This window comes from Ranitomeya imitator, chromosome 2 (genome assembly GCF_032444005.1).
Source record: "Ranitomeya imitator isolate aRanImi1 chromosome 2, aRanImi1.pri, whole genome shotgun sequence".
Lineage (NCBI taxonomy): Eukaryota > Metazoa > Chordata > Amphibia > Anura > Dendrobatidae > Ranitomeya > Ranitomeya imitator.
In genome coordinates, this window is record NC_091283.1 from 640,478,825 (window position 1) to 640,745,528 (window position 266,704).

A 266,704-nucleotide genomic window follows, 5' to 3' on the forward strand; every position below is an offset into this window, starting at 1 on the left:
TTTACACAGCAGGACCCTAACCCTCTAATACTTGGAGTGTTTGGGGCATCCAGGTGTTCTGTCCTTGCCACCTATCTCCGACCTGCTTGTCTACCATAGCGAGACGTGTGCAGGAAGGGAAGATGTACTTTAGTCCAGTGACTCCAATTCCCTTTGCTCTTGATGACCATCTTCTATTCTGCCAAGATGCAGTGGGGATCCATCTTCAGACACAGATTCTCTCAACTCGTCATTCAGGTATCCATACAGTGAGCTGCTCCTGAGCTTTCCTGTCTAAGTTCCCTGAAAGTAGTGTCTTTTGGTTTTCCCTGCTCCTGTCTGTTGCTATCCGGAGCACCCTTACACTCCCAGCGGATTCATTTAAAAATCTAGGCCCCGGCTGTTGCAAGATTGAGTTGCTCCGCTAGACCATGCCCCTTGCTTTTCCTTCAGCCAATCAAACAGGTACGGTATTTCCTCCTACGCTTTCCTGGCCCGCTGACCAGCCCTTGACTTACAAGCTCTTCTCTTCACCGGCCAATCACAGCCGCATGGACACCTCTGCGTGCTTTCTTAGGCCTCTTTCACACGTCAGTGTCTCCAGTACGTGTAGTGACAGTTTTCTCACGTACAGGAGACACTGACACACGTAGACCCATTAGAATCTATGTGTTTCTGCACATGTGCGTGTTTTCACACGGACCATGTGTCCGTGTGCAAAACACGTAGACATGTCAGTTTTTTACTGGCAGCATGGACCACAATACGGACAGCACACGTGCACACGGAGAACAGTGTGCACTCTCCTCTGTGTGCATGTACCACCCGCAGGAGAGACAGCGCTACAGTAAGCGCATATATGCGCATATTCATCACTGTAATGAGCGGTACCATGTTACCGCTCACACAGGACCTGCTGCCGGCGCTGAGAGCATACATCGCAGGAGCTGGGTGAGTATTTCCCCACAAGCCTTGGCGCACGGGATGGGAGGTGGGAGGGGACCCACAAACTTTATTTTTAAGGGAAAATAAAAACCTTGATTTTTCATTCCTCTCCAGCGAACGCTGCTGGGGAGAAGGAATGAATGCCGGCTTCAACACCACACGCAGGGGACAGCGCTTAACTGTAGCGCTATCTCCTGCACGGTCCGTGTGGTCCTCAGTCGGCACACGGCTGCCGCACGTGTGCCACACTGATGGGCTACGTGAGCACACAGACACGGATAATTCCGGTACCGATTTCTCCGGTACCAGAATTATCTGGACGTGTGAAAGAGCCCTTAACTACACTCCTCATCTCAATGGTATCTCCTCAATCTGTCGTTGACCGAACCAGGATATCTCATATACTGGTTTCGGTTATAGAGCATCTGCCTAATTCCTAGCCGCCTCTGGTACTCCGTTCATCTCCAAAGGTGAATCAGACTCACCAGTCAACCTGCTTCATCATGGCAGATCGCACAAGAGATCCAAAAACAGATGCAAACTATTTCCTCCTCTAGCTCTCATTCTCCCTCCCCTTTCTTTAGGATGGCTTCCATTTCTCATTATTTTTCTCCTGAACCGTGGCAGTTCATGAATCAGACCTCCATTCTGTGTCGGACTTGGACTTCTGACCAGGCATCGAAGCTTCGTGACATGATGAACAGTCTGGTTCTAGCTGTTAATTAGACTTTAAATATCAAGGAAAAGGACCATTTGCACTTGAAGCTAACGGTATCCTTTAAAAAGACTTTCATGGGGTTTTTCTAACCAAAAAGAGTTTGATTATGTATGTTATAAGGAGTTTGGGAGCACTTGGAAAAATGTTTCCAGAGAAGGAGACATATGGACTCCTTGTACCCCTTTCCCTCTTGCCTAAAAAACAAAACTGTGCTGAGTCCCTGACTTTGGACCCTCCAGTGTCCCGGCTGTCCACCAACACTATACTTCAACTCCCTAATGGAGTATATCTCAAGGATCCTATCGACAGAAAAATTGAATCTCTGGCCAAGCTGCGGGAATGGTTCTCTGTCCACATTTCGCCTCCACTTGAGTAAAACTTCTTTATCAGGGTATCCTCTCTGTCACCCCTCGCAGCGAGTCTGTGCACTTGGCAGACCAGATAGCCCACATGAGAAAATGCCTGTCTGTGGCCCTGGATGCTGACAGATGCTCGACTCTGGCTTTGAGCAATGTCTTGGCCATTTGTAGGGTTCTATGGCTGAAAACATGAAATGCAGATTCTGCATTTAAAAAATTTCTCACCAGTCTTCCTTTTCAAGGTTCGCGTCTCTTCGGGACCAAATTGGATTAGATCATTTCAGATTCACCTTGCTTCCCCCAATTGCCCACCTCACAGAAGACAAACCTTTCAGTTTTGTTCCTTTCAATCATTTAACGGGTATTCCAATCGACAACGTAACTCCCTGGCACAAGAAGAGAAGAAGAGACCTTCCTCTATGCCAGCACCATCTTGGCAATCACGCAGGCAGCAAAACATCTAACAGATTCTCTTCGCTTTTTCAGGATGTGTGGCTACTCAGTCGACACCTGGATCAGAGATTGTCTCCTTCGGCTACAAAATAGACTTTTCATCGCAAACTCAATATCGGTTCTTCTATTCACAACCTCCCAAGGAACGCCTCCTCAGTGTCCTTTTTTTTTTAAGGCCATCGCTTCTCTCCACCAATGAGGCATTATCATTCCAGTCCCCTACATGAGCGCTTTACAGGTTTATATTCCAACCTCTTTGTGTTCCTGAAGTAGGACGGTACTGTCCATCCCATCCTGGATCTCAAACTGTTGATCATATGTGTCCATCTACGTCACTTCAGGATAGAGTCTCTGTGTTCAGTGATAGCTTCCACTGTAACTCCAGAAAATCCTCTATTCTGTGAACATTCAGGATGCCTATCTTCACATACCCATTTTGCTGTAACACCCGAGATTTATTTGCTTCAGTCCACGAGTCCCATTTCCAGTTTACTGTTCTTCCCAGCTGTTTAGCTACTGCCCCAGAGTCTTTCCAAACATCATGACAGCAGTCAATGCCATCCTTTGAGCCAGGTGGCTCCTGTTTATCACTTACCTGGACCACATTCTGATCAAAGCCCCATCCTCTCCAGCATGCTGTGAGAGTCTCTAATTCACTCTGGAAAACACTTTCTGGTTTTCGCTATATCATCAATAGTTAGAAGTCATCTCTGATCACGACCCAATGTCTTGTCTTCCTGGAATGCTATTCTATGCTGCACGAGCAAGTGTTTTTCTCCCCAAAGATAAAGCTCTTGGTTCATCTCCGGATTAGTTCTCTCAGACATCCTTCGTCACTGCATGAGCATCCTGGATAAGCTGCAATGGAAGAAATTCCCTTTGTACAGTTCCACACCAGACCCCTCCAACTTGGCCTTCTGTCACATTAGGACAAGACTGTCTCCTCCCTGGACCGATCCATCACCGAGCCAAGCAGTATCTTGCCTGGTGGAGCCATTCTCCCATTCGCCGCTATAGAGCCTTCCTACTGATTCGTTAGGAGATCGTGACAACGGACACCAGTCTCCTCAGCCAGTGAATAGTATTCCACAATCTCTGGTGTTCTTAAACTCTCCTGGTGCCAGCCGCCCCTCATTACTATGATAAAGGCGGAAGTGGAGACTGTGAGATACAAGGACCTGGAACACACAAGTGCGCATGCGCCTAAACAAAACATCCCATTGGACACGGGTACGGTCATGTGGCCGCAACGGTCCTTCATTTATATGGGACAGCTGACACACTTAGGCCACGCCCTCTGAAGAAGAGACATCTCAAAATACGTGTTGAGGTACGTGGCCGCAGCCTTGGCAGAATCCCTCACTAAATGTGTACGGTAATTAACCTTTTATTTTCCCTAACCAGGTCTATATGTACAGCGCACACCAGAAAACACATAGGCCACTCCACAGTAGATATATGAACCCTTTTTGTGCTGTTATCTGCTGAGGAACTCTTAGTTTTGACACAACAAACTGGTGACTCACATCATACCTATGTAATCCTGACTATAACCTCCTGCCATTGCTTTTCCTTCACCTTTGGATCAAAACCTTGTGTACCCACATAAAATGTTATATTGTTAATGTATATTTTTGACATTTATTCATTTTGTTCCAATAAAATCTTTAAATTGATATGTATAATGATTCGGGTCGTCCTTTTTAAAATAATTTAGCGCAAGAGTCAATAACTTGATGGGTACGTTGACAACTTTGGAACTGGTACTTTATCTCAAACTCCTTGCAGATGTTGTCCTTGGTGGGATTTGAGCCCAGGACACTAGCTCTGCAATGATGTGGTGCTAACCACTGAGCCACCTCAGTTCTTTTTCAAAAGAATCTGGCTTCTTGCTGTCAGATCAAGACTTTTCTGCAGGCTGCGGCCCACTCAGTTCCTCTCTATCAGCCTCCCGTGGATCCTTGGGTCCTCAACTTGGTACTGGACACTCTACAGTGCTTCCACTTTGAACCTATTTGGGATATATCCCTCCACTTGCTTTCCTGGAAAATTAGTAAAAGAAAAAACAAAGTTCACATCAGATCACCAGTGCAAGCAATGATCCACAAGGGGTGCAGTGCACAGACTAATACTGGCTCCTGTTTCCGGTAAGTAGACAGGAAGAGAAAAAGACAAGTCCAGCTACTGCAACTTTTTTTTTTAATAGAACAATAAGTAAATAATATTAAAAACATAATTTATTTTAATTCTCTAAAGACAAGAAAAAAACATAGCATTAGGCTTCTTTCTTTCCGGGAAAGTCGCCTTTTCGGGTGTTGATAATTTCTCATTGCTGGCAGCGCTATCCTGTTCTTCTTCCTGGTCCTCTACCAGGACAAGGTGGTCTTATGTCTTTTGCTCCTTCCACCTCAATGAGAATATCCTCCTTCTCATCCCTTGGAACGGTCCTTAAACAAGTTGGGCCTGACCAGAGCACTGCGTCTGCTATCTCTCTAGGACAACTTTTTTTCAGATATTCAGATTCTTTGTGATACCTGTGGGTTATCTCAGACGACTTCCGGCCTCTAAGGTCACCATTGCCCATTGGATCTGCTATGCCATTCTCACACTCCACCCGGAAAATGTGCAGTGGGGGCTTCCTGGGCTGTTCATCATCAGAACCCTGTTTTGCAGCTCTGCGAGGCTGCTATCTGATGCTCTGTACATACCTTTTGCATGTTCTTCAGAGTGCACATTAACCTCAGCAGATGTGAGCCTGGGTAGAAAGGTATTGCAAGTGGCAATGACCGAGGTTCCAACCTGAGATATGGGCCTCGGTTATTTTCATTTCTTCTCCCCACCCTTTGAACTACTTTAGGATGTCCCATGGTGTCCTGTGCCCCCAATGAAGCAAAAGAGAAGCTTGCATATCATAAAATTTATCGGAGTCTTTATTGGGGTGGACAGCACCTGCCCAGGTTTGTGCCCTTGTTGGGCCAGCTGTTATTAAGTCTGTAATTAATTTTTGTTACTATTCCTAAGGCTATCTCACTGACTGATTAGCCTAGTTCCAGTTGGTGTACTCTGCTGAGGAGAGTTACCTTTTTTGCATAGTGGCCGCAGGATAGACCCATGGTTTTCTGTGTCCCACCCTGCCAATTAAGGCTCCGAAAAAAAAAAGATTTTACAGTGAATACCAAAAATCCTCTTTCACTCTTATGATACTGTACCTTAATAAATAAACTGAGGCCTCTTTCAGACATCCGTGATTTTTGTTGTTCGCAAAAAATGGTTTGGTTTTCATCTGATTGGTTAGTGTTTCAGTGTATACCATTAGTGTTTCGTCAGTGATTTTCTCATATGAAAAAAACTATTGCAAAGCCTCTTCTACCCATTAGGGTATGTGCCCACGATCAATAAATGCTGCGGGTTGGACGCTGCGTACTTGCGCAGTGTCTATCCCGCAGTGACCAAATGTTACAGCATAGTGGATGGGGTTTCAAGAAGTCCCATGCCAACTATGCATCGAGATGCCTGCGAATCACCCACGGAGACGGACATGTGGCGCGCCTTTCCAGACTGCAGCATGTCTATTTATCTTGAAGCAAGCCTCTGCAAGATAAATATCACCCGTACAATGTATTGGATGCGGTGATTCCACAGGGTTCAATGAACACATGCGGAATCACCTGCGTTCAATATCTGGCAGAGCTTTCAACGCAGCGGACGTGCTGCGTCCAAAGCGCTGCCAATTACTGAAGGTGTGGACATACCCTTACAATGTTAAAAATAGGTTATGATACAATGTTAGCTGGTTGAAAATATTATTGTGTTTCCTCCACAGAGAGCAATCAATGTAAAAAAATAGCACTCGAATTGCATATAAATTACAGTGATTTTTCTTGGATCTATAGATCTGTATAGCTAATTGTGACTTGTAAATTGAATAAAAAATTAACATATCTGATTTTTTTTTTTATGCGGACACAATTCCTATGCTTGTTTTTTTTGTGGAATAAGTTGTAGTTCTAAAATAAAATATTCACCTTACTATATAGTGTACAAAAACATGTTTTTTTGGGGGGGTTGTTGGTTTTACTTCATTCACTGTGCAGTAAAAATGACGATGCAACATGATTCTAAACGACAGTATGGTTACGATGATATCGAACTTGTAAACTATTAAACAATTTTGGCATAAAAAATCTGAAGTTTGTTGCCATTTTCTGAGATTTTCTGATACAGTTAATACTGTATTATTTGTTTGCTGATGGAACTCTATACGAACTTGTTTTTTGTGTGCCAAGCTGTAGTTTTTATTGATATTATTTTGTGGTACATGTGATGTTTTGATCACTTTCTATTGTTTTTTTTGTGTAGATGCAGTGAATAAGGCCGGGATCACACACAGCAAGATACGGCCGGGTCTCGCAGGTTAAAACCAAACTTTGGCACCAACACTCCATAGCGGAGCGTGCGCCCGCACAGCAATACATGGAGCCGCACGCTCCGCTCCGGAGTGCCGATGCCAGAGCTTGTTTTTAACCTGCGAGACTCGGCCGTATCTCGCTGTAGTGTGACTCCGGCCTAAAAAACGGCAATTTTGGCACCTCTTTTTTTTCCGTACAATGTTTACCAGACAGATTGACCCCTTAATGACTTATTAAGTGTTATGTCTGTCATAAGTCATCTCACTGCCTTTGATGCAGTCTTACAAGCAAGGCCGGTATCTTAACACGCGCCAGCAGCGGATGAGCTATTTTAACTGCTCATCTCCGTGCCTTCAACTCGATCGCTGGATATCGATGGCTTGCCATGACAGCCAGGCGTCTCCTGAAGACCCCTGTTTGTCATCATGGTACTCTTGAGAAAACCAGCCTGTGGTTGGCGTTCATAGGAGACCGTGATTTTAGCTATGCATAACACTATGTATAGCATCATCGATTAGATGATTGCAGCTTCAGGTCCCTTGAAGGGACTAACAAACACAGTGAAAAGTAAAAAAAAAGCAGTTAAAAAATATAAAAGTTCAAATCACCCGTCTTTTACCACATAAAAATTTAAGAAATAAGTATTTTTAAAAAATACACATATTAGGTATTGTTGCATTTATAAAAGTATGATCTAGCAAAATATAAAGTAAATTATTCCGATCCTTAAAAGGAACCTGTCACCGGAATTTGGCGGGACCGGTTTTGGGTCATATGGGTGGAGTTTTCGGGTGTTTGATTCACCCTTTCCTTACCCGCTGGCTGCATGCTGGCCGCAATATTGGATTGAAGTACATTCTCTGTCCTCCGTAGTACATGCCTGTGCAAGGCAATCTTGCCTTGCAAAGGCGTGTACTACGGAGGACATAGAATGAACTTCAATCCAATATTGCGACCAGCATGCAGCCAGCGGGTAAGGAAAGGGTGAATCAAACACCCGAAAACTCCACCCATATGACCCAAAACCGGTCCCGCCAAATTCAGGTGACAGGTTCCCTTTAAACGGCATAGTGAAAAAAATGCAGTTAGCGGCTATCAAAATGTTGTATCTACCCCAAAATTATATCAATAAAAAGATTGGCTCGGGTCCCAAAAAGCAAGCCCTCAGACAGCTCCTTATCGCGAAAATTGAAAATGTTAAAATATTATGGCTCTGAGACTGTGGCGACACAAACAAAAAATGTTATTTTTTTTCACAAATTTCAGATTTTTTTCACCACCTAAATAAAACAAAAACTATCCGTGTAATCGTACTGACCTGGAGAATCATATTGCCAGTTAATTTTTCCAGTAAAATGAATGCTGTAATAAAAAAAACCCAAACCCATTGTTTCTTCGCCACACTTGGAATTTCCCCCCCAGCTTTCCATTACATCATAAAATGAATGGTGTCATTCAAAAGTGCAACTCGTCCCGCAAAAATTCAATCTTCACACGGCTATGTCGACAGAACAGTTATGGCTCTAGAAATAAGGGGAAGAAAAAACAAAAGCGCAAACTAAAAAATGCCTTGATATTTTGATTGATCAGACTGTTAGAAATTAGGATATTTTAAAAACTTTTTTGCTACTTTTCTCTTTTTTGAATTTTTTATAATCACAGAGAACTTCAACCTGCAGTTGCTTATTTTGAAGTAGTGCTATGTGCTGCAATACTTCCTAATTATGGTCTCTTTTTGTTAACAGGAACCTGTCACCCCCCCAGGGCCTATTAAGGTAAAAGAGCCACCTTCTGCAGCACTAAAGCTGCATTCTGTGAAGGTGGCTCTTATATTTAGCCCCTAATAACGCTGAAATATTCACTTTTATAAATTGCGCGCCATACCTGTATTGAGTCCGGGGGGTACGTTTTCTCCCCTGACTCAGCCGCCTCGCAGCCGTCAATCATCCCCTCAGTGCACCGGGCGCCACCTCCTCTGTTTCCTCACAGGTGCCTGCGCTGTGCTCTCATTCTTCTCTCACATCAGCTGATGTACTGATATGGCACCTACTGTAGCAGAGGCCCGAGATCCCGCCCCGCAGTGTGTTATGATTTATTCACACTGCGGGCCTGGGAATCTGACGCTGTGCGCAGGCGCAATCTACTTACCTCACTTGATGTAAGTTCCAGGGTAGCGTGCACGGCGCATGCCCGAGAAATAATTGCAGAGCGCAGGCGACGGTGAGGGCACAAGACAGAGAGGTGGCGGCGCCCGGTGGGATGATGGACGGCTGCGAGGCGGCTGAGTCAGGGGGAGAACGTACTCATTTCCATATGAATGAAAAAGGTAAGTGCTCTGGACTTGTCTTAAATTCCTGCCTGGCATCTGATTTTAGACAGTGAGCTGCTAATCAAGCTAAAAAGGCTGTTGCTGGGCAGGGAAACAACTACTGGAGGCAGTGACTCCTTAAGTGCTCTGATACAGGCTCGGGTCACACGACCGTATTTCCTCTCATCTGAGAGAATCAGGCTGATTGGACTAATCTCCGTCTGATCAGAATTTCTCACAATCTTTTCGGATATTCTTGGAAACATTTTTTTTTCTCCCATCGTCTTCACATCCATCTCCACTCTGTCAGTCTGAAAAAACTGGAAGCCATCCGAGTGCCGTCCCAATATATATATATTTTTTTTTTGACGGACGCAATGTGATCCAATTTACAGATGCAAATCATGTCACTGTGCGCACTATTAAAGAGAAATTAATATTCACTGCCAGCACAGTGAATATTCATTTCTCTTTTGCAGCACACACAGGAGTTAGGTGCAGCAGCTGACTCCTGCCTCTGTGACCCGCTGCTTCCCCTCAGTCTTCTGGGACCCTCACTTGGGTATAAACCAAGGGGGTGCTTTTCCAGCACAAAAAAATGTGCTGAAAAACTCGGCTTATACTCGAATATAAACAGTACATGTCTGGCATCAGTGTTTAACAGCATCTGCTGGAGCTGGGCGCTGATCAGTATTTAAATACTGTCAATCTCTGACATTAGCAATTAAATTGAGCTTGTGCACACTTGACTCCCATCAACCCCTAAGATGCACCTCTGGTTTACCATGGCAGAGAGACCTACTGAAGGCTCTGAGTTAGCCCACTTGTGAAATTTAGCCTCAGGCTGAGCGCCGTAGGAGGCCAATGATTTCACTATATACTGTGGTATTGTGATTATTGTGATATATACACTACTCAATAAATAAAGGAAATACTAAAATACCACATCCTAGATATCACTGAATGAAATATTCCAGTTGCAAATCTTTATTCATTACATAGTGGAATGTGTTAAGAACAATAAAACATAAAAAAAGATCAACGTAAAAATAATATCCCATGGAGGTCTGGATTTGGATTGATACTCAAAATCAAAGTGGAAAATCAAATTACAGGCTGATCCAACTTCAGTGGAAATGCCTCAAGACAAGGAAATGATGCTGAGTACTGTTGCCTTCACGTGCCTGCATGATCTCCCTACAAAGCTTGATCATGCTTTTGATGAGGCGATAGATGTTCTCCTGAGAGATCTCCTCAGGACCTGGATTAAAGCATCAGTCAACTCCTGGACAGTCTGTGCCACAACATGGCGTTGGTGGATGGAATGAGACATAATGTTCCAGATGTGCTCGATTGGATTCAGGTCTGGGGAATGTGCAGGTTGATCAATAGCATCAATTACTTCATCATGCAGGAACTGCTGACACACTTCAGCCACGAGGCATAGCATTGTCCTGCATCAGAAGGAACCCACGGTCCACTGTACCTGCTTATGGTCTCAGAATGGGTCTGAGGATCTCATCCTGGAAGCTAATAACAGTTAGGGTACCTCAAGCTAGCAAATGGAGGGCTGTGCATCCCTCCAAAGAAATGCCTCCCCATACCATTACTGACCCACTGCCAAACTGGTCATGCTGGAGGATGTTGAAGGCAGAAGGACGTTCTCCACGGCGTCTACAGACTGTCACATGTTCTCAGTGGGAATCTGCTTTCATCTGTGATAAGCACAGGACATCAATGTCTATTCTGCCAATTTTGGTGTTTTCTGGCAAATGCCAATTGCCCTGCACAGTGTTGTGCTGTAAGCACAGCACCAACTTGTAGATGTCGGACCATCATACCACCCTCATGGAGTCTTTTTCTGACAGTCTGAGCAGACACATGAATGTTAGTGGCCCACTGGAGGCCATTTTGCAGGGATGTGGCACCTTCTCCTGTTCTTCCTTGCTCCAGCAACAAACGTGGTGGAGGGGTTGGCTTGCTCCTGTCTGACACCTGCTCTTTTACTCCAATCTCGCTACCACCCTCTGCAACTTTTCCCTCATTTGAGGTGCACTCCATCTGCATCTATTCTCCCTCCAACCTCCAGCTGGCTGTGTTGTCGCAGGTCTTGACCTACTCTCTGATGAGTCCATCGTAGAGATGACGTCACGTCACCGGAGAGATAAGACACAATACACCAGGGCTGTATCTGAAATATCTCTAGTTTTAATAAGCTTACACACACTTTTTATGCATTCTTGTGTCGGAGGCGGATTCTCCATATATGGGCTAAGCGTCAGAGTGTATTACTCCCTTGCCTCCCTAGGGTTTCGCAAACATATTTTTACACAGTACATTATTCGTTATTTTACCAAGGACATTCCCTGCTACAATTAGTTCTTAGCAATCAGCAAATAACAGCACAATGAAGAATAGTGAATAACAACTTGTTTTTCTGTGATAGCTGTAATGCTGTAGCTAGGCCCCTGATGTTACCTGAAAGAGGAGAAACAGAGGTTAGATTATACTCACCCAGGGGCGGTCCCACTGCCGTCCGGTCCTATGGGCGTCTCAGGTCCACTCCGGCGCCTCCTATCTTCATTCCATGACGTCCTCTTCTGGTCTTCACGACGCGGCTCCGGCGTACTTTTTCTGCCCTGTTGAGGGCAGAGCAAAGTACTGCAGTGCGCAGGGCCTCTATGACCTTTCTAGCGCCTGCACACTGCAGTACAGGGCAGACAAAGTACACCAGCGCCGCGGCGTGAAGACCAGAAGAGGACATCATGGAATGAAGATGGGAGGCCCCAGACCGTACGCCCATTGGAGCAGGACCGCCCCTGGGTGAGTATAATCTAATGTCTTTTTCTCCTCTTTCAGGTAACATCAGTGGCTTATCTACAGCATTACAGAATGCTGTAGATAAGCCCCTGATGACGGTGAGCTTACCTCACCATCGATTTTGGGGCGACAGGTTCCCTTTAACAGTTGTTGTAGAGATGTGTCTGCTGCTAGAACTCTGTGTGGCATTGACCTGGTCTCTAATCTGAGCTGCAGTTAACCTGCGATTTCTGAGGCTGGTGACTCGGATAAACTTATCCTCAGAAGCAGAGGCGACTCCTGGTCTTCCTTTCCTGGGGCGGTCCTCATGTGAGCCAGTTTCTTTGTAGCGCTTGATGGTTTTTGCAACTGCTCTTGGGGACACTTTCAAAGTTTTCCCAATTTTTCAGACTGACTGACTTTCATTTCTTAAAGTAATGATGGCCACTCATTTTCCTTTACTTAGAATTTGTATTATGGCAAGAAAAAAGCAGCTAACAGTCTATTCAGTAGGACTATCAGTTGTGAATCCACCAGACTTCTGCACAACACAACTGATGGTCCCAACCCCATTTCTAAGACAAGAAATCCCACTTATTAAACCTGTCAGGGCACTCCTGTGTAGTGAAAACCATTTCCGGTGACTACCTCTTGAAGCTCATCAAAAGAATGCCAAGAGTGTGCAAAGCAGCAATCAAAGCAAAAGGTGGCTACTTTGAAGAACCTAGAATATAAGACTTATTTTCAGTTGTTTCACACTTTTTTGTTAAGTATATAATTCCACGTGTTAATTCATACTTTTGATGCTTTCAGTGTGATTGTACAATTTTCACACTCATGAAAATACAGAAAAATCTTTGAATGAGAAGGTGTGTCCAAACTTTTGGTCTGTACTGTACCTCTTTGGCCCAGACGTCACCTCTTTGCTGTCCAGAATCCCGGAGAGTCTATCAGCCATATCCTCCTTCTCTCGCTTCCTCAAACTCAATGTGGACAAACCTGAACTCATCATCTTTCCTCCATCTCACAGGTCTTCTTCACCTGATCTATCTATTATCATTACTGACATCAAGCTTTCACCCGTACGGGAAGTCCGCTGCCTCGGAGTAACCCTTGACTCTGCCCTGTCCTTTAAACTGCACATCCAAGCTCTTTCCAGCTCCTGTCATCTTCTGCTCCAAAATATCTCCAGAATCCATCCTTTCCTCAACCCACAATCTATTAAAATGCTTGTGCATGCCCTCATCATCTCCTGCCTAGACTACTGCAACATCCTTTTCTGTGGCCTCCCTGCTAACACTCTCACATCTCTCCAGTCCATCCTTAACTCTGCTGCCTAATTAATCTCTCTCCTTGATACTCCACAGCTTCTCCCCTCTGCAAATCTCTTCACTGGCTCCCATTCCCTCAGTGTATCCAGTTCAAATTTCTAATAATGACCTACAAAGCCATCCACAACCTCTCTCTTCCATATATCTCTGACCTAATCTCCCGATATCTTCCTCCCAAGACCTCCTTCTCTCCTCCACACTTATTCGCTCCTCACCTAATCACCTCCAAGACTTCTCCCGAATATCCCCCATCCTCTGGAATGCTGTGCCTCAACACGTTGGACTATCAACCACATTCGGATCCTTCAGACAGAACCTGAAAACCCACCTCTTCATGAGAGCCTACAATGACCCCGCTGCCTCACCACCACCGGAGCTACCCCCTCACCAACACCGGAGCTGCCGCAACCCCCCAACCCATTGTCTCCTTCCCCACCATCCTGTAGAATGTAAGCCCGCAAGGGCAGGGTCCTCGCTCTTCTGTATCAGTCTGTCATTGTTAGTTTGCTTACTGTAAGTGATGTCTGTAATTTTTATGTAACCCCTTCTCATGTACAGCACCATGGAACCCATGGTGCTATATAAATAAATAATAATAATGTGTACAGACCCATTCACTTGAATAGGCAAATAGCGCTCCGTACCTCCCGATTCTCTCCACATGGCTAAGTAGCACTGTACAGCCACATATGGGGTATTGCCACGTTCAGTAGAAATTGTGGGACAAATGTTGCCATTTTTACCCACTTCTTGAGTGAAAATGTCAAATCTTTGGCTAAAACAAAAGTTTGGTGGTAAAAATGTAGTCATTTTATCCTCACTGCCCAATGGTATAAAATTCTGTGACACATTCATGGTGTCAATATGATCACTGCACCCCTAGATGAATTTATTGAGAGGTGTAGTTCATAAATTGGGGTCACTTATAGGGGGTTCTGCTGTTTTGGCACCTTATGGGCTCTCCCAGTAGGTCATGGCACCTGCAAACCATAACAGTAAAATCTGGCGCTCCTTCCCTTCTGAGCTCTGCCGTGTGCCCAAAAAGTGGCTTATTCCTACATATGGGGTATCAGCGTACTCAGGACAAATTGAAAAATAACTCTTGGGGTTCAATTTGTTCTGTTACCCTTGGTAAACTAAAAAATTAGGGGCAAAAACATAACTTTTGTGGAAAAACTATGATTTTTTATTTTTATGGCTCTACGTTATAAACTTCTGTGAAGCACTGGGGGTTCAAAGTGCTCACCACACATCTAGATAAGTTCCCTATGGGTCCAGCGTTTAGGCACATCAGGGGCTCTCCAAACGCGTCATGGTGTCCGATCTTAATTCCACCCAATTTTGCATTGAAAAGTCAAATGGTGCTTCTTCCCTTCTGAGCTCTGCCATGCGCACAAGCAGTAGTTTACCTGCACATATTGGGTATCAACATATTCAAGACAAATTGCACAACAACCTTTGGTGTCCAACTTCTCTTATTACCCTTGGTAAAATAAAAAAAATTTGGTCTGAATTAAATTTTTGGTGGAAAAAAGTTAACTGTTCATTTTTTTTAAACATTCAAAAAATTCATGTGAAGCACCTGAAGGGTTAATACACATCTTGAATGTTGTTTTGAGAACCCTGAGGGGTGAAGTTTTAAGAATGGTGTGACTTTTGGGTATTTTCTATCATATAGACCCCTCAAAGTGACTTCAAATGTGAGGTGGTCCCGAAAAAAAAATGGTGTTTTAAAAATTAGAAATCGCTGTTTATATTTTAACCCTTATAACTTCCTAACAAAAATTTTCACCAAATTTCCGTTTTTTTCCACAAATAAATGCCAGTCATATGAAAGAAATTTTACCACTAACATGAAGTACAATATGTCACAAAAACAATGTCAGAATCACCGGGATCCATTGAAGTGTTCCAGAGTTATTACCTCATAAAGGGACAGTGGTCAGCATTGTAAAAATTTACCTGGTCATTTATATGCAAACCACCCTCGGGGGTGAAGGGGTTTTCCAGATTCAGAAAACCCACTGTTCTCCCAATGTAATTTAAAAAAAAAAAACCAACTAACTGCCATAGGGCTTAATCTAAGGCCGGTTTCACATTAGCGTTTTGAGGAGCTGCGGAGGGCTGCGGACTTCATCTGTGAAGCCACGCCATCGGCCGCACCTCCACCGCTAGCTCCGCCTACTTTTGCAGGCGGCCTGCGTACCTATCTTTAACATTAGGTACGCAGGTCGTGCGGCTGTATGCGGATGCTTCCGCATGTGACGTTTTGACGATGCGGCAACCAGCGTAGGACGCAGCTGGTAGCAATTTCTTTTTTTCTCCGCATCGTCAAAACGACGCATGCGGAAGCATTCGCATACAGCCGCACAACCTGCGTACCTAATGTTAAAGATAGGTATGCAGGCCGCATGCAGAAGTAGGCAGAGCTAGCGGTGGAGGTGCGGCCGAGGGCGGGGCTTCACAGTTTTTCATGTACGAGTTCTATCCTTGTTTTTCACAGACAGCACTCATAATACCTAGTATCGTCTGTGGGGGGCTGTTCCATGTCCAATTTTTATTTTTACAGACTGAGTGGTTTTTGCAAAATCACAGACATGTCTAGTATTGATCCGAGTGTCTTATCAAAATCAGCAATCCAAGTCTATAAAAAAAAATAAAAATCGGGTTTTCTCATTGGAAAAAAAACTGATGAAACGCAGACCAAACAGAAGAAAAGTTGACATTGTGGAAGAACTGACGAAACTCTGAACAGAATCACTGATGAAACAAGGACTGATCTTCTCATACATGAATAGAGCAAAACGTCCGTCTGAATTAGCTCTTACTCGCCCTTCCCAGGTTCAGCCGCTGATTCCGCTGCCTGTTATTGTCTGCACAACTGACGTCATGTCGACACCACTGGATTCAATACCTGAGCTCAGCAGCTGCACGTGGACTGACGCCTTGAGTCGCCCATAGCCAATGAGCTCACCGACTGGCTGCAGCGCTGCAGACGTGACGTGACCACTTCATACAATAACAGGCACCAGGAACTGTCACAGAGACTCAGCGCTGGTCCCGGGAAGGGGAGGAAAAAAACTTTTTTAGAACTGCAGCTAATGAGAAGGGTTTTCTGAAATTGGAAAACCTCTTTAATACATGTTACTATGGGTCTTAGCTGCAAATTAAGAACATATAACTTGCTGCTTTTTATAAACTGATAAAATCAGTGTTGAGCTATGTTCAGATGGAGTGGCATTTTTCAATGCAAATTAAAAGCTGCATTTTACAATATAAGCCGAAGCTACGAGGTTTCAGAAATCTCAAGCACACACTTTTTTTTCTGACTGAATTTGAGAACGGACTCGTTATTTTAGTCTGCAGCAGGTCAGTTCTTTCTGTGTTTTTCACTGTTTCCCCCATAGAAAGTTGCAAAAATGCTGCAAAATACGCAATAACTGTTTTTGCAGCATTTTTAAAGCATTTTTTGGGAAATAAAATCAACTTTAGTAAACAAATTATGTAGACAGAGCACACGTGTAATCCACACCAAATAAAATGTAGCAAAACTGGGGTTTTTAACACAGTAGTTTTACTACCTTACTACCAAGAGAGCAGGTTTTGGCTACAGAAACAAAATGCAGCAAAAACACTGAATGTGAACATAGCCTTAAGGAAAATTATGATCAGCCAATTGGTTTGGCGCTCCACAACAGTTCCTGGTGTTGTGGAGGGCCAAACCTCTAGTCCAGAGGGCTCTGGCTAGTCCAGACGTTATGTGGCTAATCCTGTTAGTTTGGGTTTCTTCTTGCTGCTAGTACTGGATGGGGCTGCTTACTATGTAAACCCCTGAGAGACAGTTCCCACTGCCAGTCAAGTGTTGTACTACCTTACATTTGTACTGTTCTTCTGTTAATTCATCTTGATTTATCTCATTCTCTGACCTGGGCTAGTTTATTGTTGCTTCTCCTTTCTGACAATTTTGTACCTCCCCTACCTCCTGGTTCTAACCTGGCTACCTGACTATTTTTCTTGCCAGCTTGCACCAAAAAAACAACAGCTGACTCTGAGGTCCAGCCAGGGGTCCCTGTGTAAATCTACATCATGGATTAAACATTGAAGGCCACGACAACCACTGGGATCTGGAAAACAGTACCTGATGCCAAGCCTGTTTGTGCTAGCGATTTTGGAGCTGCCAAGTGACCACAAACAGTGCCCTTGTAACAAGACCACAGTTTTTACTACACTGCTCAAAAAAAAAATAAAAGAAACACTAAAATACCACATCCTAGATATCACTGAATAAAATGTTCCAGTTGCAGCCATCTCCACATCTCCTGGTGTGCTAGCCGGTTTCCTGGTATCTGCTCCATGTTCTGGACACTGTACTGACAGACAAAGCTACTCTTCTTGCCACAGATCACATCGATGCACCATCCTGGATGAGCTGCACTGCCTGAGCAACTTCTGTGGGTTGTATACGCCACCTCATGCTGCTGTACAGTATCTCTAAGAGTGAGACCAATGACAAAATGCAAAAGTGACCAAAACAACAGCCAAACAGGAGAACAGAGAAGTGGTCTGTAGTCACCACCTGCATATTGGAATGCATTGAGAATAAAACATAAAAATGATTAACCCCTTCATGACCCAGCCTATTTTGACCTTAATGACCTGGCCGTTTTTTGCAATTCTGACCAGTGTCCCTTTATGAGGTAATAACTCGGGAACGCTTCAACTGATCCTAACGGTTCTGAGATTGTTTTTTCGTGACATATTGGGCTTCATGTTAGTGGTAAATTTAGGTCGATAATTTTTGCATTTACTTGTGAAAAAAATTGAAATTTAACTAAAATTTTGAAAATTTTGCAATTTTCAAATTTTGAATTTTTATTCTGTTAAACGTGACACAAAATAGTTAATAAATAACATTTCCCACATGTCTACTTTACATCAGCACAATTTTGGAAACATTTTTTTTTGCTAGGAAGTTATAAGGGTTAAAATTTGACCAGCGATTTCTCATTTTTACAACGAAATTTACAAAACCATTTTTCTTAGGGACCACCTCACATTTGAAGTCACTTTGAGGGGTCTATATGGCTGAAAATACCCAAAAGTGACACCATTCTAAAAACTGCACCCCTCAAGGTGCTCAAAACCACATTCAAGAAGTTTATTAACCCTTCAGGTGCTTCACAGCAGCAGAAGCAACATGGAAGGAAAAAATGAACATTTAACTTTTTAGTCACAAAAATGATCTTTTAGCAACAATTTTTTTATTTTCCCAAGGGTAAAAAGAGAAACTGGACCCCAAAAGTTATTGTACAATTTGTCCTGAGTACGCCGATACCCCATATGTGGGGGGAACTACTGTTTGGGCGCACGACAGGGCTCGGAAGGGAAGGAGCGCCATTTGACTTTTTCAATGAAAAAATTGGCTCCAATCTTTAGCGGACACCATGTCGCGTTTGGAGAGCCCCTGTGTGCCTAAACATTGGAGCTCCCCCACAAGTGACCCCATTTTGGAAACTAGACCCCCCAAGGAACTTATCTAGATGCATAGTGAGCACTTTGAACCCCCAGGTGCTTCAGAAATTGATCTGTAAAAATGAAAAAGTACTTTTTTTTCACAAAAAAATTCTTTTAGCCTCAATTTGTTCATTTCCACATGGGCAACAGGATAAAATGGATCCTAAAATGTGTTGGGCAATTTCTCCTGAGTACACAGATACCTCATATTTGGTCACAAACCACTGTTTGTGCACACGGCAAGGCTCGGAAGGGAAGGAGCGCCATTTGACTTTTGAATGAAAAATTAGCTCCAATCGTTAGCGGTCACCATGTCATGTTTGGAGAGCCCCTGCATGCCTAAACATTGGAGCTCCCCCACATGTGACCCCATTTTGGAAACTAGACCCCCCAAGGAACTTATCTAGATGGATAGTGAGCACTTTGAACCCCCAGGTGCTTCACAAATTGATCCTTAACAATGAAAAAGTACTTTTTTTTCACAAAAATTTATTTTGGCCTCAATTTGTTCACTTCCACATGGGCAACAGGATAAAATGGATCCTAAAATTTATTGGGCAATTTCTCCTGAGTACAGTGATATCTCACATGTGGGGGTAAACCACTGTTTGGGCACACGGCCGGGCTTGGAAGGGAAGGAGCACCATTTGACTTTTTGAATGAAAAATTTGCTCCAATCGTTAGCTGACACCATGTCGCGTTTGGAGAACCCCTGTGTGCCTAAACATTTGAGCTCCCCAACATGTGACCCCATTTTGGAAACTAGACCTCCCATGGAACTAACCTAGATGTGCGGTGACCACTTTAAACCCCCAAGTGCATCACAGAAGTTTACAACGCAGAGACGTGAAAATAAAAAATCATTTTTCTTTCCTCAAAAATTATTTTTTAGCCCGCAATTTTTTATTTTCACAAGAGTAACAGGAGAAATTGGACCCCAAAAGTTGTTGTCCAGTTTGTCCTGAGTACGCTGATACCCCATATGTGGGGATAAACTACTGATTGGGCACACGTCGGGGCTCGGAAGGGAAGTAGTGGCGTTTTGAAATGCAGACTTTGATGGAATGGTCTGCGGGCGTCACGTTGCATTTGCAGAGCCCCTGATGTGCCTAAACAGTAAAACCCCCCCACAAGTAACTCTATTTTGGAAACTAGACCCCCAAAGGAACTTATCTAGATATGTGGTGAGCACTTTGAACCCCCAAGTGCTTCACAGAAGTTTATAACGCAGACCCTTGAAAATAAAAAAATAATTTTTCTTTCCTCAAAAATGATGTTTTAGCAAGCAGTTTTTTATTTTCCCAAGGGTAGCAGGAGAAATTGGACCCCAATAGTTGTTGCCCAGTTTGTCCCGAGTATGCTGGTACCCCATATGTGGGGGTAAACCACTGTTTTGGCGCATGTCGGGGCTCAGAAGGGAGCACCATTTGACTTTTTGAACGTAAGATTGGCTGGAATCAATGGTGGCGCCATGTTGCGTTTGGAGACCCCTGATGTGCCTAAACAGTGGAAACCCCTCAATTCTAACTCCAACACTAACCCCAACACACCCCTAACCCTAATCTCAACTCTAGCCATAACCCTAATCACAACCCTAACCCCACCACACCCCTAACCACAGCCCTAACCCCAACACATCCCTAACCCTAATCCCAACCCTAAACATAATCCTAACCCTAATCCAAACCCTAACCCCAACACACCACTAGCCACAACCCTAACCCCAACACACCCCTAACAATAACCCTAACCACAAGCCTAATCTTAACCCTATTTCCAACCCTACCCCTAATTCCAACCCTAACTCTAATTCCAACCCTAACCCTAAGGCTATGTGCCCACGTTGCGGATTCGTGTGAGATTTTTCCGCACCATTTTTGAAAAGGCACTGCGTTTTACCTGCGAATTTACCGTGGATTTCCAGCTGCACTACCTGAACAACTTCTGTGGGTTGTAGACAAGCTTGACACAGACCTTTTTAGGTCAAAATGTTGCATCAAGGCAGAATAAAGGTATTGTGATTTTTTTCATCACCTGGACCAGATGCTGTTCCATTTTTGTGCTGGAATATAATGACTGACAGTCTGATCTCACTGCAGAGCTGTGTGTGATTAGAACTAACATCTGCAGGCCTCTCGGTGCTTTAGCTTCCATCTCACAGGCAGACAGGGTTGCAATACTGTAGAGCTGCAGCTAATCAGTTTGTAAGAAGACTAAGTTCAGTTCTCCTGTGCTGTGTTAGTTACAGGTCTCACACTGGTAACTCACCAGTCTATTAAAAATAATCTCTGGAGGCAGATTCTCCTGCAGATCAGTGTCTTGGCTATAGATCTCATCAGCTCATGTACATATAAGAAAAGGATATCTCTGGAATAAGACTTTGAATCACATATAAAAATATCATTTTATTCAGTTTCCTATGACTTACATACCCACATAGACGGTTTACGAGAATTGGTCCTAATGAGATTCTCTTTAACCTTTTATCAGCGTATTAATAGTTGTGTTTCAGACACCTTCAAGCTTCAATACCACATAGAAGCAGGAATGCCAAACATGGTATGAGCTACTTGCTTTATTATGCTACAGAGAAACAGCAGCAACATTTTGACCGCTATTATAAATCTGAGTCTTTGCCAATCTGATAACAGACCTGTCAAGAGCTGAGAGGGAGGGGGCTAAACAGCTAACGGATTTTTAGAAATCAATGGAGTTGACTGTGATGTTAGGAATTAACTCCTTTCCTGTACTGTAACTGTGGTGCACTCTTGTGACCGAGATCCATGGAAACGAGCTGTACACTATAAAAGATAAAAGCTGTCATTGCAAGAGAATGACAGCAGAAAAATGCAAGTCAATTGCAAACTTGTTTATTTCCATGCTGTCTAAATGATTAAGGCAATTTAATACGATGAGAAAAACTGTTGTCTTCAGAATGTCCTGCCACGCTGAATGCATTTGGGCACGGAAGTCATCAAGATCGGCTGCTGGCAGCTGATTTTGTACTGCTGACCAAGGACATCCCAAATTTGCTTGATGGAAGACCAGATGTGCTTGATGGGAGACAAGTCTGGAGACGCTGCAGGCTTTAAAAGAATGTTTAGGTCATGCCAGCTGCTCACAGTACCAAGAGCAACACGTGGCCTGGCATGTTAAAGCATAAGTGCGTGTTTTTCTGTGTGTGGCACTCATATTCAATACTGAATAAATTGGAATGTTTCAAAAATTTGTACTTTTACGAAGAGGCCCCATCATTGCTATGTACATCCATGGATTGAGGGGTGTTGTATATTTAAAATATTACTTTTGGGAGTTTTCCAATTTTTTGGCCAGTCAAAGTCACTTAAAAAATGAATAGGTCCCTAAAAAATAAGATTTCCACATTTCTAAGAAAAAAAAAAAAGAAAAACCGTGCTAAGCTTTTAACCTTTCTAACATCCTAACAAACTAAAAGTGTGTTTGAAAATTGATGGTAAATGCTATTTGTTAACTTTTTATGTGTAGTATGACTATCTGGTTTAAAGACAAACCAAAGTGTGCAGCAGCACAATATGGGGGCGATTCATTGAGAATGCCGTAGAGCCAGTCTTAATAACGTGCTTGCTGAAGTACACTGACCTGATACACTAATAAATCAGGAGCGCCTAATACTCTGCATGCGACTCGGCCAGAAATGTATGCTATTTGTGGGCTAGTGTACATTTGTGGAATAAGTTAAGCAACTTTTGTTGCGTAAATTATGACAAATATGATAGGAGGGTGGAGGATCGCAATTGAGGGAAGCGGAATAGTATGCTGAGCATTTTGTCACACCAAGCGTGTCCTGAAGTCCCCGAATTTACATATATAATAAAATTGTTTTAACATAAAATAAGTCAAATCTGTACAACAGGTATTTTTATAGGGGCAAACTCCCCTTGTATTAATGGTTTAATTTCCGTTTTGAAGGCAACAGATTCCCTTTAAGGGTATAAACATTCAAAGTTTGAAAATTGTAAATTTTTTCAAACAAATTGTCAAATTTCTGATTTTTTGTTTAAAGAAAAACACAAACACAACATATTCACATACATTTGCAAATAAAGTACAATGTGTCAAAAATAAAACACTGATTTCAGAACACTGTGATATGCTGAAAGAAACATTTCTAAAGTATTATCACCAAGTGATAAGTCTCATTAGGCTTGGTCACTATATGGATAAATAGGAGGGCTGTATATTACTGTATTACCTGGACTCAGACCAGTATTAGGGGCTGAAATGTTCCTGTATTGGTGATGCCTTAATAAGGCAAGTTATTCATTATTAAATGCTGAAGCCACTTGGATAATAGCACTTCAGAATTCAGTATTGGGACCAATGCAACAGCATTCTATGAAGACCAAGCTGAGGGCAATTTATAGACAAATTTTGGGCATAATAAGAGTAATATAAATCTTAACTAGCGTGTGGAAAACGTCAGCAAATTGTCTAACAGACGAGCTGTCTGATCTATCAAATTGTAACAAAAATTGCAAAATGTTTTCCCCATTGGATAGTCATTAGCAAATTGTTTTTGACATATTAGTGTTAACATTTTCTCCATGGACTATCAATTATATTGTAGGCAGTGCCGAGTCTTGTACTGCTCGATTAATGGAGTGCACACAGAATAGCAATTGTTACCTGTGTTGTAACAAAACTCTCTCAATTACAGAAAAAAATCTCCAGGACACACAGCAAAATGATGGCAATTTCCTGGTTATTTGATCAGAAGGCAAAGTGTCACCACTTCGAAACACAGTTAGGCTCTTTTTGATTCCCTATGCGTTCTTTGATTCTAGCCACCACTGAACTAACAAAAATTCAATTTTATAGTGGAAGATCAAGGAAAGGAAATTCAATGACAATCTAAAGTTCAGAAACTTTAAGATGCCTGATTGTGCCAAAGAGTCTAATGTCCTAAATAGTTTGATCATTGCTCGTATCGTTTTCTGGATTTTGACAAAGGACTGGTTTCTCCTCTATGTGTATTCTCTGATGTTCGGCAAAAACAGATTTGTTTGAAAAAATCTTTCCACATTCCAAACAGGAAAAATGCTTCATTCTGGTGTGAATTTTCTTGTGGTCAACAAGAACTGATTTCTTTGAAAAACACTTGCCACATTCCAAACATACAAGCGGCTTCTCCCCTGTGTGACTCCTTTGATGTTCAATAAGATCTAATTTCCTGTTAAAACCTCTTCCACATTCTAAACATGAAAACCGTTTTGTTGTCGTGTGAATTTTTTGATGGTCAACAAAAACTGATTTTTTTGAAAAACATTTTCCGCATTCTAGACATGAAAAAGGCTTCTCCCCTGTGTGAATTCTCTGATGCTCTGCAAGAACTGATTTCCGGGTAAAACATTTACTACAATCCAAACATGAATATGGCTTCTCTCCTGTGTGAGTTTTTTGATGGTCAACAAGACCTGACTTCTGGGTAAAACATTTCCCACATTCCAAACATGAAAAGGGCTTCTCTCCTCTATGAATTTTTTGATGCTCAACAAGACCCCACTTTTGATTAAAACCTTTCTCACATTCCAAACATTTGTAGGGCTTCTCCCCTGTGTGAAGTATCTGATGTTCAACAAGAGATGATTTTCTATTAAAAGTTTTCCCACATTCCAAACAAGAAAATGGTTTCCCTGTGTGCGTTCTCTGATGATCCACAAGACTTGATTTCTTTGTAAATCGTTTACCGCAGTCCAAACATGAAAATGGCTTCTCCCCGGTGTGCATTTTCTGATGGTCAACAAGCCCTGATTTCTGGGTATAGCATTTTCCACAGTCTGAACAAGAAAACAGTTTCTCTCCTGTGTGTATTCTCTGATGTTTAACAAGATCAGATTTTAGAGTAAAACATCTTCTACAATCCAAACAGGAGAATGGCTTCTCCCCTGAGTGAATTTTTTCATGTTTAGCAAGATCTTGCTTCTGGGTAAAACATTTTCCACACTCAGTGCATGAAAATGGCCTTTCTCCTGTATGAATTCTGTAATGTCTCACAAGATCTGATTTATGGATAAAACTTTTTTCACAGTTTGAACATGAAAATGGCCTCTCCCCGGTATGAATTTTCTGATGTTCAATAAGACATGACTTCTGGGTGAAGCATTTGCTACATTTTGAACATGAAAATGGTTTTTCACCCGTGTGGGTTTTTTGATGCCCTAGGAGTCCTGACTTCTGGCTGAAGCATTTCCCACAAAGAGAACATAAAAATGGCTTCTCCCCAGTGTGTGTTCTCTGGTGCTGAACTAAATTTGCTTTTCTGGCAAAGCCTTTCCCACAGTCCGGACACAAAAATGGTTTTTTTCCATTGTGAATTTCTTGATGCTTAACCAGATCTAATTTGTGTACAAACCATTTCCCACATTCCATGCATGAAAATGTATTTCTTTCCGTAGAATTTTGAGTAATATCTGTATCTTCAACACAACCAGGGGATAAAAATTGATCTTTGCTGTGACCATCTGTGGGAGAAAAGAAAAATGTTTCTTTAGTTAAACTGAAGCTATTTCTTTACATTACAGTTGAGATGTTTTTCCCCTAGAGTGGATGGTGCATTCAAGAGGCAGGTCAAGAATTTTCGGTTTGAAAACAAAGGGCTATAGAGGACTTATCTGCCCTGTTGAAGGCAGAGGAAAGTACTGCAGTGCGCAGGCACCGGAAAGGTCAGAGAGGCCCAGTACCTGTGCATTGCAGTACTTTGCTCTGCCCTTAACAGGGCAAATAAGTATGCCTGCGCAGGAGCGCAATGCCGGGGAGCCATGGAGCAAGCAGGAGGGAGGCGATCATAAGAAGATGGGAGCCGCCGGACCCGCGACACCCATCGGACCGGTCTGCCCTCCGGGTGAGCATAATAAAACTTATTTTTCTTATCTTTCAGGTTGGATTGGAGGCTTATCTACAGCATTACAGAATGCTGTAGATAAGTCCTGCAAGGCGGTGGCCGTATCTTATATCGGCCAAACCTGGTGCTAGGTTCGCTTTAAACAAATGTATTGAAATACACAATAAGGTATCCAATTGTTTTCCAAGGGTGCACCGTGTACCAAAATGTTATATTCTGTTATTCATTGGCATCTGATCATTCATTGGCATAGTGATCTTAAAGCACCACTCCAGCGTTTTGCTTATTAAATTTCACCGCTGGAGTGGTGTCACTAATGTAAGTTCCCTGGTAGCAGTATTACAATTACTAGCCGCTGTTTTCTGCTCTTCTCGGTGTCGCACAGGTTGCCTTCTGTTGGTTGTGACCTGTCAGATTGCTCCAGTGTTTGCTGGGTGATCCATCATCTCCCTCTGCCTCTTTCCTACTGTACATAAAAGCTCAAATCACCCCCCCCCCCCCCCCTTCGCCCCATTTAAAATAAAACAATTAAAAAAAAAATCAAATATATACATATTTGGTATTGCTGCATTCAGAATCACTCAATCCATCAATGTAAAAAAAGAATCGATTGCTGAACGGCATAACGAGAAAAAAAGTCAAAACTCCATAATTACTTTTTTAGGTCACCAAAACATTGCATTAAAATGCAATAACGGGCGATTAAAAGAACGTATCTGCACCAAAATTGTATCATTAAAAATGTCAGCTCAGCATGCAAAAAATAAGCCCTCACACGACCCCAGATCACAAAAAATGGAAAGGCTATGAGTATCGTAAAATGGCACAATTTTTGTTTTTTTTTAAACAAACTTTGGAATTTTTTTCACCACTTAGATAAAAAAAAGAACCTAGACATGTTTGGTGTCTATGAACTCTTAATGACCCGGAGAATCATAATGGCTGGTCAGTTTTAGCATTTAATGAACAATGTAAAAAAACACAACTGTGGGATTGAACTTTTTTTTTCAATTTCACTGCACTTGGAATGTTTTCCCATTTTTCAGTAGACGATATGTTAAAAGCAATGATGCCATTCAAAAGTACAACTTGTCCCGCAAAAAGCCATTACATGGCCCTACTGACCGAAAAATAAAAAAGTTATAACTCTGGGAAGAAGGGGAGCAAAAAACAAAAACACAAAAACGAAAATAGCATCGGGGGTTAAGCCACTCTAAACCTCATGATCCCCACTCTTTACCCAAACTCTACAATCACAATGGCCCAATGTTAACTTTCCTATATTTTCTAACTTACTACAACAACCAGTGTGCACTAATCTTGTCAACTAACTCTCTAAGATTCTAGCTTTAACTCCTTAACATTGCAACCATGATTTGCTGAATTTTTAATGTATCATTCCATACTCTTATACACTAGTTTTTTCAGCATAAGCAACCGAGTTTTTTTTAACCAATTTGCTTTTCAACAGTTAATCTCAGGGTCTTATATAATAAAAAAAAATGCAATGTGTTTGTAAAACTACGCAGATTTGAAACTTGTTATTAAAAATTCTCAAGAATAGAGGACTTTTTAATTTCATTATAGCAAAAATATTATATAATAATAGTGGACGGTAACCTAGGCCGCCTTTGCTTGTAGCATCAGAGAAAGCATAGTTTGGACCCCCATTTAAAGGATTTTCTAAGCACAAAATAAAACAAGAAAAAAAAAAGCAAAAAAATTATTTTGCACTCCATAATGATTCCACAAACTCCCCTATTATCTTTATTTTCCCATATCTACTTTTCAGCCATCCTGGTTGTCACTTATTGTTTATATTCTGAACACTCCCACTGTATCTCTGGGGTATATGTCCCAAATAGTAGTGCGCTCTGGCTTGTGTATCCAACCTACAGCTATCACATTCCCACCCTCAGTGCCTGCCTACTCTACCTAACCCACAGAGCACCATCCTGAGACTCCTACACAGTCCCAAGATGGATACAATTTCTCCCTCCTAATACTCCTCACAGTTCATTCAGTATATGCTATACTAAGACTTTTCTGCAGTCTGTGACATCACAGTAAATAATGTTACAGGCACTGACACCACACAGCCTATAAGAATATATAACATATTAATTTATTCTAATGTAATCTAGTACTCTGGAACACCCAGATCCATCCTCTCTGGCCAAAGTTACTAATTTATAGGATTAATATTCTTCTCGGTGAACCACCTCTATGGTCTCTGCTCTTTCTAATCCTTGTAAAACTTGCCTAGGATCACAGGCCACTTTCCCCATGACATCATTGTTAGAACACACTGCATGCAGGAATGTACTTGATTAGAAGGCTAAAAGCACAGAAAATAAATCTCTGAACTCTGTGCTTTGGATGGACTATAGCAGGAAGAAAGAAGTTGGAGGTCATATCACTAAATGAATGTTATCTGAAAGTACCACCGGAAGGAGATAAAAATCACGCCTGGCCAAGGAGCTCAGAAACTGAATCGTGGCAAGGCACACATTTGGCCAAAGTTACAAAAGAATTTCTGCAGTACTCAAGGTTCCTAAGAGCACAGTGGCCTCCATAGTCCTTAAATGGAAGAAGTTTGGGACCATCAGAAGTCTTCCTAGCAAAGGGTCCATGACCATGTGATATTTTGGTTTTTCTTTTTAAATAAATTTGCAAAAAATTCAATATTTCTGGGTGTTTTTTCAGTCAAGATGGGCTGCAGACTGTACATTAATGAGAAAACAAATGAACTTTTTTGAATTTACCAAATGGCTGCAATGAAACAAAGACTGAAACATTTAAAAGGGTCTGAATAATTTCTGTACCCACTGTATTTATGGACTTTTCATACTCCATTGTGTCTTTAACATTACTATTTGTCACGCTGGTATGTGTGGATCCACTGCGCCACGGGCAGGGCTTACCCTAGAAGGGCATAACTAGGCAGCTACCTGGTCTTCACTAGAGCCTCTGATGGTGAGGTCAGGCTTGAGCTGCAGGTACCACTCTAGGGCAGTCCCTGGTACTGTAGCAGCTGACTTCAAGGGTTAGTAATGCAGGTACGGACTTGGAGAGTCAGGCTGGACAAGGGCAAGATCACTGGCAGAAAGGATACAGGTGCTGTTCAGATTGGACAGGTACTGCCAGTTCAGTATCACAGATACTGGTTTAGACAGAATGGCTTCAGGATCACATGTACTGGTTCAGGCAGAATGGCTGGTTTAGACAGGATGGTGACCCAACAATGGACTGGAAGGTTTGAAGACAAACTAGACACTAAAGTTGCTCAGGCACCTCCCTACAGGGGAGGGTGCGTTAAATACATATGATGCCTCCCAGCATTAGGCTAGGGACACTTCCGGAATGCTGGTCTGGGGAACGCGCGCCTGCCCTAAGGGCGTTGCCAGGAGACCTGCGCGGTGTGTGCAGACTCTGGGGCCTTGGAGCTGTGGCAGAAGCCACAGCAGGAGGAACAGCAGAGCAGCTGTGATGTGAGCATGTCGGCGTCCCTGTCAGGGGGAGGGAGAAGAATCATGCAGGGTTGATGGAGTTACACTATTATTTTAACAGTACTTCAGCATGGCCCATCACATGCATGAACAATAAATATCAGATCACTGGGTCCAATTCTTGGCATCCCATCTGACCTGCTATTGAAAGCGCCATACTTTTAGTAGTGGCAGTGCCTAGTATTACGACTCGCTCAAGATTTGACCTCTTGTGTGCCAGTCTCTCTTTACTATTTTAAATTGGCAGTGTGATATGGGAAAGGAAATACTTTCCTCCTAACTTAAAATTACTTGATATCTCACCTATATCAATAAATACAGGAATTTCTTCTTCCTCTTCTTTACACTGAGGATCAGCTATACAACACATGTCTTCTTCTTCATCGACAACTTCAACTTTAATATTAAGCAAATCATCACCCTGATTCAAAGCGTAAAAGACAAAGTACAGATTATATAACAACAGAATAGTCAAACACTTTAAAACAACTAGTTACAAGCAATAAACAGACAAAATTTTCGCCATCTCTAAACAATGCCACCCCTTCTCATCCAAAGATTAGGATTATCACGTCAGATGTATTGAACTAGGACTGACCAAAAGGCCTACATAGATGCTCTACAGATTATTTCAAGTAAGACCCCAGAAGTAAGCACCTGATGATCCTCCAAAGCATTAAGATCTTCATCTAGATCATTTTTTGGACACAGCGGGCTGGAGCATGTTTCCGGTGGATCTCTCTTACTGGATCCATCTGTTAAAACAAAAAAAGAAACCGGTGTACATGTGACAGCGGATTCTCCTAGATTTGGGAAGAACAAGGGACTCTTGTGACCTGTCCTGAATGTCTGATTAAGCCTAACTATAAGGACATATCTAAACTCAAGAATGCCACCTTCTTGTTCATCTCCTCCTCACAGTTGATATCTTCTAGAGAAGAGAAATCTTGCCAGATTTTGTGCTAACTACCACCAATCGCTGCTTAACTGGTTAAATGTCCTGTCAATCTATGGCCAGGCCAATAACTGCTCATTTTGGTTCTTAAAATATGAATCTTTGGAAATATTAGATTCTGTTCTGTATATTTTTCTATCACTTACCAGTGATGTCATCAGTGATGTTATCAGAAGAATGTTCCATGTCCGTAAAACATGTGTCGTCTTCATCATCGAAATCTTCTATTTTTATAATAAGGGAACCTTCATGCTGTATTATGCATTTTTAAAACAATAGACAATAAGAGGTACATGGCTGCTATTGAGAATATATTAAGAATCAGTTGAGATCTCTGCTCGATGTACCTGATGAGTCTGTGAGAGATCTTCAGCTGTATAGTCCAGGGAATACTGAGAATTAGGAAATTCATCTACTGGATTTCCCTTACTGGATTTATCTGTAGGAAACAAGTCTACACCGTGAATAAATCAATTCCATACATCTTATATGATGGATGCATCTATGGTCTCTATGACCCTTCAAAACTGTCTGCAACTTTATAATTTACAAAATGTTCTTACCTGAAGTTGTGTGAAGTGGATGATTCTCCATAACTGTGTCCTTGTACAGATCCTTGTGTCCTTCTATATACTCCCACTCCTCCATGGAGAAATAGATGGTTATATCCTGACACCGTATAGGAACCTGACACACAATTATACAGTCATCATCCAGACACATTAACCCTTGTGTTACTGTATAATGTCCCATTATTCCCGGCAGCACTCACTTCTCCAGTCAGTAGATCAATGATTTTGTTGGTAAGTTCTAAAACCTTCAGATAAGCATCTGCTATATTCAACTTTTGGTCACTGTGCCAGCTAAAATGTGTTTAGGATGTCATACAAGAGTTAAGGCCCCTTCACATTTAGCGACGCTGCAGCGATACCGACAACGATTCGGATCGCTGCAGCGTCGCTGTTTGGTCGCTGGAGAGCTGTCACACAGACCGCTCTCCAGCGACCAACGATGCCGGTAACCAGGGTAAACATCGGGTAACTAATCTCATGTGAAATAGCCTGCAGGGTTGCCCTTTTCAAGGCATATTTTGTATAGTGACAGGACAGGGTGGTACTGAGTGGGACAGACTGCAGACACCATTTACCTATTGATACCTTCAGGACCTTCTGTTTGTGACAAACATACAGCACATGGGTTTGGTGTTGAAACAATAAAGCAACAGACACAGAGTCATCCAGACTCACCACCTGAGCGCATCGCTGTCTGTGACCAAAGAATATCAGGTAGGGTTTTTTTTAGCATTAGCAATCAAGTGACAGATAACATAACAAGTAATCCTGACTCGCAATCTATGAACAACCTCTGCACAGATTTGCAAGATCCAAGATGTGGGATTTCCATATTAGGCTGAATTAAGACATCCATGTTCTACGATCCGTATACAGACTTCAATTCTCGGACCGGCCATGTGTCTCCTGACCGAAAACTAACAGACATTTATGAGGCTAATCAGTTCATGTCAGGAAGCCCATGGCTGGTAATGGTATTGTGAAACATGGACAACTGAATTCAGCCTTACCTTGAGTTAAAGGGTTATTCTCAACTTGGCTCTTGAACATCTCAGAGCTATGCAGTCTCATCTCTTTCTGGTTTCTAGCAGGGCGGGCTCTCCTCCTTGAGTGACAGCTCTGGTGAGAAGCAGGGCAGTAGCATTAGTAGAACTATAAAGCTCAGCCCAAGTTCAGTTGTAACACATTCAGCCATTAGTGTTTTTTTTCTGGAGTCTACATAGTTATCCCTGTATTAACACACAGTGATCACAGGGCACTTGAACAAACACACAGCTGCAGGCAGCGTCGGAGCCACGATTTGAAGAACTGCTCTGTAAGTTGCATATGCCGGTCGCTGTTGATTTTGCAATATTTATAACAGCAGCTTGTCAGGAGCTGAGAGGAAGGGGGAAAGAGGTGAGCAGCTAACTGATGTATAGAGATCAATGAGCTAGAGAGAGGATTCAGACTTTAAGGTTGGACTTCAGAAAGGCAGATTTTAATAGACTCAGAAAGAGGGTAGGAAAGGTCCAATGGCTGGATGTTCTAAAGGACAGAAATGTCCAAGAAGGATGGAAGATTTTGTTAAATTAAATTCTCACTGCAAAAGCTGTAACAATCCCAAAAAGGAAGAATTAGAAGCATTTAAAGAGACCAGGATCGATGAACACAGAACTGAATCACATGCTAAAAAGTTAAAAAAATAAATGAATATCAAATGGAAAGAGGGGGCATATCTAAAAACAAAATAATGCTGTCTGCAGGGAATGCAGGGCAAGAGTTAGAAGAGCTAAAGCCAGTAATGAAGTGAGGACTGCAAGGGAGACCAAATGCAATAATAAAGGATTTTGGGGGTATATCAAAAGCAAAAGAAAAGTCAAAGATGCTATAGGCTTTTTACAGGCTGAAAAGGGTGAAGTGGTGAAAAATGATGTTGAGAAGGCTGAACTTTTAAATTCCTCTTTTGTATCTGTGTTCTCTAAGAAAACAATTATACCATCAACTGATTTTCATGGTGCCATCAAAGGAATAAAAGAATCCACACTATCCATAAACAGAGAGATGTTGAGGGAACACTTAGGTAATTTAAATTAATTTATATCTCCTGGTCCAGATGACTTACATCCTAGGGTACTGAAAGAGTTAGCAAAGGATATTGCAGAACCACTAGCCAGAATCTTTGAAAAATCCTGGAGAACAGGAGAAGTCCCAGAAGATTAGAGAAGGGCAAATGTTGTCCCCATGACAAAAAAGGAAAGAAGATGGAGCCAGGAAATTACAGGTCAGGGAAGGGATTCAGAAGGATCTAGAGGATCTAAAGGATCTAGCACCAACACCGGAGCTCCTGCAACCCTCAACCTACTGTCTCCTTCCCCATAATCCTGTAGAATGTACGCCCGCAAGGGCAGGGTCCTCGCCCCTCTGTATCAGTCCGTCATTGTTAGTTTGTTTACTGTATGTGATATTTGTAACTTGTATGTAACCCCTTCTCATGTACAGCATCATGGAATCAATGGTGCTATATAAATAAATAATAATAATAATAAGCTTGAACAATGGGCAGCGACTAATAGAATGGTATTTAACAGGGAGAAATGCAAGATTCTACATCTGGGCAACAAAAACGAAAATTACATCTATAGAATGGGAGGAAAAGATCTAAGCAACAACTCGCTACACTCATCAGGAGGGCGTTAAACTAGAAGAAGAGAGGACGGGAAGAAAAACATTAGACTTGAACAAAGAAGATCCAGGAAAACATACTCAGAAGGGAGGTAAGAACATTTCTAAAACAATCCACAGCGAGGAGATTGGAACAAAACAAAATCCTCTAAACTGCATGCTCGCAAACGCCAGAAGCCTGACAAACAAGATGGAAGAACTAGAAGCACAAATATCTACAGGTAACTTTGACATAGTGGGAATAACCGAGACATGGTTAGATGAAAGCTATGACTGGGCAGTTAACTTACAGGGTTACAGTCTGTTTAGAAAGGATCGTAAAAATCGGAGACGAGGAGGGGTTTGTCTCTATGTAAAGTCTTGTCTAAAGTCCACTTTAAGGGAGGATATTAGCGAAGGAAATGAGGATGTCGAGTCCATATGGGTCGAAATTCATGGAGGGAAAAATGGTAACAAAATTCTCATTGGGGTCTGTTACAAACCCCCAAATATAACAGAAACCATGGAAAGTCTACTTCTAAAGCACATAGATGAAGCTGCAACCCATAATGAGGTCCTGGTTATGGGGGACTTTAACTACCCGGATATTAACTGGGAAACAGAAACCTGTGAAACCCATAAAGGCAACAGGTTTCTGCTAATAACCAAGAAAAATTATCTTTCACAATTGGTGCAGAATCCAACCAGAGGAGCAGCACTTTTAGACCTAATACTATCTAATAGACCTGACAGAATAACAAATCTGCAGGTGGTTGGGCATCTAGGAAATAGCGACCACAATATTGTACAGTTTCACCTGTCTTTCACTAGGTGGACTTGTCAGGGAGTCACAAAAACACTGAACTTTAGGAAGGCAAAGTTTGACCAGCTTAGAGATGCCCTTAATCTGGTAGACTGGGACAATATCCTCAGAAATAAGAATACAGATAATAAATGGGAAATGTTTAAGAACATCCTCAATAGGCAGTGTAAGCGGTTTATACCTTGTGGGAATAAAAGGACTAGAAATAGGAAAAACCCAATGTGGCTAAACAAAGAAGTAAGACAGGCAATTAACAGTAAAAAGAAAGCGTTTGTACTACTAAAGCAGGATGGCACCATTGAAGCTCTAAAAAACTATAGGGAGAAAAATACTTTATCTAAAAAACTAATTAAAGCTGCCAAAAAGGAAACAGAGAAGCACATTGCTAAGGAGAGTAAAACTAATCCCAAACTGTTCTTCAACTATATCAATAGTAAAAGAATAAAAACTGAAAATGTAGGCCCCTTAAAAAATAGTGAGGAAAGAATGGTTGTAGATGACGAGGAAAAAGCTAACATATTAAACACCTTCTTCTCCACGGTATTCACGGTGGAAAATGAAATGCTAGGTGAAATCCCAAGAAACAATGAAAACCCTATATTAAGGGTCACCAATCTAACCCAAGAAGAGGTGCGGAACCGGCTAAATAAGATTAAAATAGATAAATTTCCGGGTCCGGATGGCATACACCCACGAGTACTAAGAGAACTAAGTAATGTAATAGATAAACCATTATTTCTTATTTTTAGGGACTCTATAGCGACAGGGTCTGTTCCGAAGGACTGGCGCATAGCAAATGTGGTGCCAATATTCAAAAAGGGCTCTAAAAGTGAACCTGGAAATTATAGGCCAGTAAGTCTAACCTCTATTGTTGGTAAAATATTTGAAGGGTTTCTGAGGGATGTTATTCTGGATTATCTCAATGAGAATAACTGTTTAACTCCATATCAGCATGGGTTTATGAGAAATCGCTCCTGTCAAACCAATCTAATCAGTTTTTATGAAGAGGTAAGCTATAGGCTGGACCACGGTGAGTCATTGGACGTGGTATATCTCGATTTTTCCAAAGCGTTTGATACCGTGCCGCACAAGAGGTTGGTACACAAAATGAGAATGCTTGGTCTGGGGGAAAATGTGTGTAAATGGGTTAGTAACTGGCTTAGTGATAGAAAGCAAAGGGTGGTTATAAATGGTATAGTCTCTAACTGGGTTGCTGTGACCAGTGGGGTACCGCAGGGGTCAGTATTGGGACCTGTTCTCTTCAACATATTCATTAATGATCTGGTAGAAGGTTTACACATTAAAATATCGATATTTGCAGATGATACAAAACTATGTAAAGCAGTTAATACAAGAGAAGATAGTATTCTGCTACAGATGGATCTGGATAAGTTGGAAACTTGGGCTGAAAGGTGGCAGATGAGGTTTAACAATTATAAATGTAAGGTTATACACATGGGAAGAAGGAATCAATATCACCATTACACACTGAATGGGAAACCATTGGGTAAATCTGACAGGGAGAAGGACTTGGGGATCCTAGTTAATGATAAACTTACCTGGAGCAGCCAGTGCCAGGCAGCAGCTGCCAAGGCAAACAGGATCATGGGGTGCATTAAAAGAGGTCTGGATACACATGATGAGAGCATTATACTGCCTCTGTACAAATCCCTAGTTAGACCGCACATGGAGTACTGTGTCCAGTTTTGGGCACCGGTGCTCAGGAAGGATATAATGGAACTAGAGAGAGTACAAAGGAGGGCAACAAAATTAATAAAGGGGATGGGAGAACTACAATACCCAGATAGATTAGAGAAATTAGGATTATTTAGTCTAGAAAAAAGACAACTGAGGGGCGATCTAATAACCATGTATAAGTATATAAGGGGACAATACAAATATCTCGCTGAGGATCTGTTTATACCAAGGAAGGTGACGGGCACAAGGGGGCATTCTTTGCGTCTGGAGGAGAGAAGGTTTTTCCACCAACATAGAAGAGGATTCTTTACTTTTAGGGCAGTGAGAATCTGGAATTGCTTGCCTGAGGAGGTGGTGATGGCGAACTCAGTCGAGGGGTTCAAGAGAGGCCTGGATGTCTTCCTGGAGCAGAACAATATTGTATCATACAATTATTAGGTTCTGTAGAAGGACGTAGATCTGGGGATTTATTATGATGGAATATAGGCTGAACTGGATGGACAAATGTCTTTTTTTGGCCTTACTAACTATGTTACTATGTAACACATGTGAAATAGGAATTTTTGTGTACTCACCGTAAAATCCTTTTCTCCGAGCCATTCATTGGGGGACACAGACCGTGGGTGTATGCTGCTGCCACTAGGAGGCTGACACTAAGTGATATAAAGAAAGTTAGCTCCTCCCCTGCAGTATACACCCTCCTGCTGGCTCTCAGCTAACCAGTTCGGTGCAAAAACAGTAGGAGATCAATAACAATATATGAACGTATAGCATGTCATATTATATATGAGAGTATAGCATGTCAGATTATAAAAAACAAGCATAAGCTAATAACAGGGTGGGAGCTGTGTCCCCCAATGAATGGCTCGGAGAAAAGGATTTCACGGTGAGTACACAAAAATCCCTATTTCTCCTTCGCCTCATTGGGGACACAGACCATGGGACGTCCCAAAGCAGTTCCTGGGTGGGGACAACACTAGATCAGGCCCTGTGTAACCGCTACTTACAAGTGCGCCACCGTGGCCTGCAGAGTCCGCCTGCCCAGACTCACATCTGTGGAAGTGTGGGAATTATAGTGCTTCAAAAATGCATGCGGATTGGACGAATCCGCAAGCTTGCAGGCGTGCCTTGCCGGTGCCTAGAACCCTTGATAGACAGGGAGCTAGGCTGACATCTAGCACGGAAGGACTCCTGGATGGTGAAACGAATTCACCATGTTATCATGGTCGATGAAACGGCTAAACCCTTCCTGAAAATGTCAGGAAGCCTTCCTCTACCGTTAGGAAGCCCAAATAAAGCGTCCAACCTTCGGAAGGACGCCGTCCTCAAGACGTACCTACTCAGAGCACTCACTTCATCCAGAATATGGGGGAACTCATTCCATTTTGTGGACTGGTGCCAAAATAGATGAGGGAAGAACTATGCCCTCATAACAGTGGTAATACAGTATCACCTTGGTAACAAGGGATGGGGATGGCCTGAGGACAACCTTGCCTTGAAGGTAATAAGGGAAAAAAAGTCTGAAAGAGCAGAGCAGCTAGCTCCGAAGACTCGTCAGAGTGAGACTAGCGCAGAGGAAAAAGGGGCGACTTTCCCGGATAGTAAAGTCTGCCCGGATGAAAAGGAGCCTAATGTAAGGAATAATAAGGTCCCAATGATCTAACGGTATGCGATAGGGAAGAACTACGTGTGAAAACTCCCTGTGAGAAAGTCCCTACTTGCAGTTTTGCTGCGATAAGGCGAGAAGATACTAGCTCCGCAAACAAAAAACGGACGTGGTCAGTGCGGATCTCTGAGGATCACTGGGGCCCCTTTCTGCTTCCGAAAGGGTTTCGGAAGTAGTGGAAGGGGAGTTATGGAAACTGGTACCACGGCAGAACAAGAGCATGGAGTGCGATGGCTCTTGGATCTCGAGGCCGAACCACGAACTCGAGTACATTGGCCTTCAGTCTGGATGTCATCCCACCTACAACTGGAGAGCTCCAGTAAGGGCAGATCTGATGGAAGACTTCGGGGTGAAGTTCCCACTGACTTGAGGCGGAACCCTGACGGCTGAATTTTTTTGCCGTTCAGAGTTCTACTCCCGAGATATATACTGCCGAGATCACCGAATAATAGACGCCCATCAGAGAAAGTGAGGTACCTCGGTCATGGCGCCTGACCGTGGGTACCTGCTAGATGACTGACGTATGGCACCGCCGTGGCATTATCCAATTGAATTCGGATAGGGTGACCTGCCAGAAGGCAGTGGACCTGCTATAGGACTACTGTTTGGATCTCCAGAACAATGATAGGGAGAAGAAGACTGGCATTGGTAGTTACTAATAACCACTGAACCGGGAGAAAGGCCCTGGATGAAGAAGGAGCTCAGAGACTATTGTCTGAAAGTCTGTTTGACTTGCTGAAAACGAGCGGAGCAAAGGGAACCGCTTCCATTGTCGTCACCATTTTTCCTCAGAACTCTCCTAGCAAATCGAATGAAATGAGGGGGTGAGTAATCAAGTCCTCAGAACTCTCCTTGCGCGAGCTCCCTGTTGAAGGGCCATGACCTTGTCTCGAGGAAGAATTACCATACTTCTAGAAGTGTGCAGGATCCTCCTCAAAAAGGATATCTGCTGGGCTGGAAATGAGAACTTGTCTAAGTGTAGCTGCCATCCCAGGTGAGAAGAATCGCAAGTGATATAGACGACTCAGCGTGGTCCTGGAAGGGCGGCTAGACAGTCGACCAAACAGGGCAGGACGAGCATGCCTCTAGAGTGCAAGAGAAACATGAAATCCGCCATGACCCATGCGAACACTCTGGCTGCGGAAGCAAGGCCGAAGGACAAGGTTGTGACTTGAAAATGCTGTTGACGAATGGAAAGGCGAAGGAATTTTTGCAGAGGGTAAGCACACCGAATGTCGATGGATGCCGAAAACTGCACCTTTTTCTGTTAAAGTAATGGCTGAGCGGAGGAACTCCATCCAAAGAAGGAGGACCATGTGAAAGGTTGTTAGAAGTTTGAGGTCCAGGGTTGATCTTACCTTTCGTTCCCCTGTTTGGAACCAAGATCCCTTAGATCTAGACTGTGCTGGACAATCCTTATACAATCCTTTGTCAGTCTCCCGCTCAAAGGATTTGATTGGTCAGTTGTTACTGGTGTGAATCGAGGTAGGTAAGGTCTCCAGCCAGGAGACCATTGCTCTAGCAATCCATGCAGCCGCTAGGGAGGATAGAGCGCTGAACCCGAAGCCGCAAGATGGAACGAAACAGATTTCCTATCTGACAGTCCGTGGTATTTTTAACCCCTTCCCGACCTTCACCGTATGCGTCATGAAAACCTGTGCCATTCCGACCTGTGACGCACCATATGAGTCATGGCCGGATTGGGCTCCTGCAGGCCGGGTGAAAGGGTTAACTGTAATTTCACCCGATCTGCAGGGACAGGAGGAGTTGTACTTTAGCCCGGGGGGGGGGGGGGGGGGGTGGCTTCACCCCCCCGTGGCTACGATCACTCTGATTGGCTGTTGAAAGTGAAACTGCCAATCAGAGCGATTTGTAATATTTCACCTAGAAAACTGGTGAAATATTACAATTCATCCGTGGCCAATGCTGCAATATCATCGGCCATGGCTGGAAACACTGTTGTGCCCCCACCCCACCGATCGCCCCCCCAGACCTCCGATCTGTGGTCCGCTCCCCTCCGTCCTGTGCTCCGCTCCCCCGTCCTCCTGTCCGCTCCCCCCGTGCTCCAATCCCACCCCCCTGCACTCCGATCCACCCCCGCACTGCGATCCACCCCCCGTGCTCCGATCCACCCCCCCGTGTTCCGATCCACCCCCCCATGCTCCGATCCACCCCCCGTGCTCTCCCCCCCACGCCATCATACTTACCGAGCCTCCCGAGGTCCGTCCGTCTTCTTTCCTGGGCGCCGCCATCTTCCAAAATGGCGGGCGCATGCGCAGTGGGCCCGCCGGATCTGCCGGCCGGCAGATTCGTTCCAATGTGAATTTTGATCACTGTGATGAAACCTCACAGTGATCAAAATAAAAAAAAACAGTAAATGACCCCCCACCCTTTGTCACCCCCATAGGTAGGGACAATAATAAAATAAAGATTTTTATTTTTTTTTCCACTAAGGTTGGAGTTAGAACTAGGGTTAGGGTTAGGGTTGGGGTTTCGGTATGTGCACACGTATTCTGGTCCTCTGCGGATTTTTCCGCAGCGGATTTTGATAAATCCGCAGTGCTAAACCGCTGTGGATTTATCGCGGATTTACCGCGGTTTTTCTGCGCATTTCACTGCGGTTTTACAACTGCGATTTTCTATTGGAGCAGTTGTAAAACCGCTGCGGAATCCGCAGAAAGTGACATGCTGCGGAATGTAAACCGCTGCATTTCCGTGCAGTTTTTCTGCAGCATGTGTACAGCGATTTTTGTTTCCCATAGGTTTACATTCGTTTACATCCGGTGCGGATTTGGCTGCGGATTCGCAGCAGTGTTCCATCAGGTTTGCAGTACCATGTAAACATATGGACAACCAAATCCGCTGTGCCCATGGTGCGGAAAATACCGTGCGGAAACGCTGCGTTGGATTTTTCGCAGCATGTCAATTCTTTGTGCGGATTCCGCAGCGTTTTACACCTGTTCCTCAATAGGAATCCGCAGGTGAAATCCGCACAAAAAACACTGGCTATCCGCGGTAAATCCGCAGGTAAAACACAGTGCCTTTTACCCGCGGATTTTTCAAAAATGGTGCTGAAAAATCTCACACGAATCCGCAACGTGGGCACATAGCCTTAGGGTTAGGGTTGGAATTAGGGTTGTGGTTAGGGTTAGGGGTGTGTTGAGGTTAGGGTTGTGGTTAGGGGTGTGTTGGGGTTAGGGTTGTAATTAGGGTTATGGCTACAGTTGGGATTAGGGTTAGGGGTGTGTTGGGGTTAGTGTTGGAGGTAGAATTGAGGGGTTTCCACTGCTTAGGCACATCAGGGGTCTCCAAACGCAACATGGCGCCACCATTGATTCCAGCCAATCTTGTATTCAAAAAGTCAAATGGTGCTCCCTCACTTCCGAGCCCCGACGTGTGCCCAAACAGTGGTTTACCCCCACATATGGGGTACCAGCATACTCAGGACAAACTGCGCAACAATTATTGGGGTCCAATTTCTCCTGTTACCCTTGGGAAAATAAAAAATTCTGGGCTAAAAAAGTATTTTTGAGGAAAGAAAACGTATTTATTATTTTCACGGCTCTGCGTTATAAACTTCTGTGAAGCACTTGGGGGTTGAAAGTGCTCACCACATATCTAGATAAGTTCCTTTCGGGGTCTAGTTTCCAAAATGGGGTCACTTGTGGGGGGTTTCTACTGTGTAGCCACATCAGGGGCTCTGCAAATGCAACGTGACGCCAGTAGAGCATTCCATCAAAGTCTGCATTTCAAAACGTCACTACTTTACTTCCGAGCCCCGGCATGTGCCCAAACAGTAGTTTACCCCCACATATGGGGCATCACCGCACTCAGGAGAAACTGGACAACAAATATTGGGGTCAAATTTCTCCTGTTACCCTTGGGAAAATTAAAAAATTCTGGGCTAAAAAATTATTTTTGAGGAAGGAAAACTTATTTATTATTTTCACGGTACTGCGTTATAAACTTCTGTGAAGCACTTGGGGGTTGAAAGTGCTCACCACATATCTAGATTAGTTCCTTTGGGGGTCTAGTTTCCAAAATGGGGTCATTTGTGGGGGATCTCCAATGTTTATGCACACAGGGGCTCTCCAAACGCGAGATGGTGTCCGCTAATGTTTGGAGCTAATTTTCCATTTAAAAAGCCAAATGGCGTGCCTTCCCTTCCGAGCCCTGCTGTGCGCCCAAACAGTGGTTTACCCCCACATATGGGGTATCTGCGTACTCAGGACAAACTGGACAACGACATTTGGGGTCCAATTTCTCCTATTACCCTTGGCAAAATAGGAAATTCCAGGCTAAAAAATCATTTTTGAGGAAAGAAAAATTATTTTTTATTTTCATGGCTCTGCGTTATAAACTTCTGTGAAGCACCTGGGGGTTTAAAGTGCTCAGTATGCATCTAGATAAGTTCCTTGGGGGGTCTAGTTTCCAAAATGGGGTCACTTGTGGGGGAGCTCCAATGCTTAGGCACACAGGGGCTCTCCAAAGGCGACATGGTGTCCGCTAACAATTGGAGCTAATTTTCCATTTAAAAAGTCAAAAGGCGCGCCTTCCCTTCCTAGCCCTGCCGTGTGCCCAAACAGTGGTTTACCCCCACATGTGAGGTATCGACGTACTCGGGAGAAATTGCTCAACAAATTTTAGGATCCATTTCATCCTATTGCCCATGTGAAAATGAAAAAATTGAGGTGAAAATAAATTTTTTGTGAAAAAAAAAGTACTTTTTCATTTTTACGGATCAATTTGTGAAGCACCTGAGGGTTTAAAGTGCTCACTAGGCATCTAGATAAGTTCCTTGGGGGGTCTAGTTTCCAAAATGGGGTCACTTGTGGGGGAGCTCCAATTTTTAGGCACACGGGGGCTCTCCAAACGCGACATGGTGTCCGCTAAAGAGTGCAGCCAATTTTTCATTCAAAAAGTCAAATGGCGCTCCTTCCCTTCCAAGCCCTGCCGTGCGCCCAAACAGTGGTTTACCCCCACATATGAGGGATCAGCGTACTCAGGACAAATTGGACAACAACTTTCGTGGTTCAGTTTCTCTTTTTACCATTGGGAAAATAAAAAAATTGTTGCTAAAAGATCATTTTTGTGACTAAAAAGTTAAATGTTCATTTTTTCCTTCCATGTTGCTTCTGCTGTTGTGAAGCACCTGAAGGGTTAATAAACTTCTTGAATGTGGTTTTGTGCACCTTGAGGGGTGCAGTTTTTAGAATGGTGTCACTTTTGGGTATTTTCAGCCATATAGACCCCTCAAACTGACTTCAAATGTGAGGTGGTCCCTAAAAAAAATGGTTTTGTAAATTTCGTTGTAAAAATGAGAAATCGCTGGTCAAATTTTAACCCTTATAACTTCCTAGCAAAAAAAATTTTTGTTTCCAAAATTGTGCTGATGTAAAGTACACATGTGGGAAATGTTATTTATTAACTATTTTGTGTCACACATAACTCTCTGGTTTAACAGAATAAAAATTCAAAATGTGAAAATTGCGAAATTTTCAAAATTTTCGCCAAATTTCCGTTTTTATCACAAATAAACACAGAATTTATTGACCTAAATTTACCACTAACATGAAGCCCAATATGTCACGAAAAAAACAATCTCAGAATCGAGTTATTACCTCATAAAGGGACACTGGTCAGAATTGCAAAAAACGGGTAGGTCTTTAAGGTCAAAATAGGCTGGGTCATGAAGGGGTTAATTGATGACCCATCGGGTAGGGATACTGGTAGGTATACCACAGGAGATTCTATCCGGATAATCTGCCCCATGGCAGAATGTGCGGCTGCATCCAGCAGGTTATAGTCTCTTGCCATCGCCGCTCTCTTTTCACGGTGCAGAGATAAAAATTAGGAACCCTCGATCCATCAACCTCTTAACAGGGAAGTGGAGAGGAATTGTCCGCCTTTCTTGCATCATCCGCTGAATAGTGGTGATGCAGAGGGGGGTGCTCGTACGCCAAAAAGGGTGCCTCTGTATGTCCACAGAGTACAGGTCTCCGGGTGGACAGGACAGGTTGTCTGGCGTTAGGCCTGGATGCAGAAGAGGAAACATGGAGGCGACACTCCGTGTGTTCGTCTGTTGATGGTGTGGGGAGATCGGTGCCCTTTAAAGGACCCGTCGCCCTTAAAAAACAGGCCAGGCATGGCATCCCACGTAGAGGCTTCTGTCCAGTGAATCGCTTATCCGAATTGAATGGCAAATGCTCTCGAGGGAGTTTAGTCTCTGAAGCTCTGGCAAGTTCAGGCAATATCCAATCCATATTCAGAGCCTTGTTGTCATCAAATCATTGGTGAGGGAGCAGGAAACGAAAAACTTCCGTTGCCTGTATGTTTCTAGATGCCTGCATGTTTCTAGAATACTTGCGGCCCCTGCTAGCCGACGGCTCCCATGTAGGATAGGGACCATGTATATTGGTCCTGCGAGCACTCCGAGCCACAGAGGGTACACAGAGGGATTCAATCTCTTGGTCAGAGAACCATGGATTGCGACGAAGTCCACTGAGGGGAACTAGAGGATAAAGCTGGGGTCGGCGGCGGAGGGCTCCTCGGATTGATCAAGCACCTTTAAGACCAGGGAATACTGGTCATACGCCTTTAAGACCAGGGAATACTGGTCATGCGCCTTTAAGACCAGAGAATACTGGTCATGCGCCTTTAAGACCAGGGAATACTGGTCATGCGCCTTTAAGACCAGGGAATACTGGTCACGCGCCTTTAAGACCAGAGAATACTGGACATGTGCTTTAAAAGATCAAGGAATACTCGTCATACGCCTTTAAGACTGGGAATACTGGCCATATGCCTTTAAGACCAGGGAATACTGGTCATGTGCCTTTAAGACCAGGGACTACTAGTCGTGTGCCTTTAAGATCAGGTACTTCTTTACCCGGGTACTGATGTAGAGTCGATGTGCCCCCTTAATGCGAAAAAAAAAAAAACTGTCACCCCAGTGTGAGCTGGCCGGGTGGACCAAGATGGCCACCGGGAGTTGCAGAGTTGATAAAATCTCGCAGAGAGCGAGAAGCGCCAATTTGGGGGGCGGAGCAACAGACACGATGTTGAATAGGCCCAAGCCGGGGCCTAAATTTCTGTAGCCGGCGGACGTCACCAGTGGGTCGTTCCAGGCAAGACTTCCAGGATGCGGCCTACAAATCGGCCGAAGCCGGGGGCTAAATTTTTGCAGCCGGCCAGAGTGTTACCTTCAGAGAGGTGGGCCACAGGGAAGTGGCTGAGGCTGCCTGTCAGCATGTGAATATCCCACTGAAGATGGATCCACTCACCATTGATGCGCGTCCCGGCATGGAGCCGCCGCGGATGTGGGTTTCAGCGCTGTTCTGTGCAGCGTGAACGGTGCAGGGATAAGCCTCAATCCATCATCCGTTTTTTTAGGGAGGTGGAGAGGAACCGTCCACCTCCTTGTGCCATCCGCTTTCACAGTGGTGGAACAGTAGGGGCTGCTCGGACGCCATAGAGAGGGGCCTCTGTACATCCACGGAGTTCAGTCCGGGTGGACAGGGTCAGTTGTCTGGCAATAGGCCTGGCTCCAGGAGAGGATACATGGAGGCGACACTCCATGTGGTCGCCCGTTGCTGGTGTGGGGACATCGGGACCATGAAAGGAACCGTTGCCCTTGAAGTGAGCTCAGGCATGGCTTCCCACGTCGCAGGAGAGGGTACGGGGAGGTATACTCGCCGTGCTCGCCTGTTGATGGTTCGGGGGAGATCAGAACCTTGAAAGGAACCGTCGCCCCCTTCACTCCGTTAATTAAAAAATAAAAATTTACAGAAAAGTAAACAATAAAATAAAAACGTTGGGGTCTGAACCAGACCCATGTGCCTCCTACAGACACTAAGCAAGAACTGGTTAGCTGAGAGCCAGCAGGAGGGTGTATACTGCAGGGGAGGAGCTAACTTTCTTTGTATCACTTAGTGTCAGCCTCCTAGTGGCAGCAGGATTCACCCACGGTCTGTGTCCCCCAATGAGGCGAAGGAGAAAAAGACTTGGGTATACTAATAGATCACAGACTGCACATGAGTCAAAGGCGTGATGCAGCAGCAAAAAAAGCAAATACAGTTCTGGGATGTATTAAGACAAGCATAGAGTCTAGATCACGTGAAGTAATTATCCCCCTCAACTCCTTGGCGAGGCCTCATCTGAAATACTGTGTCCAGTTGTGGGCACCAGATTTAAAAAAAGACATTGAAAAAAACTGGAGAAAGTTCAGAGAAAAACTATCAACATGGTGAGCGTACTGGAAAGTATGTCCTACGAGGAACGGTTAAAGGATCTGGGAATGTTTAGCCTGCAAAAAAGGCGGCTAAGAGGAAACTTAGTAGCGGTCTACAAATATCTGAAGGGATGTCACAGTGTAGAGGGATCATCCTTATTCTCATTTGCACATGGAAACACAAGAAGAAATGCAATGAAACTGAAAGGGAGAAGATACAGATTAGATATTAGAAAAAAACTTTTTGACAGTGAGGGTGATCAATGAGCGGGACAGGCTGCCACGAGAGGTGGTGAGTTCTCCTTCAATGGAAGGCTTCAAACAGAGGCTGCACAGGCATCTGTATGGGATGGTTTAGTGAATCCTGCATTGAGCAGGGGGTTGGACATAAGGACCCTGGAGGTCCCTTCCAACTCTAACATTCTATGATTCTGATAATTTGCTTTCATTTACCTCTTCCTCATTTTATTCCCTAGTGTATCTTTACGGACAATTACTGCAGTTACAGATTTTGAGGGGGTTGTTCACTACTTTTAAAATGATGGTCTATTCTTCAAATAGATCATCAATATCAGCTTTGAGGGAATGAGACAACTGACATGTCACCAATCGGATGTGATCACATGCAAGGCTGAACAGCACAGCTCAATGAACAGTATATTACCTCCAGCAGAGTGAGCAAGATCAACTCAATCAATCAATTACTCACTGAAACAGGAGCAGAGGTCCAGTGCTTGATCACGGCTACTGTACAGTTGATGAAACTGTGCTGTTCAGCTTCACAATTGAGCATATCAGACCAGCATCAGAAACAGCTGATCGGCAAGGGTACCAGTGTCTCATCCCCACCTGAGGGTATGTGCACACGCTGCGGATTTTGCTGCGCATCTGCAGCGGATTGGCCGCAGCAACAGTTTTCCATGCGTTTACAGTACCATGTAAACCTATGAAAAACAAAATCCGCAGTGCACATGCGGAAAAAAACGCGCGGAAACGCTGCGTTGTTTATTCCGCAGCATGTCAATTCTTTGTGCGGATTCCACAGCGGTTTACACCTGCTCCATAATAGGAATCCGCAGGTGTAAAACCGCAGGTGATATCCGCACAAAAACGGCAAAAAAAAAGTGGTAATTCCGCAAGAAAAATGATAAGTACTTACCGGTAATTTGATTTTCCAGATCCATGACAGCACTGTTACGTGAGAGATGGCTCCCGCCCCCAGGAACAGGAAACCTGCAGTGGAGATAAAAGATGAGGGCGGTACCTCTCTCCTCAGTTTGTTTACAGAGTATTCAAGGTAACCGCTTTATTAGTTTGGATATATGTACATTACACTCATTTCCAAGGATTATTTACTTATTATTTATTTATACATTTATATGGATATTATTTCATCAGTTTCATCACACAACCATCACCAAAATAGAGTGGAAATTAGTGCGGTGCTGTCATGGATCTGGAAAATCAAATTACCGGTAAGTAACTATCATTTTTTCCCTTCCCCATGACAGCACCATTACGTGAGAGGAAGAAATAGAAAAAGACTCCTAGGGTGGGACAACAGCAGATAGAACTTTCCTTCCAAAGGCAAGACTTGATAACCCCAGATCTAGCCTATAGTGGCGGAAGAAAGTAGAGGGTGAAGACCATACTGCTGCATTACAGATTTGTTCTATAGATGCATTTGCCCTTTCCACCCAGGATGTGGCGATAGCCTTTGTAGAGTGGGCCGTTACACCAAGAGGAGGAGCTTGCCCCGAAGAGGAATAGGAAAGTGAGATAGCCATACGAAGCCACCATGCAAAGGTTGATTTTGTGGCTTTTTTTCCCGTTTGCCCCCTGGTAGGAGACAAAAAGGGCTGAAAGACTGTCGCCATGGTTTTGATACTTCTAGATACTGAAGTAGGCAACGTCTGACGTCTAGGCAATGAAAGGTTTCTTCTCCCTGGGATTTTGGGTTAGCACAAAATGAGGGTAAAACTATCTCCTGATCCCTGTGGAATTTTGAATTGACCTTTGGTAAGAAGGCCGGGTCAGTTTTAATAACCACTCTGTCATCCAAATAGTAGTATATGGGGGATCCACAGATATAGCTTGGAGCTCACTAATACGTCTGGCAGACGTAAGGGCAATCAGGAGAACTGTTTTTAAGGTTAGAGCTTTCACCGAGATGGAAGAAAGAGGCTCAAAAGGAGAGAAGGTTAAGGCATTCAACACTAAATTTAGATCCCCGGGAGCTACCTTTGGGCGAGGTTTGAATGGTCTGGTCGTAAAGGAGGCTTGGATGAACCTACACACCCAGGGGTGATCAGCCAATTTTTGGTCAAACAAGGCGCTAAGCGCCGAAACTTGCACCTTTAGGGTGCTGGTAGACAATCCTCTCTCCAACTCTTTTTGGAGGAATTCTAGAACCCCGGCTATTGGAACCTTCTGGATGGTATTTGACAAGCGTCGTCCTGAAAATTCTAGAAATTTTCCCCATACTTTTTGGTATTTATCAGTTGTGACCTTTTTTCTGCTGGATAGCAGAGTAGCAACTAACGGATCCACGAACCTTTTTGCTAGCAGAAGTCCCCTCTCAAGTTCCAGGCAGTGAGATGCAGACTGTGTACTTGAGGATGTGTTACTGGACCCTGGTGTAGGAGATTTGGGACGTCTGGAAGGATCCAAGGGTCCGAGATGGACATATGTCTGAGCCAAGTGAACCCTGCCCTCTTTGGCCAGAAGGGTGCGATTAGGATTATTCGCGTCTTGTCCTCTCGAATTTTCTTCAGGACTGTAGGAATTAGCGGAATTGGGGGAAACGTGTAAGCCAGTTGGAATTTCCATTGATGCAGCAGAGCATCCACTCCTTCTGGGTTTTCCCTTGGGTTCAGGGAGTAGAATCTTTTTACCTTTCGATTCTGTTTCGTGGAAAACAGATCCACTCCTAAAATTTCTTGATTTAAGGACCACTCGCTCTGGTGCAGCCTGTATCGGCTCAAGAAATCTGCAACAAGGTTGTCCGTCCCTTTTAAGTGTGTGCTTGTTAGAGATAAGAGATGGTTTTCTGCCCAGCAAAACAGTCTTTTTGCCTCTTCCAGCAGAGATCTCGATCTTGTTCCCCCCTGCTGATTTATGTGCGAGACTGTTGTGCTGTTGTCGGACAACACTACTAAATGCCTTCCTTTGATGTCTTCTGCTGCTTGAAGAATTGCTTGTCTTACTGCCGTTAGTTCCCTCAGGTTTGAGCAAGCTGCCTCCATTTGAGGATCCCATATGCCTTGTAGGATTTGATCTGGTAGATGCGCTCCCCAGCCTAACGGGCTCGCATCCGTGGTTAGTACTAATGGATTCTGGACCGACCATGGCACCCCCTTTGTTAACACTAGGACTACTGGACTCGTGACCCCGACTAGAACTACTGAAGTGCAAGTAGTCAAAATGACTATACCAGTAGTCCTAGTGTTAAATTTCCGGATTTTAGCCACCAATTTAGAGAATCCCATACTTGTGGTGATAAGGTGATTTTCCGATTTAGGTTGAAAGGGTTTTTTGCTTGTTCTGCCAAGATCTGCCACTGTAAATCTCTTGAATGCAGTTGTGCCCATTGGACCGCCGCAATTGTTGCCGTCAGCATACCTAGGAGGGACATGGCCTCCCTCACCGAGACGGACTGGGCCGCCTGTGTTTGCTTTATCTTTTGTTTTATGGCCTCGATTTTCCTGTCTGGAAGGACACAATCTTGTCTCATTGAGTTTAACTGGATCCCGAGGAACTCCTGTATCTGGACTGGAACCATTCTTGATTTTTTTAAATTATTATCCATCCCAACTTGGACAGTAACTCTCGTACTCTTGTAACTGCCTTTAACCAGTCTTTCTGATTGTCTGCTATAAGGATGATATCTCTGAAATTATCTTCGTGAAGATACAAGGGGCCACTGATACCCCAAAGGGAAGACATTGGTACTGTAGATGGGTGTAAACTTGCTCCAGCTGTACCACCAACCTCAGATACTGTTGATGCTCTACACAGATTGGTACATGGTAGTACGCATCTGTGAGATCTATTACCGCCATCTAACAGCCCAGATACAGTAGCTTTACTGCCGTTTTTAGAGTTTCCATTTTTCTACTCGGATGTATTGGTTCAGTGCTTTTAGATTGAAAATTGTTCTTAGTGCACCATCCGGTTTTGGTGTGAGGAACAGGGTGCTGTAAAACCCCTTTCCTATCTCTTGTGGTGATACTCTTACAAGGACTTTTTCCAGAAGGAGATGAACTTCCCTCTCTAATATTATTTGGTTCTTTTTGGCCACGTGGGTGACTTTCACTCGCTGAGGAGGTTGGGTGATAAAGTTTAACCGTAGGCCCTCGGATAATAGGTTGATTATCCATCGTGAGGATGGTAGCTTCACCCACTGATGAACAAAAAACTGAAGCCTTCCCCCCACTAGGAACATGGCGTCATTGTTGTTTAGGGTCTGATTTATGAGGGGGCTAATTGAAGAGGAATCCTCTCTCTCTTCTTTCGTTCCAGATCTTTCCTCGCATGGATCTATCCCCTGGCCGGCCTCGGCCTGCTTTCCCTGGTCCCCGAAAGGATCGTCGAGTGTCACTCCAACGGCGTTTAAAGAAGGGGGGCAGAGGTAAATGCTTTTTCTTATCCGCCGCTTTCTCTAAAATTTCGTCTAACGCCTTTCCAAATAAAGAGTTTTACCTTAGACTGGAAGTCAGCATTCCAATTTTTTAACCATAATGCTCTTCTACCTGAATAAGAGAGGGCACCCGCCCGGGCAGCATATCGTACTGATTCGATGGCCGGATCTGTTAGAAACCCCGCCGCTTTTTGTAGCGAAGGTTTTACTTCCAGGAGTCTGTCTCTTGGACATTTGTCTCTTATTTGCTCACTTAGTTCTTCTAACCACTTAACCATGGCACGAGCCGTGCAAGTTGCAGCTACTCCTGGTTTAAACGCCCAAGTTGATGCTTCCCATGCTGATTTTAGGAAGGCATCCACCTTTTTGTCAAGGGGGTCCTCTAAGGCGCCCATGTCCTCAAAGGGAAGCGCTATGCCCTTGGAGGTACTCGCAATGGCCGCATCTAGTTTAGACTCTTTTTCCCATTTTTCGCAGATTTCATCGTCAAAAGGATATTTATGTTTTAGGGCCTGAGGAATTGACATTTTTTTAGTCGGCTTTTTCCATTCCTTCCTAATTAGGTTTAACACATTATCATGAAATGGAAAAACTCTCCATTTCCTTCCTTCCAGATTACTAAACATAGAGTCCTGGCTACCCCCAGGGTATACCTGACCAGTTTAAGAAACTTTCCAAAGTCTTCGGATAATACGTATGGGCGACCACACTCTTCATCTGAAGAGTCTAAATCTGAGTCATCACCGGGTGGTAATTCCCCCTGCTCACCTTCAGATTCTATGTCAGATGTGGGCTGGGGTAGAAGGTGCATTTTCGGAGCTATGCAACCCATGTTGTTTCATTCGCTCCTTTACTGTGATTTTTACTTCATCCCTAACCATAGCCTTTATATTTTGGAGTAAAGATGACAGCTCATATAAGGCAGGATTGCGTAATGACTCTGAATGTCCGAGGTGTAGGTCTACGGATGCAGATATTTTCCATATGATGTGGACATGTCCGAGGTTGGCTGCCTTCTGGGTGGTAGTTTTGAGTTGTATGGAAGGTGCGTATGGATGCACGGTGCCAAGGGATCCAGTTGTATGTTTGTTGGGATGCGTGGATGAGATAGGAGTGAATAAACACCTAAAGATAGCTATAGCCAGATTGCTATACATGGCTAGGAAGGTGGTAGCTCGAAATTGGATTAGGGAAGAGCCGCCGTCAAGAGGAGAGTTCCTCCAGTATGTGAAACAGGGCCTGACACTGGAAAAGGGGATTTATAAGAAGAGAGGGAAAATTGAAACGTTCAATAAAATGTGGTCTTCATGGATAGCTATGGGATAGTAATGTAAAGTGTGGCTTATACGATAGGTTGAGGGATTAGATACTCTATTGTCTTAATGATGGAAGTAATTAACAAGATGAGCTGCTTTGTGGGGTAGGGGTGGGGGGCTTTGGGATTGAAGGGGGTTGTTTGGAGGGGGAGGGGGGGAAAATACTCTGTATTGAAAATGTAAATGTAACATGTTAATTGTCTTGTTATTCTTAATAAAAATTTATTTGAACGAAAAAAAAAGATGACAGCTCCTCGGCCACAGTTCTTTCTATACATGGACGACAGATCCGCTTCTCGTATGTATTAGGGAGGGCTTTATCACACAGGGCACATACTCTATTCTTTTGTTTAGATGTAACTTTCTTTCCCTGCATACATGGCACAGAAAGAGAATGTTACTGATACGTTTTGCCTTACAAAGGCACTCACCCACCAGAACCTTAATACCACGACAGGCTGTGGGTTGTTCTCTGCTGGAACAGCCGATTCCAGTGGGTCCGCCATTCTGTCAGGAGGCTATTGCCAGCGCTGCTTGTCACACTGCTTCCTTAAATATTGTAAGGTGGGAGCGGTGCGTGCGTCCCTGAAACTTCTCCCCCCCGGGAGTGTCAACACACTGCTCCCCCTCGGTATGCGACGTCACTTCCAGTTTGAACCGGAAGTCGTCCCATTCACTTAGCGCCAGCTTCGTGATGGACGCGCCCCTACCCCGGCCCAGCCTCCGGCCAGGAGCGGACACCAGGGAGCCCGCAGCGGGAAGGACGCCTCAAACACAGCTCCCGGGTCCGTGAGTGACGCGCGCGCCGACCCAGCTGCTCCCGCCACAGACCTTGGTCCCCGGACCAGCACTGCCAGAGAAAGATCCCTCCGGATTTAGCGTCGCAGGCTCCCCGCAGAAACAGGAAACCAAATTGAGGAGAGAGGTACCGCCCTCATCTTTTATCTCCACTCAAGGTTTCCTGTCCTGGGGGCGGGAGCCATCTCTTACGTAACGGTGCTGTCATGGGGAAGGGAAAATCCACAGTGCGGATTACCTGCGGATTTACCAAAATCAGTCCGGAAAAGTCTGCAGAGTAATCCGCAGCGTGTGCACATAGCCTAAGGATAGGTCATCAATATAAAAGTAGTGAACAACCCCTTCAAGATTAAATATATTCCCTTGTACTGATTTCTGACATTTTGATTGTCCTTTGTTGGTCTGTAAATCGTGTTTTACATTAGTATTCCCAGCAGCCTCACCTCTCCGGTCAGCAGCTGAATGATCTTGTTGGTGAGGTCTAGGATCTTCTGCACTTTGTTTCTTTCATATATCAGTGATTGAGACGGAGGTTTCCCGACCAGAAGCTTGGTCTTTTTCCATTTTCCTAACACAATAGGATAGCTGCTGGTGGTAAGAGCCTCTCCAAATGTCTTCTTCACGAATTTGTAATTCTGTATATGGAGAGAGACCCTGATAAATATAGCTTCATACATTCACGCTATTGCTAGCCTCTATGGTCATGTCATTATAATATATTTAGAGATTAGACTGATGCCATGCGACTTAATTCCCGGTATCCCTTACATCTCCAGTAAGCAGGCAGATAATTTCCAGGGTGAGGTTTAATATCTTCTCAGTCATCAAGCTCTTGTTCTGGTCCATCCTCGGTGGGTCAAGCAGAAAAAGGACCATTATCCTTTGAAGGATCCTACACTGTAGGAACATGATTGGGAGAAAGAGCACTAATTCTAAAGTCACATAATAGACAATAAGGGAGATTTATAAAAGTGTGGAGCAGTTGCTCGTAGCCACCAAGGATACTCTGAAAAATGAAAGGCTGAATGTGATTTGTGCTGTGGGCAACTGCTGCATCACTGCAAAGTCTCCCTCTTGCCTTGTGTGATATACTGGCACTATCTGGTAATTATAAAGGGAAACATTTCATCAAATATCAAAGTCATAACTGGAGCCCTCTATTATAGATGTAAACATACGGGAAATAAGTGGACAGAGATTTTACTACATGTCTGAGGTTATACATGTGGCAAGCGAGTCTAAGGGCCTAGAGCACATATGTTAAATTCTGGTTCGCAGGGTGAGTATATTTGGCCCGAGGCGCCAGATGGATCCACTGAGTATATTTGGTTTGCGATGGGTCCCCCGCATGGCATCACACTTTTAACTATATCTGCACCCTAAATGCCGATACAGTTGAAATCAATGATGGAGGAGACAGAGGGAGCGTCATCTGACATTCCCTCTTCCATCATTCCATTTCTGTGCCTGATGTCTCCGCGCAGGGGGTGTGAGACACAATGTACTTGCTGTAACTAGATGTGCAGAGGATCTGAAGACACCATGAAGAGACTGGAGCAGCGGAGGAACGGGCAGATGTGAGTATTTTTTTTTTTTTTTAATCTGGGGCCTATTATACTTTATGAAGCACTATGTGGGCTCTTTATACTGTATAAAACACTGTAGGAGGCTGTTATACTATATGAAGCACTATGTGGCGCAATTACACTGTATGGAGCACAATGTGAGGCCTATTATACTTCATTTAGCACTATGTGGGGTCTATTACACAGTATGTAGCATTATGAGGGCCCTTTGTACTGTATGCAGCACTATGAGGTGCTTTTATACTGTATGTAGCACTAAGTGGGGCCTATTATACTGTATGGAGCACTATGTGGGGCTCATTATACTGTATGGAGGACTATGTGGGGCCATTATACTGTATGGATCATTATGTGGGTCCTATTATACTGTATGTACAGTCATGGCCAAAAGTATTGACACCCCTGCAATTCTGTCAGATAATTAATAATAATAATAATAATAATTTTTATTTATATAGCGCCAACAAATTCCGCAGCACTTTACAATTAAGCGGGGACATGTACAGACAATAAATTCAGTACAAGTTAAGACAATTTAAACAGTGACATTAGGGGTGAGGTCCCTGCTCGCAAGCTTACCATCTACAAGGAAATGGGGGGACACAATAGGTGTAAAGTGCTTGTTATTTCAGGTCTGGCAATTATAATAAATAGGGATTTTCATATAAAGCTGCATGATCCGGTCATCAGCCCGTGTGTTTAAGTGCAATAGTCAAGTATCAAGTGCAGTTATCATGTGCATGGAGGGTGTGGAGACAGATGAATAGTAGGGTGCAGATTCACATGCAGATAATATTTGGAAGGAGGGTACAGGACAAAGTTAGTTTACAGAGTAGTTGATTTGGTAGGCTTGTTTGAAGAGATGGGTTTTTAAAGCGCACTTTTAAAGCGCGCTGAGATAATTCTCAGTTTCTTCCTGAAAATGATTGCAAACACAAATTGTTTGGTATTATTATCTTCATTTAATTTGTCTTAAATGAAAAAACACAAAAAGAATTGTCCTAAAGCCAAATTGGATATAATTCCACACCAAACATAAAAAAGGGGGTGGACAAAAGTATTGGCACTGTTGGAAAAATCATGTGATGCTTCTCTAATTTGTGTAATTAACAGCACCTGTAACTTACCTGTGGCACCTAACAGGTGTTGTCAATAACTAAATCACACTTGCAGCCAGTTGACATGGATTAAAGTTGACTCAACCTCTGTCCTGTGTCCTTGTGTGTACCACATTGAGCATGGAGAAAAGAAAGAAGACCAAAGAACTGTCTGAGGACTTGAGAAACCAAATTGTGAGGAAGCATGAGCAATCTCAAGGCTACAAGTCCATCTCCAAAGACCTGAATGTTCCTGTGTCTACCGAGCGCAGTGTCATCAAGAAGTTTAAAGCCCATGGCACTGTGGCTAACCTCCCTAGATGTGGATGTAAAAGAAAAATTGACAAGAGATTTCAACACAAGATTGTGCGGATGTTGGAAAAAGAACCTCGACTAACATCCAAACAAGTTCAAGCTGCCCTGCAGTCCGAGGGTACAACAGTGTCAACCCGTACTATCCGTCGGCGTCTGAATGAAAAGGGACTGTATAGTAGGGACCCAGGAAGACCCCACTTCTTACCCCGAGACATAAAAAAGCCAGGCTGGAGTTTGCCAAAACTTACCTGAAAAAGCCTAAAACGTTTTGGGAGAATGTTCTCTGATCAGATGAGACAAAAGTAGAGCTTTTTGGGCAAAGGCATCAACATAGAGTTTACAGGAGAAAAAAAGAGGCATTCAAAGAAAAGAACATGGTCCCTACAGTCAAACATGGCGGAGGTTCCCTGATGTTTTGGGGTTGCTTTGCTGCCTCTGGCACTGGACTGCTTGACCGTGTGCATGGCATTATGAAGTCTGAAGACTACCAACAAATTTTGCAGCATAATGTAGGGCCCAGTGTGAGAAAGCTGGGTCTCCTTCAGAGGTCATGGGTCTTCCAGCAGGACAATGACCCAAAACACACTTCAAAAAGCACTAGAAAATGGTTTGAGAGAAAGCACTGGAGACTTCTAAGGTGGCCAGCAATGAGTCCAGACCTGAATCCCATAGAACACCTGTGGAGAGATCTAAAAATGGCAGTTTGGAGAAGGCACCCTTCAAATATCAGGGACCTGGAGCAGTTTGCCAAAGAAGAATGGTCTAAAATTCCAGCAGAGCATTGTAAGAAACTCATTGATGGTTACCGGAAGCGGTTGGTCGCAGTTATTTTGGCTAAAGGTTGTGCAACCAAGTATTAGGCTGAGGGTGCCAATACTTTTGTCTGGCCCATTTTTGGAGTTTTGTGTGAAATGATCAATGTTTTGCTTTTTGCTTCATTCTCTTTTGTGTTTTTTCATTTAAGACAAATTAAATGAAGATAATAATACCAAAGAATTTGTGTTTGCAATCATTTTCAGGAAGAAACTGAGTATTATCTGACAGAATTGAAGGGGTGTCAATACTTTTGGCCATGACTGTAGTACTAAATGGGTCCTATTATACTGCATGGAGCACTATGTGGAGCCCATTATACTGTATGGAACATTATGTGGACCACATTATACGGTATGGAGCACTATGTAGGGCCCATTATATTGTATGGAGGACTATGTGGGGCACATTATACTACATGGAACACTATGTGGGGCCATCATACTGTATGGAGCATTATGTGGGGCCATTATACTGTATGGAGGACTATGTGGAGCCCATTAAACTGTATGGAGCACTATGTGGAGCCCATTATACTGTATGGAGCACTATGTGGGGTCCATTATACTGTATGGAGCACTATGTAGGGCCCATAATACTGTATGGAGGACCATGTGGGGCCCATTATACTGTATGGAGCATTATGTGGGGCCATTATACTGTATGGAGCACCATGTGGATCCTATTAAACTGTATGGAGCACTATGTAGGGCCCATTATACTGTATGAAGCACTATGTCGGGCCCTTTATACTGTATGGAGGACTATGTGGGGGCCATTATACTACATAGAACACTGTGTGGGGCCATCATACTGTATGGAGCATTATGTGGTGTTAGGGCTAGCGGAACACACCAAATAATATAAAGGGAGATAAGAGGTGCGTTCGCAGCCCGGGTCCACAGTGCAGAGATGGAACCTGCTGCTGAGTAATGGCGGATGGACGCTTGCTCACACATGGGTTTAGACCTCACCCAGTGTGAATGGAAGCAAACTCTGTTGCGCCACAGAGTCGCCAAATATACGCTGCACCCTGTTAGCAGTCACAGGGTGCAGCTGAAAGACGCTAGTGGGATCCCTATGAATCACCCCCACTTTTGAGCCCGCGCCTGAGGATGCCCTGAGTCAGATGCTGAGTCCAAGTGGGAATTCCCACCCTACCCTGACCGGTTGTCAAGAAAGCGAACCGATTGCGCACGGTGCCGCACTGGCGGTCGCTGCTAATAGACCCTGTAGCTTGTGCCTAGTGCTGGATGGCACAGTCTGGCGCTAGGTAGCTCAATCACCCAAGTACTTTCAACAACACTAGGGATGGGAATGATTAAGGAGCTTTCACCAGATTCAGTCATACATCCACACACACACACAATTTCAGTTTTATACTAGCGCATGGCCGAGCGGCCATGCAAACCTTTTATATCTGTAGCCTTCCAGGACCTTCCTAGTGCTCCAATTGGAGCTGCTACAGGATCTGAGCATGTGACCCCCAACCACCAATGACAGGTCGTCCCGTGGGCATGCTCAGTAGAAGAAAAGCACGACTTAGTCCCTGGACCGTCTCCTCGCTGCTGATCAATGCCTATGTGGGGTCCATTATACTGTATGGAGCACTATGTGGAGCCCATTATACTGTATGGAGAACTATGTGGGGTCCATTATACTGTATGGAGCACTATGTAGGGCCCATTATACTGTATGGAGCACTATGTGGGGTCCATTATACTGTATGGAGCACTATGTGGGGTCCATTATACTGTATGGAGCACTATGTGGGGTCCATTATACTGTATGGAGCACTATGTAGGGCCCATTATACTGTACGGAGCACTCGGAGCACTATGTGGGGCCCTATATACTGTATGGAGGACTATGTGGGGCCCATTATACTACATGGAACACTATGTTGGGCCATCATATAGTATGGAGCATTTTGTGGGGCCATTACACTGTATGGAGCATTTTGTGGGGCCATTATACTGTATGGAGCACTATGTGGAGCCCATTGAACTGTATGGAGCACTATGTGGAGCCCATTATACTGTATGGAGCACTATGTGGGGTGCATTATACTGTATGGAGCACTATGTAGGGTCTATTATACTGTATGGAGCACTATGTAGGGCCCATTATACTGTATGGAGCACTATGTAGGGCCCATTATACTGTATAGAGCATTATGTGGGGCCATTATACTGTATGGACTACCATGTGGGGCCTATTAAACTGTATGGAGCACTATGTAGGGCCCATTATGCTGTATGGAGCACTATGTAGGGCCCTTTATACTGTATGGAGGACTATGTGGGGCCCATTATACTGTATTGAGCACTTTTCGTTGCCACTATACTGTATGGAGGGCTGCGTAGGGATTAAGTTTAAGAATCATACTGTGATGGGGTCACATTCACTGCAGCCCTCCGCCAGTCAGGCCTTTATGGCAGAGTGGCCCGACGTAAGCCTCTCCTCAGTGCAAGACATATGAAAGCCCACAGTTTGCTAAAAAAAAACATGAATGACTCCCAGACTATGAGAAATAAGATTCTCTGGTCTGATGAGACGAAGATAGACCTTTTTGGTGATAATTGTAAGTGGTATGTGTGGAGAAAACCAGGCACTGCTCATCACCTGTCCAATGCAATCCCAACAGTGAAACATGGTGGTGGCAGCATCATGCTATGGGGGTGTTTTTCAGCTGCAGGGACAGGACGACTGATTGCCATTGAACATGAATACGGCCAAGTACAGAGATATCCTGGATGAAAACCTCTTCCGGAGTGCCTGGACCTCAGACTTGGCCGAAGGTTCACCTTCCAACAAGACAATGACCCTAAGCACACCGCTAAAATAACAAAGGAGTGGCTTCAGAACAATTCTGTGACCATTCTTGACTGGCCCAGCCAGAGCCCTGACCTAAACCCAATTGAGCATCACTGGAGAGACCTGAAAATGGCTGTCCACCAACATTCACCATCCAACCTGACGGAACTGGAGAGAATCTGCAAGGAAGAATGGCAGAGGATCCCCAAATCCAGGTGTGAAAAGCTTGTATCATTCCCAAGAAGACTCATGGCTGTACTAGCTCAAAAGGTGCTTCTACTCAATACTGAGCAAAGGGTCTGAATACTTATGACCATGTGATATTTTGTTTTTTCTTTTTTAATAAATTTGCAAAAATTTCTACATTTCTGTTTTTTTCAGTCAAGATGGGGTAGCACGGTGGCGCAGTGGTTAGCACTACAGCCTTGCAGCGCTGGGGTCCTGGGTTCTAATCCCACCCAGGACAACATCTGCAAAGAGTTTGTATGTTCTCTCCGTGTTTGCGTGGGTTTCCTCCGGGCACTCCGGTTTCCTCCCACATTCCAAAGACTAATTCCAAATTAGAATTCCAAAGGAATTCTAGATTGTGAGCCCAATTGGGGACAGTAATGATAATGTGTGCAAAACTGTAAAGCGCTGCGGAATATGTTAGCGCTATATAAAAATAAAGATTATTATTATTATTATGGGGTGCAGAGTGTACATTAATGAGAAAATATTAACTTTTTTAAATTTACCAAATGGCTGCAATGAAACAAAGAGTGAAAAATTTACCCACTGTAAAGGAGAAATGCCTCTGACATGAAAAATGGAAACATGATCTCTGGAAATAACAACTGTTAGCCTTGAAAACCTCATGACCTTGTACCAGCTGCTTGGATAGTTCTATGATATGAACAGCTGCCTACAAAATGTATCCCAGCTACAATAGAATTATAGTGAAACAATAAAATAGATAAATTAATATCATATAAAGGGAACCTATCAGGTCCCCAAATCCTGTTAAACCAGCACCATTAAGCTGCATAGAACTATGTAAACATATGCATGCAACATAAAGCAACATTGTTATATGTGCATACATAGAAAAGTGACATTGGAGGCTAAGGGGACAGATTTATTAAAATTGTGGGCATGATAGGGCTGCATAAGTGCCCACACATTCTCTGGGCTCAGTGCCGAGCTCCGCCACAGCAGTCAGTAGGGTGTGAGAACACTGAATCCAGGGCTTGCATAGTGCACGGATGAAGCCGGGGGCAGTACACCTGGCATCACTGTACCATGTAGCATGCATGCAGGATAGATCAAGGGCCGACGTGCAGACCCGGTGCTGTACTTCAATCACTGGGGGAGGTTTAGTCCGTGGGAGTAAGTGCCAAACCAGATCAGTCCGCATCAATTTTCATTTTGTGTGCTGCAGTATACAAGTTGATTTTGCTCAAATAAACGCATTTATATAATAAAAGGAATACATCATTTTAATGCAGGAATAAGGCTAAACAACTGATAGGTTCAATTTAAAGAGGTTTTCTGGTGAATGAAGAGAAAATTATCACCTATCCACAGGATTAATCGGTGGGAGTCCAACAGTTGTGAACCCCACTAATTGTAGGAGGACACTTAACATTTTATAACGGAATGGCATCATGTATCCCCAACCGCCGCTGCATTCATTCGATATGAACCCAAAAGAAATAATTAATGGAGCAACATCTGAGCTGGCGCACTGCCGCTCCATTCTAACGAGGATTTCCGTTGGTCTATAGGTTACCGCCTATTTTATGGGTAAGTGACAACCTCTCTTCACTTGAGAACCCCTCTAAGGGTATGTTCACACGTTCAGGATTTCCATCCTTTTTTTTTCCTGACTGTTTTTTAAAAAACTGCAGCTCTTGGCAGAAAACGCAGGTCCTTTTTTTGGTCCTTTTTTGGTCCGTTTTTGATGCGTTTTTTGATGCGTTTTTTGATGCGTTTTTTGATGCGTTTTTTGATGCGTTTTTTTGATGCAGTTTTCTAGCCAGAGTCTGTGTGTTTTCTAGGAATTTTTTTAGGGTTAAAATGGCTGAAAATACCCTAACCCTAACCCTACCCCTAACCCTACCCCTAACCCTACCCCTAACCCTACCCCTAACCCTAACCCTACCCCTAACCCTACCCCTAACCCTACCCCTAACCCTAACCCTACCCCTAACCCTAACCCTAACCCTAACCCTACCCCTAACCCTACCCCTAACCCTAACCCTACCCCTAACCCTAACCCTACCCCTATTCTAACCTTAGTGAAAAAAAAAAAAAAAAAATTCTTTATTTTTTTTATTGTCCCTACCTATGGGGGTGACAAAGGGGGGGGGGTGTCATTTACTATTTTTTTATTTTGATCACTGAGATAGGTTATATCTCAGTGATCAAAATGCACTTTGGAACGAATCTGCCGGCCGGCAGATTCGGCGGGCGCACTGCGCATGCGCCCGCCATTTTGCAAGATGGCGGCGCCCAGGGAGAAGACGGCCGGACGGACACCGGGACGCCGGGTGAGTATAAGGGGGGGAGATTAGGGCACGGGGGGGGCATCGGAGCACTGGGGGGGGGCATCGAAGCACTGGGGGGGGGCATCGGAGCACGGGGGGGCGGGATCGGAACACGGGGGGGGCAGCCACACTCCGCCCACGCACTTCCGCCCGCTCCCCGCACTTCCTGCTGCAGCGGTTCTGCACATCAAATCGCAGTAAAACCCGCAGATATATTTTTGATCTGCGGGTTTTACTGCGGTTTGGACCTCACAATGGAGGTCTATGGGTGCAGAACCGCTGCGGCTCCGGAAAAAGAATTGACATGCTCCTTCTTTTTTCCGGGAGCTATTCAGCGCGTCTTTTTTTTAACAATTTCCGGACCATGTGCACAGTGTGTCCTGTTTTCCATAGGGTACAGTGTACTGTACCCTGCATGGAAAACAGCTGCGGAACCGCAGCGGCAAAACCGCCGCGGTTCCGCGGTAAAAAACGCACTGTGTGAACATGGCCTAAGACCTCCAAATGTCTTTTCTTTTGGCCTTTAAGAGACAAGGAAATATTTATATCTACAGTAGGGAAGAAAAGTATTCAGTCAGCCACCAATTGTGCAAGTTCTCCAACTTAAAAAGATGAGAGAGGCCTGTAATTGACATCATAGGTAGACCACAACTATGAGAGTCAAAATGAGAAAACAAATAATTGCGATTGATTGCAATTATCTGTTTCAAAGGGTGTGCAACCAAATATTAAGTTTCTTTGTGTTGCTTCAATTCACACTAGGGAAATATGATATATATCTATATCTATATATATATATATATATATAGATATAGATCTATATCTATATATATCTATATATATATATACACACACATACTGTATATAGCTAAAAAAAATAAAGGGAACACTAAAATCCCACATCCTAGATATCATTGAATGAAATATTTCAGTTGCAAATCTTTATTCATTACATAGTGGAATGTGTTCAGAACAATAATACATAAAAATGATCAATGTAAAGGAAAATGAATATCCCACGGAGGTCTGGATTTGGAATGATACTCAAATTCAAAGTGGAAAATGAAGTTACAGACTGATCCAACTTCAGTGGAAATGCCTCAAGACAAGGAAATGATGCTCAGTAGTGTGTGTGGCCTCCACGTGCCTGTATGGCCTCCCTAAAACGCCTGGACTTGCTCCTAATGAGGCGGCGGATGGTATCCTGAGGGATCTCCTCCCAGACCTGGACTAATGCATCCGCCAACTCCTGGACAGTCTGTGGTGCAACGTGACATTAGTGGATGGTGCGAGACATGATGTCCCAGAGATGTTCAGTCAGATTCAGGTCTGGGGAACGGGAGGGCCAGTCCAAAGCTTCAATGCCTTCATCTTGCAGAAACTGCTGGCACACTCCAGCCACATGAGGTCTGGCATTGTCCTGCATTAGGAGGAACCCAGGGCCAACCACACCAGCATATGGTCTCAGAAGGGGTCTGAGGATCTCATCTCGGTAAATAATGGCAGTCAGGCTACCTCTGGCGAGCACATTGAGGGCTGTGCGGCCCTCCAAAGAAATGCCACGCCACACCATTACTGACCCACTGCCAAACCGGTCATGCTGAAGGATGTTGCAGGCAGATCACTCTTCACAGCGTCTCCAGACTCCATTATGAACCTGCTTTCATCTGTGAAGAGTATAGGGCGCCATTGGCGAATTTGCCAATCCTAGTGTTCTGTGGCAAATGCCAAGCGTCCTGCACGGTGTTCGGCTGTGAGCACAACCACCATCTGTGGACGTCGGGCACTCAGACCATCCTCATGGAGTCGGTTTCTAACCGTTTGTGCAGACACATGCACATTTGTGGCCTGCTGGAGGTCATTTTGCAGGGCTCTGGCAGTGCCCTTCCTTGTACAAAGGCTGAGGTAGCGGTTCTGCTGCTGGGTTATTGCCCTCCCATGGCCCCCTCCACATCTCCTGGTGTACTGGCCTGTCTCCTGGTAGCGCCTCCAGCCTCTACGCTGGACACTACGCTGACAGACACAGCAAACCTTCTTGCCACAGCTCACATTGATGAGCCATCCTGTATGAGCTGCACTACCCGAGCCACTTGTGTGGGTTGTAGAGTCTGTCTATTGCTACCACGAGTGTGAAAGCACAACCAACATTCAAAAGTGACCAAAACATCAGCCAGAAAGCATTGGTACTGAGATGTGGTCTGTGGTCCCCACCTGCAGAACCACTCTTATGGAGTGTGTCTTGATAAAGTTTGATTTACTTGGAGCTATATTCTGTTGTTTAAGTGTTCCCTTTATTTTTTTGAGCAGTATATATATATATATATATATATATATATATACATACAGTGCTGTGCAAATTAATTGGGATAAAGCATTATTTAAGAGTAAAATCGTAAGTTGGTTACCAGTCAGTGATTCAAACCAGTTTTAATATATAATGAATACGTTTTGGTCAACTAGCCAGTGGAAAAAGGTAATTCTCAGAATTAGTATGTAACAGTGCATTATAAAATTTTATTTTTTTGCTTTGTCCCAATTAATTTGCACAGCATTGTACATACACACATAGTAAATACATTAAATAGAGATGATACATAGCCATAGCTTTGTGCTGAAATGATGACTGGGGCACAGTAATCCCGAGGTTACCTTGTTGTCACAGGAGGGGTGTGGTGGATTTTGTATTTAGTAGGTTGTTAGGGAAAGCTGACCCCAGTGACCAGTCCATCGCCATAATGGCATCTAATAATGTAGGAGCAGAAAAGGTTATCAGGAATAGAGAACGGTCGGACTGCTTATTCCTGGAGAAAGCTTAGTACAGATGTCCTGTACACAGCCATGGCCATGTATAACTGCACACATACAGTATGTATATACAGACAGCAGCTCAGGCGATACATACCCGGAGCTGAGGCTTAGCGGTGTCCTAAACGCTGAAGCTGCTCATTCACAGATTGGCTAAAGGACCTGTGGTGATGTCACTGTCACGTGACAGGTAAATGAGGGGGTGGAGCTACAGAGAGACTAATATGTGGCAGCGAAAGACCTGTGGTGATGTCACTGTCATGTGACTTGTCATGTGAGGGGCGGAGCGCTTGAAAGTATGAAAAGGAAGGGTGAAGGACCTGCGGTGATGTCACTAGTCACATGAGGAGGGCGGAGCTCAGGCGACTATAAGAAGGAAGGCTGAAGGACTTGCGGGGATGTAACTAGTCAAATAAGGGGGAGGAGCTAATGAGAGTAAAATCAGGAGGGGGTAAAGGGCCTGCGGTGATGTCACTAGTCACATGAGGGGTGGAGCTCGTGAGCGTATAGTCAGAGGAAATGAAGGACCTGCGGGGATGTCACATGAGGGGGCGGAGCTTATGAGCGTTTAATTCGGAGGGTTGAAGGACCTGCGATGATGTGACATGGGGGGCGGAGCTTATGAGCGTGTAATAAGGAGGGTTGAAGGACCTGCGATGATGACACATGATGGGGCGGAGCTTGAGCGAATAATAATGAGGGGTGACGAACCTTCGGTGAACTTGTACCCGTATTATATCACGTGGAGGGAGACCCTTGTTTTTCTTGCTATTATGAACTTCCCTGTGCTGAGGCCGCCATGACGTCTCCCCCTCATATGTCACACCATACTGAAGTGGGGGATCCTTAGCAGCTTCTTATTTGCAAGATGTTTGTTCTTTTTTTTTTGCAAGTTTATTACTGAGCCGAGATCATCACAATAACAAAATACAGGCGCCCTGACGTGTATAATGCTGACAAGAGGCTGCAGAAATAGAAAAGAGGGCAGTGTTATCCAAAGGGTTAAATGACTTTGGTCTCCTGATATCACACTATGGACGCACAGACGGATTTGGATGAGTGAGTGTGCGCGTTAGGCTACGTTCACATTTGCGTTGCTGGGCGCAGCGTCGTCGACGCATGCGTCATGCGCCCCTATCTTTAACATGGGGGCGCATGGACATGTGCCGGTATGTGTTGTATTGCGTTTTACGACGCATGCCTCATATTGACACACAGACGGCGCAGAGGACGCTACTTGTAGCGTTTTCCCGCGTTATGCCGCGGTGTAACGTAGTTCGTTAAACGTACCGTCATAACACAGTGTGACCCTAGCCTAACGCGCACACTCACTCATCACGAATAGGGATGGCTCACATAAAGCTCCGGTCACTCCAGCTGACATCAGAATGGGCAGTCAGTCCTCATCTCCTCAAAGAACAGGCGAGTAAGGGTATGTGCACACAATCAGGAATTGACAGTGCTTTGGACGCAGCGCATGTCTGTCTCCGCAGCGGTCTCTGGACGCATAGTGGAGATGGGATTTCTTGAAATCTCATCCACTATGCGGTAACATCTGGCCGCTGCATAAGTACGCAGATTCCAACCCGCAGCATTTACTGATCGTGTGCACATAGGATCACATGAGTTTGGGCCACTGATCTCTCACCACCACACAGATAACAATGCCCGCCTCTAATATCAGTTCATGCTGGGCCAGTCCACATAGATTCATGTCACAAGAGCTGGGCAGCTACATGGTTTTATAGTGGTCCATGACTTTGGACCACAGATCTCACAGTGCAGACACACAGAGGTTCCCCGCATGAAACTCAAGTCACTCCAGAGGGGTTTGGGGAAAACAGCTGGTATCAATGTTGTCAGACAGCTAATTAGCACTGATTCAAATAGGTAACTGGTGTTTTCAAAGGGTGAAGTGACTTTGGGCTATTGATCTCTCATGAGGCACACTAAAGAGGATGGCCCTCGTCATCACTCTATACTGGTCCAAAGGGGTTTTAGGCTTGTTTCACATTTGCGCTAGAATCCGCAGCGTTTAATCCGCAACCTGAAATGCACGATAAACCGCATGCAAACGCAGCGTTTTTTAGACGCATAAGGTAACACATGCGGTAAAAAAACGCAACGTTTACACTCTTTTCCATGCATTTTGCATGCGTTTGCGTTTTCTGTGCGAATGCTGGAAAATTTAACAGGAGAAAAATCTAGATAAACAGACACCGCCAATGGGACTACAGTGGGCGTGTATTATGGGATATCTTTATATAGACCCTTGGACTGCTGAAATCTTCACAGTTTGCTCCTGTATCCTGTGTCATGATGGATCTTTGCATGGAGAGCTTTTATTTCAACTTGGATTTGAGAATCAAGCTGTTTCTTGCCTGTGCTTTTGTTTGGGAACAACAAAGAAATCGAGAAAGACAGAGAAGGACACGGCGTCAGTGTTTTTGGAGACACCCCATTATTGAACTCCGGGAGAGCCGTGGAGCCTACCACACGCTATATGGCGAGCTTAATGCCTACCCGGGCAAATTCCCGGAATATACCAGGATGTCTCAAGAGACTTTTCAGGATTTGCTTTGTCGTGTCCAAGGAGCCATCCGGAGACAAGACACCCAGCTCCGTAGAGCGATTCCTGCAGAGGAACGTCTCCTGGTCACCCTAAGGTGAGTAATAATTCTAAACAAATGCCTGTCATAATTATTATTGGTCTGCCATGTATTATTTGTATTTTCCTTTATGTGTTTAGCTAAACACCACCATAAGTAGAATTGTTCGTAATTTTTTCTTTTTTTTGTTTCTTTCAGATTCCTGGCTACCGGAGAGAGCTTATCATCCCTCCACTTTCAGTACCGGCTTGGAATTTCCACCTTGTCTGGAATAGTTGCGGACACCTGCCGGGCTTTGTGGAACTTTCTCCGGGATGAATTTATCCCCCTATCCACTGTGGACATGTGGATGGAAATTGCCAACAAATTCTGGAGTGTGTGTAATTTTCCCAACTGTTTGGGAGCAGTGGATGGAAAGCACATACAGATTACCAAACCCACCAGATCTGGATCCGAGTACTTTAACTGCAAGAAATATTTTTCTGTAGTGCTCATGGCAATAGCAGATGTGGACTGTCGCTTTATCGCCGTGGACATTGGAGCTTTTAGCCGTGGCAATGATTCCCAGACTTTCAAGAACTCGAATATGGGCCGACGTTTGTATGGCAAAAATTTTAATTTTCCCCTGCCACGACCTCGCCAACACTCAAGGCCCACCGATGCCTTTTGTTATGGTTGGGGATGAGGCCTTTCAGATGTGTGAAAACCTACTGAAGCCATATTCCAGTAGGGACTTGAACCACACTAAAAGGATTTATAACTACAGACTGACCAGGGCCCGAAGAATAGTTGAGTGTACCTTTGGGATTCTTGTCTCAAAATGGCGCATTCTTGGGACAGCCATTAATCTAAAAATGGAGACAGTCGATGAGGTTCTCAAAGCCTGTGTGGTTCTTCACAATTACATATTGGCTAAGGATCCCCAACATTGAACTGGGTGAACCAGTTGCAAACCCATTGCCAGATTACCAGCATCACCCTCTGCGGTCAACTGTTGAAGTTGCCCACATGCGGAACCAATTTGCTGCCTATTTTGTTTCTGACATCGGACATGTGCCATGGCAAGATAATATTGTGTAAAATGTGCTGTTGGGTTTGGGTCTGTACCAGTTATGTTTTAAATGTTACTAATATTTTTTGTTAATAAACAACGTGTTTTGATACCTGTGCCAAGTCTCCTATGTCTTTCCTCTAAAAACCACTTATGTTGTTAGTGGTAAGGTAATTGACGTCATTACATCCTGAATCTCTTCTGCAGTATCTATTGGATGCAGACTGAAGAGACAATGGAGGTATAATACAAAGCATATCTACAGTATACTCACCAGTTCATGAGGGAGAAATAATGACTTCATGTTGCACAAAACCCAGCCTCATGAATTCACTATTTCTGACACCTGTCCAGGTGAGTATAGATATGCCTTGCATGACCTCCATCGTCTCTTCAGTTTGTGTGAAATAGATTACGTTGACTGAAGAGAAAATGGAGGTTATACAAGGCAGTTCTCTACTCACCAGGTTAGGTGTAATAAATAATGAGTTCAAGACGCAGAGTTGTGTACATCATGAACTCACTATTTATGACATATGACCTGTTGAGTATAGATCTGCTTTGTATTACCGCCATAGTCTCTTCAGTCTGCATCACATAGATTAAGCAGGCTGAAGAGATTATGGAGAAAATACAAGTAATATTAGTTTTTGACAACTCATAGCTCCATACCAAACACACAAAGCTGCAGTGTTCTACTTAATAACTCCTGGAGCTATGAGGTGGCAAATAACAAAGTTTACGGTGCAGTGTGTTTATTCGGCGCACGGTGTGTGTTGCCGGCGGTGAAATGCACAAATAACCAAACAGTATTGGGACAAAAAACTATTACCATTTATTTAAACCAAAAAAAAAAATTAACAGCGCCTGCTTGGGGTAGAGTGACGGAACTGGGGGGTGTATAACTATAAGGCCTGGCTGACTGAAGATGACGCAGGGGTTGCAGGAGAAGGGGCAATTAAACTAGTGGGGTCAGGGAGTTCAGGGATGGTGCTAGAGGCATGAGAAGGCAGAGACACACTGGAAGGGCGAGACAAACCTGACATCACAGACACATTCTGCTACAGATGGATCTGGATAAGTTGGAAACTTGGGCTGAAAGGTGGCAGATGAGGTTTAACAATGATAAATGTAAGGTTATACACATGGGAAGAGGGAATCAATATCACCATTACACACTGAACGGGAAACCACTGGGTAAATCTGACAGGGAGAAGGACTTGGGGATCCTAGTTAATGATAAACTTACCTGGAGCAGCCAGTGCCAGGCAGCAGCTGCCAAGGCAAACAGGATCATGGGGTGCATTAAAAGAGGTCTGGATACACATGATGAGAGCATTATACTGCCTCTGTACAAATCCCTAGTTAGACCGCACATGGAGTACTGTGTCCAGTTTTGGGCACCGGTGCTCAGGAAGGATATAATGGAACTAGAGAGAGTACAAAGGAGGGCAACAAAATTAATAAAGGGGATGGGAGAACTACAATACCCAGATAGATTAGCGAAATTAGGATTATTTAGTCTAGAAAAAAGACGACTGAGGGGCGATCTAATAACCATGTATAAGTATATAAGGGGACAATACAAATATCTCGCTGAGGATCTGTTTATACCAAGGAAGGTGACGGGCACAAGGGGGCATTCTTTGCGTCTGGAGGAGAGAAGGTTTTTCCACCAACATAGAAGAGGATTCTTTACTGTTAGGGCAGTGAGAATCTGGAATTGCTTGCCTGAGGAGGTGGTGATGGCGAACTCAGTCGAGGGGTTCAAGAGAGGCCTGGATGTCTTCCTGGAGCAGAACAATATTGTATCATACAATTATTAGGTTCTGTAGAAGGACGTAGATCTGGGTATTTATTTATTATGATGGAATATAGGCTGAACTGGATGGACAAATGTCTTTTTTCGGCCTTACTAACTATGTTACTATGTATGTTACTATGACACATTGGGAGGTGAGGTGGGAGGGATAGCGATAGTCCGCATTTTTTTCTCCTTTTTTGGGATCGGCGCTGCGGTCTGAGGAGCCTCGGTGGGCTCATTTCTTGTGGCCCGGTCATGGTGGCCGACCTGTCATTGTCCGTGAGCTGCTGCTGCATTGTGGTGATGGTGGTGGGGAAGGCCATGCCAGGGTCCGGCTGCTGCAGCATGGTGGTGGGAAAGGCCATGCCAGGCTCCGGGTGCTGCTGCTGCATCCTGGTGGTGGTGAAAGCCATTCCAGGGTCTGGGTGCTGCTGCATGCTGGTGGTGTAAAGCTTGCCAGGGTCCGGGTGCTTCTGCTACTGCAGCTGGGACCTGGTGATGGTGGCCGACCTGTCTTGATCCGGGTGCTGCTGCTGCATGGTGGTGGCAGTGGAGGATGTCCAAGCAGGAGCAGCAGTTGGCAGTGGGCTGTCCTACAGCACTCGGCATGATGGTGGTGCTGTGGTGGAGTCCGGCAGTGCTTGGAATGGTGGTGGCCGTACAGTGGTATGCAGAAGAGCTCGGCATTGAGGTCAAGCATGTCAGTGTTGGCACAGGTGGAAATGCCACCACTGGCTGCTGAAAATGCCGAGTCTGCTGTATAGCCTGCACGTAAGCAGCATTGCAGGCCTGCATGACACTAAGCTGGAGATCAGGAGTAAGGTGTTCCGACATGCCCTGTTCAATTTGATTGAAAAAATCAAATTGATGTGCTGGCCTCTGGAGGTTGGCATTCACTTGGTCAAGGCTTCTCGTGACATCCTGGATAAGTGTATTCATATGGCTTAAGCCACTATCCAGTCTGTCTCCCATCGCCTTGAGTCCATCATGAAAGATCGAGCTCAAGTGCAAAAACTCGGGCATGAGTGACCTGTCCGAGGCCTTCTGCCGCTGCCGGGAGGAGTCCCAAAAAAAAAAAAGAGGCAGAGGATTGGGACAGGAGGAACACCTGATGGACCAGCTTCCTAGTCTCCAGTCTGTGTTGCAGGCCCACTTACTGCTGCACTGCTGGATGGCTGGGACGGGTCCATGGCTGTTTGACGAAGGACCGCTCCAGAACCAGGGTCAAGAGTGCTGCTCCAGGTGCTGTGGACAAAAAAACATTAGTACTAAACATTTATAATGGTAAAAGCGCCAACTCCTATGGAATTGAAAAATACAGATTAGGGAATACAACACAATCCAATGCAACCCAAAAATACGTTCTGAGCAAAGACCAGTCTCAAAAATGCCAGCATGCGGTGATGCTTACATTTTCTGATCTTTGCTCCAGAACCACTGGGAACCCGGCTCTCTTGACGAAGGTCCTTGTTGAAGCGATCCTTCATCGAATGTCAACGTGTTGTAAGATTGCACTTACTGATTTGGCAGCAGATTAACATAGTCAGGCACGGGTTTTCACTTTAACAGTCCATGTGGTTTATTATGGAGTCATAAGCCACAGAAATATGAACAACAAGCAAACAGTTTTTACATTAATCTTCACATCATAGTATACGGCTTTGAAACACGGTCACTAAACATGCCAAACCTCTGTGTCCAGTTATCATGGGCGACCGCACGCCATACAGTTCATTAATGTCCATGGAGCACAACAGGCACCAACATCCGACATTACGGTTGCAGTCTCTAATCATGCTGGACCTTACTCCGTCCAGTTACTATGGGTGACTGCACGGTTACCCATACGCTCCATTTGCTGACTCCTGCCAGTACTCTCTCCCTCAGGGAAGCTGCCGAACTGGGATCACTGTCCCGGGCAATGCCTTGCTCACCAGGCCACCTGATAGTCCAGATCCTCAGACGGGCTGTAGCTTCCCCAAATGCAGTGCCATCGCGGACTCTGCACAAGCGTCCTCTCTGTGCGCTATTCAGGATGTCCATCCCCACCTGGTACAGTCCAACGCACAGGCCCCCCAAGGCCTCCCCCATGTGCTCTTCAGGGACCTAGTCCTACTCCCAGGACCTCCCAACACAGAGGCCCTCCAGGACCTGGCACACAGACCACTCAGGTCCATCCATCTTTCCCATCTGACCCACATTGTCACATTATATACTTGTAGCCCCACCCATAGGTGGGAGGTGTGTGTGGCTAGGTCAACAATTACAACTACAGATATGCCTCCATGCATATCCTGAGGAGCACATGCAGCGCCCCTTAGCAGTAACAGGGGTCACTGCATCACAGTGTTCTGACTTTGAGCACTGTTGAAAAATAAAAATAATGGTTAGGCAATGCACTTTTGGCCGGGATCACACAACTGTGTGTGATGAGAGAAACAGGATTGCTGGACACACTGTCATGAAAATACAGAAAAATCTTTAAATGAGAAGGTGTGTCCAAAGTTTTGGTCTGTACTGTATATACATCAAATCTCCAGGATATATACATGTGCATGATAAAGTTATGCTGAACAAATGTATGGACTGTGTATCGTGATATAAATAAAAAAAAAAGATATAAAAATACATTATTGTATGAAATAACACTGCAAAGACTGTATTAGTGATGTAAACACAAAAAGAATAAAATAAGAAATATATGTGATATATATGATTTTAAAACTGTGGTCCAATCATTGAACAAAACAAAATAAATAAATTGTAAAGAAAAAGTTTATATTAATGAATATACAATATATAAGAAAAGGAACCCAGAAAGAGAGATGTGTAAAAAGTGCAAATGTGCTAGTATGCATACCTCCCAACTTCTGAAGATGGGAAAGAGGGACAAAGTTTGCGGCGCGCAACGCGCGCGGCGGCAAATTTTAGGCCACGCCTCTGACCACACCCATTCACTTGTCACACCCATATCCACGTCTCAACCACACCCATTTAGCACTGCTGATCAAACTGTTCATAAAGAATAATTATAAACAAAAAAATATGGCCACACAGTGCTCCATACTGTATAATTGCCGCACATAATGCTCCATACTGTATAATGGCCACACATGATGCTCCATACTGTATAATGGCCACACAGTGCTCCATACTGTATAATGGCCACACAGTGCTCCATACTGTATAATGGCCGCACATGATGCTCCATACTGTATAATGGCCACACAGTGCTCCATACTGTATAATGACCGCACACGATGCTCCATACTGTATATTGGCTGCACATGATGCTCCATACTGTATAATGGCCGCACATGATGCTCCATACTGTATAATGGCCACACAGTGCTCCATACTGTATAATGACCGCACACGATGCTCCATACTGTATATTGGCTGCACATGATGCTCCATACTGTATAATTGCCGCACATAATGCTCCATACTGTATAATGACCGCACATGATGCTCCATACTGTATAATGACTGCACATGATGCTCCATACTGTATAATGGCCACACAGTGCTCCATACTGTATAATGGCCACACATGATGCTCCATACTGTATAATGACCACACATGATGCTCAATACTGTATAATAGCCGCACACGATGCTCCATACTGTATAATGACCGCACATGATGCTCCATACTGTATATTGGCCGCACATGATACTTTGTACCGTATAATGGCCACACATAGCTACTCCTACACACGCGGCTGCGCTTCGTACACTTTGCACACACGGCTCCGCTCCATACACCTCATACACACACGGCTCCGCTCCATACATCTTGTACACACACGGCACTACTCCGTACACCTCGTACACACACGGCTCCGCTCTATACACATTGCACACGCTCCGTATACTTTGAGCACGCATGGCTCTGCACTGTACACCTCATACACACGTGGCTCTGCACTGTACACCTCGTACACACGTGGCTCCGCTCCATACACCTTTCACACTCTGCTCTGATCCGCACACCTCTTACACACACGACTCCGCTCCGTACACCTTTCACACGCTGCTCCGCTCCGTACACACGCGGCTGTGCTCCGTACAGCTCGTACACACGGCTCCGTACACCTCTTACACACACGACTCTGCTCCGTACACCTTTCACATGCTGCTCCGCTCCGTACATCTCGTACACACCCGGCTCAGCTCCGTACACCTCGTAAACACGCGGCTGTGCTCCGTACACCTCGTACACACGCGGCTGTGCTCCGTACACCTCGTACATACACGGCTGTGCTCCGTACACCTCTTACACACGATTCCGCTCCGTACATCTTTCACATGCTGCTCCGCTCCGTACACACGCGGCTGTGCTCCATACACCTCGTACACACGCGGCTGTGCTCCGTACACCTCTTACACACGACTCCGCTCCGTACACCTTTCACATGCTGCTCCGCACACCTCGTACACACGCGGCTGTGCTCCGTACACCTCGTACACACGGCTCCGTACACCTCGTACACACGACTCCGCTCCGTACACCTTTCACATGTTGCTCCGCTCCGTACACCTCGTACACACGCGGCTGTGCTCCATACACATGCGGCTGTGCTCTGTACACCTCGTACACATGGCTCCGTATACCTCTTACACACGACTCCGCTCCGTACACCTTTCACATGTTGCTCCGCTCCGTACACCTCGTACACACGCGGCTGTGCTCCGTACACATGCGGCTGTGCTCTGTACACCTCGTACACATGGGAGCGAGCGGAGCCGCGTGTGTGTACGAGGTGCACCGAGCGGAGCCGCGTGTGTGTACGAGGTGCACCGAGCGGAGCCGCGTGTGTGTACGAGGTGCACCGAGTGGAGCCGCGTGTGTGTACGAGGTGCACCGAGCGGAGCCGTGTGTGTGTGTGTGTACGAGGTGCACCGAGCGGAGCCGCGTGTGTGTACAAGGTGCACTGAGCGGAGCTGCGTGTGTGTCTGTGTACGAAGTGTACTGAGCGGAGCCTCAGCCGCGTGTGTGTACCGAGCGGAGCTGCAGCTTGTAATTAGCACATGATGATACGGTGACTGACTGTCATAGGGGCTTAGGCTTAGCCCTTTTATGCATGGGGAAATAAAGCAGCCACATTGATGTGTTGTCACTCTCTCCCAGGGAGCTGCAGCTGCTCCTCCTCCACAATGGACGGAGTCAGTCATCTCTGTGACATCCACTACTCACTGATCTCTCTGCATCTGTCCCATTAGCAGCCTCCAGTCCACTCATGGTCTGCTGCTTACATTGCCGCCGGCACCCAGGCTGTGTTCGGCTGTGTTATGTCCCCTCAGTTGTCCTCTCTCTGAACTGTGAGGCACACTGGAAGACTCAGGAACACACCACGGGGAAGGGGCGTGGCCTAACAAAAGGGGGCGTGTGACAGCAGCTTCAACTGTTCTGTGTGCGGGACGCTCTGCGTCCCGGGCAGGACAGCCGGGACAAGCATCAAATCCGGGGCAGTCCCGCACAATGAGGGACGGTTGGGAGGTATGAGTATGAACTGATAATTAATACAATATATGAAGACATATAGCATATACATGATGCATAGTGTGAAAACATACATATAATAACTTTGATGATGAATAACTTGATATAAATGAGGGACACAGGGGGGAGAGTATTAAGAAAAAGAGTCATAAAAACACTATGTACAAATAAAGTGATTAAATTAAAGGGATGTCCTTGTACTGATAGTGGGCAGCTAAAGAAAGTCCCAACACACAAATAAGGTGCCAGTGCAAAAAATTGAAAAAAAGACAAAAATATTGGAAGGAAAAATAAATTAGAAAATATAACTGATGTTCAATCATAGCCCTATATAGATATAGTATAAGAGGATCTCAATATCTGCTTCAAAAAAGCTTGAGGTGGAATATGAAGGGTTCACCATAATTTTATTTCGGTCTTGAATATGAAAGTATAGTATGAACTCATATCAGGGTATGGGCATCATATTAAGGTTTTGTTCAACACAGATCAATAGTGAGGCCGTGTGTGAGGTCTCCAAACTTAAAAGGGGTAGAACATTACTCAAAAAGGAAAGGTCAACTTATAGTTTTTGAACATTAGATAGATGGTGTGGACCAACCAATTGTTCCTACAGATTTGTTCCATTGGAGGCATTGGTCCTGTAGGCCTGGGAAGTAGTTATCACCCTATTGAAGTGTGCTCTTAGATCCTGAGGACTATTCTGACCAGCTGAAGAATAAGCTAAGTATATTGTAAACCCAACCCACTTAGCTAAGGAGACCCTAGTGGCTGAATTCCGTTTGCTAGGGTCCTGACATAATTCAGAAAGGTTAGTAGATTTACTCCAAGAAAACAAAGCTTCTAGATACTGGAGCATTTAAAAATCATTCAGCGTTTCGTCCAGTAAAGCGAGACGATTTTTTTTCTCACTTATTATCCGTGTGCAATTTGTTTTTTTACAGCATCTTTTAATCATTTACAAGACCATTTATAGTTTCCTAAAATTGCAATGTATCCCTACACTACGGATTCTATACTGTAGCATCTGATTTTTTTAATCACCCATAGACTTGAATGGATGAGTCTCATCCAATTTATGGAAGAAACTAGTGGATGCTGCAATTTTTTTTTCACACACTATGATGCAGTGACCCCTGTTACAGCTAAGGGGCGCTGCATTTGCTCCTCAGGATATGCATGGAGGCATATCTGTGGTTATAATAGTTGAACTAGCCACCTCCCACCTATGGGAGTGGCTACAAGTATATAATGTGACAATGTGGGTCACACGGGAAAAATGGATGGACCTGAGTGGTCTGTGTGCCAGGTCCTGGAGGGCCTCTGTGTTGGGAGGTCCTGGGAGTAGGACTAGATCCCTGAAGAGCACATGGGGGAGGCTTTGGACCTGGGGGCCTGTGTGTTGGACGGTCCCAGATGGGGATGGACGTCCTGAATAGCGCACAGAGGACGTGTGTGCAGAGTCCGTGATGACACTGCGTTTGGGGAAGCCACAGCCCGTCCTAGGATCAGGACTGTCAGGTGGCCTGGTGAGCAAGGCATTGCCCAGGACAGTGATCCCAGTTCGGCAGCTTCCCTGAGAGAGAGAGTACTGACAGGAGTCAGCGTATGTTCAGATAAGGATCAGCGTGTTTAGAGACCGCGACCCAATGTCATGTGCGCTATATGACTAAGGACATTGATGAACTGTTCGGGGTACGGACACCCATGGTAACTGGATGAAGTGAGAGGTCCAGCATGTTTAGTGTCCGTGAGATAAAGCCGAATATGAAGTGTCTAAAGATAAAGCTGCAACTTAATGTCACCGGTTGGTGCCTATTGTGTTCTATGAAGTGTATATGATGAACTGTGCATAATCATGTTTATGATGCCATAATAAACCATGTGGACTGTTTTAGTGGAAAAACCGTGCCTAAGTGCTTGAATCCCGTGCCAAGCGAGTGTCCCCCAATACACTCAGTAAGTGCAATCTTACAACACATATTTGGTTAGCAAAAAAAATCATTCATCTGCACTTTCTAACTCAATAACATTAGTCCAAGTGTTGTCTGTTTTTTTTTCTCATGGACAGCACTCTAACCGTGTGAACAACACTTTAGATTATGAAACTCTTCCTGCATCCGAGATTTAGGGTCCAAATCAAAAGAAAGAAGAACAATCTCTTGAGATCTATGGAAATTAGATGCAATGTTGTGTATAAAAGATGGGTCAGGTTTAATGATTCTTCTATCTGGAAAAATGGACAAAAAGAGGATTTATAAATATAGTGTCATGGGTATAACACGACAGAGAGGAGCCAGAAGACCGCAAGTTCTGATTTCTACTACTCCTGCCGTGATTAGAAGCACTTCACCTTCATATTAAATGGTGTAAGTTTCTTTTAGTAGTACAGGGGTTAATCTGCTCAGTTGAGAGCTCCTGGAGGCTTTCCTGCACTAAGGGTATGTGCACACGCTGCGGATTTTGCTGCGGATCCGCAGCAGTTTCCCATGCATTTACAGTACCATGTAAAGCAATGGGAAATGAAATCCGCAGTGCACATGCGGAAAAAAACGTGCGGAAACGCAGCGGTTTATTTTCCGCAGCATGTCAATTCTTTCTGCAGATTCCGCTGCGGGTTTGCCCCTGCTCCAATAGAAATCTGCAGGTGAAAACCCGCAGAGGAAACCGCAAAAGAAACCGCGGTAAATCCGCAGTAAAAACCGCAGCGGTTTTTCACTGCGGATTTAGCAAATCCACTACGGAAAATTCTGCAATGGAATCCGCAGCGTGTGCACATAGCCTTAGGCTTTCAGCTGTACACTGTTAGCCACTCACCGACTAAAGCACTAAATAAGCAAATAATTACAATACACTATAAAACGTAACATTTAATAATAATACAGATAAAAAATGACAACACTCATGACCTAAAAACATCTACTGTAGGCTGACAAAAAGATACAGGGTGCACTCAGGTCCTAATATATAACTGTCTATACCCTACCTTGCCGCGGAGGTTGGTACCCTATAAACCCTGCGCAATGGCGCCCCCGCTCAACGTAGGCTCGCCCTAACTCACCCTGGAAAACCCTCAAGTGAGGAAGATAGACACACAGCAGACCATACAAACAGACAAACGAACAAAATATAAAAGACCAATATACTATGTAATTGGAGCAGCAAAGAATAAAGTGCACGTGTGCTATGTTAGATCAAATAATAGCGCACTCTTAGTACACAATTGCACATATCCCCATATGGCCTATAGCCTTCCTGTGGGATTAAACTGTACCTAGATACATACTGCCTGCCTGCGGGGGTTGGCACCCTATAATCCTGCGCAAAATGGCGCCCCCGCTCCCGTCGTCTGGCCCTAATACGCCCTAACAATGCCAGATGGCAACAAAACCGAAAAAATACAAAAAGCAGGCCGCACGTTTAGTCACCAAAAAAGGTGAACCATAACACCTAACCAAAAAAACACAGATTCCCAATTACATAGATAATACATAAAAGTATACAAATCTCAATATACATATCTCAGTATGTTCAACTCGACGCGTTTCCCCGAGGTCGGTTCATCAGGAGACATACTAGAAAGATCTTACTTATCTGAGTGACGGGTAGAGGATGAATCACTCAAGGACGTGTGCGGTAGAGCAGTGGGGAACAATGTCCATCCCTGACCACAGGTTCCAATCAGCCTTGCACATAGCGATTCCACCACGCTTTAAATAAACTCACACTCACCCCCTCATGGTGCTCATCAGCGCTTCCTGACCCACGCCGTATACAACAGCTTCCGGCTCGTCCGACGCCTACAGGGTAACTACTCACTGCGCAGGTGTGTGGAGTCTTACGTCAGCGCCTCACCTGAAACGCAAATGCGCTTTAGCTCGCGCATGCCCCGTACATCTTACGGAGTCTGTGACGAGTCTCACTTGAAGCGCAAATGCGTCTCAAAATGCGCATGCCTCGTTCGTCTAAGAAGTACGTGATGAGTGACGACACAAGCAGCACTACATAATCTGTCCGCACCTGAAACATAATGCCCTATGGAACGCAATGCGTTCCACACAACGCATGCGCCCAAGCGCTACCAAAAGCAGCGCACTGATATGCAATTATGTAAAACTACCCGGAAACGCTGAAGCGCAAAAGCGCTAAATACAATGTCAGCGTTAAAGAAAATACAGGGCAGACACAGCTGCTACTTTCAGAGCAATAAGACAAAATAAAATGAAATAATTAGTTAACGCATTAGGAAGACACAAGCAAAAATTGGACAAAAAACGCTGATAACAACATTAGATACATCCCCACCATTCCCTAGACCGTGCTAAACCCAACTATATAAATCATTAATAATACCTACATATAATGATAATGACCAACCCCACTTTTGGGACAATGGGTCAAAGGGTAAAAATCCATCAGGGAATCAAAATAGGGAGATAGTACAGGACAATTCTCACACAAAGCAGCCAAATTGCAGTTGGTCATTCAAGCCTTGTGGTTTCATGCTCTTCATCCGAAATATCCATTTTGCAAAATCAAACGGTCCCAATCTCCTCCTCTAACTGGTGGTGTGACCACCTCCATCACTGAAAAACTACAGCACTTCAAATCACCTCCATGTGTCCCCCTAATATGATTGGAAATAGGGGTATCACGTCCATTCAAAATGTCTCCTATGTGTTCGCCTACCCTCCTGCGCAGCTCCCGTTTTGTTATGCCCACATAATCCATAGGGCAGCTGCACTGGAAAAGGTAGACTACACCTTCGGTCTTACAATTGGCAAAATGCCTCATATCATAGACCTTTCTCGTACTAGAGCTCACAAATGTGCAACTCCTCGAGACGTATTTACAAAATTTGCATTTTCCACATTTAAAGGTGCCATTCTGTCTTTTTTCCAACCAAGTGGGAGACTTCTTTTGGGAAAAGAAGGCACTATGGACCAATTGATCACGAATTGATCTCCCTCTGTCGTCACTCATCACGTACTTCTTAGACGAACGAGGCATGCGCATTTTGAGACGCATTTGCGCTTCAAGTGAGACTCGTCACAGACTCCATAAGATGTATGGGGCATGCGCGAGCTGAAGCGCATTTGCGTTTCAGGTGAGGCGCTGACGTAAGACTCCACACACCTACGCAGTGAGTAGTTACCCTGTAGGCGTCGGACGACCCGGAATCTGTTGTATACGGCGTGGGTCAGGAAGCGCTGATGAGCACCATGAGGGGTGAGTGTGAGTATATTTAAACCATGGTGGAATCGCTATGTGCAAGGCTGATTGGAACCTGTGGTCAGGGATGGACATTGTTCCCCACTGCTCTACCGCACAAGTCCTTGAGTGATTCATCCTCTACCCGTCACTCAGATAAGTGAGATCTTCTAGTATGTCTCCTGATGAACCGACCTCGGGGAAACGCATCGAGTTGAACATACTGAGATATGTATACTGAGATGCACATATTGAGATTTGTATACTTTTATGTATTATCTATGTAATTGGGAATCTGTGTTTTTTTTGGTTAGGTGTTATGGTTCACCTTTTTTGGTGACTGTACGTGCGGCCTGCTTTTTGTATTTTTTTCGGTTTTGTTGCCATCTGGCATTGTTAGGGCATATTAGGGCCAGACGACGGGAGCGGGGGCGCCATTTTGCGCAGGATTATAGGGTGCCAACCCCCGCAGGCAGGCAGTATGTATCTAGGTACAGTTTAATCCCACAGGAAGGCTATAGGCCATATGGGGATATGTGCAATTGTGTACTAAGAGTGCGCTATTATTTGATCTAACATAGCACACGTGCACTTTATTCTTTGCTGCTCCAATTACATAGTATATTGGTCTTTTCTATTTTGTTCATTTGTCTGTTTGTATGGTCTGCTGTGTGTCTATCTTCCTCACTTGAGGGTTTTCCAGGGTGAGTTAGGGCGAGCCTACGTTGAGCGGGGGGCGCCATTGCGCAGGGTTTATAGGGTGCCAACCTCCGCGGCAAGGTAGGGTATAGACAGTTATATATTAGGACCTGAGTGCACCCTGTATCTTTTTGTCAGCCTACAGTAGACGTTTTTAGGTCGTGAGTGTTGTCATTTTGTATCTGTATTATTATTAAATGTTACGTTTTATAGTGTATTGTAATTATTTGCTTATTTAGTGCTTTAGTCGGTGAATCACTTTTGTTCTTTTGAGCACTTACATTTATAAGTTTTTCTGTGACACTGTTAGCCACTCCCATCTGCTATATAATCTGGACACTTGCTAGCACATAGCTTATGCTACATAGCTGGTGGTTGTTGGTGGCTGTTATTGGAGAAGGCATTTGGTGGATTTATCTGTGACTTTTGCTAGGTTTTGAGTGTGTGATAATTTCCTTTCTTCTCCTACTTTAGTTTAACCCCATCCGCCACTCTGCGGTGCATACCCTTGTTGTTTATGTGTGTATATTTGTATGTTTGGAATTTTTCGTTACTCCTGTTCGTATTACCTTGTTATGTTGGTGTATTACAGTACAGTACAGACTGAGGACACATTCAGGAGCTAAGCCTGCTAAGGCAAGGTATGTGCACCCGGCGTCTTCACCAACAGAAGTAATCCAGGGAACAGGGTAAGCTAGGGCACCCCTAGCGTCAGGGACAGAAAAGGAGTCCCTGGTCCCAGGACACCTGACAACATAGTTGTGACATAGAGTGTAAATCATTAATATTCCTGGCAGACAGCTATTCAAAGAACTGTTTGAAAGGTCTTTACTTTTACGGAAAGGAGAAGATATATTGATATGTTATAATAACCCTCAAGACTTGGTTAAGCTCCCATGGCACTACTCTTGGCCCTGCAATGGGTCGGTATTTATTGTTATTCATTTTATTGTTATTTTATTATTCTAACAAATCTCACAATTGAGGTATGGTCAGTTATTTTATAGTCAAACAAGGCTCCCAGAGCTGCAGTCTGGACTTTGACTTTGCTGCCCTTTTTTGCAAAAACTCAAGGATAGAAGTTAAAGGAGGTATATCATAAGGGATCATACGTATCATAGGGAACCTGAAGAAATTCCAAGTTCTGGCATTTATTCGGGTAGTGACAGATTTCCAACTTTTCATGAGAGTGAAGACTAATTTGGAATAAAAACATCTAGATCTCAGGAACTACTCTTCAAATTCGAAGTCACCAGGTGTAGAGCCTGAACCTTCAGATGGACACTGACAGGACTCTGAGTCAGGTGAACCAGGCAGCTCTTGGCCTGACAAGGGCTAACGCTATCACCCTGGCCCTATCCAAATCTTCTTTAGTTCTGCAGGGATTAAAAAGGGAAAGGCATAAGCCAGACCGAAATCTCACTTCTGGTTCAGAGCATCCATTCCACAAGGGAATGTCCTTGGATTTAGGGAAAAGAATGAATACCTTTCACTTTTTTGTGGGTAGCAAATAGGTCTATCACTGGCTTGCCCCCCCAAAAAAATAAACAAACAATCTGGTTGAACACTGACTGGCTGAAAATCCACTCCCCCTGGCTCACATGGTGTTGACTTAGAAAATGTGGCACTCAATGTTCTACCCCTTTCAGATGATGAGCTGTTAGGCTAGGTTTGGACCACAGAAATGATCGGCCACTGGTCAGTTTTTTTTTAAATCTGTAATAGTGTGGTGACAAGACCTCATCCTTGCTCTCAGTTTCTGTCCTGTTTCCCCCACATAGAGGCCCCAATAGGACATATCATGCACAGAATTAAGTACCTCACATTGAAAGAGGAGCATGTGAATAACCCAGGAATCTTATAGTCCTTTCTTTTATACCTACACCTGAATTGGGACCTATTCTGTCACAATACCTGACTTCTCTCACCTCTCACAACTATCTGGCTCCAATTCATCAAAATGACTATGTTAATGACTATGTAAATCGCTTTTGAAAATGCGGATTTGTGCAAAAAATTTCCAATTTTGTAACTGACTAGAATAAAATTTGTTGGCGAGGTGCATGGATGGGCACGCCACTTGCCAGACGCAACAGATTCTTTGCTTTCAATGCAGCCTGCATCTCAATGAAATGTTTGCAAAGGACTGAAGCCCTCAAGCTGCTATTTAACCATTGTATTAGTCTTGTAGATTTTTAAGATGATGGAATTGAGGATTATTCCATAACCGAGTCTCTCCCATCTGATCAGTAAAATTAAAAATATGCTTGAACCCCTTTCTTTCCAGGCATGTATTGCCATGCTGTTCATATATAGTAAACTTTTAATATGTAAAATGTCAAAGCCCTGATTAGTAGATCTGGAGGACAAGTGCTCTGATTAGTAGGCCTCTGGCCAGAGCCCCGACCAGTAGGTCCGCAAAACCTTGTAGGCCTGCTGGACCATAGCCCTAACTAGTTGTCCCTGTGTAATGCCATACAAGAATCACAGCAATGACAATGCCCAGGGCCTACTTATCAGAAGATGTGCTGTGGAAAACGGCAAGAGGATTAGGTTCATAGACTTCTTGTCCAGCGGACATGTGCTACTGATATGACTGCCAGACCAATTTTTTTGCTCAACTCGAATATTGCCTAATTTTAAAGAGTGTAAACTTAACTAGACAGCCTTAAAATTGTGCATACTTGTTCATTCTGTGTGATAAATTTAGTGCAATTAGACTTTCAGGTTTTAATTTACATCTCCTATTAGTTGGTTTACTTTTAGCTAGAAATTTGCACCAATGTTTTTATGTAATTTTTGGTGTTGAATTGAGGCTACACCCCCTTTCCATTATGCTATGCATTTTAATACACAAAATAGCATTTTGCAGAGGACTTCAGTGGAACCTGAGGAGTCCAAAGCTTACACACTCAGCATCAAGCCACTAATCTTAATCGTAAACCCGCTGTCTCCGGCTACGCACCACATAACAAAGAAGCATAAATAGATGCAACATTCACAATACTTTGAACCCTATACCTTAGTAACAGACTTGTGACCTCCATGTTGAGGTTTATTCCCTACTTCATTCTTCATTTCCTCCTAAGAGATAGGAATGATCATTATTTAGGCAGAGAAGATTTTATTGGGAGCGCAATAGATTGCTGGGACATCCAGGAAAAGGTAGCGGGAAGGTCTGCAACTGACTGCTTACTACTTTGTGTGTAATTACACTATTCTCTACTGTTATACTTTTCTGTGTTGTACTATGAGAACCATTGTTACACGGTATTTTACTTATTGGAAGACTTCCATAAACAAATATAGCACAAAAAGAGGATCCTCCAAAAATTCATAAAATACTAGCAAAAAGGCAGAGTTGCTTACCTGACCAGGCCTCCAAACAAATGCACTATCAGGATCCAGTGAACCCATATAGTTAAGATGGCGGCTAAACAGGTGCAGAAATACTGATTTGGCAACCACTCACAACCTACCAATCCCAATGGAGGGCGCGGCTGCTTGGCATATTACTGCACATAAGAGACTTGTATGTGGCGCTGTTCACACAATAGAGATGCCCAGCATCCAGGTTAACAGCCTAGTAGTGATGCCCTTCTATTAGATCAGGCGGGCTGCCCAGCGCTATCCAAATGCATCCCATGTGAACAGGCACCACAGTTTACAAGACAAAATGGGCCCAACTGCACCCTGGCAAAAGGGCAAAAGGTGAAAAAAAACACATAAAAAATATGTGAGGACTCTATGTGGAATCAACCATGTTCTCTGTTGGAGGAGACAGATAACCGCTGCCTGGCGGTGGAAACAGGCGTAGGTCCCAGTCACGGAGGTCTTACCAATTGTCCCAGATGCCGTGAAAACGTTAAAGTGACCTGTGAAGCTCATGTATTATCCCTGGCCATAGTTGCTGCTCCAGGTATCTACAGTGCAGTGCACCTTGGAGCTCAAATACAAGTACAGAGAGCGGCCTACATGTTCCTTGGAAAACAGAAAGTTTCTTGCAAGAAAGCGGCTTAGTGTCTTCAAGTGAGGCTGTGCGCACGCCATAATTTGACAGGCAACAAAATCCACAAGCTGGTAAAGCGGCGACTGCACCACCAGTAGCTTGACTAGCGTTAACGTTAGCGGATGACTTGGAGCGTACAGTTGTTTCCTCGATACACAATTGGCAATGGATATTTGCTGTTTCAACAGAGAAGGAGGAGGAGATGTACTTGGACTATGACACGCAGTAAAGGAGGATGACCTGATCATGGTGGTGAGGTTGACACCAAACAGCTGCTATCCAAAGGTGCGGTTTGGCTGACAGCAAGACAAGAGTCGCAAGAAGGGGAAGGAGGACAACTCAAGACTTGTTCTGAATCCTGGCTTGAGCAGGTGATATCGTTTCATGTGCTGATTGAGAGCCGTAATTCCTAGTCTATAAGAGCCAGGACTATCCTCGCCTTATATTCCTCTTGCAGAGTGCTAAGAAATTGTCTGGCAGCAACATACAAAAGTACTCCCACACATGATAAGCCCACACATACGACTTGCCACCTCAGCGATCACACCTTTTAGGTGCTGTAGAACCTTTTCCACCAACAGCACGTGCAACACTGCCTACTCCACAGCTGACTGCAGGAAAAGCTGTGTTGCCCCATAGAATGTTTTTTTTTGTGTCACCAATGATGGCAACCTCCTCAACTCTTCATCATCTGGTCTGGTTCCAAGTTTTGTCCAACATAGAATTATTGTGATCTTCATCAACATCCATAATTCGGGATGACCGATTCTTCTGGGTGTGAAATGGCCAACGCTCCCTGCCCCCACCGCCTGTTTTCCACGCCAAGATTTGCTCTGGCTAATAGTGTAAATACTATGGACAAGGTCTGTAGCACATCAGCTCGCCAAGCCTGCAATATAGTTTAGTATTCTTCTCACCATATCTTCCAAGAACAAATGTTGGTTGACTATTCCTGTCCTCCAAAATATCGCCTGGAGGAAGTTTTTCTGATGTGCTATGTTCCTCAGCCACTAAGTTGCTCTGGGTTCAAGGATTTGACACAGACTAGAAACAGATGTCTTTGACAGAGTGGAAATTCCATTATGTAGCATTAAAGGGGCTGTCTGGTCTTGTAGTGAACGTCTACAGACTTCTGAATTCGTATCATGTGCGCACTATATGCTGTCGGGATACTTCAGTGTTGCTGCCATGACCAGGTAGTCACGTGACATTTGCCAAACCTTAACCTCTTATTGTTTGTATTATTTTATTAAATAATGACGTTGAACCAAAATGAAAAATAATTTAATGCAACCTAAAATGCCAGGTTGCAAGTTGCTACATTCATTCTTACGACCAGTAATGAACATGCGGCCACAATGTATATTGCTGTGGGACGTCTGACACCTTTGCTCAGGGAGCGTGCAGTAAGTGTGGAATGGAGCTGGGCCTTTATTTTCCAGATTCTTGTGGATCTCAGATTGTGTGAATTTGCTTGGGACAGTGTATTTCCGGAAACTCTACTGGAATTAGACCCTCAGTGGATGGATTGGCTCATCTCTACACCTAGGCTCAACCCTGATGCCATCACCTCTGCCTCTTACCACAGAAATTCCATCTATTCTATGCGTGACTGACTGATGTACCAAGTTCTGAGTCTGGGCAGTGCCCAAATCAAATATGGCCCCTGCTCCATCACAAGTATGTCATGACCATGTGATCAGTCACATGTGTAGGAGGAGTCTGGCTGTGCTGTAGAAGGTAAAACTAGTTTCTTTATGCTTCATGATTGTATGCAGTGTGTGGTTTTATTCTTCTGATTTAATGCAGAATTGTACTGTATAACAGCAGTGTATAGAAAGCTCATGTAGGAGAGCTGTGTATGTGTATGAAATGTGCATGTAGTGAAGATGTGTATGTAATGTGCATGTAGTGGAGATGTGTATGTAATGTGCATGTAGTGGAGATGTGTATGTAATGTGCATGTAGTGGAGATGTATGTGTCATGTGCATGTAGTGGAGATGTATGTGTCATGTGCATGTAGTGGAGATGTGTATGTAATGTGCATGTAGTGGAGATGTGTATGTAATGTGCATGTAGTGGAGATGTATGTAATGTGCATGTAGTGGAGATGTGTATGTAATGTGCATGTAGTGGAGATGTATGTGTCATGTGCATGTAGTGGAGATGTGTATGTAATGTGCATGTAGTGGAGATGTATGTGTCATGTGCATGTAGTGGAGATGTATGTGTCATGTGCATGTAGTGGAGATGTATGTGTCATGTGCATGTAGTGGAGATGTATGTGTCATGTGCATGTAGTGGAGATGTATGTGTCATGTGCATATAGTGGAGATGTATGTGTCATGTGCATGTAGTGGAGATGTATGTGTCATGTGCATGTAGTGGAGATGTATGTGTGATGTGCATGTAGTGGAGATGCATGTGTGATGTGCATGTAGTGGAGATGTATGTGTCATGTGCATGTAGTGGAGATATATGTGTCATGTGCATGTAGTGGAGATGTATGTGTCATGTGCATGTAGTGGAGATGTATGTGTCATGTGCATGTAGTGGAGATGTGTATGTAATGTGCATGTAGTGGAGATGTATGTGTCATGTGCATGTAGTGGAGATGTATGTGTCATGTGCATGTAGTGGAGATGTATGTGTCATGTGCATGTAGTGGAGATGTATGTGTATTGTGCATGTAATGGAGATGTATGTGTCATGTGCATGTAGTGGAGATGTATGTGTAATGTGCATGTAGTGGAGATGTGTATGTAATGTGCATGTAGTGGAGATGTATGTGTAATGTGCATGTAATGGAGATGCATGTGTCATGTGCATGTAGTGGAGATGTATGTGTATTGTGCATGTAGTGGAGATGTATGTGTCATGTGCATGTAGTGGAGATGTATGTGTCATGTGCATGTAGTGGAGATGTATGTGTCATGTGCATGTAATGGAGATGTATGTGTAATGTGCATGTAGTGGAGATGTATGTGTCATGTGCATGTAATGGAGATGCATGTGTCATGTGCATGTAGTGGAGATGTATGTGTCATGTGCATGTAGTGGAGATGTATGTGTCATGTGCATGTAATGGAGATGTATGTGTAATGTGCATGTAGTGGAGATGTATGTGTAATGTGCATGTAGTGGAGATGTATGTGTCATGTGCATGTAATGGAGATGCATGTGTCATGTGCATGTAGTGGAGATGTATGTGTATTGTGCATGTAATGGAGATGCATGTGTCATGTGCATGTAGTGGAGATGTATGTGTCATGTGCATGTAGTGGAGATGTATGTGTATTGTGCATGTAGTGGAGATGTATGTGTCATGTGCATGTAGTGGAGATGTATGTGTCATGTGCATGTAGTGGAGATGTATGTGTCATGTGCATGTAATGGAGATGTATGTGTCATGTGCATGTAATGGAGATGCATGTGTCATGTGCATGTAATGGAGATGTATGTGTCATGTGCATGTAGTGGAGATGTATGTGTCATGTGCATGTAATGGAGATGCATGTGTCATGTGCATGTAGTGGAGATGTATGTGTCATGTGCATGTAGTGGAGATGTATGTGTCATGTGCATGTAATGGAGATGTATGTGTAATGTGCATGTAGTGGAGATGTATGTGTATTGTGCATGTAATGGAGATGTATGTGTAATGTGCATGTAGTGGAGATGTATGTGTCATGTGCATGTAGTGGAGATGTATGTGTCATGTGCATGTAGTGGAGATGTATGTGTCATGTGCATGTAGTGGAGATGTATGTGTCATGTGCATGTAGTGGAGATGTATGTGTCATGTGCATGTAGTGGAGATGTATGTGTGATTTGCATGTAGTGGAGATGTATGTGTATTGTGCATGTAATGGAGATGTATGTGTAATGTGCATGTAGTGGAGATGTATGTGTAATGTGCATGTAATGGAGATGTATGTGTCATGTGCATGTAGTGGAGATGTATGTGTCATGTGCATGTAGTGGAGATGTATGTGTCATGTGCATGTAGTGGAGATGTATGTGTCATGTGCATGTAGTGGAGATGTATGTGTCATGTGCATGTAGTGGAGATGTGTATGTAATGTGCATGTAGTGGAGATGTATGTGTCATGTGCATGTAGTGGAGATGTATGTGTCATGTGCATGTAGTGGAGATGTATGTGTCATGTGCATGTAGTGGAGATGTATGTGTAATGTGCATGTAGTGGAGATGTATGTGTCATGTGCATGTAGTGGAGATGTATGTGTAATGTGCATGTAGTGGAGATGTGTATGTAATGTGCATGTAGTGGAGATGTATGTGTAATGTGCATGTAATGGAGATGCATGTGTCATGTGCATGTAGTGGAGATGTATGTGTATTGTGCATGTAGTGGAGATGTATGTGTCATGTGCATGTAGTGGAGATGTATGTGTCATGTGCATGTAGTGGAGATGTATGTGTCATGTGCATGTAGTGGAGATGTATGTGTCATGTGCATGTAGTGGAGATGTATGTGTGATTTGCATGTAGTGGAGATGTATGTGTATTGTGCATGTAATGGAGATGTATGTGTAATGTGCATGTAGTGGAGATGTATGTGTAATGTGCATGTAATGGAGATGTATGTGTCATGTGCATGTAGTGGAGATGTATGTGTCATGTGCATGTAGTGGAGATGTATGTGTCATGTGCATGTAGTGGAGATGTATGTGTCATGTGCATGTAGTGGAGATGTATGTGTCATGTGCATGTAGTGGAGATGTGTATGTCATGTGCATGTAGTGGAGATGTATGTGTCATGTGCATGTAGTGGAGATGTATGTGTCATGTGCATGTAGTGGAGATGTATGTGTCATGTGCATGTAGTGGAGATGTATGTGTCATGTGCATGTAGTGGAGATGTATGTGTCATGTGCATGTAGTGGAGATGTGTATGTAATGTGCATGTAGTGGAGATGTATGTGTAATGTGCATGTAGTGGAGATGTATGTGTATTGTGCATGTAATGGAGATGTATGTGTAATGTGCATGTAGTGGAGATGTATGTGTCATGTGCATGTAGTGGAGATGTATGTGTCATGTGCATGTAGTGGAGATGTATGTGTCATGTGCATGTAGTGGAGATGTATGTGTCATGTGCATGTAGTGGAGATGTATGTGTCATGTGCATGTAGTGGAGATGTATGTGTCATGTGCATGTAGTGGAGATGTGTATGTAATGTGCACGTAGTGGAGATGTATGTGTCATGTGCATGTAGTGGAGATGTGTATGTAATGTGCATGTAGTGGAGATGTATGTGTAATGTGCATGTAATGGAGATGCATGTGTCATGTGCATGTAGTGGAGATGTATGTGTATTGTGCATGTAGTGGAGATGTATGTGTCATGTGCATGTAGTGGAGATGTATGTGTCATGTGCATGTAATGGAGATGCATGTGTCATGTGCATGTAGTGGAGATGTATGTGTATTGTGCATGTAGTGGAGATGTATGTGTATTGTGCATGTAATGGAGATGTATGTGTAATGTGCATGTAGTGGAGATGTATGTGTCATGTGCATGTAGTGGAGATGTATGTGTAATGTGCATGTAGTGGAGATGTGTATGTAATGTGCATGTAGTGGAGATGTATGTGTAATGTGCATGTAATGGAGATGCATGTGTCATGTGCATGTAGTGGAGATGTATGTGTATTGTGCATGTAGTGGAGATGTATGTGTCATGTGCATGTAGTGGAGATGTATGTGTCATGTGCATGTAGTGGAGATGTATGTGTCATGTGCATGTAGTGGAGATGTATGTGTCATGTGCATGTAGTGGAGATGTATGTGTGATGTGCATGTAGTGGAGATGTATGTGTATTGTGCATGTAATGGAGATGTATGTGTAATGTGCATGTAGTGGAGATGTATGTGTAATGTGCATGTAATGGAGATGTATGTGTCATGTGCATGTAGTGGAGATGTATGTGTATTGTGCATGTAGTGGAGATGTATGTGTCATGTGCATGTAGTGGAGATGTATGTGTCATGTGCATGTAGTGGAGATGTATGTGTCATGTGCATGTAGTGGAGATGTATGTGTCATGTGCATGTAGTGGAGATGTATGTGTGATGTGCATGTAGTGGAGATGTATGTGTATTGTGCATGTAATGGAGATGTATGTGTAATGTGCATGTAGTGGAGATGTATGTGTCATGTGCATGTAGTGGAGATGTATGTGTCATGTGCATGTAGTGGAGATGTATGTGTCATGTGCATGTAGTGGAGATGTGTATGTAATGTGCATGTAGTGGAGATGTATGTGTAATGTGCATGTAATGGAGATGCATGTGTCATGTGCATGTAGTGGAGATGTATGTGTATTGTGCATGTAGTGGAGATGTATGTGTCATGTGCATGTAGTGGAGATGTATGTGTCATGTGCATGTAGTGGAGATGTATGTGTCATGTGCATGTAGTGGAGATGTATGTGTCATGTGCATGTAGTGGAGATGTATGTGTGATGTGCATGTAGTGGAGATGTGTATTGTGCATGTAATGGAGATGTATGTGTAATGTGCATGTAGTGGAGATGTATGTGTCATGTGCATGTAGTGGAGATGTATGTGTCATGTGCATGTAGTGGAGATGTATGTGTCATGTGCATGTAGTGGAGATGTATGTGTCATGTGCATGTAGTGGAGATGTATGTGTCATGTGCATGTAGTGGAGATGTATGTGTCATGTGCATGTAGTGGAGATGTATGTGTCATGTGCATGTAGTGGAGATGTATGTGTCATGTGCATGTAGTGGAGATGTATGTGTGATGTGCATGTAGTGGAGATGTATGTGTCATGTGCATGTAGTGGAGATGTATGTGTAATGTGCATGTAGTGGAGATGCATGTGTCATGTGCACGTAGTGGAGATGTATGTGTCATGTGCATGTAGTGGAGATGTATGTGTCATGTGCATGTAGTGGAGATGCATGTGTCATGTGCATGTAGTGGAGATGTATGTGTGATGTGCATGTAGTGGAGATGTATGTGTCATGTGCATGTAGTGGAGATGTATGTGTCATGTGCATGTAGTGGAGATGTATGTGTAATGTGCATGTAGTGGAGATGCATGTGTCATGTGCACGTAGTGGAGATGTATGTGTCATGTGCATGTAGTGGAGATGTATGTGTAATGTGCATGTAGTGGAGATGCATGTGTCATGTGCATGTAGTGGAGATGTATGTGTCATGTGCATGTAGTGGAGATGCATGTGTCATGTGCATGTAGTGGAGATGTATGTGTCATGTGCATGTAGTGGAGATGTATGTGTCATGTGCATGTAGTGGAGATGTATGTGTAATGTGCATGTAGTGGAGATGTATGTGTCATGTGCATGTAGTGGAGATGCATGTGTCATGTGCATGTAGTGGAGATGTATGTGTCATGTGCATGTAGTGGAGATGTATGTGTCATGTGCATGTAGTGGAGATGTATGTGTCATGTGCATGTAGTGGAGATGTATGTGTAATGTGCATGTAGTGGAGATGTATGTGTCATGTGCATGTAGTGGAGATGTATGTGTAATGTGCATGTAGTGGAGATGTATGTGTCATGTGCATGTAATGGAGATGTATGTGTGATGTGCATGTTGTGGAGATGTATGTGTCATGTGCATGTAGTGGAGATGTATGTGTATTGTGCATGTAATGGAGATGTATGTGTAATGTGCATGTAGTGGAGATGTATGTGTCATGTGCATGTAGTGGAGATGTATGTGTAATGTGCATGTAGTGGAGATGTGTATGTAATGTGCATGTAGTGGAGATGTATGTGTAATGTGCATGTAATGGAGATGCATGTGTCATGTGCATGTAGTGGAGATGTATGTGTATTGTGCATGTAGTGGAGATGTATGTGTCATGTGCATGTAGTGGAGATGTATGTGTCATGTGCATGTAGTGGAGATGTATGTGTCATGTGCATGTAGTGGAGATGTATGTGTCATGTGCATGTAGTGGAGATGTATGTGTGATGTGCATGTAGTGGAGATGTATGTGTATTGTGCATGTAATGGAGATGTATGTGTAATGTGCATGTAGTGGAGATGTATGTGTAATGTGCATGTAGTGGAGATGTATGTGTATTGTGCATGTAATGGAGATGTATGTGTAATGTGCATGTAATGGAGATGTATGTGTATTGTGCATGTAATGGAGATGTATGTGTAATGTGCATGTAGTGGAGATGTATGTGTAATGTGCATGTAGTGGAGATGTATGTGTATTGTGCATGTAATGGAGATGTATGTGTATTGTGCATGTAATGGAGATGTATGTGTAATGTGCATGTAGTGGAGATGTATGTGTGATGTGCATGTAGTGGAGATGTATGTGTATTGTGCATGTAATGGAGATGTATGTGTAATGTGCATGTAATGGAGATGTATGTGTCATGTGCATGTAGTGGAGATGTATGTGTATTGTGCATGTAGTGGAGATGTATGTGTCATGTGCATGTAGTGGAGATGTATGTGTCATGTGCATGTAGTGGAGATGTATGTGTCATGTGCATGTAGTGGAGATGTATGTGTCATGTGCATGTAGTGGAGATGTATGTGTGATGTGCATGTAGTGGAGATGTATGTGTATTGTGCATGTAATGGAGATGTATGTGTAATGTGCATGTAGTGGAGATGTATGTGTCATGTGCATGTAGTGGAGATGTATGTGTCATGTGCATGTAGTGGAGATGTATGTGTCATGTGCATGTAGTGGAGATGTGTATGTAATGTGCATGTAGTGGAGATGTGTATGTAATGTGCACGTAGTGGAGATGTATGTGTCATGTGCATGTAGTGGAGATGTATGTGTCATGTGCATGTAGTGGAGATGTATGTGTCATGTGCATGTAGTGGAGATGTATGTGTCATGTGCATGTAGTGGAGATGTATGTGTCATGTGCATGTAGTGGAGATGTGTATGTAATGTGCATGTAGTGGAGATGTGTATGTAATGTGCACGTAGTGGAGATGTATGTGTCATGTGCATGTAGTGGAGATGTATGTGTCATGTGCATGTAGTGGAGATGTATGTGTCATGTGCATGTAGTGGAGATGTATGTGTCATGTGCATGTAGTGGAGATGTATGTGTCATGTGCATGTAGTGGAGATGTATGTGTCATGTGCATGTAGTGGAGATGTATGTGTCATGTGCATGTAGTGGAGATGTATGTGTCATGTGCATGTAGTGGAGATGTATGTGTCATGTGCATGTAGTGGAGATGTATGTGTGATGTGCATGTAGTGGAGATGTATGTGTATTGTGCATGTAATGGAGATGTATGTGTCATGTGCATGTAGTGGAGATGTATGTGTCATGTGCATGTAGTGGAGATGTATGTGTCATGTGCATGTAGTGGAGATGTATGTGTCATGTGCATGTAGTGGAGATGTATGTGTCATGTGCATGTAGTGGAGATGTGTATGTAATGTGCATGTAGTGGAGATGTGTATGTAATGTGCACGTAGTGGAGATGTATGTGTCATGTGCATGTAGTGGAGATGTATGTGTCATGTGCATGTAGTGGAGATGTATGTGTCATGTGCATGTAGTGGAGATGTATGTGTCATGTGCATGTAGTGGAGATGTATGTGTCATGTGCATGTAGTGGAGATGTATGTGTGATGTGCATGTAGTGGAGATGTATGTGTCATGTGCATGTAGTGGAGATGTATGTGTCATGTGCATGTAGTGGAGATGTATGTGTCATGTGCATGTAGTGGAGATGTATGTGTCATGTGCATGTAGTGGAGATGTATGTGTATTGTGCATGTAATGGAGATGTATGTGTAATGTGCATGTAGTGGAGATGTATGTGTCATGTGCATGTAGTGGAGATGTATGTGTCATGTGCATGTAGTGGAGATGTATGTGTCATGTGCATGTAGTGGAGATGTATGTGTCATGTGCATGTAGTGGAGATGTATGTGTCATGTGCATGTAGTGGAGATGTATGTGTCATGTGCATGTAGTGGAGATGTATGTGTCATGTGCATGTAGTGGAGATGTATGTGTCATGTGCATGTAGTGGAGATGTATGTGTCATGTGCATGTAGTGGAGATGTATGTGTGATGTGCATGTAGTGGAGATGTATGTGTATTGTGCATGTAATGGAGATGTATGTGTCATGTGCATGTAGTGGAGATGTATGTGTGATGTGCATGTAGTGGAGATGTATGTGTCATGTGCATGTAGTGGAGATGTATGTGTAATGTGCATGTAGTGGAGATGTATGTGTCATGTGCATGTAGTGGAGATGTATGTGTAATGTGCATGTAGTGGAGATGTATGTGTCATGTGCATGTAGTGGAGATGTATGTGTCATGTGCATGTAGTGGTGATGTATGTGTCATGTGCACGTAGTGGAGATGTATGTGTAATGTGCATGTAGTGGTGATGTATGTGTAATGTGCATGTAGTGGAGATGCATGTGTCATGTGCATGTAGTGGAGATGTATGTGTCATGTGCATGTAGTGGAGATGTATGTGTGATGTGCATGTAGTGGAGATGTATGTGTCATGTGCATGTAGTGGAGATGTATGTGTCATGTGCATGTAGTGGAGATGTATGTGTAATGTGCATGTAGTGGAGATGCATGTGTCATGTGCACGTAGTGGAGATGTATGTGTCATGTGCATGTAGTGGAGATGTATGTGTCATGTGCATGTAGTGGAGATGTATGTGTAATGTGCATGTAATGGAGATGTATGTGTCATGTGCATGTAGTGGAGATGTATGTGTCATGTGCATGTAGTGGAGATGTATGTGTAATGTGCATGTAGTGGAGATGTATGTGTCATGTGCATGTAGTGGAGATGTATGTGTCATGTGCATGTAGTGGAGATGTATGTGTGATGTGCATGTAGTGGAGATGTATGTGTCATGTGCATGTAGTGGAGATGTATGTGTCATGTGCACGTAGTGGAGATGTATGTGTCATGTGCACGTAGTGGAGATGCATGTGTCATGTGCACGTAGTGGAGATGTATGTGTCATGTGCATGTAGTGGAGATGTATGTGTCATGTGCATGTAGTGGAGATGTATGTGTCATGTGCATGTAATGGAGATGCATGTGTCATGTGCATGTAGTGGAGATGTATGTGTCATGTGCATGTAGTGGAGATGTATGTGTCATGTGCATGTAGTGGAGATGTATGTGTCATGTGCATGTAGTGGAGATGTATGTGTCATGTGCATGTAGTGGAGATGTATGTGTGATGTGCATGTAATGGAGATGCATGTGTCATGTGCATGTAGTGGAGATGTATGTGTCATGTGCATGTAGTGGAGATGTATGTGTCATGTGCATGTAGTGGAGATGTATGTGTCATGTGCATGTAGTGGAGATGTATGTGTCATGTGCATGTAATGGAGATGCATGTGTCATGTGCATGTAGTGGAGATGTATGTGTCATGTGCATGTAGTGGAGATGTATGTGTAATGTGCATGTAATGGAGATGCATGTGTCATGTGCATGTAGTGGAGATGTATGTGTCATGTGCATGTAGTGGAGATGTATGTGTCATGTGCATGTAATGGAGATGCATGTGTCATGTGCATGTAGTGGAGATGCATGTGTGATGTGCATGTAGTGGAGATGTATGTGTCATGTGCATGTAGTGGAGATGTATGTGTCATGTGCATGTAGTGGAGATGTATGTGTCATGTGCATGTAGTGGAGATGTATGTGTAATGTGCATGTAGTGGAGATGTATGTGTAATGTGCATGTAGTGGAGATGTATGTGTCATGTGCATGTAGTGGAGATGTATGTGTCATGTGCATGTAATGGAGATGTATGTGTCATGTGCATGTAGTGGAGATGTATGTGTCATGTGCATGTAATGGAGATGCATGTGTCATGTGCATGTAGTGGAGATGTATGTGTCATGTGCATGTAGTGGAGATGTATGTGTCATGTGCATGTAATGGAGATGCATGTGTCATGTGCATGTAGTGGAGATGCATGTGTGATGTGCATGTAGTGGAGATGTATGTGTCATGTGCATGTAGTGGAGATGTATGTGTCATGTGCATGTAGTGGAGATGTATGTGTCATGTGCATGTAATGGAGATGCATGTGTCATGTGCATGTAGTGGAGATGCATGTGTGATGTGCATGTAGTGGAGATGTATGTGTCATGTGCATGTAGTGGAGATGTATGTGTCATGTGCATGTAGTGGAGATGTATGTGTGATGTGCATGTAGTGGAGATGTATGTGTCATGTGCATGTAATGGAGATGTATGTGTCATGTGCATGTAGTGGAGATGTATGTGTGATGTGCATGTAGTGGAGATGTATGTGTCATGTGCATGTAGTGGAGATGTATGTGTCATGTGCATGTAATGGAGATGCATGTGTCATGTGCATGTAGTGGAGATGTATGTGTCATGTGCATGTAATGGAGATGCATGTGTCATGTGCATGTAGTGGAGATGTATGTGTCATGTGCATGTAGTGGAGATGTATGTGTCATGTGCATGTAGTGGAGATGCATGTGTGATGTGCATGTAGTGGAGATGTATGTGTCATGTGCATGTAGTGGAGATGTATGTGTCATGTGCATGTAATGGAGATGCATGTGTCATGTGCATGTAGTGGAGATGTATGTGTCATGTGCATGTAGTGGAGATGTATGTGTCATGTGCATGTAATGGAGATGCATGTGTCATGTGCATGTAGTGGAGATGTATGTGTCATGTGCATGTAGTGGAGATGTATGTGTAATGTGCATGTAGTGGAGATGTATGTGTCATGTGCATGTAGTGGAGATGTATGTGTCATGTGCATGTAGTGGAGATGTATGTGTCATGTGCATGTAGTGGAGATGTATGTGTAATGTGCATGTAGTGGAGATGTATGTGTCATGTGCATGTAGTGGAGATGTATGTGTCATGTGCACGTAGTGGAGATGTATGTGTCATGTGCACGTAGTGGAGATGTGTGTGTCATGTGCACGTAGTGGAGATGTGTGTGTCATGTGCATGTAGTGGAGATGTATGTGTCATGTGCATGTAGTGGAGATGTATGTGTCATGTGCATGTAGTGGAGATGTATGTGTAATGTGCATGTAGTGGAGATGTATGTGTATTGTGCATGTAATGGAGATGTATGTGTAATGTGCATGTAGTGGAGATGTATGTGTCATGTGCATGTAGTGGAGATGTATGTGTCATGTGCATGGTGTGGAGATGTATGTGTAATGTGCATGTAGTGGAGATGTATGTGTCATGTGCATGTAGTGGAGATGTATGTGTCATGTGCATGTAGTGGAGATGTATGTGTCATGTGCATGTAGTGGAGATGTATGTGTCATGTGCATGTAGTGGAGATGTATGTGTCATGTGCATGTAGTGGAGATGTATGTGTCATGTGCATGTAGTGGAGATGTATGTGTCATGTGCATGTAGTGGAGATGTATGTGTCATGTGCATGTAGTGGAGATGTATGTGTCATGTGCATGTAGTGGAGATGTATGTGTCATGTGCATGTAGTGGAGATGTATGTGTCATGTGCATGTAGTGGAGATGTATGTGTCATGTGCATGTAATGGAGATGCATGTGTCATGTGCATGTAGTGGAGATGTATGTGTCATGTGCATGTAGTGGAGATGTATGTGTAATGTGCATGTAATGGAGATGCATGTGTCATGTGCATGTAGTGGAGATGTATGTGTCATGTGCATGTAGTGGAGATGTATGTGTCATGTGCATGTAATGGAGATGCATGTGTCATGTGCATGTAGTGGAGATGCATGTGTGATGTGCATGTAGTGGAGATGTATGTGTCATGTGCATGTAGTGGAGATGTATGTGTCATGTGCATGTAGTGGAGATGTATGTGTAATGTGCATGTAGTGGAGATGTATGTGTAATGTGCATGTAATGGAGATGCATGTGTCATGTGCATGTAATGGAGATGTATGTGTCATGTGCATGTAGTGGAGATGTATGTGTCATGTGCATGTAATGGAGATGCATGTGTCATGTGCATGTAGTGGAGATGTATGTGTCATGTGCATGTAGTGGAGATGTATGTGTCATGTGCATGTAATGGAGATGCATGTGTCATGTGCATGTAGTGGAGATGCATGTGTGATGTGCATGTAGTGGAGATGTATGTGTCATGTGCATGTAGTGGAGATGTATGTGTCATGTGCATGTAGTGGAGATGTATGTGTCATGTGCATGTAATGGAGATGCATGTGTCATGTGCATGTAGTGGAGATGCATGTGTGATGTGCATGTAGTGGAGATGTATGTGTCATGTGCATGTAGTGGAGATGTATGTGTCATGTGCATGTAGTGGAGATGTATGTGTGATGTGCATGTAGTGGAGATGTATGTGTCATGTGCATGTAATGGAGATGTATGTGTCATGTGCATGTAGTGGAGATGTATGTGTGATGTGCATGTAGTGGAGATGTATGTGTCATGTGCATGTAGTGGAGATGCATGTGTCATGTGCATGTAATGGAGATGCATGTGTCATGTGCATGTAGTGGAGATGTATGTGTCATGTGCATGTAGTGGAGATGCATGTGTCATGTGCATGTAGTGGAGATGTATGTGTCATGTGCATGTAATGGAGATGTATGTGTCATGTGCATGTAGTGGAGATGTATGTGTCATGTGCATGTAGTGGAGATGTATGTGTCATGTGCATGTAGTGGAGATGTATGTGTCATGTGCATGTAATGGAGATGCATGTGTCATGTGCATGTAGTGGAGATGTATGTGTCATGTGCATGTAGTGGAGATGCATGTGTCATGTGCATGTAGTGGAGATGTATGTGTCATGTGCATGTAATGGAGATGTATGTGTCATGTGCATGTAGTGGAGATGTATGTGTCATGTGCATGTAGTGGAGATGCATGTGTCATGTGCATGTAGTGGAGATGTATGTGTCATGTGCATGTAGTGGAGATGTATGTGTCATGTGCATGTAATGGAGATGCATGTGTCATGTGCATGTAGTGGAGATGTATGTGTCATGTGCATGTAGTGGAGATGTATGTGTCATGTGCATGTAGTGGAGATGTATGTGTCATGTGCATGTAGTGGAGATGCATGTGTCATGTGCATGTAGTGGAGATGTATGTGTCATGTGCATGTAGTGGAGATGTATGTGTCATGTGCATGTAATGGAGATGCATGTGTCATGTGCATGTAGTGGAGATGTATGTGTCATGTGCATGTAGTGGAGATGTATGTGTCATGTGCATGTAGTGGAGATGTATGTGTCATGTGCATGTAGTGGAGATGTATGTGTCATGTGCATGTAGTGGAGATGTATGTGTCATGTGCATGTAGTGGAGATGTATGTGTCATGTGCATGTAGTGGAGATGTATGTGTCATGTGCATGTAGTGGAGATGTATGTGTCATGTGCATGTAGTGGAGATGTATGTGTCATGTGCACGTAGTGGAGATGTGTGTGTCATGTGCACGTAGTGGAGATGTGTGTGTCATGTGCATGTAGTGGAGATGTATGTGTCATGTGCACGTAGTGGAGATGTATGTGTCATGTGCACGTAGTGGAGATGTATGTGTAATGTGCATGTAGTGGAGATGTATGTGTATTGTGCATGTAATGGAGATGTATGTGTAATGTGCATGTAGTGGAGATGTATGTGTCATGTGCATGTAGTGGAGATGTATGTGTCATGTGCATGGTGTGGAGATGTATGTGTAATGTGCATGTAGTGGAGATGTATGTGTCATGTGCATGTAGTGGAGATGTATGTGTCATGTGCATGTAGTGGAGATGTATGTGTCATGTGCATGTAGTGGAGATGTATGTGTCATGTGCATGTAGTGGAGATGTATGTGTCATGTGCATGTAGTGGAGATGTATGTGTCATGTGCATGTAGTGGAGATGTATGTGTCATGTGCATGTAGTGGAGATGTATGTGTCATGTGCATGTAGTGGAGATGTATGTGTCATGTGCATGTAGTGGAGATGTATGTGTCATGTGCATGTAGTGGAGATGTATGTGTCATGTGCATGTAGTGGAGATGTATGTGTCATGTGCATGTAATGGAGATGCATGTGTCATGTGCATGTAGTGGAGATGTATGTGTCATGTGCATGTAGTGGAGATGTATGTGTCATGTGCATGTAGTGGAGATGTATGTGTCATGTGCATGTAGTGGAGATGTATGTGTCATGTGCATGTAGTGGAGATGTATGTGTCATGTGCATGTAGTGGAGATGTATGTGTCATGTGCATGTAGTGGAGATGTATGTGTGATGTGCATGTAGTGGAGATGTATGTGTCATGTGCATGTAGTGGAGATGTATGTGTGATGTGCATGTTGTGGAGATGTATGTGTCATGTGCATGTTGTGGAGATGTATGTGTCATGTGCATGTAGTGGAGATGTATGTGTCATGTGCATGTAGTGGAGATGTATGTGTAATGTGCATGTAGTGGAGATGTATGTGTCATGTGCATGTAGTGGAGATGTATGTGTCATGTGCATGTAGTGGAGATGTATGTGTGATGTGCATGTTGTGGAGATGTATGTGTCATGTGCATGTTGTGGAGATGTATGTGTCATGTGCATGTTGTGGAGATGTATGTGTCATGTGCATGTAATGGAGATGCATGTGTCATGTGCATGTAGTGGAGATGTATGTGTCATGTGCATGTAGTGGAGATGTATGTGTCATGTGCATGTTGTGGAGATGTATGTGTAATGTGCATGTAGTGGAGATGTATGTGTGATGTGCATGTTGTGGAGATGTATGTGTGATGTGCATGTAGTGGAGATGTATGTGTCATGTGCATGTAGTGGAGATGTATGTGTCATGTGCATGTAGTGGAGATGTATGTGTCATGTGCATGTAGTGGAGATGTATGTGTGATGTGCATGTTGTGGAGATGTATGTGTGATGTGCATGTAGTGGAGATGTATGTGTCATGTGCATGTAGTGGAGATGTATGTGTATTGTGCATGTAATGGAGATGCATGTGTCATGTGCATGTAGTGGAGATGTATGTGTCATGTGCATGTAGTGGAGATGTATGTGTCATGTGCATGTAGTGGAGATGTATGTGTGATGTGCATGTTGTGGAGATGTATGTGTCATGTGCATGTAGTGGAGATGTATGTGTGATGTGCATGTTGTGGAGATGTATGTGTCATGTGCATGTAGTGGAGATGTATGTGTCATGTGCATGTAGTGGAGATGTATGTGTGATGTGCATGTAGTGGAGATGTATGTGTGATGTGCATGTAGTGGAGATGTATGTGTCATGTGCATGTAGTGGAGATGTATGTGTCATGTGCATGTAGTGGAGATGTATGTGTCATGTGCATGTAGTGGAGATGTATGTGTCATGTGCATGTAGTGGAGATGTATGTGTCATGTGCATGTAGTGGAGATGTATGTGTCATGTGCATGTAGTGGAGATGTATGTGTCATGTGCACGTAGTGGAGATGTATGTGTCATGTGCACGTAGTGGAGATGTATGTGTCATGTGCATGTAGTGGAGATGTATGTGTCATGTGCATGTAGTGGAGATGTATGTGTCATGTGCATGTAGTGGAGATGTATGTGTGATGTGCATGTAGTGGAGATGTATGTGTCATGTGCATGTAGTGGAGATGTATGTGTCATGTGCATGTAGTGGAGATGTATGTGTATTGTGCATGTAATGGAGATGCATGTGTCATGTGCATGTAGTGGAGATGTATGTGTCATGTGCATGTAGTGGAGATGTATGTGTCATGTGCATGTAGTGGAGATGTATGTGTGATGTGCATGTAGTGGAGATGTATGTGTGATGTGCATGTAGTGGAGATGTATGTGTCATGTGCATGTAGTGGAGATGTATGTGTCATGTGCATGTAGTGGAGATGTATGTGTCATGTGCACGTAGTGGAGATGTATGTGTCATGTGCATGTAGTGGAGATGTATGTGTCATGTGCACGTAGTGGAGATGTATGTGTCATGTGCATGTAGTGGAGATGTATGTGTCATGTGCATGTAGTGGAGATGTATGTGTCATGTGCATGTAGTGGAGATGTATGTGTATTGTGCATGTAATGGAGATGCATGTGTCATGTGCATGTAGTGGAGATGTATGTGTCATGTGCATGTAGTGGAGATGTATGTGTGATGTGCATGTAGTGGAGATGTATGTGTATTGTGCATGTAATGCAGATGCATGTGTCATGTGCATGTAGTGGAGATGTATGTGTCATGTGCATGTAGTGGAGATGTATGTGTCATGTGCATGTAGTGGAGATGTATGTGTCATGTGCATGTAGTGGAGATGTATGTGTCATGTGCATGTAGTGGAGATGTATGTGTCATGTGCATGTAGTGGAGATGTGTATGTAATGTGCATATAGTGGAGATGTATGTGTCATGTGCATGTAGTGGAGATGTATGTGTCATGTGCATGTAGTGGAGATATATGTGTCATGTGCATGTAGTGGAGATGTATGTGTCATGTGCATGTAGTGGAGATGTATGTGTCATGTGCATGTAGTGGAGATGTGTATGTAATGTGCATGTAGTGGAGATGTATGTGTCATGTGCATGTAGTGGAGATGTATGTGTCATGTGCATGTAGTGGAGATGTATGTGTCATGTGCATGTAGTGGAGATGTATGTGTATTGTGCATGTAATGGAGATGTATGTGTAATGTGCATGTAGTGGAGATGTATGTGTCATGTGCATGTAGTGGAGATGTATGTGTAATGTGCATGTAGTGGAGATGTGTATGTAATGTGCATGTAGTGGAGATGTATGTGTAATGTGCATGTAATGGAGATGCATGTGTCATGTGCATGTAGTGGAGATGTATGTGTATTGTGCATGTAGTGGAGATGTATGTGTCATGTGCATGTAGTGGAGATGTATGTGTCATGTGCATGTAGTGGAGATGTATGTGTCATGTGCATGTAGTGGAGATGTATGTGTCATGTGCATGTAGTGGAGATGTATGTGTGATTTGCATGTAGTGGAGATGTATGTGTATTGTGCATGTAATGGAGATGTATGTGTAATGTGCATGTAGTGGAGATGTATGTGTAATGTGCATGTAATGGAGATGTATGTGTCATGTGCATGTAGTGGAGATGTATGTGTCATGTGCATGTAGTGGAGATGTATGTGTCATGTGCATGTAGTGGAGATGTATGTGTCATGTGCATGTAGTGGAGATGTATGTGTCATGTGCATGTAGTGGAGATGTGTATGTAATGTGCATGTAGTGGAGATGTATGTGTCATGTGCATGTAGTGGAGATGTATGTGTCATGTGCATGTAGTGGAGATGTATGTGTCATGTGCATGTAGTGGAGATGTATGTGTCATGTGCATGTAGTGGAGATGTATGTGTCATGTGCATGTAGTGGAGATGTATGTGTAATGTGCATGTAGTGGAGATGTGTATGTAATGTGCATGTAGTGGAGATGTATGTGTAATGTGCATGTAATGGAGATGCATGTGTCATGTGCATGTAGTGGAGATGTATGTGTATTGTGCATGTAGTGGAGATGTATGTGTCATGTGCATGTAGTGGAGATGTATGTGTCATGTGCATGTAGTGGAGATGTATGTGTCATGTGCATGTAGTGGAGATGTATGTGTCATGTGCATGTAGTGGAGATGTATGTGTGATTTGCATGTAGTGGAGATGTATGTGTCATGTGCATGTAGTGGAGATGTATGTGTCATGTGCATGTAGTGGAGATGTATGTGTCATGTGCATGTAGTGGAGATGTATGTGTCATGTGCATGTAGTGGAGATGTGTATGTAATGTGCATGTAGTGGAGATGTATGTGTCATGTGCATGTAGTGGAGATGTATGTGTCATGTGCATGTAGTGGAGATGTATGTGTCATGTGCATGTAGTGGAGATGTATGTGTCATGTGCATGTAGTGGAGATGTATGTGTCATGTGCATGTAGTGGAGATGTGTATGTAATGTGCATGTAGTGGAGATGTATGTGTAATGTGCATGTAGTGGAGATGTATGTGTATTGTGCATGTAATGGAGATGTATGTGTAATGTGCATGTAGTGGAGATGTATGTGTCATGTGCATGTAGTGGAGATGTATGTGTCATGTGCATGTAGTGGAGATGTATGTGTCATGTGCATGTAGTGGAGATGTATGTGTCATGTGCATGTAGTGGAGATGTATGTGTCATGTGCATGTAGTGGAGATGTATGTGTCATGTGCATGTAGTGGAGATGTGTATGTAATGTGCACGTAGTGGAGATGTATGTGTCATGTGCATGTAGTGGAGATGTGTATGTAATGTGCATGTAGTGGAGATGTATGTGTAATGTGCATGTAATGGAGATGCATGTGTCATGTGCATGTAGTGGAGATGTATGTGTATTGTGCATGTAGTGGAGATGTATGTGTCATGTGCATGTAGTGGAGATGTATGTGTCATGTGCATGTAATGGAGATGCATGTGTCATGTGCATGTAGTGGAGATGTATGTGTATTGTGCATGTAATGGAGATGTATGTGTCATGTGCATGTAGTGGAGATGTATGTGTCATGTGCATGTAGTGGAGATGTATGTGTAATGTGCATGTAGTGGAGATGTATGTGTCATGTGCATGTAGTGGAGATGTATGTGTAATGTGCATGTAGTGGAGATGTGTATGTAATGTGCATGTAGTGGAGATGTATGTGTAATGTGCATGTAATGGAGATGCATGTGTCATGTGCATGTAGTGGAGATGTATGTGTATTGTGCATGTAGTGGAGATGTATGTGTCATGTGCATGTAGTGGAGATGTATGTGTCATGTGCATGTAGTGGAGATGTATGTGTCATGTGCATGTAGTGGAGATGTATGTGTCATGTGCATGTAGTGGAGATGTATGTGTGATGTGCATGTAGTGGAGATGTATGTGTATTGTGCATGTAATGGAGATGTATGTGTAATGTGCATGTAGTGGAGATGTATGTGTAATGTGCATGTAATGGAGATGTATGTGTCATGTGCATGTAGTGGAGATGTATGTGTATTGTGCATGTAGTGGAGATGTATGTGTAATGTGCATGTAGTGGAGATGTATGTGTAATGTGCATGTAATGGAGATGCATGTGTCATGTGCATGTAGTGGAGATGTATGTGTATTGTGCATGTAGTGGAGATGTATGTGTCATGTGCATGTAGTGGAGATGTATGTGTCATGTGCATGTAGTGGAGATGTATGTGTGATGTGCATGTAGTGGAGATGTATGTGTCATGTGCATGTAATGGAGATGTATGTGTCATGTGCATGTAGTGGAGATGTATGTGTCATGTGCATGTAGTGGAGATGTATGTGTCATGTGCATGTAGTGGAGATGTATGTGTATTGTGCATGTAGTGGAGATGTATGTGTATTGTGCATGTAATGGAGATGTATGTGTAATGTGCATGTAGTGGAGATGTATGTGTAATGTGCATGTAATGGAGATGCATGTGTCATGTGCATGTAGTGGAGATGTATGTGTATTGTGCATGTAGTGGAGATGTATGTGTCATGTGCATGTAGTGGAGATGTATGTGTCATGTGCATGTAGTGGAGATGTATGTGTGATGTGCATGTAGTGGAGATGTATGTGTCATGTGCATGTAATGGAGATGTATGTGTCATGTGCATGTAGTGGAGATGTATGTGTCATGTGCATGTAGTGGAGATGTATGTGTCATGTGCATGTAGTGGAGATGTATGTGTATTGTGCATGTAGTGGAGATGTATGTGTATTGTGCATGTAATGGAGATGTATGTGTAATGTGCATGTAGTGGAGATGTATGTGTAATGTGCATGTAATGGAGATGCATGTGTCATGTGCATGTAGTGGAGATGTATGTGTATTGTGCATGTAGTGGAGATGTATGTGTCATGTGCATGTAGTGGAGATGTATGTGTCATGTGCATGTAGTGGAGATGTATGTGTGATGTGCATGTAGTGGAGATGTATGTGTATTGTGCATGTAGTGGAGATGTATGTGTCATGTGCATGTAATGGAGATGTATGTGTCATGTGCATGTAGTGGAGATGTATGTGTCATGTGCATGTAGTGGAGATGTATGTGTCATGTGCATGTAGTGGAGATGTATGTGTATTGTGCATGTAGTGGAGATGTATGTGTCATGTGCATGTAGTGGAGATGTATGTGTCATGTGCATGTAGTGGAGATGTATGTGTCATGTGCATGTAGTGGAGATGTATGTGTCATGTGCATGTAGTGGAGATGTATGTGTGATGTGCATGTAGTGGAGATGTATGTGTATTGTGCATGTAATGGAGATGTATGTGTAATGTGCATGTAGTGGAGATGTATGTGTCATGTGCATGTAGTGGAGATGTATGTGTCATGTGCATGTAGTGGAGATGTATGTGTCATGTGCATGTAGTGGAGATGTGTATGTAATGTGCATGTAGTGGAGATGTATGTGTAATGTGCATGTAATGGAGATGCATGTGTCATGTGCATGTAGTGGAGATGTATGTGTATTGTGCATGTAGTGGAGATGTATGTGTCATGTGCATGTAGTGGAGATGTATGTGTCATGTGCATGTAGTGGAGATGTATGTGTCATGTGCATGTAGTGGAGATGTATGTGTCATGTGCATGTAGTGGAGATGTATGTGTGATGTGCATGTAGTGGAGATGTGTATTGTGCATGTAATGGAGATGTATGTGTAATGTGCATGTAGTGGAGATGTATGTGTCATGTGCATGTAGTGGAGATGTATGTGTCATGTGCATGTAGTGGAGATGTATGTGTCATGTGCATGTAGTGGAGATGTATGTGTCATGTGCATGTAGTGGAGATGTATGTGTCATGTGCATGTAGTGGAGATGTATGTGTCATGTGCATGTAGTGGAGATGTATGTGTCATGTGCATGTAGTGGAGATGTATGTGTCATGTGCATGTAGTGGAGATGTATGTGTGATGTGCATGTAGTGGAGATGTATGTGTATTGTGCATGTAATGGAGATGTATGTGTCATGTGCATGTAGTGGAGATGTATGTGTGATGTGCATGTAGTGGAGATGTATGTGTATTGTGCATGTAATGGAGATGTATGTGTCATGTGCATGTAGTGGAGATGTATGTGTGATGTGCATGTAGTGGAGATGTATGTGTCATGTGCATGTAGTGGAGATGTATGTGTCATGTGCATGTAGTGGAGATGTATGTGTGATGTGCATGTAGTGGAGATGTATGTGTAATGTGCATGTAGTGGAGATGCATGTGTCATGTGCACGTAGTGGAGATGTATGTGTCATGTGCATGTAGTGGAGATGTATGTGTCATGTGCATGTAGTGGAGATGCATGTGTCATGTGCATGTAGTGGAGATGTATGTGTGATGTGCATGTAGTGGAGATGTATGTGTCATGTGCATGTAGTGGAGATGTATGTGTCATGTGCATGTAGTGGAGATGTATGTGTAATGTGCATGTAGTGGAGATGCATGTGTCATGTGCACGTAGTGGAGATGTATGTGTCATGTGCATGTAGTGGAGATGTATGTGTCATGTGCATGTAGTGGAGATGCATGTGTCATGTGCATGTAGTGGAGATGTATGTGTCATGTGCATGTAGTGGAGATGTATGTGTCATGTGCATGTAGTGGAGATGTATGTGTAATGTGCATGTAGTGGAGATGTATGTGTCATGTGCATGTAGTGGAGATGCATGTGTCATGTGCATGTAGTGGAGATGTATGTGTCATGTGCATGTAGTGGAGATGTATGTGTCATGTGCATGTAGTGGAGATGTATGTGTCATGTGCATGTAGTGGAGATGTATGTGTAATGTGCATGTAGTGGAGATGTATGTGTCATGTGCATGTAGTGGAGATGTATGTGTAATGTGCATGTAGTGGAGATGTATGTGTCATGTGCATGTAATGGAGATGTATGTGTGATGTGCATGTTGTGGAGATGTATGTGTCATGTGCATGTAGTGGAGATGTATGTGTATTGTGCATGTAATGGAGATGTATGTGTAATGTGCATGTAGTGGAGATGTATGTGTCATGTGCATGTAGTGGAGATGTATGTGTAATGTGCATGTAGTGGAGATGTGTATGTAATGTGCATGTAGTGGAGATGTATGTGTAATGTGCATGTAATGGAGATGCATGTGTCATGTGCATGTAGTGGAGATGTATGTGTATTGTGCATGTAGTGGAGATGTATGTGTCATGTGCATGTAGTGGAGATGTATGTGTCATGTGCATGTAGTGGAGATGTATGTGTCATGTGCATGTAGTGGAGATGTATGTGTCATGTGCATGTAGTGGAGATGTATGTGTGATGTGCATGTAGTGGAGATGTATGTGTATTGTGCATGTAATGGAGATGTATGTGTAATGTGCATGTAATGGAGATGTATGTGTATTGTGCATGTAATGGAGATGTATGTGTAATGTGCATGTAGTGGAGATGTATGTGTAATGTGCATGTAGTGGAGATGTATGTGTATTGTGCATGTAATGGAGATGTATGTGTATTGTGCATGTAATGGAGATGTATGTGTAATGTGCATGTAGTGGAGATGTATGTGTGATGTGCATGTAGTGGAGATGTATGTGTATTGTGCATGTAATGGAGATGTATGTGTAATGTGCATGTAATGGAGATGTATGTGTCATGTGCATGTAGTGGAGATGTATGTGTCATGTGCATGTAATGGAGATGTATGTGTATTGTGCATGTAATGGAGATGTATGTGTATTGTGCATGTAGTGGAGATGTATGTGTAATGTGCATGTAATGGAGATGTATGTGTATTGTGCATGTAGTGGAGATGTATGTGTCATGTGCATGTAGTGGAGATGTATGTGTCATGTGCATGTAGTGGAGATGTATGTGTCATGTGCATGTAGTGGAGATGTATGTGTCATGTGCATGTAGTGGAGATGTATGTGTGATGTGCATGTAGTGGAGATGTATGTGTATTGTGCATGTAATGGAGATGTATGTGTAATGTGCATGTAGTGGAGATGTATGTGTCATGTGCATGTAGTGGAGATGTATGTGTCATGTGCATGTAGTGGAGATGTATGTGTCATGTGCATGTAGTGGAGATGTGTATGTAATGTGCATGTAGTGGAGATGTGTATGTAATGTGCACGTAGTGGAGATGTATGTGTCATGTGCATGTAGTGGAGATGTATGTGTCATGTGCATGTAGTGGAGATGTATGTGTCATGTGCATGTAGTGGAGATGTATGTGTCATGTGCATGTAGTGGAGATGTATGTGTCATGTGCATGTAGTGGAGATGTGTATGTAATGTGCATGTAGTGGAGATGTGTATGTAATGTGCACGTAGTGGAGATGTATGTGTCATGTGCATGTAGTGGAGATGTATGTGTCATGTGCATGTAGTGGAGATGTATGTGTCATGTGCATGTAGTGGAGATGTATGTGTCATGTGCATGTAGTGGAGATGTATGTGTCATGTGCATGTAGTGGAGATGTATGTGTCATGTGCATGTAGTGGAGATGTATGTGTCATGTGCATGTAGTGGAGATGTATGTGTCATGTGCATGTAGTGGAGATGTATGTGTCATGTGCATGTAGTGGAGATGTATGTGTGATGTGCATGTAGTGGAGATGTATGTGTATTGTGCATGTAATGGAGATGTATGTGTCATGTGCATGTAGTGGAGATGTATGTGTCATGTGCATGTAGTGGAGATGTATGTGTCATGTGCATGTAGTGGAGATGTATGTGTCATGTGCATGTAGTGGAGATGTATGTGTCATGTGCATGTAGTGGAGATGTGTATGTAATGTGCACGTAGTGGAGATGTATGTGTCATGTGCATGTAGTGGAGATGTATGTGTCATGTGCATGTAGTGGAGATGTATGTGTCATGTGCATGTAGTGGAGATGTATGTGTCATGTGCATGTAGTGGAGATGTATGTGTCATGTGCATGTAGTGGAGATGTATGTGTGATGTGCATGTAGTGGAGATGTATGTGTCATGTGCATGTAGTGGAGATGTATGTGTCATGTGCATGTAGTGGAGATGTATGTGTCATGTGCATGTAGTGGAGATGTATGTGTCATGTGCATGTAGTGGAGATGTATGTGTATTGTGCATGTAATGGAGATGTATGTGTAATGTGCATGTAGTGGAGATGTATGTGTCATGTGCATGTAGTGGAGATGTATGTGTCATGTGCATGTAGTGGAGATGTATGTGTCATGTGCATGTAGTGGAGATGTATGTGTCATGTGCATGTAGTGGAGATGTATGTGTCATGTGCATGTAGTGGAGATGTATGTGTCATGTGCATGTAGTGGAGATGTATGTGTCATGTGCATGTAGTGGAGATGTATGTGTCATGTGCATGTAGTGGAGATGTATGTGTCATGTGCATGTAGTGGAGATGTATGTGTGATGTGCATGTAGTGGAGATGTATGTGTATTGTGCATGTAATGGAGATGTATGTGTCATGTGCATGTAGTGGAGATGTATGTGTGATGTGCATGTAGTGGAGATGTATGTGTCATGTGCATGTAGTGGAGATGTATGTGTAATGTGCATGTAGTGGAGATGTATGTGTCATGTGCATGTAGTGGAGATGTATGTGTAATGTGCATGTAGTGGAGATGTATGTGTCATGTGCATGTAGTGGAGATGTATGTGTCATGTGCATGTAGTGGTGATGTATGTGTCATGTGCACGTAGTGGAGATGTATGTGTAATGTGCATGTAGTGGTGATGTATGTGTAATGTGCATGTAGTGGAGATGCATGTGTCATGTGCATGTAGTGGAGATGTATGTGTCATGTGCATGTAGTGGAGATGTATGTGTGATGTGCATGTAGTGGAGATGTATGTGTCATGTGCATGTAGTGGAGATGTATGTGTCATGTGCATGTAGTGGAGATGTATGTGTAATGTGCATGTAGTGGAGATGCATGTGTCATGTGCACGTAGTGGAGATGTATGTGTCATGTGCATGTAGTGGAGATGTATGTGTCATGTGCATGTAGTGGAGATGTATGTGTCATGTGCATGTAGTGGAGATGTATGTGTCATGTGCATGTAGTGGAGATGTATGTGTCATGTGCATGTAGTGGAGATGTATGTGTCATGTGCATGTAGTGGAGATGTATGTGTCATGTGCATGTAGTGGAGATGTATGTGTAATGTGCATGTAATGGAGATGTATGTGTCATGTGCATGTAGTGGAGATGTATGTGTCATGTGCATGTAGTGGAGATGTATGTGTAATGTGCATGTAGTGGAGATGTATGTGTCATGTGCATGTAGTGGAGATGTATGTGTCATGTGCATGTAGTGGAGATGTATGTGTGATGTGCATGTAGTGGAGATGTATGTGTCATGTGCATGTAGTGGAGATGTATGTGTCATGTGCATGTAGTGGAGATGTATGTGTAATGTGCACGTAGTGGAGATGCATGTGTCATGTGCACGTAGTGGAGATGTATGTGTCATGTGCATGTAATGGAGATGCATGTGTCATGTGCATGTAGTGGAGATGTATGTGTCATGTGCATGTAGTGGAGATGTATGTGTCATGTGCATGTAGTGGAGATGTATGTGTCATGTGCATGTAGTGGAGATGTATGTGTCATGTGCATGTAGTGGAGATGTATGTGTGATGTGCATGTAATGGAGATGCATGTGTCATGTGCATGTAGTGGAGATGTATGTGTCATGTGCATGTAGTGGAGATGTATGTGTCATGTGCATGTAGTGGAGATGTATGTGTCATGTGCATGTAGTGGAGATGTATGTGTCATGTGCATGTAATGGAGATGCATGTGTCATGTGCATGTAGTGGAGATGTATGTGTCATGTGCATGTAGTGGAGATGTATGTGTAATGTGCATGTAATGGAGATGCATGTGTCATGTGCATGTAGTGGAGATGTATGTGTCATGTGCATGTAGTGGAGATGTATGTGTCATGTGCATGTAATGGAGATGCATGTGTCATGTGCATGTAGTGGAGATGCATGTGTGATGTGCATGTAGTGGAGATGTATGTGTCATGTGCATGTAGTGGAGATGTATGTGTCATGTGCATGTAGTGGAGATGTATGTGTCATGTGCATGTAGTGGAGATGTATGTGTCATGTGCATGTAGTGGAGATGTATGTGTCATGTGCATGTAGTGGAGATGTATGTGTAATGTGCATGTAATGGAGATGCATGTGTCATGTGCATGTAATGGAGATGTATGTGTCATGTGCATGTAGTGGAGATGTATGTGTCATGTGCATGTAATGGAGATGCATGTGTCATGTGCATGTAGTGGAGATGTATGTGTCATGTGCATGTAGTGGAGATGTATGTGTCATGTGCATGTAATGGAGATGCATGTGTCATGTGCATGTAGTGGAGATGCATGTGTGATGTGCATGTAGTGGAGATGTATGTGTCATGTGCATGTAGTGGAGATGTATGTGTCATGTGCATGTAGTGGAGATGTATGTGTCATGTGCATGTAATGGAGATGCATGTGTCATGTGCATGTAGTGGAGATGCATGTGTGATGTGCATGTAGTGGAGATGTATGTGTCATGTGCATGTAGTGGAGATGTATGTGTCATGTGCATGTAGTGGAGATGTATGTGTGATGTGCATGTAGTGGAGATGTATGTGTCATGTGCATGTAATGGAGATGTATGTGTCATGTGCATGTAGTGGAGATGTATGTGTGATGTGCATGTAGTGGAGATGTATGTGTCATGTGCATGTAGTGGAGATGTATGTGTCATGTGCATGTAATGGAGATGCATGTGTCATGTGCATGTAGTGGAGATGTATGTGTCATGTGCATGTAATGGAGATGCATGTGTCATGTGCATGTAGTGGAGATGTATGTGTCATGTGCATGTAGTGGAGATGTATGTGTCATGTGCATGTAATGGAGATGCATGTGTCATGTGCATGTAGTGGAGATGTATGTGTCATGTGCATGTAATGGAGATGCATGTGTCATGTGCATGTAGTGGAGATGCATGTGTGATGTGCATGTAGTGGAGATGTATGTGTCATGTGCATGTAGTGGAGATGTATGTGTCATGTGCATGTAATGGAGATGCATGTGTCATGTGCATGTAGTGGAGATGTATGTGTCATGTGCATGTAGTGGAGATGTATGTGTCATGTGCATGTAATGGAGATGTATGTGTAATGTGCATGTAGTGGAGATGTATGTGTCATGTGCATGTAGTGGAGATGTATGTGTCATGTGCATGTAGTGGAGATGTATGTGTAATGTGCATGTAGTGGAGATGTATGTGTCATGTGCATGTAGTGGAGATGTATGTGTCATGTGCATGTAGTGGAGATGTATGTGTCATGTGCATGTAGTGGAGATGTATGTGTAATGTGCATGTAGTGGAGATGTATGTGTCATGTGCATGTAGTGGAGATGTATGTGTCATGTGCATGTAGTGGAGATGTATGTGTCATGTGCACGTAGTGGAGATGTGTGTGTCATGTGCACGTAGTGGAGATGTGTGTGTCATGTGCATGTAGTGGAGATGTATGTGTCATGTGCATGTAGTGGAGATGTATGTGTCATGTGCATGTAGTGGAGATGTATGTGTAATGTGCATGTAGTGGAGATGTATGTGTATTGTGCATGTAATGGAGATGTATGTGTAATGTGCATGTAGTGGAGATGTATGTGTCATGTGCATGTAGTGGAGATGTATGTGTCATGTGCATGGTGTGGAGATGTATGTGTAATGTGCATGTAGTGGAGATGTATGTGTCATGTGCATGTAGTGGAGATGTATGTGTCATGTGCATGTAGTGGAGATGTATGTGTCATGTGCATGTAGTGGAGATGTATGTGTCATGTGCATGTAGTGGAGATGTATGTGTCATGTGCATGTAGTGGAGATGTATGTGTCATGTGCATGTAGTGGAGATGTATGTGTCATGTGCATGTAGTGGAGATGTATGTGTCATGTGCATGTAGTGGAGATGTATGTGTCATGTGCATGTAGTGGAGATGTATGTGTCATGTGCATGTAGTGGAGATGTATGTGTCATGTGCATGTAGTGGAGATGTATGTGTCATGTGCATGTAATGGAGATGCATGTGTCATGTGCATGTAGTGGAGATGTATGTGTCATGTGCATGTAGTGGAGATGTATGTGTAATGTGCATGTAATGGAGATGCATGTGTCATGTGCATGTAGTGGAGATGTATGTGTCATGTGCATGTAGTGGAGATGTATGTGTCATGTGCATGTAATGGAGATGCATGTGTCATGTGCATGTAGTGGAGATGTATGTGTCATGTGCATGTAGTGGAGATGTATGTGTCATGTGCATGTAGTGGAGATGCATGTGTGATGTGCATGTAGTGGAGATGTATGTGTCATGTGCATGTAGTGGAGATGTATGTGTCATGTGCATGTAGTGGAGATGTATGTGTCATGTGCATGTAATGGAGATGCATGTGTCATGTGCATGTAGTGGAGATGCATGTGTGATGTGCATGTAGTGGAGATGTATGTGTCATGTGCATGTAGTGGAGATGTATGTGTCATGTGCATGTAGTGGAGATGTATGTGTGATGTGCATGTAGTGGAGATGTATGTGTCATGTGCATGTAATGGAGATGTATGTGTCATGTGCATGTAGTGGAGATGTATGTGTGATGTGCATGTAGTGGAGATGTATGTGTCATGTGCATGTAGTGGAGATGTATGTGTCATGTGCATGTAATGGAGATGCATGTGTCATGTGCATGTAGTGGAGATGTATGTGTCATGTGCATGTAATGGAGATGTATGTGTCATGTGCATGTAGTGGAGATGTATGTGTCATGTGCATGTAGTGGAGATGCATGTGTCATGTGCATGTAGTGGAGATGTATGTGTCATGTGCATGTAGTGGAGATGTATGTGTCATGTGCATGTAATGGAGATGCATGTGTCATGTGCATGTAGTGGAGATGTATGTGTCATGTGCATGTAGTGGAGATGTATGTGTCATGTGCATGTAGTGGAGATGTATGTGTCATGTGCATGTAGTGGAGATGCATGTGTCATGTGCATGTAGTGGAGATGTATGTGTCATGTGCATGTAGTGGAGATGTATGTGTCATGTGCATGTAATGGAGATGCATGTGTCATGTGCATGTAGTGGAGATGTATGTGTCATGTGCATGTAGTGGAGATGTATGTGTCATGTGCATGTAGTGGAGATGTATGTGTCATGTGCATGTAGTGGAGATGTATGTGTCATGTGCATGTAGTGGAGATGTATGTGTCATGTGCATGTAGTGGAGATGTATGTGTCATGTGCATGTAGTGGAGATGTATGTGTCATGTGCATGTAGTGGAGATGTATGTGTCATGTGCATGTAGTGGAGATGTATGTGTCATGTGCACGTAGTGGAGATGTGTGTGTCATGTGCACGTAGTGGAGATGTGTGTGTCATGTGCATGTAGTGGAGATGTATGTGTCATGTGCACGTAGTGGAGATGTATGTGTCATGTGCACGTAGTGGAGATGTATGTGTAATGTGCATGTAGTGGAGATGTATGTGTATTGTGCATGTAATGGAGATGTATGTGTAATGTGCATGTAGTGGAGATGTATGTGTCATGTGCATGTAGTGGAGATGTATGTGTCATGTGCATGGTGTGGAGATGTATGTGTAATGTGCATGTAGTGGAGATGTATGTGTCATGTGCATGTAGTGGAGATGTATGTGTCATGTGCATGTAGTGGAGATGTATGTGTCATGTGCATGTAGTGGAGATGTATGTGTCATGTGCATGTAGTGGAGATGTATGTGTCATGTGCATGTAGTGGAGATGTATGTGTCATGTGCATGTAGTGGAGATGTATGTGTCATGTGCATGTAGTGGAGATGTATGTGTCATGTGCATGTAGTGGAGATGTATGTGTCATGTGCATGTAGTGGAGATGTATGTGTCATGTGCATGTAGTGGAGATGTATGTGTCATGTGCATGTAGTGGAGATGTATGTGTCATGTGCATGTAATGGAGATGCATGTGTCATGTGCATGTAGTGGAGATGTATGTGTCATGTGCATGTAGTGGAGATGTATGTGTCATGTGCATGTAGTGGAGATGTATGTGTCATGTGCATGTAGTGGAGATGTATGTGTCATGTGCATGTAGTGGAGATGTATGTGTCATGTGCATGTAGTGGAGATGTATGTGTCATGTGCATGTAGTGGAGATGTATGTGTGATGTGCATGTAGTGGAGATGTATGTGTCATGTGCATGTAGTGGAGATGTATGTGTGATGTGCATGTTGTGGAGATGTATGTGTCATGTGCATGTTGTGGAGATGTATGTGTCATGTGCATGTAGTGGAGATGTATGTGTCATGTGCATGTAGTGGAGATGTATGTGTAATGTGCATGTAGTGGAGATGTATGTGTCATGTGCATGTAGTGGAGATGTATGTGTCATGTGCATGTAGTGGAGATGTATGTGTGATGTGCATGTTGTGGAGATGTATGTGTCATGTGCATGTTGTGGAGATGTATGTGTCATGTGCATGTTGTGGAGATGTATGTGTCATGTGCATGTTGTGGAGATGTATGTGTCATGTGCATGTAATGGAGATGCATGTGTCATGTGCATGTAGTGGAGATGTATGTGTCATGTGCATGTAGTGGAGATGTATGTGTCATGTGCATGTTGTGGAGATGTATGTGTCATGTGCATGTTGTGGAGATGTATGTGTCATGTGCATGTAATGGAGATGCATGTGTCATGTGCATGTAGTGGAGATGTATGTGTCATGTGCATGTAGTGGAGATGTATGTGTCATGTGCATGTTGTGGAGATGTATGTGTAATGTGCATGTAGTGGAGATGTATGTGTGATGTGCATGTTGTGGAGATGTATGTGTGATGTGCATGTAGTGGAGATGTATGTGTCATGTGCATGTAGTGGAGATGTATGTGTCATGTGCATGTAGTGGAGATGTATGTGTCATGTGCATGTAGTGGAGATGTATGTGTGATGTGCATGTTGTGGAGATGTATGTGTGATGTGCATGTAGTGGAGATGTATGTGTCATGTGCATGTAGTGGAGATGTATGTGTCATGTGCATGTTGTGGAGATGTATGTGTCATGTGCATGTTGTGGAGATGTATGTGTCATGTGCATGTAATGGAGATGCATGTGTCATGTGCATGTAGTGGAGATGTATGTGTCATGTGCATGTAGTGGAGATGTATGTGTCATGTGCATGTTGTGGAGATGTATGTGTAATGTGCATGTAGTGGAGATGTATGTGTGATGTGCATGTTGTGGAGATGTATGTGTGATGTGCATGTAGTGGAGATGTATGTGTCATGTGCATGTAGTGGAGATGTATGTGTCATGTGCATGTAGTGGAGATGTATGTGTCATGTGCATGTAGTGGAGATGTATGTGTGATGTGCATGTTGTGGAGATGTATGTGTGATGTGCATGTAGTGGAGATGTATGTGTCATGTGCATGTAGTGGAGATGTATGTGTATTGTGCATGTAATGGAGATGCATGTGTCATGTGCATGTAGTGGAGATGTATGTGTCATGTGCATGTAGTGGAGATGTATGTGTCATGTGCATGTAGTGGAGATGTATGTGTGATGTGCATGTTGTGGAGATGTATGTGTCATGTGCATGTAGTGGAGATGTATGTGTGATGTGCATGTTGTGGAGATGTATGTGTCATGTGCATGTAGTGGAGATGTATGTGTCATGTGCATGTAGTGGAGATGTATGTGTGATGTGCATGTAGTGGAGATGTATGTGTCATGTGCATGTAGTGGAGATGTATGTGTCATGTGCATGTAGTGGAGATGTATGTGTCATGTGCATGTAGTGGAGATGTATGTGTCATGTGCATGTAGTGGAGATGTATGTGTCATGTGCATGTAGTGGAGATGTATGTGTCATGTGCATGTAGTGGAGATGTATGTGTCATGTGCATGTTGTGGAGATGTATGTGTGATGTGCATGTTGTGGAGATGTATGTGTCATGTGCATGTAGTGGAGATGTATGTGTGATGTGCATGTTGTGGAGATGTATGTGTCATGTGCATGTAGTGGAGATGTATGTGTGATGTGCATGTTGTGGAGATGTATGTGTCATGTGCATGTAGTGGAGATGTATGTGTGATGTGCATGTTGTGGAGATGTATGTGTCATGTGCATGTAGTGGAGATGTATGTGTCATGTGCATGTAGTGGAGATGTATGTGTGATGTGCATGTAGTGGAGATGTATGTGTAATGTGCATGTAGTGGAGATGTATGTGTCATGTGCATGTAGTGGAGATGTATGTGTCATGTGCATGTAGTGGAGATGTATGTGTCATGTGCATGTAGTGGAGATGTATGTGTCATGTGCATGTAGTGGAGATGTATGTGTCATGTGCATGTAGTGGAGATGTATGTGTCATGTGCATGTTGTGGAGATGTATGTGTCATGTGCATGTTGTGGAGATGTATGTGTCATGTGCATGTTGTGGAGATGTATGTGTCATGTGCATGTAATGGAGATGCATGTGTCATGTGCATGTAGTGGAGATGTATGTGTCATGTGCATGTAGTGGAGATGTATGTGTCATGTGCATGTTGTGGAGATGTATGTGTAATGTGCATGTAGTGGAGATGTATGTGTGATGTGCATGTTGTGGAGATGTATGTGTGATGTGCATGTAGTGGAGATGTATGTGTCATGTGCATGTAGTGGAGATGTATGTGTCATGTGCATGTAGTGGAGATGTATGTGTCATGTGCATGTAGTGGAGATGTATGTGTGATGTGCATGTTGTGGAGATGTATGTGTGATGTGCATGTAGTGGAGATGTATGTGTCATGTGCATGTAGTGGAGATGTATGTGTATTGTGCATGTAATGGAGATGCATGTGTCATGTGCATGTAGTGGAGATGTATGTGTCATGTGCATGTAGTGGAGATGTATGTGTCATGTGCATGTAGTGGAGATGTATGTGTGATGTGCATGTTGTGGAGATGTATGTGTCATGTGCATGTAGTGGAGATGTATGTGTGATGTGCATGTTGTGGAGATGTATGTGTCATGTGCATGTAGTGGAGATGTATGTGTCATGTGCATGTAGTGGAGATGTATGTGTGATGTGCATGTAGTGGAGATGTATGTGTGATGTGCATGTAGTGGAGATGTATGTGTCATGTGCATGTAGTGGAGATGTATGTGTCATGTGCATGTAGTGGAGATGTATGTGTCATGTGCATGTAGTGGAGATGTATGTGTCATGTGCATGTAGTGGAGATGTATGTGTCATGTGCATGTAGTGGAGATGTATGTGTCATGTGCATGTAGTGGAGATGTATGTGTCATGTGCACGTAGTGGAGATGTATGTGTCATGTGCACGTAGTGGAGATGTATGTGTCATGTGCATGTAGTGGAGATGTATGTGTCATGTGCATGTAGTGGAGATGTATGTGTCATGTGCATGTAGTGGAGATGTATGTGTGATGTGCATGTAGTGGAGATGTATGTGTCATGTGCATGTAGTGGAGATGTATGTGTCATGTGCATGTAGTGGAGATGTATGTGTATTGTGCATGTAATGGAGATGCATGTGTCATGTGCATGTAGTGGAGATGTATGTGTCATGTGCATGTAGTGGAGATGTATGTGTCATGTGCATGTAGTGGAGATGTATGTGTGATGTGCATGTAGTGGAGATGTATGTGTGATGTGCATGTAGTGGAGATGTATGTGTCATGTGCATGTAGTGGAGATGTATGTGTCATGTGCATGTAGTGGAGATGTATGTGTATTGTGCATGTAATGGAGATGCATGTGTCATGTGCATGTAGTGGAGATGTATGTGTCATGTGCATGTAGTGGAGATGTATGTGTCATGTGCATGTAGTGGAGATGTATGTGTGATGTGCATGTAGTGGAGATGTATGTGTAATGTGCATGTAGTGGAGATGTATGTGTCATGTGCATGTAGTGGAGATGTATGTGTCATGTGCATGTAGTGGAGATGTATGTGTGATGTGCATGTAGTGGAGATGTATGTGTCATGTGCATGTAGTGGAGATGTATGTGTCATGTGCATGTAGTGGAGATGTATGTGTCATGTGCATGTAGTGGAGATGTATGTGTCATGTGCATGTAGTGGAGATGTATGTGTCATGTGCATGTAGTGGAGATGTATGTGTAATGTGCATGTAGTGGAGATGTATGTGTAATGTGCATGTAGTGGAGATGTATGTGTCATGTGCACGTAGTGGAGATGTATGTGTCATGTGCATGTAGTGGAGATGTATGTGTCATGTGCATGTAGTGGAGATGTATGTGTCATGTGCATGTAGTGGAGATGTATGTGTATTGTGCATGTAATGGAGATGCATGTGTCATGTGCATGTAGTGGAGATGTATGTGTCATGTGCATGTAGTGGAGATGTATGTGTGATGTGCATGTAGTGGAGATGTATGTGTATTGTGCATGTAATGCAGATGCATGTGTCATGTGCATGTAGTGGAGATGTATGTGTCATGTGCATGTAGTGGAGATGTATGTGTCATGTGCATGTAGTGGAGATGTATGTGTCATGTGCATGTAGTGGAGATGTATGTGTCATGTGCATGTAGTGGAGATGTATGTGTCATGTGCATGTAGTGGAGATGTATGTGTCATGTGCATGTAGTGGAGATGTATGTGTCATGTGCATGTAGTGGAGATGTATGCGTGATGTGCATGTAGTGGAGATGTATGTGTCATGTGCATGTAGTGGAGATGTATGTGTCATGTGCATGTAGTGGAGATGTATGTGTATTGTGCATGTAATGGAGATGCATGTGTCATGTGCATGTAGTGGAGATGTATGTGTCATGTGCATGTAGTGGAGATGTATGTGTCATGTGCATGTAGTGGAGATGTATGTGTGATGTGCATGTTGTGGAGATGTATGTGTAATGTGCATGTAGTGGAGATGTATGTGTAATGTGCATGTAGTGGAGATGTATGTGTCATGTGCATGTTGTGGAGATGTATGTGTAATGTGCATGTAGTGGAGATGTATGTGTCATGTGCATGTAGTGGAGATGTATGTGTGATGTGCATGTAGTGGAGATGTATGTGTAATGTGCATGTAGTGGAGATGTATGTGTCATGTGCATGTAGTGGAGATGTATGTGTCATGTGCATGTAGTGGAGATGTATGTGTCATGTGCATGTAGTGGAGATGTATGTGTGATGTGCATGTAGTGGAGATGTATGTGTTATGTGCATGTAGTGGAGATGTATGTGTCATGTGCATGTAGTGGAGATGTATGTGTAATGTGCATGTAGTGGAGATGTATGTGTCATGTGCATGTTGTGGAGATGTATGTGTAATGTGCATGTAGTGGAGATGTATGTGTTATGTGCATGTAGTGGAGATGTATGTGTTATGTGCATGTAGTGGAGATGTATGTGTTATGTGCATGTAGTGGAAATGTAGACTGTGGAGACCTGGGTGTCGTAACCAGTGCCTTCCCCCCTCCCATCACTCCCGAGGTTGGATCTGAAATGTCTATGCCTGGACCTGGTCAACCTTTATCCTCGCTTGCCCCTCTGGCGCCATGGGGGTGATTCAGTAATGCTCCAGGTACAGTTTGCATTTAATGTGGTCTTGTTTTTAATTCGTTTAGGAGGCCTTTATGGCACAGCGAATATTTTGAAAATACAGTTAGAAATCAATATGTGCATTTACACTTTATGTCAATTTAATCGTTGCTCCAGATTTTCTGTCTAATTTCCTGATCTATATGAGCGCCTAGTGGGCTGATCCCGCAGAAGAAGACGTCTTTGTGTAGATTAGCGGACTGTGGTGTTGTATTGTTCACCACTTTTACGCTCGGATGTGATAGTTGTAGGATTAACTCCTTTAACGCTAAAGGTACCGTCACACATAACGATATCGTTAACGATATCGTTGCTTTTTGTGACGTAGGAACGATATCGTTAAGGAAATCGTTAGGTGTGACAGCGACCAACGATCAGGCCCCTGCTGGGAGATCGTTGGTCGCTGAGGAAAGTCCAGAACTTTATTTGGTCGCTGGACTTCCCGCTGACATCGCTGGATCGGCGTGTGTGACGCCGATCCAGCGATGTCTTCACTGGTAACCAGGGTAAACATCGGGTTACTAAGCGCAGGGCCGCGCTTAGTAACCCGATGTTTACCCTGGTTACCAGCGTAAACGTTAAAAAAACAAACACTACATACTTACCTACAGCCGTCTGTCCCCGGCGCTCTGCTTCTCTGCACTCCTCCTGCATCCTGTGTCAGCGCCAGCCAGCCGGAAAGCAGAGCGGTGACGTCACCGCTCTGATTTCCGGCTGACCGGCGCTCACAGTGCAGAGGAAAGCACAGCGCCGGAGGACAGACAGCTGAAGGTAAGTATGTAGTGTTTGTTTTTAACGTTTACGCTGGTAACCAGGGTAAACATCGGGTTACTAAGTGCGGCCCTGCGCTTAGTAACCCGATGTTTACCCTGGTTACCGGGGACCTCGGGATCGTTGGTTGCTGGAGAGCTGTCTGTGTGACAGCTCTCCAGCGACCAAACAGCGACGCTGCAGCGATCGACATCATTGTCGGTAGTGTGACGGTACCTTAAGGTTAGCTCCATTTCCTTTAAGTTAACCCCATAGCGTAACATTTCCTCGCTACCCTTGGAACACTCACCGCTGTGTGACTCTGGACGAGTGTACTCCGATCCTGCAGGAACCCCGGCTCCCGCTGATGTTGACAGGGTGATGTCACAGGACGGGGAAACTCTGGCTCCCGCTACAGCGAGGGACTGGCCGATGTGCTGGCCGATGCACTGAATATCGTGCGTTGGAGCCTGAGTACAACCAGGCTCCAACGGGGGGATTCTAACATTATTACGAGGGGGATTATTGGCAGTATACCGTCTTGTCGTCCTACTTAGAAGGGGGGGCGTTAGGAGGTAACTGTATTCAATCCCATCCCTGGGATTTGACGGGGCAGCAGTTAAAGAATAATTTTTATTAGGAATTTGGGCTGAGGGGGGAGGTGTAAATGTGTCCGTGTTTGGTGCCATTACTGATATTTCGCAGTGATTTGCGCTGTGCAGCTGTTGAGCGCCTTGATCGGTCCTTGTGGACCGAACAATGCGCTCTACGGCCTGACCCCTGATACCCCCGTGCAGGCATTGGTGCTTCGTCTGCCGGGGGTAGGCTGGAGGTCAGGCCTGGTGGGAACTCAGCACGCTGCTCGGTCGGGTTTGACCAAACAGCGCACTCTGTGGACTGTGTGGCGTTAATGCCAGTCTCCAGATTACCCCCTGCGGGCGGCATATACTGTATGTGCCCGCAGGGAAGGTAAAGGAGGACTGGCCGGCGCTGGCCTCCGCACTAAACTGTGGGGACCGGAAGTGGCTGGGCGGAGCCTTCCCATAGCTCCTAGCTGTGCCCGAAGAAGCCGGAAGCCGCCTGCAGCTGCGAGGTGGCGTGGCCGCCGCCTCTCCGACCTGGAGCCGCTCTGGGGCGCGGGGTAGGCGGGCGGACCACCTTTCCCCCTGTACTGACCGCAGCGTCACTGGAGCGGCCAGGGAATGGGGCGAAGCCTCTAGCCGCCTGGCGCAGCCCGCTGACACACCACCTGTAACCGGAGCAGCAGGAGGGGAAAGGGGCGGCGCCGCGCACGGCCTGGTGTGACCAGCCTCCCCTTCCAAAGGGGGACCGCAAACGTTTTTTCAGCGGGTGCGGCACCCAGCCCTACCCCGCCTCCTTTGGGAGGTCGCCTGCACGCCCGCAGCTGGGAGGACCTCGATCAGCTGCGATGCAGAGAGGGGCTCCGGCGTGGGAATCTGGGCAGCCCCAACCTCCGGACCGCAGGTACGCAGCGCAGAACGACCCGCAGCTGGTGTTCTGGTCAGCGGCGGAGGAGAGCCGGACACACAGGGACCCGGGGGCGCAGGGGTGATGGACCTAGCCGGAACAGGTGAGGGGATTGTGAGCAGGGGGTCAGGAGAGGGGAAAGGGAGGTGAGCCCTGACGCCCGTAAAAAGGGCCTGAAGAGAGCGGCACCTTCCTGTGCCGCTCTCTTCAGCAGGGCCTTGACCAGGGGATCCGACATTACTGCAGGGATACAGACAAAAGCTTCCAGGTGTCTGCCGGGAGGAAAAGAGGAAGTTCCTGGCCGGACACCTGGATTTATCCCCTGTAGGAGTAGCTGTAGGACCCCTCCCCTCTAGGGACCACTGGCCGGCTGGGGGTCTTCTAATTCGTGCATCACTAAGGAAGGAGTGATGCTAGGGGAGAACTGGCACTGACATCATTTTAATGCTGTTCTCTCTGTGTGCTCCCCAGTCAGAGGTGCGCACCTTATTCAGGACCGCGACGCCGGCCATGTGTGATGTGCATGTAGTGTAGATGTATGTGTCATGTGCACGTAGTGGAGATGTATGTGTCATGTGCATGTAGTGGAGATGTATGTGTCATGTGCATGTAGTGGAGATGTACAGTATGTGTAATGTGCATGTAGTGGAGATGTATGTGTTATGTGCATGTAGTGGAGATGTATGTGTTATGTGCATGTAGTGGAGATATATGTGTAATGTGCACGTAGTGGAGATATATGTGTCATGTGCACGTAGTGGAGATATATGTGTAATGTGCACGTAGTGGAAATGTATGTGTAATGTGCACGTTGTGGAGATGTATGTGTATTGTGCATGTAATGGAGATGTATGTGTAATGTGCATTTTGTGGAGATGTATGTGTAATGTGCATGTTGTGGAGATGTATGTGTAATGTGCATGTAGTGGAGATGTATGTGTAATGTGCATGTAGTGGAGATGTACAGTACAGACCAAAGGTTTGGACACACCTTCTCATTTAAAGATTTTTCTGTATTTTCATGACTATGAAAATTGTAAATTCACACTGAAGACATCAAAACTATGAATTAACATATGTGGAATTATATACGCAACAAAAAAAGTGTGAAACAACTGAAAATATGTCTTACATTCTAGGTTCTTCAAAGTAGCCACCTTTGCTTTGATGACTGCTTTGCACACTCTTGGCATTCTCTTGATGAGCTTCAAGAGGTAGTCACCGGAAATGGTTTTCACTTCACAGGTATGCCCTGTCAGGTTTAAGTGGGATTTCTTGCTTTATAAATTGGGTTGGGACCATCAGTTGTGTTTAGCAGAAGTCTGGTGGATACACAGCTGATACTTCTACTGAATAGATTGTTAGAATTGGGTTGGGACCATCAGTTGTGTTGAGCAGAAGTCTGGTGGATACACAGCTGATAGTTCTACTGAATAGATTGTTAGAATTTGTATTATGGCAAGAAAAAAGCAGCCAAGTAAAGAAAAACAAGTGGCCATCGTTACTTTAAGAAATGAAGGTCAGTCAGTCCGAAAAATTAGGAAAACTTTGAAAGTGTCCCCATGTGCAGTTGCAAAAACCATCAAGCGCTACTAAGAAACTGGCTCACATGAGGACCGCCCCAGGAAAGGAAGACCAAGAGTCACCTCTGCTTCTGAGGATAGGTTTATCTGTGTCACCAGCCTCAGAAATCGCAGGTTAACAGCAGCTCAGATTAGAGACCAGGTCAATGCCACACAGAGTTCTAGCGGCAGACACATCTCTACAACAACTGTTAACAGGAGACTTTGTGCAGCAGGCCTTCATGGTAAAATAGCTGCTAGGAAACCACTGCTAAGGACAGTCATCAAGCAGAAGAGACTTGTTTGGGCTACAGAACACAAGGAATGGACATTAGACCAGTGGAAATCTGTGCTTTGGTCTGATGAGTCCAAATTTGAGATCTTTGGTTCCAACCACTGTGTCTTTGTGCGACGCAGAAAGGGTGAACGGAAGGACTCTACATGCCTCGTTCCCACAGTGAAGCATGGAGGAGGAGGTGTGATGGTGTGGGGGTGTTTTGCTGGTTATACTGTTGGGTATTTATTCAAAATTGAAGGTATACTGAACCAGCATGGCTACCACAGCATCTTGCAGCGGCATGCTACTCCATCCGGTTTGCGTTTAGTTGGACCATCATTTATTTTTCAACAGGACAATGACCCCAAACACACCTCCAGGCTGTGTAAGGACTATTTGACCAAGAAGGAGAGTGATGGGGTGCCATGCCAGAGTCACCAGACCTGAACCCAATCGAGATGGTTTGGGGTGAGCTGGACTGCAGAGTGAAGGCGAGACAACAAGTGCTAAGCATCTCTGGGAACTCCTTCAAGATTGTTGGAAGACCATTTCTGGTGACTACCTCTTGAAGCTCATCAAGAGAATGCCAATAGTGTGCAAAGCAGTCATCAAAGCAAAAGGTGGCTACTTTGAAGAACCTAGAATATAAGACATAATTAAGTATATAATTCCACATGTGTTAATTCATAGTTTTGATGCCTTCAGTGTTAATTTATAATTTTCATAGTCATGAAAATACAGAAAAATCTTTAAATGAGAAGGTGTGTCCAAACTTTCGGTCTGTACTGTATGTGTAACATGTACAAAGTGGAGATCTGAGCAAAAGTGGGGCCCCAAATGCTCACATATTGCACATCACACAGAAACATTTTGATTGTCTTTGCATGCGCCGAGTTCAGGCCGCTAAATAAGTGGATAGAAAATATTGAAGTAGTTTGGCGCATGTTTCCCAGCCTCTTTACAACGGCTGAGGCTGAGGAACAATGATGGGCACAGAATGATCACTAATAGATTATTCTGTTCCCATACAGTATCATGTTCTCTGCAGCATATCTGCAGTTTTCACTGGCAATGTGCTGCTGATAACAATGAGTTTTGTTAGGGCATAATCAATCCAATCAATGCTGAATAGGCAGCATTTTGTTTGTTTAGTTTAATGCACCCCATAGTCCTCCATATAGTACAATGCACACCCCATAGGCCTTCATATAATACAATGCACCCCATAGTCCTCTATATAAAGAAGAATTCCAGAGTGGAGGCAGGTAAGCATAAAATGTCCAAAATTTATTGAAGAATCAAATCCATAAAAACATGGTGAATGTGGCTCTTGCTAATGTGGATACAACCAACGCTTTTGAGCTCCAAAGAGCCTTATTCATGGATGTTGGGCAGTGTGAACTGGCGTTACTCAGGTATAAATAGCAACCAAGCCACACCTGCATCATTCCAAGCTGTGGGTAGATTGAGATCAACGTCAGAGTAATTGCACCTATGAATTCCTTGTGTCAAGCCACTCATGACCAATAGACAACGCCAGGGAGAGAAAATACTGGACTGTTGCTTAGTGGTCCAAGGTTTTGTTTCAGATGAAAGTACATTTTGCATTTCATTTGGAAATCAAGGTCCCAGAGTCTGAAGGAAGAGTGGAGAGACAGACAATCCATGCTGCCTGAGGTCTAGTGTGAAGTTTCCACAATCAGTGATGGTTTGGGGAGCCATGTCATCTGCTGGTGTAGGTCCACTGTGTTTTATCAAGACCAAAGTGAGTGCATCCGTCTACCAGGAAATTTTAGAGCACTTCATGCTTCCCTCTGCCGACAAGCTTTTTGGAAATGGAAATTTCATTCTCCAGCAGGAGATGGCACCTGTCCACACTGCCAAAAGTACCAATACCTGGTTAAAAAACAACAGTATCACTGTGCTTGTTTGGCCAGCAAACTCGCCTGACATCAACCCTGTTATGATCAGGTGGCCTTGGAGCAGCATGAAATGACCTTTGCTAGAGCAGTGGTAACTATACTGACCGCAAACCCTGATCCTATCACCGCAACTAGAAGTAGCCATGGGGTGTGCCTAACCAGACCTAGACACCTCGACACAGCCGGAGAACTAAATATCCCTAAAGATGGAAATAGGAAAACTCTCTTGCCTCAGAGTAGACCCCCAAAGGATAGACAGCCCCCCACAAATAATGACTGTGAGTAGGAGAGGAAAAGACACACGCAGACTGAAAACAGGGATAAGCAAAGGAGGCTGTTACCTCGGCTTCTGTGGCTCCGCCTCCTGCCGCCGGCTCGCTCGCTCTCCTCGCTGCGTCCTCTTCTTCCCGGGGCTCGGCCCGGGCGTCGCGCTTGGCGTCCTCTTCTCTCCGGGGGTCGGTCCTGGCGTCCCGGCGTGCGTCCTCCCTCCGTCTGGGTGCACGCGCCAGTGGCTTGCGCGGGCTCTGCCAGGTCTGACTGTGCGCGCGCATCTCCTTCCTCTTCTCTTCCTGCGTGACCTGACCCGGAAGTCCTTCCTTCCAATCGGAGTTCAGCGTCAGGTACTTCAGGCCCTCCTTCCTGCATGGAGGTGCCTGATTATTGAGTTTCTTCGCTGTAGTTAGGTCGCATATTTGCCTTTGATCCTCTGGTTTATCGCGCATTAACCCTGGTTCCTCTCTTGTCTTTCCTCAGCTCCCGTGTACCTCCGTTCCAGTGTCTCCCCTCTGTGCCTGTACCAGTGTTCCTCCTCCGTACCTGCTCCCGTGTACCTCCGTCCCAGTGTTACCCCTCAGTTCCTGTACCGTTCTTCCCCTCCGTCTCTGTGTCTCTCCTCAGTTCCAGCTTCCGTGTTTTCCCTCTGGTCTTCGGTTCCTTCTGGTCCTCAACTTTCCCTTTTGTCGCTTTCATTGAGCCGATCCCTGGTCCTGGCCTCCGTGGTTCTTGAGGTCCTCGCGCTTGCCTCCTAACAATCCCTGTATAGGGGTTGGTTTCTCTGGAGTGCTCGTTCGGGGTAGCTTCGGTTCCACGGTCCAGTGGGTCCACTCCTTGTTTCCCTATACCTCCGGCGTAACAGAATAATCAGGCCATGGATCCCGCCGGGGCCACTGCTTTAAAAGAGTTGGTTTTCTTACGAGAGAACCAGACCCGAATCAAGTCTTTTATGAAGACCATGGATTCTCGTTTGTCTGCCTTACAAGCCGCAGATCCCGGGAATGCCACTCAGTTAGCCAGTCTCCAGCAAGAGCTGGTTCAGCAGCGTGATACGCAGGCGCACATCTTGTCCTATATGGCTTCCGTGGATGGTCGCTTGCTTTCTTTGCAGACATCTTCCTCCCGGTCTCCAGATAATTCACCTGCGCCTCCTCCTCGTTTGGGTAAGCCGCCTCGCTATAGCGGTGACCCTAAACTGTGTCGGGGTTTCCTCAATCAGTGTCGTTTACACTTTGAGTTGCTACCTCAGCAGTATCCTACCGATCGGGCTAAGGTCGCTTTTATTGTGTCCCATTTAGAGGGTGAGGCTCTTTCCTGGGTGAATCCTCTCTGGGAGCGGGACGACCCTATAGTGACCAGTGTTGCCACCTTTTTGGACACTTTCAGGAGGGTGTTTGATGAGCCCGGAAGGCTCGCTTCCACAACTGAGGCTCTCTTTAACCTCCATCAGGGCTCCCTCTCTGTGGGGCAATATGCCATACGCTTTCGTACCCTGTCATCGGAACTTGGGTGGAATAACGAGGCGTTGGTAGGAGCATTTTGGCGGGGGTTGTCTGGAAAGATTAAAGATGAGCTTGCAGGTAGGGATACTCCCACTACCTTGGAGGAGCTCATTTCTCTCGCTACACGCATCGACTTGCGCTTCCAGGAGCGTTCTAGAGAGACTGCTAGGGAGAGGAGGCCTATGCGCCCTTCTTCTTCTTCTGGACAGTATACTCCTACTCTTCGGTCTTCTGCTTCCGCTTCTGCAGCCCCCGAACCTATGCAGGTAGATCGGGTCAAGATGGCGGATCAGCGCAGAAGAGAGAGGCTGGCACAAGGCCTCTGCTTGTATTGTGGTGGTTCGTCTCATTTTCTACGCTCATGTCCAGAGAGGCCGGGAAACGCCTCCGCTTAGGACAGGTAAGAGAGGCCTCCCTAAGCGTGTCAGAACCCTCTCCACCTCTTACTCTTTCTGTCCTTATAATTCAGGGGTCGAGACGTGGCTCAGAACTTGCTTATTTGGATTCGGGAGCGGCAGGTAACTTTATACGGCTTAAGGAGGTGAAGAAATACCGGATTCCTGTGGTCACCCTGAGTTCTCCACGTATGATCGCTTCCTTGGATGGCAAGCTTCTACAAGAGTCCGTCTCTATGGTTACCGAGGAGGTAACTCTTCAAGTAGGTGCTATGCACCAGGAGAGGATTGCTCTTTATGTTTTACCCAACTTATCTCATCCTCTTCTCCTCGGCCTTCCTTGGCTCCGGACTCACGAACCAGTCCTGGATTGGCGTTCTGGGGAGATCCTTCGTTGGGGACATCCATGCCAAGAGAGGTGCTTAGCTTCAGTTCGCCCGGTTACGGTTTCTCAACCCTCTTCGGGTCCTGAAGGCTTGCCTTCTGCCTATTGGCCTTTCGCTGACGTTTTCGACAAGAAAGAAGCTGAGACTCTTCCTCCGCATCGGCCTTACGACTGCCCTGTCGAATTACGTCCTGGGACCACGCCACCTAGAGGTCGGATCTATCCCTTGTCTCCTGCTGAGACATCTGCCATGTCTGAATACATCCAGGAGAACCTCGCTAAGGGTTTTATAAGAAAATCTTCCTCGCCTGCTGGGGCCGGTTTTTTCTTTGTTAAGAAGAAAGACGGTTCTTTACGTCCTTGCATCGATTACCGGGGGTTGAACAACATCACTATAAAAAATAAGTACCCGTTGCCTTTAATCCCGGAGCTCTTTGATCGTTTGAGAGGAGCGCGGATTTTCTCGAAGTTGGATCTTCGTTGAGCCTAAAACCTTGTGCGAATTCGCTCGGGAGATGAGTGGAAGACGGCCTTTAACACCCGGGACGGTCATTATGAATATCTCGTCATGCCTTTTGGACTGTGTAATGCTCCCGCGGTTTTTCAGGAATTCGTCAACGACATCTTTCGGGATTTGCTCTACTCCTGCGTTGTGGTATACCTGGACGATATCCTCATTTTCTCTCCGGATTTGTCTTCCCATAGAAGGAGCGTCCGCCTTGTTCTGCAACGTCTCCGGGAGAATCGCCTCTATGCTAAGATGGAGAAATGTCTCTTCGAGCGATCTTCTTTGCCCTTTTTGGGATATATTGTCTCTGAGAATGGGCTGGAGATGGACCCTGAGAAGTTGTCTGCTATCCTTCAGTGGCCACGTCCGGTCGGGGTGAAAGCTATCCAACGCTTCCTCGGTTTTGCTAATTACTACCGACAGTTTATCTCACACTTTTCGTCCATCATCAAGCCTATTTCCAACCTCACTCGGAAGGGATCCAGGTCTATCGTGTGGTCTCCTGAGGCTGAAGAGGCTTTTTTAAGTCTTAAACGGGCTTTTTCTTCCGCACCTGTACTGCATCGGCCTGTGGCTAACAAGCCGTTCGTCCTGGAGGTGGACGCTTCTTCCACCGGAGCTGGCGCTGTGTTATCTCAAGGATCTTCCTCTGGCCGCTTGGTTCCCTGCGGGTTCTTTTCTAAGGCCTTCTCTTCTGCAGAGTGCAACTATTCAATTGGGGATAGAGAGCTGCTAGCCATCAAGATGGCCCTAGAGGAGTGGCGTCATTTGTTGGAGGAAGCGGTATATCCGTTTACTATTTTTACTGACCATAAGAATCTGGCCTACATCCAGTCAGCCCGGAGGCTGAATCCTCGACAGGCCAGGTGGTCTCTATTCTTCGCTCACTTTGATTTCGAGTTACATTTTCGTCCTGGTCCGAAGAACTTTAAAGCAGACGCCTTATCCCGATCCCTTCAACCCCAGGATTTTGAAGAGGATCTCTCTCACGTCATTGAGCCGGTCAAGGTCATCCCCGTGGCTCCCGTGAGGTTGATTTCTCCACCGCCTGGCAAGACCTTTGTTCCAGAATCCAAAAGGACTCAAGTGTTGCGCTGGGGTCATTCCTCCAAAATCTCAGGCCATGTCGGGGTTAAGAAGACTCTTGAACTTCTCTCTCGGTTTTACTGGTGGCCCACTCTCCGTCAAGATGTGGCTGACTTCTCGGCTTCCTGTCCTTCCTGCGCCAAGGTCAAGGTACCCAGACGATTGCCTTCTGGACTTCTGCTTCCTTTACCTGTTCCTTCTGCTCCCTGGCAACACATCGCCTTGGATTTCATCACGAATTTGCCTAATTCTCCCGGTTTCACTACCATCCTGGTAGTGGTTGACCGCTTCTCCAAGATGGCACACTTTGTTCCGTTGCAGCAACTTCCTTCTGCTCAAGAATTGGCTAAGGTCTTTGTCCGACACGTTTTCCGTCTTCATGGATTTCCTTCTCACATGGTGTCGGATCGAGGTGTGCAGTTTACCTCACGGTTCTGGAGGACTCTGTGTGAACTTCTGGAGGTCAAGTTGGATTTTTCCTCCGCTTATCACCCTCAAACCAACGGCCAAGTGGAACGTGTCAATCAGGTCTTGGCATCCTATCTTCGCCATTTTTCTAATGCTCATCATGATAATTGGTCAAGTCTTCTGCCTTGGGCTGAGTTCGCCTATAATAACCATCCTAGCGAATCCTCTGGCAAGTCTCCGTTTTTTGTGGACTATGGTATGCATCCCAGGGTTCCTTTGCCCATCTCTGTCACCACCGGTGTTCCTGCAGCCGACGCTGAGACTGCGGACTTCTCCAAGATCTGGCTGGAGACTAAAGAAGCCTTGGTGAGAACGGGCGAACGCATGAAGAGACATGCTGACAAGAGGCGCTTGGATGCTCCGTCTTTTCTTCCGGGCGAGAAGGTATGGCTGTCTTCAAGATACATTAGATTGAAGATCCCTTCTTACAAACTTGGACCTCGTTATATTGGCCCTTTTGAAGTCCTCCGGCGCATCAACAATGTCGCCTACAAGCTCAGGTTGCCTGTCTCTCTCCGAATTCCTAATGTTTTCCACGTTTCTCTCCTAAAGCCTGTTATTCTTAATCGGTTTCATTCTACTCCCTGTTCTTCTCCTCCTCCTGTTTCTGCAGATGATGTTTTTGAAGTGGAGGACATTCTAGCGTCCAAAAGAGTCAGGGGCAAGACATTCTTTTTGGTTGATTGGAAGGGTTTCGGTCCTGAGGAGAGGTCTTGGGAACCTAGGGAGAACATTAACGCTTCTCGCATTCTCAAGAGGTTTTTGTCTAAAAACAGAGGGGGGGGGGATGTAAGAGAGGGGGTACTGTTACCTCGGCTTCTGTGGCTCCGCCTCCTGCCGCCGGCTCGCTCGCTCTCCTCGCTGCGTCCTCTTCTTCCCGGGGCTCGGCCCGGGCGTCGCGCTTGGCGTCCTCTTCTCTCCGGGGGTCGGTCCTGGCGTCCCGGCGTGCGTCCTCCCTCCGTCTGGGTGCGCGCGCCAGTGGCTTGCGCGGGCTCTGCCAGGTCTGACTGCACGCGCATCTCCTTCCTCTTCTCTTCCTGCGTGACCTGACCCGGAAGTCCTTCCTTCCAATCGGAGTTCAGCGTCAGGTACTTCAGGTCCTCCTTCCTGCTTGGAGGTGCCTGATTATTGAGTTTCTTCGCTGTAGTTAGGTCGCATATTTGCCTTTGATCCTCTGGTTTATCGCGCATTAACCCTGGTTCCTCTCTTGTCTTTCCTCAGCTCCCGTGTACCTCCGTTCCAGTGTCTCCCCTCTGTGCCTGTACCAGTGTTCCTCCTCCGTACCAGCTTCTGTGTACCTCCGTTCCAGTGTCTCCCCTCTGTGCCTGTACCAGTGTTCCTCCTCCGTACCTGCTCCCGTGTACCTCCGTCCCAGTGTTACCCCTCAGTTCCTGTACCGTTCTTCCCCTCCGTCTCTGTGTCTCTCCTCAGTTCCAGCTTCCGTGTTTTCCCTCTGGTCTTCGGTTCCTTCTGGTCCTCAACTTTCCCTTTTGTCGCTTTCATTGAGCCGATCCCTGGTCCTGGCCTCCGTGGTTCTTGAGGTCCTCGCGCTTGCCTCCTAACAGTCCCTGTATAGGGGTTGGTTTCTCTGGAGTGCTCGTTCGGGGTAGCTTCGGTTCCACGGTCCAGTGGGTCCACTCCTTGTTTCCCTATACCTCCGGCGTAACAGAGGCCACTTCTACCTAGATAGGAAAGGATAGTACAGGATACTATGCGGTCAGCATAAAACACTACAAAATATCCACAGCAGAAAAATACAAAAACTCCACCACCTAACTAAAGATGTGGAGAGTATATCTGCGACTCCAGCAAATCCAACTAGACTGAGAAAAACATCAGGCACAGTCTAGCAGGAACAAAATAGAAACAAGATAGCACAGAAAATAAACACAGCAGTGTGTCTAAAACAAAATGAAGCAAACACTTTACTTTGCTGAATTGGCAGCAAGCAGGAGAGGCCAGGCAGGACCAACACTTCCAAAGGAACAATGGACAACTGGCAGGGACTAAAGAGTCCTGCAAAGCTATATACCCCAGTCAGCTTTGCAATTAGCAGATACACCTGCCCAATCCTGCAGTCCAGGCACAACTGCATTACCCTCTACAACCACCGGAGGGAGCCCAAAAGCAGAATTCACAACAGTACCCCCCCCCCTTGAGGAGGGGTCACCGAACCCTCACCAGAACCCCCAGGCCGATCAGGATGAGCCCGATGAAAGGTACGAACCAAATCAGCGGCATGGACATCAGAGGCAGAAACCCAAGAATTATCCTCCTGGCCGTAACCCTTCCATTTGACAAGGTACTGAAGCTTCCGCCTCGAAAAACGAGAATCCAAAATCTTCTCAACAACATATTCCAACTCATTCCAATGAGCCTAAATCTGCTGCAACCTGTCGACCACAGAATCCACACAAGGAAGGTCAGAAGGCTCAACCTGCCCAGAAGAAAAACGATGATGAAAACCAAAATTACAAAAAAAAGGCGAAACCAAAGTAGCCGAACTAGCCCGATTATTAAGGGCAAACTCGGCCAATGGCAAAAAAGCCACCCAATCATCCTGATCAGCAGACACAAAGCATCTCAAATAGGTCTCCAAGGTTTGGTTAGTTCGCTCAGTCTGGCCATTTGTCTGAGGATGAAATGCAGAAGAAAAAGACAAATCAATGCCCAGCTTGGCACAAAAGGCCCGCCAAAACCTAGAAACAAACTGGGAACCTCTGTCGGACACAATATTCTCCGGAATACCATGCAAACGTACCACATGCTGAAAAAACAACGGAACCAAATCAGAAGAAGAAGGCAATTTAGGCAAAGGCACCAAATGAACCATCTTAGAAAATCGGTCACAGACAACCCAGATAACCGACATCCTTTGGGAAACAGGAAGATTGGAAATAAAATCCATAGAAATATGTGTCCAGGGCCTCTCAGGGACTGGCAATGGCAAAAGCAACCCACTAGCACGGGAGCAACAAGGCTTGGCCCGCGCACAAGTCCCACAGGACTGCACAAAAGACTGCACATCACGCGACAAAGAAGGCCACCAAAAGGACCTACCAACCATGTCTCTGGTACCAAAAATACCAGGATGACCAGCCAACACAGAACAATGAACCTCAGAAATCACTCTACTAGTCCATCTGTCAGGAACAAACAGTTTCCCCACAGGACAACGGTCAGGTTTGTCAGCCTGAAATTTCTGAAGAACCCGTCGTAAATCAGGAGAAATGGCAGAAAGGACCACCCCTTCCTTCAAAATACCGACTGGTTCCAAAACCTCAGGAGAATCAGGCAAAAAACTCCTAGAGAGGGCATCAGCCTTAACATTCTTAGAACCAGGAAGGTACGAGACCACAAAATCAAAACGAGAAAAAAACAAGGACCATCGAGCCTGTCTAGGATTCAACCGTTTGGCAGACTCGAGGTAAATCAAATTCTTATGGTCGGTCAAGACCACAATACAGTGCTTAGCTCCCTCAAGCCAATGTCACCACTCCTCAAACGCCCACTTCATAGCCAACAACTCCCGATTTCCGACATCATAATTGCGTTCCGCAGGCAAAAATTTATGGGAAAAGAAGGCACATGGTTTCATCAAGGAACCAACAGGATCCCTCTGAGACAAAACGGCCCCTACCCCAATCTCAGAAGCGTCAACCTTAACCTGAAACGGAAGAGAAACATCCGGCTGGCGCAACACTGGAGCAAAAGAAAAACGACGTTTAAGTTCTTGAAAGGCAGAGACAGACGCAGAGGGCCAATTCGCCACATCAGCGCCCTTCTTAGTCAAATCAGTCAAGGGTTTAACCACGCTGGAAAAATTAGCAATGAAACGGCGATAAAAATTAGCGAAACCCAAAAATTTCTGAAGGCTCTTCACGGATGTGGGCTGAATCCAATCATGAATGGCCTGAACCTTAACCGGATCCATCTCAATAGATGAGGGAGAAAAAATAAAGCCCAAAAAGGAAACCTTCTGCACCTCAAAAAGACACTTAGACCCTTTCACAAACAAGGCATTGTCATGAAGGATCTGAAATACCATCCTGACCTGCTGCACATGAGACTCCCAATCATCTGAAAAAATCAAAATATCGTCCAAATAAATGATCAAGAATTTATCAAGATAACTCCGGAAGATATCATGCATGAAGGACTGAAAAACAGATGGAGCATTAGAGAGTCCGAATGGCATCACAAGGTATTCAAAATGGCCTTCGGGCGTGTTAAACGCAGTTTTCCATTCATCACCCTGCTTTATACGAACAAGATTATAAGCCCCCCGAAGGTTAATCTTAGTAAACCAACTAGCTCCCTTAATCCTAGCAAACAAATCAGAAAGCAAAGGCAAGGGGTATTGAAACTTGACCGTGATCTTATTTAAGAGGCGATAATCAATACAGGGTCTCAAAGAACCATCTTTTTTAGCAACAAAAAAGAACCCTGCTCCCAACGGTGAAGAAGATATGCCCCTTCTCCAAAGACTCCTTAATATAACTCCGCATGGCGGTATGTTCAGGTACAGAAAGGTTGAAAAGTCAACCCTTAGGAAACTTACAGCCTGGAATCAAATCAATAGCACAATCGCAGTCCCTGTGCGGTGGAAGGAAACTGGACTTAGGCTCATCGAATACATCCTGAAAATCAGACAAAAACTCCGGAATTTCAGAAGAGGGAGAAGGGGCGATTGACATCAGAGGAACATCATTATGAACCCCCTGACAACCCCAACTAGTTACAGACATGGACTTCCAATCCAAAACAGGATTATGGACCTGCAACCACGGGAAACCCAGCACGACAGCATCATGCAAATTATGCAATACCAGAAATCGACAATCTTCCTGGTGGGCTGGCGCCATGCGCATGGTCACCTGTATCCAAAACTGAGGCTTGTCTTTAGCCAAAGGTGTATCATCAATTCCCCTTAAAGGAATAGGATTCTGCAAAGGCTGCAAGGGAAAACCACAACGCCTAGCAAAGTCAAAGTCCATCAAATTCAAGGCGGCACCTGAATCCACAAACGCCATGACAGAAAATGACGACAATGACCAGATCAAGGACACAGATAACAGAAATTTAGGTTGTACAGTACTGATGGTAAATTAACTGGCGATCCTTTTTGTCCGCTTAGGGCAGACAGAAATGACATGAGAAGCGTCGCCACAATAAAAACACAACCTGTTGAGACGTCTGAAACTTTGTCGTTCCGTTTTAGACAGAATCCTATCACACAGCATAGGCTCAGGAATTTGCTCTGAGGATAACGCCATAGCGCGCACAGTTCTGCGTTCCCGCAAGCGCCGGTCAATCTGAATGGCCAAAGACCTAGAATCACTCAGATTGGAGGGTGTGGGAAACTCCACCATAACATCCTTAACGGATTCAGAAAGACCCTTTCTGAAAATTGCCGCCAAAGCATCATCATTCCATTTACTCAGCACAGACCATTTTCTGAATTTCTGACAATACAATTCAGCCGCCTCTTGCCCCTGAGATAGGGCCAACAAGGTTTTCTCAGCTTGATCCACAGAATTAGGCTCATCATAAAATAACCCCAATGATTGAAAGAAAGAATCAACATTAAGCAAAGCAGGATTGCCAGATTCCAGGGAAAATGCCCAATCCCGTGGGTCACCACGCAGCAGGGATATGATGATTTTAACCTGCTGACTGGGATCACCAGAGGACCGGGGTCTCAATGCAAAAAACAGTTTACAGTTATTTTTGAAACTCAAAAATTTGGATCTGTCACCAAAAAATAAATCAGGAGTGGGAATCTTAGGTTCTAATGCAGGAGTCTGAACAATATAATCCGAAATACCCTGTACCCTAGCAGCAAGCTGATCCACACGAGAAGCTAACTCCTGAACATTCATGTTAGTACTAGGTTCCTCAGCCACCCAGACATTAAGAGGGAGGAGAATACAGATCAAACTGAAGAAAAAAAAATGGCTCAATACCTTTCCTCCCTTCTTCTGAGATGCATTTAACTCATTGTTGGCCAGTTGTACTGTTATGATCAGGTGGCCTTGGAGCAGCATGAAATGACCTTCGCTGGAGCAGTGGTAACTATACTGACCGCAAACCCTGATCCTATCACCACAACTAGAAGTAGCCGTGGGGTGTGCCTAACCAGACCTAGACACCTCGACGCAGCCGGAGAACTAAATATCCCTAAAGATGGAAATAGGAAAACTCTCTTGCCTCAGAGTAGACCCCCAAAGGATAGACAGCCCCCCACAAATAATGACTGTGAGTAGGAGAGGAAAAGACACACGCAGACTGAAAACAGGGATAAGCAAAGGAGGCCACTTCTACCTAGATAGGAAAGGATAGTACAGGATACTATGCGGTCAGCATAAAACACTACAAAATATCCACAGCAGAAAAATACAAAAACTCCACCACCTAACTAAAGATGTGGAGAGTATATCTGCGACTCCAGCGAATCCAACTAGACTGAGAAAAACATCAGGCACAGTCTAGCAGGAACAAAATAGAAACAAGAGAGCACAGAAAATAAACACACAGCAGTGTGTCTAAAACAAAATGAAGCAAACACTTTACTTTGCTGAATTGGCAGCAAGCAGGAGAGGCCAGGCAGGACCAACACTTCCAAAGGAACAATGGACAACTGGCAGGGACTAAAGAGTCCTGCAAAGCTATATACCCCAGTCAGCTTTGCAATTAGCAGATACACCTGTCCAATCCTGCAGTCCAGGCACAACTGCATTACCCTCTACAGCCACCGGAGGGAGCCCAAAAGCAGAATTCACAACACAACCCATAGAGAATCTATAGGGTATTGTCAAGAGGAAGATGAGAGACACCAGACCCAACAATGCAGACGAGAAGAAGGCTGCTATCAAAGCAACCTAGGCTTCCATAACACCTCAGCAGTACCACAGGCTGATCGCCTCATTGCCACGCCGCATTAAAACAGTAGTTGATGCAAAAGGAGCCCCGACCAAGTATTGAGTGCAATTACTGAACATACATTTCAGTAGGCCAACATTTCAGATTTTAACCCCTTTCTGATGTCGGATGGAATAGTACGTCCGACGTCAGAAACCCCGCTCACCGCCGGAGCCCACCTCAAAGCGACGACATGTGCCTGCAGTAGGCGCGGGTGGAATCACAATCAGCCATGCCTATTAACTAGTTAAATGCCACCCCGTGTCTTTTGACTCCCTCTATCTGCCCTTTTCCCAGTGTTTCCCTGTTTTTTTGTTTGATTCTCTGGTTTTTGACTTGGCTCGTATTCGGACTCGCTTCTGCCTTCTGTCTTTGTCTTATCAGCTTCTGACCGTTGCTGAACCCGCTGGCTTGTTCCTGACCACATATACTGCTGCTACTATTGGTATTTCTGCTTCAAATGGTTTTTAGACTCGGCTTGTCTGACCACTCTCTCGCCACTTGGTGGCATCTGTGCTGCTGCTCTGTGAGTGCAGTGTAGCGCAACCTCCACCAGGGGGAGCTGAAGAGGGAAGTGAGACTGCACACACAGAGCAGCAGCACAGACGCCACCAAGTGGCGAGAGTGGTCAGACAAGCCAAGGGAAACACTGGGAAAAGGGCAGACAGAGGGAGTCAACAGACACAGGGCAAGTCAGGGATCACAGCAGAACAGATCAAGAGCTACCAGAGTCAGGTTGACATGCCAAAGGCAGAACTATAGCTGACACTGCCAGCAGGATGCATCAGAGCTAAATAGCAAACCGGAACCCAGAATGAGACAGAGCAAAGTTAACCCTTGACATGATCTGCCTGGAAAAAGGGCAGACAGGATTAAACCCTGGAATGGATCATGACAACCGAGATGAGAAATCCAAAGAGAAATGGACACCCGAGCTATGTAAAATTCTCAATAATTTTTATTTTTTAATTTGTCTTCGTCCCTATTGCATTTGTTATTTATTTTGTTATATGATTTTGTAATAAAAATTATTGAGAATTTTACATAGCTCGGGTGTCCATTTCTCTTTGGTTTTCTAATAGCTTTTTATGGAAGAGCTTGTCTATTGCATGCCCCTTTTTAGGTTTAACCCCTCTGTGACCTTAGACGTACTATCCCGTCGAGGTGCCCTGGGCTTATCTGACCCTGGACGGGATAGTACGTCATAGCCGATCGGCCGCGCTCATGGGGGCCGCCCCCGGCACATTAACCCCTGGCACACCGCGATCAAAGATGATCGCGATGTGCCGGCGGTGCAGGGAAGCACCGCGCAGGGAGGGGGCTCCCTGCGGGCTTCCCTGAGACCCCCGGAGCAACGCGATGTGATCGCGTTGCTGCGAGGGTCTCACCTCCCTCCCTGCTCCCTCCAGCCCCGGATCCAAAATGGCCACGGATCCGGGTCCTGCAGGGAGGGAGGTGGCTTCACAGAGCCTGCTTAGAGCAGGCACTGTGAAGGCTGCAGCGCTGCATGTCAGATCAGTGATCTGACAGAGTGCTGTGCACACTGTCAGATCACTGATCTGTGATGTCCCCCCCTGGGACAAAGTAAAAAAGTTTAAAAAAAAATTTCCAAATGTGTAGCAAAAATAAAAAAAAATATTCCAAAATAATGAAAAAAAATATATATATTATTCCCATAAATACATTTCTTCATCTAAATAAAAAAAAAACCCAATAAAAGTACACATATTTAGTATCGCCGCGTCCGTAACGACCCGACCTATAAAACTGTCCCACTAGTTAACCCCTTCAGTAAACACCGTAAGAAAAAAAAAAAAAAAACGAGGCAGAAAACAACGCTTTATTATCATACCGCCGAACAAAAAGTGGAATAACACGCGATCAAAAGGACAGATATAAATAACCATGGTACCGCTGAAAGCGTCATATTGTCCCGCAAAAAACGAGCCGCCATACAGCATCATCAGCAAAAAAATAAAACAGTTATAGTCCTGAGAATAAAGCGATGCAAAAATAATTATTTTTTCTGTAAAATAGTTTTTATCGTATAAAAGCGCCAAAACATAAAAAAATGATATAAATGAGGTGTCGCTGTAATCGTACTGACCCGAAGAATAAAACTGATTTATTAATTTTACCAAACGCGGAACGGTATAAACGCCTCCCCCAATAGAAATTCATGAATAGCTGGTTTTTGGTCATTCTTCCTCACAAAAATCGGAATAAAAAGCGATCAAAAAATGTCACGTGCCCGAAAATGTTTTCAATAAAAACATCAACTCGTCCCGCAAAAAACAAGACCTCACATGACTCTGTGGACCAAAATATGGAAAAATTATAGCTCTCAAAATGTGGTATTGCAAAAAATATTTTTTGCAATAAAAAGGGTCTTTCAGTGTGTGACGGCTGCCAATCATAAAAATCCGCTAAAAAACTCGCTATAAAAGTAAATCAAACCCCCCTTCATCACCCCCTTAGTTAGGGAAAAATAAAAAAAAATGTATTTATTTCCATTTTCCCATTAGGGCTAGGGTTAGGGCTAGATTTAGGGCTAGGGCTAGGGTTAGGGCTAGGGTTAGGGCTAGGGCTAGGGTTAGGGCTAGGGTTAGGGCTAGGGTTAGGGCTAGGGCTAGGGTTAGGGCTAGGGTTAGGGCTAGGGTTAGGGCTAGGGTTAGGGTTAGGGTTAGGGCTAGGGTTAGGGCTAGGGTTAGGGCTAGGGTTAGGGCTAGGGTTAGGGCTAGGGTTAGGGTTAGGGCTAGGGTTAGGGTTGGGGCTACAGTTAGGGTTGGGGCTAAAGTTAGGGTTAGGGTTTAGATTACATTTACAGTTGGGAATAGGGTTGGGATTAGGGTTAGGGGTGTGTCAGGGTTAGAGGTGTGGTTAGGGTTACCGTTGGAATTAGGGTTAGGGGTGTGTTTAGATTAGGGTTTCAGTTATAATTTGGGGGTTTCCACTGTTTCGGCACATCAGGGGCTCTCCAAACACGACATGGCGTCCGATCTCAATTCCAGCCAATTCTGCGTTGAAAAAGTAAAACAGTGCTCCTTCCCTTCCGAGCTCTCCTGTGTGCCCAAACAGGGGTTTACCCTCACATATGGGGTATCAGCGTACTCAGGACAAATTGGACAACAACTTTTGTGGACCAATTTCTCCTGTTACCTTTGGGAAAATACAAAACTGGGGGCTAAAAAATAATTTTTGTGGGAAAACAAAAAGATTTTTTATTTTCACGGCTCTGCATTATAAACTGTAGTGAAACACTTGGGGGTTCAAAGTTCTCACAACACATCTAGATAAGTTCATTGAGGGGTCTAGTTTCCAATATGGGGTCACTTGTGGGGGGTTTCTACTGTTTAGGTACATTAGGGGCTCTGCAAACGCAATGTGACGCCTGCAGACCAATCCATCTAAGTCTGCATTCCAAATGATGCTCCTTCCCTTCCGAGCCCTCCCATGCGCCCAAACGGTGGTTCCCCCCCACATATCGGGTATCAGCGTACTCAGGACAAATTGGACAACAACATTTAGGGTCCAATTTCTCCTGCTAACCTTGGAAAAATACAAAACTGGGGGCTAAAATATAATTTTTGTGGAAAAAAAAATATTTTTTATTTGCACGGCTCTGCGTTATAAACTGTAGTGAAATACTTGGGGGTTCAAAGCTCTCACAACACATCAAGATGAGTTCCTTAGGGGGTCTACTTTCCAAAATGGTGTCACTTGTGGGGGGTTTCTACTGTTTAGGTACATTAGGGGCTCTGCAAACGCAATGTGACGCCTGCAGACCATTCCATCTAAGTCTGCATTCCAAATGGCGCTCCTTCCCTTCCGAGCCCTCCCATGCGCCCAAACGGTGGTTCCCCCCCACATATGGGGTATCAGCGTACTCAGGACAAATTGGACAACAACTTTTGGGGTCCAATTTCTCCTGTTACCCTAGGGAAAATACAAAACTGGGGGCTAAAAAATAATTTTTGTGGGAAAAAAATTTTGTTTTATTTTTATGGCTCTGCATTATAAACTTCTGTGAAGCCCTTGGTGGGTCAAAGTGCTCACCACACCTCTAGATAAGTTCCTTAGGGGGTCTACTTTCCAAAATGGTGTCACTTGTGGGGGGTTTCTACTGTTTAGGTACATTAGGGGCTCTGCAAACGCAATGTGACGCCTGCAGACCATTCCATCTAAGTCTGCATTCCAAATGGCGCTCCTTCCCTTCCGAGCCCTCCCATGCGCCCAAACGGTGGTTCCCCCCCACATATGGGGTATCAGCGTACTCAGGACAAATTGGACAACAACTTTTGGGGTCCAATTTCTCCTGTTACCCTAGGGAAAATACAAAACTGGGGGCTAAAAAATAATTTTTGTGGGAAAAAAATTTTGTTTTATTTTTATGGCTCTGCATTATAAACTTCTGTGAAGCCCTTGGTGGGTCAAAGTGCTCACCACACCTCTAGATAAGTTCCTTAGGGGGTCTACTTTCCAAAATGGTGTCACTTGTGGGGGGTTTCAATGTTTAGGCACATCAGTGGCTCTCCAAACGCAACATGGCGTCCCATCTCAATTCCTGTCAATTTTGCATTGAAAAGTCAAACGGCGCTCCTTCCCTTCCGAGCTCTCCCATGCGCCCAAACAGTGGTTTACTGCCACATATGGGGTATCAGCGTACTCAGGACAAATTGGACAACAACTTTTGAGGTCCAATTTCTTCTCTTACCCTTGGAAAAATAAAAAATTGGGGGCAAAAATATAATTTTTGTGAAAAAATATGATTTTTTATTTTTACGGTTCTGCATTATAAACTTCTGTGAAGCACTTGGTGGGTCAAAGTGCTCACCACACCTCTAGATAAGTTCCTTAGGGGGTCTACTTTCCAAAATGGTGTCACTTGTGGGGGGTTTCAATGTTTAGGCACATCAGTGGCTCTCCAAACGCAACATGGCGTCCCATCTCAATTTCTGTCAATTTTGCATTGAAAAGTCAAACGGCGCTCCTTCCCTTCCGAGCTCTCCCATGCGCCCAAACAGTGGTTTACTGCCACATATGGGGTATCAGCGTACTCAGGACAAATTGGACAACAACTTTTGAGGTCCAATTTCTTCTCTTACCCTTGGAAAAATAAAAAATTGGGGGCAAAAATATAATTTTTGTGAAAAAATATGATTTTTTATTTTTACGGTTCTGCATTATAAACTTCTGTGAAGCACTTGGTGGGTCAAAGTGCTCACCACACATCCAGATAAGTTCCTTAGGGGGTCTACTTTCCAAAATGGTGTCACTTGTGGGGGGTTTCAATGTTTAGGCACATCAGGGGCTCTCCAAACGCAACATGGCGTCCCATCTCAATTCCTGTCAATTTTGCATTGAAAAGTCAAACGGCGCTCCTTCCCTTCCGAGCTCTCCCATGCACCCAAACAGTGGTTTACTGCCACATATGGGGTATCAGCGTACTCAGGACAAATTGTACAACAACTTTTGGGGTCCATTTTCTCCTGTTACCCTTGGTAAAATAAAACAAATTGGAGCTGAAGTAAATTTTTTGTGTAAAAATGTTAAATGTTCATTTTTATTTAAACATTCCAAAAATTCCTGAACCTGAAGGGTTAATAAACTTCTTGAATGTGGTTTTGAGCACCTTGAGGGGTGCAGTTTTTAGAATGGTGTCACACTTGGGCATTTTCTATCATATAGACCCCTCAAAATGACTTCAAATGAGACGTGGTCCCTAAAAAAAAATGGTGTTGTAAAAATGAGAAATTGCTGGTCAACTTTTAACCCTTATAACTCCCTAACAAAAAAAAAAATTGGTTCCAAAATTATGCTGATGTAAAGGAGACATGTGGGAAATGTTACTTATTAAGTATTTTGTGTGACATATCTCTGTGATTTAATTGCATAAAAATTCAAAGTTTGAAAATTGCGAAATTTTCAAAATTTTCGCCAAATTTCCGTTTTTTTCACAAATAAACGCAGGTACTATCAAAGAAATTTTACCACTATCATGAAGTACAATATGTCACGAGAAAACAATGTCAGAATCACCAGGATCCGTTGAAGCGTTTCGGAGTTATAACCTCATAAAGGGACAGTGGTCAGAATTGTAAAAATTGGCCTGGTCATTGACGTGCAAACCACCCTTGGGGGTAAAGGGGTTAATATACCGAGATAATGAATTTGGGGTTTTCATTAGCTGTAAGCCATAATCATCAACATTAACAGAAATAAAAACTTGAAATAGATCACTCTGTTTGTAATGTCTATGTAATATATGAGTTTCACTTTTTGTATTGACGAACTGAAATACGGTAAATTAACTTTTTGATGATATTCTATTTTTATGAGAAACACCTGTAGCTTGAGAAGCACCATCAGTACATAAAAACAGCATTAGAACCACCTTCAGAACTACCCCTTCTTTATGTGTTCTTTCTATACTGTGCCTTCTCTCTATATTGCCTTATCTCAACAGCCACCCATACACAGTAAAATGACCCCTATTGTGCAGTATGATGCCACCTATACACACTATGATGACCCATAGCCCCCTACACAGTGTATATTGTGTCCTCACAATATGTTTCTCTCATTTCGCTCCCTATACACAGCATGATGGTATGATAGTGAACATAGCTCCCCCGTTATACATTATACAGTTAGGTCCATATATATTTGGACAGAGACTACATTTTTCTAATTTTGGTTATAGACATTACCACAATGAATTTTAAACAAAACAATTCAGATGCAGTTGAAGTTCAGACTTTCAGCTTTCATTTGAGGGTATCCACATTAAAATTGGATGAAGAGTTTAGGAGTTTCAGCTCCTTAACACGTGCCACCCTGTTTTTAAAGGGACCAAAAGTAATTGGACAATTGACTCCAAGGCTATTTCATGGAAAGGTGTGGCCAATCCCTTTGTTATGTCATTCTCAATTAAGCAGATAAAAGGCCTGGAGTTGATTTGAGGTGTGGTGCTGCATTTGGAAGGTTTTGCTGTGAAGTAAACATGCGGTCAAAGGAGCTCTCCATGCAGGTGAAGCAAGCCATCCTTAAGCTGCGAAAACAGAAAAAACCCATCAGAGAAATTGCTACAATATTAGGAGTGGCAAAATCTACAGTTTGGTACATCCTGAGAAAGAAAGAAAGCACTGGTGAACTCATCAATGCAAAAAGACCTGGGCGCCCACGGAAGACAACAGTGGTGGATGATCGCAGAATTATCTCCATGGTGAAGAGAAACCCCTTCACAACAGCCAACCAAGTGAACAACACTCTCCAGGAGGTCGGCGTATCAATATCCAAATGTACCATAAAGAGAAGACTGCATGAAAGTAAATACAGAGGGTTCACTGCACGGTGCAAGCCACTCATAAGCATCAAGAATAAAAAGGCTAGACTGGACATTGCCAAAAAACATCTAAAAAAGCCAGCACAGTTCTGGAAGAACATTCTTTGGACAGATGAAACCAAGATCAACCTCTATCAGAATGATGGAAAGAGAAAAGTATGGTGAAGGCGTGGTACAGCTCATGATCCAAAGCATGCCCCATCATCTGTAAAACACGGCGGAGGCAGTGTGATGGCTTGGACATCCATGGCTGCCAGTGGCACTGGGTCACTAGTGTTTATTGATGATGTGACACAGGACAGAAACAGCCAAATGAATTCTGAGGTATTCAGAGACATACTGTGTGCTCAGATCCAGCCAAGTGCAGCAAAACTGATTGTCCATTTGTAGTATGAAACGACGACCAATGACCCAAAACTGAAAGCCAAAGCAACCCAGAAGTTTATTAAAGCAAAGAAGTGGAATATTCTTGAATGGCCAAGTCAATCACCTGATCTCAACCCAATTGAGCATGCATTTCACTTGTTAAAGACTAAACTTCAGACAGAAAGGCCCACAAACAAGCAGCAACTGAAAACCACCGCAGTGAAGGCCTGGCAGAGCATCAAAAAGGAGGAAACACAGCGTCTGGTGATGTCCATGAGTTCAAGACTTCAGGCAGTTATTGCCAACAAAGGGTTTTCAACCAAGTACTAAAAATGAACATTTTATTTAAAATTATTGAATCTGTCCAATTACTTTTGGCCCCTTTAAAAACAGGTTGGCACATGTTAAGGAGCTGAAACTTCTAAACCCTTCATCTAATTTTAATGTGGATACCCTCAAATGAAAGCTGAAAGTCTGAACTTCAACTGCATCTGAATTGTTTTGCTTAAAATTTATTGTGGTAAGGACTATAACCAAAATTAGAAAAATGATGTCTCTGTCCAAATATATATGGACCTAACTGTACATAATGCCCCTTGGCCCTCTATGTAAGTATGATTGCCCAGAGTCACCCATAAGCAATATAATGCCTACATAGCCCCATATACACAGTATGATGGCCCTTAGCCACCTACAGTATATACAGTATGACGCCATCAAAGTTTCCCCGACTCCCAAGCTGCAAGATTGAACAAAAATAAATAAATCTTCCATCACCATTGATTCCTGTCCATTTCAGCCGTGTCTCCTCATCGGGCTTGTCTAGCATTGGGCCGGTTCTGGCGGCACCATTTAATAATGTCCTCACTCTCCACTAGAGTGACGGGTCTCTCCTTATTCATGTTTGCAGGGAGAGACAGGACACTCTGAGGACAACGGCTGGTGAAAAGTCGCAGGGGACCCATTTGTCCCTAGTCTCCAATGCAGTGGCTATTAAACTATGTTTTTCTCTAAAACACCACAGCATTTCAGAGTTAAACATAGATGGCTTAAGTCGTGCAACCACGGGCTAATATATGTTGCATGTTAATAGGGCAGCATTTATCAGCTGTCAGGTTTGCTTTAATATCCCAAGTTATTCTCCCATATATTGTACATTACCTAAACCACCTTATCTATAATACTGAAGAGAAATCATGTATTATATTCCTGAACCATAATGATTTAAATGCAATTTTATTTCCTGTGGTTGGTGCATCATTAAATTAGATGTATTTAAGAAATAACATTATATGTCATTGGGTTGTCATATCTATACGCGGTGTAATGTGCGGTTGGTGAAGCTCTAAACATGTGTGACAAGCGGGCGGTGGAGCTATATGCGTGTATGAGGGGCAGGTGGTGGAACTATACATGCGTGACAAGCGGGCGGTGGAGCTATATGCATATGTGAGGGGTAGATGATAACGCTATACGTGTATGCGACAAATGGTTGGAGGAACTATACACTTTTGTGATAAGCGGGTGGTGGAGCTATGCACATGTGTGAGGGGTGGGTGGTGGAGCTTTCCATGTGTGACAAGCGAGTGGTGGAGCTATATATGTGTGTGATGGATAAGTGGTGGAGCTATACGTGTTCTGAAGAACAGTTGGAGCTATACGCATGTGAGATGATCAGGTGGTGGAGGTATACACATGTGTGACAAGCGGGTGGTGGAGCTATACGCGTGTGACAAGACAGCAGTAGAGCCATACGTGTTGCATTGTGATATATTGTTGGTGAAGCTGTACATATGAGACAAGCGGGTAGTGGAGCTATATGTGTTCTGATGTACGGCTGGTGGAGCTATACACACGTGTGACAAGCAGGTGTTGAAGCTATACACGTGTATGAGGGGTGAATGGTGGAATTATACATGTGTGACAAGCGGGTGATGGTGCTATATGCATGTGTAACGGGTGGGTGGTGGAGCTAAATGTTTTATGATGTGCGGTTGTTGGAGATATACACGTGAATCAAGTGGGTCTAGGAGCTGTACACATGAGACAAGCGGGAGGTGGAACTATACGTATGTGAGAGGATCAGGTGGAATAGTTATACATATGTGTGATGAGTGGTTGGCTAACCGATATGCACTCATGATAGATGGGTGGTGGAGCTGTAAGATTTTTTTTAATGCCTCTCTGTGGGGATTTTTGGCCCATGGGCCAGTTTAGACCTTTTGGGGTGGCTGTGTTTTCAGTGTCGATGCAACTCCTTATTACATACATTTTAGAGAAGGTCCCGGCCACTTAACTGCACGGATACAATGACTGAGTGCAGGTTTCTCTACATCTAATATATATATAATTATGTCTGTCACTAAACTCTACATACACGTAAAATCGTTGCTGTGTTGTGCTGAATGACTGTCATTCTGAAGCCTCTCCATATCCAAGGTGATGTTCTCTTCACTGAACAAGCCACCACAGATGGAGCAGATTTCCCAGAAGATAATAAGCCTCAATCTAGAGATCATCTGTTTGTTAACTGGAGAGGTGAGCAATTTTGGGATTATGCTGCATGACATGACTCGTAGGCAGTACTGATGATACATTTGGCCTATACATGTCACATGCCCATAGATTAATTTACAAGCAAGTGGCATTTTGGGCATACTTTCAGCTTGTACACATGGTAACACAAGCCCCATAACAACATCCCCAATAAAAACACTTGACACAAGAATTTTGGTTGGAAATAAAATGGCCGTGGCGTTTATTTTTGGGTTACATATAATTTTCATTAATCCAAGAAATGATCATAACCATTGAGATGTTATTAAAATTGGCTTAAATCCACACACATAACCCAATCCACCCGAAATCAACGGGCGACTTTCCCACAAATAAACGACACGACGAATAAAGATAACAAAACATAACTTCAGGGAGGGAGGGAGGGATCTTTGATCTTCTTAAGGTGACTGACAAGGAGCCGTTAAAACAGCTGATTTTTATACATAAAATCCCTCCCGCACTTTTTGCTTCAACCAATCAAAATGCGCAAAAAGTGCGGGAAACACTACCAGAAAAAAACGGATTGAACCTGCTCGTGCCTGGCACAGCTTACCAAAGGAACATAACTTAACCCTTTGAATACCATCCTTTATTTCCATCACCTATCCACACTAGAGAAAAAGGAAGGGGGGGGGAGGGGGAAGGAGAGGCTGTGTTATCATGCGACCCCCCCTGCATTCAGCAAGGGGGGGGGCGTCCATGGTAACACAAGCCCCATAACAACATCCCCAATAAAAACACTTGACACAAGAATTTTGGTTGGAAATAAAATGGCCGTGGCGTTTATTTTTGGGTTACATATAATTTTCATTAATCCAAGAAATGATCATAACCATTGAGATTTTATTAAAATTGGCTTAAATCCACACACATAACCCAATCCACCCGAAATCAATGGGCGACTTTCCCAAATGACTAGCCTTCAGAAGGCAAGGCCCCCCCAAAACGCCAAAGCCATTTTTCAATGATGGTCTGGAAATCCAAGTTCAGAACATCCAGACCAACATCGGACAAATGAACCAAATCCCTCCTATACATGCCTGGAATGACATCCTCCAAATCTACATGCCTGTAAGAAAAACCTTCAATTAGACACATAAATTTTTCCAAACTCCTATTGACTCGCTTACGAATCCTCTCCAAAAATAACATATTTGAACTGAACCATAAAAACCTTGGAACGATTTCTGAAAACACAAAGGTTGCATTAACGAATTCTGTCTTTAAAATAGATATAGCTCTTCTCATAAAAGCAATCAAATCAAGAGTGCTGATTCTACCCAAGTCATTTCCTCCCAGATGAAAAATGACCAAGTTCGGAGAAGGCCATAACTTCTTCAATCTTCGCATTTCTTAAAAAAAAAATTTCCACTGCATACCCCGCCTGCTAAACCAAAAAACTTGGAGAAAAGAAGGATTAAAAGAAAGATTCTCTGTATAAGATCTGACATTCGCCCTTTTCTCAGCCCAAAAAACATAAGAATGTCCGATGATCCACACCGACCAGATTCCTAAAAAAATGAACCAAACATTAAGAGGGATATAAGTTTGGGCGAATATATAATTTAAATCTATTTGACTCCCAGCGACCTATCTTCTTTATCATGTTGTCCTGAAGACCCGATCTAGAAGCCTCAGTTGCGGCTCCAATGCGAAAAGAATGGGATGATATCTTTAACTCCGATAACTTTAGCTCTTTTAAACATTTCTTCAGTATAAAATTGAATTGGAAACAAGTAGCAGGCTCCCCATTAAGATGAATGAAAAACGGGCCATTCATCTTAGGCCTTAATGACACCCATCTTTTCGCATTGGCTACAGGACAAATAGTATGATCTAAAATTGAGTTCAGCCGCAAGGAAGAGCCTCTACCTAATTGATCCGTTTTGGATTTACGAATAAATAGCATGACATGAGAGTCAACAATTTCTACATCTTCCATAAAAAGGCCGGACGGAACGGACTTCTTTTGGGATACCAACTCTCCAGTCCGCAATGCTGCAAAAAATGCCAAAGAGAAAGCTGTGGAAAAAAGGCATGCTTCAAAATCGTTAACACAGACCAATGAAAGACAAGAGCAGAGATTCTTAAGTAGCTGGAAAGAAATCGGGCGCCTCTCATCAGGCTTAAAATGAGCCCTCCTAAAACCTTTTAAAAATTGGCGTACATGAAAAATGTCAGACATAGGCTTAGCACCAAAAACCTTGCGAAAAAATGAAACCCCTGCAACATTTTTTGACATAGCCGAGTGAGATAAACCACTTTTTACCAAGTAATCTAAGAAAAACAGTGACATTTCAACGTTACAAACCGTATTAGGGTGATTTCTGGCTAAACAAAAATTACACCACAGATTCCATGCCGCCGAATACTCGGCCTATGTTCTATCTGCCAGAGATTTAGCAATGAAATGTGAAATCACTCCTGTATCACCTCCCAAATCCATTCTGGGTATATTGCTCTGTTCCTCTCCTCTTCCCGAACCTTGTTCTTGGCAAGAAAAAGCTGGCGGTGACAAATGGATGCGACATTATTAGTGCTCACAGAGGAAAAGGAAGCTTTTAACCAGATATTATATTCCAAACATAGAAAAACTAAATGCCTAATGATCCGGGCAGCCCAAATATTCTTTGAAGACAGAGTATTCACCGCAAAAACTAAACCTTGGTTACTAGAAGAAAATAAAATTCTTTTATTACTAAGCTGCACGCCCCAAAGCTGTAGACATAAAAATATAGCGAACAAATCCAAAACAGTCTGGTTATTTAACACTCTAAGCTGATGCCAAGACAGCGGCCACACCTCCGACGCCCAAAAAGACGAAAATGATACGCTAACACCTGAAACCCTATCCGCGAAATAAAACAATGACAACTCTTCTGAAGAAACAAATGGCGATTGCCACACCATTCTACCATTAAATTTAGACAAAAACCTCAACCAAACTTTCAAATCCTCCTTTAACGCCTTACCAAGACGGATATGAGAATGAGGAGATGTATGACCAGCAGTAGCTTCATATAATCTCCTTGAAAATACCCTGCCTATAGGAATAATTCTAAGCGCAAAATTCAAAGATCCTAGCAAGGATTGTAGTTCCTTCAGGGTAATTTTTTCCGCTGATAAACAACGAGAAACAGAAGCATAAAGTCTAGCCAATTTGTCGGCGGGTAAGGAACAAGTCATATTCACAGAATCTAAAAGAATACCTAAAAACTCTAATGATGTACAAGGAAACACTGTCTTCTCTACTGCAATGGGGACTCCAAAATGATTACAAATATTTAAAAATTTGCTCAACATAGCATTACAAACAACCGAATCAGCCGGACCAATAAATAAAAAATCGTCTAAATAATGCAACATACCGCCACCAACGAAATCTAACTCAACTACCCATTGGAGAAAAGTAGAAAAAGACTCAAAATAAAAACATGAAAGGGAAAAACCCATAGGTAGACATCTGTCAAAGAAAAATTTACCACGAAAAGAAAAACCAAGCGAACTAAAACCATTCGGATTAACTGGTAAAATTCTAAATGCCGACTTTATATCGGACTTCGCCATAAGGGCGTTACAACCAAATTTCCTTAACAAGTCCAAAGCCACATCGAACGAGGTATACTGAACAGAGCAATTCATATCAGCCACTTCATCATTTAAAGACACACCATTGGGGTACGACAAATGATGAATGAGTCTATAAGACCCAACTTCCCTTTTAGGAACTATCCCTAAAGGAGAGATCCTAAAATTTACAAACGGAGGAGAATCAAAAGGACCAGAGACCCTACCAGCCTCTAGCTCTTTTATAATCTTCTCCTCCACAATTTGAGAAAACTCAATAGCTGAAGGAAGATTGTTCAACATTTTACACCCTATACCTTTAAACGGAGGTACAAAAAAAAACCGGATGAAAAACCATTAAATAGGAGATAAATACTCTCCTGATCTGGGTACATTTCTAACCATTGTAACATTCTTTCCAGCTTCACCGGAGTCAGGGATTTTTGAAAAAGGCTCCCTGTTTCCTTGCTGATTTGATTGCATCTGCTTTTTAAAGCACTTGGACATCGGGTGAATGCCTCCGCAGAAGGAGCATTCATGCCGAAAGCGACAATTCTGGGCCCATTTACAGCTGGATTCGTTAAAGGCAAAGCACACTCCCTTCCTTACAGCCAGATTGGGGGGCTGCCTAGGGGTTTGAAATCTTTGAGGCAACATAAGGTTAACCCATAACCCGACATCTTTAGTACCCCATGCTAGGTTAGGAAACATAGACAATTTCTGCCTGAATGCTTCGTCATAAAGAAGCCAGGCCATACCCCCAAAGTTACGGTAAGCCTCAAGTATAGAATCCTGGTGCTGAAAGAGCCCAGAGCAAAGGTTGGGAAACTTCTCACCGAGAACAGCAGAATAAATTGAGAATGCTTAAATCCAATTATTAAAAGATTTAACAGGATTAACTTTTTTCTTATCATCAGAATCCTCTTTTTTCTCAAACCTATTCTGCTGTTCCCTGCCAGAAGGTAAAAGCGAAAAAATATCAATGAAAGCTCTGCTCCAAATCTGCTCCTTCACCATCGGGTTTAAATGAAAGCCCAGCGGAGAAACCTCGCACGTAAGAGATTCCTTTAAAAGAACTTCGGGCAGACCCGGTTTCAAAACTGCACTAAAACTAGCAATATTAGTATCAATGGAGGAAGATCTGGGCACAGCAGGAAAAACACTGCTGCCCAAATAATCCTCCAAGGCTTCCCTGACTAGCTCTTTCACATTAAAAGGACCGACAGATGAAGGGGCATTAAAGCTCTCACCAGCTCCACGAAGTCCAGCATCAGAACCAGCAGTGCCAGCACTCAAGCCTACTCCAGTAGGCGAATGCAGTCGGATAGGAGGGCGTCCATTATCCTGGCTTGAGGCAGATGGAGTGGAGATCCAGGACCTAGCAACGGCAGCAGCGGCAGATGAAATACTTGCGTGGAACTGCTCACCGCCCTGGAACGACGCTGATGTCTGAGGTCCCTGGACCGCTGCAGCGCTTATACGGCCACAGCGGTTAGCCGGCTCCAAGCTTCTTCTTACCGGCGCCGGGAGCACTTCCGGGTCTTCTTCCTGCGGCGCACCGGACGTGACGTCCCGCTCCGGCGCCCGCGGTTGAGGAGACAGCTGACCGCGGCGAAGATCTCGCGGCGGACTCCGAGACTTCCGCCTCGCCGCTCTCCGCCCACCGCAGCACCGAGCCCGGGAATCTTCCTGCGCAGACAAGGATGGCGGCTCCGGCGAGTAAACGACTCTCGCCCTCCGATTCCTCCGAAGGCTCCGACTTGACCTCGCCGGGGACAGCTCTGCAGGTTGTGGGGAAGGCGACAGCCTAGGAGCAAGAGAAGCCGGCACCTCATACTCAGAGGTAGGTTTTATAGCCAGGCAACTCTGCAACCATTCGGTGCCGCCCTCCGCCTCCGCCCTCCGAATCAGCTGTTGCAGGAGGTCTTCCATCAGCTGTCTTCAATCTTTGATCTTCTTAAGGTGACTGACAAGGAGCCGTTAAAACAGCTGATTTTTATACATAAAATCCCTCCCGCACTTTTTGCTTCAACCAATCAAAATGCGCAAAAAGTGCGGGAAACACTACCAGAAAAAAACGGATTGAACCTGCTCGTGCCTGGCACAGCTTACCAAAGGAACATAACAACCCTTTGAATACCATCCTTTATTTCCATCACCTATCCACACTAGTGAAAAAGGAAGGGGGGTGGGGGAAGGAGAGGCTGTGTTATCATGCGACCCCCCCTGCATTCAGCAAGGGGGGGGCGTCCATTAGTATAACCATCTATTGACTAGATTTTTCTTTATAACTGAATCCTGCAAATACTGCACAGTATATGGTTTTACAATGAGTTAGATGTATGAAAGTGTAAGGCCGGGATCACACATACGCGAGATACGGCCGAGTCTCGCAGGTGAAATCCCTCCTCTGGCGCCAGCACTCCGGAGCGGAGCGTGCAGCCGCACAGCAATACATGAAGTTGCACGCTCCGCACCGGAGTGCCGGCGCCAGAGGAGGGATTTCACATGCGAGACTTGGCCATATCTCGCATATGTGTGATTCCGGCCTAAGACCTGTTCACATGTACAGGATTTTACATAGATTTAAGCACAGAAGAACACTGAAACCTTCCACTGCATGACCCTCACGGAAGGTGTATATGATTTACAGGTGACTATCGATGTATGAAGCTCTCAATATTGTAGTCTAAGGCAGGTGAGTTTATGATCCATAGCCACAAGCACAGATGGCCTTCTCCTTCTGGAGGAGTGCTAATAAAGTGAAAAAGGATTCACAGTTCTTCCAATAGGTGCAGGCTCATTTTCTGTACTCATATTATTCATTTATGAGATATAAATTTGCCAGAAATGTCTCAGATGGTAATATCCTTATAAGTTATAATGCATCCCTTGGGAGTGATTCAATATGGCCCTCTGACTACAAAAGGTTGCACATCCCTTCTCTATGTATGAGAGCAGTGTTCCCCAATTCCGGTCCCGAAGAGCCACCAACAGGTCATGTTTTGAGGATTTCCTTAGTATTGCACAGGTCATTGAATGCTTGCCTGTCCAGGTGATGCAACTATCACCTGTGCAATACTAAGGAAATCCGAAAACATGACCTGTTGGTGGCTCTTGAGGACTGCACTTGGGGAACACTGTATTAGAGCATGCAAACACCACGCTGAAGCTGACCTGATGGCTGGATTCAGCTAGCTTCAGTTCCCCAACGCTGTCTACCATACTGAAAAGGCAAAGCAGTCTCTGCTGGTAGCATGCCGCTGGTCCAAACTGTCAATCTTCAGGTGCCTGCTGCCCCCTGAAAACCAGGAACCCTGGAGGCTGAGAAGCGTTGCATTCCTGAGAAAAGATAACAATGGTGCTAATTTTTGTGCAGATCCGTGGCACAGCAAACTGGATATCCATGGTAGATATTAAATTACTAACCATGCATGTTAGATGGCTGTCGGCTGAATGATGCTTTGGTGTTCTCTATGAGAGAACCATCGCCAAACATGTCTGGTGGCAGCTTATTCCTGGGAGACAATACTTTAAGTCCAAAATCGAACATGCCGGATCAATATTTTCCTCTACGATAAATTGTACAGGATTGCCATACACATTAGACTGTTGGGCGAACCCATTTATAAGGGTTTAGGTCTATCAGAACCATTTGGGGACACATTTCACACATAAGGCCTCTTTCACACTTCCTTTTTTTGTCATCCGTCGCAATCCGTCGTTTTGGGCAAAAAACGGATCCTGCAAATGTGCTTGCAGGATGCGTTTTTTGCCCATACACTTGCATTAGCGACGGATCTCGATGGATGGCCACACGTCGCGTCCGTCGTGCGACGGATCCGTCGTGTTTTGGCGGACACGACGGCCAAAAAAAGTTCAATGTAACTTGTTTTGTACGTCGTGTCCGCCATTTCCGACCGCACATGCGTGGCCGGAATTCCGCCCCCTCCTCCCCGGGACATAAACTGGGCAGCGGATGCGTTGAAAAACTGCATCCGCTGCCCACGTCATGCATAATTTTCACAACGCCCATCGGTACGTCGGCCTAAGATAAGCAGAGAACTTCTCTCAATTAACAATTGACATGGCTGCAGACAAGGGATTTAGGGAATGTATATAACAAATGTATACATTTGTATACATCTCTCCATACATAGGATTACACAGTGGTCAAGAAGATATCTGGAGAGGGTGTGACATCCAGCAACTATCCTAATATATTAGGAGAAGGGTGCAAAACCCAGAGTTCGATCACAGATCCTCCTCCTCACTTACTGATCCATGATAAGAACAAAGAGCAGAAGATCCTAGATCTCACCAACAAGATCATTGAGCTCCTGACTGGAGAGGTGAGCGCTGCTGGGAATAATAGAACATTATACAGTAACACAATGGTTAATGTGTCTGCATGATGACTGTATCATTATGTGTCAGGTTCCTATAAGATGTCAGGATGTTTCTGTCCATTTCTCCATGGAGGAGTGGGACTATATAGAAGAGCACAAGAAAAAGTACAGGAACATCATGATGGAGAACCACCAGAACCTCACATCACTAAGTAAGGAGAGACACTTTTTTGTTTGTAAAAGTGATCAGTTTAAATGTCACCTAAATACTTTAATCCTCATGTGTTTTCTAAAGGTAGCTTAACTAATAGAAGCATGTCAGAGGGATGTCCCAGCTCCACATTTGCACAGGATTGTCCACTGAATAGTCAGGTAGGTCTTTACTTTTGGCTCTAAAGGTCTTTCTATGAGCTAAAGTTTTGTAACAGATACAGATTTCAAGATATGACTTGAGGCTATGTATAAAATCATTATAGAGAAAAAGAAAATGATGAACAGCTTCACAGGAGCGCCAAGCTGGTGTTAGGGGTGGTTAAAACGGAAGATACGCTGCAGCTCCAGCCGGATGCCTCGCAAGAGGATCAAACAAGAAGGGACAAAAAAAAAACGGTCATAGGAGCGCATGCGAGACGGTCAGTTGATATAAAATCTTTATTAGTTTCCACAACGTGTTTCAACGGAATAGATCCGTCTTCCTCAGGTGGCAGATATAGGTAGAGTGGGGTGGGAAAAGTATATAAAGGGAAGGCGGCCTATGAACAATCAGAAACAATTCCACAGACCACCCACATAGTTAAAAGGGCCAATCAAGGCTTCACTACGGCAATGTAACAGGGATGATGCAAAATAAAACACATCATTTAAAAACAATCTAAAATTAAAAGACAAATAAGAACAGTGCACATAAAATATACACATAATTAATATATGAATAGCAGCATGCATATATTATGTAATTTTCTCAAAAGTGAGGTTTAACCCTTCAGGGGTCAGTGTGCCAACCTTAAAAATTCAGAAACTCTCGCTTCTTATTAGATTATTAAACCGGTCAGGCCAGTCATCTGGAATCTGGTCGATAACAGTAAGTTTTAGTGTATTCAAATTCTTTTGATGATGCACTAAAGAAAAGTGTTTAGAAAGACTATGTAGCATGAACCCATTACGGATGTTTTGACGGTGCTTGTTGAGTCTAGCATGCATTGTCTGTATCGTCCGACCAATGTACTGCAAACCACAACCACACTCAATTAAATAAATGAGGTAGCAGGATTGGCAGTTAACATGGCAGTTGATTTTGAAGCTGGCACCTGTAGAACGGGACTTGAATTCCAGTGTCCTGTGTGGTTTGTGGGTTCATGCTACATAGTCTTTCTAAACACTTTTCTTTAGTGCATCAAAAGAATTGGAATACATTAAAACTTGTTGTTATCGACCAGATTCCAGATGATTGGCCATACCGGTATAATAATCTAATAAGAAAGGAAAGTTTCTGGATTTTTAACCCCTTCATGACCTTGGGATTTTTTGTTTTTCCGTGTTCGTTTTTCGCTCCCCTCCTTCCCAGAGCCATAACTTTTTTATTTTCCCGTCAATTTGGCCATGTGAGGGCTTATTTTTTGCAGGACGAGCTGTACTTTTGAACGACATCATTGGTTTTAGCATGTCGTGTACTAGAAAACGGGAAAAAAATTCCAAGTGCGGTGAAATTGCAAAAAAAGTGCAGTCCCACACTTGTTTTTGTTTGGCTTTTTTGCTAGGTTCACTAAATGCTAAAACTGACTTGACATTATGATTCTCCAGGTCAGTACGAGTTCATAGACACCTAACATGACTAGGTTATTTTTTACCTAAGTGGTGAAAAAAAAATTCCAAACTTTGCTAAAAAAAAAAAAAAAATTGTGCCATTTTCCGATACTCATAGCGTCTCCATTTTTCGTGATCTGGGGTCGGTTGAGGGCTTATATCTTGCGTGCCGAGATGACGTTTTTAATGATAGCAATTTGGTGCAGATACGTTCTTTTGATCGCCCGTTATTGCATTTTAATGCAATGTCGCGGCGACCAAAAAAACGTAATTCTGGCGTTTTGAATTTTTTTCCCGCTACGCTGTTTAGCGATCAGGTTAATGCTTTTTTTTAGTTGATAGATCGGGCGATTCTGAGCGCGGCGATACCAAATATGCGTAGATTTTATATTTTTTTTATTGATTTATTTTGATTGGGGCGAAAGGGGGGTGATTTAAACTTTTATATTTTTTTAATTTTTTTAACATTTTTTTCAACTTTTTTTTTTTTACTTTTGCCATGCTTCAATAGCCTCCATGGGAGGCTAGAAGCAGGCACAACGCGATCGGCTCTGCTACATAGCAGCGATCTGCTGATCGCTGCTATGTAGCAGAAATGGAGGTGTGCTGTGAGCGCCGACCACAGGGTGGCGCTCACAGCCACCGGCGATCAGTAACCATAAAGGTCTCAAGGACTTCTATGGTTACAATGGAGACGCATCGCCGACCCCCGATCATGTGACGGGGGTCGGCGATGACGTAATTTCCGGCCGCCCGGCCGGAAGCGGTAGTTAAATGCCGCTGTCTGCGTTTGACAGCGGCATTTAACTAGTTAATAGGTGCGGGCAGATCGCGATTCTGCCCGCGCCTATTACGGGCACATGTCAGCTGTTCAAACAGCTGACATGTCCCGGCTTTGGTGCGGGCTCACCGCCGGAGCCCGCATCAAAGCAGGGGATCTGACCTCGGACGTACTATCCCGTCCAAGGTCAGAAAGGGGTTAAGGTTGGCACACTGGCCCCTGAAGGGTTAAACCTCACTATTGAGAAAATTACATAATATATGCATGCTGCTATTCATATATTAATTATGTGTATATTTTATGTGTACTGTTCTTCTTTGTCTTTTAATTAATTTTAGATTGGTTTTAAATTACTGTATATACTCGAGTATAAGCCGAGATTTTCAGCCCATTTTTTGGGGCTGAAAGTCCCCCTCTCGGCTTATACTCGAGTCATACCCAGGGGTCGGCAGGGGAGGGGGAGCGGGGGCTGTCTAATTATACTCACCTGCTCCTGGCGCGGTCCCTGCACATCCCTGGCTTCCCGGCACCCCAGCTTCTTCCTGTACTGAGCGGTCACATGGTACCGCTCATTACAGTAATGAATATGCGGCTCCACCTCCCATAGGGAGATATGGAGCTTCTTATGGGGCCATAACGTTTGTGCAGCACTATATGGGGAAAGTGTCTGTATGGAGCATCTTATGGGGCCATAACGTTTGTGCAGCACTATAATGGGACAAGTGTCTGTATAGAGCATCTTATGGGGCCATAACGTTTCTGCAGCACTATAATGGGAAAAGTGTCTGTATAGAGCATCTGTATGGGGCCATAACGTTTATGCAGCACTATATGGGGCAAGTGTCTTTATAGGGCCATAATCAGCGTTTGCAAAGCATTATATGGGGCAAATATCTTTATGGAGCATCTTATGGGGCCATAATCAACATTTGTGCAGCATTATATTGGGCAAATGTGTCTATGGAGCATCTTATGGGGCCATTATTAACCTTTATGCAGGATTATATGGGGCATATTTTAATATGGAGCATCTTATGGGGCCATCATAAACTTTATGGAGCATTATATGGGGCTCCTGATTCAATATGGATATTCAAAAACACTTAACCTACTGATGTCTCAATTAATTTTACTTTTATTGGTATCTATTTTTACTTTTGACATTTACCGGTAGCCCCTGCATTTCCCACCCTATAGGCTTATACTCGAGTCATTAAGTTTTCCCAGTTTTTTGTGGCAAAATTAGGAGCTTATACTCAGGTCGGTTTATACTCGAGTATATACAGTATGTGTTTTATGTTGTATCATCCCTGTTATATTCCTTTATTGGAGCCTTGATTGGCCCGTTTTAACTATGTGGGCAGTCTGTGGAATTGTGTCTGTTTCTTCATAGGCTGCCGTCCCTTTATATACTTTTCCCACCCCACTCTACCTATAACTGCCACCTGAGGAAGATGGAGCTATTCTGTTGAAGCGTGTTGTGGAAACTAATAAATGAAGATTTTTATATCAACTCACGGTCTAAGCATGCGCTCCTATGACAGGGTTTTTGTCCCTTCATCATGACTGCTTGAGGCTTAATTTGTAGATGAAAAGCATTCTATATTCCCAATGCAGCATTAAGAAGTCTAAGGGTACCGTCACACAGTGAAATTTTGATCGCTACGATGGCACGATTCGTGACGTTCGAGCGATATATCTGTGACGTTCGAGCGATATCGCAATGTCTGACACGCTCCTGCGATCAGGGACCCCGCTGAGAATCGTACGTCGTAGCAGATCGTTTGAAACTTTCTTTCGTCGTCTAGTGTCCCGCTGTGGCGGCATGATTGCATGGTGTAACATATATCGTATACGATGTGCGCATAGTAACCAACGGCTTCTACATCGCACATACGTCATGAAATTATCGCTCCAGCGTCGTAGATTGCAAAGTGTGACAGCAGTCTACGACGCTGGAGCGATATTGTTACGACGCTGGAGCGTCACGGATCGTACCGTCGTAGCGATGAAAATTGCACTGTGTGACGGTACCCTAAGAGCGTGTGCCCACTATCCGGAATTAGCAGTGCTTTGGAGGCAGCGTATGATCGCTGCGTCCAAAGCGCTGCCTTCTATTGAACGCAGGTAAATACGCATGTGTTCACTGAACCATGTGGATTTACTATTTGATTGATGTAATTTCTGTTGCGGAGACTAGCGTCTAAACAAGAGAAATTGATATGCTGCGATCTGGAAAGACGCGCCGCATGTCGGTGTCCGTGAGTGATACGCAGGCAACTATGGACACATAGTGGACATGAGATTTGTAGAACTCCCATGTCCACTATGCTGTCACAACTAGTCTTTGCGGGTTTGATGCTGCATAACTACGCTGCGTCAAACGTGCATCAATTCCTGAATGTGGGCACATACCCTTAAGGCTTCTTGGCTGTCAGGTGAATGGTATATTAGGCTACCTGTCAGTAAAACACTAACAGATTGGATAATGTACTGCACTCTATAGGTAGTGCAATGTCATCAGTGGATGTCATGTTCAAGTCCCTTTGTGGGATTGATATAATTATTTTAACCCCTTTACCCCCAAGGGTGGTTTGCACGTTAATGACCGGGCCAATTTTTACAATTCTGACCACTGACCCTTTATGAGGTTATAACTCTGGAACGCTTCAACGGATCCCAGTGAATCTGACATTGTTTTCTCGTGACATATTGTACTTCATGACAATGGTAAAAATTCTTTGATAGTACCTGCGTTTATTTGTGAAAAAAACGGAAATTTGGCGAAAATTATGAAAATTTCGCAATTTTCCAACTTTGAATTTTTATGCAATTAAATCACAGAGATATGTCACACAAAATACTTAATAAGTAACATTTCCCACATGTCTACTTTACATCAGCACAATTTTGGAACCAAAATTTTTTTTTGTTAGGGAGTTATAAGGGTGAAAAGTTGACCAGCAATTTCTCATTTCTACAACACCATTTTTTTTTAGGGACCACATCTCATTTGAAGTCATTTTGAGGGGTCTATATGATAGAAAATACCCAAGTGTGACACCATTCTAAAAACTACACCCCTCAAGGTGCTTAAAACCACATTCAAGAAGTTTATTAACCCTTCTGGTGCTTCACAGGAATTTTTTGAATGTTTAAATAAAAATGAACATTTAACTTTTTTTCACAAAAAATTTAATTCAGCTCCAATTTGTTTTATTTTACCAAGGGTAACAGGAGAAAATGGACCGCAATCATTGTTGTACAATTTGTCCTGAGTACGCCAATACCCCACATGTGGGGGTAAACCACTGTTTGGGCGCATGGCACAGCTCGGAAGCGAAGGAGCGCCATTTGACTTTTCAATGCAAAATTGACTGGAATTGAGATGGGACGCCATGTTTCGTTTGGAGAGCCCCTGATGTGCCTAAACATTGAAACCCCCCACAAGTGACACCATTTTGGAAAGTAGACCCCCTAAGGAACTTATCTAGAGGTGTGGTGAGCTCTTTCACCCACCAAGTGCTTCACAGAAGTTTATAATGTAGAACCGTAAAAATAAAAAATCATATTTTTTCACAAAAATTATATTTTCGCCCCCAATTTTTTATTTTTCCAAGGGTAAGAGAAGAAATTGGACCCCAATAGTTGTTGTACAATTTGTCCTAAGTAAGCTGATATCCCATATGTGGGGGTAAACCACTGTTTGGGCGGATGGGAGAGCTCGGAAGGGAAGGAGCGCCGTTTGACTTTTCAATGCAAAATTGACAGGAATTGAGATGGGATGCCATGTTGCGTTTGGAAAGCCACTGATGTGCCTAAACATTGAAACCCCCCACAAGTGACACCATTTTGGAAAGTAGACCCCCTAAGGAACTTATCTAGATGTGTGGTGAGCGCTTTGACCCACCAAGGGCTTCACAGAGGTTTATAATGGAGAGCCGTAAAAATAAAACAAAAATTTTTTCCCACAAAAATTATTTTTTAGCCCCCAGTTTTGTATTTTCCCGAGGGTAACAGGAGAAATTGGACCCAAAAATGTGTTGTCCAATTTGTCCTGAGTGCGCTGATACCCCATATGTGGGCGGAAACCACTGTTTGGGCGCATGGGAGGGCTCGGAAGGGAAGGAGTGCCATTAGAATGCAGACTTAGATGGAATGGTCTGCAGGCGTCACATTGCGTTTGCAGAGCCCCTAATGTACCTAAACAGTAGAAACCCCCCACAAGTGACCCCATATTGGAAACTAGACCCCCCCGGGAACTTATCTAGATGTGTTGTGAGAACTTTGAACCCCAAGTGTTTCACTACAGTTTATAACGCAGAGCCGTAAAAATAAAAAATCTTTTTTTTCCCACAAAAATTATTTTTTAGCCCCCAGTTTTGTATTTTCCCAAGGGTAACAGGAGAAATTGGACCCCAACAGTTGTTGTCCTATTTGTCCTGAGTACGCTGATACCCCATATGTTGGGGTAAACCCCTGTTTGGGCACACGGGTGAGCTCGGAAGGAAAGAAGCACTGTTTTACTTTTTCAACGCAGAATTGGCTGGAATTGAGATCGGACGCCATGTCGCTTTTGGAGAGCCCCTGATGTGCCTAAACAGTGGAAACCCCCCAATTATAACTGAAACCCTAATCCAAACACTCCCCTAACCCTAATTCCAACGGTAACCCTAACCACACCTCTAACCCTGACACACCCCTAACCCTAATCCCAACCCTATTCCCAACTGTAAATGTAATCTAAACCCTAACTGTAACTTTAGCCCCAACCCTAACTGTAGCCCTAACCCTAGCCCTAACCCTAGCCCGAACCCTAGCCCCAACCCTAACCCTAGCCCTAGCCCTAACCCTAGCCCTAGCCCTAACCCTAACCCTAGCCCTAACCCTAGCCCTAACCCTAGCCCTAGCCCTAGCCCTAACCCTAACCCTAGCCCTAACCCTAGCCCTAACCCTAACCCTAGCCCTAACCCTAGCCCTAACCCTAGCCCTAATGGGAAAATGGAAATAAATACATTTTTTTATTTTTCCCTAACTAAGGGGGTGATGAAGGGGGGTTTGATTTACTTTTATAGCGGGTTTTTTAGCGGATTTTTATGATTGGCAGCCGTCACACACTGAAAGACGCTTTTTATTGCAAAAAATATTTTTTGCGTTACCACATTTTGAGAGCTATAATTTTTCCATATTTTGGTCCACACAGTCATGTGAGGTCTTGTTTTTTGCGCGACGAGTTAACGTTTTTATTGGTAACATTTTCGGGCACGTGACATTTTTTGATCGCTTTTTATTCCGATTTTTGTGAGACAGAATGACCAAAAACCAGCTATTCATGAATTTCTTTTGGGGGAGGCGTTTATACCGTTCCGCGTTTGGTAAAATTGATAAAGCAGTTTTATTCTTCGGGTCAGTACGATTACAGCGACATCTCATTTATATCATTTTTTTATGTTTTGGCGCTTTTATACGATAAAAACTATTTTATAGAAAAAATAATTATTTTGGCATCGCTTTATTCTCAGGACTATAACTTTTTCATTTTTTTGCTGATGATGCTGTATGGTGGCTCGTTTTTTGCGGGACAAGATGACGCTTTCAGCGGTACCATGGTTATTTATATCTGTCTTTTTGATCACGTGTTATTCCACTTTTTGTTCGGCGGTATGATAATAAAGCGTCGTTTTTTGCCTCGTTTTTTTTTTTTTTTTCTTACGGTGTTTACTGAAGGGGTTAACTAGTGTGCCAGTTTTATAGGGCGAGTCGATACGGATGCGGCGATACTAAATATGTGTACTTTTATTGTTTTTTTTGTTTTTTTATTTAGATGAAGAAATGTATTTATGGGAATATTTTTTTTTTTTTTTCATTATTTAGGAATATTTTTTTTTTATTTTTTTTAAACATTTGGAAATTTTTTTTTTAACTTTTTTACTTTGTCCCAGGGGGGGACATCACAGATCAGTGATCTGACAGTTTGCACAGCACTCTGTCAGATCACTGATCTGACATGCAGCAGTGCAGGCTTCACAGTGCCTGCTCTGAGCAGGCTCTGTGAAGCCACCTCCCTCCCTGCAGGACCCGGATCCGCGGCCATCTTGGATCCGGGACCTGGAGCAGGGAGGGAGGGCGGCAAGACCCTCGCAGCAACGCGATTACATCGCGTTGCTGCGGGGGTCTCAGGGAAGCCCGCAGGGAGCCCCCTCCCTGCGCGGTGCTTCCCTGCACCGCCGGCACATCGCGATCATCTTTGATCGCGGTGTGCCGGGGGTTAATGTGCCGGGGGCGGTCCGTGACCGCTCCTGGCACATAGTGCCGGATGTCAGCTGCGATAGGCAGCTGACACCCGGCCGCGATCGGCGCCGCTCCCCCCGTGAGCGCTGCCGATCGCATATGACGTACTATTGCGTCCTTGGGAAGTAGGGCCCACCCCCCATGGACGCAATAGTACGTCTGATGGCAGAAAGGGGTTAAAATAAAATGATAAAAAATCCTTATGTATCCTTAACCTCTTTCTGGCATTGAACGTACTATTCCGTCCATGTGACCTGGTCACGGACCACCCCCCGTACTTTAACCCCCGCCACACTGCAATCAAACATGATCTCAGCTTTCCGGAGCGGGGTCCCGATCTCTGCCATGGAGAACCAATGTCGTCATGATGACATCCGGGTCTCCACAGCTGAGAGACTTACTGTCATGCGCAGTAATGATCAGGAAGTCTCTCAGGTCAGTGTGCAGTATCTGCAACGCTGACAGTTTCTATAGCATGCAGATGCTGCTTCATCTGCATGCTATAGAAGCGATCAGCCTGCACAAAATGAGTGTCCCATAGTGGAACAAAGTGTAAAAGTAACAATTAATTTAAACAAAAAATGTTTAATAATTGTAAAAATATTTTAAAAAATAATAAGAAATAATAATAAAAAATCTATATTCAATCAATAAATATTTGAATTAAAAATAAAAATCTAAACAATAAAAGTACACATGTTTAGTATCGCCACGTCCATAACGACCCAACTTATAAAACTGTCCCACTAGTTAACCCCTTTAGTGAACACTGTTAAAAAAAAAAGACAAAAAAACAATGCTTTATTATTATTATTTATTATTATAGCGCCATTTTTTCCATGGCGCTTTACATGTGAGGAGGGGTATACATAATAAAAACAAGTACAATAATCTTGAACAATACAGGTCACAACTGGTACAGTAGGAGAGAGGACCCTGCCCGCGAAGGCTCACAATCTACAAGGGATGGGTGAGGATACAGTAGGTGAGGGTAGAGCTGGTCATGCAATGGTTTGGTCGATCGGTGGATAGGGTATGTGCCCACGATGCAGATTTAGTGCAGAATTAGTGCGGATCTGCAGCGTTTTTTTCTGCAGCAGAAACGCTGCAGAACTGCACTGTGATTTACAGTACAATGTAAATCAATGTGAAAAAAAGCTGTGCACATGGCGCAGAAAAATCCGCACAGAAACGCTGCAGATTTCGAAGAAGTGCATGTCACTTCTTTTGTGCAGTTCTGCAGCGTTTCTGCACCCCTCCATTAATAGAAATCCGCAGTGGTAAAATCTGAACAAAAACTAGACAAAATCCACATCAATTCCACACAAAAAACACACTAAAACCGCATAAAAACCGCAGCAAATCCGCAGCTGTGGATTCTGCCAGGAGATGCAGATTTAGTGCAGAAAATTCTGCACCACATTTCCTACATGTGTACATAGCCTTATTGCAGGTTATAGGCTTGTCAGAAGAGGTAGGTCTTCAGGTTCTTTTTGAAGGTTTCGATGGTAGGTGAGAGTCTGATATGTTGGGGTAGAGGGTTCCAGAGTAGGGGTGATGCGCAGGAGAAATTTTGTATGCGATTGTGGGAAGAGGAGATAACAGGGGAGTAGAGAAGGAGATCTTGTGAGGATCGGAGGTTGCGTGCAGGAAAGTACCGGGAGACGAGGTCACAGATGTATAGAGGAGACAGGTTGTGGATGGCTTTGTATGTCATGGTTAGGCTTTTGTACTGGAGTCTCTGGGTAATGGGGAGCCAGTGATTGACAGAGGGGAGAGGCCGGGGAATAGCAGGGAGACAGGTGGATTAGTCGGGCAGCAGAGTTTAGAATAGATTGGAGGGGTGCGAGAGCGTGAGGCTGCCGTCACCCTAGCAGTATTTGGTCAGTATTTTACATCAGTATTTGTAGCCAAAACCAGGAGTGGGTGATAAATGCAGAAGTGATGCATATGTTTCTATTATACTTTTCCTCTATTTGTTCCACTCCTGGTTTTGGCTTACAAATACTGATGTAAAATACTGACCAAATACTGCTAGTGTGACGGCAGCCTGAGAGGGGAGGCCACAGAGCAGGAGGTTACAGTAGTCGAGGCGGGAGATGAAGAGGGCATGGACTAGGGTTTTTGCAGATTCTTGGTTTAGGAATGTACGGATCCGTGAAATATTTTTGAGTTGAAGGCGGCAGGAAGTGGAAAGGGCTTGGATATGCGGTTTGAAGGAGAGATCAGTGTCAAGGATTACCCCGAGACAGCAAGCTTGTGGGACTGGGGAGAGTGGGCAGCCATTTACTGTAATGGATAGGTTCGTTGGGGGGGTGGCGTGAGATGGGGGAAAGACAATTAATTCTGTTTTGTCCATGTTAAATTTTTGAAATCTAGCGGAGAAGAAGGATGAAATAGCGCACAGACATTGAGGAATTCTGGTTAGTAGGGTGGTGATATCTGGTCCAGAGATGTAGATCTTTGTGTCATCAGCATAGAGATGATACTGAAAACCGTGAGATTCTATGAGCTGTCCCAGGCCAAAAGTGTAAATGGAGAAGAGCAAGGGCCCTAGAACTGAACCTTGTGGGACTCCAACAGATAGGGGGTGAGGTGAGGAGGTGGTGTGTGAATGGGAGACGCTGAATGTTCGGTCAGTTAGGTATGACGAGATCCAGGATAGGGCCAAGTCTGTGATGCCAAGGGATGAGAGGGTCTGTAGTAATAGGGAATGGTCCACTGTGTCAAAGGCAGAGGACAGGTCAAGGAGGAGGAGGATAGAGTAGTGTCGCTTGCTCTTGGCGGTTAATAGGTAATTGGTGACCATAGTTAGGGCAGTTTCAGTGGAGTGGTGTGACCGGAAGCCTGATTGTAAGCGGTCAAAAAGGGAGCAGGAAGATAGATGGGAGGACAGTTCAAGATGCACGTGTTGTTCCAGTAGTTTTGAGGCATAGGGGAGAAGTGATATTGGGCGATAGCTAGATACAGAGGATGGGTCAAGAGAGGGCTTTTTGAGCATATGTGTGATTAAGGCATGTTTAAAGCTTGAGGGGAAAACACCAGTTAGTTATAGGTTGAAGAGATGGGTTAGAGTTGGGATGAAGACTGTGGCGAGGTTTGGGATGAAGTGGGAAGGGATAGGGTCAAGTGCACAGGTGGTGAGATGCGATCTTGAGAGTAGAGTGGAGAGTTGATCTTCTGTAATGGTGAAGAAGTTGGTTTTGAAGGTGGAGGGCTGGGTAGTTGGGAGGAAGAGCTCTGGGGGTTGTCGACTAAAACTGTCTCTGATGTTCTCAATCTTCTGCTTGAAAAATGAGGCAAAGTCTTCCGTTGAGATAAGTGGGGAGGGAAGAGGTGCTGGGAGACGGAGGAAAGAGTTGAAGATGTTGAATAACTGTTTAGGGTTGTGAGACAGGGAGGATATGAGAGATGAGAAGTAGGTTTGTTTAGCTGTGGCGAGTGTGGTCTTGAAAGTAGTGAGGGACTGTTTGAATGCGATAAAGTGCTCATCGGAGTGGGATCTTTTCCATCTCCGTTCTGCAGCCCTGGAAGCTCGCCTCAGTTCTTTGGTCAGGCTGGTGTGCCAGTGTTGTCTGTTGATTTTGCAAGCTTTGGTATGTGTAAGAGGGGCAAGAGATTCCAAAGATGCAGCTATTGTGGTGTTATATAGAGTGGCAGCGTCATCCGCATTGTGTAGGGAACTTATGTCTGTGGGAGGGAGGAGGGATTCAGAGAGTGAATGTAGATCAAGGTGCTTTATCATCATACCACCGAACAAAAAGTGGACTAACAGACGATCAAAAAGACGGATATAATAAAACAAGGTACCGCTGAAAACGTCATCTTGTCCCACAAAAAACAAGCTGCCATATAGCTCCATCACCGAAAAAATAAAAAAAATATAGCTCTCAGAATAAAGCGATGCAAAAATAATTATTTTTTATATAAAATAATTTTTATTGTATAAAAGCGCCAAAACATTTAAAAAATAAATGAGGAATCGCTGTCATCGTACTGACCTGAAGAATAAAACTGCTTTATCAATTTTACCACACGTGGAACGGTATAAACGCCCCTCAAAAGAAATTAATAAATTGCTGGTTTTTGGTCATTCTCCTTAACAAAAATCAGAATAAAAAGTGATCAAAAAATGTTACGTGCCCGAAAATGGTACCAATAAAAACGTCAACTTGTCCCGCAAAAAAAGAAGACCTCACATGACTCTGTGGGCCAAAATATGGAAACATTATAGCTCTCAAAATGTGGTGATTCAAAAACTATTTTTTGCAATAAAAAGCATCTTTTAGTGCGTGACAGCTGCAAAACATTAAACCCCCGCTACAAATAGTAAATCAAACCCCCCTTTATCACCCCCTTAAATAGGGAAAAATAATAAAATAAAAAAATGTATTAATTTCCAGTTAGTGTTAAGGTTAGGGTTGGTGTTGTGAATTCTGTGGCAGAGCTCCCTCCTGTGGTCACAAGTGGTACTTCGGCTGATTCTCTCTATGAGCTTCCGTTGGTGGAGGAAAGTGGTACTGCGGCTTCTGAGTTTCCTTCCTCAGGTGATGTGGTGAAGTCGTTAGGTGCTGCTCTATTTAACTCCACCTAGTGCTTTGATCCTGGCTTCCAGTCAATGTTCTAGTATTGGACTTGCTTCCTCCTGGATCGTTCCTGTGGCCAGTTGCTCTGCATAGCTAAGTTCCGCTTTTGTTATTTTTGTTTGCTGGTTTTTTTGTCCAGCTTGCTTATTTTTTTTTTTTCTTGCTTGCTGGAAGCTCTGGGACGCAGAGGGTGTACCTCCGTACCGTTAGTCGGTACGGAGGGTCTTTTTGCCCCCTTTGCGTGGTTGTTTGTAGGGTTTTGTGTTGACCGCAAAGTTACCTTTCCTATCCTCGCTCTGTTCAGAAAGTCGGGCCTCACTTTGCTAAATCTATTTCATCTCTGCGTTTGTCTTTTCATCTTACTCACAGTCATTATATGTGGGGGGCTGCCTTTTCCTTTGGGGTATTTCTCTGAGGCAAGGTAGGCTTATTTTCTATCTTCAGGCTAGCTAGTTTCTCAGGCTGTGCCGAGTTGCATAGGGAGCGTTAGGCGAAATCCACGGCTACCTTTAGTGTGGTTGGAGAGGATTAGGGATTGCGGTCAGCAGAGTTCCCACGTCTCAGAGCTCGTTCTATGTTTTTGGGTTATTGTCAGGTCACTGGATGTGCTCTGACTTCTATGTCCATTGTGGTACTGAATTACCTAATCATAACAGTACTGGAAGCCATAAGTACTAATGATTCTCAATAGAGGGAAAAAAGAAGTTCTGAGACCATTTTTTTTTCTCTGCACTGTGTTTTGCCTTTTTTTTCCCCTAGACATTTGGGTGGTTCAGGACACAGGTGTAGCGATGGACATTAACCCCTTCGCGCCATGCGCCGTACTAGTACTGCGCTGCCGGCACTGCATTTGTGCCAGCAGCAGTACTAGTACGGCGCACCGATCACCGCGGTCTCGCGCTGAGGGCCGCGGTGATCGGGTGCGGGTGTCAGCTGTATATGACAGCTGACACCCCGCAGTAATGCCCACGATCGGCGCTATCGCCGATCGCGGGCATTTCACCCCTCTGATGCCGCTGTCAGTAGTGACAGCGGCATAGAGGGGGATCGCGCAGGGACGGGGGCTCCCTGCGCTCTCCCACCGGAGCAACGCAATGAGATCGCGTTGCTCCGGTGACCCGGAAGGAGTCCCCGGATCCAAGATGGCCGCCGGACCCCTTCCGGGTCATGAAATGACCTGGCTAGCCGGCGCCTGCTGAGAGCAGGCGCTGGAAAGCCTGCTAAACTGCCTGTCAGATCGTTGATCTGACAGTGTGCTATGCACAGTGTCAGATCAACGATCTGATCTAATACAGAGATGTCCCACCCTGGGAAAATGTTAGAAAGTAAAAAAAAAAAAAATAGAATGTGTAAAAAAAAAAAAAAATCCCCAAGTAAAAAAAAAAAAAAAACATTTCCCAATAAATCCATTTATTTATGTAAAAAAAACAAACAAACAATAAATGTACACATATTTGGTATCACCGCGTCCGTAACGACCCGCTCTATAAAACTATCTCACTAGTTAACCCCTTCAGTGAACACCGCAAAAAAAAAAAATAAAAAACAAGGCAAAAAACATTGCTTTATTATCATACAGGCGAACAAAAAGTGGAATAACACGCGATCAAAACGACGGATATAAATAACCATGGTACCGCTGAAAACGTCATCTTGTCCCGCAAAAAAAATGCTGCCATACAGCATCATCAGCAGAAAAATAAAAAAGTTATAGCTCTCAGAATAATGCGATGCAAAAACAATTATTTTTTTATATAAAATAGTTTTTATTGTGTAAAAGCGCCAAAACATAAAAAAAATTACATAAATGAGGTATCGCTGTAATCGTACTGACCTGAAGAATAAAGCTGCTTTATCAATTTTACCACACGTGGAACGGTATAAATGCCCCCCCTAAAAGAAATTCAGGAATTGCTGGTTTTTGTTCATTCCGCCTCCCAAAAATCGGAATAAAAAGCGATCAAAAAATGTCATCTGCCCGAAAATGTTACCAATAAAAACGTCAACTCGTCCTGCAAAAAACAAGACCTCATATGACTCTGTGGGCCAAAATATGGATAAATTATAGTTCTCAAAATGTGGTGATGCAAAAACTATTTTTTGCAATAAAAAGCGTCTCTTAGTGTGTGACAGCTGCCAATCATAAAAATCCGCCAAAAAAACGCTATAAAAGTAAATCAAACCCCCCTTCATCACCCCCTTAGTTAGGGAAAAATAATAAAATGTAAAAAAATGTATTTATTTCCATTTTCCCATTAGGGCTAGGGTTAGGGCTAGGGTTAGGGCTAGGGTTAGGGCTAGGGTTAGGGTTGGGGTTAGGGTTTCAGTTATAATTGGGGGTTTCCACTGTTTAGGCACATCAGGGGCTCTCCAAACGCGACATGGCGTCCGATCTCAATTCTAGCCAATTCTGCTTTGAAAAAGTAAAACAGGGCTCCTTCCCTTCCGAGTTCTCCTGTGCACCCAAACAGTGGTTCCCCCCAACATTTGGGGTATCAGCGTTCTCAGGACAAGTTGGACAACAACTTTTGGGGTCTAATTTGTCCTGTTACCCTTGGGAAAATAAAAACGTGGGGGCTAAAATATCATTTTCGTGGAAAAAAAATATTTTTTATTTTCACGGCTCTGCGTTATAAACTGTAGTGAAACACTTGTTGGTTCAACGCTCTCACAACATATCTAGATAAGCTCCTTGGGGGGTCTAGTTTCCAATATGGGGTCACTCGTGGGGGATTTCTACTGTTTAGGTACATCAGGGGCTCTGCAAATGCAACATGACGCCTGCAGACCAATCTATCTAAGTCTGCATTTCAAATGGCGCTCCTTCCCTTCCGAGCTCTGCCGTGCACCCAAACAGTGGTTCCCCCCAACATATGGGGTATCAGCGTTCTCAGGACAAGTTGGACAACAACTTTTGGGGTCTAATTTGTCCTGTTACCCTTGGGAAAATAAAAACGTGGGGGCTAAAATATCATTTTCGTGGAAAAAAAATATTTTTTATTTTCACGGCTCTGCGTTATAAACTGTAGTGAAACACTTGTTGGTTCAAAGCTCTCACAACACATCTAGATAAGTTCCTTGGGGGGTCTAGTTTCCAATATGGGGTCACTTGTGGGGGTTTCCACTGTTTAGGCACATCAGGGGCTCTCCAATCGTGACATGGGCTCCGATCTCAATTCCAGCAAATCTTGCATTGAAAAGTCAAATGGCGCTCCTTCCCTTCCGAGCTCTGCCACGTGCCCAAACAGTGGTTTACCCCCACATATGGGGTATCGGCGTACTCAGGACAAATTGTACAACGACTTTTGTGGTCCAATTTCTCCTGTTACCCTTGGTAAAATGAAACAAATTGGACCTGAAGTAAAAATTTTGTGAAAAAAAAAGTTAAAGGGAACCTGTCACCTGAATTTGGCGGGACTGGTTTTGGGTCATATGGGCGGAGTTTTCGGGTGTTTGATTCACCCTTTCCTTACCTGCTGGCTGCATGCTGGCCGAAATATTGGATTGAAGTTCATTCTCTGTCTTCCATAGTACACGCCTGCGCAAGGTAAGATTACTTTGCGCAGGCATGTACTACAGAGGACAGAGAATGAACTTCAATCCAATATTTCGGCCAGCATGCAGCCAGCAGGTAAGGAAAGGGTGAATCAAACACCCGAAAACTCCGCCCATATGACCCAAAACCAGTCCCGCCAAATTCAGGTGACAGGTTGCCTTTAAATGTTCAATTTTTTTAAACATTCAAAAAATTCCTGTGAAGCACCTGAAGGGTTAATAAACTTTTTGAATGTGGTTTTGAGTACCTTGAGGGGTGCAGTTTTTAGAATGGTGTCACTTTTGGGCATTTTCTGTCATATAGACCCCTCAAAGTCACTTCAAGTGTGAGGTGGTCCGTAAAAAAAATGGTTTTGCAAATTTTGTTGCAAAAATGAGAAATCGCTGGTCAACTTTTAACCCTTATAACGTCCTAACAAAAAAAAATTATGTTTCCAAAATTGTGCTGATGTAAAGCAGACATGTGGGAAATGTTGTTTATTAACTATATTATGTGATATAACTCTCTAATTTAAGGGCATAAAAACTAAGAGTTTGAAAATTGCTAAATTTTCATAATTTCCGACAAATTTTTGTTTTTTTCACAAATAAATGCAAGTCATATTGAAGAAGTTTTACCACTATCATGAAGTACAATATGTCACGAGAAAACAATGTCAGAATCACCAGGATCCGTTGAAGCGTTTCAGAGTTATGACTTCATAAAGTGACAGTGGTCAGAATTGTAAAAATTGGCCCTGTCACTTAGGTGAAAACAGGCTTTGGGGTGAAGGGGTTAAAGGTCTGTCTTCATGTGTGGATCAGCTCACGGCAAGAGTACAAAATATTCAAGACTTTGTGGTTCAGAATTCTATGTTGGAACCAAGAATTCCTATTCCTGATTTGTTTTTTGGAGATAGAACTAAATTTCTGAGTTTCAAAAATAATTGTAAACTATTTCTGGCTTTGAAACCTCACTCCTCTGGTGACCCAGTTCAACAAGTTAGGATCATAATTTCTTTTTTACGTGGCGACCCTCAGGACTGGGCATTTTCCCTTGCGCCAGGAGATCCTGCATTATGTAATATTGATGCGTTTTTTCTGGCACTCGGATTGCTGTACGATGAACCTAATTCAGTGGATCAGGCAGAGAAAAATTTGCTGGCTCTGTGTCAGGGTCAGGATGAGATAGAGGTATATTGTCAGAAATTTAGAAAGTGGTCCGTACTCACTCAATGGAATGAAGGTGCGCTCGCAGCTATTTTCAGAAAGGGTCTCTCTGAAGCCCTTAAGGATGTCATGGTGGGATTTCCTATGCCTGCTGGTCTGAATGAGTCTATGTCTTTGGCCATTCAGATCGGTCGACGCTTGCGTGAGCGTAAATCTGTGCACCATTTGGCGGTATTATCTGAGCATAAACCTGAGCCTATGCAGTGCGATAGGACTTTGACCAGAGTTGAACGGAAAGAACACAGACGTCAGAATGGGCTGTGTTTCTACTGTGGTGATTCCACTCATGCTATCTCTGATTGTCCTAAGCGCACTAAGCGGTTCGCTAGGTCTGCCACCATTGGTACGGTACAGTCAAAATTTCTTTTGTCCGTTACCTTGATCTGCTCTTTGTCATCTTATTCTGTCATGGCATTTGTGGATTCAGGCGCTGCCCTGAATTTGATGGACTTGGAGTATGCTAGGCGATGTGGGTTTTTCTTGGAGCCCTTGCAGTGTCCTATTCCATTGAGAGGAATTGATGCTACGCCTTTGGCCAAGAATAAGCCTCAGTACTGGACCCAGCTGACCATGTGCATGGCTCCTGCACATCAGGAGGTTATTCGCTTTCTGGTGTTGCATAATCTGCATGATGTGGTCGTGTTGGGGTTGCCATGGCTACAAGTCCATAATCCAGTGTTAGATTGGAAATCCATGTCTGTGTCCAGCTGGGGTTGTCAGGGGGTACATGGTGATGTTCCATTCCTGTCTATTTCATCATCCACCCCTTCTGAGGTCCCAGAGTTCTTGTCTGATTACCGGGATGTATTTGATGAGCCCAAGTCTGATACCCTACCTCCGCATAGGGATTGTGATTGTGCTATCGATTTGATTCCTGGTAGTAAATTCCCAAAAGGTCGACTGTTTAATTTATCTGTGCCTGAGCACGCCGCTATGCGGAGTTACGTGAAGGAGTCCTTGGAGAAGGGGCACATTCGCCCGTCATCGTCGCCATTAGGAGCGGGGTTCTTTTTTGTGGCCAAGAAGGATGGTTCGCTGAGACCTTGTATAGATTACCGCCTTCTAAATAAGATCACGGTTAAATTTCAGTACCCCTTGCCGCTGTTATCTGATTTGTTTGCTCGGATTAAGGGGGCTAGTTGGTTCACCAAGATAGATCTTCATGGTGCGTATAATCTTGTGCGTATTAAGCGAGGCGATGAATGGAAAACTGCATTTAATACGCCCGAGGGCCATTTTGAGTACCTAGTAATGCCATTCGGACTTGCCAATGCTCCATCAGTGTTTCAGTCCTTTATGCATGACATCTTCCGAGAGTACCTGGATAAATTCCTGATTGTATACTTGGATGATATTTTGGTCTTCTCGGATGATTGGGAATCTCATGTGAAGCAGGTCAGAACGGTGTTTCAGGTCCTGCGTGCTAATTCTTTGTTTGTGAAGGGATCAAAGTGTCTCTTTGGTGTTCAGAAGATTTCATTTTTGGGGTTCATTTTTTCCCCTTCTACTATCGAGATGGACCCTGTTAAGGTCCAAGCCATCCATGATTGGACTCAGCCGACATCTCTGAAAAGTCTGCAAAAGTTCCTGGGCTTTGCTAATTTTTATCGTCGCTTCATCTGCAATTTTTCTAGTATTGCTAAACCATTGACCGATTTGACCAAGAAGGGTGCTGATGTGGTCAATTGGTCTTCTGCTGCTGTGGAAGCTTTTCAAGAGTTGAAGCGTCGTTTTTCTTCTGCCCCTGTGTTGTGTCAACCAGATATTTCGCTTCCATTCCAGGTCGAGGTTGATGCTTCTGAGATTGGAGCGGGGGCTGTTTTGTCGCAGAGAAGTTCTGATTGCTCGGTGATGAAACCATGCGCCTTCTTTTCCAGGAAGTTTTCGTCTGCTGAGCGTAATTATGATGTTGGCAATCGAGAGTTGCTGGCCATGAAGTGGGCATTCGAGGAGTGGCGTCATTGGCTTGAAGGAGCTAAGCATCGCGTGGTGGTCTTGACTGATCATAAGAACTTGACTTATCTCGAGTCTGCCAAGCGGTTGAATCCTAGACAGGCTCGTTGGTCGCTGTTTTTTGCCCGTTTTGACTTTGTGGTTTCGTACCTTCCGGGCTCTAAAAATGTGAAGGCGGATGCCCTGTCTAGGAGTTTTGTGCCCGACTCTCCGGGTTTATCTGAGCCGGCGGGTATTCTCAAAGAGGGAGTAATTGTGTCTGCCATCTCCCCTGATTTGCGGCGGGTGCTGCAAAAATTTCAGGCTAATAAACCTGATCGTTGCCCAGCGGAGAAACTGTTTGTCCCTGATAGGTGGACGAATAAAGTTATCTCTGAGGTTCATTGTTCGGTGTTGGCTGGTCATCCTGGAATCTTTGGTACCAGAGAGTTAGTGGCTAGATCCTTTTGGTGGCCATCTCTGTCGCGGGATGTGCGTTCTTTTGTGCAGTCCTGTGGGATTTGTGCTCGGGCTAAGCCCTGCTGTTCTCGTGCCAGTGGGTTGCTTTTGCCCTTGCCGGTCCCGAAGAGGCCTTGGACACATAGCTCTATGGATTTTATTTCAGATCTTCCCGTCTCTCAAAAAATGTCAGTCATTTGGGTGGTTTGTGATCGCTTCTCTAAGATGGTCCATTTTGTACCCTTGTCTAAATTACCTTCCTCCTCTGATTTGGTGCCATTGTTCTTCCAGCATGTGGTTCGTTTACATGGCATTCCAGAGAATATCGTTTCTGACAGAGGTTCCCAGTTTGTTTCGAGGTTTTGGCGAGCTTTTTGTGCTAGGATGGGCATTGACTTGTCTTTTTCCTCGGCTTTCCATCCTCAGACCAATGGCCAGACCGAACGAACCAATCAGACCTTGGAAACATATCTGAGATGCTTTGTTTCTGCTGATCAGGATGACTGGGTGTCCTTTTTGCCTTTGGCTGAGTTCGCCCTTAATAATCGGGCCAGCTCGGCTACCTTGGTCTCGCCGTTTTTCTGCAACTCTGGGTTCCATCCTCATTTCTCTTCAGGGCAGGTTGAGTCTTCGGACTGTCCTGGTGTGGATACTGTGGTGGACAGGTTGCAGCAGATTTGGACTCATGTAGTGGACAATTTGACCTTGTCCCAGGAGAAGGCTCAACGTTTCGCTAATAGCAGACGCTGTGTGGGTCCCCGACTTCGTGTTGGGGATTTGGTTTGGTTATCTTCTCGTCATATTCCTATGAAGGTTTCCTCTCCTAAGTTTAAACTTCGTTTCATTGGTCCGTATAGGATTTCTGAGGTTCTTAATCCTGTGTCTTTTCGTTTGACCCTTCCAGATTCTTTTTCCATCCATAACGTATTCCATAGGTCATTGTTGCGGAGATACGTGGCACCTATGGTTCAATCTCTTGATCCTCCTGCTCCGGTTTTGGTGGAGGGGGAGTTGGAGTATATTGTGGAGATGATTTTGGATTCTCGTGTTTCAAGACGGAAACTCCAGTATCTGGTTAAGTGGAAGGGTTATGCTCAGGAAGATAATTCCTGGGTCTTTGCCTCTGATGTCCATGCTCCCGATCTTGTTCGTGCCTTTCATATGGCTCATCCTGGTCGTCCTGGGGGCTCTGGTGAGGGTTCGGTGACCCCTCCTCAAGGGGGGGGTACTGTTGTGAATTCTGTGGCAGAGCTCCCTCCTGTGGTCACAAGTGGTACTTCGGCTGATTCTCTCTATGAGCTTCCGTTGGTGGAGGAAAGTGGTACTGCGGCTTCTGAGTTTCCTTCCTCAGGTGATGTGGTGAAGTCGTTAGGTGCTGCTCTATTTAACTCCACCTAGTGCTTTGATCCTGGCTTCCAGTCAATGTTCTAGTATTGGAATTGCTTCCTCCTGGAACGTTCCTGTGGCCTATTGCTCTGCATAGCTAAGTTCCGCTTTTGTTATTTTTGCTTGCTGTTTTTTCTGTCCAGCTTGCTTATTTGTTTTTTTCTTGCTTGCTGGAAGCTCTGGGACGCAGAGGGTGTACCTCCGTACCGTTAGTCTGTACGGAGGGTCTTTTTGTCCCCTTTGCGTGGTTGTTTGTAGGGTTTTGTGTTGACCGCAAAGTTACCTTTCCTATCCTCGCTCTGTTCAGAAAGTCGGGCCTCACTTTGCTAAATCTATTTCATCTCTGCGTTTGTCTTTTCATCTTACTCACAGTCATTATATGTGGGGGGCTGCCTTTTCCTTTGGGGTATTTCTCTGAGGCAAGGTAGGCTTATTTTCTATCTTCAGGCTAGCTAGTTTCTCAGGCTGTGCCGAGTTGCATAGGGAGCGTTAGGCGCAATCCACGGCTGCCTTTAGTGTGGTTGGAGAGGATTAGGGATTGCGGTCAGCAGAGTTCCCACGTCTCAGAGCTCGTTCTATGTTTTTGGGTTATTGTCAGGTCACTGTATGTGCTCTGACTTCTATGTCCATTGTGGTACTGAATTACCTAATCATAACAGGTTGGGGGCTAAAGTTAGGATTGAGGCTAAAGTTAGGATTACGATTACGGTTGGGATTAGGGTTTGGATTAGGGTTGGGATTAGGGTTAGGGGTGTGTTAGGGTTAGGTTTTTGGTTAGGGTTATGGTTACGGGTGTGTTGGGGTTAGGGTTGGAGTTAGAATGGGGGGGGGGTTCCACTGTTTAGGCACATCAGGGGCTCTCCAAACGCGACATGGCGTCTGAGCTCAATTCCAGCCAATTCTGAGTTGAAAAAGTCAAACGATGCTCCTTCCCTTCCGAGCTCTGCCATGCGCCCAAACAGTGGTCCCCCCCACATATGGGGTATCAGCGTACTCAGGACAGATTTTGTATACACCCTGGTTTTAAACTTTTTCGAATAAATGTGAAGCTTTATCTTACCTGATTTTTACGGCTGATGGATTCCCTCTATCTTCTACTACTAAATGGTGAAAGATATTTAAATAAAAGGAGAAATTAATGTTTTATGTTGATCAGAATAGGACACATACAGGCTCCAGCCGCTTGTGGGCACAACCCGGCAGATATCAGTAGACGTAATTTCACCAGTCACACTCTCCTCCTGATGTGGAGGTGGAATACCATTTTAGAATTGAATACAATTATTTTTAAAAAAGTAGTCTTCAGAAATATATAATTCTTGACGTTCCTCAAAACAATGGCACCAAAAGTCCAAAACGGTACAAGGGGGCAATTTATCATTCCACCTAAGTCACTATTTTAGCGTAAATGGGTGATTACACATTTGCTATACTATTTGTTACTTTTTTACTTTTCCAGCGCTTACATCACTAGACTTAATGGTGGTGGGAACTTAGTGGAAAGACATTTTGCTACACGAGGCCCTTTAAATTTACTATAATTTACTCAGATATTTGCCAGAAATTATAATGAAAATCATTGTAAATTTGATTTCCTGGGATAAGGTCTACAAGACGTGCGTTTATATTTTTAAGAGGTGTGCTTATTACTAAATTCTGACATGTTCACATTTTTTTAAAAATCCCAAACATTTAGTGTCTTAGATCTGATCATGATGGCATTTAATACATATGCACCATTAGATAGCTGGGATGTTGCTGGGGTATTGATAGCGGTCTGTGGTAAACTATTCCTTATTTATTCCTTACGGTGAATCAGCAGCAAGATTTTGTCAGTGTAGAAGATAAAGTCCTAGCTGAAATAGAAGACATGTATTTGAAGGGTGATCATCAGTACAAGGAGGAAGAAATTCCGGTGGCTATTCAGCCAGGTGAGTAAAGACCAAATGTGAGGTACAGTATCTGCGGTGGGATATAGACCGGAACCTGCTTACATTCAGTTTCTTGCAATTCACTCTTATGGAGGTAAGTCAAACGTGTGGAGTCAGCATCTGATGGCAAAAATGTACATCACATTCATGTGGCCATGTGACTAACTGCTCGCATCGCCACCCCTGAGGAATCAAGACAGTGTGCACCCCAATCACTGCCACAATTCAGCAATCTGCAGGCAGTCACATAGTGACGGAATGAGAAAGAGTTTTAGTCAACAATTATGGCATCATGTCAAAACAAACCAAAATACAACAATGTTAGAGGATAAGATGCCAAAACAAAAAAATGGACATGTATCGGGTTCAGTACAAATAATGTGAAATCCGAAAAAGAAAAATGTACACATGAACCAAAAATAATGAAAAAAATACAAATTTTATTGGTTAAGAAAAAAACACAACAATGACAGAAAGATTAAAAAGTGGGAAACCACAAAGTGGCACCAAAACCCACCAGGCTGTATAAAATAGGTTATATACATCAAATGACTTTCCAAGGTAATATATACAAAACAGAGAAAATCATGTAGTCATGATTTTCACAAAGGAAAGTACAAGAAATTCAAAACAGATGATCAATCGAGTACAAACATTACCTCTTGTGGGTGATGGAGCCAGCCCCAACTCACGTTTCGGCTACTGCCTTCTTCTGTTTTTTTTTTCTTCTCTCCCTTTCCTATCCTCTGTGGGAACCCTGATTAAAGGGGCACATAGGAGTACAACATTGTCATGAATATACACTGCTCTGCTATATCCATTAGGTCTGTGTAAGACCAGCTGCAGCTTGGGTTCCCCTCCCTCACAGCCCCTCCTTCTTCTCCCTGACAAACTACTGCCGCTCCTGTATCACCTGCCAAAGAGTGGGGAAGTCAGGGCCTGCTCTTAAGGCTCCCCTGATCCCTTTGCCAGTGATAGAGGAGCCTTTCCAGAGGATTACCGTGGACATTGTGGGCCCACTGACCATCTCCAGCAGCGCTGGAAAGCGATACTTCCTCACTGTGGTAGACTACGCTACCTGGTACCCAAAGGCAGTGGCTCTGTCCTCAACTAGGGCGGATAAGATGGCGAATGCACTGTTGGGCATCTTTTCACGCGTAGGATTTCCCAAGGAGATGCTTACAGACCAAGGGACCCAATTCATGTCTCGCCTAAAGGAGGCTCTCTGTAAGAAAATGCAGGTGAAGCGTTTGGTATCGACTGTGTATCACCCTCAGACCAATGGTTTGTGTGAGCACTTTAACAGTACCCTCAAACAGATGCTACACATGCTGGTTGAGACCCAAGGACGTGACTGGTAGCGGTACCTCCCACTCCTGCTATTCGCTTACTGAGAGGTTCCGCAGGCCTCGACGGGGTTCTCCCCTTCAAGCTCCTGTATGTCAGGCGAGTCCGGGGACCCCTTGTGTTGGTAAGGGAATCCTGGGAAGAAGAGTCAAACCCTTCTGAAGTGTCCATCGTGGAGTATGTCATGCGCTTCCGTGACAAAATGAAGACCTTGACGCAGTTGGTGCATGACAACATAGTGCAGGCCCAGACCGATCAGAAGCACTAGTATGACCAGAACGCCCGGGAGCGGACCTTTCAAGTAGGTTAGAAGGTGTGGGTGCTCGTCCACGTACCAAAGGATAAGCTTCAGCGTCGTCCACCAACAGCTCAAACCAGTCACCTATGTGGTCACGCTTGACCACGCTTGGGGTAGGTGAAAGGCCTTTCGCATCAATGTGATGAAGGCTTATCACGAACGTGAAGCCTGCGTCCAACCGGTCTGCAACCTGGCCCAAGGCAAGGCCGGTGGGTCCATCGAGGGCGTGGAGGTAAGCGCCTTGCTATCCGAACCCCAGCGGTCGCAGCTGCGGACCAGGCTGAAACCCTTCCTGGCCATGTTCACCATCAGACCTGGAAGGAGTCAGTTAGCGGTCCACAAGGTGGACACCGGGAATCACACCCCGCTATGGTGAACACCCTATTGGCTCTCCGACGAGGTGCAGCAGGTTATGCGCCAGGAAATCGATAAGATATTACAGCTGGGGGTGATTCAACAGTCCAAAAGTGCATGGGCCTCACCTGTAGTCCTCGTACCAAAGAAGGATCGTACCATCCACTTCTGCGTGGACTACAGGGGGCTCAACGCCATCACAGCCTCTGATGCGCACCCAATGCCGCGCATCAAGGAGCTGCGGTTAGCTGGCGCTAAATATTTGTCCATAATGGATTTGAGCCGGGGATATTGGCAGATGTGAAGTCCGCCTTTATCACCCCCTTCGGACTGTACGAGTCCACGGTCATGCCATTCGGCATGAAGAATGCCCCTGCTACTTTCCAGCGGATGGTCAACCACCTGCTTCAGGGACTGGAGAAGTACGGGGTGCCGTACCTAGATGACGTTGCCGTCTTCAGTTCCTCCTGGGAGGAACACCTGCAGCATCTCCAGGAGGTGCTCAGGCAAATTCATCAAGCAGGCCTGACCATCAAGCCGGGAAAGTGCCAGATGGGCATGAGCGAGGTCCACTACCTGGGGCACCAGGTAGGCGGGGGATCCATGAGGCCAGAGCCTGCGAAAATGGACGTAATCGCGTCCTGGCCCACCCCCAGGACCAGGAAACAGGTGATGTCCTTCCTGGACACTGCAGGGTACTATAGGCGATTCGTACAGAACTATAGAAGCCTTGCAAAACCCTTGACAGACCTCACCAGGAAGAAGCTACCCCAGTCGACTGGACAGACGGCTGTGAGGTGGCTTTGCGGGCTTTGAAAACAGCCCTGTGCAGTTCTCTGGTGCTAAAAGCCGTCAACAGCAGTCGGCCATTACTGGTACAGACCTACGCCAGCGAGTTTGGCCTCGGTGCTGTGCTCAGCCAGGTGGACTCGGGGAACCAAGAGCACCCAGTGTTGTACCTGAGCTGGAAACTTCTGCTGAGGGAAGTGACCTATTCCACCATCGAGAAGAAGTGCCTGGCCATGGTTTGGAACCTGCAACGTTTGCAGCCCTACCTGAACGGACGCGCCTTCACCGTGGTGTCCGACCAGAACCCCCTGAGCTGGCTGCACACCATGTCTGGTACCAACAGAAGGTTGCTATGCTGGAGCCTTGCCCTCCAGCAGTACCACTACCGTGAAACACAAAAAGGGCAGCGAGCATGGCAACACAGATGGGTTGTCCCGCCAGGGTGAACCTGCTGAGGTGCGCATGGAGGAATACCAAGAGGTCCTGCCTCCACAGTGCAATCCAAAAGGGAGAGGTGTCATGAATATATACAGCTATGCTACATCCATTAGGTCAGTGTAAGACCAGCTTCAGCTGTGGTTCCCCCCTCAGCCCCTCCTTCTTCTCCCTGCACTAAATGCCTGTGTAATACTAAACCACTCATTCCCCCCTCCCTCAGGAATGTGTGAGTGGTTACCAGAAACAAGTTCTTTGTTTACAGCCATATGCTTCCATTTGTGTATGAGAGTTATTCAAAATGGAATAACTCGACCCCAAGTAGTGGTGTAGGTGTGAATCTTACATATTTGGGATGTGCAACAATAGAGCTACACACCAGTGCGTTTCCTAATGTCCCGTACCAGCAGAATCCATGTAGTGAATTACTGCTTAACCCAGGCACATAGCCAAATCGTGTTTAGACTTAAATGAACACCAATGTCATGCTGAAAAAAATTATAATTTTGTCATCCGTCTACGAGCCCTACAGACCGAGTTAGGAAGGCTATGAGCTATTAGAAGGTTTTCCATACTGTTCCAAGGGGGGCATATCCAGCCCCTCAGTGATGTCACTAGCAGAGGGTATAAAATATGGGACCTCATTTTAGGAGTAGCTTTTTGCCCAGGAGGTCAGCTAACAGAAACTCTGCAATCTGCTCTAATGCATTGGGATGTGTCGCCTTCCCCCTCCCCCCCCCCCTTGCATGGCCAGCCATGATATGAAAGAACTGTGTTTTTTCAACTTTAATCCCATTTTATTTGTAATCATTCTGTACATACTATAATTGTCTCATCTTGTAATATCATTTTTTATACCTTTTATAAATACTGCCTATTTCTTTTTGGAGTAAAAGTTATAATGTTTATAAGCTTCATTTTCCTTGCTCTAAAACGTACCCCCAACGTCCTCTGAAGTAAATTACGCTCCTGATTGGGTTGGCTCCTGACCCACTATTAGTCATTGTAATAGCTGGTGGCATCAAAGCGTACTGAGCTGGTTGGGTGACGCTGGCAGTGACTGAATGGGGTTTATGAGTGTATTGCCTGGCAGCGGCTGGGAATAGTTATATCACCCTCACGGAAGAGTGCCTAATAGCCAGTACACAATCAGGCTGCCTTTCTGGCGACTAATTTTCGTAGGTGCAGTCCACTGACTAACCTGAGGGTAAGGGGGCGCCAGAGAGCTGCAAGTTCCGAACCGGAACTGGGATATAAAGAAATCCCTGCTGACGAACTTGGGGGCAACCCAACACCCCCAGTTCATGCAAATATGTCCCAGCCTCAGGTACCTAAACAGTCCCATGAGACTCTTAGTCTTTTTCACTTCATGTAACTCCTGCCAGTCTGTGTTTCCAAAAAGCTCAGAGTTCGCCGCTTTGCAAAGCATGTGACCCCAAATGTGCTCAGGAGCCTCCTGCTGACACTGAACCCAGTGTCCTTAGTCCCCCTAAGTGGGTCTCGTCTCTGTCGCAATCTATGACTTCTCTGGCCAAAGCGTTCCTTCCGGGGATCGTGGCGTTTGCACGTCTGACGCAGAGGGATCCTCTGTTATGGCTGGCAATCAGGCAACACAGCGTGCAGTAATCAGCGCACATACAGAGATCTGGCAATAACCCAAAACAATAGGACGAGCTCTGAGACGTGGAATCTCTGTAGACTGCAGTACCTGATCTATCCTCACACAACTGGAAGCAGCAGTGGATTGCGCCTATCAACTACCTATGCAACTCGGCACTGCCTGAGGAGCTGACTAGCCTGAAGATAGAAATACAAGCCTGACTTACCTCAGAGAAATACCCCAAAGGAATAGGCAGCCCCCACATATAATGACTGTTAGCAAGATGAAAAGACAAACGTAGGAATGAAATAGATTCAGCAAAGTGAGGCCCGATATTCTAGACAGAGCGAGGATAGCAAAGAGAACTATGCAGTCTACAAAAAACCCTAAAACGAAAACCACGCAAAGGGGCAAAAAGACCCACCGTGCCGAACTAACAGCACGGCGGTGCACCCCTTTGCTTCTCAGAGCTTCCAGCAAAAGATAATAACAAGCTGGACAGAAAAAACAGAAAACAAACTAGAAGCACTTATCTAGCAGAGCAGCAGGCCCAAGGAAAGATGCAGTAGCTCAGATCCAACACTGGAACATTGACAAGGAGCAAGGAAGACAGACTCAGGTGGAGCTAAATAGCAAGGCAGCCAACGAGCTCACCAAAACACTTGAGAGAGGAAGCCCAGAGACTGCAATACCACTTGTGACCACAGAAGTGAACTCAGCCACAGAATTCACAACAGTACCCCCCCCTTGAGGAGGGGTCACCGAACCCTCACCAGAACCCCCAGGCCGACCAGGATGAGCCACATGAAAGGCACGAACAAGATCTGGGGCATGGACATCAGAGGCAAAAACCCAGGAATTATCTTCCTGAGCATAACCCTTCCATTTGACCAGATACTGGAGTTTCCGTCTAGAGACACGAGAATCCAAAATCTTCTCCACAATATACTCCAATTCCCCCTCCACCAAAACAGGGGCAGGAGGCTCCACAGATGGAACCATAGGTGCCACGTATCTCCTCAACAACGACCTATGGAATACATTATGTATGGAAAAGGAGTCTGGGAGGGTCAGACGAAAAGACACCGGATTGAGAATCTCAGAAATCCTATACGGACCAATAAAACGAGGTTTAAATTTAGGAGAGGAAACCTTCATAGGTATATGACGAGAAGATAACCAAACCAGATCCCCAACACGAAGTCGGGGTCCCACACGGCGTCTGCGATTAGCGAAAAGCTGAGCCTTCTCCTGGGACAAGGTCAAATTGTCCACTACCTGAGTCCAGATCTGCTGCAACCTGTCCACCACATAATCCACACCAGGACAGTCCGAAGACTCAACCTGTCCTGAAGAGAAACGAGGATGGAACCCAGAATTGCAGAAAAATGGAGAGACCAAGGTAGCCGAGCTGGCCCGATTATTAAGGGCGAACTCAGCCAACGGCAAAAATGACACCCAATCATCCTGGTCAGCGGAAACAAAACATCTCAGATATGCTTCCAAGGTCTGATTGGTTCGTTCGGTCTGGCCATTAGTCTGAGGATGGAAGGCCGAGGAAAAAGATAGGTCAATGCCCATCCTACCACAAAAGGCTCGCCAGAACCTCGAGACAAACTGGGAACCTCTGTCAGAAACAATATTCTCAGGAATGCCATGTAAACGAACCACATGCTGGAAGAACAAAGGCACCAAATCAGAGGAGGAAGGCAATTTAACCAAGGGCACCAGATGGACCATTTTAGAAAAGCGATCACAGACCACCCAAATGACAGACATCTTTTGAGAAACGGGAAGGTCAGAAATGAAATCCATCGAAATATGTGTCCAAGGCCTCTTCGGGACCGGCAAGGGCAAAAGCAACCCACTGGCACGTGAACAGCAGGGCTTAGCCCTAGCACAAATTCCACAGGACTGCACAAAAGCACGCACATCCCGTGACAGAGATGGCCACCAGAAGGATCTAGCAACCAACTCCCTGGTACCAAAGATTCCTGGATGACCGGCCAGCACCGAACAATGAAGTTCAGAGATAACTTTACTAGTCCACCTATCAGGGACGAACAGTTTCTCGGCCGGACAACGATCAGGTTTATTAGCCTGAAATTTCTGCAACACTCTCCGCAAATCAGGGGAGATGGCAGACACAATGACTCCTTCCTTGAGGATACTCGCCGGCTCAGATAACCCCGGAGAGTCGGGCACAAAACTCCTAGACAGAGCATCCGCCTTCACATTTTTAGAGCCCGGAAGGTATGAAATCACAAAATCAAAACGAGCAAAAAATAACGACCAACGGGCCTGTCTAGGATTCAAGCGCTTGGCAGACTCAAGATAAGTAAGGTTCTTATGATCAGTCAAAACCACCACGCGATGCTTAGCACCCTCAAGCCAATGACGCCACTCCTCGAATGCCCACTTCATGGCCAGCAACTCTCGGTTGCCCACATCATAATTACGCTCAGCAGCAGAAAATTTCCTGGAAAAGAAAGCACATGGTTTGAACACTGAGCAACCAGAACCTCTCTGTGACAAAACCGCCCCTGCACCAATCTCAGAAGCATCAACCTCGACCTGGAACGGAAGAGAAACATCAGGTTGACACAACACAGGGGCACAGCAAAAACGACGCTTCAACTCCTGAAAAGCTTCCACGGCAGCAGAAGACCAATTAACCAAATCAGCACCCTTCTTGGTCAAATCGGTCAATGGTCTGGCAATGCTAGAAAAATTACAGATGAAGCGACGATAAAAATTAGCAAAGCCCAGGAATTTCTGCAAACTTTTTAGAGATGTCGGCTGAGTCCAATCCTGGATGGCCTGAACCTTAACCGGATCCATCTCGATAGTAGAAGGGGAAAAGATGAACCCCAAAAATGAAACTTTCTGCACACCGAAGAGACACTTTGATCCCTTCACGAAAAAGGAATTAGCACGCAGTACCTGGAAAACCATTCTGACTTGCTTCACATGAGACTCCCAATCATCTGAGAAGATCAAAATGTCATCCAAGTAAACAATCAAGAATTTATCCAGATACTCACGGAAAATGTCATGCATAAAAGACTGAAAAACAGATGGAGCATTGGCAAGTCCGAACGGCATCACCAGATACTCAAAATGACCCTCGGGCGTATTAAATGCCGTTTTCCATTCATCTCCCTGCCTGATTCTCACCAGATTATACGCACCACGAAGATCAATCTTAGTAAACCAACTAGCCCCCTTAATCCGAGCAAACAAGTCAGAAATCAATGGCAAGGGATACTGAAACTTAACAGTGATCTTATTAAGAAGGCGGTAATCAATACACGGTCTTAGCGAACCATCCTTCTTGGCTACAAAAAAGAACCCTGCTCCCAATGGTGACGACGATGGGCGAATATGTCCCTTCTCCAGGGACTCCTTCACATAACTGCGCATAGCGGTGTGTTCAGGTACGGACAAATTAAATAAACGACCCTTAGGGAATTTACTACCAGGAATCAAATCGATAGCACAATCACAATTCCTATGCGGAGGAAGGGCATCAGACTTGGACTCTTCAAATACATCCTGAAAGTCCGACAAGAACTCTGGGATGTCAGAAGGAATGGATGACGAAATAGACAAAAATGGAACATCACCATGTACTCCCTGACAACCCCAGCTGGTTACCGACATAGAGTTCCAATCCAATACTGGATTATGGGTTTGTAGCCATGGCAACCCCAACACGACCACATCATGCAAATTATGCAGTACCAAAAAGCGAATAACTTCCTGATGTGCAGGAGCCATGCACATGGTCAGCTGGGCCCAGTACTGAGGCTTATTCTTGGCCAGAGGTGTAGCATCAATTCCTCTCAACGGAATAGGACACCGCAAAGGCTCCAAGAAAAATCCACAACGTTTAGCATAATCCAAATCCATCAGATTCAGGGCAGCGCCTGAATCCACAAACGCCATGACAGAATATGATGACAAAGAGCACATTAAGGTAATGGACAAAAGGAATTTGGACTGTACAGTACCAATAACGGCAGAGCTATCGAACCGCCTAGTGCGTTTAGGACAATTAGAAATAGCATGAGTAGAATCACCACAATAGAAACACAGTCTGTTCAGACGTCTGTGTTCGTGCCGTTCTACTTTAGTCATAGTCCTGTCGCACTGCATAGGCTCAGGCTTACTCTCAGACAATACCGCCAGATGGTGCACAGATTTACGCTCGCGCAAGCGACGACCGATCTGAATGGCCAAGGACATAGACTCATTCAAACCAGCAGGCATAGGAAATCCCACCATTACATCCTTAAGAGCTTCAGAGAGACCCTTTCTGAACAAAGCCGCTAGTGCAGATTCATTCCACAGAGTGAGTACTGACCATTTTCTAAATTTCTGACAATATACTTCTACATCATCCTGACCCTGGCATAAAGCCAGCAGATTTTTCTCAGCTTGATCCACTGAATTAGGCTCATCGTAAAGCAATCCCAGCGCCTGGAAAAATGCATCAACATTACTCAATGCAGAATCTCCTGGTGCAAGAGAAAACGCCCAGTCCTGTGGGTCGCCGCGCAAAAAAGAAATAATAATCAAAACCTGTTGAATAGGATTACCAGAAGAATGAGGTTTCAAGGCCAAAAATAGCTTACAATTATTTCTGAAGCTCAGGAACTTAGTTCTGTCACCAAAAAACAAATCAGGAATCGGAATTCTTGGTTCTAGCATCGATTTCTGATCAATAGTATCTTGAATCTTTTGTACATTTACAACGAGATTATCCATTGAGGAGCACAGAGCCTGAATATCCATGTCCACAGCTGTGTCCTGAAGCACTCTAATGTCTAGGGGAAAAAAAAGACTGAAGACAGAGCTAAGAAAAAAAAATGATGTCAGGATTTCTTTTTTCCCTCTATTGGAAATCATTGAAAGGCTCCTTGTACTGTTATGGCTGGCAATCAGGCAACACAGCGTGCAGTAATCAGCGCACATACAGAGATCTGGCAATAACCCAAAACAATAGGACGAGCTCTGAGACGTGGAATCTCTGTAGACTGCAGTACCTGATCTATCCTCACACAACTGGAAGCAGCAGTGGATTGCGCCTATCAACTACCTATGCAACTCGGCACTGCCTGAGGAGCTGACTAGCCTGAAGATAGAAATACAAGCCTGACTTACCTCAGAGAAATACCCCAAAGGAATAGGCAGCCCCCACATATAATGACTGTTAGCAAGATGAAAAGACAAACGTAGGAATGAAATAGATTCAGCAAAGTGAGGCCCGATATTCTAGACAGAGCGAGGATAGCAAAGAGAACTATGCAGTCTACAAAAAACCCTAAAACGAAAACCACGCAAAGGGGCAAAAAGACCCACCGTGCCGAACTAACAGCACGGCGGTGCACCCCTTTGCTTCTCAGAGCTTCCAGCAAAAGATAATAACAAGCTGGACAGAAAAAAACAGAAAACAAACTAGAAGCACTTATCTAGCAGAGCAGCAGGCCCAAGGAAAGATGCAGTAGCTCAGATCCAACACTGGAACATTGACAAGGAGCAAGGAAGACAGACTCAGGTGGAGCTAAATAGCAAGGCAGCCAACGAGCTCACCAAAACACCTGAGAGAGGAAGCCCAGAGACTGCAATACCACTTGTGACCACAGAAGTGAACTCAGCCACAGAATTCACAACAATCCTCCCCTACATGGAAACAGTCAGCTAGCAGAGGTCGCACACAATTATAGAAATGTACAAGCCTCTAGGAAACAGATACGTAGTACGTTTCCCGTACAATCATGTGCCATGGCGTCCGCGAGCTCCGTTTCTCATGCTCCCTCTTTGACTTTGGTAGCGAACTCGATTCTGAGTATGAATCAGATGTGTCCTTAGATCTGGATTTGCCAGACTTTCAGAGGACGCTTGATTCTCTGATTGAGGCCGTCAACCAAACTCTGAAGGTTGATGAAGACTCGGCTCTGTGCGGGATCACGCTGTGTGTTTCAAAAAAGCTAAGCGTCCTCATAGAACTTTCGCCATTCACCCGGAGTTTCGGAATATACAGTACAAAGCAAAAGTTTAGCCACCCTTCTCATTTAAAGATTTTTCTGTATTTTCATGACTATGAAAATTGTAAATTCACACTGAAGGAATCAAAACTATGAATTAACACATGTGGAATTATATACTTAACAAAAAAGTGTGAAACAACTGAAAATATGTCTTATTTTCTAGGTTCTTCAAAGTAGCCACCTTTTGCTTTGATGACTGATTTGCACACTCTTGGCATTCTCTTGATGAGCTTCAAGAGATAGTCACCGGTAATGGTCTTCCAACAATCTAGAAGGAATTCCCAGAGATGCTTAGCACTTGTTGGCCCTTTTGCCTTCACTCTGCGGTACAGCTCACCCCAAACCATCTCGATTGGGTTCAGGACTGGTGACTGTCGAGGCCAGGTCATACAAGACATATTTTCAGTTGTTTCACACTTTTTTGTTAAGTATATAATTCCACATGTGTTAATTCATAGTTTTGATGCCTTCAGTGTGAATTTACAATTTTCATAGTCATGAAAATACAGAAAAATCTTTAAATGAGAAGGTGTGTCCAAGCTTTTGCTCTGTACTGTAGTTATTCAGCACATCGAACTACCGGATAAGCGCATTACAGGACAAAAACCACTTGAGGCGAAGTACCCTTTCTCAGCCAATCTGAAAAAAGATTAGGCTGAGTCCCCTGCAGTAGACCCGCCAGTCTCTCACCTGGCATCCAAAGCCCTTCTATCCCTGCTGGACGGATCATCTATTAAAAAACCCACAGACCGCCAGATAGAAAATTTGGCTTGATCTGTCTTTGAGGTCTCAGGTGCGGCTCTATGTCCTTCCTTCGCTGCAGCGTCGGTAGCTAAAGCAATGGTTTCCTGGTCAGAGACCTTGGTTAATTCCATTCAGAGAAGCTGGATCAGCTTCTCTCGGATGCAACGGGAGGAAAGAGCAAATTTCTTCCCCAGCAGTGGCTTAAGCATCCTTTTCAGCATCAACAACAAATCCGTTTCCGATCCTTTCGCACCAATTCGGTTTGGTCCACTACCACTACCTCTTCAGGATCAGGACAGCAATTTTTGCAGATATTTAATGTGCACATTATATAGCGCTTTTTTCTTATTTTCTATGGCAGTAATGCATTTTCAATGTTCTAGAGTAATCATTCTTGGTAAATAATGCTGCAACTTTTATAGTTTTTCAGCTCTCCATGCAGGAACAGAGGACCCCAGACATCCTATAAATCCTGCCACCAATGGAAGGGTCAGCCCAAACAGTCTGGATCTAAGGGATCTAGGATCCAGAAATTTTTTGCCCAATGACTCATGGGGTTATCCGGTCAACACCAGCAGGGTAGACGGTCACATACTACTTTTCCACTAGGTCTGGCTCTCAGTCGTTCACGACGAATGGGTCAGAGACCTGGTGTCTCCCGGTTACAAAATCGATTTTTCTTCGCATCCCCAGGCTCATTTCTTTCCTTCCTGACTTCCAATATCATAGGCAAGGGCAAAGGCTCTTTCCCAAGCCATAAACTCTTTGCGCCGCAATGGCGTCTTTGTGCCGGTTCCGGAAAGCGAAAGGTTCTACTCCAACCTATTCATTGTCCCAAAAAAAGATGGAAAAGTGAGACTCATACTAGACCTCAAACTCCTAAACAAGTTTGTCAAGGTCTGTCATTTACGCATGGAATCTCTGTGTTTGGCCATCACCTCGATGGAAAAAGGAGAGTTTCTAACATCAATCGATATTCGACATGCTTACCTGCCCATCCCAATTTTTCGCCCCCACCAGAAGTTCCTGCGTTTCTCCATTTGCAAACAGCACTTTTAATTCATGGCTATGCCCTTCGGCCTCGCTACCGCTCCCAGAGTTTTCACAAAGATCATAGCAGCTGTCATGTCCATCCTGCACTCACGGGGCATGGTCAATCTACCCTATTTGGCAACCTCCTAGTCAAGGGTCCGTCTTTACACGACTGCGAGGAGTCTGTTGGCATCACTTGCGATACTCTTTCTCGTCTGGGTTGGCTGATAAACTTAGCCAAGTCTTCCCCCGTTCCAGCCCAGCACATATCCTTTCTAGGCATGACCCTGGACTCCATCCGAGGGTTGGTGATTCTCCCTCAAGACAAGGTCCTAGCCCTTCAGCAAGGAGTCCGCGCACTTTCTCAGTCATCCCCTCATTCCATCCACTTTGCGATGAGGGTACTGGGGAAAATGGTGGCAGCAATGGAAGCGGTTCCTTTTGCAGAGATGCACCTCCGTCCCCTACAGCATGCTCTTCTAGCGGCTTGGGACAGGATCCCTGCCGGTGCCGCCTATCCCCACAGGTCAGGCAGACTCTCAGATGGTGGACATTGAGTTCTTCCCTCAACCAGGGGAAGTCCTTTCTCCCGGTTCAATGGCTAGTACCAATGCCAGTCTTCTGGGCCGGGGAGCTGTTTTTCATCACCACACCGTTTAGGGCCGCCGGTCTTCTCAGGAATCAAAACTTCCAATCAATATCTTTGAAATACGAGCAATATGGCTAGCGTTACTGCAGTTTCATTATCTCCTAGCGGGTCACCCCATCTGAATTCAATCGGACAATGCCACAGCTGTGGCATACATCACCCATCAAGGGGGTACCCGCAGCAGGGCGGCCATGTGCGAGGTAACTCGCATTCTTCGATGGGCAGAGAGGAACCACTCGGTACTCTCAGCAGTGCACATATCAGGCATGGAAAACTGAGAGGCAGATTTCCTCAGCCTTAAGGGTCTTGCCTCGGGGGAGTGGGAACTTCATCTAGAAGTTTTCCAACAGATCTGTCTTCGTTTGGGGGACTTTGGATGTGGATCTGATGGCATCCAGATTATATGCCAAAGTCTCCAGATTCATAGCTCGGTCTCGAGATCCAAGAGCCATAGGAGTGGATGCTCTGGGTCCAATGTGGCGCCAATTTTGTGTTCCGTACATTGTCCCCCCACTGCCGCTTCTTCCGAGAGTCATCAGGAAGATCAAGGCGGAAGGAGTTCCAGTGATCCTGGTCGCTCCGGATTGGCCACGCCGGGTGTGGTTCACAACAGAGTTGGTGCGCATTGTCGCCGACGTACCCTGGTGACTGTTAGATGGTATAGATCTGCTCTCCCAGGGACCGATTTACCACCTGAACTCAGCAGCCCTGTGTTTAATGTGTTTTGCAAAAGGTCGCGTCTACAATGATCAGTGCTCGTAAGTCTTCGTCGGTACGCATTTAACACCGTACCTGGAAGATGTTTTTTGCTTGGTGCAAGGCTCGTCGATGTCTTCCCCTCGTCTTCTCTATTCCCACCATTTTAGAGTTCGGACACAGGCCTGCCACTCAGCTCGCTCAAGGGCCAGATATCCGCCTTATCAGTCTTATTCCAACGTAGGATTGCGACAAAACCTCAGGCGAAGACATTCATTCAGGGGGTTACACATGTGCTTCCCCCTTATCGCATGCCTTTAGACCCTTGGGACCTTAACTTCGTCCTAGGAGTCTTACACGAAGCTCCTTTTGAACCACTTCAGGATATTTTGCTCACCTTTCTTTCCTGGAAAGATGCCTTTCTCATTGCAATCATATCAATCATGCGGGTTTCGAAGCTGGCTGCTCTGTCCTCTCGGGCGCCTTTCTTTATTTTCCACCAGGGCAAGGCTGTCCTTAGGCCGTCCCCATCCTTTTTGCCCATGGTTGTCTCATCCTTCCACCATAACGAGGACATTGTTCTTCCTTCATTTTGTCCAATTCCAGTCCATAGGGTGGAAAGGGCTCTCCATACTCTGGATGTAGTCAGCTCTAAGAAGGTACGTCTTGAGGACAGCGTCCTTCCGAAGGTCGGATTCTTTGTTCGTGCTTCCTGAGGGTCACAGAAAGGGTCTAGCTGCTTCAACGGCCACGATAGCTAGGTGGATTAGTTCCACTATTCAGGAGTCCTACCGCATCAAAGGTAAGCCTATCCCAGTGGGGATCAGGGCACACTCCTCTTGGTCAGTGGGTGCTTCCAGGGCAATTCGGCATCAGGCTACTGCGGAGCAGGTCTGTAAAGCTGTGACTTGGTCCAGCCTACATACAGTTAGGTCCATATATATTTGGACAGAGACAACATTTTTCTAATTTTGGTTATAGACATTACCACAATGAATTTTAAACAAAACAATTCAGATGCAGTTGAAGTTCAGACTTTCAGCTTTCATTTGAGGGTATCCGCATTTAAATTGGATGAAGGGTTTAGGGGTTTCAGCTCCTTGATATGTGCCACCCTGTTTTTAAAGGGACCAAAAGTATTTGGACAATTGACTCCAAGGCTATTTCATGGACAGATGTGGGCAATCCATTCGTTATGTCATTCTCAATTAAGCATATGAAAGGCCTGGAGTTGATTTGAGTTGTGGTGCTTGCATTTGGAAGGTTTTGCTGTGAAGTAAACATCTGGTCAAAAGAGCTCTCCATGCAGGTGAAACAAGCCATCCTTAAGCTGCGAAAACAGAAAAAACTCATCCGAGAAATTGCTACAATATTAGGAGTGGCAAAATCTACAGTTTGTTACATCCTGAGAAAGAAAAAAAAAGCACTGGTGAACTCATCAATGCAAAAAGACTTGGGCGCCCACGGAAGACAACAGTGGTGGATGATCACAGAATAATCTCCATGGTGAAGAGAAACCCCTTCACAACAGCCAACCAAGTGAACAACACTCTCCAGGAGGTCGGCGTATCAATATCCAAATCTACCATAGAGAGAAGACTTCATGAAAGTAAATACAGAGCGTTCACTGCACGGTGCAAGCCACTCAAAAGCATCAAGAATAAAAAGGCTAGACTGGACTTTGCTAAAAACATCTAAAAAAGCCAGCACAGATCTGGAAGAACAATCTTTGGACAGATGAAACCAAGATCAACTTCTACCAGAATGATGGAAAGAGAAAAGTATGGCGAAGGCGTGGTACAGCTCATGATCCAAAACATACCACATCATCTGTAAAACACGGCAGAGGCAGTGTGATGGCTTGGGCATGCATGGCTGCCAGTGGCACTGGGTCACTAGTGTTTATTGATGATGTGACACAGGACAGAAGCAGCCGAATGAATTCTGAGGTATTCAGAGACATACTGTGTGCTCAGATCCAGCCATATGCAGCCAAACTGATTGGTCGTCGTTTCATACTACAGATGGACAATGACCCAAAACATAAAGCCAAAGCAACCCAGGAGTTTATTAAAGCAAAGAAGTGGAATATTCTTGAATGACCAAGTCAGTCACCTGATCTCAACCCAATTGAGCGTGCATTTCACTTGTTAAAGACTATACTTCAGACAGAAAGGCCCACAAGCAAACCAACTGAAAACCACCGCAGTGAAGGCCTGGCAGAGCATCAAAAAGGAGGAAACACAGCGTCTGGTGATGTCCATGAGTTCAAGACTTCAGGCAGTCATTGCCAACAAAGGGTTTTCAACCAAGTACTAAAAATGAACATTTTATTTAAAATTATTGAATCTGTCCAATTACTTTTGGTCCCTTTAAAAACAGGGTGGCACAAGTTAGGGAGCTGAAACTCCTTAACCTTTCATCCAATTTTAATGTGGTTACCCTCAAATGAAAGCTGAAAGTCTGAACTTCAACTGCATCTGAATTGTTTTGTTTAAAATTCATTGTGGTAATGTCTATGACCAAAATTAGAAAAATGTTGTCTCTGTCCAAATATATATGGACCTAACTGTACTTTCTCGAAGCACTATAATGTTCATATTCAAGCTTCGGCTGATGCGGGGCTGGCCAGAAGAATTCTGCAGGCTGCCGTGGCGCACATCTAGGCAGTCGTTATGTGAAGCCTGATGCTTTCTATTGTCCTGTGTCCCCAATGAGGCGAAGGAAAAACAGGGATTTTTGTGTACTCACCGTAAAATCCTTTTCTCTGAGCCACTCATTGGGGGACACAGCACCCACCCTGTTAGCCTAATGGCTGGTGTTTTTTGTTAGTTTGACATGTTGTACTCTTATATATTGTTAATGTTCTTCTACTGCTTTTGCACTGAACTGGTTTTCTAGGAGCAAGCAGGAGGGTGTATACTGCAGAGGAGTAGCTAACTTTTTTGTATTAACTTAGTGTCAGCCTAATAAACAGATGGAGGCACATAAGTTTTCTCTGGCTGCATCACTACATGCTATTTTTATCTATAGGCACATTGTACTGGTACATAAAGATACAGAAGATACAACTCTATATACCTGTACGCCACTGACGGCTTGGGGCCCCTGTGCAAGAAATATGTCTGGGTCCCCCTCCCTGCTCGGAGTGCCACTTATGTTGAGGACAATCTGGCCATGGGACTACCGGAGCATTGGGCTCTGAGCAACAGGCCAGATTCCCCTCACTATCACGGCCCTTCAAGCAGGGGTGTACATAGAGTTCATAGGGCACCATAGCAAAAGTTCTATTTGGGCCTCCAAACCTCTAAAAATGTATATATTTATATTTTTTACTGAGATGGAGATACAGTTGTACACAAAAGTTTACATACCCTGGCAGAATTTTTGCTTTCTTGACCTTTTTTCAGAGGATATGAATGATAACTAGTGTTGAGCGATACCGTCCGATACTTGAAAGTATCGGTATCGGATAGTATCGGCCGATACCCGAAAAATATCGGATATCGCCGATTCCGATATCCGATACCAATACAAGTCAATGGGACACCAAGTATCGGAAGGTATCCTGATGGTTCCCAGGGTCTGAAGGAGAGGAAACTCTCCTTCAGGCCCTGGGATCCATAGGGATGTGTAAAATAAAGAATTAAAATAAAAAATATTGATATATTCACCTCTCCGGCGGCCCCTGGACATCACGCTGGTAACCGGCAGGCTTCTTTGTTTAAAATGCGCGCGTTTAGGACCTGCGAATGACGTCACGGCTTCTGATTGGTCGCGTGGCGGTCACATGGGCGGCACGCGACCAATCAGAAGCCGCGACGTCATTCTCATTCACTAAACTCCTAATTCTAGGAATTTAGGACCTGCGAATGACGTCACGGCTTCTGATTGGTCGCGTGGCGGTCACATGGGTGGCACGCGACCAATCAGAAGCCGCGACGTCATTCGCAGGTCCTAAATGCGCTCATTTTAAACAAAGAAGCCTGCCGGTTACCAGCGTGATGTCCAGGGGCCGCCGGAGAGGTGAATATATCAATATTTTTTATTTTAATTCTTTATTTTACACATCCCTATGGATCCGATACCGATACCCGATACCACAAAAGTATCGGATCTCGGTATCAGAATTCCGATACTTGCGGTATCGGAATGCTCAACACTAATGATAACACCAAAACGTTTTCTCCACTCATGGTTAGTGGTTGGGTGAAGCCATTTATTGTCAAACTACTGTGTTTTCTCTTTTTAAATCATAATGACAACCTAAAACATCAAAATAACCCTGATCAAAAGTTCACATACCCTGGTGATTTTGGCCTGATAACATGCACAAAGATTGACACAAATTTGTTTGAATAGCTACTAAAGGTAACATCCTCACCTGTGACCTGTTTGCTTGTAATCAGTGTGTGTGCATAGAAGTTTCTGGGATCCAGACAGACTCTTGCATCTTTCATCCAGCCACTTACGTTTCTGGATTGTGAGTCATGGGGAAAGCAAAAGAACTGTCAACGGATCTAAGGGAAAAGGTATTTGACCTGTATAAAACAGGAAAAAGATACAAAAAGATATCCAAGGAAATGATAATTCCAGTCAGCAGTGTTCAAACTGTAATTATCAAATGGAAAGTCAGCTGCTCAGTAGAAACAAATCCACGGTCAGGAAGACCAACAAAAATTTTGCCCACAACTGCCAGGAAAATTGTTCGGGATACAAAGAAAAACCCACAAACAACATCAGCTGAAATACTGGGCTCTCTGAAAACTAGCCTTCTGGAACAAGGTAATTTGGAGTGATGAGACCAAAATTGAACTTTTTAGCCATAACCATAAATGTTACATTTGGAGAGAACAAGGCCTATGATGAAAGGAACACCATTCCTATTGTAAAGCACGGAGGTGGATTGCTGGTGTTTTGGGGATGTGTGAGCTACAAAGGCACAGGAAACATGGTCAAAGTTGAAGGAAAGATTAATGCAGCACGTTATCAGCAAATTTGCAGTCATCTGCGCAGCAGCTGAGCCTGGGATGTACTTGAACATTACAACATGACAACGATCCAAAACATAAGGCCAAGTAGATCTGTCATTGGCTACAGCAGAACAAAGTGAAGGTTTTGGAGTGGCCATCTCAGTCTCTTGACCTCTCTGAACAGCCTAGGAATTTACAGGAACTGGAGGCTTTTTGCCAAGAAGAGCGGGCAGCTTTACCATCTGAGAAAATAAAGAACCTTATCCACAACTACCACAAAAGACTTCAAGCTGTCATTGATGTTAGATGGGGCAATACACGGTATTAATAAATGGGGTATGTAAACTTTTGATCAGGGTCATTTGGATGTTTTGGGTTGTCATTATGATTTAAAAAGAGAAAATACAGTAGTTTGACAATAAATGGCTTCACTCAACCACTAGCCATGAGTGGAGAAAAAGTTTTGGTGTTATCATTCATATTTTCTGAAAAAAGGCCAAGAAAGCAAAAATTCTGCTGGGGTATGTAAACTTTTGAGCACAAATGTATAACTCTCCATTAGGATTCGGTTTTGCTGGGCCCAACCATGTATATAATAAATGATATGTCTGGTATCTGATAAAGGGTTATTCCTCAATTAAATCAAATTATCCCCAGTCCTGATGATAAGGGATAACTTACTGACTTTTGAGGGACTGAGCAATGGGACCCCAGCAATCCTGAGAACAGGACTGCAGCTCAGCCATGAATGGATTGCGCATGCTTCACTTCTGCTCTATTGATTATCTATGTAACTGATCGAAAATAAACACTAACATACACACACATGCACCGGCACACACACAGGGTCGGCTTCAGGTTTATGTGGGGCCCGGGTAAATGAGTCCCAGTGGGCCCTTTTAACATATACCACAATTCATAATGCACAGATATGGTATTGAAATATAGGTATAGTACAATGCCAAAGATTTAACTTCTTACATTAAATGAGTGATATCTATTGTAAGTTCTAAAATACCATACAGCAGAGGGGATTCAGACCATCGAGAGTCCACAGGTTTCAAGATTTTAGTAGTATACTCTTTGCAAAAGTCAATTTCCTCCTATATAGTCCTCCATACAGTATTATGAGCACCACATAGTCTTCCATACAGTATAATGAGCTCCACATAATGCTCCATACAGTATTATTGGCACCACTTAGTGCTCCATACAATATAATGAGCCCCATATGATGTTCCATACAGAATAAAGGACCTCATATGAAGCTCCATACAGAATAATGGGCCTCACATAATGCTTCATACAGTATAATGGGCCTCATATAATGCTCTATACAGTATAATTGCCCCATATAATGCTCCATACAGTATAATGGCCCCATGTAATTCCGAGACTGTGTTTTTTTCCAGTATCAGAATCACTGGGATATATTGAAACATTCCAGAGTTATTACCACATAAATTGAATCTGGTCAGATTTAAAAAAAAAAATTTGCCTGGTCAGGTAGGTCAAAATTGGCTTTGGATTGCTACATCTGAGTGTCTGAATTCAGTAGGCGTACACACTCGAAAATAATCCACCATTATAGTCTATGGCCCCGTCGGTGCAAAAGGCCAAATCCCTTTTTGCTGGGGTTTCAGACGTAAGCCCCGACGGGGCCACCAAACAGGTGGCTGAAATGCAATGTGAAATTACCCGGGTTTAATTAATTTTACACTATGACCTGTCTCTTTGCTTACCTGTTGTCAACGCAGGCACATACCACGTTTCAACTACTTTATATGTCTGGATTTCATACATTGAAAAGTTTCTAAATTACTGTAGTTTCTTTTGAGATGTCAGTAATAATCACCAATTTTATGTGTAATGTAATGGCAAAATGCTCTTGACTACTTCATAGCAGTACTTGAATACGATGGATGATTCAGTAAGTTAGAAAGTATCGTAACAGTATCATTTGTTAATATGATGTTAGAAAACGAGAAATCTTTTCTTCTTGCCACCAGATTGTCTCAGAAACAGACGAGAAAGACACCATGAAAATGTCACACAATGTTCTCTAGAAGAAAACCTTGTTACTGTTCACATACATTCAAGACTCAGCAGTGCAGATCTATTGTCTGTTCAACCAAGTGTGGAAAACCATAGAGGAGATGTTATTTGTAAAAATGATCCTAATCTGATTCTGCCTACAAATTTAAAACCATATTTAAGATCTCAAAGCTTTAGGCCTATTACCTATAAATCAAGTCATCATGAACATGAGCAAATTCACACACATGATAATACATTGTCATCTTGTTCTGTATGTGGAACATGTTTTGTCCAGAAATCAGATTTTGTTAAACATAAAAAAATCCACAAAAATGTTAGACTATATCCATGTTCAGAATGTGGTAAATGTTTCACTAGGAAATCCGGTCTTGTGGACCACCAGAGAATTCACACAGGGGAGAAACTGTTTTTATGTTCTGAATGTGGAAAATGTTTTAGCAGGAAATCAACTCTCATTGATCATCAAAGAATTCACACAGGGGAGAAGCCGTTCTCATGTTCAGAATGTGGAAAACGTTTTTCACAGAAATCGACCCTTGTTGATCATCAGAGAATTCACACAGGAGAGAAACCTTTCTCGTGCTTGGAATGTGGTAAATGCTTTACCCAAAAATCAAATCTTGTTGCACACCAGAAACTTCATATATCTTAGACAGCAAAATGTGTTCAGAATCTTGGAGTTCGTCTACCAAGAAATTAATTTTGTTAAACCTAATTCTCAAATGGGTAAAAATGTTATTATGCTTTACATATGGGAAATGTTTTGTACAACGTAAAGAGGATTCCAGCAAAAAAAAAATCTGGAATGTTTTACAATAAAACCATATTTTGAAAAACACAAGGATGTCTTCCATGTTTATAATGTAAAACATATTCTAATATTTAACATAAAGGAAGCCAATACACAAATTGAGTCAAATTAATCTTTTTTTACCTGTATTAAAGTGTAGTCCCCCCTCTATTAATTTTAAGATGGAATTACCTCTGATTTCCCATGTTCTAAATTACTTGGTAAAAAATTATTTGTGGCTCAGATCTAGAAGAAAAATGTGATTTAGGGTATGTTCACACTATGCGGTTTTTACCGCGGAACCGCCCCGATTTTCGCAGCAGTTTTCCATGCAGGGTACAGTACAATGTTACCCTATGGAAAACAAAAACCGCTGTGCCCACATTGCGGAAAATCACGGAAAAAAACGCGCGTAATTGCTGCGAAAAAAAAGAAGGAGCATGTCACTTCTTTGTGCAGAATCGCAGCGATTCTGCACACATAGAAATGCATTGATCCGCTTACTTCCCGCATGGGGCTGTGCCCACCATGCGGGAAGTAATGCGGATAATGTGCGGGTTATACCCGGGTGGAGGAGAGGAGACTCTCCTCCAGGCCCCGGGAACCATATTTGAGTAAAAAAAAAAAGAATTAAAATAAAAAAATCATGTTATACTCACCTCTGAAGTCTCAGCGCTGCACGCGGCCGTCCGGTCTCAGGTTTGCTATGCGACCAGGACCTGCGGTGACGTCGCGGTCACATGACCGTGACGTCACGAAGGTCCTGGTCGCACAGCATCTTTGGAACCGGACCGCCGCCTGCAGCGCCGAGGAGATCGGGACATCAGAGGGTGAGTATATCATTATTTTATTATTTTTAACATTACTATTGATGCTGCATATGCAGCATCAATAGTAGGGGTAAATCCCACAGCGGAACCCGCAGGACAAACCGCGATAAATCTGCAGGGATAACCGCAGCGGGTTTGCCCTGCAGATTTATCAAATCCGCTGCGGGAGAACCCGCAGGACAGGACGCAACGTGTGAATGTGGCCTTAGAGCACAGTGATTATTTGTGGTTGTGGAATTAAATTCACCTTTGTATCACTGTACACATCATAAAATACAAATTTTGTGATATAATGAATGCTTCTCATAAAAAACTATATAAATATACAAAAATATACTGTACATGCAGATGGGAGTTACAGTGCTGCTACAATAAAAGCATGGTCGAGAAGATGCAAGCATGATGCAGTCCGGTGATGAGCAGAAGCGGGCTCGTAATCACCTGATCTGGGTCTATGACTTAGTTTTGCTATTGCTTTTTCTTCAAAGTATTGTTGAAAAAAAAATAACAATGATTGACAAATGATGATTTATGAGCTGCTGTTATCACTTTTAATACATGCTGAGTAAAGTGGATTGGGATTTAGCTGGAGGATGAGGATCCTCCTGGAGCCTGACAGCAAATTTACAGCTAAAATCATGCAAAGATGCCTCCTGATATTTTTTTTTTTTCATTTTATTGCATTGTTCTCAGTGGGAGAAGCAAAATACTGTAACAATCTTGTAGTTATGATGGCCTTAATGTGTAAAAGTCACAAAGCATAAAAACATAAATCTGATATCTCTGTAATCGTACTGACCCAAAGAACAAATCGGTCTTATCACTTTTACCGCACGTTGAACGGTGAAAAAAAATAAAAACAATAACTGAATTGTTGGTTATTGTTATTTCTGCATCTGAAAAAAATAACCCCTCATACAGCTCTGTCCACCAAACAATAAAAAAGTTACAGCTCTCAGAATGTGGCAATTAATTTTTTTCTTCAGAAAAACAGCATTTTTACTGTGTGATAGCGGCAAAGCATAAAAAACTAAATCTGATATCGTTGAAATTGAACCAACCCAAAGAATAAATCTGCCATCTCACTTATACCGCATGAACTGCATAAAAATAAAAATAAGAACTATTTTTGAACTGCTGTATATTTGTTCATTCTACCTCCCCAACAAATAAGAACAAGGCTTTGCTCACATTTATCCTGCGTTCTCCAATGAGCGCTTACACTGGGGTTTCCATATAAATCCCCCAAAAATACAATTCAGACAGAACCACTCACTTAAGAGGCAGATGGAGTCACTTTTGATTGCGGCTTGTCTTTGTTTCCGCGGTGTCCCTTCATTTTAGGGTGCCTTTTTAGTGCACAAGTGTGAACAACCACAGTTCTGTGAACAGCTAAAAATATGGATACAAAAGCCAAACGGACTCCAAAGCATCTCAATCTGCCTAATTATGTTGGATGGTTCTGTCAGGAGTTCATCTGAATCATATTTTTGTGGAATTTACATGGAAACTGCTATGTAAGTGATCAGCGTAGAACACAAGAACGCGATTCCAGCGATCAAAAAATGTTATGTACCCCAAAATGTTGCGAATCAAAACCCCTAAGTTATCCTGCACAATACCAGACCCTACACAGGTGTCCGTAGTCTGTCACTGGAACTATAGTGGGTTCCCAAGTTACGGCTAGAACAAAGACTGGAAAACTGATACGGCTCCCGCCCCCTCAAATAAAATCCAGTGAAATCTACGCATCCAAATGCATAAACCACAGTAAGTGGCCACATGTTTGACATTATTGTAATGGTGAGAGAGCACTTAACAATTTACTGGGTGCATGTCGGCAGAATCACTATGTATGGGTGCGCTACAATATGGGGGCACAATGTTTGGTCATTAAACTGGCAGATATGCAATTCTCCAGAATAAAGCACAGCATGGATATTATAAAATAGTGACTGCAGCTGGTGTCCAGTTTCACCTATTAACCCTTGTGTATCTGATAAATTTGCAGCAAATAAAAAATAATATATTTTACAACTAAAATATTACATTTCCACATCCCAATGTTATAAAATCCTGTGATGCACCTGTGGTTTCAAAATACCCTGTATACCCATAGATAAATTCCATAGGCAGTGAAGTTTTCAATATGAGGTCACCTGGGGGTTATTCTGCTGTTCTGGCACCTCAGGGGCTCAGCTAATGGAGAAAAATCAAAAACAAAAAGGATGGCCTAGGTCTAGTATCAAGAGAAAAAACCAATGAATTGCAAAAATGACCTAAAAAATATTTTGTAATGACAATAATTAAAATAGGACTAGAAACCACACATAACAAACAACTAATGGCAGGGAACCCAAAAATAGGATCAGATAGTCATTGAATACAGATAATCACTAAAAAGGAAAAGGGCTAGGGAAGATAGACGTGCCTCACCCTACTGAATTCCCTTCCTTGCAGCGGAGGCTGGCACCCTGGGATACGATATGGCGCCCCCGCTCAACGTAGACTGACCCTAAAAGGTATCCCTACCAAAGCCACCACCCAAAACACACCACACAAAAAAAAAAACACAAAATGAATAAATACACTGAAGTGCTGTAGCTGCTAATGGCTGTCAATGCAGAATGACGTTAGTGAGCCTTGTTCAATTCCATCTAAGGAAATATATGGACTATGAGTGGTATCAAATCTAGATGGATGAGTGATTTAGAAGGATGTAGAAAATAATATTTTCTTTTTAAAGATTGTTATTATTTATAAATACAGCAGTGAATAATCATAGAGAAAGATTGGTGTCTCTGTCAATAGCAAATTGTCTAGGACGGTAGAAAAAAATATTGTCACTTAAACAGGAGACACATCTTGTATGATACTGTAAACCTTCTTTACCAGTAAATAAAGGCTATGATCACCTATTCAGAGATCAAACCTTATATTAGTAGCATAGGAAATATACACTCATCCTAGTAAAATTACCAGACCTAAGACACTTGATCAACAAAACAAGTATCGGCATCACCGCCAGAATCATATGGGCATCATCACCAGAAAAAAAACATTATTATGATGTTCCAATAGTTGCATGCACATGATGGCATAAATCTTGAAGTGGTGAAAATACAAAAAACTCAGATGTTTTGGCACCATAAAACATTGGCATCACCGCCAGAATCATGTAGGCATCATCGCCAGAATACAGCCATTATTCCCATATTCAGAAGTCATATGTAAGTGATGGCATCACCGCCAGAGATATATGGGCATCATCGCCAGAAATAAAATAATCTGTCAATATAGATAAATGATGGCATCACCGCCAGAAAAGTAATTCATTCATATATATATGAGGGCATAATCACCAAGCAATAGCATATGAATCAACTTAATAGGGGAGCCATGTAAAGATGTTCATGGCTAAAATGGTGCAACACAAGCATAATGGCAGGCAGCCAATTCAGCAGCACAGGTGTGTAGTTACGATACACTTATCTTAGGGAAGCAGTGTCCCAGCCCGACGCGTTTCTCCCCAAAGGAGATCCCAAGGGGTTCCTCAGGGGAATGACCTTCCCGTCGTTGTTCCTTCCCGGTGAAAGACCTGGCTATTTATTGCTTGCGTTGAAAAACACGTGATGGTGTCTCCGCGGCTTTTCTACATACATTTGCATATTTCCCATAAGGGATGGGGGCAGTGTTCTGGATCACCTATAGTCACAGGCCAAAAAGTGGAGGAGCCAACAAACGAGGTCCGGAATCTAGTGCATAACTGGCAGCCTGATGGGTCACCGTCGTGGTAACTGCCGCTTGAGAAAATGAGGAAGCAGCCTTTACTGCCAGTGTGTCCAGACAGGTATTTAATGTCCGCAGATAGGATAAAATCTTATCCTGCTGATCCTTCTGACACGACCTGTCTTGGTATAGGTACGAGATGGAAGATACCTGAGAGCCAGCGGATTCCATGGCCTGTGCAAACTGTAACAGGCAGGGTGGTGGAACCACTGTGCCGAAGTCCATGGAAGACCTGGAGGAGAGTGACTAGGAACCTCACCCAATAAGACCACGGATATGCAGCAACATACAACATCGAGATCTGAGGAGAGACAAGGGAGGTGGTCCAGGTCCTACTCCAGAACTGACGTTGGGTAGATGGCAGCTAACCCCCTAGAAACAGGTAGCTGGGGCAGCCTAAGGGAATATCCAACAGATACAGGTAGGAGGAGTAAGATGACAGGTACCGGCTGAGAAAGAGATGAGCATTGGCAAGTGCAACTGGACCAGATGATGTTGAGATTGGCCGGGCAGGTGAAACGGGACCGACTGATGTTGAGATGACAACGGGCAGGTGCAGCGTGACCGGCTGATGTTGGGATGAGCCTGGGCAGGTGCAACTGGACCGTCTGACATTGAGATGAGCGCTGGCAGGTGCAGTGGGACTCTCTGACACTGAGATAAGCACTGGCAGGTGCAGCGTACTGGGATACGAGTGCTGGGACCTGAGAACTCACAATATTGTTAGGAAACAAACACAGCATTGCACAGACACCTCCATGTTGCAAGAGGTGCTTTAAATAGTGTCCTGCAGATATTGGCTGGGGACACTTTTGGCCCCTTTAAGAAAGGGGAAGTGTGTGCGCGCACGCTCCCTAAGCATAGTGCCCGGGGACCTGTGTGTGTTGCACGCACCGCACCCCGGGTAGCAGCAGACCCGGAAGGAGCAGGATGGGGGCTGTGGCAGTATGTTTGTATCTCTGCAGGGAGAGAGGGACTGCAGGTAGAGACGCTGGTGCTACACATTATACTATATGCGTATAATCGGGTTCTGTAGCAGCTCGGGTGCATATAATCGTGTTCTGCAGCAGCTCGGGTGTGTATAATAGGGTTCTGCAGCAGCTCAGGTGCGTATAATAGGGTTCTGCAGCAGTTCAGGTGTGTATAATAGGGTTCTGCAGCAGCTCAGGTATGTATAATAGGGTTCTGCAGCAGCCCAGGTATGTATAATAGGGTTCTGCAGCAGCTTGGGTGCGTATAATAGGGTTCTGCTGCAGCTCGAGTACGTACAATAGGGTTCTGCAGCAACTCGGGTGTGTATAAAAGGGTTCTGCAGAAGCTCGTGTATGTAAAATAGGGTCCTGCATATGTGCGTATAATAGGATTCTACAACAGCTCAGGTGTGTATAATCGGGTTCTGCAGCAGCTCGGGTGCGTTTAATAGGGTTTTACAGCACCTTGGATGCGTACAATAGGGTTCTGCAGCAACTTGGGTGTGTATAATAGGGTTCTGCAGCAGCTCGTGTATGTATGATAGGGAACTGCAGCAGCTCGTGTGCATATAATAAGGTTCTGCAGCAGCTCGTTTGTATAATAGGGTTGTGCAGCACCTTGGGTCCATATAATAGGGTTCTGCAGCAGCTCAGGTGCGTATAATCGGGTTCTGACGCACCTCGGGTGCGTATAATAGGGTTCTTCAGCAGCTCAGGGGTGTATAATAGGGTTCTGCATCACCTTAGGTGAGTATAATAAGGTTCTGCAGCAGCTCAGGTGCATATAATCGGGTTCTGCAGCAGCCAAGGTGCGTATAATCGGGTTCTGCAGCACCTCGGGTGCGTATGATAGGGTTCTGCAGCAGCTCGGCTGCGTATAATACAGTTCTGAAGCAGCTCAGGTGTGTATCATAGGGTTCTGCAGCAGCTCGGGTGCGTATGATAGTTCTGAAGCAGCTCAGGTGTGTATACTAGGGTTCTGCAACACCTCGGGTGCGTATAATCCGGTTCTGCAGCAGCTCGGGTGCATATAATAGGGTTCTGCACCAGCTCGGGTGCATATAATAGGGTTCTGCACCAGCTCAGGTGCGTAAAATCGGGTTCTGCAGCACCACGGGTACGTATAATCATGTTCAGCAGCAGCTCGGGTGCATATAACAGGGTTCGGCAGCAGCTCGGGTGCGTATTATTATTATTATTATACATTTTTATAGCGCCATTTATTCCATGGCGCTTTACATGTGAATACGGGCAAATATAGACAAATACATTAAACATGAGCAGATAACAAGGCACACGAGTACATAAGGAGGGAGGACCCTGCCCGCGAGGGCTCACAGTCTGCAGGGGGTGGGTATAATTATGTTCTGCAGCAGCTGTGCCACGTATTGACATTACAGTACCACAGCCTGTCAGCCATGTTACAGTTCAGTCTTCCAGGAGACGTCGGCCGCTCCTTCACATGCTTTCCTTCAGCCTTGCTCTCTTCTATTTCCTTCCTAGGAGGCGTGTAGGGTACAGACTACACTCCCCATAATGCATCGCTGCATCACACCAGCTTGGACTGACAGGACTGCACGTTCCAGGCATGATAGGTGCTGTAGTCCCCCAGCCTCCAGTCACTCCACCTCCTGTCTGAGCAGACTAGACTACAGGCTGGAGAAGACATACAACCTGGAAGTGAAGTGAAACGCAGCAACAGGAAGTGGAGGGGCAGGAGAAAACTTTTATCTCCCAGCAGCTAGTGAGGAAGAGGAGCTGCCCCAAGTGCCTGCCTGCAGGTAATGCTGTGTATGGCGCTGCTGTAAGCAGTGTGCCCACCTCAGACTGGCCTGCAGTCAGCACAGATGTCCACAGGGGCCATGTGCCTCCTGACAGGGTGGGGAGTGTGACATTATGGTCTCCTGATGCAGTGGTCTGGCTGTAGGGTGTGCTGACGTTGCCCTTGTACCCTGCGTACCCTGGCCCTATAGGTCTCCACAAGGCAGTAATATGGGTTTTCAGTGCGACATTGTTATAACGTCACAGTATTGTGTTCACACCAGATTTCTTTCCCTATAGGGACTAATGTGTTGTAGTGTCACGATTGTAAACTCCATGTCCCCCTGACAAGTCATAGTGTGGGCTCAGTAATGTGGCACATAAGACTAGCAACACAGGGGTTAATACGCAAGAGATCTAGTTCAGCAATAAGGGGCGAAGTCCTGTGTCAAGGCTTTATTGGGTATTAATGACCCATGGAACTCGGTGCCTGCAGTGGGTTTACACCAACACCTTCCAAATTGTCTGGTTTCCATCCGGACAGTCTTCCACGTGTTCATTTTCCATATCCGTACTGCTTCCTTGTCCACTCGGATGGTTACATGAACAGGTTAAAGGGAATCTGACAGGTAGCCCGCCTGTACGACTAGTGCACAGTGCGGCTCAGTCCCCTGCCCCTTTATGTTTTTCCATGAAACATCGCAGTGTTTCAGAGTCAGATATACATGGCTGCGATAGTACATCTTGTGACTGATGAAAAGCCACCTGCAGTTTGGGCAGCATGTATCACCTGTCAGGTTCCCTTTAATAAATAATAAAGGACAAATATAGTTTTCTATCTTTATAATTGTAATCCTGACATACAGATGGCAACCCATATGTGATCTGTTTTTTTTTTGCACACCCCTTGACTTATAATTTGGGAGTCGGATCCAGAATACGGAGCATGCTGCGATTTTTTCCCATGCAGACCATAGGTCCGTCTACGTAATAGTTCATGTGAACTAGCAGACTGACTTGTCTTGGTCCGTGTGCTGCAGCCACGCAGGGTCCCTAAAGGTAAGGGGGCAAACTTCCACCTCCAAAGCAGCAAGCGTAAAAAGGTGCCAATATACTGTTCCCATAAAAGTGCCCTCGTGTTCACCACTGGGTGACATGCCAGTGACCTGACAACAGAACCTCAACACTGAGGTCTCACAGGCTGCCACATGGAACCATGCTGACTGTGACACCACTCCATTATGTATGATGATTGGGAATACATGCTAATGCATCAGTTTAGAGTCATTTCATTTTGATTCTCACCTTAGGGAAAAACCATGAAATCTTACATTATGTGCAAAGCCAAAACTTTTTGTCCACTGGTGTCAGTCATCGAGGATGTTCACATTTGTAGAGCTCTGAGGTTTTCTTAAAAATAAATGTTTGTTATATCAACATTGACTTTAGAGACTCTCCTCCAACAAAAGAAAAGTCACAGTGAATCCTATGTGTCTGAAAAAGGGTCTCACAGACATCATCTGACATATCCACAGAGGATGGACAAGAACCCGAACCATCTTACCAACAAGATACTAAACCTCACTCTGGAGATAATCTTCATTCTAACTGGAGAGGTAAATGATTATGGTAATTGTCTCTGTAACGTGGCAACTGGACAGGAGGTATGTGTCACTGAGGTGACAAGCCTCCGTGATGTAGGACCTGGAGAAGCAGGATGTTTTTAATGGGCCCAGATTTTGGGTCAGAGTTTTAGGAACTGCCAAAGAGCTGGGTGGGACTTGCTGTTCCCATACCTTCAGATCCAGGACTCCAAACAAGCTATTTGACTCACGACCTTAGATGTACCCATACGTCCTGGTTGGGATGCCCGCACTGATTCCGGCAGTTTAACCCACTAAATGCTGCGATCAATATCGACTGCAGCATCTAGAAGGCAGGGAGATACTACGATCGGCGCTCCGCAATGAGGCAAAAAACTATGCTTTCTTTATCGCCTCTCATTGGGGGACACAGGAACCATGGGTGTATGCTGCTGCCACTAGGAGGCTGACACTATGCAAATAAAAAAGTTAGCTCCTCCTCTGCAGTGTACACCCCACCGACTGGCATTATACTCTTCAGTTTAGCTTAGTGTCAGTAGGAGGTGGACACGGGTCTTTCATTAGACCCTTATCTACCTCAATGTGCGTCGTTTCTTTTCAGGTTTTTCCGGAGGGATACAGGGTGAGCAGTCACACCTGTAGTCCCACAAGCGGACTATGAGTACGGCGTGTACTGCCACCCCGTATCCTCATAGATCCCTCTCCAGGACCAAGATCCTAGCACACAAGCGTGCTCAGAAGTCCGGTCCTGGCTCCGTCCCCCACCCACTCGCCCACCAGAGCCTGTCGGTTGCGGAGACGAGGACGTCCATCAGCTCCCTGGACGTCTCATACCCTTCCTGTCAGGTTAGTTTCGGCGTGGGATGTTTTAGGTGAGTATTTTCCCCAGTCCCATCCCACATCTTTTATAGGGGGGGGGTCTTGTTAGGGGCTCCCAGCCTCCTTTCATACCTGTCAACACCATGATGCGTCCATACAGTGACGCGGCCGGGATTGTTGTGTCGCGCTGCGACATCCGTAGGTGCGCTTTCTTCCCCCACAGCACCTCTTCCCCCAATTCAGATACGGGGGCCCTCTGCCTTCTTTCCGGCGCTGGGCCCTTACAGGCTGCTGCGCCGTTCTTCTGTATGCCTGCACGTTGGGCTGCCATACGTTCCCCCCTGCGGCGCACCACTCGGTGCTGCGGCTCTTCATGGGGCACCATCCACAGCGCGGCAGCCCTGCAGGCTGTCGCGCTGCTTCTCCCTGCGGCGCTCTGCCCGGCGCCGCAGGAGGTCTTTCTCTGGGCGCCCCTCAGCGGCGCAGCCTGATGGGCGACCGCGCCGCTAGCTGTCTCTTAGGGCGCTCTATTCCGGCGCCTTGGCTCCTTTCCTCGGCCGCCGGCCCCTAATTTAGGCCCCGGCTTCTGTCGGGGCCTACTTCCGGTTTTCGGGCCCCTCACTTCCGGCTCTGCGGGCGGGCTTTTTCCCGCCCGACTTACTGTGCCCTTCCTACCGGCGCCCCTGCGTCTGGCTCCGCCCCCTTCCTCCTGGGACACTCGTCTGGTGTGAGCACCGCTTTGTACCGGCAGCAGCACCAGCCCTCGCAAGCGCACCCGCACCTTCGTACGCATCCTCTGTGGGCAGCTCTATCTGCGCTGAATTCAGCTCCTCAGGGCACTTCATCGACAAGTGGGACATCTCCCAGGACCGGGTCCGTGAGTAGCTGCACTGCAGACTGACACCCCCCTCTGCCCACTGTCCCCTAACCCACTGGCATCTTCAGGGTCCCTCAAAATGTCTACCTCTAAAGGGGGCCGCTCTCGCCCCCCTACTTCTTCTTCATCTACTGCCTTAGTCACGTACTTTGCATGTTCGTCCTGTAACAGCAAACTTCCCTCAGGTCACTCCTCCCCGCTGTGTCAGTCCTGCAGCAACCCAATTGTTCCCACCGCCCAGGATCCCCCGGCTGTTCCGCCCGAGAGTGATCCCCCCATCCCAGGCTGGGCTGCCTCTCTGTCACAATCGGTGGCCGATTTAACACGGGTATCTCAAACCCTAGTGTCCGCGCTGGATCGGTTACCCCTGCAGACCCCTGCAGTGGCCAGCGGGTCGCAGGAACCGCCGCCCAAGCCCTCCTTGATAAGCCACAAAAGGTCCAGACAGGAACGTCGGTCTGAGTCCTCTTCGCGCTCCATCTCGCCGCTCGGCCCTCCCCTGCGGTTGGTGTCCCACCGATCCTCCTCCCCTGAGTCAGGCGAGGCATTATCTGATGCGCCCTCGGAGGATATTTCGGAGCTGGATCCTAACCAAATCGCCACCATGAGTGAGACAGTCCAGAACCTCATTGGGGCAATAAACCAAACCTGTGGCATCAAGGATCCCTCTACGGAACTCGCAGATCAGGCGGTTTCGTTTAGACGGGCCAAACCACCTTCTAAATTTTTCGCTCCTCATCCGGAATTCGAGGAAATCTTGTCCAGAGAGAGAGAGAATCCAACCAGACGTTTTCAGAGGGGAAAACGCCTGGGGGTGTTATATCCGTTTTCACCAGAACTTACCGCCAATTGGACGGTCTCTCCCTCGGTGGATCCCCCTGTTTCCAGGCTGTCCACCAACACGGTGCTTCCACTGTCCGGCGGAGCGTCTCTGAAGGATTCTAACGACAGAGTTATAGAATCCTTCGCGAAATCTGCCTTTGAAGCGGCTTCAGCAGCGCTATGCCCAGCCTTTGCTTCCACCTGGGCTTCAAAATCCATCTCAAAATGGGCCAAGGATCTACGGCGAGGTATCCTTGACGGGGCACCTCCTGCGCAATTGGCGGAACTTGCCAACCAGATTTCCCACGCTGGTGAATACCTGGTTTCCGCCTCCCTGGATGTCGCGTCTTGTGCGGCTCAGGCTTCCAGCAATGCCGTTGCCATCCGCCGGACCGTTTGGCTCAAGGCCTGGCAGGCGGACTTGTCCTCCAAAAAGTCCCTCACTAGTCTGCCCTTCCAGGGCTCTCGTCTCTTTGGTTCCCAGCTGGACCAAATCATTAAGGACGCCACCGGGGGTACAAGTTCTCTTCTCCCCCAGGCTAAACCTCGTCGCCCTCCTCCTAGACGACAGTTTCGCTCTTTTCGGCCTTTTCGTCGCTTCGCTGCGTCGAACTCCTTTTCCCAGCAGCAACAGAGGCCACAGGCACGTCAAGAGAGGAAGGCGGTGTCCTTCAGGCCCACTCCGTCCTGGCGTCCTCGCTTTTCCCAGGGTAGATCGTCCAGGCCCAGGACTGGAAGATCCACCTCCGCATGACTCTTGGCAAGACTCCAGCCCAACTCCCAGGTTGGGGGGCCGTCTTCTCCGTTTCAGGGACGTCTGGATTTCCGCAGTGGAGGATGCATGGGTCAGGGAAGTTGTATCCTCGGGATACAAGATAGAGTTCGCCTCCCGACCCAGGGATCGTTTCTTCCAATCCTGTCCTCCAAAAGATCCCGCTCTGGTTCCGGGCTTCTTCGCAGCCATCGCTTCTCTGCTCAAATCCGGGGTAATCGTTCCCGTCCCAGAAAAGGAACGGTACACGGGCTTCTACTCGAACCTCTTTGTGGTACCGAAAAAAGACGGCAAGGTTCGTCCCATTCTGGACCTCAAATTGCTGAACAGGAGGGTTCACCTGAGACACTTCAGGATGGAATCCCTTCGTTCAGTAATTGCTTCCATGGAGGCTCAGGAATTTCTATGCTCTATAGATATCCAGGACGCCTACCTACATGTTCCGATATTTCCCGGACATCACCGTTTCCTGCGCTTCGCAGTGCAACAAGATCATTTTCAGTTCGTCGCCCTGCCGTTCGTCCTCGCAACCGCGCCAAGGGTGTTCACGAAAATCATGGCGGCACTGATGGCCATCTTGAGAGTCAGAGGCTTGGTCCTGTTTCCATACCTCGACGACATCCTCATCAAGGCTCCGTCCTTTGCTCAGGCCCACGAAAGCCTGTCCATAGTTCTCGACACGTTATCCCGTTTCGGGTGGCTGGTCAACCGGAAGAAGTCCTGCCTTATTCCTTCTCAGCGCATCATCTTTCTGGGCATGCTTTTCGACACTCATCAGTCCAGAGTCTTCCTTCCCAAGGACAAGAGATCCACCCTTTGTCGGGACATACGCTTGCTCCAGGGTCCTCGGCCTCCCTCCCTCCGATCGGCCATGAAGGTTCTGGGGAGGATGGTAGCTACCTTGGAAGCGATTCCCTTCGCACAATTCCATTCTCGACCCCTTCAGCAAGCCATTCTGTCTCAGTGGGACAGGTCGGTCTTCTCCCTGGATCGGCCGATCAGACTCTCCTTTCGGGTCAAGCGGTCTCTCAACTGGTGGCTGACGTCACCTCTCATCTCCCAGGGCAGGTCCTTCCTTCCGGTTCACTGGCAGGTGGTGACAACGGACGCCAGCCTGATCGGCTGGGGTGCGGTTTTTCGCCACCTGACGGTTCAGGGCCGTTGGTCGCCGCAGGAGTCTTCTCTGCCGATCAACGTCCTCGAAATTCGGGCCATCTTTCTGTCCCTCCGCCATTGGGAAAGGATCCTCAGGGGCCTTCCAGTCCGGGTCCAGACGGACAACGCCACGGCTGTGGCATATGTCAACCATCAGGGGGGGACTCGGAGCTCCTTGGCCCTTGCCGAGGTATCCAAGATCCTCCTTTGGGCAGAGGCAACGGTTCCGGTGATATCCGCGGTGCATATCCCCGGCGTGGAAAACTGGGCCGCAGACTTCCTCAGCCGCGAGGGTCTCGCGGCAGGGGAATGGTCCTTGCATCCGGAGGTCTTCCATCAGATTTGTCTTCGATGGGGAACTCCGGATGTGGATCTCACGGCGTCTCGAATCAGCAGGAAGGTTCCGCAGTTCGTCTCCAGGTCCCGCTATCCTCTCGCAGTGGGCGTCGATGCTCTGGCCATTCCCTGGTCACAGTTCGAGCTGCCCTACCTGTTCCCACCCCTTCCATTACTTCCCAAACTTTTGAAGAAGATCAAAGCGGAAGGGGTGCCGGTCATTCTGATCGCCCCGGATTGGCCCAGGAGAGCTTGGTTCGCGGAGCTCGTCAACCTTCTCGCGGACGCTCCCTGGCGCCTTCCAGACAGGCCCGATCTGCTGTCCCAGGGTCCGATCTGCCACCCGAATTCTCGGTCGCTCAGTTTAACGGCGTGGCTGTTGAGACCGCGGTTCTAAGAGCGTCCGGCCTTTCGGACCGGGTGATTCACACCATGATTCAGGCTCGGAAGCCTTCTTCTTCCAGGATCTACTACCGCACCTGGAAGGCCTACTTCCGTTGGTGCGAGTCCAACCGCGTTCCGCCTATGGTTTTTTCCCTGCCTTCTCTTTTGGCCTTCCTTCAGGCAGGGCTGGATTCGGGCCTGGCTCTTAGTTCCCTGAAGGGTCAGGTCTCGGCGCTTTCCATCCTCTTTCAGAAGACCTTGGCCTCTCGGCCACAGGTTAGGACCTTCTTTCAGGGGGTAGCCCATGCCGTCCCGCCGTACAGGGCCCCTGTGGAGGCATGGGACCTAAACCTGGTACTGGACGTTTTAAAGGTTTCTCCCTTTGAACCTCTTAGGGAGATTCCTTTATCAGTTTTATCTTGGAAGGTGGCTTTTCTTGTGGCCATCACGTCCATTCGCCGCGTTTCCGAGCTGGCGGCACTGTCTTGCCGCCCTCCGTTTTTGGTCATTCACCAGGACAAGGTGGTCTTCCGACCCCCACCTTCTTTTCTTCCTAAGGTGGTTTCCACCTTCCACCTCAACGAGGACATCGTTCTACCTTCCTTTTGTCCGGCTCCGACTCATCCTCTGGAGCGATCGTTGAACAAGCTAGACCTCGTCAGGGCAGTGAGGATTTATCTGGACAGAACGTCCTCTTTCCGGAAGACGGATTCCTTTTTCGTCATTCCTGATGGCACGCGCAGAGGCCAGCCGGCTTCTAAAGCGACTATTGCTCGATGGATCAGAATGGCAATTTTGGAGGCTTACCGGGTCAAGAACAGAGTGCCCCCTCCTGGGATTAAGGCTCACTCTACCCGGGCAGACGGCGCCTCCTGGGCGGTGCACCACAGGGCTTCCGCCCTACAGCTTTGCAAAGCGGCAACTTGGTCTTCCATCCACACGTTCGCCAAATTTTACAAGGTCCATACCTATGCATCGGCGGACGCCAGCCTAGGCAGAAGGATCCTGCAGGCGGCAGTGGTGAGCCCTCTGACCTGATGGAAGTCTGTTTTTCCCGCCCTTAGGACTGCTTTGGGACGTCCCATGGTTCCTATGTCCCCCAATGAGAGGCGATAAAGAAAACAGGATTTTTGGTTGCTTACCGTAAAATCTGTTTCTTGAAGCCTCCATTGGGGGACACAGCTCCCTCCCAATGTTTTCTGTTGTTATCTGTTCTATGACTGTTCTCACGTTACAGTTCTCAAGTTTGTGTTTATGGTTTTTCAACCTTGTTTCATTATCTCCTACTGCTTTCTCACTAACTGAAGAGTATAATGCCAGTCGGTGGGGTGTACACTGCAGAGGAGGAGCTAACTTTTTTATTTGCATAGTGTCAGCCTCCTAGTGGCAGCAGCATACACCCATGGTTCCTGTGTCCCCCAATGGAGGCTTCAAGAAACAGATTTTACGGTAAGCAACCAAAAATCCTGTTTTTTTTTATCATACCGCTGGAGAAAAAGTGGTCTGAAAAAGTGGACGAATTTAAATAAATTTCATCTTGTTCGGCAGAAAACTAGCCACCGTACAGCTCCATCAGCTGAAAATTTAAAAAGTTATAGCTCTCAGAATACAGCGATGCAAAAATATATATATTTTTTTGTAAAATAGTTTTTGTGTAAAAGTACCAAAACATAAAGATATAAATGTAGTATCGCTGTAATCGCACTGACCCGAAGAATTAAGCTGCCTTTTCAATTTTACCATATGTGGAACGGCATTAAAAACAAACAAAAATCAATTCCTGAATTGCTGTTTTTTTGTTAATTTTGCCTCCCAAAAATCAGAATAGAACGCGATAAAAAAGCCATGGTACCAATAAAAACGTCAAGTTCTGACATGACACTGTTGGCGGAAATATGGAAAAATTGTATCTCTCAAAATATGCCAATGCAAAATCTATTTTCCCCCTCCCCCCAAAAAATAATCTTTTAGTGTGCAACAGCAGCCAAGCAGAAACAAAATGTAAATCTGGTATCACTATAATTGCACTGACCCGAAAAATAAAGTCCTGTAATCACTTACACTGCACGAGGAACGGCATAAAAAATAAATAAAACCAATTCTGCAGTTGATTTGTTCATTCTGCCTCCCAAAGATCGCATAAAGATTCAGCTCACATTTATCCTGCTCTCTGTGCTGAGCGCTTACACTGCGGTTTCCGTGTAAATCTCTGAAATACGTGATTCAAACGGAACTCCCGGCAGAAGATTCCCTATAATGAGGCAGCATTCCAGATGCCGGCAGAGGGATGACAGCCCCTGTGCCTTTGGATTGGAGACCCCGCTGCGTGACGCCGAGTCTTGATGGTTGGGATGGTGACCCGATGTCGTCATGATGACATCCGCGTCACCAGAGCTAGGAAAGTTGCTTGATCATGTGCAGTATTATCAGCAACTTTCTCTGTCAGTGCAGAGCTGACACTTTGCATAGTATGGGGATGCTGCTGCATCCCCATGCTAGACAACAAAATTTCCCTGATACATAGGGTTAATAATAAGTCAGAAAAATAAATGCAGACATCAACGAACCCCGACAAGCTTCAAGCAAAAAAAAAGGGTCAAAGAGTATTTTAGACAATACATATAAATTTTATTAATGAATCATACATATCATAAAATAAAATACAGACAGCACTAACTACTAAGCAGGCACGAAGAGGGGGTCCCTGTAACAAATTTTGCTGTCAAAACTCCCATATAAAAAGTATGCAATTGGCTGTATTTAAAGATGTAAAAACAATAACTAACTGCACAATATGGACAAAATATATAAATAAATAAATAAATAAATAAATAAAGATGCCCACTAGAACTTCAGAACAGTTTCGATCTGACACTCCAATATCTTGGTTAGATGAAATTTAAGGGAGTGGATATCAAAGCAAAAGTGTCAAAAGCAAAGGCAAGTAACATGAAGTACATAAGGTGCATCACGTGCATGGAGATAGATATAAATTGAAGTGCATATAGTGAGCTGGTACTTACAAAACAAAATAAAGACCAAATTCCCCGGCCTGCCACCCCTACGCACGTTTCGCCATAACTTTGGCAGGAAGTGCCTCCATGGAGTCAAAATCGTCACCACACCTGTAGATAAATTCCCAAAGGGGTATAATTTACAAAATGGGGTCAATTGAGGGGGGATTCTGCTCTTCTAGCAATTAGGGGCTCTGTATATGGAGTCTGCAAACACTTCTAGGAACATCTGCGCTCCAGGAGGCAAATAGCGCTCCGTTCCTCCCGAGTCTCTCTGTATGGCTAAGTAGTACTGTACAGCCCCATATGGGGTATTGCCACATTCAGTAGAAATTGTGGGACAAAATTTGGTGCCATTTTTACCCACTTCTTGTGTGAAAATGTTAAATCTGGGGCTAATACAAAATTTTGGTGGTAGAAATGTAGTTATTTTTTCTTCACTGCCTAATGGTATAAAATTCTGTGACACACTTGTGCTGTCCATAAGAAAACTGCACCATTAGATAAATTAATTGAGAGGCGTATTTTGTAAAATGTGGTCACTAATAGAGGATTCTGCTGTTCTGGCACCTCGTAGGCTTTTGCAGTGGGTCATGCGATCTGCAAACCATAACAGTAAAATCTGCTCCTTGCCTTCCAGTTTGTTGTAAAAAAAAATTCCTATTACCCCTAAGCAAAAAAATGAAAACTTGTGGCTAAAACAACATTTTAGTGGCAAAAATGTAATTTATTCTTTCGTCACTGCTCACTGGTATAAAATTCTGATGATCACTGCACCCCTAGATGAATTCAGTGGGGAGTGTAGTCTGTAAAATGAGTTCCCATATAAGGGGTTTCTGTTATTCTGGCACCTCAAGGACTCTGCCAATGTGACATGGCACCCTCAAACCAGTTCAGAAAAATCTGAACTCTAATATGGCGCCTCGTCCCTTCCAAGCCTTGCATTTTGCCTTAAAAGTAGTATTCCCGCACATATGTGGTATCGGCGTACTCAGGAGAAATTGTACAACAAATTGTATGGTGCAATTTCTCCTTTTACCTTTATGAAAATGCAATATTTTGTGCAAAAAAATACTTGTGGGGAAAATTTGATTTTTTTTTTATTTTTCTTTTTACGGCCCAACGTTATAAACTTCTGTGAAGCATCTGGGGGTTCAATGTGCTCACCACGCATCAGAACAGTTCTCTGAGGAATCTAGTTTCCAAAATGATGTCACTTTTTAGACACATCAGAGGCTCTGCAAACGTGACAATGCGTCCGCCAATTGTTCCAGCAAATTTTACATTCAAACGGAGCTCCTTTACTTCCGAGCCATGCTGTGCACCCAAACAGTGGTTTTCTCCCTCATATGGGGTATCAGCATGCTTGCATATGAAGTATATTTTTTTTGGAAAAAAAGTTAAATGTTAATTTTTTTTTTCATATTCCAAAAATTTTTGTGAAGCACCTGAAGGGTTAATACATTTCTTGAATGTGCTTTTTGAACACCTTGAGGGGTGCAGTTTTTAGAATGGTGTCACTTTTGAGTATCTTCTATCGTATAGACCCCTCAACGTGACTTCAAATTTTGACTCTTTTGACTCTTTTCAAGTGTGAAGTGGTCTCTAAAAAAAATTGTTTTGTAAATTTTGTTGGAAAAATGAAAAATCGCTGGTCAACTTTTAACCCTTATAACTTCCTAACAAAAAAAAAAGTTGGTTCCAAAATTATGCTGATGTAAAGTAGACATGTGGGAAATTTTATTTATTTCCTATTTTGTGTGACATATCTTTGATTTATGGGCATGAAAATTCAAAGTTGGAAAATTGCGAAATTTTGAAAATTTGTCAAATTTCTGTTTTGTTTTTTTTTCACAAACACAAGTCATACCAAAGAACTTTTACCACTAACGTGTAGTACAATATGTCACGAAAAAACAAACTCAGAATTACCGGGATCCTTTGAAGCGTTCCTGAGTTATAACGTCATAAAGGACAGTGGTCAGATTTGTAAAAATTCGCCTGGTCATTAACGTGCAAACCATCTTAGGGGGTAAAGGGGTTAAAATATATAGAATTTTTTTTCTGCACATTTTGCATTCTTGTAGACACTATTACCAAAGAACAAAATCTCAAAAGAATTTAAAATATGGAAGAAAATTGCATTGGTTCACTTGAAATGGAATAACTCCTTTTTACAATTTTTTTTCTACCTTTATATTTAGAGACTTTAACTTTTATTAGTCTGATTGCTGCTATAATGCATTGCAATGCATTATACCTGTCAGTGCTACACTGACAGAAGCCTCCTGGACCATGTTCTTGGCATGGTCTAAACAGGCTACCGTAGCTGGCTGACGCTGGAGGCGTGCACCGCTCAGTGAATTTGGTGTATCTTGATCCTGCAAGACCCTTGTTAAGACTGGCGTATGAAGCTGGGTATATATATATATATATAATATATTTATTATATTAGGTGGTGGCCCGATTCTAACGCATCGGGTATTCTAGAATATGCTTGTTCACGTAGTATATTGCCCAGCCACGTAGTATATTGCCCAGCCCACGTAGTATATTGCCCAGTCACGTAGTATATTGCCCAGTCACATAGTATATAGCAGAGCCATGTAGTATATTGCCTAGGCACGTAGTATATTGCACAGCGACGGAGTATACAGCACAGAGCCACGTAGTATAGAGAGCTAAAAAAAATAAACATATACTCACCTTCCGAAGGCCCTTCAAGCCCAGCCACATAGTATATAGCAGAGCCACGTAGTATATTGCACAGCCCACGTAGTATATTGCCCAGTCACGTAGTATATTGCCCAGTCACGTAGTATATTGCCCAGTCACGTAGTATATTGCCCAGTCACGTAGTATATTGCTCAGTCACGTAGTATATTGCCCAGCCACATAGTATATAGCAGAGCCACGTAGTATATTGCCCAGCCACGTAAGATATTGCACAGCCACGTAGTATATTGTCCAGGCACGTAGTACGGTATATTGCCCAGTCACATAGTATATTGCTCAGTCACATAGTATATAGCAGAGCCATGTAGTATATTGCCTAGGCACATAGTATATTGCACAGCGACGGAGTATACAGCACAGAGCCACGTAGTATAGAGAGCTAAAAAAAATAAACATATACTCACCTTCCGAAGGCCCTTGAAGTCCTGCTATACTCACCATCCGCCGCCTTTCTCGCTCCTCTCCACGCTCACGGGACCGCTCCATTGCAAGCGGCAGCTTGCGGTCCCGTTCCCAGGGCTGGTATGAGCAGGACCTATGATGACGTAGCGGTCACATGACCGTGACGTCACGGTAGGTCCTTGTCGCACAACAGCCCTGGGACGGGACCGCAAGCTGCCGCTTGCAATGGAGCGATCCCGGGAGCGTGGCAAGGAGCGAGAAAGGCGGCGGAGGGTGAGTATAGCAGGTTTTTTGTTTTTTTTAAATTATTTTTAACATGACATATTTTAGTTGGGGACACACAGGGTTAATAGTAGCGGAGTGCGTTACACCGTGGGCCGTTACCGCTGCCATTAACCCTGTGTGAGCGGTGAGTGGAGGGGATTACGGAGCGAGCGCTGGGCAGTGAGTGCAAGGGAGTAGGGGAGGGACTAATCGGACTGTGGCCGTCGCTGATTGGTCGCGGCAGCCATGACAGGCAGCTGCCGAGACCAATCAGCGAACGAATAACCGTGACAGACAGACAGACGGAAGTACCCCTTAGACAATTATGGAGATATATATCTATAATATAACGCTGGGAGCGTCACTCTGTCCGAAGCCTTTATAGACTGCTTTCACACTGAACGCACACCGCGATCTCCAACAGAGAAGCAGGGACCGCCAGGAGGGTGAGTATCGCCTATATTCACCTGTCCTGCGTTCCATCGCTGAGCGCCACCATCTTCCCGGTCTTCGGCCTGTAACCTTCAGTTCAGAGGGCGCGATGACGCGCTTAATGCGCGCCGGCGCCGCCCTCTGACTGAACAGTCACAGCCAGGAGACCGGGAAGATGGCGGCGCTCAGCGATGGAACGCAGGACAGGTGAATATAGTAAGTGCTGGGGGGCCTGAGCTGGCGGCAATACCGGCCCCTGACCCCCACAGCGCGCCGGTGTCCCCGCCTGCTCAGGCCCCCGGATGGGTGCAGCACATGACAGGATGGGGACGCAGGATGGGTGCAGCACATACCAGGATGGGGACGCAGGATGGGTGCAGCACATGACAGGATGGGGACGCAGGATGGGTGCAGCACATACCAGGATGGGGACGCAGGATGGGTGCAGCACATACCAGGATGGGGACGCAGGATGGGTGCAGCACATGACAGGATGGGGACGGAGGATGGGTGCAGCACATGACAGGATGGGGACGCAGGATGGGTGCAGCACATGACAGGATGGGGACGCAGGATGGGTGCAGCACATGACAGGATGGGGACGCAGGATGGTTGCAGCACATGACAGGATGGGGACGCAGGATGGGTGCAGTACATACAAGGATGGAGACCATATACCAATATAAATGCTCGCCACCCGGGCGTAGAACGGGTTCAATAGCTAGTATATATATATCTGTGTATAACATATTTGCCTTACTTTACACAGGATTATGCAGCAGTGAAGAAATCTGGAGAGTTTGTCACCCCCAGCAGCTGTCACAGTGTGTCTGGCAGATACAGCAAAATGACAGGGTCTTCACCTTCCTCACATGAACACAAGAGAAACAAGGAGCAGAAGATCCTGGACCTCACCAACAAGATCACTGAACTGCTGACTGGAGAGGTGAGAACTGCTGGGAATACTGAGACATAGTAAAGTAATTTTGATGGGACCAGCAGACTATCTAGTGGTTATGTTAAGATTCTCCCACTGCAGCAGATGTGAAGGTCTCATTACCTAGAGAAAAAGTATGTTAAGCCCCACTTACACATTGTACTAATGTCAGCCAAACTCACCAACGGGTTCCACCAAGGACTAATGTGTTTGGGAGCCCCAGTTGTCACAGGAGCTAAGGGTACCGTCACACAGTGCCATTTTGATCGCTACGACGGCACGATTCGTGACGTTCCAGCGATATCCATACGATATCGCTGTGTCTGACACGCAGCAGCGATCAGGGACCCTGCTGAGAATCGTACGTCGTAGCAGATCGTTTGGAACTTTCTTTCGTCGCTGGATCTCCCGCTGTCATCGCTGGATCGGTGTGTGTGACACCGATCCAGCGATGCGTTCGCTTGTAACCAGGGTAAACATCGGGTTACTAAGCGCAGGGCTGCGCTTAGTAACCCAATGTTTATCCTGGTTACCATCGTAAATGTGAAAAAAACCAAACAGTACATACTTACATTCCGGTGTCCGTCAGGTCCCTTGCCGTCTGCTTCCCGCACTGACTGACTGACTGCCGGCCGTAAAGTGAAAGCAGAGCACAGCGCGCTGTGCTGTGCTTTCACTTTACGGCCGGCAGTCAGTCAGTGCGGGAAGCAGACGGCAAGGGACAGACACCGGAATGTAAGTATGTAATGTTTGTTTTTTTTTTACGCTGGTAACCAGGGTAAACATCGGGTTACTAAGCGCGGCCCTGCGCTTAGTAACCCGATGTTTACCCTGGTTACCCGGGGACCTCGGCATCGTTGGTCGCTGGAGAGCTGTCTGTGTGACAGCTCTCCAGCGACCACACAACGACTTACCAACGATCACGGCCAGGTCGTATCGCTGGTCGTGATCGTTGGTAAATCGTATAGTGTAACGGTACCCTAAGGATCCAGCCTGTTTGATTTTCTTTTGTTCTCCCAAAGATAAGCCACTACCAGACATATATGATTATTGGCTATCTCATTGATAACACAGGAGCGGACGAGCTATTGTGCATGAGAGAGATGGAAAAGATAGTTGCCAGATGATTATTCGTTGACAGTCATCTCGGGGTCTTTACAATTTAATATGCAGATCATCTGTTCCTCTGGAGGAAGCTACTGCCAGACTTGATTTACAGATTTTGAATACTTAAGATAAAATTTGGCTAAACTCCAGAATGGTCTGACAATGTTATCGTATGTGTATAATGACCTCCTGATATCTTCTTTCGGGGGACATACTTTTTAATGTAGAAACGGTAACTAGCCTCTGCTAGGCCATTATGACAAGGGTTTATTTGACATTGGAATATAAGGAGCTACCATGTTGTAATCTAACATCGTAGCTTGTTATATTCCCATGTGAGATAAACCCCTCTACCACAAAGGTCTAGCAGTAGCTTCTTCCCTTCTCCACATTAAAAACACATTGGGATCTAAGAATATATATTTATGGGGGTGCCAGATGTTGTTCAACAGCTATATAAAAGTATATAAGTGTATTTTAAGAATCTATATAACGTATACTTAAAAGTTATTTTTTTTACATTTGTTTTTTTTTTCACCACTAAAATACATTTTTTTTTACATGTCTGCAATTGCCGTAATCAAGAAAGGCTCAAATGTGTTTTTTTTTTCATAGTTTCACCTCGCTTGGCATTTTGTTTTCTAGTTTTCCAGTAACTCATCTGGTTATGTTGGTGGAAAAATTAAAATTATGGCTCATGTAGGAAGGGGAGAAAAATAAACCTATATTGCAAAAGCTAAACTTTTCTCAGACAGGAAGCAGTTAAGAAAGATAGATGATGACTTTATCATTATGTGTCAGGTTCCTATGAGGTGTCAGGATGTCACTGTCCATTTCTCCATGGAGGAGTGGGAGTATATAGAAGGACACAAGGAAATGTACGAGGACATCATGATGGAAAACCAACAATCTCTCACATCGCTGGGTAAGAAACGTAATTACCTTTAGTATGATCAGTAGAAACTCTATGTAATTGTAAATGTTTTATCTTATTTGTTTTTTACTTTGAACAGATTTACTAGTAAATATCACATCTGAAAATCGTTTGGATGATGGTAATGAGCCAGTGTCATGTGATGGTGCAGACCCCAGAGACACAGAAACATGTACACCTATAAACCATTTACAGCGATCTCCATCTCCTAATATTAAAGAAAAACCAGCGAGATTTGAAGAGGGAAATCTTCATCCTGAAGTATATACACCTTCAGATCTTATACACTATAAATCTTTTCATATTAAGGAGGAACTATGTGATGAAAGATATCTCACAGATCCAGAAATGTTTGCAACCACAGAACATCTCCAACAATACTCATCTCCATACATTAAGGAGGAACCAGTCTCTTGGGAAGGAAGTCCTCTTCTAGACATTGACTTTTATGCTTCCAGAGATCATCTGCAATACCCTCCTACTCCTATTAAAGAGGAACCGCTTTCATTGGAAGAAGGGGCGTTCAAGAAAGCCAACATTTACAGACCCGTGAATAACACAAAGACGCGATTCACAGCTCTAAATCAAGCAACCCATGCCTCAGGCCAAGCATACTATATATTTGAGGATGAAACCCATCTCAACAGCTCTGATTTCTTAGGACATAAAGCTTCTCAATTGTTTGAATGTTCCAAATGTGGGGATTGCTTTAGAACAAGATCATTATTTGATGTCCATCAGAGAATTCATAAAGGGATGAAAGTATATCCTTGTCAGGAATGTGGGAAATGTTTTAGTTGCAGTGCCCACCTTACTCTTCATCAGAGAGTCCATACTGGGGAGAGACCCTTTTCTTGTTCGGATTGTGGTAAATGTTTCAACCGTAATGCTCATCTCACTGTGCATCGTAGGATACACACAGGAGAGAGGCCATACCCTTGCAATGTATGTGGGAAGACTTTTAATTGTAGCGCAAGCCTTATTGTCCATCGGAGAATTCACACAGGAGAGAAGCCTTACCCATGCCATGAGTGTGGAAAACGTTTTGCCACCAACTCCGACCGAGCAAAACATGAAAAGGTCCACACTGGTATAAAACCTTTCTCTTGTTTAGACTGCAAAAAAAGTTTTGGTTGCAGTTCGCATCTGATAAAACACGAGAAAATTCACATTAGGGAGAAGCCTTATTCTTGTACTGCCTGTGGGAAACGTTTTGTCCAGAAAACACTGTTGACTTTGCATTTAAAGACACATTCACAGCAGTGACTAGATCCTAATTTTGCTTAGAAAAATCTGATTATACCTTCCTATAGAAAGCTTTAGTAAAGCTAAATTATTTGGCGTAATTGCACCTAATAAATACCTCCTCAGCAAGATGCTAAATTGAATCCCTTATAATCTAATGGCATTTATTTCCCATTGGTGTGTCCCTACAGTCAAAAGCACCAAACCAATTTCTTTATTAACTAAGGATCTTATGGTGCTCTAAATTTGTGTATGAAGCTACAGCATATGCTGACATATACAGTACTGTGCATAGGTTTTAGGCAGGTGTGGAAAAAAACATTGCAAAGTAAGACTGCTTTAAAAAAATAGAAGTGTTAAGTTTATTTTTATTAAGTAAGGAAGGGAATGTACAAAAGAGAAATCTTAAAAAAAAAAAAAAAAATAATCAGTATTTGCTGTGACCGCGTTTTACCTTCAAATCAGCATCAATTCTTCTAGATACACTCTTACATAGTTTTTGAATTAACTCAGCAGGCAGGTTATTCCAAACATCTTGGAGAGCTAACCAAAGATCTTCTGTGGATATAGGCTTGCTCAAATCCTTTTGCCTCTTCAAATGGTTCTTAAAGGAGTTATCCGGGACTAGTTTATTTTTTTTTACTCTGGAATAAGCACGCAGTTGCTAACTACTTACCTGTTCTCCCTGGCGCTGACTTAGAACTATCACAGAGCGCTCCTGCTGGCAATTCTGCTGTTTCACGTCAACAGAGCAGCTCTTCTGGGTTGACTTTGTCGATGGTGCTCGACTGCCGGCATCATGCTTGTTGACAGCCAACTTCCAATTATTCAGCGGAGACCCTGCTGTTATTCAGCATGATATCAGTCACGCCTTGTCAACAGAGCGGAAGAGAAGCCGCAGCTCTGTCGATGTGTCATCAGCAGAAGCTGAAGAATCGCAGGCGGTGACCGCTGTGAGCTGGCAGATCAGCGGCAGACAGAATGGACAGGTAGTTAGCAACTACAAGTGCTTATCACTAAATTAGAATATCATCAGAAAGTTAATTTATTCCAGTTGTTCAATACAAAAAGTGAAACTCATATATTATAGTCATTACAAACAGAGTGATGTATTTCAAGTGTTTATTTCTGTTAATGTTGATGATTATGGCTTAGAGCCAATGAAAACCCAAAAGTCATTATCTCAGTAAATTAGAATAATTAAAAAACACCTGAAAAGGCTTCCTAAGCATTTAAAAAAGTCACTTAGTCTGTTTCAGTAGGCTCCACAATCATGGGGAAGACTGCTGACTTGACAGATGTCCAGAAGGCAGTCATTGACACACTCCACAAGGAGGGTAAGCTACAAAAGGTCATTGCTAAAGAAGCATGTTGCTCACAGAGTGCTGTATCCAAGCATATTAATGGAGTGGAAGGAAAAAGTGTGGTAGGAAAAGGTGCACAAGTAACTGGGGACAACCGCAGCTTTGAAAAGATTAAGAAAAGGCCATTCAAAAATTATGGGGGGATTCACAAGGAGTAGACTGCTGCTGGAGTCATTGCTTCAAGAGCCACCACAGACAGACGCATCTAGGACATGGGCTACAAGTGTCGCATTCCTTGCGTCAAGCCACTCATGACCAATAGACAACACCAGAAGCGTCTTACCTGGGCCAAGGAGAAAAAGAACTGGACTGTTGTTCAGTGGTCCAAGGTGTTGTTTTCAGATGAAAGGAGATTTTGCATTTCTTTTGGAAATCAAGGTCCCAGAGTCTTAAGGAAGAGTGGAGAGGCACACAATCCAAGCTGCTTGAGGTCTAGTGTGAAGTTTCCACAATCGGTGATGATTTGAGGAGCCATGTTATCTGCTGGTGTAGGTCCACTGTGTTTTATCAAGACCAAAGTCAGCACAGCCGTCTACCAGGAAATTTTAGAGCACTTCATGCTTACCTCTGGCTACAGACTGCCGAAAGTACCAATACGTGGTTTAAAAACAACAGTATTACTGTGCTTGATTGGCCAGCAAACTCACCTGACCTATTGTCAAGAGACAGATGAGGGACACCAGACCCAATAATGCAGACGAGCTGAAGGCCGCTATCCAAGCAACCTGGGCTTCCATAATACCTCACCAGTGCCACAGGCTGATCGCCTCCATGCCACACCACATTGATGCATTAATTGATGCAAAAGGAGCCCCGACCAAGTATTGAGTGCATTTACTGAACATAAATTTCAGTTGGCCAACATTTTCAATTTTAAAATCATTTTTCAAGCTGGTGTTATAAAGTATTCTAATTTACTGAGAGAATGATTTTTGGGCTATCGGTGGCTGCAAGCCATAATAATCAACATTAACAGAAATAAACACTTGAAATAGATCACTCTGTTTGTATTGACTCTATATAATGAGTTTCACTTTTTACCCATCGCCCTGACAGCACCCCACATGAGAGAGGGATCCGCCCATAGGAACAGGAAACCTACAGAATAACAGGAGGCAGTGCCCTCTCCTCCTCAGTTTAGGTTTCCTGTTCCTATAGGAATCCGAAGTTACCTGCAGAAGAGGATTCCTGGGCCATGCATCCGCCTGTGTGGGTTCTGTGAGATCAGCAGGGGCTGCGGCGCCAGAAGCAGCGGCGTAGGAGCCCCTGCTTGCAGCCTCCCCCCCCCTAGTCTGGTCAGCGATCCATGGCCCAGGTCCAGGGGGTGGTCTACCCGGCTCCATGAGGATGCGCGCGCTGCAGCAGCCGGCTTTTAATCCCCCGGTTGCCGCATGGTGAGAGAGCGGCGCGTCTAACCCGGAAGTAGCCGGAGCACTTCCGGGTTGGGCCCGGGGAGGCAGGAGATTCGGTGCCAGATTCAAAAAGCGGCGCTGCCGTCGGCCGGTGTGTGTGTGTGAGTATGGCTTCACCGGCCGACGATGCGCACCTGTCCGCAGCGGAACAGCGCCCTCCCAGCAAGGAGAGAAGCGCTAGGAGCAGCACCAAGAGTGGTGGTCGCCCCCCAGAGAAGCGATCCACCGCCAGACAAAATGTCAAGGACCCTTTACCAAAGACTCCGCCTCCAGAACCGGTACCTTTCAGCTTCACTGGGTGAGTTTTAAAAGATCCTCTTTCTATATGCTGATATATGTTCCTCCTGTGTCCCTCTCCTTTTAGACTAAGAAACTGACACACAAGTCCTCTGTACACAGCCTCTTCCGGACTCTTACGCTAAGAGGTTATGCCCACTGTGTATCACTCTAACCTTACATCAGGAAAATGTAACGACACCTGCAGATGTAATAATTCGGGAAGAGATGCAGGGTTTGGGGCACACAAGTAGCTCCAGTACCTGCCTACAAAGCAAGTCCCTGTCTCCAGTGGACTCAGATTCTGAGGATGTACATAGATCCTCAGACAATTCTGGTTTGCAATCAAGTTCGTCCGAGAATGAAGGGGGTCTTTGTCTACCTAACAGCAGTATAGATAACATAGTAAAATCTGTCAGAAGCACAATGGGGTGCCCAGATGAGAAAGGGAAAAAATTGGCACAGGACATCATGTTTGCGGGGTTGGGACAGAAAAAACGAAGATCTTTCCCAGTAATACCCACGATTAAAAACATAATAAAAAAAAGAATGGGATAAGCATAATACACAAGGATTCCTGCCATCATCCTCTAAGAGACGCTATCCCTTCAGTGACGAGGAACTGAATTCCTGGTCAAAAGTGCCTAAAGTTGATGCTGCAGTCGCTTTCACCTCTAAGCAATCGGTCTTACCAGTAGAGGATTCAGGGGTCCTGATAGACCCTTTAGACCGTTAAGCAGAGGCCTTACTAAAAAGATCCTGGGAAGCCAACACGGGGACATTCAGGCCAGCTATATCTAGCACATGCACCGCCAGGTCGCTGCTAGTCTGGATGGAACAGCTGGAGGAACAGATTAGAGGTAGAACTTCGAAAGTCTCAATTCTGCCGAAAATCCCTCTAATAAAAGAAGCGATAGCATTCCTTGCCGATGCTTCAGTAGATTCGCTACGCTTAGCAGCCAGATCAGCCGGACTAGTGAATACAGCCCGGTGAGCACTCTGGTTAAAAAAACTGGAAGGGGGACGCACCAGCAAAAGCAAAACTTTGTGCGATCCCTTGCCAGGGTGAGTTCCTTTTTGGGAAAACATTGGATGATTTCCTGAATAAAGCAGGGGAGAGAAAGAAAGGTTTCCCTAACCAATCTCTTCCGTCTTACAGGAGAGCCTTTAAAAGACTCCCCTTTACCAGAAACAAACTTTGAAACTCAAAGGGAGCGCTGGGAGACAAAGGATCCAAAGCAAAAAGGTGCATTGTTTAGCGGATCCTATAGTCAAAGATGAAACAAGTACCGCTAACCATGAAGTGGGCGGCAGACTAAAATATTTCTTTCATAGTTGGAAGCAAATAACATCTAGCCAATGGATTCTGGACATTATACAAATCGGGTTAAAATTGGAATTTGATTGAATCCCTTGGAATTCTTTTGTAGTAACATCACCAAAAAACGGGAACAACAAAAGGCTCTAGAATCAGAGATCCTATCCTTACTATCTAAAAAAGTCTTGATAGAATTTCCTCAGGATCAAGAAGGAAAGGGGTTCTATTCTCTTTTTCTTTTTGATCAATAAACCGGATGATTCATTCAGAACTATCATAAATCTCAAAAAATTAAATTCTTTTTTGCATAACCATATTTTTAAAATAAAATCCATTGGTTCTACCATCAAACTTTTGTTCCCTAGATGTGTGATGGCGGGGATAGACCTAAAAGATGCCTACTACCATCTTCCCATACATACCGAACACCAGCGATACCTAAGGGTAGCAGTCATCCTGGCAGGACACGTTCGTCACTTCCAATACGTGGCAATGCCCTTTGGGCTTTCAATGGCTCCCCGCATCTTCACAAAAGTAATACTAGAAGTGATGGATCACCTACGGCAACAAGATACCCTAATAATACCCTTCCTAGATGATTTTCTAGTATTAGGAAATTCTATATCTCAATGTAAAAATCGATTATCTAATACGATCTCATCCCTACAGGAGTTAGGTTGGATCGTCAACTTCGAAAAATCCAGTCTGAATACAGAAACCGTTCAAACATTTCTGGGAATCCAGCTAGACTCTGTAAGTCAGAAGTGCTTCCTCCCACAGTCAAAAAACTTGATTATACAGTCAAAGGTGTCACGGGCAGTGGAAAACCCACACATTACACTAAGAAAAGCTATGTCTTTACTGGGGTCATTATCTGCATGTATTCCAGCCGTGCCGTGGGCCCAATTTCATACCTGACCATTACAGTATGAAGTCTTGTATGTTCAGGAGAAATGACTGGGACATCTGGAAAGTAAACTAACTTAACAGGAACGTTATAGAATCCCTAACATGGTGGTTAGATATAGAACACCTTTCAAAAGGAGTACCTTGGGTGATAGACCCTTCCAAGATAATCACCACCGATGCCAGCCCCTCGGGTTGGGGTGCCCATATGGATGATAGGCTAGCCCAGGATATCTGGGATCAGACAGAGTCAACATATTCTTCAAATTGCAAAGAATTAAGAGCAGTACATTATGCCTTAAATAATTTTCTCCCGCAGATCCGAGGAGCACATGTAAAGGTTTTCTCGGACAATTCCACCACAGTGGCATATGTGAACCGTCAAAGTGGTACACGGTCGGGAACCCTGATGGCCATAGCAGCGGATATCTTCCAGTTAGCAGACACTCATCTCGCAGACTACCTCAGGTGGAACAGGCTGCGTCAAGGGGAATGGTCTCTCAACCGACACATGTTCAAAATGATAACAAATTCATGGAGTACACCACAAATAGATCTGTTTGCCACCAGAGAGAACAGACAAGTCAAAAAATTTGCTTCCCTGAACTTGATGGATCATCCAGACATGTTGGACTCACTTCAGCATCCCTGGAAGTTCGAACTAGCATATGCCTTTTCTCCGATCCTTATCGCACCCTTTTGGCCAAAGAGACCGTGGTTCTCTTGTCTCCAGACCATGTCTCTATGCGACCCGTGGATTCTTCCATCAGACCGGAAGCTGCTGTCCCAAGGCCCCTTTTTGCACCCGCAAGTGAAAGGTTTTCACTTGACGGCGTAGAATTTGAGAGGCAGCTATTAAATTAAAGAGGGTTTTCAAAACATGTAGTAAACACTCTTTTTTACTAAGTAGAAAAATATCTGCCACCCTAATATATAGTAGGGTATGGAAAAAAATTCTTAAATTTCTATACAAAACTTTTCACTAGACAAGTTCCAGTGGTACCTATTCTAGAATTCTTAGAAAAAGGTCGAGAATTAGGATTATCAGTGAACACTTTAAGAGTACAAGTCTCAGCATTAAAAGCCCTATATGAATGCAATATAGCAGCGGATAGGTGGATCTCCAGATTTATAAAGGCTTGTGAACGTAGTAATTCGGTCGATATTCCCCGTTTACCTTCGTGGGATTTAAATCTAGTACTGGAGGCTCCCCTTTTGAACCACTAGATTCCATACCCTTAAATGTCCTAACATATAAAGTAGACCTATTGGTAGCTTTAACCTTGGCTAGAAGGGTTAGCAACATCCAGGCCCTCTCAGTAGACCCTCCTTTCTTACTAGTATCGGGTAGTACCTAAAACCAGACCCCTCATACTTCCCTAAGGTGGCACCACTGTTGTGAATTCTGTGGCAGAGCTCCCTCCTGTGGTCACGAGTGGTACTGCGGCTTCTGAGTTTCCTTCCTCAGGTGATGAGGTTAAGTCGTTAGGTGCTGCTCTATTTAACTCCACCTAGTGCTTTGCTCCTGGCCTCCAGTCAATGTTCTAGTATTGGTCTTGCTTCCTCCTGGATCGTTCCTGTGGCCGTCTGCTCTGCATAAGCTAAGTTTTGCTTGTGTTATTTTTGTTTTGCTATTTTTTCTGTCCAGCTTGCTTAATTGGTTTTTCTTGCTTGCTGGAAGCTCTGGGACGCAGAGGGAGCACCTCCGTACCGTTAGTCGGTGCGGAGGGTCTTTTTGCCCCTCTGCGTGGTTGTTTGTAGGGTTTTGTGTTGACCGCAAAGTTATCTTTCCTATCTTCAGTCTGTTCAGTAAGTTGGGCCTCACTTTGCTAAATCTATTTCATCTCTGCGTTTGTATTTTCATCTCTACTCACAGTCATTATATGTGGGGGGCTGCCTTTTCCTTTGGGGTATTTCTCTGAGGCAAGGTAGGCTTGTTTTTCTATCTTAGGCCTAGCTAGTTTCTCAGGCTGTGCCGAGTTGCATAGGGAGCGTTAGGCGCAATCCACGGCTGCCTCTAGTGTGGTTGGATAGGATTAGGGATTGCGGTCAGCAGAGTTCCCACGTCTCAGAGCTCGTCCTATGTCTTTTGGTTATTGTCAGGTCACTTTGTGTGCTCTGAACTTCAAGGTCCATTGTGGTTCTGAATTACCTAATCATAACACACCACCTACCACAGATCACAGGAAATATTTCTCCCTTTTTTGATACACCTGTAACTCCAGAACAACATAAGTTTCACCCTTTAGATCTCAGGAGAGCCATCCTGACCTATATAGAAAGGTGTCAGACATGGAGGCAGAGTAGGGCTCTGTTTGTCTCCTTTCAGGGCCACAGGAAAGGACATGGGGTCACAAAAGCTACCTTATCCCAGTGGATCAGAGAAGCTATCTGCTTGGCCTATACATCAAGAGACGAAGTACCTCCAGTGGGTATAAAAGCACATTCAGCACGAGCTATGGCTTCCTCTTGGGCAGAACAAGCAGATGTACCAATCGATTTGATATGTAAAGCCGCAACTTGGTCAACACCTTCTACGTTTTACAACCATTATAGACTTGATCTATCTACATTTTCTGACCTGGCCTTTGGTAGAGCTGTCCTTAGTACAGTAATCCCACCCAGTTAATGGTTCTCTGAAAATCTCTCATGTGGGGTGCTGTCGTGGCGAAGGGTAAAACGCCGGATTACATACCGGTAATGCTCTTTTAATGAGTCCACGACAGCACCCATTTACTACCCTCCCTAATTATGCACAGTTTCTTTCTTTTAAGCTCACAAATAATGGTTGTATAGAGTTGCTGAATATGAGTTAATACTAAAGCTTTTGCGGTTCCCTTTTTATATTCTGTAAACTAAACTGAGGAGAGGGGACCGCCTGTAGGTTTCCTGTTCCTATGGGCGAATCCCTCTCTCATGTGGGGTGATGTCGTGGACTCATTAAAAGAGCATTACCGGTAAGTAATCCGGGTTTTTGTATTGAAGAACTGAAATAAATTGACTTTTTGATGATATTTTAATTTTGAGAAGCATTTGAACCTGCCTTCTGTTTCTTCGGTCCATAGTAAAAAAAAAAGAAAAAAAAAAGTATGTACTAGTCCCCTATAAACCCTTCAATGAATTTCAAGGCTTAAACTTTATTGTTCATCAGGAAAATGACTAAAACATACATCCAACTAGATGCCTCCCTGATGGTATTGCATAATGGTTCCTTATCTGCATGTGTTTTTTCAACATTGAAGACCTCATTAATCCTGACCAAACTCCATATACTGAAATTCATCTCCAAACTTGCAAGGAACGTCCACCATGCTTCACTTTTCAATGCAGAAGCTCATTATTGTACTGCTCTCCAGTCCTTCAAAGAACAAAATGCCTTCTTTTACAGCCAAATAGTTCACATTTTGACTCAGCAGTTCAGAGTAGCTGATGCCATTTTTTTGCACACCAGTTCCTATGTTTTTGTGCAGTATTGAGTTGCTTGGCCTTGGTGGTGTCAAAGGTATGATTTTTTTGGCTGCAATAATTCCATGAAAACCCTTCTGACCAAAATTTCCTGAGCAGTAGATGAGTGTAGCTGGATTCCACTAGTTGCTGCCAGTTCTGAGCTGATGGCACTGCTGGACATCTTCTGGTTTCATAGGGAAGTAAGCATGATGTATCTATAATATAATCTGCTTTGATAAGCTGTCCTGGCTAACCACTGTGTCACTGGTCCTCATCAATGCCCTTTACTTGGTGATTTCTCAAGTGCTTAAACCCTCAGTCTGCTTTGAAATCCTTACCTGGGAAAGACCTTGTGTATTGTTGCAGTTTGGTAATGGGTGTGACCTGTGTCTACCACAAGCTCCTCACCTTTGCCACATAGTTTGCCTATTCCTCATCCACTTTTACACCTCTTATACAGCTGTTTCTGTTAATTACTGTGATTGAACCTTCATATAAAAATAATCATTATCTGTTACCTGTTTGGTATAATTGGTTACTCATACACCTGACTAATATCCTACAAGATTCCTGACATTATGCAAGTATACAGGGAAGAAATTATGCTGCTTCGAAGGTAAAGGGCGGTCACACAAATTGTTTTGACTTTGATTCATTTTTTGTTCATTCACTTTGCATTTTGTTAATTGATAAAATAAATTATTTTATTTATGACAGCATTTGTATTTTGCAGCATGTTTTTCACAGCTGCCTAAAACTTTTGCACAGTACTGTATAAGGGGAGGTGAAATGCTCTGGATTGTGTATGATCATGAGATGCCTAGCAATGTGTGTTAGGGAAATTATTTAGGGTGGGTCCCTAAAGGTATGACAGACACGAGATGTTTCAGCCTATGGCTGGTCAAGAGAGCCTAATACATTCATTTATGGGGAGCTCTATAATAAATAGCACTTAGGCTAGCTTCACACGCACTCATTTCAGAGGTCCTATCCAGGACATGATGTTCGTGTCATGTACTGGTCTCCTTACCTGGACTAAACACTTCATAAACATTTATGAGGTTGTTAGTTCAGGTCAGGAGACCCTTTACCGGTCTGGAAAATGCGGTCCGTACATGAACAGTAAAGTGCAGACATGTGAAGCTGGCCATAGGAGGATATTATATTTTACTGATGTAATGCCAATTATACCTCCAATTCCATCACTTACCTTGTTCTAATATAACCTTGTGTTACCTGCTAGGAAATGAGTAGCATCTTGGAAACTAACCAGCACCCTTGAAGGGGCCACAGGACTTTTCACCAAATTTTTCATGTTGAACTCAACACACAATCTAATAGTTGAATAACAATGTTTATTTTATTTTGCATCTCCTTTACAGAGATATCAATCAAATATTTACACCTAATGAGTTAACACCCACATGAACTTAACTAAAGTTTTAATTAGTGGCATGCACCTCTGTCTCCTGTACTACACTGACCAATCATAAGCAGAGAAGTGCGGAAGGACCTGTGTTGATGTCATTAGGGTCACCTGAGCTGAGTCCACATATACTCTGGCTGGCAGAGTATGCAGCCTAAATAAGAATTGATGATATATTACACAGCAGTGTGGAGCTTTTAATCCCAGTTAATATGTCCACACTTCTGTGCTGTGTAAAATATTTTCAGTGCATATTTAGCCTGCACACTCCAGCTGGCCGGACATATGGACTCAGTTCATGTGATCCTGATGACATAACTTGTCTTTCTGCACTTCTATGTTGCTGCCTGCTTATGACTGGTCAGCATAATACAGGAGGCAGAAGTACACGCCCCCAGTGAAAACTATCTAATAATAACAACTTGGATTTAACTAAAGTAAACTCATTAGTTCCAAATATTTGATTTCTAACATTCCTGCAACGGAGAATCAAAATAAAAACTTTTTATTCTGTTCCGCAGCTACTATTCCGTAACGTGTCAATTCAAACACATTTGGTGAAAGGTTCTCCATTTTCTTATAACGTAAGCTAAAAAGGATTACAAGCTTAAGACTTCATAATGTAAATATGTTAATATATTTTCCTTAAAAAAATAAAAAAGGGATTTACACCTGTTTTTGGACTTTTGTGTCATTCCATTTTTTTTGCAAGAAGTCAACACAAAAGGCCATCCCTGTGGAATTGTAATAAAAGGTATCCTGTGGAATCTAGTATCAAGAGGTTAGCAGCATATATATATATATATATATATATATATATATATATATATATATATATATATGTTAAGAGGGTTTTGGAAAGCCCCTCACCCCAGGTGCAGTTTTAACCCTTTTACCCCCGAGCTTCTTTTCACCTTCTTTACCAGGCCAAATTTTACAATTCTGACCAGTGTCGCTTTATGTGATAATAATCCTGGAACGCTTCAACGGAACCCACTGATTCTGAGTTATTTTCGTGACATATTGTACTTCGTTAGTGGTAAACTTAGATTGAAATGGTTTACCTTTTATTTGTGACCACATCAGAATTTTGGCGAAAAATTCACAATGTTCAAACTTTCAATTTTTATGCCCTTCAACTAGAGAGTTAAATAGTTAATAAATAACCTCTACCACATGTCTACTTTACATCAGCATCATTTTTGAAAAATATTTTTTTGTTAAGTTAGAAGGGTTAAAAGTTGATCAGCAATTTCTCATTTTTTCAACAAAATTTACAAAATTATTATTATTATTATTTATTATTATAGCGCCATTTATTCCATGGCGCTTTACATGTGAGGAGGGGTATACATAATAAAACAAGTACAATAATCTTGAACAATACAAGTCACAACTGGTACAGGAGGAGAGAGGACCCTGCCCGCGAGGGCTCACAATCAACAAGGGATGGGTGAGGATACAGTAGGTAGGGTAGAGCTGGCCGTGCAGCGGTTTGGTCGATCGGTGGTTACTGCAGGTAGTAGGCTTGTCGGAAGAGGTGGGTCTTCAGGTTCTTTTTGAAGGTTTCAATGGTAGGCGAGAGTCTGATATGTTGTGGTAGAGAATTCCAGAGTAGGGGGGATGCACAAAATGATTTATTTAGAGAACACATCACATTTGCAGTGCTTTAATATGGCCATATGACAGAAAATATCCAAAACTGATACCATTTTAAAAACTGCACTCCACAAGGTGCTCAGAAACACATTCAAGAAGTACATTAACCCTTTAACTGTTTCACAAAAATTAAAGTAATGTGGAAGAAAAAAAAAAAAAATTTCCCCACAAAAATGTTCCTTTAGTCCCAAATTGTGCATTTGTACAAGGGTAACAGGAGAAAATGGAGCATACCATTTGTTGTGCAATTTCTCTTGAGTACACCAATACTCCATATGTGGGGGGAATACTACTGTTTGGATGCACGGTAGAGCTCGGAAGGTAAGGAGCAGCATTTGACATCAGGAACGCAAAATTGGCTGGAATTGATAGCGGATGCTATGTCGTGTTTGCAGTGCCATATATGCCTATACAGTGGAAACCATAACTCAAGTGACCACATTTTGTTAACTAGACCCCTCAAGGAATTTATCTGTAACCAAACTTGAACCCCATTGAAAACAATGTAGAACTAAACTTTTGATCTGGAAAAAAAAATCTCTCTATCTCTCTTCCACCAGAACTCTGAACATTGTATCGGACGTCCTGGAGAAGTCCGTATTCATCATTTAGCACCAGACATTAACCGTCAAGTGCAAACCCGAAACTTTCCCTCATTCCTAGTGGTTAGGCCTTGATCACATGTTCTTATTGTACTTCAGGACACAGTCTGGTTTGGTGACCTGTGTAGAGGAACCTTGTACAGCAATGGAGATGCTGCTATTTCCATATATTGTGGCCAAGGAAAGGACTTCCCTCTTGTCCTTTATATACTTGACAACCAGCATGTTGTTGCTACATTTTGCTCTGCTCTCACCCTTTCTGAGCAGCTGCCCAGTTAGCGACCTAGGAAGGGCTATCTTGTTTCTGCTCGCAATACCTCATGATGCAGTAACTCTGGCAAAGAGGTATTTGGTGCGCTGGTGTAGTAGTTATCTATGTAGATGTGATAACGCTGATCCAGAAGTGGGTGCACCAATTCTCACACAATTATCTTACCCCCAAGACAAGGGGGTCAATCCGGATATCCCTCCCTTCGTAAACCCTAGGTGTATCCTGAGGTACTCTAGCACAGCTTGTACAGTATAATTCTGTACCTGGCCCTCTTGCTTGGCAGGTTTTGCAGGAATCTAAGCCTTCCTTTGAAGTGACTGATCCACGCAGATCATCCTTCGGGGAATGTACACCTCTGCAAATTTGTTGCCGAAGTGATCAATTACTGGCCTAACTTTGAAAAGTCAAAGTTGGGGTCATCTCAGGATGGACACTATGCATTGTTTGTAATGCAAAAATTTGAGTGGCTTCAAGGTGTGTCCGGGATAATAACCATACAGAAAACTGGAGTGTTATAAAATATCAGCACTGCAATATTGCAGATGTTCTGACTTCTTCACTATCCCCATGTAAAGCACAAGGTCCCAAAACTTCGTAATTTCTGCCGCATCTACGAGGGTCCAATTTTCAAATGATGAAATGGGTTTTAGGTTAAAAAATGTTGGGCATATAGATTTGTCTGGGCTACCATGAGATTTACAAAATCCTCAGATGAAAAGACTTTGGAAAAGTCCATTTCTAAGAGGGCGTCTGTGTCAAATTGGATTCCTTATCGGGTCAAAAAATCAGGAATCTGAGGCTCATAATCTTCAGGACGCAGGGTCCGTAGGGGCTCACTAACTGCGGGCGTTAGCTGATTTGCAGTCCTAGGGCGTCTATGTGGGGGGGGGTTCATTATCACTAGATTTGGTGGATGAGGAGGAAAAATAGAGGAACGTGGCACCCTTTCACTCAATATGTGTTGGAGGCGAGGAAGGTGTACTCCTCCTTGGCAGACTATACACTTTGGGAAGAGCGGGACATTTTCTTTCTTCTTTTTTTTTTCACGGGGGCGGTGTGTGTGTCTGTAATGCTTTCACATGTATTGTGTAACAAAATTTTAATCAGGTGTTCGGTGTAACTTTATTAATTGGACTAGGACAGAACATAAAGAAAAAAATAAAGGAATAGAAGAGAATAAAGAGAAAAAAGAATAGAAAAACAAATTAAAAAAGATATAAACATCTTTAAATAAACTGGGCAGACATCAGTAAAGACAATTACTGAACGCCCATATGCAACTGATGCTAACTAATTCTATGAATTAGTTAAAAGAAATAGTTAAAGGGAACCTGTCAACAGATTTTGCTGCTATAAGATGTGGCCACTGCCTTTCAGGGCTTATCTACAGTATCCTATAATGCTGCAGATAAGCCCCTGGTCCGACCTGCAAGTGAAGAAAAATAAGTTATATTATACTCACCCGGGTGGCGGTCCTGTGCGATCCGGTCTGATGTGTGTCGCAGGTCCGGGTCCGATGCCTCCCATCGTCTTGAGACGCCGCCCTCCTGCTTCTTCATCGCTCCGCATACTTCTCTGCCCTGTTGAGGGCTGAGTAAAGTACTGCAGTGTGCGGGCGCTGGGAAAGGTCAGAGAGGCCCAACACCTGCGCACTGCAGTACTTTAGGGGTGCCTAAGCAACATTTAGCGCCCACATGTTTGGCATTTCTGTAGTGATGAGAGCCCACCTAATTTACAGGTGCGTGTCTCCAGAAGAATGAGCTGGGAATAGCATACTGGTCACTACAGCGTAATGGTCACTATAAATGCAGTTTGCAGTTTTCACTTAGCAACATCCACTGCTGCTTGTTTTTGGAAAACACCCATAGAGTCAAAATCGTCACTACATCTGTAGATAAATTCCCAAAGGAATATAATTTCCAAAATGTGGTCACTTGAGAGGAGATTCGGCTTTTCTAGCACTTAGGGGCTCTTTATGTAGAATCTGCAAACTAGTCTCGGAAAATCTGCGCTCAAGGAGGCAAATAGCTCTCCGTTCCTCTCGAGTTTCTCTGTATGGCAAAGTGGTACTGTCCAGCCACATATGGGGTATTTCTACATTCAGCAGAAATTGTGGGACAAATTCTGGTGCCATTTCCCAGTGTGAAAATGTAAAACTTGGGGCTAACACACAATCTTGGTGGTAAAAATATAAATGATTTTTTCTTCTCTGCCCAATGGTATAAAAATCTGTGATACACCTGTGATGTGAATATAATCACTGCACCCCTAGATGAATTCATTGGGAGGTTTAGTTGGTAAAATTGGGTCTCTTACGGGGGTTTCTGCTGTTCTGGCACTTCAGGGGCTCTGACAAGGCAACATGGCACCCTCAAACAAGTGCAGCAAAATCTGCACTGTAATATGGGACTACTTCCCTTCTGAGCTTTGTACTGTGCCTCAAAAGTAGTTTTCGACCTCATATGGGGCATCGTTGAACTCAGGTGAAATTGCACAACAAACCTTGGGGTCCATTTTCTCCTTTTGCCTTTGTGAAAATACTCAATTTGTAGCTAAAAAAAGTTTTTTTTGTGGGAAAAATTTCATTTTTATTTTCACAGCTTAACGTTATAAACTTCTGGGAAGCACCTGGGGGTTCAAGGTGCTCAATACACATCTAGATAAGTTCCATAAGGGGTCTAGCTTCCAAAATGGTGTTACTTGTCGGGGGTTTCCACTAATTATACACATCAGGGGCTCTTCAAACACGACATGGCAACCGCTAATAATTCCAGCATATTTTACATTCAAAAAGTCAAATGGCGCTACTTTCGTTCCAAACCCTGCCGTGCACCTAAACAGTTGTTTTCTCCACATGTTGGGTATCTGCGCACTCAGGAGAAATTGCACAATAAATTCTATGGAGCAATTTCTCTTTTCCCTAAAGAAAATGCAAAATTTGGAGCTAAAAAAGATTTATTTGGGAAAACACCAAGGTTACTTACTGGTAGCCGGTTTTTCCGGAGCCCATGACAGCACACCTGAGAGAGGGATCCGCCCAGTCGGGACAGGAAACCTACCGAAACAAAAGGGCGGTACCTCTCCCTCGCTTCAGTTGGTTTTCAGAGCATGAGAGGCCTCCTTGGTTAGTACACATGGTAATCCATCACCACATTATAATAATAACAAAAAACACCCAACTAAAAGTGCGCACCAAAGGGTGACAAAAGATGGGGAGGGAATATACAGGTGCTGTCATGGGCTCCGGAAAAACCGGCTACCAGTAAGTAACCTTGGTGTTTTCCCGTCTCCCATGACAGCACACCTGAGAGATTTTTGGAGAAAGGAACACCTTAGGGAGGGACCACCGCTTGCAGCACCCTTCTACCAAAGGTAAGGTCAGTTGAGGAGGATAGATCTAGCCGGTAGTGTCTAAAGAAGGTAGACGGTGAGGACCAGGTAGCGGCCTTACAGATTTGATTATTATTATTATTATACATTTTTATAGCGCCATTTATTCCATGGCGCTTTACATGTGAATACGGGGCAAATATAGACAAATACATTAACCATGAGCAGATAACAAGGCACACGAGTACATAAGGAGGGAGGACCCTGCCCGCGAGGGCTCACAGTCTGCAGGGTCGATCAATCGATACCTCTGCTTTTTCTGCCCAGGAAGTAGCCACGGCTCTGGTGGAGTGAGCCTTGATGCCTTCAGGGATCGGGGCACCACGAGAAACATAGGATAAGGAAATGGCCTCCCTAATCCACCTGGCAATAGTACCCTTGGATACCCCATATCCCTTCCTGCTACCCTGGAAAGCTATAAATAGTGATTGATCCTTCCTCCACTGACTAGTCAGAGATATATACTGTAAAATAGCTCTTCTTACGTCAAGCGTATGAAATTTCTCTTCCCCTGGGTTCTTAGGATTATTACAGAAAGAGGGCAACACAATTTCTTGACTCCTATGGAATTAAAGTACTACTTTCGGCAGATATGCCGGATCCGGTCTGAGCACTACTCTGTCATCAAATATCTGCGTGTAAGGAGGGGAGATAGACAGGGCTTGCAAGTCACTCACCCTACGGGCTGATGTCAATGCTACCAGAAGTACAGTCTTAAGAGTAAGTATTTTTATTGATGACTCCTGCAAGGGTTCAAATGGATCACCAGTCAGAGCCTCTAACACCAGATTCAAATCCCATGGAGGAACCCTCTGAATTACCACTGGTCTAGACCTACTACATGATTTTATAAAGCGGGACACCCATCTATTGGAGGCCAGATTACAATTATACAAGGCTCCTAATGCCGACACTTGCACCTTGAGCGTATTAGTTGCTAACCCTAGTTGCAACCCCGCCTGTAGGAATTCTAAAATAGTACCCACAGGAGCCCTGTCCCCCACAGGTTGCCCCGAAAATTCCAGAAACCTTTTCCATGTTCTGCCATATATCCTTGATGTTACTGGCTTTCTACTTTTTAACAAGGTGGAAACTAACCCTGGTGAAAACCCCTGCCTACTCAGTAATGCCCTCTCAAATTCCAGGCTGCAAGATGGAAGCCCTTCACTTGAGAGTGGCATATTGGACCCTGAGTAAGCAGGTCCGGAATTTCTGGCAGGATCCATGGATCGGTCACTGACATTTGTCTCAGGAGGGAGAACCAAGGTCTTTTTGGCCAGAATGGAGCAATCAAAATTACTCTCGCCTGCTCCATTCTGATTTTTCTTACTACCGTCGGAATCATCGCTATTGGTGGAAACACATATGCGAGGCTGAAATTCCATTGTATTTGGAGAGCATCTACCGCGAAGGGTTATTCTCTTGGATCTAGTGAACAGAAGCTCTCTACCTTCCTGTTGCTTAGGGTGGCAAATAAATCTATCACAGGTAAGCCCCAAGCCTGCACTATCTGTTGAAACACCCGGGGATTCAAAGACCACTCTCCTTGCCTCAGTGTTTTGCGACTTAGGTAGTCTGCCTTTATATTCTCGACCCCTTTTATATGGAGAGCCGAGAGGGATAGTAGGTGGCGCTCCGCTAGTTGTAGGAGGACAGATGCTGACTTCATCAGGGAAGGGGATCTCGTCCCCCCTTGGTGGTTGATATATGCCACTACTGCGTGATTGTCCGACATGACCCTGGTATGATGACCCTGGAGGATGGGAAGGAAATGTTTTACAGCTTTTTCTACAGCCCACAACTCTTAGGTTTGACGCTTGTTGTGATTCTAAATGGGACCAAGATCCCTGAACGGAGAGTGTCCCCAAATGAGCTCCCCATCCTGAACCGCTTGCATCTGTGGTGATGACCTGGTCTATTGGAGTTATCCACTGGACCCCTGATGTCAAATGGTCTCTTATGGTCCACCATTTTAGGGAATCTGTTACCTCTAATGAAAGGCGTAGCTTTCCCTCTAAATGCCCTTTTAACCACCTCTGCGCTGACAGGACCTCCCATTGTAATTGTCTTAGATGGAACTGTGCCCATCTTACTGCGGGTATACAGGACGTCAGAGATCCCAACAGGGACATTGCCCTTCTCAATGTCATTGCGGGGTGATGAATTGCTGACTCTACAAGATTTTGAATTTTGATCAGCTTGTTTTCTGGCAAAAGACAAAGCTGACGCCTGGAATCCAGGACTAAACCCAGAAAAGATTGCACTAGCTCCGGTGTCAACCTTGACTTGGCAAGATTTATTTTCCACCCCAACCGCTGTAGCGTTGATATGACTTGTTCTATTTGTGTTTGGCAATGTGTTGATGAGTTCCCTATTATGAGGAAGTCGTCCAGATACGGAACTATAACTACATTCTGAGAGCGGAGGAAGGACATGACCTCTGACATTAATTTTGTAAAAATTCTCGGTGCTATTGATAGGCCGAATGGCAGGGCAGCATACTGATAGTGCCTGAGACAGCCTTGTACATAAACCGCCACCCTTAGGTATTTTTGGTGGTCTTGATGAATTGGGACGTGGTAATAGGCGTCCTTCAGGTCTATGGCTGCCATGAAGCAACCTGGGAATAAGAGTTTTATGGCCGTATTTACTGACTCCATTTTGAAGGAGCAGTTTACTATTGACCGATTTAGATTTTTTAAATTGATAATAGTTCTCAGGGACCCGTCTGGTTTTCGTATGAGAAAAAGAGGAGAGTAAAAACCTTTTCCCTGCTCTTCCCCCGGGACCTCCACAAGAACCCGTTTTGATACGAGCTCCAGTACCTCTGCCTCCAAGGCTAGCTGCTCCTCTGGAGTCTTTCTTTGGGGCGTTAAAACAAAAGTTTGTCGCGGTGGAAAATCCAAATCTATTCTTAGGCCGTGTTCGATGACCTTTAGAGTCCAATGACTGGGGGAGATGTCTACCCAGGCTGGGAGAAAAGATGAAAGCCTTCCCCCCACTGGTCTGGCGTCATTGGGAGGGCTTTTTCACCGATGTTGAGGGACCTTTAAACATGTATCCAGATCCCCTTCTGTCTCTGGAGTCCCAATTCCTTCTATCTCCCGGGGGGCGGCCTCTACTAAATTTGCCCCTCCGAAAATAAGGCCTTCTAAAGTCCACAGGAAAACGAGGGAATCCCTTTTTCCTATCTCCTGCTTTCTCTAAAATGTCTTCCAATTTTTGACCGAAGAGGAAATGGCCGTCACATGGTATAGAACAAAGTCTATTTTTTGAAGGTAGATCCCCCGGGCATCCCTTCAACCAGAGAGCACGTCTAGCTGCATTGGATAAACTTGCAGCCCTAGCTGCCAGTCTTACAGAGTCTGCAGAGGAATCCGCTACGAAGGCAGCTGCACCTTTAGCCAAAGTTACATTGGTTAGAATTTCATCTCTCGGGGCTTTAGACTTCAGTTGCTCCTCTATCTGCTGCAGCCAGACAATAAGGGAGCGAGAGACACAGGTTCCTGCGATTGCTGGTTTCAGGCCCCCTGCGGTTGCTTCCCAGGTGTGTCTTAGGAACCCATCCGCTTTTTTATCTAAAGGATCCCTTAATACGCCAGAATCTTCTAAGGGAAGGGATAATTTTTTAGACGATCTAGCCACCGCACCATCGATTTTCGGAACCTTATCCCAAGTCTCTGAATCTTTCTCCTCAAAGGGGTAACGTCTTTTAGAAGCCGAGGGAAGATTACCCGATTTTTCTGGTTTCCTCCACTCTTTTTCTATAAGGGCTTTTATTCTGGAATTGACTGGGAAGGTGCGTTTTTTCTTTTCCTCTAAACCCCCAAACATTATGTCCTCCAGGGATTTGGCCGCTTTCTCATCTTTAAGGCCCATTGAAGCTCTAACGGCTTTTACTAGCTTGTCCGTGTTCTCAGTAAGAAAGCACGGACGGCCCCCAACATCACTATCAGAAGAGGAGCCCGAGGACTTAGGAGAAGAGGAGCAGGGAGATAACGGTTCCTCCTGACCTTCCTCATCAGAAGGAGATACCTCAGAACCCGAAACTGGTTCAGGGTGCTTACTACCCTTTTTCTTAAGGGCTGCTTTAACAGAGTCTTGTACTTCGGCTCTGATTATTGCTCTAAGACTAGAGGCAAAGTCAGGGGTCTCTTCCTGGATAGTCTTTTGAATACAATCTATACAAAGACTTTTCTGCCACTGAACTGCCAATGGGACATTACAGAGGGCACATTCTTTATTCTTTGTCTTGGAACTAGCCTTCCTCGGCGCCTGCCAAGTAAACAGAAAATGTAGCCCATTACCACCAGGGTGACATTCACGTAGATCATTCACCACCCGCTGACCATAAAGGATACCGGATTCCGAGGCGGACTGGGAGCACGGGGAACATTCCTCCTGGATGTCGAAGAGTCCTGAGACGTCTGACTAGGATGATTGCTGCTCCTTCCACTTGAGCGGCTATTCTTCTTAGGATGATGACGAGCAGATGTGTCGCCTGGTAAGGGCTCTTGCTGCTGCTGCTGCTGTAATAGCTGCTGCTGCTGCTGCTCCATACCCTCCATCTCTGGAAACTGTATGGGAATGAGCAGCGATCTATTGCAGCCACCCCCTTAATAAGGGGTCGTTCCACAGCGCTCCCCGCCTCCTTCGGTAACAATTCTTGCTCCTCTCCCCCTCCAGAACACCGCCGGAGAGCTCACATAATTACCGGCGTTTCAATCCATGGGCGCCGCCATCTTGGATCCGGCGCGCCTTTCTGACGTCACGCAGGCACGCCCATACCCAGCGTGCTCTGCACTGAACGCCAGCCGCGCACCCGGAAGTCGCTCCAGCAGAGGGGGAGAGAGCGGCGTGGCAGCCGCAGAATGGCTCCAGAGATCCGGACTGCGCTGGACCGACGCCCGCACGTGCGCAAGAGCCCGAAGGATCTGCGGACGGCGCTATCAGCGTCCCGAAGGCCGACATACAGGCGTCCTGCCTGCTCTTCAAGTGCCGGGACGGGAGTGGGTAAGAGGATCTTCTATCAACGAAAAAATAAAAACAAAAAAGTACCGCCGTGGTTCAGCACAAGGGTTCCCGTCAGGACAGGAAACCCAAATGAAGCGTGGGAGAGGTACCGCCCTTTTGTTTCGGTAGGTTTCCTGTCCCGACTGGGCGGATCCCTCTCTCAGGTGGGCTGTCATGGGAGACGGGAAAAATTTGATTTTTTTATTTCCACAGCTCTACGTTATAAACTTCTGTGAAGCACCTGTGGAATCATGGAATCAAGGTGCTCCCCACACATCTAGATAAGTTCCTTAAGGGGTATAGATTCCAAAATGGTGTCACTTGTGGGGGGTTTCCACTGTTTAACCCCTTAATCCCATATGACGTACTATCCCGTCAAGGTGCCCTGGGACTTAATTCCCAGTGACGAGAGAGTACGTCATATGTGATCGGCCGCGGTCACGGGAGCAGCGCGGCCGATCGCGGCCGGGTGTCAGCTGCCTTTCGCAGCTGACATCTGGCACTATATGCCAGGAGCGGTCACGGACCGCTCCCGGCACATTAACCCCTGGCACACCGCGATCAAACATGATCGCGGTGTGCCGGCGGTGCAGGGAAGCATCGCGCAGGGAGGGGGCTCCCTTCGGGCTTCCCTGAGACCCCCGCAGCAACGCGTTGTGATTGCGTTGCTCTGAGGGTCTCCTACCTTCCTCCCTGCAGCAAGGCCCGGATCCAAAATGGCCGCGGCATCCGGGTCCTGCAGGGAGGGAGGTGGCTTACCAAATGCCTGCTCAGAGCAGGCACTGTGAAGCCTGCAGCGCTGCAAGTCAGATCAACGATCTGTGATGTCCCCCCCCCTGGGACAAAGTAAAAATAAAAAATTTCCACATGTGTAAAAAAAAAAATAGAAAAAAAAATTCCTAAATAAAGGAAAAAAAAAAATTATTCCCATAAATACATTTCTTTATCTAAATTTTAAAAAAACAATAAAAGTACACATATTTAGTATCGCCGCATCCGTAACGACCCCACCTATAAAACTGTCCCACTAGTTAACCCCTTCAGTAAACACTGTAAGAAAAAAAAGGCAAAAAAATGCTTTATTATCATACCGCCAAACAAAAAGTGGAATAACACGCGATCAAAAAGACGGATATGAATAACCATGGTACCGCTGAAAACGTCATCTTGTCCCGCAAAAAACGAGCCGCCATACAGCATCATCAGCAAAAAAATAAAAAAGTTATAGTCCTGAGAATAAAGCAATGCCAAAATAATTATTTTTTCTATAAAATAGTTTTTATCGTATAAAAGCGCCAAACCATAAAAAAATTATATAAATGAGGTATCGCTGCAATCGTACTGACCCGAAGAATAAAACGGCTTTATCCATTTTACCAAATGCGGAATGGTATAAACGCCTCCCCCAAAAGAAATTCATGAATAGCTGGTTTTTGGTAATTCTGCCTCACAAAAATCGGAATAAAAAGCGATCAAAAACTGTCACGTGTCAGAAAATGTTACCAATAAAAACGTCAATAGTCCCGCAAAAAACAAGACCTCGCATGACTCTGTGGACCAAAATATGGAAAAGTTATAGGTCTCAAAATGTGGAGACGCAAAAACTTTTTATAAAAAGCGTTTTTTAGTGTGTGACAGCTGCCAATCATAAAAATCCGCTATAAAAAACGCTATAAAAGTAAATCAAACCCCCCTTCATCACCCCCTTAGTTAGGGAAAAATAATAAAATTAAAAAAAATGTATTTATTTCCATTTTCCCGTTAGGGTTAGGGCTAGGGTTAGGGTTGGGGCTAGGGTTGGAGCTAAAGTCAGGGTTAGGGTTGGGGCTAAAGTTAGGGTTGGGGCTAAAGTTAGGGTTGGGGCTAAAGTTAGGGTTGGGGCTAAAGTTAGGGTTTGGATTACATTTACGGTTGGGATTAGGGTTTGGATTAGAGTTGGGTGTGTCAGGGTTAGGGGTGTGGTTAGGGTTACTGTTGGGATTAGGGTTAGGGGTGTGTTTGGATTAGGGTTTCAGTTAGAATTGGGGGTTTCCATTGTTTAGGCACATCAGGGGCTCTCCAAACGCGACATGGCGTCCGATCTCAATTCCAGCCAATTCTGCATTGAAAAAGTAAAACAGTGCTACTTCCCTTCCGAGCTCTCCCGTGCGCCCAAACAGGGGTTCACCCCAACATATGGGGTATCAGCGTACTTTAGACAATTTGGACAACAACTTTTGGGGTCCAAGTTCTCTTGTTACCCTTGGAAAAATGAAAATTTGGGGGGCTAAAAATCATTTTTGTGGGAAAAAAAGATTTTTTATTTTCATGGCTCTGCGTTGTAAACTGTAGTGAAACACTTGGGGGTTCAAAGTTCTCACAACCCATCTAGATAAGTTCCTTGGGAGGTCTAGTTTCCAATATGGGGTCACTTGTGGGGAGTTTCTACTGTTTGGGTACATCAGGGGTTCTGCAAATGCAACGTGACGCCTGCAGACCAATCCATCTAAGTCTGCATTCCAAATGGCGCTCCTTCCCTTCCGAGCTCTGCCATGCGCCCAAACAGTGGTTCCCCCCCCCCCCCGCATATGGGGTATCAGCGTACTCAGGACAAATTGGACAACAACTTTTGGGGTCCAAGTTATCCTGTTACCCTTGTGAAAATACAAAACTGGGGGCTAACAAATCATTTTTGTGATAAAAATATATATTTTCACGGCTCTGCGTTATAAACTGTAGTGAAACACTTGGGCAGTGGCGTAACTACCGTGGTCGCAGCGGTCGCCATTACGACGGGGCCCGGCAGGTCAGAGGCACCCGACACCATGTTGCAGTGCAGGAGATCCCTCCCGCACGGCAACAGTCTGAGGCGTATCTAGGGCAGTGGCGTATCTAGGGGGGGCAGGGGGCGCAGTCGGGCCGCTTAACCCCTTCATGACCCAGCCTATTTTGACCTTAAAGACCTTGCAATTCTGACCAGTGTCCCTTTATGAGGTAATAACTCAGGAATGCTTCAATGGATCCTAGCGGTTCTGAGATTGTTTTTTCGTGACATATTGGGCTTCAGGTTAGTGGTAAATTTAGGTCAATAGATTCTGTATTTATTTGTGATAAAAACGGAAATTTGGCGAAAATTTTGAAAATTTCGCAATTTTCACATTTTGAATTTTTATTCTGTTAAACCAGAGAGGTATGTGACACAAAATAGTTAATAAATAACATTTCCCACATGTCTACTTTACATCAGCACAATTTTGGAAACAACATTTTTTTTTTGCTAGGAAGTTATAAGGCTATGTTCACACGGTGCGGTTTTTGCTGCGGATCCGCAGCGGATTTGCCGCTGCGGATCCGCAGCCGTTTTCCATGTGGGGTACAGTACAATGTAACCCTATGGAAAACGAAACCCGCTGTGCCGACGATCCTGATTTTCCCCGGAAAAACCGCGCGGAAACGCTGCGGAAAAAAAGAAGTACCATGTCAATTCTTTCTGCGGATTCCGCTGCGGGTTTCCGACTGCACCAATAGGAAAGTGCAGTTGGAAACCCGCAGAGGAATCCGCAGAAGAAAACGCAGGAAAATCCGCAGTGCAAAATGCAATGATTTTGCACTGCGGATTTTCCAAAAAAGGACCTGAAAAATCCGCAGGAAAATCAGGATCGTGTGAACGTAGCCTAAGGGTTAAAATTTGACCAGCGATTTCTCATTTTTACAACGAAATTTACAAAACCATTTTTTTAGGGACCACCTCACATTTGAAGTCAGTTTGAGGGGTCTATATGGCTGAAAATACCCAAAAGTGACACCATTCTAAAAACTGCACTCCTCAAGGTGCACAAAACCACATTCCAGAAGTTTATTAACCCTTCAGGTGCTTCACAGCAGCAGAAGCAACATGGAAGGAAAAAATGAACATTTAACTTTTTAGTCACAAAAATGATTTTTCAGCAACAATTTTTGTATTTTCCCAATGGTAAAAGGAGAAACTGAACAACGAAAGTTGTTGTCCAATTTGTCCTGAGTACGCTGATACCTCATATGTGGGGGTAAACCACTGTTTGGGCGCACGGCAGGGCTTGGAAGGGAAGGAGCGCCATTTGACTTTTTGAATGAAAAATTGGCTGCACTCTTTAGCGGACACCATGTCAAGTTTGGAGAGCCCCCGTGTGCCTAAAAATTGGAGCTCCCCCACAAGTGACCCCATTTTGGAAACTAGACGCCCCAAGGAACTTATCTAGATGCATAGTGAGCCCTTTAAACCCCCAGGTGTTTCACAAATTGATCCGTAAAAATGAAAAAGTACTTTTTTTCACAAAAAATTTCTTTTCGCCTCAATATTTTCATTTTCACATGGGCAATAGGATAAAATGGATCCTAAAATTTGTTGAGCAATTTCTCCCGAGTACGCCGATACCTCATATGTGGGGGTAAACCACTGTTTGGGCACATGGCAGGGCTCGGAAGGGAAGGCGCGCCTTTTGACTTTTTGAATGGAAAATTAGCTCCAATTGTTAGCGGACACCATGTCGCATTTGGAGAGCCCCTGTGTGCCTATGCAATGGAGCTCCCCCACAAGTGACCCCATTTTGGAAACTAGACCCCCCAAGGAACTTATCTAGATGCATACTGAGCACTTTAAACCCCCAAGTGCTTCACAGAAGTTTATAATGCAGGGCCATGAAAATAAAAAATAATTTTTCTTTTCTCAAAAATGATTTTTTAGCCTGGAATTTTTTATTTTCCCAAGGGTTACAGGAGAAATTGGACCACAAAAGTTGTTGTCCAGTTTCTCCTGAGTAAGCTGATACCCCATGTGTGGGGGTAAACCACTGCTTGGGCACACGTCGGGGCTCAGAAGGGAAGTAGTGACTTTTGAAATGCAGACTTTGATGGAATGGTCTGCGGGCGTCACATTGCGTTTGCAGAGCCCCTGGTGTGCCTAAACAGTAGAAACCCCCCACAAGTGACCCCATTTTGGAAACTAGACCCCCAAAGGAACTTATCTAGATATGTGGTGAGCACTTTGAACCCCCAAGTGCTTCACAGACGTTTACAACGCAGAGCCGTGAAAATAAAAAAATCATTTTTCTTTCCTCAAAAATGATGTTTTAGCAAGCAATTTTTTATTTTCCCAAGGGTAACAGGAGAAATTGGACCCCAGTAATTGTTGCGCAGTTTGTCCTGAGTATGCTGGTACCCCATATGTGGGGGTAAACCACTGTTTGGGCACACGTCGGGGCTCGGAAGTGAGGGAGCACCATTTGACTTTTTGAATACAAGATTGGCTGGAATCAATGGTGGCGCCATGTTGCGTTTGGAGACCCCCTGATGTACCTAAACAGTGGTAACCCCTCAATTCTACCTCCAGCACTAACCCCCCCACACCCCTAACCCTAATCCCAACTGTAGCCATAACCCTAATCACAACCCTAACCCCAACACACCCGTAACCCCAACACACCCCTAACCACAACCCTAATTCCAACCCAACCCTAACCCTAAGGCTATGTGCCAACGTTGCGGATTTGTATGAGATTTTTCAGCACCATTTTTGAAAAATCCGCGGGTAAAAGGCACTGAGTTTTACCTGCGGATTTACCGCGGATTTCCAGTGTTTTTTGTGCGGATTTCACCTGCGGATTCCTATTGAGGAACAGGTGTAAAACGCTGCGGAATCCGCACAAAGAATTGACATGCTGCGGAAAATACAACGCAGCGTTCCCGCGTGGTATTTTCCGCACCATGGGCACAGCGGATTTGGCTTTCCATATGTTTACATGGTACTGTAAACCTGATGGAACACTGCTGCGAATCCGCAGCGGCGAATCCGCAGCGGCCAATCCGCTGCGGATCCGCAGCCAAATCCGCACCGTGTGCACATACCTTTAGAATTAGGCTATGTGCACACGCTGCGGAAAACGCTGCGGATCCGCAGCAGTTTCCCATGAGCTTACAGTTCAATGTAAACCTATGGGAAACAAAAATCGCTGTACACATGCTGCGGAAAAACTGCACGGAAACGCAGCGGTTTACATTCCGCAGCATGTCACTTCTTTCTGCGGATTCCGCAGCGGTTTTACAACTGCTCCAATAGAAAATCGCAGTTGTAAAACCGCAGTGAAATGCACAGAAAAAACATGGTAAATCCGCCATAAATCCGTAGCAGTTTAGCACTGCGGATTTATCAAATCCTCTGCGGAAAAATCCGCATAGGACCAGAATACGTGTGCACATCCCGAACCCTACCCCTAACCCTAACCCTACCCCTAACACTAACCCTAGTTCTTACCCCAACCTTAGTGGAAAAAAAAATATATTTTTTTTTTATTGTCCCTACGTATGGGGGTGACAAAGGGGGGGGGGGGGGTCATTTACTTTTTTTTTTATTTTGATCACTGAGATATAATCTATCTCAGTGATCAAAATTCACTCTGGAACGAATCTGCACTGCACATGCGCCCGCCATTTTGGAAGATGGCGGCGCCCAGGAAAGAAGACGGACGGACCCCGGGAGGCCGGGTAAGTATAAGGAGGGGGAGATCAGGGCACGGGGGGGGGGGGGGGGGCATCGGAGCATGGGGGGGTGGATTGGAGCACGGAGTGGGGGATCGCTGTGCGGGCGGGTGGATCGGAGCAAGGGGGGGGATCGCTGTGCGGGGGGGATCGGAGTGCGGGGGGGTTTGATTGGAGCACGGGGGTGTGATTGGAGCACGGGGGGGAGCGGACAGGAGGACGGGGGAGCGGAGCACAGGACGGAGGGGAGCAGACCACAGATCGAGGGGCTGGGGTGGCGATCGGTGGGGTGGGGGCACATTAGTGTTTCCAGCCATGGCCGATGATATTGCAGCATCGGCCATGGCTGGATTGTAATATTTCACCATTTTTTTAGGTGAAATATTACAAATCGCTCTGATTGGCAGTTTCACTTTCAACAGCCAATCAGAGCGCTCATAGCCACGGGGGGGTGAAGCCACCCCCCCTGGGCTCATCTGCCACTCCCCCTGTCCCTGCAGATCGGGCGAAATGGGAGTTAACCCTTTCACCCGATCTGCAGGGACGCGATCTTTCCATGACGCATATGCTGCGTCATGGGTCGGAATGGCACCGACTTTCATGACGCAGCGTATGCGTCAAAGGTCGGGAAGGGGTTAATGTGGCGGTCCGCACCATCTCCCCCGGCGGCTGCATTCTGCCGCCCCCGCACTGGGAGTCAGCTGTTCTCTGCGCTGACTGTCAAGCTGACAGCCGGCATAGAGAAGCTGCAGAGCGCCGACTCCCAACGTGTGCAGAGGTGGAGGGGAGCCCCTGCAGAGTGGCTGTGGCAGGCAGGGAGAAATCCCTGCAGCTCCGCTGCCCAGCGATCTGTCTTCCTGCTTCCTCTTGTTGCTTCCTCTCACACAGACGCGCCGCTGGATGACGTCATCTTTCAGCGGCCGGCTGTGTCAGAGGAAGGTGATGAGATGCTGCGGCAGAGCGCGAGGAGAGGTGTGTGTGTGTGTGTGGCGCTCTGACTGCATGGGAATGTGCAGAGATGTAAATGGTGTGTGTGTGTGGGGGGGAGGAGAGGGTAATGATGGGGATGGTGGTGGAGGAGGAAGTGATGGAAGTGGTGGAATGGGCAAGGATGGGGGTGGTGGTGGAATAGGCAAGGATGGGGATGGTGGTGGAATGGGCAAGGATGGGGATGGTGGTGAAATGGGCAAGGATGGGGATGGTGGTGGAGGAAGTGATGGAATGGGCAAGAATGGGGATGGTGGTGGAATGGGCAAGGATGGGGATGGTGGTGGAGGAGGAAATGATGGAAGTGGTGAAATGGGCAAGGATGGGGATGGTGGTGGAGGAGGAAATGATGGAAGTGGTAGAATGGACAAGGATGGGGATGGTGGTGGAATGGGCAAGGATGGGGATGGTGGTGGAGGAAGTGGTGGAATGGGCAAGGATGGGGATGGTGGTGGAATGGACAAGGATGGGGATGGAGAGGGAGGAGGAAATGATGGAAGTGGTGGAATAGGCAAGGAGGCATATCTAGGGCAGTGGCGTATGTAGGGGGGGGGGCGGCCGGGGCATGTGCCCCGGGCGCAGCCAGCAGGGGGGCGCAGTCGGGCCGCCTAATGTGGCGGTCTGCAGCGTCTCCCCCGGCGGCTGCATTCTGCCGCCCCCCGCACTGGGAGTCAGCTGTTCTCTGCGCCGACTGTCAAGCTGACAGCCGGCACAGAGAAGCTGCAGAGCGCCGACTCCCAACGTGTTAATAGGGAAAATGTGAATTTGGGTGGAAAATATTTTGGCATGGTGGGGGGCCCCATTTGAAAGTTCGCACCGGGGCCCATAACTTTGTAGTTACGCCACTGCACTTGGGGGTTCAAAGTTCTCACAACACATCTAGATAAGTTCCTTGGGAGGTCTAGTTTCCAATATGGGGTCACTTGTGGGGTGTTTCTACTGTTTGGGTACATCAGGGGCTCTGCAAATGCAACGTGACGCCTGCAGACCAATTCCCTTCCGAGCTCTGCCATGCGCCCAAACAGTCGTTTACCCCCACATATCGGGTGTCAGCGTACTCAGGACAAATTGGACAACAACTTTTGCGGTCCAATTTCTTCTCTTACCCTTGGTAAAATAAAAAATTGGGGGCGAAAAGATCATTTTTGTGAAAAAATATGATTTTTTATTTTTACGGCTCTGCATTATAAACTTCTGTGAAGCACTTGTTGGGTCAAAGTGCTCACCACACATCTAGATAAGTTCCTTAAGGGGTCTACTTTCCAAAATGGTGTCACTTGTGGGGGGTTTCAATGTTTAGGCACATCAGGGGCTCTCCAAACGCAACATGGCGTCCCATCTCAATTCCTGTCAATTTTGCATTGAAAAGTCAAATGGCGCTCCTTCGCTTCCAAGCTCTGTCATGCGTCCAAACAGTGGTTTACACCCACATATGGGGTATCAGCGTACTTGGGGACAATTTGGACAACAACTTTTGGGGTCCAAGTTCTCTTGTTACCCTTGGTAAAATAAAACAAATTGGAGCTGAAGTAAATTTTTTGTGAAAAAAAGTTAAATGTTCATTTTTATTTAAACATTCCCAAAATTCCTGTAAAACACCTGAAAGGTTAATAAACTCCTTGAATGTGGTTTTGAGCACCTTGAGGGGTGCAGTTTTTAGAATGGTGTCACACTTCGTTATTTTCTATCATATAGACCCCTCAAAATGACTTCAAATGTGATGTGGTCCCTTAAAAATATTGGTGTTGTAAAAATGAGAAATTGCTGGTCAAATTTTAAGCCTTGTAACTCCCTAACAAAAAAAAATGTTGGTTCTAAAATTGTGCTGATCTAAAGTAGACATGTGGGAAATGTTACTTATTAATTATTTTGTGTGACATCTCTGTGATTTAAGGACATAAAAATTAAATTTGGAAAATTGCAAAATGTTCTAAATTTTCGCCAAATTTCCGTTTTTTTCACAAACGCACGTTATATCGAATAAGTTTTACCACTATCATGAAGTACAATATATCACGAGAAAACAATGTCAGAATCACCAAGATCCGTTGAAGCGTTCCAGAGTTATAACCTCATAATGGGACAGTGGTCAGAATTTTAAAAATTGGCCCGGTCATTAACGTGCAAACAACCCTCGGGGCTTAAGGGGTTAAGCACATTAGGGGCTCTCCAAACGTGACATGGCGTCTGCTAATTATGCCAGCAAATTTACATTCAAAACGTGAAATGGTGCTCCTTCCCTTCCGAGCCCTGCTGTGTGTCCAAACAGTAGATTTCCCCCACATAAGGAGTATTGGCATGCTCAGGAGAAATTGCACAACAAAATGTATGGTCCATTTTCTTCTGTTACCCTTGAAAAAGTAAAATAAAATTAGGTCTAAACGAAAATTTTAGTGAAAGAAAAGTAAATGTTTATTTTTCTTCCACATTACAAAAATTCCTGTAAAGCACCTGAAGGGTTAATAAACTTCTTGAATGTGTTTTTGAGCACCTTGAGTGTGCAGTTTTTAGAACAGTGTCATTTTGGGGTATTTTCTGTTATATTGGCCCCTCAGTCATTTCAAATGATAGGTGGACCCTAAAAAAATGGTTTTGCTAATTTTGTTGAAAAAATGAGAAATCGCTTGTCAACCTTTAACCCTTATAACTTCCTAACAAAAAAAATTGTTTCCAAAATTGTGCTGATATAAAGTTGACATGTGGGAAATATTATTGATTAACTATTTCGTGCGACATGACTCTCCAATTTACTGTCATAAAAATTAAAAGTTTGAAAATTGCGAAGTTTTCAAAATTTTGCCAAACTTCCATTTTTTTCACAAATAAACGCAAGTCATATCAAATAAATTTTACAATTATCATAAAGTACAATATGTCACGAGAAAATCGTCTCGGAATCACCATTATCCATTGAAGCGTTCCAGAGTTATGACCTTATAAAGTGACAGTGTAAAAATTGGCCTGGTCAGGAAGGTGAAAATAGGCTTCGGAGTGAAGGGGCTAAGTTGAGTACTAACAATTTTGTCCGGCACATTTTTGAGGTTTTGTGTGTAATTATGTCCAATTTGCCATTTTTCATGACACTGTGTAATGTATACAGTACAGACCCAAAGTTTGGACACACCTTCTCATTTAAAGATTTTTCTGTATTTTCATGACTATGAAAATTGTACATTCACAAAAAAGTGTGAAACAACTGAAATTATGTCTTATATCCTAGGTTCTTCAAAGTAGTCACCTTTTGCTTTGATGACTGCTTTGAACATTCTTGGCATTCTCTTGATGAGCTTCAAGAGGTAGTCACCGGGAATGGTCTTCCAACAATCTTGAAGGAGTTCCCAGAGATTCTTAGCACTTGTTGGCCCTTTTGCCTTCACTCTGCGGTCCAGCTCACCCCAAACTATCTCGATTGGGTTCAGGTCTGGTGACTGTGGAGGCCAGGTCATCTGGCGTAGCACCCCATCACTCTCCTTCTTGGTCAAATAGCCCTTACACAGACTGTAGGTGTGTTTGGGGTCATTGTCCTGTTGAAAAATAAATGATGGTCCAACTAAACGCAAACCGGATGAAACAGCATGCCGCTGCAAGATGCTCTGGTAGCCATGCTGGTTCAGTATGCCTTCAATTTTGAATAAATCCCCAACAGTGTCACCAGCAAAGCACCCCCACACCATCACACCACCTCCTCCATGCTTCACGGTGGGAACCAGGCATGTAGAGTCCATCTGTTCACCTTTTTCTGCATCGTACAAAGACACGGTGGTTGGAACCAAAGATCTCAAATTTTGACTAATCAGACCAAAGCTCAGATTTCCACTGGTCTAATGTCCATTCCTTTTGTTCTTTAGCCCAAACAAGTCTCTTCTGCTTGTTGCCTGTCCTTAGCAGTGGTTTCCTAGCAGCTATTTTACCGTGAAGGCCTGCTGCACAAAGTCACCTCTTAACAGTTGTTGTGGAGATGTCTGCTGCTAGAACTCTGTGTGGCATTGACCTGGTCTCTAATCTGAGCTGCTGTTAACCTGCGATTTCTGAGGCTGGCGACTCGGATAAACTTATCCTCAGAAGCAGAGGTGACTCTTGGTCTTCCTTTCCTGGGGCGGTCCTCATGTGAGCCAGTTTCTTTGTAGCGCTTGATGGTTTTTGCCGCTGCACTTGGGGACACTTTCAAAGTTTTCCCAATTTTTCGGACTGACTGACCTTCATTTCTAAAAGTAATGATGGCCACTCGTTTTTCTTTACTTGGCTGCTTTTTTTCTTGCCATAATACAAATTCTAACAATCTATTCAGTAGGACTATCAGCTGTGTATCCACCACACTTCTACACAACACAACTGATGGTCCCAACCCCATTTATAAGGCAACCTGACAGGGCACACCTGTGAGGTGAAAACCATTCCCGGTGACTACCTCTTGAAGCTCATCAAGAGAATGCCAAGAGTGTGCAAAGCAGTCATCAAAGCAAAAGGTGGCTACTTTGAAGAACCTAGATTATAAGACATAATTTCAGTTGTTTCACATTTTTTGTTAAGTATATAATTCCACATGTGTTAATTCATAGTTTTGATGCCTTCAGTGTGAATGTACAATTTTCATAGTCATGAAAAAACAGAAAAATCTTTAAATGAGAAGGTGTCCAAACTTTTGGTCTGTACTGTATAGCAAAGGCGCGTGAAAATAACATCAGGTATTTAGTTAGCATTGTTTTTTTTTTTTACTTAAAATATTTTTTATTGCGTTTTAACAGCATTGATATGAAAACAGAACATTCTAATTACTCTCAATAATAACAATACAAAAGTTGACGGTTATTAATATTAAGTTATCGTTAAACATTCGATTATAAGTATAACCAGCTTGATGAGGTGTAAATAAAAGCTCTTACATGAATCAAATAATTATGTGTGCTACAGCAATGTAAAGTAGAAAGGAGGAAGGAAAGAGAAAGAAAAGGAAGCAGGGGACAAAAACATACAAAACACACAGCGTATTCAAACAAGCACCTCAGAGGAGACCACATCTAGCACGACATTTTATTTTAAATGTTATATTCTGACAACCAGATTACCAGGCCGTTCCCCTCATTGAATAAAATCCGACATGTCCATTGGAGAGGAAAAGCTTTGAGCCGATTGTTATCATGTGCAATCAGGTTTTCGATTTTCGTAATATTGATAACCTCTTTTACCCAAAGAGGAAGTTTTTGTGGATTTCCCCTGACGTCAAATAATTGACTTAATAGTTAGAAACGGCCTACGGTAAGTAATGGAAAGTATGCCTATTTGCTGGGGAGGGTGTGCATCTTATACCTGTGAGACTATTGTACATTGAAAAAAAAATGTAATTCTATAACCCACAAACCAGTGGGCATTCCTACCGTATAGTTAACATTGTTTTTTTTTTTTAACCATAAAATTTTTATTTTATTAAACATTTTAGAACAAAACAGGGTCTTACAAGCATTTAGTTTCTGTATAGAATGCATGAACAGTAAACGATATAAACAATATAGACGATATAAGGCCATCAATGACCTTAATTCTACAAAGACGTAAATGACAAAGACAAGACAATAAGGGGTAGAGGGAAGGGAGGAAAGAGAGGGGAAAAAAAAAAAAAAAAAAGGGAAAAACCTCAGTTAAATCGATTAATCAAATCCGAACTCAGTCGCACTACAGGTCGGATCCCGCTGCATAATAATACCACGGGGACCATATAGCCTGGAAGCGCACCACCAAGTCATTTAGTAAGGCTGTAAGGTGTTCCATCCTTCTGACATCCATGATCCGTCCAAGGAGGATCTGAAGCGAAGGGGGACTCGGCTGTCTCCAAAGACGCGCAATCAGTCATCTGGCCGCCGTAAGGATATGTTGCAATAATCTATTGGAAAGTTTGCCCATACCCGGCGCCCCGTGACCCAGGAGAAGCACTAGCGGGTTTAGTTCTATGTCTGCATGCAATACCTTATCTATGAGGGACTTAACTTGACCCCAAAAGGGCACAATTTTTGGGCATGACCAAAATATGCGGACAAGAGACCCAGTGCTTCCCCCACATCTCCAACAGGAGGGAGGGATAGAGGGATTCAGTCCATGCAGAAACTCTGGAGTGTGATACCAGTGCATTAGTATCTTATAGATATTTTCTCTATAGAGAGTACACACTGATGATTTTGCGGCATTCCTCCAAATGACAGACCACTCTCGGGGAGAAATACGCCGCTCCAGGGCAGCCTCCCACTTGCGCATATATAGAAAAGATTCACCAGACCCATCCTGTGGATCCGATAAAATGTTGTAAATTTCTGAAATCAGACCCCTGGTGTTCACACCTCTCCTGCAAATTTTCTCGAAATCCGTGGGGATAGAAGCTCCCGCTTTACCATATAGGGAGTTAGCAAAATCTCTAATTTGTAGGTATTGAAAGAATTCCCTGTTGGAAATCGAGAAATGTTGCTTAAGATAATCAAAGGAGTGAATCTCCCTGGTCTCCCCGTCTATAATGTCCGCAAATCTAAATAGGCCTGCTTTAAGCCAAGGGTGAACCATAGGAGATTCTAAACTGCCTGGGAGCTGTGGATGATAGATGAAGGACACCAGGGGGGAGCAAGGTGACATGAGGGCGAATCTCCGTGTGCAGGTGTTCCAAATGTCACGAGTGGACTGCATGGGGCCTAGAAGGGGTGGAAAGGACTTACATTGTGCTGGCGACCATAAAAGAGAGGGTGTATTGGGGCAAGCCATAATTTCTCTATTTCATTCCACCTGCTGTAGGCCCATAGGGATGTCCAGCAGGGGATTCTCCTCAGGTGTGTAGCCCAGTAGTATTTAAGAATATTTGGCACAGAAAGCCCTCCCCTGGTCTTATGAGCTGTGAGAACCTCCTTAGCCACTCTATGGCGCTTTTGTTGCCATATGAACCTAATAATAGCCGCCTGAAGGGACTTCAGTTCCGAGACCGGAACTCCAACTGGGAGGGTCTCAAAGGCGTAGATCAATCTGGGTAAAAGACTCATTTTTACCGCCGCTATCCGACCCATCCACGAGAGAGGAAGTGATTGCCATTTAGTTAGGCGGGCTTTTGATTCTTTAAAGAGGGAGGGGAAATTTAGTTTGTAGAGGGTCTCGTATGAGGACGTAATATTCACCCCCAAATATTTCACAGCATCCTGTTTCCACCTGAATTTAAAATTCAGGCGTAGATGGTCCCATACCTCAGGGGGGATGTTCAGCGGCATAGCCTCCGTTTTGCTGGAATTGATTTTATATCCAGATAGGTCCCCGTATCTCCTCAAAGCCCTCATGAGGTTCGGAAGGGACACGTGGAGATTAGTAAGAGTCAATAGAACATCATCCGCAAATAGTGCGATCTTAAAAGATTTACTCCCAACCATCACCCCAGAGATATTGGGGTCCCGTCGTATGGACGCTGGTTAACATTGTTTTGATGAAAAAAAAAGCCTAAAATGTGAGGTCTTCCTTTTTGAGCTGGGAATTGCATTACCTAGCTTCCCATGGCTGGGTGTCCATTAGTTGGGGTCTCTGATCTCCTTGGCCCTTATTCACATTTACATCACTTGACATACGGTAAGGTTTTAATACTAGAGGTTAGGACCATCCTGAGAAAGGTCATCTTGGCGTTGGTGGGATGGCTTTTACGTTTTTTTATCAAAACCATGTTAACGAAGTTCCCTATGTTATTTATATGCATTATTGCTCTTTATTTACTTACAGCGGGATATTTGCTCATTTTGTATCTTAGGTTTTGTCGGTTTAATGGCCAGTGTGAACATGCGCCTACACATTACGTGCATACCAACTTATGTTTCAGTTCACTTACTTCAGTTTGGTCACAGAACCAGCAGAATAAAAGATCGGGTCATTCTTGTGGTAGAATCATGAATCCCATCAGATCATGAAGCCGCACAACTCCGCTTCCATCCGTCACTGGAATGGAGGCAGACAGAGCGGTCGGTGACTGGCAGATGACCAAACTCCGCTGGCATTTCATTGAATAGTCGCAATAAAGTGACAATTCAGGAGATTATAGGTGCTTGGGGCCTACAACAAACACTCTTACATCTGTGACCTTTTCCTGTCATATTCCTTTAACCATCTGTCTCCAGTAGTCGAACTCCACTGCTGGCCTGTGATATGGTAGCCTAGGTTTTTCACATACTGTGTCTTTTGACATGGTGATCATTCTCCTACATAATGTACCGGTTTGTCCATTTACGGGAAGTCAGTGCAGCTGCTCCCGGTGCTAGTTATTGTCTGCAGTATGGATGTCACAGCGATAGCGCGGCAGCCAATAATTTAAGGAAAAAATCCAGTTTCTTGTGTAATGTGATGCCATCCTGCCTGCTACACCCGGCATGACGTATCCCTGTTA

The 266,704-nt window shown here is 44.5% G+C and overlaps 3 protein-coding genes across 6 annotated transcripts; 2 read left to right on the plus strand and 1 right to left on the minus strand.

Annotated features, from left to right (window-relative positions):
• Positions 1–21,200: 21,200 nt before the first annotated feature.
• On the minus strand, positions 21,201–64,690 carry LOC138665356 (zinc finger protein 271-like). 2 transcript variants are annotated; one of them, XM_069752760.1, is made up of 8 exons: positions 64,603–64,690; positions 52,988–53,179; positions 30,723–30,846; positions 30,507–30,598; positions 30,306–30,411; positions 29,862–29,959; positions 29,508–29,625; positions 21,201–25,315 (listed from the first exon to the last, which is right to left on the minus strand). In XM_069752760.1, the coding sequence occupies exons 3-8, from the start codon at positions 30,805–30,807 to the stop codon at positions 23,757–23,759; spliced, it is 2,058 nt and encodes a 685-aa protein (XP_069608861.1). In that variant the 5' UTR covers positions 30,808–30,846; positions 52,988–53,179; positions 64,603–64,690; the 3' UTR covers positions 21,201–23,756. The 2 variants fall into 2 exon arrangements, with proteins under 2 accessions (XP_069608861.1, XP_069608860.1); XM_069752759.1 differs by lacking the exon at positions 64,603–64,690 and adding an exon at positions 53,313–53,511.
• Positions 64,691–87,099: 22,409 nt separating this feature from the next.
• Positions 87,100–204,612, plus strand: LOC138665371 (oocyte zinc finger protein XlCOF7.1-like). 3 transcript variants are annotated; one of them, XM_069752796.1, is made up of 7 exons: positions 87,100–87,134; positions 150,775–150,873; positions 158,622–158,813; positions 158,899–159,022; positions 159,106–159,182; positions 182,632–182,743; positions 203,723–204,612. In XM_069752796.1, the coding sequence occupies exons 2-7, from the start codon at positions 150,778–150,780 to the stop codon at positions 204,421–204,423; spliced, it is 1,302 nt and encodes a 433-aa protein (XP_069608897.1). In that variant the 5' UTR covers positions 87,100–87,134; positions 150,775–150,777; the 3' UTR covers positions 204,424–204,612. The 3 variants fall into 3 exon arrangements, with proteins under 3 accessions (XP_069608897.1, XP_069608898.1, XP_069608899.1); XM_069752797.1 differs by having other exon boundaries at positions 87,104–87,134; positions 182,635–182,743; XM_069752798.1 differs by having other exon boundaries at positions 87,104–87,134; positions 158,944–159,022.
• Positions 204,613–211,721: 7,109 nt separating this feature from the next.
• Positions 211,722–229,895, plus strand: LOC138665368 (zinc finger protein 566-like). Its single transcript, XM_069752792.1, has 5 exons — positions 211,722–211,932; positions 213,364–213,528; positions 226,299–226,475; positions 228,375–228,498; positions 228,587–229,895. The coding sequence occupies exons 2-5, from the start codon at positions 213,451–213,453 to the stop codon at positions 229,771–229,773; spliced, it is 1,566 nt and encodes a 521-aa protein (XP_069608893.1). The 5' UTR covers positions 211,722–211,932; positions 213,364–213,450; the 3' UTR covers positions 229,774–229,895.
• The last annotated feature ends 36,809 nt before the right edge of the window (positions 229,896–266,704 follow it).

Coding starts and splice junctions, on each gene's coding strand:
- LOC138665356 (XM_069752759.1), bottom strand. CDS start 53,453: ATGTTCCTACAGTGTAGGATCCTTCAAAGGATAATGGTCCTTTTTCTG. Junction 29,960..30,305: donor CATCACTGATGACATCACTG/GTAAGTGATAGA, acceptor TTGTTTTAACAG/ATGGATCCAGTAAGAGAGAT. Junction 29,626..29,861: donor ATGCTTTGGAGGATCATCAG/GTGCTTACTTCT, acceptor GCTTTGAATCAG/GGTGATGATTTGCTTAATAT.
- LOC138665371 (XM_069752796.1), top strand. CDS start 150,778: ATGTTCTCTTCACTGAACAAGCCACCACAGATGGAGCAGATTTCCCAG. Junction 159,023..159,105: donor CCAGAACCTCACATCACTAA/GTAAGGAGAGAC, acceptor TGTTTTCTAAAG/GTAGCTTAACTAATAGAAGC. Junction 182,744..203,722: donor TCCGGTGGCTATTCAGCCAG/GTGAGTAAAGAC, acceptor TCTTGCCACCAG/ATTGTCTCAGAAACAGACGA.
- LOC138665368 (XM_069752792.1), top strand. CDS start 213,451: ATGGACAAGAACCCGAACCATCTTACCAACAAGATACTAAACCTCACT. Junction 213,529..226,298: donor TCTTCATTCTAACTGGAGAG/GTAAATGATTAT, acceptor TACTTTACACAG/GATTATGCAGCAGTGAAGAA. Junction 226,476..228,374: donor CTGAACTGCTGACTGGAGAG/GTGAGAACTGCT, acceptor ATTATGTGTCAG/GTTCCTATGAGGTGTCAGGA.